At 39.1% G+C, this 288358-nt stretch overlaps 4 protein-coding genes, 1 long non-coding RNA gene and 2 pseudogenes across 10 annotated transcripts in view; 4 read left to right on the forward strand and 3 right to left on the reverse strand.

Annotated features, from left to right (window-relative positions):
* The first annotated feature begins 19371 nt into the window (after positions 1-19371).
* On the forward strand, positions 19372-20361 carry LOC149063659 (cathepsin S pseudogene; annotated as a pseudogene).
* A 3076-nt stretch (positions 20362-23437) lies between these two features.
* LOC149063660 (cathepsin K pseudogene) lies at positions 23438-24433 on the forward strand (annotated as a pseudogene).
* Positions 24434-26392: 1959 nt separating this feature from the next.
* Positions 26393-134992, reverse strand: LOC149063661 (SEC14-like protein 2). Of its 4 annotated transcripts, none has more exons than XM_089255932.1 (13): positions 134862-134992; positions 56351-56431; positions 51375-51444; positions 48975-49018; positions 48792-48854; positions 47524-47617; positions 44070-44164; positions 40225-40306; positions 36940-37023; positions 35535-35621; positions 30832-30938; positions 30375-30729; positions 26393-26794 (listed from the first exon to the last, which is right to left on the reverse strand). In XM_089255932.1, exons 2-13 carry the CDS (start codon positions 56402-56404, stop codon positions 26706-26708), a joined length of 1224 nt encoding a protein of 407 aa, XP_089112058.1. In that variant the 5' UTR covers positions 56405-56431; positions 134862-134992; the 3' UTR covers positions 26393-26705. The 4 variants fall into 4 exon arrangements, with proteins under 4 accessions (XP_089112058.1, XP_089112057.1, XP_089112059.1 ...); XM_089255931.1 differs by lacking the exon at positions 134862-134992 and adding an exon at positions 129113-129248; XM_089255933.1 differs by lacking the exon at positions 134862-134992 and adding an exon at positions 101101-101405.
* On the forward strand, positions 91512-174279 carry LOC149063662 (retinal-binding protein-like). Of its 2 annotated transcripts, none has more exons than XM_089255929.1 (13): positions 91512-91660; positions 98531-98613; positions 106475-106547; positions 108717-108760; positions 108866-108946; positions 114661-114754; positions 119554-119648; positions 137646-137724; positions 155732-155812; positions 158792-158878; positions 161456-161562; positions 167152-167527; positions 172259-174279. In XM_089255929.1, exons 1-13 carry the CDS (start codon positions 91606-91608, stop codon positions 172390-172392), a joined length of 1389 nt encoding a protein of 462 aa, XP_089112055.1. In that variant the 5' UTR covers positions 91512-91605; the 3' UTR covers positions 172393-174279. The 2 variants fall into 2 exon arrangements, with proteins under 2 accessions (XP_089112055.1, XP_089112056.1); XM_089255930.1 differs by having other exon boundaries at positions 91523-91660; positions 108866-108928.
* Positions 174280-180822: 6543 nt separating this feature from the next.
* Positions 180823-254332, reverse strand: LOC149063663 (lethal(2) giant larvae protein homolog 1-like). 2 transcript variants are annotated; one of them, XM_089255768.1, is made up of 26 exons: positions 254150-254250; positions 249523-249626; positions 249318-249415; positions 246968-247049; positions 243713-243822; positions 240357-240500; positions 239971-240127; positions 238469-238595; positions 238225-238279; positions 234531-234685; positions 228558-228778; positions 223216-223428; positions 222936-223088; positions 219103-219278; positions 217828-217916; positions 214820-214973; positions 213238-213416; positions 208829-208945; positions 204650-204816; positions 204399-204504; positions 202435-202555; positions 198857-199066; positions 195646-195719; positions 189244-189320; positions 183913-183925; positions 182489-182576 (listed from the first exon to the last, which is right to left on the reverse strand). In XM_089255768.1, exons 2-25 carry the CDS (start codon positions 249604-249606, stop codon positions 183917-183919), a joined length of 3078 nt encoding a protein of 1025 aa, XP_089111894.1. In that variant the 5' UTR covers positions 249607-249626; positions 254150-254250; the 3' UTR covers positions 182489-182576; positions 183913-183916. The 2 variants fall into 2 exon arrangements, with proteins under 2 accessions (XP_089111893.1, XP_089111894.1); XM_089255767.1 differs by lacking the exon at positions 183913-183925 and having other exon boundaries at positions 180823-182576; positions 254150-254332.
* An 8499-nt stretch (positions 254333-262831) lies between these two features.
* On the forward strand, positions 262832-269242 carry LOC149063664 (uncharacterized). Its single transcript, XR_016196107.1, has 2 exons — positions 262832-263045; positions 265065-269242. It is a non-coding gene; the product is annotated as an uncharacterized LOC149063664 (long non-coding RNA).
* Positions 269243-276661: 7419 nt separating this feature from the next.
* Positions 276662-288358, reverse strand: part of LOC149063665 (phenoloxidase-activating factor 2-like) — a 16684-nt gene continuing 4987 nt past the window's right edge. Inside the window, exons 2-7 of the mRNA XM_089255936.1 lie at positions 286162-286261; positions 285805-286043; positions 282819-282916; positions 278814-279094; positions 276977-277128; positions 276662-276874 (exon numbers count right to left, since the gene is read on the reverse strand). Of these exons, the coding sequence (XP_089112062.1) occupies positions 276713-276874; positions 276977-277128; positions 278814-279094; positions 282819-282916; positions 285805-286043; positions 286162-286261 (1032 nt within the window). The 3' untranslated portion in view covers positions 276662-276712. The remainder of the gene's footprint in view (positions 276875-276976; positions 277129-278813; positions 279095-282818; positions 282917-285804; positions 286044-286161; positions 286262-288358) is intronic.

Consider the following 288358-nt stretch of genomic DNA (forward strand, 5'->3'; position numbering starts at 1 on the left):
CATATTTTTATGCAACGAGAACCGTTATAAACATTAGTTATACGCTGTTTGTGTCGCATTTTATTAGCAGAACACGCAATATGTAAAACTATCGAAACAAGTTACACTAGACATAGTTATACTGAGATTGTCGCGATACAGCGCCATCTGTGGTTTATTATATTAAAAAAAAATTATATATATATATATATATATATATATACTAGGAGGGCTCTGCCCCCCTGCCGCCTTTGGCGGCCAACCCCCCCCCCCCCACTTCTCTCCCGGACATATCTTGTTTATTTCGTCCCACTTCATCAGCGTGCTATGGAAAAGGGGAAAGGAACGTGTGAAAGCCCCAGCCTACTGAAGAAGCGAATTTTAATGAAAGTAATAATAAAGCAACAAAAAACAAATGAGATTCATCAAGTATCCCCAGAAAACTTCCCCATGGGGGTCCCCAGATTCAATTCCCTGAATTTCAGTGGGGCCCCACACTGGATATATCTTGGGCTACCGATGTGTTGCAAATTTTACACTGTTAAACCACAAAAATCAATGAGATACATTCAGGGGCACCGAATTACAACCTGCCAACATTTCCATGAAGCCCTGACCTGCAAGCTTGTCGGACACCCCCCTGTGAGAATTTTTCATTTTTATCAATTTTACAACGAATAATATCCAGGGCCCCACATCCAGTAGCGGGGACACAATACGCAGATTTTTAGTGGGGCCCCAGACTGGCTATATCTCGGGTTTCGGCTGTGGCAAATTCTACAACAGAAAAGAATGAGATTCATCCAGGGCCCCCAAAATCAAACCTGTAAACATGGGGCCCCCCGACTTGGAAGCTTGTCGGTCATCCCCCGGTGCGAGTGCCATGAAAAATTTTCATTTGTATTCGTTTTACCAACGAATAAAATCCAGGGCCCCAAAATGAAACCTGTAAACATGGGGCCCCCGACTTGGAAGCTTGTCGGTCATCCCCCGGTGCGAGTGCCATGAAAAATTTTCATTTGTATTCGTTTTACCAACGAATAAAATCCAGGGCCCCCAACCAATTACCCGGGACACCAATTCGCATACTTTTGGTGGGGCCTCAGACTGGCTTTATCTCGGGCTTCGGCTGTTGCAAATTCTACAACAGAAAAGAATGAGATTCATCCAGGGCTCCCAAAATGAAACCTGTAAACATGGGCCCCGACTTGGAAGCTTGTCGGTCATCCCCCGGAGCGAGTGCCATGAAAAATTTTCATTTGTATTCGTTTTACCAACGAATAAAATCCAGGGCCCCCAACCAATTACCCGGGACACCAATTCGCATACTTTTGGTGGGGCCCCAGACTGGCTTTATCTCGGGCTTCGGCTGTTGCAAATTCTACAACAGAAAAGAATGAGATTCATCCAGGGCCCCCAAAATGAAACCTGTAAACATAGGGCCCCCGACTTGGAAGCTTGTCGGTCATCCCCCGGAGCGAGTGCCATGAAAAATTTTCATTTGTATTCGTTTTACCAACGAATAAAATCCAGGGCCCCCAACCAATTACCCGGGACACCAATTCGCATACTTTTGGTGGGGCCCCAGACTGGCTTTATCTCGGGCTTCGGCTGTTGCAAATTCTACAACAGAAAAGAATGAGATTCATCCAGGGCCCCCAAAATGAAACCTGTAAACATAGGGCCCCCGACTTGGAAGCTTGTCGGTCATCCCCCGGAGCGAGTGCCATGAAAAATTTTCATTTGTATTCGTTTTACCAACGAATAAAATCCAGGGCCCCCAACCAATTACCCGGGACACCAATTCGCATACTTTTGGTGGGGCCTCAGACTGGCTTTATCTCGGGCTTCGGCTGTTGCAAATTCTACAACAGAAAAGAATGAGATTCATCCAGGGCTCCCAAAATGAAACCTGTAAACATGGGCCCCGACTTGGAAGCTTGTCGGTCATCCCCCGGAGCGAGTGCCATGAAAAATTTTCATTTGTATTCGTTTTACCAACGAATAAAATCCAGGGCCCCCAACCAATTACCCGGGACACCAATTCGCATACTTTTGGTGGGGCCCCAGACTGGCTTTATCTCGGGCTTCGGCTGTTGCAAATTCTACAACAGAAAAGAATGAGATTCATCCAGGGCCCCCAAAATGAAACCTGTAAACATAGGGCCCCCGACTTGGAAGCTTGTCGGTCATCCCCCGGAGCGAGTGCCATGAAAAATTTTCATTTGTATTCGTTTTACCAACGAATAAAATCCAGGGCCCCCAAAATGAAACCTGTAACATAGGGCCCCCGACTTGGAAGCTTGTCGGTCATCCCCCGGAGCGAGTGCCATGAAAAATTTTCATTTGTATTCGTTTTACGAACGAATAAAATCCAGGGCCCCCAACCAATTACCCGGGACACCAATTCGCATACTTTTGGTGGGGCCCCAGACTGGCTTTATCTCGGGCTTCGGCTGTTGCGAATTCTACAACAGAAAAGAATGAGATTCGTCCAGGGCCCCAAAATGAAACCTGTAAACATGGGGCCCCAGACTGGATATATCTTTTGCTTCCGCTATCGAAATTTTTCAACGTTAAAGCAGCAAGAAAACAATGAGATCCATCAAGGGCCCCTGGAAATGAAAACTTTTTACTCATACGTGAAATCTTCCCCGGGTACCCCGACCCTGTGTTGGGAGCACTGCTGTTGTGTGTGTATATTATACATATATATACCTCTCGTCATGGACCTCCCCCCACAAAGGAAGGGCTGTCAGGGGCCACAACGATTCTTATCACTTTTTGATTTTTCACACTATAAATTAATCACAGAGGGGCCCCTGAAAAGCTGGTTTGGGGGCTCGTAATCTAAATTCCAGCCTAAGGGCTCTGCTGTAGGATGTAGGAGCCTCTTGGTACATGCACATAACATGGTCCCGATGGGTCAAATGGGTCCCGATATGTGAATATCGACCGAATATCGATATATGATATATGATATCATATCGATATATGAATAATATCGATATATGAATAATATCGATATATGAATCGAAACCGACTTCCGTAACAGATTTCCGTCACTCAAAAATTTCACCCATTTCCGTCACTCGGTTGCTTAGCAACAGGCCCTTTTCGAGTTTGTTTGTGATTTTATATTATAGAAAATAGATATATAATATAAATATATATAAATAAACTATAACGTCGAGACACTCTTTGTGGGGAAACACATGGAGGAAAAAATACGTTCTTCTTTCCTCCATGGACGATACACGATAAGCAAAAAGGACGGCCTAGAAGGTGAAGGTTATACGTGATAAGAAATACGCATGCTATATTCCATTACTCGTTCGCCGGAAATACGGGACAAGGAGGTTATAATACAAGGAAGGTGACATCAGGCACGAAAATTGAAGCCGTTGGGGCAATTCTATGGGCTGACACAAGTAAGCCCAAACAAATGATTTCTCTAATTTTCATAAATTTGCAAACTTGCCATTTATTCAATCACAACGATCTCGATGATCATAATTAATCAGCTAATTAGTGATTCAAATTTGTGAAAATTAGTAAAATTGCGAATTTTGTAATTTTTATGAATTTGATAGCTTGTCGTTTATTAATCACAACGCCAATAATCCGGGGGGGGGGGGGTCTACTTATTACAAACACTGATCTCAGCAAAGTACGTATATAACGAATTTTCAACCGATTTTAATCACGAATTTTCCCGAATTTCTTTGTAATCTTATCTAAATATTCTAATTTCTTCCTCTCTCCCCCCCGTTGCTGACAAAACCCTACAAAACATGCCCGAACCCCAACTCTGACCCTCCCTTGTCAGCAAACTTTCGCCAGCACTGCCCCCTACCTCCTAACGTATATTGGTGGGATCAGAAACGTACGCGGGAGGGAACATAGGGGGCTCATGTGCCTCCCCCCCTCCCCAGAAGAAAAAACATTTTTTTAATTAAAATTTCGAAAGAACAGAAAATGAAAATGAAAGAAACCGGGATTTTGCGAGAAATTCTAATGCAAATTTCTTTCCCGACGTTTTTTTAGGTTTTGACCTTTACAATAATTTAAACAATTTTTTTTTCTGGAGCATGAAAACTATTTTCACAGCTTGAATTTTGATTGTTGTTCAAACAGTTGTTCTTGGGTAACTGAACACGAGACTTGAAAAGAGGTTTTGATTGTTGGCAAACTGTTCAAATAGTATTCTTGAGTTATGGAACGCCAGACTTCAAAAGTCATTTTGATTGTTGGAAAACAACTGTTGATGAGGAAACGGAACTTATAAAAAGGAAGCCATTCTGTGATAGTTTGAAATGTTTTTCCTTCAGTTAAATTCCAAATTGGGTTGGGATTTCATAAAACTGACACTATGTACGACCGAGCTTCCTCTTGAGGAGTAACTGGCGCTCTGCAAAGATTGAACCGAGGTGGGAGCGGGCTGGCTGTCCTGCAGACGCAGTTTGCTGTTCGCGAACCTGATCTTAGAGCTGGGGATAGAGGGACAGGTGCGGAGCGGCCTGGCTCTGCGAAATAAGCGCCCCTGCAAGCTTGGAAGCAGGTGCTGCCAAGGCGACTGGGATACGACCGTATCCAGTGGCTGTTGGTCCTACACGGTCAGTTTTATTAGTGCTGATTGTAGATTAAGACGATGCGCCTCGACTCACACAGAGAAATTGGATACGGTAAGGTTGGTTAGTGGAGGGTGCGGGATGGCTATCTTCCCATCCCTATCACAAGTCGTTTCGCGAGTGTCTGGCAAACAGTAGGAGTGTAGAGTTGGAACTAACTGTCAGCCTGAAACGACATCTCTTCGTGTTAAGAGCAGTCGTCTTGTGCAATCAGCTTTAATTTTTAATGTGGGAGGGAATTGGTTTTTAACTGAAATTTATCGTTTTTCATCTATAGCGACGCAAAATTATTTTCAAAAGTTTATGACCACAGTATTATAAAATTTTATGTATAGAATGTAATGGGCAGGGCCGTATTGTTGTTTTTGCCACCTATTGGCTATACAATTTTGCCACCCCCCCCCCTCCCATTTCAGTCACACTTTTTAACCCCCTTCCTTCCACCCCTCCCCATGCCATTACTAATAAATCATAAACAAACAAAAGACAAAAACTGTTACTGTATATGGTTGCGCTTGAATTTTACTTTTCTGTCCTGTATTCGTGTCCTACTCCAATCCATAATGATTGTAATCTAACGCTCAACCTATGGCACATCAACCGGTGGCACATCAAATGCGGCCCGCCAAGGGGTTCCATAATAAAAAATAAAATTCGCATTTACACTGATATAATACACTTCAAATAGGACTTTATCAGTACTGCACAATGTATTTAATAATTAGAATACATCCCATATTGTTCAGTATTTTCGTGACTTTCTCAGAGGAAAGATTGTTTTATTTTCGTTTAAAATAAGTTGATAAAAGTAATTTTCGGCAAATTATTTGAATGTAATATTCCATACCAAAGTTCCAAAAATTTCATGGGGGCGGGGTGCCCCTCTGTACTGCACTTTTAGGGGGGGGGCGCGATGCAAATTATGATTGAAAATTGGGTCGCAAATACTGAAAGATTGAGAAACGCTGCCTTACGTATTTACGTTGTCGAGTTCCGCTTGTTTCGTGTTCATGCTGCCATCTGTGTTGCATTTTCTGAAGTAAAGATGGAAATGCTTGAATTTTCGTGTTGCGTCAGTATCGTGTTGTAGGTCTGCTTGCTCTCTTCGAAGAGACTTTTTTTTTAATGGGACACCAGCTCGCATTCGTACCAATCAATATACCAATCGATACTAGTACCCCCTTGTCGAAGGCTCCCATTGACGGAGCATACATGTGGCCCATCCTATCCTGTAGTCTTTATAAATGAATTTGAAGAATATAATTTTAGTAAGTGCTCTCGTATTTCTTATCCCAATTTTATTCTTCAAATTCATGGAGACTACACAGTCTGTCTAGTGGGAAAAGGTGACTGATAAGAAATCAAATAAAAGGCAATGTTTATTTTTTACTTACTCAAGCTTTTATTCAAAATAGACTCCTTGTGAGTCAATACAGAACTGGAAGCGGTTGTTAACTTTTTCGAAGCACTCCTGAAACTCATTCTTTGGAGTTTCAGGAGTGCTTTCCTTTCATTGCCAACGATCCAGCACTACAATACTTTTTTTAGCCAAGAAAGCGCGCTCAATCTTGCATTTGTGGACCGGTGCATTGTCGTTGCAACAACGACCATGTCCCTTGTTCCCGATATTCGGGTCGAACTCGAACAATTCTGGCCCGTAAACGATTTAAAACACCCACGTAATAGAAAATAAATTACCTTTAGGTTTAGTTAAGACAATTGAACAAGCAACGTTATTTGAACACAATTATTTGATCGTGGATTTTTGAATTCGACTCTTTTGTCTACAACAGCGAGTTACTCCGGCTATAAGGAGTACCTTTTCGGATTTCTTTAATTTTTCTTATGTTTTGTTTCTGCTGCTGATGAAGGGACTTCCTATAGTTCCGAAACGCCGTGGTTGTTTTGCAATTTTGGGTTCAATTAACGTTGCTTGTTCAATTGCCTTAGGGGCCATTCAAGTATTACGTAAGCAGATTTTCAGCCATTTTTGACCCCCCCTCTCCTCCCTTGTCAGCAAAAGTCAGCAAAACAGTGACACCCCCCCCCCCAACTCCCTGTCAGCAAAATTTCGTCAGCAGCGTAGAATATTATTTCATATCTTCAAAAGGGGGTGGTTGATGACGTAAGCAACCTTCAAACCCCCCTCCCCCCCCTGTCATCAAAAGTCAGCAAATCCGAGACCCCTCCCCCCTCGATGCTGACGTAATACTTGAATGACCTCTTACCTGAGACGACTTCATATACATTAATATATATTGATATATATTAATGTATACATAATACATATATATTACATATAATGTATATAATATATAATATATATATATATTACATAATATATATTACGTTTATTAAGGGGTTCTGTCCCTAGCCACGTAATAGTCACCATTCACAGTTTGCCCTTACAGTAAGAATTCCTGATGGATGATTCCTTAGGAATCAAAGGAAACACAAAGCAGCGGCTTTCTTGATTCGGCTCTTCTGCGAGCGCACTTTTTTCGCTTTTGGAGATCTTGGACCCCTTCCATTCCGAGTTTTGGTGCTTTGTAAGTGGCTCATATTGAAAGCACTATGTCTCATCACCTGTTGCAATGGTTGACATGAAGTCTGGATCCGTATTAGCAGCTGTTTGCAAATCTCTGCTGTGCTCCGCTCTGCAATCTTTTCGATCGTCTGTCAGTGTGTACGGTACAAAGCAAGAACAGACCTTCCATTTGCCCAAATTTTCCGTTAAAATCAGAGATTTAGGAATTCCTGAGAGCTACTCAATTAGCCTGGTAGACGCACAACGGTCATTATCTGCCATTTTTTTTGAACATTTTCTTCAATTCGAACTGTCAATGATGGTCCTGGCCTTGGATCATCTTGAGTACTCTCTCCCATCACGAAATCTTGCATACTACTTGAAAAAGTTCTTTCGACTCATTACTTCATTACCATGAACAGTCAACAGTCCGAACCATTTTAAAAGTTGCTGTGGCACTTTTACATAATTTTAAACAAAACTTAATGTTGGAGCGTTTCTCTATTGTTCCTGTTGCGATTGAGACTCAGAAGGTACTGTCAATTGTCACGTGATTATAAATGAACTAGCGATGCTAGCGCTGTGAAACTTTCACGAAAGATAGTCTAGATATATGAGTTGTTAACCCAATTATTCGCCCACAGATGCCGCTGGTGGTTACACAAATATAAAATCAGTCACTTTTTCCACTGGACAGACTGTGTATATGTTATCCACAGTGTGTGCGCGAACAACTAAATAGTTTGAATATAAAAGACCTGATACATATATAAAAAGGCACACGTCATCAGAATGGAGTAAGTTGTGATGTTGGTGCAATGTTTATCAATTCTTTTTTTTTCGTGGAGAATCTTATCAACAGCTGTCCTCTATATTTTCATATTCAAAGGTGGAAAGTCATTTTATGGACACCCTGTATGCATAGGAAAACGTAAATTTATTCGAAATGAATAGATTTAATGCGATGATTGTAGTAAAAAGATAAAACACATTAAAAACTTAACAATTTATTTGGGCATATTGAGAAAGAAGTATAAGGATAAAGAAGACATGTTTATATATGAATCGTTGGTACAATCACGCACAAGAAGCGTGGGGGCGGCGCCATCTATACGGATAACAACGCACTACAGATTTACCATGTGGGAGGATACTTGCTTTTTTTTTATTTTGAAAATTTAGTGTGATGTCGCGCTGAAAAGAAGCAGCAGTTAAAATGACTGCCGGTGGCTCTTACAGGTATAACGTATAGTCCGGCCCTTCTAGTTAGTGTTAAAAAGAAGTATATTGGAATGAATTGAGAAGCTTTCCATACTGAGATAGAACGAAACGATGAACCTCTCTGCTAATTATACCGAGTACAGATGACTGGATGATGATTGGAGACAAAGACGCATTCCTCTGTGGAGAATCGAATCATCAACGGCGCACTTTCCGGGCGCGTGCTCTACCATTAAGCTGCAGAGGACAGTGATTTTCTTTCCTAAGGACAATGTGTTCCTTTGGGCTGAACGGGACTGCGCAAGTACAGAACTGGTAGAGCACGCGCCCGTAAATGAGGTTGATGGTTTGATATCCCACAGAGGAATGTGACTTTTCTTTCCGATTATCTCCGCTTGGTATCTAGTTATCTGTACTTCGCATACTTAGATAAGGCGAACAATCATTTTAATGGGCAGAGGGAATTAAAAAGAGTAGTATTAATTATTATGTAATATATTAATTATTAGCATTTTTTTTCTTTCGCGATACATGCATTTACGTTGGGTTTCTACATTTCGATTTCCAGTCTCATGTTGAAAACTATTAAATTCCATGACCACAAGTATTCCTATTACAACCCCAAGACTCATCACTATATCACTAGATCTCGTACTCATCTGATACCAGTCCACGGAAGAACTAACATTTTCTACCGAAATACAAATTCTCTTGGACATAGAACTCAATCCCAGCCACGATCCTTGACACTCATAGATAATCTGTTTGTTAGAGAAGAAATTTAAATGTCATTTATTACTGACAAACTAGCCTCTTGTATATTTATATGTACATGCGTGTGAATGCGTATAAATGAGCGTATTACATATGTGATCACTAGAGCTTGGATTATATGCACTAAAAAAGTGGCAAAATATGCTCTAAAAATATGCAAATATGCACTTAAAAATGCAAAAATATGTAGTTAAAAATGCAAAAATATGTAGTTGAAAATGCAAAAATATGTAGTTGAAAATTCAAAAATATGTAGTTGAAAATTCAAAAATATGTAGTTAAAAATGCACAAATATCCACTTAAAAATGCAAAAATAAGCACTTAAAAATGCAAAAATAAGCACTTAAAAATGCAAAAATAAGCACTTAAAATACAAAAGTGCACTTAAAATGCCAAAATATGCACTGAAAATCCCAAACTATGCATAAAACCACCCCAAAATTGCACTAGAAATCTTGAAAAAGACCGAAATATGCACAAAAAAAAGAGAAAATATGCATTAAAAAATCACCATGCAAAAAAAGGCAGATGTGTTTTTAAAAGGCATCTTTTCTATTTCTTAGTGCATATGTATTTCATTTACAAAAAATATTCCAATATAATATTTTGCATATTATATTGCATATGCAAATAACTTCTACATATTTTTCATTCAGGCATTTTTCAATTTTTAGTTTGCCGTAGCTGCTCAATAACGAAAATAGCAGTAACAAAAGAATTTCGACACTATTTCTAAACAAAAATTTAACACTTTGCCATATCTCTAGAAATAACCTTACAATAAAACAGTTAATGCTCGTAAAATACTTTATAAATACGTATTAAGTCGCTAAATTTTACCTTAATAAAATATTATGAACAATATTTATTTGAAAAATTATATAAAAAAAAATTGAATGAGCTTAAATAAACCTTCAAAAATATGCACTTCGAAGAAGTGTCATTATGCAAAATATGCAATATGAAACTTCTTTGATTTTATGCATTATGTGCATAAAAAGGCCAAAATATGCAAATGCATATGCACATACTCCGGGCTCTAGTGATCACAATACACATTTTTTTAGTTAGTGTATTACGCTTTTGCCATTTTTATTTTCACTCGGGTGGAATGAGCTTATCAGATATTTTCTCCCTTATCCCATCTACATCAATGTGTGTATATATGCAATCATACATGTAAATTTTAACAATTTTCGTGCATATGTAAAAACGTGTAGGTAAAATACATTTGAATTTCATTATATATGTCATCCATTATTTTTTTCATGAACATATTTTCCTCAGCCACCTCGCTGGGTAATTTGCCTGTTGTGGCCTTTGTGTATGTATTTGTATTTGGATAAAATCAATTCTAAGAAATAAAACGTTTGCACGATAGATCTTTTCCACAGCGATTATGAGTTTGGAAGATAATTTTGACCTAGATTTCGAGAATAATAATGAAAACGAAATTTCGAATAAGGAATAGAAATTGAAGTTGTCTTCGGATTTTCATTTCATTTCTGCAAAGTCGGGATGGCCAAAGTTACGTGAAAGTACGGTAATGTCACGGCAAATACGCGGCCCGTGGTCACCCTACACTCAAGCACCTCCTTATTAATGCCAAGAGCAAAACTATGTGGCAAGGTTGGAGAAAATAAACTCAACTCGTATCAATGCCGGCTGAAAGCCCCAAGAAACTCTTTCCCAATCGACAATGGCAATCAATAACTTAAAACTTTGGAATTTCATTTCAGAAAAGCATTCTTGTGATTTTTTCGTCCAACAGAAATTTTGATTGTTGTACAAACAGTTGTTGTTTAATTGAACACGAGACTTGAAAAGACGTTTTGATTGTTGGAAAACAACTGTTGATGATCAAATGGAACTTATAAAAAGGAAGCCATTCTGTGATAGTTTGAAATGTTTTTCCTTCAGTTAAATTCCAAATTGGGTTGGGATTTCATAAAACTGACACTATGTACGACCGAGCTTCCTCTTGAGGAGTAACTGGCGCTCTGCAAAGATTGAACCGAGGTGGGAGCGGGCTGGCTGTCCTGCAGACGCAGTTTGCTGTTCGCGAACCTGATCTTAGAGCTGGGGATAGAGGGACAGGTGCGGAGCGGCCTGGCTCTGCGAAATAAGCGCCCCTACAAGCTTGGAAGTAGGTGCTGCCAAGGCGACTGGGATACGACCGTATCCAGTGGCTGTTGGTCCTACACGGTCAGTTTTATTAGCGCTGATTGTAGATTAAGACGATGCGCCTCGACTCACAGAGAGAAATTGGATACGGTAAGGTTGGTTAGTGGAGGGTGCGGGATGGCTATCTTCCCATCCCTATCACAAGTCGTTTTGCGAGTGTCTGGCAAACAGTAGGAGTGTAGAGTTGGAACTAACTGTCAGCCTGAAACGACATCTCTTCGTGTTAAGAGCAGTCGTCTTGTGCAATCAGCTTTGATTTTTAATGTGGGAGGGAATTGGTTTTTAACTGAAATTTGTATCGATTTTTATCCATAGTATGACCACAGTATTGTAGAATTTTATGTATAGAAGAGGTAATGGGCAGGGCCGTATTTATGTTTTTGCCACCTGTGGGCTATACAATTTTGCCACCCCCTCTCCCATTTCAGCCCCAACTTTTCTAACCCCCTTCCTTCCACCCCTCCCATGCCATTACTTGATTATTTTTAAAGTTATACAAATACAAATACAACGCCACAACAGGCAAATTGCCCAACGAGGTGGCTGAGTTAAGAACATCATGGATCCCCTACCTACTACTGCTACCCCACACATGCACCCCCCCCCCCAACGAATCGGTAAATGCGGGAATGTGCGTGTACGTGTAGTGCAACCTGACGTATAGTTTGTTTCTGTGTAATGCTTGTTATGTGTAGTGCTGTCATCTGTCCCCAGTTTTACTAACTATGAGTGAAGTGTTATGGTTGAATGATTTACCGTTGTAGGACTGTTGCTCTCTGTGGCGAGACTTTTTAACGGGGAGATCGGCTCGCATTTGCGCCTTGAAGTTGGGAACCACAGAAAACCAACTTCAGCCGACCACCACTGTGGGGTTCGAACCCGGATCCTCGCATCACGAGTCCGGCACTATAACCACTCGACCACCACAGCGGCCAAGAAACGTTATAAATAAATAAATAAATTATAAATAAAAATAATTAACAATTATGTTTAATTATTTTTTAAAGTTTATAACGAAAGTATTATTGTAATACGGGTGCATCAGTAACAGAGCGTATGACATTTTGATGGTGAACCATTGGTGCTACAGGTATACTTCTAATTAGAAAATTATTATCCAAATAACGTCTAGTACTCGGACGTGTCATTCACGTTGTAGTTATTGAAATAGAAAAATCAACTTTTCATAGATTAGATTCACCCGATTAGAAAGAGGTTACTCTGTCTCTCCTGATACCAAAAAAAGAAAGAAAATCCACGTTTCTAAGTGCAATATTTGCCGAAATGTTTAAATTAAAAACCGGAGAAATTTTGGAAGAGAACAGCTTTGATTCAATGAATTTCCAGCCATTTATTTTTTTCTTTGATAACTTAATGCCCGTTTTTCAGCTGGAGGGCATCGAGACTGTGTACGACTTAATACCGATTATGCTTTGCAATCTATTTAACCATATAACTATATAACTATTAAAAATTTGAATCTTTTTGTCGTCATTAAGAGTGTGGAAAGTATCAGAAAGTTTAGATTTTTAATATTACGTTAATGGAAGTGTATTTCCATTATAGAGTATTACGAAAATTATGTAAAGATAGTCATTATTTATTATGTATCGTGTCAGCGTTTCTCAACCTATGGTCCGCGATGATGGTGTATAATGGTCTGCTGGTAGACTTGATACCGAGTGGATAGAACGTCGCAACGAACGTGTGCACCATGGTGGAACAGAGATCTGGAAATCCATAGGAAACTGCTACGAGCTAAAGAGAGACGTTGGAGGAAGTCGCCGGAAGCACAGAAACAGCAAGCGATGGAATCTTTCCGGCAAGAGAAAGTGAGATATACTAAAGCCATTAGAAAAACAAAGCTCAATTCGTAGAAACAGTTTCGTGCGGAGATGGCAGATAGTAACGGGAGCATCGGAAGGTTGCCATTTTAAAGACATTGCCCAACAACAACTACACGAGCTTTATCTGGATATAAAAGAAGAGATAATAGGCGAGGAAATACAGCTTACAACAAGAGCTCAAGAAGAAACAGAAATAACAAGAGGAGAGATACAATGAACATTAAATCAAACAAATAACCGAAAGGCATCCGGACTGGACAACATCAGTTATAAACTATTGAAAGCTATCAACAAACAGTTCCCAAATCTTCTATTCCATCTATTCAATCAGTGCGTCAAATATCATTGCTTTCCCGAGCATTTCAAAACAGGGAAAATCCTTCTATTTCTAAAAAAGGACCAAAATCCAGCAAACCTATCATCATATCGACCAATATCTCTATTATCAACAATAGACAAAGTATTTGAAAGAATTTTGGTTCAAAGAATGACATATCATATTGAAAGATTATCCTGGCTGCATGAAAATCAATATGGATTCCGAGAAGGTAAATTGGCTGAGCATGTTCTGTACATTCTGAAAGAAGAAATAGGAAATAGAAGGAAAGAAAGCAAAAACGTGGCCGTTATTTCAATAGACATAAAAAGTGCCTTTGAAAATCTACGATATGCCTCTATTATAGATAAGCTTCGCCAACTTCCGATATCTGAGCAACTTCTGAAAACAGTCGAAGATATACTCCATAATAGAGAAGTAGTAATGATTACAGCTGGAGAAGAGGTAAGGAAGCATCAATACAAAGGCTGTCCCCAAGGCTCATGTTCTGGACCACTCTTATGGAACCTTCTGGTTGACGAAATTCTGAAAGAGCTATGGCCATCAAATGTGAAAGTACAGGCATATGCAGACGAAATTTTCCTGATAGTCTCATACCACACAGTCAAAGGCACTGCAAAAATAGCGATGGAAGCCTTAGAAAAATTTACGATATGGTTGAGAAAACATTACTTGACAGTCGCAGCAGATAAAACAAAGTTTCTATGGATATCTTCAAAAAAACCTCCCACCATCAGAATGCTTGGAAAATCTATAAAAAGAACAGATGTATTAAAATACCTCGGCGTGTACGTAGATTCTAGACTAACTTGGAGTCCACACATAGAAAAACAAACCAAAAAAATTAATAAGCTTCTTCTCCAGCTCCAAAACTTCGGCGGAGCGAAATGGGGAATCAAATATCGACACCGACGAGTTCTCTATTGGACAATAGCAACACGAATAATGGCTCACGCAACACCTATTTGGTACGCAGGCGCAACCAACTCCATGAAACAGAAATTAGACTCAGCCCAACGTAATTTACTATTATATATCACAGGAGCGTACCACACAACACCAAATAGCGCATTATATGTCATTAGAGGTTGTCCGCCTTGGAGCCTATGGATGAATTATGAAGCACAAATGTTTCTATTGTTACGTCTACACCGACAGCAAAGATTGGTGCATTAAACTTTGCTCCAGAAGAGTATCAGAGACGGGAAAAACAAATAACTATCCACCCATCGGAAGACCTGCATCAACACCAGGTATCTATCGGGAATAACCAGAACAAAGAAGGGGTAGTAAGCTAGAAAACGACAATAATATCTTTCAAGCTGAATTACTAGCGTTATACATGGCAACCATAAAAGCTCAAGAATTCCAACAAGCAACTATAATCTATAGCGATAGCCTTTCAAGTATATATGCAATACAGAACCCGATGACCATCCATGCTATGGCTAGGGAAATTCGGCAGGTCCTCCACAAGAACCCACAAATTCGCATATCTTGGATCAAAGCGCACGTGGGTGAGTGGGGGAACGAAGAAGCAGACGCAATAGCCAAGGCAGCGACAATCAATGGCGCACATTTAATTAAAATATTATTACCATCATCAACAGCGAAACAAAAGGCAAGAAAAGAAATACTCAATCTATGGCAAACCCGATAGAATGATGCCAAAACTGGAAGAAGTGTCCACAAAATAGTACCAAAAGTTTCATACAACACAAAAAATTGGAGCAGAGAACTTGTATTTTTTACAACCAATCACGGACCTTTTCCAAATTGCCTTCACCGTTTCAAAAAACGAGGAACAGATCATTGCCTTTGTGGTGAAATCGGCACTCCCATCCATTACTTGACAACATGTACATTAACTGCACATCTAAAGCGCATGGCTGTGCCCGCTGCTGGAAATGCCACACTCTGGATCAGAGAGATTTTTAAAGACAAAAGTAGAATAAATAAAGTCAAGAAAATAATTAGATGGATGGAAGAAAATGAAGACAAAGTGATCCCACGGACGCCATATCAGCCAATAGCACAAGTTCAAACTGCACCACCTCGCCGCTCACAAAGAAAAAAGAAACTGATCAACTACAAAGAAGACTGACTGATAGCACAAGACCAGTATAATGTCATGGAAGTCGAACGATTTAAATTGAGGATGAAATCGATTATGAATTTTATCTGATTTATTATTGATTTCAATATGTGATTTAGGACTTTATATTCGAATTAAGATTTAATATGGAATATATAGGATTATATGCTTGATTTCCGATTGTATACGTAGATTTGTGGTCTCGCAATTGATTTTACACTTAGATTATGATTTTACACTTAGATTATGATTTTACACTTAGATTATGATTTTACACTTAGATTATGATTTTACACTTAGATTATGATTTTACACTTAGATTATGATTTTATAGTTGTTATGATTGTAATTGCCATATGGCGATTTGGCCTGGGTATCTTTCGGTTTGACGGTAGACTTGATAATTCAATTCCAACAGGATGGAAAATTAATCAATTGTTGTAATTGATATTGTAGTAATATCCATAAGGATTCACAAATAAAATTTGTACCTCCATACTTAGGGTCATTTTACCTCTACAAAGTTATAATGACCTTTGAATAGAAAAAGAATGATAACACCAGTCTTCTCTGCATTTTTAAACTTTCTGTCAGACGATTTCTTAAAAGTCAGTGCATCTTGAATAAATTTTTGATGCTGATTCCGGAAATGACTTCCATTTTTGTCTATCACGTCAGGTTTTTACAAAAATAAGAAGTCATGTTTTCAATATTTTAACTATTGTAATCAAAAATCAATCACCATTTCATACAACGTATTTGGTTGCACAATTTAAAAATACTGTAAAGAACTGTCCTAATAATTTCATGAATATTCTTTAATGAAACGAAAAGCAAACAGTGTTCCATTTAACAAACTTTCTCCTTTTTGACTTTCTTGCAGATCCTCCTTCATCGATTCTGTACCTCTTCCACATCCCACAATAGTCCATACTTTCATTCCATCTTCCCTGGTGTGAAAAGTGCACTTTTACACTCATGTTACAACCCAACTTCTTGAAATTCTCTAATATTGTTTCAACAATGTTCCTGTAATTTGGATCTTTGTTATTTCCTAGAAAGTTTTCGGAAACAGATGAGAAGGCGGTCCATGCGTCTTTTTCTCTCTCATCCATAATTTCTTCAAAATCTTTGGCCTTCATCAATTTTTTGGATTTGAGGACCAACAAAAATTTCAGCTTTCAATTTTCCGTGTGTGATGGAGGGAAATTTCCCAGAAAGGTACTTGAAGCAGGGCCCATCTTGTGGTAGAACCCTTACAAACTGCTTCATCAAGCCCAATTTGATGTATAATGGAGGGAGCAAGATCTTTTGGGGATCTACGAGCGGTTTGTGCAGGATATTTTTAGTCCCAGGAACAAAATTTCTCCGCTCTGGCCAAACTCTCACAATCCAATGCTTTTGCTTTGCCCAACTGTCCCATTCACATAGAAAGCAAGGCATTTTTGTGTACCCATCTTCTTGTCCCAATTGTATTTCTATAACTTTGAAGTCACCACAGATGAGCCATTTGTGTACCGCATACTGAATATTTTGCTTAACACTTCCTTCATGTTCTCGAATATCTCTTTCATTTGAACCGAATGGGCCACAGGAATGGACCCATGCACATTCCCATTATGCAGTAACGCGCCTTTGAGGCTCCTCTTGGAAGTTCAGATCACGTACTAGATCGTTAAGTTCACTCTGTGGAGAACCGTTTTGAATTAAAGTCACCTTCAGGCTCATAGACATCATCACTATCATCTTCGGAGATTGTAGCACGTTCACATTCAACATCGTCTGCCACGTTCTGTAAAGCAGCTGGACGAACAGGGGTAGGCGGTTCTTGTTCATGTGGAACTGGCCTAATGGCTGAAGAAATGCCTGATACACAATGTTGTTCTTATTTTTTGTATTGCATCCCTGTACATTAATTAAGCAGAAGTACAGTACTCATCACACTTACGATATGCCGTGCATAACATATATGAAATTATATTAGTTTTGCAGGCTATGTCATGATAATGATCAGTGAAATCCAGAATGCGGTTCATTGCAATACCTAAATCCACGCATGTATCCAATTGCTGTAACGTTTCATTACCTAGTTGATAATATTCAGGATCGGTGCGTCTACCTAAATGCATTGATCCACTTTTTGCATGATGAAATAGGTAGCTTATCCTGACAACTCCACTGGAAACGTTGTTGGCATGCAATTCTCAGGCCCCCCAGTGTTTTCCGCTCGAGAGAATAACTTCACATCATCAGAGAATTGCAATACAGAGGTGGGTGACACAACCTAAATAATATCGTAAGTGTACAAAGTAAAGAAGATCGGGCCTTACACCGATCCCTGGACGACTCCGCTTGGCACCTGACATTCTCTAGACATCACGCTGGCTACGCGAACCTGATGAACTCTGTATGAGAGCAGTTATTGAATTATCCTCACAACTTTATCCGGAACCCCCCACACAAGCTAGCTTCCTCAGCAGTAGCAATCTGTCTACTTTATCAAATGCCTTTTGGAAATCGACGTAAATTACACCAATCTCGTGTCCAGAGTCTATAGCAATCTCCCATATATCATGACAAATCAACTGCTGCACAGGTAAGGAGCGGCCAGGAATGAAGCCAAACTGAACTGAGGGGATTAAGCCCATCTCGTCGGCAAATGTAAGTAACTGATTGACGATGCATCTCTCGAAAATTTTGCAGGATATATCGGTTAACGATACCGGGTGATAATTATTCGGATCTGCCCTGGAGCGTTTATTCTTATAAATTGGACGAATAACTGCAGTTTTCCAAAAGCATGGGATAGATCCGTAGTCATAGAAGGATGTGAAGAGATGGAGCTAACAAAGAAGATATCGGGTCTGAAAGACATACATGTACTCAATGTATATATATAGCTTATATATATATATATACTATATAGCGTTACAGCTTATATAGCGTTATATATATATATATATATATGTATGTATCAGGGGGCAACGGCCCCCCCCCCCGACCCCCCAAATGACCGGTCTGGTTTGCGGAGCGGCTGTTTCGAAACGCGCTATCGTTTCATGTTAGACCAGTGTTTCCCAAAGTGGGCGATGAATTATCCAGGATGGGCGACGGAAGTTACGGGTATATCATAGGATTCTATTTGTTCGCTGGAGTTGGGAGCGATGAGAGAAAATATTCTCAAAAGGGGGGGTCGATGTAACAAAAGGTTTGGGCAACTATGTGTTAGACCATAGTTTCCCAACGTTTTTTGTCCCATCGCCCCCTTGTTCAGAAATGTTTATCTCCCATCGCCCCCAACGCAATCCAACTCATAGGATCCTATGTTATGCCGTAGCTTCTACCGCCCCCCCCCCAGAACATTCCATCGCCGCCAAGGGGGCGTTAGCGCCCACGTTGGGAATCACTGTGTTAGACCATGCATTCCTTGATGACAATTGTTTACATTGGTGTGTATACTATCACCTCTTAAAGTTTCTCCCACCTTTTCTGAATCGCCCTGTATACGAATTTGGACATTACAAATGAAATGTTCCGGACTAAAATATCTGTCAAATTTCCAGAAATGAAGAAACCGTTCCCATTTACTCCAATTGACCTTATATCTGTTACCCAATCGCGCGCGCGCGATCTGTTCAGAGTTTAGGCCGTATTTTTCTAGAGCCGTTTAAAAACCTGTACTTAATCGTTATCTATGAGAATAGAATGTAACGCTCAGTGTCAGAACACCGTTCGTTTCCGTTACAGCAGGTACCCTCAAGAAATTCTTAGGACGATGATTTTTTGGCTGAAATTGCTCATCATATGCGTCGCAGCTAGGTGCTCGAACACTTTCGACGCCGATCTGGGTCACGTCTGGACAGCTTACAGAGATGTCTTCCCGAAGCCGTACGACGCAGCAAAAGACCCCGAAAGATTGGCCAAGCTGAGGCAGAATGCGGATACGATCGTCAGCCACAACATCGAAGCGGATCTCGGACAGCACTCCTACTACCTCGGTCTGAATAATTTCGGCGACATGACCGACGAGGAGCTGAAAAGCGTCCTCGAATGCGTCCCGCGGAGAGTCCGGTTGAACGAGACGAAGCCCGAGTACGTCGCGGTGCCTCAGACAGACACGATACCAAAGAGTTTCGACAACAGGAAACTCAACATCGTCAGCCCGGTCAAGCATCAAGGCGAATGCAGAAGCTGTTATGCCTTCGGAGCTGTAGGCGCGCTGGAAGGCCAGTGGGCCAAGAAACACGGCAAGTTGGTGGAACTCAGCGTTCAGAATGCGGTCGACTGTGCTTCGCCACGTGGATGTGAAGGTGGATTTCCACACACCGTATACGAATATATCATTGAGAACCACGGGATCGACAACGAGCGTTCGTATCCGTACGTCGGAATAGCGAAGCCGTGCAAATTCGACACTCGCTACGTCGCGGCCACCGAAGCAGCGTTCGCCGTTCTCGAACCTAGAAACGAAGAGAATCTGAGGAGTGCCGTCTATAACATCGGGCCGATCGCGATCCTCATCAACGCCAACGATACGGGGTTCCTTAACTATAAAGGAGGGGAAGTTTACAACCCTAGTTCCTGCTCGAAAGCTTACACCCACGTAATGCTCGTCGTCGGCTACGGATCCGAGAAAGGTCTTCCGTACTGGCTTCTGAAGAACACCTGGGGTCCATATTGGGGTGATGGAGGTTACATGAAGCTGATCCGAGATGAGAAAGGATCCTGTGGTGTCTACGTGAAGCCGACTTACCCCATCGTTTGAAGCATAGCCCATGTTAACAGTATTTCAGTACAGTGCCGTACTATTCTAACTGTTCGACGTGTTAATTAACAATAGAAGAAGTGCACAATATGCGATAGTTTTAAGATTGTGAGAAAGTTCAATAAGAACTCGTGATTTTGTAAATATTTCCGTGCAATACATTTATAATGCATTTTTGTGGCTCGTTTTTATTGCTTGCGTTTCTAACTCTAAAGCGGAAAAACGGAGGGGGTGGGTGGCTACGCAAAATCGGGCGTGTGCTAGCCCTGCACCTTCTAAAGATGAAAGGCCTCGGCAGTCTGCTTGTGACGTCAGTAAGTAGTCCATTTTCCCTCGGAATATTCGGGGATGAGCCATTATCATCGTTGTGAGGAAAAGAAATGATCGGGCTCAGAATTAGCGATTTCTATGCCCCACATCCAATCACCATGCGGTATTTGTGCGCGGTGGTAGAGTGGTCATAGTGACGGACTCGCATCGCGAGGATCTGGGTTCGAACCCAACCGTCGCCACAGTGGTGGTCGGTTGAAGTTGGTTTCCTATGGTTCCCAAATGCGAGCCGATCTCCCCATTAAAAAGTCCCGTCACAGAGAGCAACAGGCCTACAACGATGAATCATTCAATCGTTACAATTCACTCATAGTTAGAAAAACTGGTGGCAGATGGCAGCACACATAACAAACATTACACAGAAACAAACTTGGTGTCATTCAAGTATTACGTCAGCATCGTGGGGGGGGGGGGGGTTCGGATTTGCTGGCTTTTGATGACAGGAGGGGTTTGAAGGTTGCTTACGTCACCAACCACCCCTTTTTGAAGATATGAAATATTCTAAGCTGCTGACGAAATTTTGCTGACAGCGGGGGAAGGGGGATGTCAGTGTTTTGCTGATTTTTGCTGACAAGGGGGAAGGGGGTCGAAAATGGCTGAAAATCTGCTTACGTAATACTTGCATGACCCCCTTCACGTCAGCTTTCACTACACGCGCATTTCCGCAATTCGTTAGGTTCCGTAGAGGAATATGGACGAGGTGCATGTGTCTGTTTTAGTAGTAGTAGTGGTATTTGTTAGCCAACCAGGAAGGTTTTACGCCAAAATAAGAGGAAACGAAATACGATGCTGTGTTTCAAAATGTGGCAAACTTGCTAGGTACTCTGAATGACATTTATGACAAACAGTGCGGAGGCCTTCTATCTCTAGGAGGTACTGGCTAGCCACACCTCAAAACCGGGTACTCCGCGGATTGAAGCTACTAGTGTGGACCCGGCTACACACAAGCGCTGCATTTTAACAGCTGAAGAGTGAAATAGCATATTTAAGAATTCTTCTTTCTTCTAGTTCTATTTTGTGAGAGGGGGCCTCTCACAGTTTTTTAAGAAAAAAGTGTAAACTCAGTACTCCTCCTGGTCCAAAGCCCTGGCATCAGACACCCCCCCCCCCGCCCTCCCGCCCTTCCTTAGTTTCAGTCCTGATCAAACTTTCGACAAAGATTTCCAACTGTACAATCAAGTACCCTTAAAATTTTACAATTTTTTACCCGATGGGGTTGATGCTGGAAAAAAAAAATTGTACATTGAAAAACAATGTGCTATTTCATTCATTTTATCTGCAGTGCCCATATCCTGTTAATGCCCTAAGGACGTGCTTATTTTGCTTAATGGTTAAACCCTGCATGGCCCCCATTTTCAACTATTTCTCATTCCTGCGGCCCCCTTGCGACCATTTATTAATTTTCAACCCCCCCACCTCCTCTCCCTCCCCCTTTTCCATTAGAAGATAGTCATTCAAATATTATTTGAAGTATGAATATGGTTGAATTTAGTTAACACTTTCGGGTCTAAGGCCCCACCCCAGGCTAAAAAACAGCGTTAAATGCGGGAAAACGGTTTTACCCGTATTTTAAATGCATTCCCCCCCCCCCACAACTTTCCTCCGTTTTTCGAGCATCTCAGTGAATGTTGCACTTCGAAAAGTGGCTTTTTTTTTAGTTCGCATCAGAAGAGACAGGGCAACAATTTTTAAATTGGGTTTTTTGGGCACACGACGATAGAGTAAGTTAATTTTATATTTCGATAACTATAGAATCCCTTGCAACGTGAATGACATATCTGAGTTCGACAAGTGATTTGGATACTTTTTCTAACTGGAAGTATGTCTCTAGGACTAACGTTTCGCCATTAAAATGCCATACATCCCCAAATATGACGCCAAAATATGACGTCAGATTCAGTAAAATGACACTGCGTACACAGTGGGAATAGGTAACAGGGCATATGGTATTTTATTGGCGAACCGTTGGGCCTATAGCTATTCTTCCTAATAGAAGAAGTATCCTAGATAACATGCAGTATTCAGATATGCTGCCAGCCCCCCGTATTCGCGGGGGTTACGTTCCGGGGCTGATCGCGAATACGGAAAATCCGCGAATAACCGAAACCATAGTTTTTTCTTGTATATCTCGTGTATTGAACATCATGAGTAAATACAGTGCGTCGAACAAAGGCCTATCAAAGCGCGTACTTCTACGTGGAACCTTGGAACGAAAGGGCGCTGAAGGAGGCTGTATTCCGCGTTGGTCCGATAGCAATCGCAATCAATCAGACTGCCTTTCCCGAGGGCTACCGGAATGGAGTTGTCGATCCAGATTCTTGCTCCGATGATATCAACCACGCAGTCGTCGTCGTTGGCTACGGCGTCGAAAAGGGAACCCGGAAACCGTAGTGGTTGATGAAGAATAGTTTGGGAATCATATGGGGTGAGAAAGGCTACCAGAAGTTGATCCGAAACAAGCAAAACGGAATGCTTTCCATACAACATCCGACCAAATATTCTAAAATACATTTGGTACAGGTGAAATGTTCACAATTTACGAACCGTCACAACCAGACCGTTTGGGAAACCGGAAAATGTAGGTAAAAACGGGAGATTGGTTATCAGCCGATCAAAAGAGGTGAAAACTTCGAGCAATCATAACAGGTGTATGAATTCCTTTTTATCGGCTTCAGCACGCATTTCGCAATACAAAAGCTTTTTAGGTTCGATCGCCGTAGGTGATGCTGCTGGAAATCTCAGGACGATGATTTGGTTCGAACTGCTTATCTTGTGTATCGCAGCTAGGTGCTCGACCTCGTTCACCGTTGATCTGGAACACGTCTGGAACGCTTACAGAGATGTCTATCCGAAATCATACGGCGCTTCAAAAGACTCCGAAAGATTGCACAAGCTGAGGCAGAATTCGAAGATGGTGATGAGCCACAACATCGAGGCGGATCTCGCCCGACATTCCCACTGGCTCGGACTCAACAACTTCAGCGACATGACCGACGAAGAGTTGAGCCGTTTCAAGAATTGTGCCTTAGCGGTTGGCGAGTCGAACGAAACGAAAAACGCCATCTCGGCAATGTATAGTGCAAAGTTCGACGAAATTCCCGAAGAATTCGACAACAGGAAACTCAATCTAGTGACGTCTGTAAAGTATCAAGGTGCTTGTTTGAGCTGCTACGCTTTCGCAACAGTAGGAGCGTTGGAAGGTCAATGGGCCAAGTACAAGAACGAGCTCAAAAGTCTAAGCGTCCAAAACGTCGTCGACTGCTGCAAGAAAAACGGCTGCTCAAGAGGGTATTTTGAGGAGTCCTATGGGTACATCATCAAGAACGGCGGCATCGACACCGAAGAGTCCTATCCGTACCGCGCGTATAACGGAGCATGTAAATACAGTGCGTCGAACAAAGGGGCCTATCAAAGCGCGTACTTCTACGTGGAACCTTGGAACGAAAGAGCGCTGAAGGAGGCCGTATTCCGCGTTGGTCCGATAGCAATCGCAATCAATCAGACTGCCTTTCCCGAAGGCTACCGGAATGGAGTTGTCGATCCAGATTCTTGCTCGGATGATATCAACCACGCAGTCGTCGTTGTTGGCTACGGCGTCGATAAGGGAACCCGGAAACCGTACTGGTTGATGAAGAATAGTTTCGGAGTCACGTGGGGCGATAAAGGCTACCAGAAGTTGATTCGAAACAAGCAAAACGGAATGTGCGGAATCACCTCACATCCGTCGTATCCCGTGGTCTGATGATGGTGATTGAGAACTACATTCAGACACGTCACACTCTCCCAACAGCTGAACGAGAGATTAGTAGCAACGAATAGAAATGGAGTCGGATCTTTATGTGTTTTGGACAGAAATGTTTAATAAAAAATAGTCAGTGTTAATATTTGGCTATTATTATATGCGCATTGACTGAAGATCCACTTACTCGTTGAGAAGGCCCCCCTAGTTTTAAGCTGATTGTCCAATAGTCATTCACAAATATTTGCTTCCATTGAGTGCCTCCCACAACTGCAGTGAAGCAACAGCGGCATAGGCTGACTACACACTTTCCCAGCTTGGTCTAAAGTTTCTTGATTCATATTTGCTTCTAGAACACTCTCCATGTTGTGAGTTGTGACTGTTGGGGTTTTTAGACCATGTGTGGCCAGATGGATTGGAAGATCGGGAATGAAGGCGGCTCTCTCTCTCTCTCTCTCTCCATTGATTTTGGAGGGAGTGGAAGATCCTGGTCTTTATTCTCGACCAGCCTTCCAATACCTTCCAGCCCCAACATTGACAATGGTGGAGCGACCACACTACTCGCCATGACCAGGTCCGTCATTTGGGTGGGTCAGGGGAAGGGGGGAATGGCTTTTGAGAATACTCTACAAATGGTATTGGGCCAGGCTGGACATGAGAATGGGCACGGCTAAATTCAACGTTTAATTTTATTTTCATTCATCTCCCATTAGTCGTTTGGATGACTGGGCCTTCCACTCAAAAAAAATATTCAATCGACCCGCGGACTTTGGGATGCTGAAATCCACTGATTTAGGAATTTAGGATTCAACGCTTGCGTGTCTGAAAAATTCACCGCCCGAAAACTAACCGCCAGAAAATTCACAACTAGAAAAATTAACTGCCGGAAAATTCACCACTCGGAAAATTCCCTGCCATGCAATTCACCGCTAGGAAAATTCACCGCCGAAAAATTCACCACTAGCGAAATTCACCGACAACAGTTCGATGCGAGTCAGAAAGCGAGGGAGTGAGCGATTGAGTTACTGAGTCAGTGAGAGAGGGGTGAGTGAGTGACCTGGCGAGTGAGTGAGTGATTAAGTGATTGAAAATCTAAGTGACAAGCAAGAAAATCTAAACTTAATCTATATAGACCCACTATCTTAAAAAAACCAATAAGAAAGTGGGCGCTTTGTCTTTTCTAAGAGCAAAATAAATAAATAAATTCACGTTTCTAAGTGCAGTATTGGCAGGGATACGTGAATTCAAAAATCGGAGAAAATTTGAGGATCATACTTCATAGAATCATTTCTATAAAAAAAAAAAAAAAAGTTGGGGGGGGGGAAACTACATAAATGAGGGAAAGAAGCGTTTGCCGTTAGTTCATGCCGTTCTTTCCCGATTTTTGGACTCGAAAATCTCATCGAATATTTCACTCAGAAACGTGAAATTACCTTCGTTGGCCCCACGAGAGATTGGGCAAAAACTTTCTTTCAATTCTCTGACCTCCTGAGAACCATTACACAAAGAGACGGTATAATTTTTTAACTAAATCTGAAATTATGCAGAGGCTATATTAATAGGTCGAAATATCTCGAGGACCGGAAAGAATTTCTCACGGACCGGCACCAGTCCGCGAACCAGGGGTTAAAGAACCCTGTGTTAGAAAGAGCCCGTTCCATTTACCAATTAATTATTATCTACAGGCATAATAAGGGGCCGTTCAAGTATTACGTCAGCAGATTTTTAGACATTTTTGACCCTCCCCCCATTGTCAGTAAAAAACACTGACTCTCCTCTCCCCATTGTCAGCAGCTTAGAATATTTCATATCCTCAAAAAAGGGTGGTTGATGACGTAAGCAACTGTCAACCCCCCCTTCCCCCGCCATCAAAAATCAGAAAATCCGAAATCCCCCCCCCCCGATGCTGACGTGTAATACTTGAATGACCCCTAATATCACATAAAATCACTTGATACATCATTAGGAAATACAAAATTCTTTAATATAATCCATGTATAATAATAATTATGTACACGAGAATATTTCGTATAAATTTATGTACATAATACATGGTAATAAGTACAATCACGATGAAATAGTTTTTGACTGTCAATAACATTCTGTATATTATTTAGTTAAAAAAAAGAAAAGACATTCTGCATAAGGAACAGGATTGTACAGTACGTAATGCATGCTTTGATGGGGGGTACGTAACAAAGTGCAAAGCTCTCCTGCGTTTTATATACGCAAGCGTTGTTTCCACACTCAACACTGAAATTCGGTATAAAAGGCGTTATGATGTCGCTGGTGTGAAGGGTTGAATACGATGCACCAGGCGCGTGGAATAGAGCCACCTACAGCTGTTGTCGAATCGGAAGATGTCTGGAAAAAAAGGCGAGAGATTGTAATCAGGTTTTTACGCAACTAAAAAAAAAAATGATGTAATTTTTAGTGGCGCCATCTATCTTTTCAATTTTCTATGAGGGAATGTAACGTTGGAATTCAGTGGGTCTAACAATTACAGCGTAGATGAAATTTCCAATAGATTTTCCATGCGTCAGCTCACGCTTGAGTCCTTTTTGTCATAATTGGTAGGATGGGGGAAGGATTGTATTTACCCGTGACGCCATCTATCTTTTAAATTTGACGTGAGGGGCTGTAAAGTTTAAATTCAGTGGGTCTGATAATTACACGATATATATGAAATCTCCTATGTAAAACTCTGGTATCAGCTTATGCTGTCTGCCGTAATTGGGCGGATGGGGAAAAAAAATTTTATTTTTACATGGCGCCATCTGTCTTGAATTTGCTGTGAGGGAATTATATGACGGTGAAATTCAGTGGGTCTGACTATAGCCACTTATACAGTCGCCTTAGGTCTGACAACTGCAGTTCTATCCTATATGAGATTGCTAACCACTGCCATAATTGGGAAGACATCTTATTTCGATGAATAGGGAGTGTGAAAAAATAGTGTGCCAACTTTTGAAAGATGGTAGAAACCCATCGAGGCTATTTTTTGTCGTGGGATGCTCGGTCGGAAATGAAATGTCGCAAGAAGCTCAGCATTACTTATCTTAAGTCAACGAAACGATTGCCAACTGTTCTTTAGCATTACGAGATATACATTCTCGTATTTTCGCTGGCCTATCTATTTTTGGGCCTTCCCAGTTATTTTTCATATAAATGCCTCGTTTGTTCGGTAAAGAGCCTATTTCCTCAATTTGTAAGGAAGGAAATGGATAAAATAACCCTTAAAAATTGTTAAGATAATCGATAAATCGATAAGATAACGCTTTACTTCTCACTCAATAAGAATTTTGAAGCAATTTCAGCTAAAGATGAGGCAATTTTTATCTACTATTGTCTACTTTTTTTTTTTTTTGGTGACCATAAGCGATGTCCAGGCTTTGCCCCTTCGAATATGGCCACACAAATAAATAAGAGCAGCTATCAATTGCCCACAAGAAATAATTTCCTGAATAATAATTTTAGAAAAGTGTCAAAACAAAAATTATGCTAGGGAAGTGTCAGTACAAGAATAATACTGAAAACTATCAAAACAGAAATTATATGCTAAAAAGAGCAGTAAAACAGAAATAATGGTGAAGAAGCGTCAAAACCGAAACAACGTTAAAAACTGAAAACAGATATTATTTTAGAAAAGTGTCAAAACGGAAACAACTCTAGAAAACTGTTGAAACCGAAATGTTGATAGAAAATGATAGATAGTTAAAACGGATGATGCTAGGAAGTGTCAAAACAGAAATGATGTTAGAAAAATGCCAAAACAGAAAATACCGGTAATGCCAAAAAAGTGTCAAAATAGAAATACCGCTAATACCAGGAAAGTGTCAAAACAGAAATACCACCACCAAACCAGAACATGGCTCCCACTCTGTCCCAAGATAGGGATATAAAAAACAGAAATACCGGTAATGCTAGAAAAGTGTCAAAACAGAAATACCGGTAATGACAGAAAAGTTTCAAAACGGAAATACTGCTAGGAAAATGTCACAACAGAAACGATAATAGGAAAGTGTCAAAACAGAAACAATGCAACAGAAAAGTGTCACAACAGAAATTATGCTAGAAAAGTGTCACAACAGAAATTATGCTAGAAAAGTGTCACAACAGAAATTATGCTAGAAAAGTGTCACAACAGAAATTATGCTAGAAAAGTGTCAGTACAAGAATAATACTGAAAACTATCAAAACAGAAATTATATGCTAAAAAGAGCAGTAAAACAGAAATAATGGTGAAGAAGCGTCAAAACCGAAACAACGTTAAAAACTGAAAACAGATATTATTTTAGAAAAGTGTCAAAACGGAAACAACTCTAGAAAACTGTTGAAACCGAAATGTTGATAGAAAATGATAGATAGTTAAAACGGATGATGCTAGGAAGTGTCAAAACAGAAATGATGTTAGAAAAATGCCAAAACAGAAAATACCGGTAATGCCAAAAAAGTGTCAAAATAGAAATACCGCTAATACCAGGAAAGTGTCAAAACAGAAATACCACCACCAAACCAGAACATGGCTCCCACTCTGTCCCAAGATAGGGATATAAAAAACAGAAATACCGGTAATGCTAGAAAAGTGTCAAAACAGAAATACCGGTAATGACAGAAAAGTTTCAAAACGGAAATACTGCTAGGAAAATGTCACAACAGAAACGATAATAGGAAAGTGTCAAAACAGAAACAATGCAACAGAAAAGTGTCACAACAGAAATTATGCTAGAAAAGTGTCACAACAGAAATTATGCTAGAAAAGTGTCACAACAGAAATTATGCTAGAAAAGTGTCACAACAGAAATTATGCTAGAAAAGTGTCAGTACAAGAATAATACTGAAAACTATCAAAACAGAAATTATATGCTAAAAAGAGCAGTAAAACAGAAATAATGGTGAAAAAGTGTCAAAACAGAAATAATAATAAGCAAAACACAAACATATAATAATGGCAAAATAGTGTCAAAAATAGAAATACCGGTAATACCAGGAAAGTGTCAAAACAGAAATACCGGTAATGCTAGAAAAGTGTCGAAACAGAAATACCGGTAATGACAGAAAAGTTTCAAAACAGAAATACTGCTAGGAAAACGTCACAACAGAAATGGTGCTAGGAAAGTGTCAAAACAGAAACAACGCAACAGAAAAGTGTCACAATAGAAATTATGCTTGAAAAGCCTCAAAACAGAAACAGCGCTACAAAAGCGTCAAAACATAAACAAAGCTAGAAAGGTTGTCAAAACACAAATGATGCCAGAAAAGTGCCTAAACAGAAATACCGGTAATGCCAGAAAAGTGCCTAAACAGAAATACCGGTAATGCCAGAAAAGTGCCTAAACAGAAATACCGGTAATGCCAGAAAAGTGCCAAAACAGAAACAACGGTAATGCCAGAAAAGTGCCAAAACAGAAACAACGCTAGAAAAGCATGAAAACAGAAACAACGCTAGGAAAGTGTCAAAACATTAATAATGGTGTGTAGTGTGAAAACAGAAACAATGGTGTATAGTGTGAAAACAGAAACAATGATGTATAGTGTGAAAACAGAAGTAATGGTGAGTAGTATAACAGAAATAATACTAAAAAAATGTCAAACAGAAATAATGCTAGAAAAATGCCAAGAGAGAAATAATGATAGAAAAGCGTCAAAAATGATGCTAGAAAAACATTAAAACAATGCTAGAAAAATGCTTAAAAAGTAATCTATATTAATCAAAAATTGATAAGCGTCGCAGAAATCGTTTCAATATCACCGATACATAAATACTCTAGATGAAAATTTAATAGTTATAGCTATAATTTATCGTAACGCAATGTACAGTAAAGATTTCAAGGAGGTTCGTTAGGAAAAACGAAAAAATATACGGGACGGTAAAAAATACGTGTAAATACGGAAACATCTAGTGAAAAGCGGGTCATATGGTCATATCAAATATAGTACTTACATATTCCCGCCCTTTCGCAGTAGACTTGGTTGTCCACAGGAACGATGTGACTCTGTATCTTAGCCAAAGGACTGACCATCTCCTCGTGGTTCCGCCGTTCGACTTCACCATTGATCCTCAATCCGTTCGGCAGGTCATCGCCTGAGTCCAGCTTCTTATAAACGATATGTAGATAGACAGCATCTTCGGTCCAGAACTCGATGTTGATCTTCATTCCGGCTTTTGGCACTTCCACGGGGTAGTCGTAAATCGCTCTCGCAGCCAGGGACACGTCCACGACACCAGGGTCGGATGGAGATAGCCTCGGTCGATGGATACCGTAGTAGGAATTCGGGATTTTGCCACCATATCTTATCTGGAATCATAAAAAAATGATTCAATTTCACATGCAGATCGAGTATCTGGATTTTGATATTATTATTATAATACGTCGGGATGCCAAGTGAGCCAAACTTACGATTGCTGAACAGTTCGGGTCTCCATTTTCATCGACTCTTTCTCCGCCAAGGAACTTGGGAATTATTTCTGGCGATATGTACTTTTGCAGGGCTGCCGCTGAAGTTTCTGTAAAAGTTTTAAAAAAGATCATTAAACTGATGTTGTAAGAATGGTTGAAGATTATTATTATTATTATGTTTTTTTTTGGTGGTGGTACCGAACCGAACATATATAGGGTGTCCCAAAATTGATGAGTCCATTTGAAAAAATGGATAAATGTGAACAGAAAGAGCGATAGAAGTACACCGTTTGCTGCATTGGGCTGGGGAAAAACAATTAATTTTGAGTAGCACATTATTTTAAAATTAGCTATAAATTTCGGAAAGAGTTGACGCTACAGTCTGCAAAAACGAAAATACAGTTCACTCACACACTTTAATGCTCAATGTGATGACATTAGGACTCAACGTTTCTTTTTACAACAACTAGGGTGAGAATACGTCCCGTATTTCCCGGGACAGTCCCGGGTTTCTACTGTTTTTCTGGCGGTCCCGACTTTTTTTGCAGAAATGTCCCGGTTTTTCACGTATTTTCAACGAAGCCAACTTGAGTTTTAGTCTTCAAAATTACAGATTAAAATTATCTTCCTAACTCAGAAATTACATTACGATAATTACGACTACAAATAAGAATATTTATTTCACATATTTGTCATGTTTTTTTTTCTTTTCAAATTCACCGCAATTCGTAGTCCCGCTTCATTTCCGACCATTGGCGACTTTTTTTGTGATTTTAGCATGAGTTGGCAACTTTGTTCACTTTTGGCATAACTTGTGGCGATAATCGGCCATATCCCGTATTTTCACGTATTCCGAAGCACAATATCCCGTATTTTCCTCGAGCAAATATGGTCAGCCCAACAACAACCAAATTATAACTTTGTCCGAAAAAAAAATGCCGTTCGTAAGTATGATGACCATACGACCTCAACAAACAGCTACTTCTAGTATTAAACCAACAAACTTTTAGCATGTCGATAACAGACATTTGTCGTGCAGATTTCAAATGTCACCAGTATAATCCAAAATATGCGCAACTTCGGCAACATGATTATGTTAAGACCATTATACAAACACGCATATGTTCCTGCATGTACCAATATTCGTTAGAAATTTCCCAGAGGAATGTCTACGAGTTGCATCTGCTGTTACGTAGTAGACTTCAAATGCAAAAAATGTTGGTTTCAATTTTCCAAGGGCAGCTATTAATTTGAATTAAAAGCATTCCATAATTAGAAAAAACAGCCGTAGTTATAGTTTAAAAAAATTTACATTGTTTTTAGCGAACAAATGCGAAATTTTTGATATGAAGTTTTTTTGCTAATAAATGCGAAATTCCCGATTCAAAAACTTTTTAATGCAAAATTTGTGTATCTCTACCACTTGCATTTGATGCTTCCGTGTATATTTTATGCTGTAGCTCTCTCTCTCTCTCTGCAATGTATTATCTACAAAAAATGTTTATCTACAATATCTATATGCTGGCGGTTTAGAATTATCCTCTCCTTGAGCTCATTGAAATCTCTTCGCACTTGCTAATACAGTGAATACTCGCTACAACGGTACTCAAAATAACGATATATAATATCCCCTCTGAAACGATATATATATTTTTTCAGATCTTGTTTGGAATTGCCTATAGTCTGATGTTAAACACCTGTCGGTACAGAGGCTACGTCTATAACAGTGGTTTCCAACCGGGGGTGCGAGATAGGAAATAAAATAATTACAACATGTTGACTGATGATAAAAATGGTATTTTTCAATTCCTAAAAACAAATATGAATCATACCTATGCTGACCATATTTTCTCGGAAGAAATATGGAAAATTGGGAATTCAAATGAGGGAAAATACGGGACATCGCCAATTATCGCCAAAAATGACGCCAAAAGCGAACAAAGTTGCCAAATATTGGTGAAATGGGTAAAAAAAAATCAAAATGGCGGGAAATAAAGCATTACTGCAAATTGCAGTGGATTTAAATGAATTCCACGAAATAAACGTTCACGAAGACAAATGTGAGCGAGATTAATATTCTTAATTATCATGTTATATAATAATTATCATGTTATATAGTAATTATCGTTATATAATAATTATCATGTTATATAGTAATTATCGTTATATAATAATTATCATGTTATATAGTAATTATCATGTTATATAGTAATTATCGTTATATAGTAATTATCATGTTATATAGTAATTATCGTTATATAGTAATTATCATAATATAATTTATGAGTGGGAAAATAATTTCATTCTTTGACTTCAATAAAGAATAAAAGTTCAAGTAAGCTTCGTGTAAAAAACGGAAAAAACCGGGACACTTTTGCTAAAAAGTCGGGACGCCCAAAAAAACAGAAAAACCGGACAGACTGTCTTGGTAAATACGGGACGTATGGTCACCCTAATCATACCAATATTTTGACGCCTTATCTTCTGACTTCTACTCGCAGAAATAATGTGCCATACGAATTTTGCGTTGTAGAAGTTTTTTTTTCCGATTACTTGTTTTCGGTTGAGAAACAAATGCCATTATTCACCTAAACTACTGTATTTTTCAGTCAATGGTCGATAGAGCCTGGGCGGTGCACGGAATGAAATGAAATGAAATGTATTTTTCAGTTTGTTTACATTGGTACGTCGTGTTATTAGCATGGTGTGTTCATACTTGATGCTGACTCAGGGAAAAATGCCACAAAAAATCAGTCAAGTGTCAAGGAAACATTAATTTATAGTTTTTGCTGCTGGAATCAATAAGTGACGATCTTATTCAATGAATTCTCTTTTAATAAATCTCAAAAAAATGCTAAAAAAATATATATTTTTTAAATTTAGTTTTTGAATTAATTAAAAAAAAATTAAATATTAGCCATAGCCAAAAAGACATTAAACAATAAGTAAAAGAATTCATAGAAATTAGTTATTGGATAATTAATTCTGTACTCAGATGGCGAAATGTAAAAAAATCACTTTTTCAAAATTTCACGAGGACAAATTTGTAAACAATATTTTCCAAAAATGTGATAAAATGTGATACTGAGTAGGCTGACCATATTTCCTCCAGAGAAATACGGGACATCGCCAATTATTGCCAAAAACTACGCCAAAACCAAACAAAGTTGCCAAATATTGTTGAAATTACGGAAAATCACAATGGCGGGAAATGATGCATTACTGCAAACTGCAGTGGATGAAAATGTATTCCACGAAAAAAAAACGTTTACCAAGGCAAATGCGGGAGATTAATATCCTATATATAGTTGTAACTATCATAAAATAATTTGAGTTGAAAAATAATTTCAATCTTCGACTTCAATAAAGAATAAAAATTCAAGTAGGCTTCGTGTGAAATACGGGAAAAACCAGGACACTTTTGCCAAAAAGTCGGGACGGCCAAAAAAAGAGAAAATACCGGGACTCTCCCGGGAAATACGGGACGTATGGTCACCCTAATACTGAGGGTTTTTTTTTTGACTTATTGCAATTTTCCTCCGTTGGGGTGACCATTAAGTCCCGTATTTCCCGGTGCTGTCCCGATTTTTTTCCAAAAATGTCCCGGTTTTTCAAGCATTTTCAGTGAAGCCAACTTGTTTTTTTTTTTCCTTCATTGTATTCTCAAAACCAGCAACTACAATTCTCTTCCCAACTCAGAAACTACATTACGATATAATCACGACTAAAAATAAGAATGTCATCTTAAATACGTGTCTTTTTTTTTAAATCACAGCAACTTGCAGAAGCGCTTTATTTCCCGCTATTGGCGACTTTTCTGCGATTTTAGCATGATTTAGCAACTTTGCGTACGTTTGGCATCACTTTCGGCGATAATTGGTGATGTCCCGTATTTCGATGCCCGACCTCGCTTATTTTCCTTTAGCAAATATGGTCGGATTACTCATAAACCGAAAGAGATGGTGGAAATTTTGTCACCTTCCAAAAACTTGACGAACGAGACACCAGAATGCGAACAACTCAATTTTTTTTTGGGAAAAGTGACTTGTGTGACATTTTGCCATCTCACCACAGAATTAATGTAATCAATTACAGGGAAAAGAAACTGAATTTTCTAACAGATATAAAACTTATTATCCAAGGTGTTGCGGGAAGGTAAGTCACCTTGCTGTGGTGGTGCGGGAAGGGACAAAAGATGGGATCCACTGCTATATAACGATAATTTTTAAGATATTTTCAAACAGCTACAACGATATTTCTTTTTATCGTTGCCATTCTTCCAGCAGCGTCCAATGACATTGGTGTTTTGCATCGCATGATCACCGGAAATTTCAAAAAAGCTGTCGGTATTGCCGCTTTCTCTGTAAGACACAAGAGTACCGTACGGTAAACTTCTTAATAGGGGCGATGCATCTCTGAATGAATTTCATTAATCAACTAATTGGTTAGTTTCTTTTGCGACGAATGAATACTTCAAAGTGCGTTTTCGGAGGGTACCAGCAAAGCAGATTAAGAAAAGATTCCAACAATATTATAAATTCCGTGCCGCGTGATGACAATGTTGCCTTTCGATACAACGATATTTTTTCGTGGCCCCGCAGAATACCATTATATCGAGATTTCACAGTCAATCGCACTCGCAGGAAATCGCATATCACACTATTAGCCAAGTAACAGCATCAATTCGCCTTATGGATACTTACCTCTCGAATGGACCTCAAGTCTTTGAATAAAGTCCATCTTCAATATTGGCTTGAACATGTTGAACACGACAGAAAAGTACACAGGAGCTGAGTAACAATGAATAAACAAATTAATTACAAATAAAAAATCTATCTATATATATATATAATGTAAAATTGATTTTCTGTTCGTGTGTTTATACAAATCTACAATTTTAGATTGATCGTCGCCAAATTTTGCATGTATACCAAATGGGACCCGACTTGAATGATGGCCTACTTTAAAAGTTCGTCAGAGTAGGGAAAATGACCAAAATGGGCGAAAAACTGTCGGGCAACAATGGTTTTGGGGCCTCAACAATAACTTTCGGAACGTTTACTTTATTTGCCGTGGTTCCCTAGCAATGCGTTTCAGACGTGCATATACCTTTACAATGGTTTGTCACTTCTTTAACGCTGCCAGTGTGTATGTACTATAGTTTATGCCTTTGTAATGATTTGCCACATTTTCAATCCTCCTAGTAATGAGATTTTTTTTGAATAGACGTTAGAATAATCATCAGCATGACTTTGAGGGTAAGGCAAAGGATGATCCCCATAGAAATCAGTGTTAAAATTGCCAATTCTACTGCAGAAATGCGGAAATTTAGTGGGATTTTATTCCACGTCAGTAATTTTAAAAATTATATTGAATTGTCGATTTTTGAAATATTGAATTCGCTTAGAGATACGAAGCCCAGGAAATTAAATACAAAGTAATTAGCCGGACATATTTTTGAGTTCGATATCCATGCAGTAACATTGGTTTCAACTTTTTAGTTATATCTTCTCAAGCATGAAAATTAATGTCTCCTTACTGTCTCTTAATATTCAACTGCATGAATACTCTCATGTAGTTTAGGATGTTTTAAAATTAATTATGGGCCGTAAAAAGTACATCGAAGAAATCCCACGGCTTTAATAAAGATATTTTTTGAAACACAGGCACAGGTGGATAACTTGAAGTTCAGGGGGGAGGAATCGAAATACCAAGCGCGCGCGCCCCTTAAAAAAAGGGAGGAAATATTCATTTCTACGTTTCTAAAGTAGATTTGTGCAATTCATGAGTCGCGCAGGAAGTCGCCATATTGGTTAACTTGAACACAGTTTGTATGTCCCTCCCAGAAAGACGGAGATATCACGTGATCCAAAAGCCTCATTAAAGAAAACCCGGGCAGCGCCGGGTATTATAGCTATTAATGAACAAAAAGTAAACGATAATGAATGAAATGTAATTAATAAATGGAAATAAATGAATAAAAATATGTTTCATTGTGAGGATTTCGTGAAATCATGAGAGTTAACACATTTGCGTGTGAAGCCATCCTGAAAAAATTGAATGCACACTTCGCCTTATAATCAATAAATCATTGAAACGAGTGCTTACCATTAATTATCAGCAGTCTCTTAAGAACTTCCGGAGGATTGTAGTCCTGGAACATTCTCATCATATCAATGCCGGTCTCGATAACTATATCAGGCAGAAAGAACGATAAGAGTATAGTATTGTAATTTTAAGTACAGTGATCAACACCAATTTTGTTCTCAAAAATATTTCACCGATTATTTGTATGCTTTTGGGGCCACTGATTTCGAATATGGCATTGATTGGCTCTAGCTTTCGAGATGAAGTGAAAATTAAATTACAATGGCAATACACCATAAGCAGTATACAAATCACATTGAATCTGTGCGTTATACCGAGTGATTAAAATTCAAACTTAAGGAAATTTTAATGGTTTTAGGGTGTATTGAGGCTACTGGTTTCAAAACTGGGTGTTGGTTTTGCACTGGGATCTAGTTTTTGAGATTACTCGCTACAATGTGTGATTACCATTGAAATATATAATTTTCACTTTATCTCGAAATCTAGGGCCAATCTGGCATAACCAATGTCAGATTCGGAATCAGTGCCCCAAAATCACCCTAAAACCACTGAAATATTCTTTGCCAATGATTTACTGTATTTAGTTATAGCGTGATTATAATTGAAGTTTCCGTACTCTGAGTAGCTTTCCGTCCCAATACAGCCAAATTTTTTGGATATCTGAATGTTACCATAGGAGAGAGATTTATGAAATAAAAAGAATAGTTCAATTTTCGATTACCAGGTGAAAAAGTGGCGCTATATATTTTATGTAATTTTCTTCCCCCTCCCCCATGGACCATATAGCGTATATACCAAGTTTCGATGCAATACGCTTTCCAGAATGGGCGCTACATTGGTCTGAGCAGTGTCAGTATACTGAAACTACTCAGACCTATGTAGCGCCAGTTCTTGTAGACGTATTCCATTGAGAAACTTGGTATATACCCTGTATCAACCATGGAAAAATGTAAAATGCATTATAAAAAAAGCTCCTTTTTCACCTGGTGGTCGAAAATTGAACTTTTTTTTCATAAATCCCTCTCTCCTATGGTCTCATTCAGATATCCCAAAAATTTGGCAGTATTCGGATAAGCAGTTTTTTGAGGGGAAGCTACTCAGAGTACGGAAACTTCAATTGTAAATAAAGTCAGTAAATCATTGGCAAATATATTTCAATGGTTTTAGGGTGATTTCGGGGCACTGATTCCGAATCTGGCATCGGTTATGTCAGATTGGCCCTAGATTTCGAGATGAAGTGAAAATTATATATTTCAATAACTACGCATACTCTCAACAATGTGTGATTATTATTGAAATACATATTTTTCACTTTATCTCGAAATCTAGGGCCAATCTGACATAACTGATGCAAGATTCGGAATCAGTGCCCCAAAATCACCCTAAAACCATTGAAATTTCCTTAAGAAAGTTGCATTTTTTCTTCTTTTTTTGTTGAGGCAGTGATTCAGTTATGATCATGTGATAAAAGTATAAGCATGTTACATGAAAGTCAACTGAAATTCAACGAAAACGCTGTGCGTGTTCGGTCGATTATACCAGAGTTCTTCGACCTTCTTACAGCTACGGACCGGTGAAAGTAGTTTGAACAATTTCGTGGACCAGCGGGAATGTGAGAAATAATTTGCGGACCGGCAAGAAATAAATACACGGGAGGTATAATTTTTGGTCTGACACTAAAATATATAATGAGAGAGAAAACTTGCGCTGAAATGGGGGAAAAAATTGAGGATCAACAAATAATAAATTAATTGGAGAAATAATTTGCGGACTGACACAAAATAGGTGAGTAACAGAAATAATTTGCGGACCGTTAAAATGAATAAATTAAAGGAATCATTTGTGGATAGACAAAAAAATAAATAATTTGCAGACGGGCAGAAAAAGGGTGACAATTTGCGGACTGACACAAAATATGTGAATAACAGAAATAATTTGCGGACCGTTTAAATGAATAAATTAAAGGAATCATATGTGGATAGACAAAAAAATAAATAATTTGCGGACAGGCAATAAAGGGGGAATAATTTGCGGACTGACACAAAATAGGTGAGTAACAGAAATAATTTGCGGACCGTTAAAATGAATAAATTAAAGGAATCATTTGTGGATAGACAAAAAAAAGAAGTAATTTGCAGACGGCCAGAAAAATGGTGATAATTTGCGGACTGACACAAAATATGTGAATAACAGAAATAATTTGCGGACCGTTAAAATGAATAAATTAAAGGAATCATTTGTGGATAGACAAAAAAGGAAGAAATAATTTGCGGACTGACACAAAATAGGTGAGTAACAGAAATAATTTGCGGACTGACACAAAATAGGTGAGTAACAGAAATAATTTGCGGACTGACACAAAATAGTTGAGTAACAGAAATAATTTGCGGACCGTTTAAATGAATAAATTAAAGGAATCATATGTGGATAGACAAAAAGGAAGAAATAATTTGCGGACAGGCAATAAAGGGGGAATAATTTGCGGACTGACACAAAATAGGTGAGTAACAGAAATAATTTGCGGACCGTTAAAATGAATAAATTAAAGGAATCATTTGTGGATAGACAAAAAAAAGAAGTAATTTGCAGACGGGCAGAAAAATGGTGATAATTTGCGGACTGACACAAAATATGTGAATAACAGAAATAATTTGCGGACCGTTAAAATGAATAAATTAAAGGAATCATTTGTGGATAGACAAAAAAGGAAGAAATAATTTGCGGACTGACACAAAATAGGTGAGTAACAGAAATAATTTGCGGACTGACACAAAATAGTTGAGTAACAGAAATAATTTGCGGACTGTTAAAATGAATAAATTAAAGGAATCATTTGCGGATAGACAAAAAAAAGGAAGAAATAATTTGCAGACGGGCAGAAAAAGGGTGATAATTTGCGGACTGACACAATATAGGTGAATAAGAGAAATATTAAATGAATGAGAGGAATAATTTTTGCGGACCGGGATGAAAATGAATAAATTAAAGGGATAATTTGTGTGCGGCCAGGCGAATAATTAATAAATTTTAGAATAATTTGCGGAGACAGGGAAAGAAGACGGAGAAATAATTTGCGGATCGGCTAAAAAAAAGTGAAAATAATTCGCAGACCTGCTGAGGGCTGACAGAAGGAAAAACCAATACAGAGAGAGGTAACAATACGTCTATATAATAAATCTGAAACTGTACAGTCGCTACGTGAATTGATCGGAATGTTTCGCTGACCAACGGTTGAAGAGCACTGGATTATGCAATTATTATTATACTCGGTTATTGATTACTCACCATGTTTATGCGCTATCTGCTGGAGACTGAATCCTTCCATATCGAATATGGCTAAAATTTCGTCTTCTCTGAATTTCCCTTCCTGCAAGTTAAGAAAATTCTACTGTTACTCACTGAAAATATGACCGTAAATTTCGAATATTCGTCGTATGACCGACAGAATCGGTCAAGTACCAACTACAAAGCAATAAAATCACATAATTTAAGAACATGCCGTATTCCATGTTTCTGGTTGTTCCCGATTGGGTGGTGTAAATCCTGCAATTATAATCGAATCCGTATTTCGATGGCGCGACATCCTGTGACATTGCAGTATGTTTAGCTCATTGAAAAACTGGACAGACTCGTCCACTATTTCTGAGCCAAATTATGACGTTAGTGTTATCGCTATTGCCAATCGCGGATATCTATAATGCTTTTTTTTCCCCGACTATTTCCGAGACATTATTTGAGGGGAGAACCGATTCTTTGCTCTGCTATATTGGTGCATTTGCAGCTCCTATATTTCAATGCAACTACGCGTTCAGTGTAAGGGGGCCGTTAAAGTATTACGTCAGCAGATGTTTAGCTGTTTTTGACCCCCCCCCCCCGTCAGCAAAATTCAGCACAAATTTGACCTTCCCCTTATCAGCGAAATTTCGTCAGCTCTGCCCCCTACCCTTTACCGTCAAACCGAAAGATATCCAGGCCACATCGCCATATGGCAATATCGGCTCATTGCCCACACGGACTGGATACCTCTGGCAATTTATTCATAAAAAAGCATACATTACAAAATATACATTACAATCATAACAACTATAAAATCATAATCTAAGTGTAAAATCAATTGCGAGATCACAAATCTACGTATAAAATCGGAAATCAAGCATATAATCCCATATGTTCCATATTAAATCTTAATTCGAATGTAAAGTCTTAAATCCCATATTGAAATCAATAATAAATCAGATAAAATTCATAATCGATTTCATCCTCAATTTAAATCGTTCGATTTCCATGACATTATACTGGTCTTGTGCTATCAGTCAGCCTTCTTTGTATCCTTTACCGCATATTGGGATCCGAGACGTACGTATGTGGGGGGGGGGGGCATAGGGAGGCTAGCGTCCCCCTCTCCCAGATGGTCAAAAATTTATATTTTTAATGCGAAAAGTATTTTTAGTAAAAATTAAAATTTCGGAAAAAAATACCTTCTGTTAATTTTTTCAATGCTGTTTGAAGGCTAAGAATTCGAAATTTCTCCTTGAGAAATTCATGGCGACCCACCTTCTAAGCTGTATATGTTAAACCCGTATCCCTAGGGGTTATGTGGTGTGTCCCCCACCATCTCAAACCTAATTTTGTAAAGATGAAGTAAGCGGTACATCTATAGATCGCTCAAATGACCCGCTGCACAATTCGAGAGCATTTAAGCGGCACGGCACGTTTTCAGATTACTCAAGTGGACCCGTGACATATTCAGAAATCACTCAACTGACCCGTGGCACATTTCTAGAATAATTAACGGTATATCTATAGATCGTTCAAGTGCCCCTTGCACAATTCCAGTGCATTTAAGAGGCCCGCGGCACATTTTCAGATTACTCTAGTGGGCCCGTTAACACATTCACAAATCACTCAACGGACCCGTGGGACATTTACAGAATAATTAAGCGGTCCGTGGCCTATTTAGAGATCCCTCAAGTGACGTGTGGCACAGTTTTAGAGCACTTAAGCGGCTCGCAGTGCAGTTCTAGCATCACTCAAGTTACCTGTTGCACATTCCCAGATTACTTAAGCGCGATCGGTGGCATAATTACGGATCACTTGAGTGACGCGCGCACAGTTCCAGAGCACTTTAGCTGATCGCGACAAATATCTAGAACACTTACATGGTCCGCAACACATTTCCACATCACTGAAGTGACTCTGTAGAGCGGTGTTTCTCAACCACCGGGCCGCGTGTGATTTGCCGTTACATTTTTCCTCGTTCATTTTCCGTTGGTCGGGTGTTTGATCGGGCCTCCAACTCACAAAAATGAATGAAACCGGGCCGCGGGCTTGAAAGGGTTGATAATCACTGCCATGCCAACGTAACACTTGATTGACGCCTAACCTGGTGCTCCCAAATATGCGAACGCGAGAGTTTCTGCGTAACGGTTCGCAGATTCGAACCCTATTCGTCGCACACTGGTGATCTCGCCTGATGTTGGCAATCTGCTCTTTCCGAACTTCCAAGGTGTGAATGCGAGACGGTGTACCATTTGCTGAAGATCCTCCACAGAGAGCAGGCAGACCCCCCTTCGACACGATGCTTACACAACAGAAAATTCAGGCACTTACCATTTTCCCCTTACAACACGAAACGAGCAAAACACCGACACCATAAACACGATATAGAGCCACCATGTACACTCAAACACACGCAACACTTTCCTGCATGTACCTATTCGTTAGAAATTCAGCTGAGGAATGTGTACGAGCTGCGTGTACGGTCAAATACTAGTAGGAGTTTTCAACGATTGGCCGCTTTACAGTCACCTGGACAAGGTCATCAATTCTCGTCACGAGGATGCAGGTTCGAACCCCCCTTTGACGGGACAGTGGTGGTCACCTGAAGTTGGTTTGGGAGTTGGAAAAAGTTTCTCCGCAGAGAACCGGCGGACTTTCAACACGGTACTCAAGTAACGTGAAAATGCTGACACTTTCTGTTTTTTATTCAAAATATGGAAAACAGATGGCAGCACCAATACAACACGAAACATGCACAACTCTGACAACATTAATTCCTTAGGGCCACACACACACACACACACACACATTCTGACGTATACCGATTCGTTGGAAATTCACCAAAGGAATGTGGAAACATGCACTGTAAAATAATATTAGTTCTCACAGCGATCAAACTACATGTTGTAATAAAAATGACGTCATAGAAACTTCTTAAGCCCCGCCCCGTTTACATGTGTAAGATTGGGGGGGGGGGGTAGCTTTGGTGACTATACCTGTACGGCAACTTTTTTCTTCCTCATGGGGGAAAAAAAGGTGGGACGGAGATCCGTCAAAAGGGTCCCATCTTTGTTGCGGAATAATGGTGGGTTACTTCGACCTCCTCTCCCATAATCCTTTGTGCCGCGAATATTGCTGTTAGTTCCTTCGTCGGCCATCTTGAGCCAACCACCCGTTCAAACCACGTGACCAGGGACGACTTCCGAAAAGAAGGGGGATACCGGCATAAACTAAAGCCCTGTTCACATGTGCAATAAAATATCCTGGGAAGTTCCTGGTAACGGGGATTTTCGCTACAAACCATTCACATGACGTTTAGTTTATGCCGGTATTCCCCACTCTTCTTTCCGGAAGTCGTCATTGGTCACGTGGGCTGAACGGAAGTTGTTGATTCAAGATGGCTGACGAAGGAGCTTACAGTAGTTTTCGCGGCGCAAAGGATTATGGGAGAGAAGGTCGACCAGCAATCCACCCCAAGAAAGATGGGCTTTCTTTGTGTGTGATGAGCTTCTCTCCCACCTTTTTTTCCCTACGAGGGGAAAAATGTTGCCATGCCTGTAATTATCATCAAAGCCACCCCAATCTTGCACATGTGAACGGGGCTTAAATAGCATATAAGTGGGTTGTAGTGAAAATCCCCAGTTACCGAGAACTTCCCGGGATACTTTGTTACACATGTAAACGGGGCTATAGTGTCTAGTCTTGGGAAGGCATGTCCAATTGGACAACACATAATATTTTCATGAAATTTTCAAATTTTAGTGCAATCGTGTCGCAAAATCTTGGCACAGGCCGATTGATTGGCCGGTAATGATCTTAAAAATGAGTTTTATGCTGACGTATTTATTTACCTTGGCATCATTTTTACGCATGGCATCAATGTCTTTGACGAACACGTAAGCGCAAAAAATACAGATGTCGAATGTCGACAGGCTGCGGACGAATCCTGCAAAAAGTAAATCACATCATGTGCATGAAAAGCATTTTATTTCTTATGAAGTAAATCGAAATAACACGTAATTCAGTTAAGGTTTAAAATACAATTCAGAATAATGTTTTGTTTATTGGGGGGAGTTTATATACAGGGTGGGCAAAAAGTCCGTAGAAACTTTTAAAATTCATAAAAACCGGAAAAATATCGCTAGGCCGTGGGAATTTTTTTTAAGACAAGGAAAAAAACTAAAAAACAGCCGATAGGTGGCGCTGATACGAGTAACTTCGGTGGAAATATGCAAATGAGACGGTTATAAGACCTTGCGCTTCTAATCCGCGACGAGTTCACCGTTATAAACAGCGTATGTGGAGCTGCTGCACTCTGCCGTTGCTGGATTTGTGACTCGCCTGCAATGTGTTAGGGGTTATTCAAGTATTATGTCAGCATCGAGGGGGGTGGAGGGGGTTTGGGATTTGCTGACTTTTGATGACAGGGGGGGAGGGGGTTTGAAGGTTGCTTACGTCATCAACCACCCCTTTTTGAAGATATGAAATATTCTGAGCTGCTGTCGAAATTTTGCTGACGGGGGGGGGGGGGGAGGAGGTCACTGTTTTGCTGACTTTTGCTGAGAAGTAGGGGAGGGGTCAAAAATGACTGAAAATCTGCTTACGTAATGCTTGAATGGCCCCTTATCCCCTGTGGTGGTGGTGATGTTGAACACATACTGTTGTAAGAAACGATTTGGAGGCATTCTGTTCGTTATTTGAGTATCTTTTCTTTGACTTGTGCACGTCAGCGTCACCTATCGGCTGTTTTTTTTCATGTCTTCAAAAAATTCCCATGACCTAGCGATGCTGACCCTGCAAACCGTTTCTTATTTCGGTTATTTTTCCAGTTTTTATTCATTTATAAAGTTTCTACGTACTTTTTGCCCACCCTGTATATTTTTGGCTCTATCTTTTTCATAAAGCTTACGTAAATGTATTCGTAATGTTACAGATGCGTTTTTAGTGTATACAATCATCAGTTTTAGACACAGAGGCCATTTTGAACAACTCCCTAAGTGCGTGTGCGTTTCGTGTAATGTATAAATATGTAACAATATATCAGATGAAGCGACCCGTCAGCGCATGCGCTTCATCTGGGTGAGGTATGCGAGACCGGCAGAGATTCGTCACCATTACATGCGCATGTGTAATGGCAAGGTTCGGAGAAGGATGATATTGGTTTAAGGAAAAAAACCGGGAGACTCTTCACGTGATAAACCGCACTTCGTCCAGCCACCTGTAATATTCAAGGATCTTGTTGAATATCAATTGTCTTGTTACCGCCTTTTCACACTTTCTCTTCCACGTCTTATTTTTTCAACAGTGTTTCCCAAAGAGGGCGATATCGATCCCCGGAGAAGGCGAAATAATAATCCGTGGGTATAATATAGGATCGGCTTAAAAAGGAGGAGGTGCATGAGAAAGAAAAACCCTGAAAAATGGGGGGGGGGGGGGGCTCTTAGACTAAAAACGTTTCGAAAACCCTGCTCTAACCAGAGCCGGAGCCAGAAATTTCTTCCAGAAGACGAGCCAAAGTGATTGAGCAATATACAGTATGCAGCATAGTTTCCCAACCTTTTTCCCCCATCGCGATCTAACCCATAGAATCCTGTGTTGTACCCGTAGCATCTACCGCCCCCCCCCCCCCTCCTGGAACATTCTATCGCCCCCAAGGGGGCGTTAACGCCCACGCTGGGAATCACTGATATACATGGTATCTTGTAAGTGCTAGCAGGGCCTTTATGTCATCAACCGTCCGTCGTAGAGGTATGATTCCAATTTAAAAAAATGCTCAAAAGGCATCACGAGAGACAGGACAACTTTGTAACTGGGTTCTTTGAGCACACAGGGACGGTATAAAAATTTAGATTTTTTTTTTTGTGACACACTGTATTTCCACTCCCAAAACTACTGCAGGATCATTTTTGAACGCCTGTTGAGCAATTTATAAATTGGAAATCATACCTCTACGACGGACGGTTGATGAGATATAGGCCCTGCTAGCACTTACACGACACCCTGTATACAGTAGAACCTCTCGATAACGGACACCCATGGGACCAAACATTTTGTCCGCTAGTGTGGGGGAGGTACGATGTGCAGTGGAGCCTCGTTTATACGACTTTCACATTCATACAGTGTTTTGCTTTGGTCACAATTGGTTCCTATAAATTTTTATGTTGAAATGTATGTTACGGTGAGTGAAAAAATGAACACCGGTGCGGTTGTTATGCATAGTCACCAATTGTAACGATAAAGAGATTTCTATTGAATCTCACTACATTCATCAGTTTCACCGGCGATTATGCATAATTCCAAAATAAAAATAGAAAGGCCTGATATAAATATCGAAAAAGTTGTAACCTTTCTCCTTCATTAAACCAATTAATGATTCTCATTCGCGCATGCTACGTGTGCATGTTTTACACACGTCAGCAAAACACTGACCCCCTTCCCCCCCCCCCATCAGCAAAATTTCGTCAGCAGCTTAGAATATTTCATATCTTCAAAAAGGGGTGGTTGATGACGTAAGCAACCTTCAAACGCCCCCCCCCCCCCCCGTCATCAAAAGTCAACAATTCCGAAACCCACTCCACTGATGCTGACGTAATACTTGAATGACCCCAAAGGGAGATGTCCGTTAGGGAAGATTCCACTTCAATTAGAACTCCAATCACTGTACTACAATTAGTAATACGGTTATACGAATATTCTTATATATGTATCAATACAGTCGAATCTCGTTATAACGAACTCCAAGAGACCGGAGGAATCACTTCTTCAAAACGAAATTTCGTTATAAAGTATTTACAGGTTGCCTAGCATTGTTCCTATGTATACTTATTTAGGGAATTAGAAAAGTGTTCGTTAAAACTAGATTTTCGCTATAACGGTATTCGTTGAAACGCGATTCGACTGTATACATTTTTTTCCCTGTAAATTACATTTTAACCCACTGCGATTTACAGTAGCGCTTCTTTTTACGGTCATTGGCTAATTTTCTATGGTAATTGGCAGCTTTGCTTATTTTTGGCGACATCTTTGGTTATAAATGGCGATGCCTCGCACTTTCCCGATTTCACATATTTTACTCCAGAAAAAAAGGGCAGTTTACGTATATATCGTGTCATGTATGTGTCGATACTTTGCTTGCGGTTCGCCAAATTGGATCGCGGCTAGATGGAGCCGCATTCTAGTGGGAGTTTGGCCGCAGGTCGGAGGCCGTACACACACCAATATAGAACGCTGTTACTTGGAAGAATACAGATATTTTCAAAATTTCCACAATGCGTACAGAATAACCGAGAAGGCATATTCTCTTACCATCGTAATCGCCTCTACCGATACCGATGTACCTCACGGGTGTCCCATCTCTGTCGAATCCGAGGAAACCCAAGAAAGCATACTTCTTCATTATCTATCATAAATAAAACAATTATCAATCAAAATATTTGTTGTATGCAAATTAATTTATTTCATGCATCCGTAGTCTTTTAATTCAGTGATTCTTAACTTTTCTTTTTTCACCCATGGCCCACCTTTGGACAATATTTCTTTCTCGTGGCCCCATTTGTCGCTATCCAGGGCCCCCCTCCTTATAAAAAAGCGAGACGCTTCTTGTTATCGAATTGATTTTTTTTTGGACCAAATTGATATTGACGAAGAATTTCATGAGTATTCGGGGGGGGGGGGGGAGGTTGGTTCTATGTTATGCCGTCTCACGTCCATGGGCCCCCGGGTAGAAAGGACAGCTTAAGTATGTACTTTTTCTCGTGAATCATGGTACCAGAGCTCATTGTGTAAGTGCCCCTACTGATATCATGACCATACCTAGATTGGCCCTGGTTCTATGCAGGACCGTTTTAGCAGCATCAGTGGCCCCTATATTCCTGGGAATACTTGAGTACACACACACACACAAATCCACATACTTATTCTTATTAGTATCAAGTAGTGGACCCTGCTAGGCACTTAAGACCCTGGGCTATGTCTGAGTGAGCGCATGCATTAAGACGGCTCTGGCTCTATATGGGCAATTCCTCTCTCCCTCTCTCTCTCTTCATTTCCCCTTCATTTTTTCCCACCATACTTCACTTGAAGTTTAATTTCTTCATGCAGTCGACGTTCGTTGCAGGACCATCCCATTACAACGACAGGTAGGATAAATCCCAAATGTTATCATATAAATCATATATGATTTTCTTTCGATATAACGACCCTCCAAATATAACGTCGTTTTCGACGGGACGGAGGGGGTCGTTACAGGACCGTCATTTCAACTTTTTCCGGGGAGGGGGGGGGCAAAACACATGTACTCAATGTATATATATATATATATACCATTTTTAGTGCATTTTCAAAAGCCCCGCTAAATGACGGGCCTGGGTCGTTATATCGAGCGTCAACTGTATCTGATTTTTTTCACCGCGCTTTGTGCCCCCCCCCTCCGTAGCAGCCCGTCATGTCTCACTCCCCTCAACTTGATTTTCACCCGTGACCCCCCCCCCCATCCTGGAGTATCTCGCAAGGGGGGGGGGCATATATCCCCAGGTTAAGAAACACTGGATTAATCATCGGATATTGATACTCACTTCAGGTTCAACGAGCTTTTGGGGGCTATCATCGATTTCGTAACTCGCTCTTGATCGCAAACACTGTACATGTAAATATTGAAGAAGGAAAAAAAAAAACATGAATGACGGCATATATAGAAAATGTAAAGCAACAAACTAGGATATATAGCATTTAGATGAAAAGAAAATGGCTGTCCATACCGTCCTCAAGAGACGTTCCGTCCTCTTCACATCGAATCCTCGAACTGCCAAGGAATCAAAGTATTAAATAAACACCAATAATCATGTGTGAATATGTTTATTTCAAAATACACAGGGTGTCCTGTAAGTAAGTGCCAATGCGGCTTTTATCTCATCAACTGTCCGTCGTAGAGGTATGATTCCAATGTTAAAAAATGCTCAAAAGGCGTTAAAAAATTACCCTGTACAAGTTTTGGAAGTGAAAATACACAGTGTGCCACAAAATAAAGAAAATCTAAATTTTTAAACGATCCCCCGTCCTCTATCTTCCAATTAGAATAATGTTGTGTGTCTGAAACAAACAAAAAAAGTTCCGTGTTTCTAAGTGTCATATTCGCTAAGATATTTGAATTCAAAAATCGGCAAAACAACTTTCTAATTGGAAGTTATGGGACAAGGAAACCGTACAAAAAAATTCAGATTTTTTTTATTTTGTAACACACTGTATTTTCACTCTCAAAACTAGAACAGGGTAATTTTTGAACGCCTGTTGAGCATTTTTTAAATTGAAATCATATCTCTACGACGGACGGTTGATGAAATAAAGGCCCTGCTAGCACTTATGGGGCACCCTGTATGCAGCATGAACAACAAATTTCTGCCGGCAGCGCACGCGTGGGGTCCCACAGACCCCCGTTCCTTATGAAGTGGACTCGTCCTCTGGTATGGGAGCTTCTCCATTTCTTCAGAAGCTGTGTTCAAAACAGTACCTCTCGTACCTGAGACAAAACTGATTATTAAAAAAAATCATTTTTGCTTATTGTATATTAAAATGCCTTAAAAATTAGAAATTAATTAATTAATTTGGGTTGATATCTTTACAATGACCATTTGAGTTACGTACATGTATGTGAATCGCAGGTTTTAACTTGAATTTGAACCGTTTTGAACCATTTGAAACCGTTAAAAGATGAGGTACAGTGGGCACTGAAATTGGTGAGCACACACCAATTTTGCTGCCCACTATTTTTTTTCCAGTCGCGAGCACTGCCTGCCTGTTCCCATCATCAAAGTACGGCAAGTTCAACATACGTATGCATGAAAAATCGGGATGATTTTCATCCTCAAATGCAATTTGATCATTTTTGTCACACCACGGTCATTTTCCGCACCCGAGGGCAATTTTTTTTTTTTAGAATGGGACCTACAATTTATTGCCGATTCCGAACGGCAGGCTTGTTTTTTATACTCATCGAGGGGTTGGTGCGCTAACCCCTCGATGGGGGTTACCCCTGCGATAGCAATTTTTTCTGCGATCATGTCGCCGTTTCTGTTGTACCCCTGTGTCAGGAACGTTTTCTGATAAGGACGAACCGGGTATCGAACTCGCAATACCTCAAAACATCCTTTGGTACTTTAGGCAAGTGCCTTATCGACCTTGTGTGGGCCACCGCTCCCACACAATAGAAATCCCTATCATTTTTCTATTATATCATAGTTTCCCAACCATTTTTTGTCTCATCGCCCCCTTCTTCAGATAATGTTTTCTCACATCGCTCCTCCCTCCCAACGCAATCTAACCCATAGGATCCTATGTTATGTCCGTAGCTTCTATCGCCCTCCCCCCCTAAGACTTTCCGTCTTCCCAACGTAGGCGATAACGCTACGTTGGGAATCACTGGTTTATATGATCTTCATAATTTGTCTCAGATCGGCTCGTAAGTAATTACTAGCCCCCCTTGAAGACCATATGCGGTGGTTTCAGACCAATTTCGCTGCCAAAAATGACCCGGACGAAGAAATTGCGGAAGGCAACGACAGAGTAAGGGGCCATTCAAGTATTACGTAAGAAGATTTTTAGCTATTTTTAACCCCCCCCCCCCCCGTCAGCAAATTTCAGCAAAACACTGCCCCTTGTCAGCGAAATTTCGTCAGCAGCTTAGAATATTTCATATCTTCAAAAAGGGTGGTTGATGACGTAAGCAACCTTCAAACCCCCCCCACTTCCCCCTTTTCATCAAAAGTCAGCAATTCCGAAACCCACTCCCCCCCCCAATGCTGACGTAATACTTGAATGACCCCTAAGTGTTAAAGCATTTCTCACAGCGACTGGCTCACCATAGAGAACGAAGAAAGTGATTTAGAGACGGAAATATTTTTTTTTTTTTGGTAGATTATTTTTAAATTTAAAGGAAAAAACCAAATTAAAAGGTAAAGTCGACTGATCTAATGTATATATGGCATCATCGTGCCCCCCCCCCCCAGCAATAATGACTGGGCCCCCCCCCCCAGACTTCCAAGTCTATCAATTCCGCCTATGCCCCACGCGTGTCCTGAGCTGCCGGCTTAAATGGCGATTTCATAAGTATCAAAAACGCTGCATACAGCTACAATAATATATTCAGTACTTGGCTGACTTACCTCTCAACCACCTGAGCAGGTATTCGTCTGTATGATGTGGCTTCAAAATGTCTGAAAGGCGTTTCCTCAACTATAAAAACAGAGACATACCATTGAAATCAGAGACCATTTCCTGTATATATGTTACGGTAAATTTGATAAATATACGGATAATTATGCATAATAATCCGATATTTATCATATTTACTGTAACATATAAATTCCCATGCACTGTGTTTAGTGAAGAAAGTTTACTTTTGAAAGCACTGAAATTCGTAAAAGATTCAATAGCTTTGTGATTATTTCTCGGCGTGTGGCATGTGCAGTGTTTATAGTGACACCTCAGCATTCGTCAACCCGAGAGCCAAGCATGTGGTCACGCAGACTTCTCCTCCTCCGGAGCCGATACCGGGCCCGTCGGGGTATGTACCTCCGCAGAACTCGCCGATACTACGCAGGGCGCTACTCCGCAGGACACCGTCGCCGATTGACCTTTCGTCGCAGAACACATACGTACAGGAGACGAAGGACTTATCGCCGTGGGAACTATCGGACTAAAGCACAACCTGCTGTACCCAGGAACTGGCTACAGATACCTATACGCAGGTATGTGACTCTAAAATCTATACAATCATACAACTATACATTCGGAATGTCTACTGCTCAAGCTCAGTCTCCTGCTAAACTCCTTGCAGAATACGAAAAGGTGTCACCGTGGCTACCGACTGACAAGGGACTTCTACAATCTCTATCATACACCTGGGACCAGTACAGAGCCAAAAGACTTGTGCAATGGTCAGCGTACTTCAAGAATGCCAACTACGACATATACCGCTACGTAACAGATCCTGACAACAAGCTCGTCGGCAGCACATCACTACAAGCTGACTACATGCACTCCAATCCTGTAATCCACGTCCTCTGGGATAAAGACGGTACCGTACCTAAAGCAACAATTCAATACAACGACGAAGAAGGTATGTTCTCTAAATGGCAGCTAAACTCTAAAAAACCTTTCAAGTACACACACAAGATTCTCAAGTCGCACTGGATTAACGACCTCAAGACTGGCAGCAAAAGGATAGACGACATCATCGGCACAACTGAACATATACCTATACCTAACGGACAAGCTGAACTTATCGAATCAGACCCTGCTAAAAACGTTAAAGCCACGTATATGGCATACCCCCGGTGGTTCCTGCTCCCTGATATGGTATCCCCAATATTCTCTATAACTGACAATGACTCTAAAAAAACTAAATACGAAATTCAAACTTATATGCATGTATCTTTCAATGTTGAATACATACAATACAGCCATTTGGTATACATTGTATACCAAATGGCTTGTATCTGAATATGCTTATAAACTACTGCTTTCGTGAAGAATAAAAATGAATATTTTAAAAGTGCAATGAACTGTCTCTGTCTTCACTCACTTAATTACCATGTAATTAACATTGTTTTCTCTTCCAGCAGAAGAGGACATAGAAACGGCTGCCCAGCACTACACTGACGTATTGTGGGAAGACGCCTGGCTACCGCAGGGTGAGTGTTGACTTCCCTGCATTACTCTGGGGTGTGCCCCTTAAAGTTGGCTCAAGTGTAAAGCTTCGCCCCTGAAAGTTGGCTTTCCGGCAATACATCTAAGGGATCCAACCCACCCCCCAGCTAAACTCTAGGACCACCTGGGGACCTACGGCGCCTACGAGAACATTGCTCGGGTAATACTACACCTCGCAATCCACCTACGCCTGGAAATGGGCACACTAGCAAAGCGTTGGTGCTTCACACTCAACAACCCCTACGCTCACGACCACCCGGGGGTCTGGCTCGACGATTGCGAGAGTTTCATGTGCCAGGTAGAGCAAGGTGAGTCAGGTACTTTTCACTATCAAGGATATCTTCAATAGAAAAAAAAGACTAAGCCAGCTTAAGACTATGCATACTGGGTGTCACTGGGAAGTGATGCGTGAAACGTTGCAAGACAACGTCTCGTACTGCTCCAAAGTCGAGACTAGCGTATCACCAGTGTATCAACAGGGTGCTCCAATAGGATATAGCACTATGCTAGAGATACAAAAGAGATTTAAAGACGGGTACAGTCTACGTGAAGTATACGACAAATTCTTTAGCGTAAGCGCTAGATTTCATACTTTCTTTACGAAGTATGCTATGCTATACGAAATCCCCAGAGACTTTCAAACTGCCTGCGTCGTTTTCTGGGGACCCCCTGGTACCGGCAAATCTGCACAAGCTGCACTCAACTATCCTGATGCTGTAATAATAATTGGTGTGTTCCTGACATGGAATCTGAATGAGCCCTAATCAATCATGTATGTGCATTCATACTGAGAATATACATTGAAATAAGAGATTTAAATTAACAGGTATATGCACAAATAACGTAATAATTACAAATAATACAAATAACAAGAACGTAAAAATGTGTGCACGTATAACGTATAAATATAATGTCACAAGGTACAGTCGAACAACGATTTATGTCCAACATGCATTTCGCCAATTCTAGTGTTATAACAAGAGTTTGGCGTCCCACATACACGTTTTCTCGCCTCCTATAGAATTTAGTTGAGAAATCTCTCGGGTGGCCTGTAGTAGCGAAACATCCCTGCCATCAGTGGACATCAAGCATCCCATGACCATAATCGTTCTGTCATCTCTTATACAACACCTTGCAGAAAATCCTGTAAAATAGCTTCTACACAACAGTGAAACAGCGTTGGCATGAAGTTTATCCTATGACCGTACACGTCTCCTATGCAGCTCAGCTGCATATTATGAGAAATATCTGACATCTGTGGACATTAAGTATCTCATGAATAGGACTCGGATTTTTATGACCTAAAGGTGAAACATCGTTACTGATCGGTTTAAAAATTCGGAAAATTTCAGGTTTTATAACCTATCAGCAACGTACGTTTAAGCGTCACGTCATAAAAATCCGAGCCCTACTCATGGCCATGCACGACACTAACCATACACGTTTTATCTCCTACTATCTAGTCTCTCAGTGAAACCTATCAAGTAGCCTATTAAGTGAAACGTCTCTGACAACTACGGGTGTATCCCATGACCGTGCACGCTATTCCACCTACAAAACAGCTTTGCTGAGAATCCTATCAAGCAACGCATTTCTGACATCTGTGGACAGAAAGTATCCTCACATAACCACACATATTTTGTCACCTCTTATACAATCTTGTTGAGAAACCTACCAAATAGCCTCTACATAGTAAAGAAACATCCATGAATGACATGGCCACACACATCATCAAGGCTGTTACTTGCTATACAGCCTTGCAGAGAGACCTGTAATGTAGCATATTCTGAGAAACATCCTTGACAGTTGTGGACAAAAAAATCCCATGACGATACTGGTTTTGTCAGCTCCTACATATCCTTACTGAGAAACATATTAAGTAACCTATGAGATAGGAAAGCAGTAGAAAATAGTAGATGCCAATTATCCTGTGGACTGCACACGTTTTGCCACCTCCTGTACAGTACTTGCTGAAAAACACATGTCAGATGTAACTTATTAAGAGAAGCATCTCTGCCGTCTACGGACATTACGTATCTCATCACCATACGAGTTTTTTAACCTCCTACGCAGTCTGGCTAAGAAGCCTGTCAAATAGCTCATAAAGTGAAGCATCTTTGATTATCTGTAGACATCAAGTATTCCCATAAGTTTTGGATATTTTTTTGTTTTATAGAAGGTTGCGTAGAGCCTTTTGGAGGTACCTATCAAATAACCTATCGAGCGAAACATCGTAGGCATCAAAGTAACCAGACTCGTTTTGTGGCTTCCTATACCGCCTTGCTGAGAAGCCTATGAAATAGCCTATACTAATGAAGCATCGTAGAAAAATAAATTTTCCCATGACCATATACGTTTTGCCACCTCTTGTAAAGCCTTGCGAATAAACCTACCCAGTAGCTTGTAAATTGAAACGTCTTTGACATCTGTGGAAATCAAAATTCAGTTACGTATCCCATATTCATTCTGCCACCTCTCATATATCCTTGCTGAGAAACCTATCAAGTAGCCCATTAAAATAACCACCTCTTGTATCTGCAGACATCAAGTATTACCACGACCATACCCGTTTTGTCGCTCCCTATATAGCCTTGCTGAAAAATCTGTGACATAGTCTATTAGGTGAGCGAGCACTTTAACATCTATGGGCATCAAGTATCCCATGACCAGACCAGTTTCGTCGCCTCCTATAGTGCTTTGTAGAGAAACCTATCAAGTAGCTATAGCCTGTAGTAGTGAAGCATCGATTCTCCCATGACCATACACGGTTTTCTCTTCCTACTTAGACTCTCGGAGAAACCTGTCAAGATGCCTATAAGAAGTGAACATTGTAGTCAAATCGTCGACGTCAATTCTTTTATTGCCATACACGTTTTGTCTATTTCGATACGGCCTTTCAAAGAAACCTATCACGTAGCCCATAGCAGTATAAAAACATCGTAGACATCAATTCTCTCCCAACACCATACATGTTTCATCACCTCCTGTGCAGCCCAGCTGAGAAACGGATGGCGTAGCCTATTAAGTTAAACGTCTTTGATATCTGCAGACATCAAGTATCCTATGGCCATGCCCATTCTGTCACCTCTGATACAGCCATGTTGAGATACATACCAGTTAGCTTATTATAAGAAACGTCATCAAGTACTCCATGACCATGTACGACACTGATGTTTTGTGCCCCAACGGTCATATGAATTCATAAAGCGACATGTTTTACAAACACTACCACGTTCCAGACATGTTTTAAATTCACACAACTTCACTTCATAGCAATATAACACTCCACGCGCAGATAATAGCTACATGAAAATTTTCTCTATAGAGTGCTAATATCGCGTATTTTTGGAATAGTCAGTGATTCGTTCATTTGAAGGCATACTTTCCCAGCCACGCGAAATACATGAAACACATGAAATAATACTCTCACCTCTTTGATTTGTCCGGCTCTCTTCTCGAGCTCGATCTGTACAGTGTTATCCATGTCAATACCGGCAGCTTTTGGCAGCTCCTACCACAATACAGAGAAGAGGAAACTCATTAAACACACGAATTATACTTCTTATAATCCTTACAAAAATATTTCAGTTGAGTTCAAAATTACCGAATACTCCAGAGAACTCATCATTGTAAATGCACTGACCACTACAGGTAGGAAGGATCTTCGCCAAACACACAATGAGTCTCTCTCTCTTAAATTTGATTCGTGTTCATATATGTGTACAATTCATTCAAGTTTAATAATAGATGAGCCAAAGGAAAAAGCAAATGAATTTCATCACGAGTAAAACAAAAAACGCAAAATCATAAAAAATGAATATTTCCTCATGTAATGGTCATTTTGTAATGAAAATGCTATTAAACGCGCATCTGTTTTTGTTTTGGGGGATTACCCTTGACCGTGGAATATAATCCATTCGAACTCTTCCTTCACCTTAAACATCAGTTGCGCGGACAAGTCCTCCACTGAAAACGTTTCCTTAAAAACCATATTTGTTGGAAAAAAAAAACATACACTGTTTACCCGCATGTAAAAAAAAAACTTCCGCGTGTGTTAGGTAACCCATAGCGCCATTTGATGTCCATGGGAAAAGGCGTAGCTCGATTCCGAGAAGTAATTTGGAAAATTTTGTCACAAGCGTTACGACAACGAAATTGTAGGAGCACTTTAGAAAGGTTACGAAAACACGAAATCGGATAAGACACACGCTTCGGATGATAATTTTATTTCCTCGTGATAACGTAAGACGAACGTGTACTGACGTCATCCCATTCGGACACTGGATGTGGGGTGACTGTGACGTTTATTGTCAATCGTTTGTGGAATTTCACCATCGGAAATGGAGGAACTGGATGATTCCTCGATTCTCCATCCCGGCCTCGGTCTTGGTACCTTTGATTCGAGGGGGAGGGGGTGGCTCGAGAAAAAAATCTCTACCTATGCAAGATCAATTTTTAGCTTCCCCCGACCATGTTTCTTTTTTTGGTCAGCAAAGCTTTTTATTGCGCCCTCTCAATTCGGATTTGGTGCTCCTCCTAAAGTGGAACCTTATGCTGCCGCACGGGTCGCAAAGCCCGAGAGCCACTTGTCTGTAACAACAAAGACGTAAAATTGGCCGGTTGCCCATCTCTTACTAGTTTGCGAAAATTTCATCGCCAGCCATTCACCGGTGCAGAATTCACCGACAACAATTCAACGCAACGTACAGTTCACTGAGATCACAACTCACCGCCGGAGAATTCATCGACAACGATTCACAGCCACGCGGATCACTGACACGACAATTCGACACCACGAAGTTCACGTACATGACAATTCACCGCCACGCAGTTCACCAATATGACAATTCACCGCCAGAGAATTCACCACCACGCAGTTCACTGGCATGAAAATTTACCGCCACACAATTCACCACCAGGTAATTCATCGACAACGATTCACAGCCACGCAGTTCACCGGCATGACAATTCGTCACCACGAAGTTCACCGACATGACAATTTGTCACCACGAAGTTCACCGACGTGACACTTCACCACCAGAGAATTCGCCGACATGGCAATTCACCACCACGCAATTCAACGAAATGAAAAATTTACCACCGCACAGTTCACCGACATGATAATTCACCACCGGAAAATTCACCGACAACGATTGACAGCCCCCCCCCCCCGTCAGCAAAATTTCGTCAGCACTGCCCCCTACCTCCTATCGCATATTGGTGGGATCAGAAACGTACGTGGAAGGGGAGGGGCATAGGGGGCTCGTACTCTTCACCACGGCCCCCCCCCCAGAGGAAAAAAATATTTTTTTAATGTAAAATGTTCTTATAAAAATCAAAATTTCGAAAGCAAATACCTTTATATGTGTTATTATAATGGATTTCTGTTAATTTAAATGCTAATTGAAGGGTAAGGGCCCAAAATTTCTCTTTTATGAAATTCATTGCGACCCGTCCTTTATGCCATATATGGTAAACCCTTGACCCGCAGACCAAATGTGGTCCCGAAGGTTATCTGATGTGGCTTGCCCCCCCTCTCAAACCCAATTTTGAAAAAATGAACTAAGCGGCACACTTTTACAAATCGCTCAAATGAGCCGTGGCAAAATTCCAGAGCATTTAAGTGCCCATGGCACATTCAAAGTAACCCGCGACACAGTTCCAGAACACTTAAACGATCCGTGGCACATTTAGAAATCCCTTGAGTGACGTGGAGGGGCAGTTTTAGAGTACTTAAGCGACCCCCACACACACAGTGCGGTTCTACATCACTCAAGTTACCCACGGAACATTCCCAGATAACTCAAGTGATCCGTGGCATAATTACGGATCACTTGAGTGATACGTGGCACAATTCCAGAGCACACACGGCCGTATTCACCAACACAAGCTTAAACTGCAATCGCAAATAAAAAGATTGAAGATCGAAACGGATTGGTTAAATCGAGGATTTTAACCAATCCGTGTCGATCGCTAATCGTTTAACCTGCGATTGTAGTTTAAACTGTGTTGGTGAATGCGGACAAATTTCCAGATCACTTGGATCCGCGAAACATTTAGAGATCACTAAAGCGGCTCTGTAGGGAACTCATCAATAGGTGGGAATGTTGCTTCGAGTGCCCACGAACTAACGAAAGGTTTTTCTCGTTTTTGGCTCACCACGTAAGATGCCGTTAAGAATATTTCCTGTTTTTATATAAGGGTCGTTGATGACGTGAGCATCATCCGATGCTGACGTAATACTTGAATGACCCCCTTAGAGTTTCTAAAGTGAGAAACCAGCCAAGCAAAGAAAGTGAAACACAATCCTTAACGATTCATCAAAAAGAAAACAATTCTGCGAGGATTTCTATTGTTATTTCGTTGACTTCTGTGAATTTAATGTTCACAAATCACTACGATAATGATCTTTTAACATTATTTTGTGACCTGTTTCTTACCTGCAATACGTGTAATTAGTTTTGAATAATTTTGTTTCCCGTAAAAAATAATAACAAAAAAACAATCACGAATCTCATTCCTCAAAGTACTAAGAGAGTCTTGACCATCTCTCTTTTGCTGTTTAGGAAGGGGTCATTCAAGTATTACGTCAGCATCGATGGTGGGGGGGGGGGGGAGTGAATCAATCATTTGTGACTGTACTAGGTAAAACTAACTAATTCACTCACTCACTCACTAGGTCACTTACTCACATACTCAGTAGGCAACTCACATACCTATCGGTGAATTTCCTAGCGGTGAATTTTCCGGCGATGAATTGTTGTCGGTGAATTTTCCGGACACACCCTCGAATGGTTGATAGCACATATCGTTGCAAATCAGTCTGAAAAATATGTTTTTGGTTAAGTGCTGTTGTGCACACTCTCCGTAGAAACCACTGTCTACCGCCTTTGCTATTGCGATTCAACCACGAATTCTATAACCAAATATGCTTGTTTAGGTGTCTTATATCACCTCTTAAAGTTTGTCCCATGAATTTAGAATCACCCTGTATTAAAAAGGACGCAGCGAGAGGGGGAACTTGGTGGTCTCCTACGAGCACTACTAAAACCACACACGAACCTCTCTTCGATATTCCTCTGTGGAACTTCTAACGAATTGGAACATGTTGGAATATATGTGTACGCATAGGGAACCTTCCGTGACGTTTGTTTCTGTGTAAGGCTTATTATGTGTAGTGCTGCCATCTGCAATCACTTTTTTAAACTATGAGTTTTTTCTCAACTCATAGAGAGTGAAGTGTAATGAATGAATGGATATACCGTTGTAGGCCTGTTGCTCTCTGCGGCGGGCGAGACTTTTTAACGGAGAGATCGGCTCGCATCCGCGCCTCGAAGTTGGGAACCGCAGGAAACCAACTTCAGCCGACCACCACTGCGGCGACGGTGGTTTTTAACAACTGGTTGATGCGAAGAGATATGAATTTAGTGCAATGTACTGTCCCGTTCAGTGCACACGAGCTCTAAGGAAAGATTGAAATACCCGTTGCTTTTGTAGTCTAGGGTGTCTAGGGCACTCACCCGGCAAGTGAGAGGACGTGGGTTCGATACCCCGGGATTGCAGTTGAATTTTCTTTCTTTCCTGAATTCACCTTCGCATCAACCAGTCGTTAAAGACCTTCGGATATGGTATGCATAAGATCTCTTTTCAAAAATATTTTACGGAAAATTCACCGACAACAATTCACCGCCATGCACTTCACCGCTAGGAAAATTCACCACCACCACCAAACCAGAACATGGCTCCCACTCTGTCCCAAGATAGGGATAGGAAAATTCACCGCCATGCAATTCACCGCTAGGAAAATTCACCGACAACAGTTCGATGCGAGTCAGAAAGCGAGGGAGTGAACGATTGAGTTACTGAGTCAGTGAGTGAGCGAGTGAGCTACTGAGTCCATGAGCGAGTGAGCTACTGAGTCCATGAGCGAGTGAGCTACTGAGTCCATGAGCGAGTGAGCTACTGAGTCCATGAGCGAGTGAGCTACTGAGTTCATGAGCGAGTGAGTGAGGGAGTGAATCAATCATTTGTGACACTACTAGGTTAAAACTAATTCACTCACTTACTCACTAGGTCACACGCTCAATCACTTAATCACTCACTCACTCACTAGGTCACTCTCACATACTCTCTAGGTAACTCACTCCCTCTTCTTTCACTGACTCAGTAACTCAATCGCTCACTCCCATGCCAACTGACTCGCAACGAACTGTTGTCGGTGAATTGTTAGTCGGCGAACTTTCCGGCAGTGAATTTTTCTAGCGGTGAATTTGCCTAGCGGTGAATTGTTAGTCGGTCAATTTTCCGGCGGTGAATTTTCCAGACACGTTCAATAATATGGTCTTCTACCTATTAAAAAGCGTTACTCGCCAATCATTCTAACAATGCACCAGTTGTTATCACCCACAGACTATACGAACACCGTTTGTTTCAGCTCCTCCTAAGTAATCCTCAGAACGATGATTTGGCTCAAACTACTCGTCTTATGCATCCCGGGAAGGTGCTCGAACTCGTTCAACGCCGATCTGGACCACGTCTGGAACGCTTACAGGGATGTCTACCCGAAACCGTTCCCGAACGCAAAGCGCGCCGAGAGATCGGCCAAGCTCCAAGCCAACACGGAAATGGTGGTCGGCCACAACATCGAAGCGGATCTCGGCAAGCATACCTACTGGCTCGGTCTCAACGATTTCAGCGACGCGACTCACGAAGAGTCCGACAGTCTCGACAAGAGCATCGTCCCGGACGAGGACTCGCTTCCGACGAAGAACGCCCTGCAGCCACTGTACGACGAGACTCGCGCGGAACCTCCCGGGGAACTGGATTACAGGAAAGTGTACCGAGTCAATCCGGTGAGGGACCAAAAGAGGTGTCGGTGCAGTTACGCCTTCGCAGCGCTGGGTGCCCTGGAAGGTCGATGGGCCGTGGTCGAGAACAAGCTTCCAGAACTGAGCGTCCAGAACGCCGTCGACTGCGCCAAGAAGAACGGGTGCAGCGGTGGGACTCCGCAGACGGTCTACGGGTACATCATCGGCAACAGCGGCATCCACACCAAACAGTACTACCCATACCAGGCGAAAGTCGGGAAGTGCGCGTTCAAGGCGTCGAAAGTAGGTGCCACGGCGAGGACGTTCTTCATGGTACCGCCTCAAGACGAGCGCGTTCTCAAGGAGGCCGTCTACGGGGTCGGTCCGATCTCGGCCCTCGTCAACGCGTCGTTGAACACCTTCAAGCACTACAAGCGCGGCGTTTTCGATCCGGTGTCGTGCGACGAACCCGTCTCCGGTGCGGTCCTCATCGCTGGTTACGGCGTCGAGACACAAATCAAGACGCCGTATTGGTTGCTGAGGAACAGCTGGGGCGTCGATTGGGGGGAGAATGGTTACATGAGGATAATCCGGGACAAGGATAAGGGAGTTTGCGGGATCTCGAAGGAACCGACCTTTCCCGTGATTTGAATGATGTCGGGCATCGTTGGCGACGATTGTTTTTATGGTCCGTCTATAGATATGATTGATTCACATTAAAAACAAAATCATTATTAATATTTTTGTCTTTCGATTTGCTACAGGGTAGTGAATAGATATAGTAATCTAGCCAATTAGCAGTAGATGTCGCCAATTCCTGCAATGCTTTTTCAATATTTTCAATTTACGACAAGAAGTATGGAAATCTGGCCAATTTTCTGCCAAACATCTATAATTTGTGTCATGTAGTAGTATGTGATTATTGTGTAATGGGAGGGGGGGTGGGGTGTTTCGCCCCTCACATTTCGCTCCGGACGAGGCCAAGTCAGTGGGTGAGTGACCGGGTTAGTGACCAAGTGAGTGGGTGAATGAGCTGGTGAGAGACTGAGATCGCTCACTCACTCAGTCGTAACTGACCCACTCACTTGTTCTTTGATATGGTCACTTATCACCTTCTTGTTCACTCATTTGGTCACTCACCACCTTCTTGTTCACTCATTTGGTCACTCACCACCTTCTTGTTCACTCATTTGGTCACTCATCCACTTATTTGATTCCGTCCGGAGTGAAATATCAGAGACCAAATGTTTGGGGGAGAAATGTCGAGGGCTAACTTTCGGCCACGTCGAGAAATTAGAGATCTTCAACTTTTCTCGAGTCGCGAGCACTGCTTATGCTTATTATCAAACAAAGGGCACCCCTTTTGATGAGGGTGCTCAATATTCAAGAGAGTGCAGGCCACCGCACTGGTTTGAAAATGTGTCGCGGGCCATTTAAATGATCTGTGAATGTGTCGCGGATCTTTTAAGTGATTTGTAAATATTCCGCGAGTCCGTTTCTTGATCTGAAGATATGCCACTAGTTACTTGATTGATCTATAAACGTACCGCGGGCCACTTGAGTGATATAGAACTGCACCGCGGGTCAAGTGATCTCTAAATGTGTCAGTTCATTTTCACAAAATTAGAGTACGATGCCGCAGGTAAAATCGTGTTACTCCGAGGGCCCCGTTTTGCCCACGGGCCACAAATTGAGCATGTATGCCTTACGGAAACGTTTACATACGCATGATTGAAATCTGCATAATCGTAATAAATTAATGGAATTTTTACAGGGTATTTAGTTGAAGGGTTGATCAAGTGCTCGCGAGCACGAAATATGGCATGAGCACTGAGCACTGTTAGTGCTTTGGGGGAGCACCGTGGTGCTCGTTAGAAGCGTGTTGAAGATGGCTGCATTAAACCACATCATAGATAACCTTTTTCTCATTTATTTTGCCCGCAATACTTGGGTGAGGGGTGGATCAAACCGGGGCGTCCGTCACTCAACTTATAATTCGACTTGAATAATGAACTGGTTCTTTTATGAGGACTCATCCGAATTTCAAAATGATGAAACAGAGATATCTCGCCAGTTCTAATCAAATTTCTCCAATTTCCGCCAAATATGGCTGATCGTGAAATGGTACGACAGAATTTCATTTTTCTGTATTAGGCGGTTTCCACACTGGTGCGATACTGCAAGTGATGCAGCCTGCAACTCGATACGGGTTGGGTGAAACCAGTTGAATTGCATATGCTTGAGTGGCGCAGTGTTAAAATGTTCGTCTTCCACTATGAAGGTTGCCGTCAAGGTCCATGGGTTTGAATCCAGCCAAAGAACAACAGAAAAGTTCTTTACCGATCGAGCATTGGGGAGACCACCGATGGCACCTTCATTTCCCAACCAACTTCACTGGCGTGATACTGCAAGTAACTCGACTACTACTTTACCGCACACCAATTTCCAACTAGTAGCATGCACCCTGCATTTGGTTCTCCCGGGACATTTTGAAGTAGGTACTCTTCCGTTATAACCATACCACGCATTTTTTCGACTCCAAATTGGCGCATTTTGGCTTCTTTCTTTCTGCACGCTTCATTTCAAAAGAACAAAATTTATGGACATTACACTCTCTAAAAAAAATGTTTCTCACTAAACAGGGCGCACATAAATTCGAAGAAAATTCGTCAGTTCGTCAAGACAAAAAAAGCCGCCAAGTGATAGGATTGTAACGGAAGAGTACATTTAAAGTCTAATAAGGGACCAGGCTAAGTCCTTCTAACAGGGCCGTCAGGAACGAGAACTCAGTGCTCAACCACATTTCTGTGGGGGGGGGGGGAGTAATAATAAAATAGGCACCGTCGGCCTTCCGGATAAACCGCCATTGCTTCGAAACCGACTTGACGGGTGGTTATTCACCAGTCCTTTATGTCAGTGTTACCACCGGATGGATTGGGGGGGGGATAGGCAGGGGGATCCAGTCCAGGGGCCTAAGATGATTCCCATCTATTTTTGTTTTCCACATTATAAACCTATAATAGGGGGGGGGGGGGCGTAAAGAGTCTGACCCGAGAGCTCACAAAAGCTTTCAGCCTATGCGTTTTTCTGCAGGAAATGGGGGGGGGGGGGTGTTTGGTCTCTGTGCCTTGCCCGATTGAACCATATACAATATAGGGAATTTTTTTCTGCGCACACCACAAAAAACTTTAATATACACGACAACATGCTCAGTCATTCTCAGACTCTAAACACCCATATTCTGTAAAGTTCATTCACCATGAAAAAAATGGCCTTTCTCAGTTATTCTTGTCCGTAACCAACAAAACGGGTAAGAATAAAATTCCATCAGCCAAATTATGCCTTTTTAGAAAATAACTATATATAGTACAGGATGTATTATATCGAGAAACATCATTATAAACTGAAATGACTTCTGCCACCTATCGAATAAAGAACACAACTGTTATGATTCTTTGATTGAAACTAGGTGACAGGTTTTCCATTAACGTGCCGCATGAATAAAAACACCACACTGTGCTATTAGTAAATATCTTTTTAGTAATAATGGGCTTCCTGTAATTATAATCAAACTTTCACTTCGTTGCTTTTCGCCTGCAATCACAAGAAGCCAATGGGGGCCTCACTCTGCGAATGTTACCAATCAGAGTCTAGTCAACTGTGACGTCACAGAAACGTCACAGTAGACCGTGAGGCTACCGCAACTTTTGATCCATTTGGTGCCACCATATTTCCTGGCGACATTTAATAATGGATATACGGTACTAAATTCAACTTTAGTTCGTCAACCAGGATTGATACAATGGGAAGTTCACGGGACGCTTAAAACGAAGTTTATGAGTTCGAGTCCCTCCGAACCCAACCCATCCAATTTTTTTCCCTAACAGGGGGAGGGGGGTTGCTCACAAACAGCGAACTTGGCGTTACAGGAGAATGGGGGGGACCCACCCCCTCATAGAGTGCCGACCCCTTTGTTATTGGTTCATAATGATAATACATTCATTAGGAAACCAAACATAAAACTTGTGTTTCGGCAAGCCATTGTATTTATTGCATGCCAATATAATTATTATTATATAATATATATCATTATTATTATGATCGTTATATTCTAGTATTGTTAAATTATATCATTGTAATATTATCGTGTGAGCAAATGAGTCGTAATGACAAAATAACAGCGAAATCGTTAATAGACGCTGGTGTTTGGCGATAAGTTGCCAAACATAGCAGCAGGAGGTACACTTCACAACGTCACAGTTGCTTGACTCGTAATTGGCTGTAACGTGGATAATCAGAATTTCTAAGCGTTAGTCGCGCAAACATCAACTGTTAAAGTTTAGCAGCAAACTTTATAATTCTATATCTATATTATTGCTCATAAAATATTTATAAATATCATACTGTATTGGGTTTTTTTTTTCATGCAGTACATCAATCAGGTCAGCAGTTGCAATCGAAGAATCATAACAGTTGTGTTTTTTATATGATAGGTGGCAGAAGACGTTTCAGTTTTTAATGATGTTTCTCAATAAAATACATCCTGTATATTGCAAGGATCTTCAACGCATGGCCAGCGGGCCACATTTGGCCCTCGGAGGTTTTTGTCGTGGACCACCTATCATTTTCAGAAAATGGTTGAAAACATTGAAAAAATTATTAATTCCTGCACTAATGAAAGAAATCATTAGTGCGAAGGAATTTGCGAAAGAGAGAAATAACCGTAGAATAAATTAAAGGAATAAAACAAATGAAATGTGCCACGGGCCACTTAAATGTTCTGGAATTGTGCCAGGGGTCGTTTAGGCGATTTGTAAATGTGCTGCATAGTTCATTTTTACAAAATTGGATTTGAGGGGGGGGGGGGCAAGTCACATCAGATAACCTTCAGGGCCACATTTGGTCTGTGGGTCAAGGGTTTACCATATATGGCTTGAAGGATGGGTCGCAATGAATTTTTTAGAGAAATTTTGAGTTCTTACCCTTAAAATAGCATTGAAATTAACAGAAATAGATTATAATAACATATAAAGGTATTTTCTTTCGAAAGTTTTTTAAATGGACGTGGATGTACGCCACGTGGTTTAAGGCCGCAGAGAGCTAGTACAAATGTCCGTACGGGAAATGAAATAGATTCGTTACGAGGCCATTTAAGGTCCCATTGTGGAAAAGACCGGGATTAGATGACTGTATTGACCGAAATAAATGCGCTCATTTTTTTAAGATGATTCGGATGTCGATTTAGCTGACGCTCAATGAGAGTTTAATGCGCTTTCTTTTCCCGTACACAAATGATCGAGCAGATGAATACCTTTAGCTGCTAATGGGGATTTCGTAAAATGTCATTATAAACTGGTGGATTCGTCGGCATTAACGAAACAAGGCCACGTGTTCCGAAATAGCTATTATAGACAAAAGAGGAAAAGAAAGATTAATATAATTAAAGTCATTTTGCACGTGTTGCATATGAGAGGGGGGATACGACACTATAGGCCATGTACCATACCGAAATTAATTGGCAATACACGAGAGTCATTAGCAGCCCTATTCTAGATGACGGTGTGGAAGTATTGAGGTTAATATCCATGAAGGGACTATGTCTGTCTTTCTCTCTCTTTGATTTGCATAATTGAGGAAGGAAGGGATTTTATAGGAAGCCAAGTGAGGTCAATTTACCCGAGGGGGAAAATGACTACCTTTAGGGCCATCTTCCAACGGGAATATGGGAAAAGCTGCAGTATAAGGAAAGCTGCTTAAAGCCTTTGGTGGTATTTTACTCTCCAAAACAGAGCAGTGACGAATTCATAACATGAATTTTAATGCTCATGACAGAATCTGGAAGATGGAGAAAGCGTGAGAAGATCTGCTGGAGCCGTGCTATCCGGAAGCATGAAAGCAGTTTTCTGGCTCATAAGGGGGGGGGGGGGGACTCAGAACTCGTGGGCAAAATTTTATCGGGTGATAAGACTACGCCTAAACGAACAATTTCGTCACACAATGCATAGTCGTAACGCAAGTAATGAACCGCTAGACGGCGCTGTCTGGTGCTGATTTAGGAAATTTCCGTCATTTTTATCGGGGATTGCAGGAAAGGTTGCCTGGTTTCACGTATCGGGAAAAAGTGCACATGCATTTCATGTATGGTGCTGTGGACAGGAAAGATCTGCGCGTGCCCGATCGGCTTTGACTGATTTCACCGATGTCTGGTACAAAAAGGGCTTCTTGTGGTGTCCTCACACTCCTGGAGCGCCATGTATCTTGCATGCTACTGTATAACAAAGGAATCCCTCAAAGGTTTTTTCGATCTGACACGAGTCTTTTTGGAGAACGTTCCGGTACATTCCCTGCGCTTCCAGGGCATTCCCGTCCACAGCACCATGCATGAAATACATGCCCGCCTTTTCCAGCTTTTTTCACCTCTGTACATTTAGAACTCATGAGCAAAAGTTTTAACAGTGACAAACACCTCAAAACAAGAAGCTTTCGCTATACAATGAAATCATGGTCGTTACGCAATCGGTGAACTGCTAGATGGCACTGTCATCCACCGCACGAAGTGCTCGTATTATTATTTATCGCCATTTTTATCGTGGCTTGCACAGGGCCGTCTCAAGAGCATCACGGGCCCCCGGGCCAAGAGATTTTTCTGAGGCCCTACCTGGCCAATTCTCCGAAACTTCAACTACTTCTAGTTTTTCTGAGCCGCTGTGGTGGTCGAGTGGTCATAGTGACGGACTCGCATCGCGGGGACCCGGGTTCGAGCCCCACCGTCACCACAGTGGTGGTCGGCTGAAGTTGGTTTTCTGTGGTTCCCAACTTCGAGGCGCAAATGCGAGCCGATCTCCCCGTTAAAAAGTCTCGCCACAGAGAGCAACAGACCTACAAACAGTACAAATATTCAGTCACGACATATCACTCACTTCACTTCTGAGATATAGATGGCAGCACTGAAAAATCATACACAACACTAGATACGCACTCAGACTGTTAGGTACACACAATTACACTTCCGGCACAACTCACTAGGTAGAAAATTGCCTATGGCGATAGACCTGAGTTGTGCTCGGTTAAAAAAAAAAAAAAAAAAAAAAAAAAAAAAAAAGTTTTTCTGAGGCCCTACCTGGCCAATTCTCCGAAACTTCAACTACTTCTAGTTTTTCTGAGGCCCCTGGGCCGTGCCCGGGTGGGCTCATGCGTTGAGACGGCACTGGGCTTGCAGAGGAGATGTTAAAGCGGACATGAATTTCATGTACGGTGTTGCGGACGGGGAGGCTTTAGAAGCCCAAAGACTGGCAGGGAGCGTAAAGAGGCTTCATTGTCAGAGGCATAGATGGATACTGGAAGTGCCAGGAGTTTGAGGACGCCGCAGAAAGCCCATTTCGCCAAGACACCAGTGAACCGCTTGACAGCGTTGTCATTAAACGCATAGATTGTTTTGTGGATTACCGAAGGAAAAACGTCCGGTTTCACGAATCAGGTATAGATGGACATGAATTTCTTGTATGGCGCTGTTTGGACGGGAATGCTCTGAAAGCCCCAAAAACGTACCAAGATTGTTTTCCGACAAGACGCGTGCCCGATCGGAAAACCTTTAACTGATTGCACCAGTGTCTGTACGAAAAGAGATTTTTTTTTCAATGACACTGGTGAAATCCCACAAAAGTTTTTAGATCTGGCAACGAATCTTTTCGGAAAACGTTCCGGTGCAGTCTCTGTGCTTCAAGAGCATTCCCGTCCGCAGCAACATCATGAAATACATGCCCGCCTTCTCCAGCTTTTTTTCATCTGTATACAGGGTGATTCAGAACTCATGAGCAAAAGTTTTAACAGTGACAGAACACATCAAAACAAGAAATTTTCGCCATACAATGATATCATGGTCGTTACGCAATTGGTGAACCCTAGATGGCACTGTCATTCACCGCATGAAGTGCTGGTATTAAGATTTATCGCCATTTCTATCGCAGATTGCAGAAGGGATGGTAAGGCGGACATGAATTTCATGTATGTTGCTACGGATAGGAATGCTCATCAACCCCAAAGACTGCACTGGGAGCATTTTCCGACGTAACGCATGATGAGTCAAAAAACGTTTGAGGGGTTACACCTATGTCTACGCAAAAAAGGGCTTCATTGTCAGAGGCATGCGAGATATAAGAAGTGTGAAAGTCGCCAAACAGAAGTCTGAGTCTGTTTCACAAACTCGAGCGATGAACCGCCAGACAGTGCTGTCATTGCAGGCATGGATTGCTTTGTGGAGTACAGAAATGAGAGAGGAATGGTTTCACGAATCGGGAAAAAGTGGGAATGCATTTCATATATGTTGGTGCTGTGGACAAGAATGCTCTGGAAGCCCAAAGACTGTGTGAAACGGACTTCTTGTGGCGTCCTCACATTCCTAGAACGTTCTGTATCCGGAATATATTGCTGACGAAGTAATCCGTGTCTCACATACACCGGTGAAATCGCTCAAAAGATGTTCTATCTGGCACGCGTCTCTGTAGGAAAATACTCTCACCTCAAGTACAGTCTTTGGGCTTCCAGACGATTCCCGTCCGCTGCACCATACATGAAATGCATGCTCGCCTTTACTTGATTCGTGAAAACAGCCTCTACTGCATACACCTTGAAACATAAGTTTTAAAACCATGCGAAAACCCTCTTCTTTTAAATACATTATATGCACCAGTCAATTAAGTTGCAAGAGGACCCGGGGTTCAATTCCCGGAGGAGACAAATGACTCCGGCGCTCGAGTGGCACAGTGCTAAGATGCTAGTCTTCCACAATAAAGGTTACCGTGAAAGTCTACTGGTTCAAATCCGGTCAAAGAACGTCGGTATCAAGTTCTTTACCTACCCAGCCTGGGCGACCACCGATAGATGTCGCCTTTATTTCCCACCAAACTCCACTGGTTGGAAATTCCCGTATGGTGATATATGACCGGAGTTGATGCGAGGTAAAGTAGTCACAATTCAGTTAGAGCCCGAGTGCCGCCGTGGTAAGATATTCCTCTACCAACATGAGGCTTCTGTCAGGTCGGCGGGTTCGAATCTGGGGAAAAAAATACATTACAGGTTCTTTCCCGATGAACCAGAGGTGGCCACCGATAGATGGCACCCAAATTTCCGACTAAAATCTGTCGGCGTTGACCTTAGTTCAGGCATCTTCAACTCGTTTCCCGCGAGCAACGCGGTGCTCACTGAAGTACCCAGAGTGCTCGGTGCTCGTGTCCGATTTCGTGCTCGCTAGCACTTGATCAATATTCCGATTAAAAACCTTAGAAGAATTGTATTCAAGGAATAAAAAATCATCGTCATTTGCAACCTAATTTCCGACTAAAATCTGTCGGCGTGACCTTAGTTCAGGCATCTTCAACCCGTTTCCCGCGAGTAACACGGTCCTCCCTGAAGTACTCAGAGTGCGTGCTCGGTGCTCATGTCCGATTTCGTGCTCGCTAGCACTTGATCAATATTCCGATTAAACACCTTAGAAGAATGGTGTAATCAAGGATTAAAAAACCCATCGTCATTTCATACATTCGTTCGGGTGCTCTTCTTTTGATGATGGGTACAGGCAGTGCTTCCGACTGGGAAAAAGGTTGAAGACCTCCGCGCCGTAGTTGGTGTGCGGTAAAGAAGAAGTCAGATCAGTTCCCACCGGAGATATCCGGTTGAATCCCCACGATTAAAGAACCGCAGTGCCTTATATACGTTCGGTCGTTGAAATTTCAAGGACGAAAAAATGGGTTTTCCAGGTAAACACTAACCTCTATTCAATCTTAATCAGCGCTAACAAAATTATCCAGGGAGTAAGTTTCACCGAATGTGTATCGCCTTTCTATTCAAATCGACGAGGAAGAACCAACTACGATTGAAAATATAATCTACGGCGATGAGCAGAGAATTTCATAAAACATGTGCAAGGGGTTTTTCTGGACACGTTATGGACATTTCAAAACAGTTTTCTTCAGTAAGTGACGAAAGCGTGTGATATTATTTGAAGAATAAGAGAGAAATACGACACATGGCACACGGTCGGTCATTTTCCCCTAAAACATCATTATATTCAAGGTCAGTTTAGAAGAAAATAAAATGTCCTTTTGTCTTTTTGTGCAATAAATTGCTTGCAGGAAATGGGAAAAAACTTCTCGTATATTTCGTGATGATGAGAAGGTAACTTTTAGGATTCCACGAGCGTCACGAGTAAATTAATTAATGTCCCTCGCGAGTCCATCTACCCGTATGTAACATGGTTGCTCATTGAATATATGCATTTTGAAGTACGATGAATGTAACCACTATAATGGTTTCTTATGGTTCAGAATATTACGCGATCTAAGTAAGGGGTCATTCAAGTATTACGTCAGCATCGAGGGGGGAAGGGGGTTTCGGATTTGCTGACTTTTGATGACAAGGGGAGGGGAGGGGGGTTTGAAGGTCGCTTACGTCATCAACCACCCCTTTTTGAAGATATGAAACATTCTAAGCTGCTGGCGAAATTTTGCTGACGGGGGGAGGGGGGTCAGTGTTTTGCTGACAGCGGGGGGGGGGTCAAAAATGGCTGAAAATCTGCTTACGTAATACTTGAATGGCCCCTAACACATGGAAATAGGAGATTAGGTGGCTTGCGTCACACCCCGTAGTGTTGGTCAGCACCTCCTAGAGATAGAAGGCCTCTGCAGTGTTTGCCGTAAACGTCATTCAGAGTACAAGATTAATCGAAAGACTGGTTATTTATGGAGATGAAGATTACAAGGAAGAAAATTCATCCATGCCCCCCCACGGGGACTCGAACCCCGGTCTCTCGCTTGCCGGACGAGTGCTCTACCATCTAAGCCATGGAAGCAGATAGAATATTTAAACCTTGGAGCGTATATATATGTTGAAAGGCACCGTACATGGACGGCGTCAACAATCAACTAATAGCTCGTGAATGACAAAGGCCAACCAGATGGCCATATGCATATAGCAACGTCATGCATATAGCATAGTGGAGGCCATATGCATATAGCATAGTGGACATTCATTCATTTATTCATTCAAACCGAGCACAACTCCGGTCTATCGCCATAGGCAATTTACTAGCATAGTGGACAGCACGTTGCTATAAGTCATTCAGAGTACCTTTTCGTCACATTTTGGAACACAGCATCCTATTTTCTTCTTATATTAGCGTAGAATCTTCCTGAAAGTGATTGTATGTGGGGCATAGAAATCGCCAATTCCGAGCCCGATCATTTCTTTTCCGCCCAACAATGATAGTACTGCTCTGGAAATGTGTTCGGGCAGCTTAATTGCTCTGGAACTGTGAAACGCATCGCTCAAGTGGTCCGTAATTATGCCACGGATCACAAATAATCTGGGAACGTTCCGCGGGTAACTTGAGTGATGTAGAACCGCAGTAGGGGGCCGCTCAAGTGCTCTAAGCCACTCAATGGATCTCTAAATGTGCCATGGATCGTTTAAGTGTTTTGGAACTGTGTCGCGGGTTACTTAAGTGATTTTTGAATGTGCCGCTTAGTTCATTTTTAGAAAATCGGGTTTGATGGGGCAAGCCACTGAAGATACGACAGGGCCACATTTGGTCCGCGGGCCAATTGTTTACCACATACGGCTTAAAGGGTGGATCGCAATAAATTTCTTAAAGAGAAATTTTGCTTAAAAGGCCAAAAAAAATTACTTTTTTTCCCCCGTTTGTGGGGAGGCACACGAGATTCCTATGCCCCCCCCCTAACGCGTACGTTTCTGATCCCACCAATATGCGTTAGGAGGTAGGGGGCAGTGCTGACGAAATTTTGCTGACATGGGGAGGGGGGGGGGGTCAAAAATGGCTGAAATTTCGCTGACGTAATACTTGAACAGCCCCCTATGAATTACGGGAAAGGCTTGCGTACCTCCGTAAATTCGTATTCGAGTGCGTACTACTGGAATTGCGTAGAAAGTTTGCTGATCATATGTACATTGTGTCGTGACTTTTATTTTGGTTCTGGTCTTTTTCAAATGTACTCAAAATACGTTTACGGAATACGGGATATACCATCACCTAATATACGCGTCACGTTTGCGCTGTTGATGGTTCTGTTTACTTCGATTGATAGCATCGTTTTAGGGGAAAAAGAGGCGGCTTTTCTTTTTGACTTCATTTTCAGTGGAATGCGTTCCTGTACGAATTTCGGCCGCATTCACCGTCACAGTTAAAACTACAATAGCAAGTGAAACGGTAGGACAGGTACAACACGGACTTGCGCAGGTGTGAAGGGCGCGATCGCACCGGGCCGCAAAACATGTATTTTATTGCACTGATTACGTATAATATTTTACGCCAACTACTTTAAAAAGCCTTAACTTGAAATTCTATTGAATCTAGTGATGAAAAACGTCGGTAATACGTCGTAAATAGGTCGATTTATTAACAGACACACACATACGGTAGTGAATCTGCGTTCCTTCCCTCCCAAATTCTTGGGTGGGGCGTTGATTTTTGACAGTACCGCCAGACTGAGATCTTTAGCCCGCTCCTATTCAAGAAAATTTATAGTTTTAAATATTAGAAAAATATATAAGACCGATAACAACCCCCCCCCCCCCGCACGGGAAAGGCTGATAGGGCCAACCATTCCCATAAAGAGGACATTGCCTTAACATCAACATGAGTCCTTGGTACAAGAGACTCACCCTATCAGACTTCAAGCGCTAGTCACCCCGATTCAATCACCCCCTCACTTCACTTCTGAAATATAGATGGCGGCACTGAAAAATCAAACAACACTACATACGCATTCAGACTGTTAGATACACACACAATTACACTTCCGACGCAACTCACTAGGTAGTAAATCACCCATAGGTAGTGATAGACCTGAGTTGTGTTCTGTTTGACAGAAAGAAAGAAAGCCACCCCGATTTTCAAAATCTTATTTCAAAGCATCAGACGTTTTATTTTGTTTTGCATATTTCTTGTTGAAGTTTCCTGAACACCAGCACTATCCAGTATGCCCATGCGTTAGAACGATCATGCTTTCCGCAACCCCCCTCGGGAAAGTTTTTTTGACGGATCCAAATTCCAGCAATACTTTTTGCACCTTCCTCCCTAAAAGGAATTTTGGCGGATTTGTGTACAGCAAAAATAAGTTGGTTTGTGGGCCTATTATCACATCTCTCTCGTATTATTGAAGAGGGCCGCAAAACTGCGTTCTCGCACCCGGCCGCTAAATGACTAAGTCTGATTTTTGATGCATGCGGAATGGCGAACGGTAACGGAGGAGGAGCTGCCCAAATGTTGGGAAGTGGATGATTTTCAACTGTATAGCCCAAATCACGCTTAAAAATCTGTTGTCGTAAAAGCCATTGGTGCACAGTTTCGTGATTCGGCAGTTGTCTCGAATAACCCTAGGGTGCATCAATAGCTTTTTAGGACTCTTATAAATGTGTCACATGTGTATTTACAATGGGGGTATTTTGATCATGAAAGAATGGGAAATACAATTGTCATATTCCTAAAATCCCGTAGAAGGCTTCAGAAAAGTTCACGACAACTTCCTCGACGACAACGTTGTCTAACAAAAAAGTATTATTCGGGTATCAAGACATGGAAGATATACACATTTTATCAACATAGTAGACACTCCCTCCTAACCAGATCAGCACACAGCTCTACGTAGTAGAAGATACCGCGACAACGTTTATAAAGAAAAACAACTTTCGAAATGCTAATTATCTATGCTTATAAATGAGGTTCCAGACTACAAAAGAATTGCCGAACCCCCCTCTCCAGTTCATGGCAATGTTGAAATGTTATTGTAGAGCTCTCGAAAATATATATCAACATGAACCTCACGTTGTGGCAGATAACATTGAGAAGGTAATTGAAAAACTTTTTTTTTATTTTTGGAACATTGAAATATTATCAACTAGAAAATCTGTAAACATTTAAACACAAAAGAATATTCTTAGCTTTATTTTCTTTATTTTCCCCCTTATATCCATGATTCCCGGCTTTATCTGTCCACGTTCCCACTTTTTGCGGACTTGAAATGCACTGTCTTTCAAATATCTGCGCACAGAAACACTTATAATATTATGTTTTGTTCGATACCAAATTCTTGTACCTCAGACCAGCCGGTCAAATGGACCCTTTACTAACCTGAGAAATTGTAACCTGAGCGAAATGAGTCCAGGATACCACACTGAACCCTTGGTAACCTAGCCTCAGGCTAACAGCGTGGATTTTTAAGCCCGCTTCACACTCATGTCCCCAGGTGAGCAGGCTTCTAACGCACTTCCAATGATGCGCAAGTCTCCGCATTTTCTGGGAGGGAGGGGAGGGGGCGATATAAGTAAGCTTCATGACCATTTCTAAATGTCGGTAAGCTTCCTGCTCATTTCTAAGAATGTCCACGTTTCTGCAACCCTTTAAACTCTGGATACTCAAGCTAAACAATCATGTCATAAGGTAACTTCTAACGCATTTCTAGTGATACGAAAGTCTCCTACGTATTTTCAGAGACACGCAAGTCTCCTTCGAATTTTCTAGGGAGATGATAATAAGCCTCCAGTCAATTCCAAAAGCTGTGCACGGGTCTTACAATACCCCCTTTTCAAACCTCTGCAATCCCAAGTTTCACACCCACCTGACGAGATAAGCAAGCTTTTTACGCTTTTTTAGCAATACGCAAGTTTTCTACTCATTTTTAACGATAAGCAAGTCTTCTATGTATTACAAATGATGCGTAAATCTAATTACGCATTTCCAGTGATGTGCAAGTTTCTGCATTTTCTGGGGAGGGAGGGTGTTGTTTTTAGTAAGCTTCCTGCCAGCATCTAAGAATACGAACCCATGTCAAAAAGTTAGCAAGATTCTTACATATTTCTTGTGATGCACAAGCCTCCTACACATTTTCAGAGATTCGTAAGTTTTTTATGCAATTCTAGGAGCAGCTTAGTTAGTTTTTTGGAACACACGTGACTCTTGTATTTCTCCCCCCCCCCCCAAACTTTTAGATACTCAAGCTCTTTACACGTTTCTAGTACTGCGCAAGTCTCCGCATGTTCTAGATGCTAGTACGTATAAGCTTCCTGCTCATTCAAGCCTAAACCTCTGGATATTCAAACTTCACACCTACGTCGCGGCTAAAGAAAGCTCCTTACGCAATTCTAGTGATGCACAAGTCCCCCTTCGCATTTTTTAGAGGAAGGTTAGTAAGCTTTCGGCCCATTTCTAGGAATACGCACGTGCCTCGTACTCCACGTTGAACTTCTTTTGGAGGAGGGATACTCAGACTTCACACCACGTCACAGGATAAACAAACTTCTTGCGCATTTAGTCTCACGCATTTCTAGTGATAAGCAAGTATCCTACGCATTTCTAGGGGAAGGTTAGTAAGATTCCGGCCCATTTCTAAGAATACATGCGTGTTTCGTATATCTCTTTAGACCTGTGGGTGGGGGGAAGGATACGCATACTTCACACACCACGTCAACAGGATGAACAAACTTCTTGCGCGTTTAGTCTCACGATTTTTAGTGATACGCAAGTCTCTGCAGTTCCATACATTAGACAGTTCCATTCTAACGCCTCGCAATAGCGAGAATTGCAAAAATGCAGGATTTTAGCTCAGAGGGGGAAAAAAATAAGTCCCGTTTTAGAAAATAGAATGATAATTTAAAAAAATTGAATGGTTAAACAATTTGCAACCAGTTATGTGAGAGAAGGTCCCATTTCACCAATACCACACATCCGCTCTACTAAACGGAATGTATGGTAATCGTACTTGCAAACGGGACTTTTTTGGATGTAGTTATCATTCGGTTATTGTCATCAGAAACCCATAGTCCCGATGTAATCACATTAAGCGGCGTGGATTGTACTTCCAAAAAAAAAAAGACTGAACCCAATGAGATTTAATTATTAGTTTTCACCTGAAATCCACGAGAGGCTGAAACCAAAAACAAAAATTATAGCCTCAAAATGTTATAATTGCCTGAACGCAACTCGAAACTTCGTATACGCACCAGATCTATCTTATCTTGTAAACAATTCCGATTTCAATAATTTTCCCATTAGCTTCGCCGTTGCGACATCGATTTCCATACAAAACGCATCGAGATGATATTTCATCATCATGATATTATGGCCTTCATTATATTGAAGAAAAATGACCAAATAACCAATAGGGATTACGATTGAACTCTTTAACCGAGAAGAAAAAAATTCAAATACTTTTTTTTCGGTATCATCCTAAACATCATTACTCTCGAACACAATGATCGCACACATATACAACATACATACACATATAACATGACGACTTCCCTGTACCAGGTTGAACTCGTCACGAGGAATACGAGACAATATATTTTTTTACAGAACACACACAAATTATCATCATCATAATATTATCCATAACGATAATAATGTTCGGGATAATGTCTCTCGCAAGCGCTCGAGACGGCAAAGCATGAAGCTATTTCAAGGGCAACACAGATTTATTCTGCATAACAAGTACTTACACGTACTCACACGTACGCACTTAACAGGGAGCGACTTATCTCACCATACAAGAAATCTCGTCTTCAAAAAAACTCAACAAATTGCTCGTAGATCTGCTCTGGCGGAGCCATTATACAGGTGGACGAAAAGTCGGGAAGCTTCTACAAAGAGCATGTGGCATCATGACATTTTGCCAAATTATCGGAGCTATCACCAGACTTGTCAAGTTTGATGTTAATTTGGTGAGATTTAAAGAGAAATGAGTTAATGACTATTTACAGGTGAAAGATCACAAAATAAGTGATAAATAAATACTATTGACATAATTTTCCTAACAATAGTATCGGCTAAAATTGATCAGCAGAGGGGAAAGGAATGACCACTAACAAGACATGCTTCATGCTAGGTCATGAATGTTTGCATGTTTTTAAGGTTTTTAGGTCACAAATTCTTGCATGTTTTTAAGATTTTAAGTCATGAATGCTTGCACATTTTTAATATTTTTAGGTCATAAATTCTTGCACATTTTTAAGATTTTTTAGGTCATAAATGCTTGCATGTTTTTAACATTTTAGGTCATAAATGCTTGCATGTTTTTAACATTTTAGGTCATAAATGCTTGCGTGTTTGTTTTTGAGATTTTTAAGTCATAAATGCTTCCATGTTTTCAAGATTTTATGTCCTGAATGTTTGCATGTTTTAAAGATTTTAGGTCATAAATTCTTGCACATTTTTAAGAGTTTTTCAGGTCATAAATGCTTACATGTTTTTGAGATTTTCAGATCATAAATGCTTGCATGTTTTTAACATTTTAGGTTATAAATGCTTGTATGTCTTTAAGATTTTTAGGTCATAAAATGCTTGCAAATTTTTAGGTGACACATATTTTTAAGATTTTTAGGTCATAAATGCTTGCACATTTTTAATATTTTTAGGTCATATATGCTTACATCTTTTTGAGATTTTTAGGTCATTAGGAATGCTTGCATATTTTTTACATTTTTAGCCCATAAAAATCTGGGGAATACTTATTATTATTTATACAAGGCTTCACATACAACAAAGCCATCCCCTGAACAAATATCTCAGCCTAGGAACTTAGTTGCAGGATGTTGATCCATGGATCAGGCGCGATCCATGTATCGTGAGGGCCGGCCCAATTATGGGAGATATGGTCACCCGAATTCTAAAGAGCAAATATGAAATTTCCTCCATGGGTTTACTTACAGAAGCCCTATATCATTTTTCACCTTGACATTGGCTAGAAAAAACGAGGCGTGAAATCCCGCCCGATTGATGACCATGTTGTACCATGACAATGATGGACCCGAGCTTCTTTCGAAAGCGCAAACTTGGCGCTTCCTTTGTGTTCTGTAGCAAATCCAGAACCGTTAAAGGAAATGTTTGCAGCAGGATATATTTTCTATAATCTTTCCCACGAGACATTTTTTCCTCGTCAAAACTAGCAATTTTTGTCTCTCTCTCTCTGTGATGCCAAATTACTATTATATACATATGGGGACTGGAAAGAAACAAAACCCAAACTTTCCTTTCAAATTGAAACTTTACGCTCATATGTATACGAAACCTCTTCATGTTAAGGTAACACATCAATGCTCAACTCATAACCCTAGGAGTCATCTGGTGTGTCCCGTGACCACAAACCTAATTTTGTAAAAAATGAACCGAAAAATTGTTCGTAGAGGTATTGTTTGGTTAAACAGTTGTTCGAGCCTTAGTCACGAGGACGAGTACTACTTGACATGTGAACATGGATCACTCCATCAAATCATTCGGTAGTATGATTGCCCTTGGCCATAGGACCGGAGTTGTGCTCTGTTTGAAAAAAAAGGAAAAAAATCACTTAATTGACTCGCGGTGCATTTACAGATCACTTAAGTAACCAGGGATGCAGTCCAAAACAATGAAGTGGCCCGCGTATTCCCATAAAAATTGAACACCCTTGGAGAGTTAACACATAAACATTAACCCTCTTCGAGTAGAAGCTGTTGGCGATGAATTTGAATAATCTGTATTAGACGGTACAGGCGATAACTGTGGTAGCCATGTTTGACGTTAAAAAAAAGGAAGAAAAGGAAAGATAGAAATTGAGTGAAGAGAGGAACACTACTACACTAAACCACACATGAACCTCGTTCATGTTCCTTTGCTGAACGTGTAACGAATTAGTAGATATTAGAATGTGCGTGTCCGTGTCGTAAACCTGCCGTGAAGTTTCCGTGTGATGATTGTTATGGTGCTGCCATCTATTTTTCGAACTATGAGAGAAATGCAATGATTGAAGATTTGTATTGTTGTAGGCCTGTTGCTCTCTGGAAGGAACAGTGCAGAGGTAATTGGATAAGAAAGTATTAGTACAGTGCCTTACTTTTTCGCCCTCCCCAACAAACTAGTTTTATAGGGGGTTTTTTTCACTCTTGCTCTCTTTCTCACTTCTATGTACAGTGCAGTATATAAGAGGTATAATAGGAGGATATAGCTCTAGGAAAGATACATTATATATGCATGCGGGGGACGTCGCGGAGAACGGGGAGGAGGGGAAAAGTTGACGAGAATCCCGACACTATCGTTATCTAAGTTGCTTGTTATCCCGTAGAGATGGTGGTAGGGGGACGGGGGGGAGAAGAACACTCACACAACTTTGTTTCATATGGTTATGATAAACCTTCACGATGAGGAGAAAAAAACGGTTAAGAAACAGCCAACTGGATTGAATTTATTCCACTGGCGTTTGGACGTAATATTACGTCCCTGATCGTAAAAGGGTTAAACTTACCCTCGATGTCTTCTTCTTGCGTAATACTCTATTAAACATCATCGTGGCACCGTGCAATACCAAAATACAATCGTTATTCACTGGAAGTACATCAATTGGTCACAGAGCAACATGAGTTCACGCGGCAACATGAAAAAAAAAAAAGACTACTATCTCGAATAAATTACATTTACAAATTTCCTCAATGCTTACAGAGTCTCGGATTACGCCATCTTAAAGACATCAGAGGTCATTAGCATGTAACACAATCAATTAACTCGTTGCCGGAAGTATCCGCTCGTCGCCGACAAGCGAAAAATTTCGAATTTACGTTCATTTATCCGCTCCAGGGGGTCTATTACGCTCACGTCGTTATACAGCGAGGTCGTTAGTGACGTCACGCCCTTAACGCTAATTCTCAACGAGCCTCATAACGCAAATCTCAGCGACCATCGTCAAAAACTTGATTTTTCTCAGCAACCAGCGGTATGTCGTTATCTATTTTACGAAAAACTCCCTGGTCCGAGAGTTGCGTTAGCTCCGAAAGGGATGGACCAATCGGATAATTTTCTCCGCTGCTGATAATCATCATCACTATCAACGAGTGCTGCAGCACGTGCGTTATTATTATTTTATTTATTTGTACGCGTTAGTGTGTGTTGGTTGTCCCTAATTTTCTAAGCTGCATTTTTTTTAATTCATCCGGATTATTTTTATTTTCATCAAATATTTGAGAAAAAGGTAGGCTATGCACACACATGATACTGGCGCGGGGAAATTTTCTAAATTATTACGTTTAAAAAATGATTTTCTATTGAAGTTCAATGATGTTATGAATTTCCAAAACGACTATCAAAAATATCATATCTTACCATGTTTTTAACACATTTATCTACCGTCTTGATATTAAGTCAAAATCAAGAACAAGTAACCTTTTATTTACATCATTAATTAGAAAATTGGTTTTCTTGTTTCACACATGAAAATGAAGTACCACCAAATTTACACTGTTGTTGATATTTCTTTTTTTATACTCCGATCAGAAAATGCACTCAAGGATTAGAAAAAATTTATTAGTTGATTAATAAAATTTACTTTGATTTTTTTATAGTGTACTTAGTGCGCAGAGTATAGTGTGTGTAATGGTGTTTACTGCATTACACGTCTGTGTACTGCACAGAAAGTAGCAATACTTAATTGATATTACAAAATATCAATGTTATTAAACGAATTAAGAAGGGGAAAATCTGGAGACGTTTAAATATATATTGACGTCGATTTTGAACGAGGTGTAAAAAAAAATATTGAGCGAATTTTAAAATGTCTTGAAAACATAGCGATAGAGAGATTTACCAGTTAAATAATATTCTTATATTGAGATGAGTTTAAGATTAGAATAAAGACATTTCCATACAAGATTTAAAAAAAAAAACGTTTTGTAGAGTGATTTATCTTTTTACCGAGTATAATTTATAACGATTTACCACTATGAATAATTTTTTCCAATCAGTATGTGTACAGATAACATTTTAAACGATAATGCTGTCTCTAAATCATGTTACTAAATTAAGTAACGTAATTCAGAGAATTAGTATTCATTATAATGAACAATTTGATAAATTAATAATGAATGAATAATTTCCAATTCTAACTAATTTGTCTCCGTTGCTCTCACCTTCATCGAAAAATGTACGCGCGAGCGGCCATGTTTATTTCCGTAACGCGAACATAACGAGTGGTCTCCGGTTCTCGTTAGTTAACGTTTTACGTAGCGATGTCGATAACGAATATCGCTAGTAACGATGTGAGAAAAATCAACCTTTAGCGATGGTGACGTAAATCTATCCCACAATGCACCGCAAACCCCAAACACGTTTGAAACGCGGGCATAACGACATGAGCGTAATAGAACCCCCTAGATGTCTTTGCTGGAGAAAAATGTCCGAAACGGCAACACGGATGTTGAAGGGATGCTAAGCTTTACGCATGTTGATTTCGAGACGGCACAGCTTAGAATGACGATTGAATTGACTGGAATACCGATCTGAATATCCGCGAAATGATTTAGTCTTGATTTTCGAGACAAAACGCAACGGGCGTCTTTCCGTCAAGGACAACTTTCTTGTTTTGATGCAAATTGGAGATCAGCGTCCGAGATTCGCAATGATAGGCGTTGTGCGGCCGCCTGTGTGTAATGGTGGGTTTTTCATTTACCTGTTATAGAGCAATTTTGATCGATAAAAAATTAGCCTTCTGATTGCGCGAGGAAATTTCCGATCCGATTGGGGATACACGCGACAGTAAAGGAAGTCGTCTCTGAGTGAATGGCAGTCCCACGGCATTTCAAAACAAAAATTAACATTTAATGACTGCTGGTAAAGGTAAATGGCGGAACCTTCTAGTTTAAATTGGGAACGGATCCGTAAAATTCACCGTCGGCAAATTCGTAGACAATAATTCACCACCACGCATTTCATCGAAAGTAAAATTCATCGACAACACAGTTAGTGAACTGACGAGTGAGCAAATGAGCAAGTGAGTGAGTGAGCTATGAATGAGCGTGCAAATCAAGTGAGTGAAGGAATGGAATAGGTCTTCTTCGACCAACTTCTTATATCTCTTCATTGAGACAAAGCGGCGAGCTATGATCTGGTTAAGAGGAGTGAGTGAAGGAGAAAGTCAGGAAGAAAACCAGTGATCACGTTTTTTCCCCTCGCTCATTCAATCGCTCTTCCGGTCACTAGCTCGTCCAGTTGCTCTCTAAGTCACTCACTTGGTTATTTAGTTGCTCACTTGACCAATCACTCGCTCATTCATCCGATCGCTCACTCAGTCACTGTTGCCGAAGCCGAACTGTTGTCGATGAATTTTCAGTCAATAAACTGTTTGTTGATGGTTTTCCAATCGATGAATTTTCCGCAGATGAAGTTCTTTGCCGATGAATTTTCTGTCAATAAATTGGTTGTCGATAAATTCCACGTCGATGAACTCTTTCGCTGAAGAATTTTCCGTCAATAAATTCTTTGTTGATGATTTTCCAATCGATGAATTTTTCGGCAATGAACATTTTTGTCGACCAATTCAACGTCGATGAACTTTTTTGCCAAAGTATTTTACGTCGATGAATTTTTTTTTGCCGATGAATTTTGCGTGAATAAATTCTTTGTCGGATACTTTCCAATCGATGAATTTTTTATCAATAAATTTTTTTGGATGAATTTTCCTTCAATAACCTTTTCTTGGATGAATTTTCCGCCAATAAACTTTTTTGTCTATGAATTTTCCACCAACAAATTTTTATCGATGAATTTTCCGCCAATAAACTTTTTATCGATGAATTTTACGTCGATCAACTTTGTCGATGAATTTTACGTCGATCAACTTTGTCGACGAATTTTGTCAATGAATTTTTTGTCGACGAATTTTCCGCGAATAAACTTTTTTGTCAATGAATTTTACGTCGATCAACTTTGTCGACGAATTTTTTGTCGACGAATTTTCCGCAAATAAACTTTTTTGTCGATGAATTTTACGTCGATCAACTTTGTCGATGAATTTTACGTCAATAAAATTTTCTTGTATGAATTTTCCGCGAATAAACTTTTGTGTCTATGAATTTTACGTCGATCAACTTTGTCGATGAATTTTACGTCAATAAAATTTTATTAGATGAATTTTCCGCGAATAAACTTTTTTGCCGATGAATTTTACGTCAATAAAATTTTCTTGGATGAATTTTCCGCGAATAAACTTTTTTGTCGATGAATTTTACGTCGATCAACTTTGTCGACGAATTTTGTCAATGAATTTTTTGTCGACGAATTTTCCGCGAATAAACTTTCTTGTCGATGAATTTTACGTCGATCAACTTTGTCGACGAATTTTATGTCAATAAATTTTTTGTCGACCAATTTTCCGCAAGTAAACTTTTTTGTCGATGAATTTTACGTCGATCAACTTTGTCGATGAATTTTACGTCGATCAACTTTGTCGATGAATTTTACGTCGATCAACTTTGTCGATGAATTTTACGTCGATCAACTTTGTCGATGAATTTTACGTCAATAAAATTTTATTACATGAATTTTCCGCGAATAAACTTTTTTGCCGATGAATTTTACGTCAATAAAATTTTCTTGGATGAATTTTCCGCGAATAAACTTTTTTGTCGATGAATTTTACGTCGATCAACTTTGTCGACGAATTTTGTCAATGAATTTTTTGTCGACGAATTTTCCGCGAATAAACTTTCTTGTCGATGAATTTTACGTCGATCAACTTTGTCGACGAATTTTATGTCAATAAATTTTTTGTCGACCAATTTTCCGCAAGTAAACTTTTTTGTCGATGAATTTTACGTCGATCAACTTTGTCGATGAATTTTACGTCGATCAACTTTGTCGATGAATTTTACGTCGATCAACTTTGTCGATGAATTTTACGTCAATAAAATTTTCTTGTATGAATTTTCCGCGAATAAACTTTTTTGTCTATGAATTTTACGTCGATCAACTTTGTCGATGAATTTTACGTCAATAAAATTTTCTTAGATGAATTTTCCGCGAATAAACTTTTTTGCCGATGAATTTTACGTCAATAAAATTTTCTTGGATGAATTTTCCGCGAATAAACTTTTTTGTCGATGAATTTTACGTCGATCAACTTTGTCGACGAATTTTGTCAATGAATTTTTTGTCGACGAATTTTCCGCGAATAAACTTTTTTGTCGATGAATTTTACGTCGATCAACTTTGTCGACGAATTTTATGTCAATAAAATTTTCTTGGATGAATTTTCCGCGAATAAACTTTTTGTCGATGAATTTTACGTCGATCAACTTTGTCGATGAATTTTACGTCGATCAACTTTGTCGATGAATTTTACGTCAATAAAATTTTCTTGTATGAATTTTCCGCGAATAAACTTTTTTGTCGATGAATTTTACGTCAATAAAATTTTCTTGGATGAATTTTCCGCGAATAAACTTTTTTGTCTATGAATTTTACGTCGATCAACTTTGTCGATGAATTTTACGTCAATAAAATTTTCTTAGATGAATTTTCCGCGAATAAACTTTTTTGCCGATGAATTTTACGTCAATAAAATTTTCTTGGATGAATTTTCCACGAATAAACTTTTTTGTCGATGAATTTTACGTCGATCAACTTTGTCGATGAATTTTATGTTTATTATTTTGCCGATCCTTTTTTTTTATTATGGAAGATCGCAAAATTCCGCATGCCCACGCCGTCCGGGGAATGAGCTTATATCGCGCAAGCGACAAAGCCTTGTCTCGTACTCGTTTCAATCTGTCAATAAACTGTTGATAGATAAATTTTCCTTCGATTAATTTTTTGTCGAGATGAATTATCCCAGCGGTGAATTATTGGCAGTAAATTTTCCGTAAACAATCCGGTGTGCATCGGTAGTGTATGGAAATAATCGAAGTTTTTTGTATGGCAATAAGTGCTATGTATAAGGCAGATGCTTGAGATTGTGCATTGATATTTTGGGTATGCAAATTTTTCGTTTCGGTGAAAAAAAAACAGAAAGGGGCGATAATGACTACTTCTAAACCGGAAAATACCAGTGCCGTCTTAGGGCATGGGACCACCCGGGCAAATCCCGGAGGCCTCAAGAGAAAAGGAGAAATGGGGTCCTCACAAAAATGAGATCTGGTTGAGATTTTCGAAAATTTGCCTGGTGGAGCCTCAGAAAAATCATGTGGTCCGGGGTCCCACGATGCTCTTAAGACGGCCCTGGAAAAGACCCTGACGTGCTGGAGGAGGGGTTGGGCTAATTTATGACTGTGTACGTACAGTGCTGTTTGTAAACGCTCCAACTGAGCACCAAGGTACTCGTCGGTTTACGGAAATTTTGCCTCCGACATTTCGTCCGACATTTTCGTTATTTCATTATATACATAGAATTTTTACATGGAGTTACGCTCATTGGTCAATATCACTATTACGTCACTAAGAGGGAAGGTGAGGCTAAAGAGGCTCAAAACGTTTTAGTATGTTGCAGTAAATGTAATAAATGGGTTTTTATACACAATTAACCGATTTGTTAGCTGATTGCCTCGGTAAATGATTGGCAATTTTTTGCCACCTTTACCGATGATTATACATAATACCCAAGCATCTTTGGTAAATCTGATAAATACTAAAAAAATTACATCATTTTTACCGATGATACATAATACCCAAGCGTACCTGGTTGATTTTATAAACACTTGAAATTTGTCAAATGTGATGAATCTAATGTGATTTAACATTTTAACCAACGACGCTTGGGTATTATGCATGCACAATCACCGATAAAAGTGATAAATTTATGAAACTTACCAAAATGGTCGGCGATTATGCATAATAACCGGATTCATAACATTTTTTATCGTAAGAACATAGTATATACATATACTATATTATTACGATACATTTATATTTATACGGTATATTCACATAGCCCGATTGGCGAAGATGCTCGTCATCCACGAGTTCTAATGGACGCCCAAAGGACATCAGAGTCAAGTTCTTTACCTGCCGAGCCTGGTGTGCGACCAGAGGTAGATGGCGCCTTCATTTCCCAGCCAACTCCACTGGTTGGAAATTGCCGCGTGGCGATATATGACCGGAGCTGGTGTGCGGTATAAAGTTTGTATATTCATATGTATTATTCATATTGCTGTAAACGTGAAAATCCGGTGATTATGCATAATCGCAGGTTTCATATTGGCGATTGTTAACAGCAAAGAAGAGTTGCCACCGGGCAATTTTTACATCTCTATTTGAATGCGACAGTCGTAACCCATTTTTTAAAAACTTGCACGCTATAATAGTATAAGCAGGTTTGAGTTGAACGCCAACCCAGATGGCTCTACATAGCCATAAACAAAAACCACAGCTTGCCTCGCTTTTTAGTGACGCCCTTATGATCTTAGCCAATGAGCATAACCCCCATGTCAAAATCCCATGTATAGTATGGATTAACGCTCCCCGGTATATTTCGCCCCGACATTTCACCTGGAACATTCCTCCTACCCTAACCGTATGAACGGCCAAAGGAGTGACCAATGAGTGACCAAGTGAGTGACTAAGTGAGTTTGACCTGGTGTTTCACTTGCACTGAAAATATGTGAGTGACGAAGGAAGTGACTGCATATGTGACCAAGCACATGACCTTATGAGTGGCCAAGTGAGTGACTAAGTCAGTTGGACATTTCCCCGAATATTTCACACTCGACATTTCGCCCTTGTATATGCGAGTTATGTCACTCACTTGGTCACTCACATTTACTGAACCACTCACACAGTCACTAACTCTCACACACTCATATGGTCACTCACTTGGTCATTCTTACTGTTCTCACTAACTTGGTCATTCATCCTGTCACTCACTTGGCCATTCATCCGGTCACTCACACTGTCATTCACTCACCCATGTAGTCAATCACACACTCAATTAGTCATTCACACACTCAATTAGTCATTCACACACTCAATTAGTCATTCACACACTCAATTAGTCATTCACACACTCAATTAGTCATTCACACACTCAATTAGTCATTCACACTGTCACTCATGCAGGCAATCGCACACTCACTTGGTCATTCACCCACTTATATATGGCCACTCACCTAATCATCTGGTCACTCACACAGTCAGTCGCTCAGACAGTCAAGGCAGGTAAAATATCAGGTGCGAAATTGCTGGCGACAAAACTTCCCGGGGGGAAATTTCCGGATCCCGTACTCGCCAACACCAGTGTAGAAAGAAGATCGACCGAACACACAAAATTTTTCCGGGACGACGGATTTCTGCACATGACTATGAGAAATAATTTCCTGGAACCTGGAAAAGGAGGACAAAAGGGGAAATATTCTAAAACGTAGGACGCTTGAAATTACATCAAAGGAGAAAGTTTTGTAACCCAGTACTGGCAACAGAAATGCGTTAGGGCCATGCGTGTATACAGGGTGTCCCGTAAGTACTAATGCGCCCTTTACCTCATCAACCGTCCGTCGTAGACTCAGCATAAAAAATGCTCAACAGGCGTTCAGAAATGACCCTGTACAATGCAATTAAACTGACACTACTCAGACGTGTGTAGCGCCCCTTGTGGTGGACTTATTTCATCGAAACTTGGTATATACATTATCTAAACGATAAATATAATTGAAAATATAACTGCGATAGAAAAGCACCATCTTTCCACCTGGTGGTCAGAAGTTGAACTAATTTTAATTGAATCTTCCTTTTCCCTCATGGTCCATATATCCTATATACCAAGTTTATATATACAAAATACCTCCATCAGAATGGGTGCTACATACGTCTGAGCAGTGTCAGCTATAGTCCAAGGCGGCAAATCTGAGTGATTATGGGCCAAGAGAGTTTGTAGAATGGGAGAAGGGCGGTGAAATTAGTATAAATTTCAATATAAATTTGCCTCTGCCCAGACAGCAAGGAATTCGGTTAGTGAGTTACCAAAAGAGTGGGCTAGAGAGTTTGCAAGTAGGTGAGGGAGCCAAAGAGTGACTTAGAGCGTGAGGAAGCTTGTGAATGGCCAAAAGAGTGATATACACAGCATGAATGAATGAACGCCAGAACTTTGTCACTGGACTTATCTCATTGCCGAGATCTCTTCCAGCCCAGCTTCGTGACAGAATCTGGAACAATGATGTACAGAGCAAGGGATCAGGTCCTAGAATGTGACCTAGAGAGGATGAAAGCATGTGAATGACTAAAAGAATGTCATGCCCTGGAGCGTGTGTAAACATGCAAATAATCAAAGGAGTGACGCATTAAGCAAGGAACCATTTCTTCGCGCGGCAAAAACAGTGACCTATAAAGCAAGGAATCATGTCAGTTAGCGACCAAAAGAGGGACCTAGAGCGTGTGCAAGTGACCAAAACAGTGTGCAAGCATCTGAGTGAACAAAACAGTGTACAAACATGTGAGCGAAAAACAGTGTGCAAGCATGTGAGTGAACAAAACAGGGTACAAGCATGTTAATGACCGAAACAGTGTGCAAGCATCTGAGTGATCAAAACGGTGTGCAAGCACGTGAGTGATCAAAACGGTGTGCAAGCACGTGAGTGATCAAAAGAGTGACTTCGAGAGTGTGTGAGAGGGGGAATGATCAAAAAAGTGACTCAAACAGTTGTAATACTCGCAGGAGTTGGTGTGCAAGCATGTGAGTGAACAAAACAGTGTGTGAGAGGGGGAATGATCAAAAAAGTGACTCAAACAGTTGTAATACTCGCAGGAGTTGGTGTGCAAGCATGTGAGTGAACAAAACAGTGTGCAAGCATGTGAGTGAACAAAACAGTGTGCAAGCATGTGAGTGAACAAAACAGTGTGCAAGCATGTGAGTGAACAAAACAGTGTGCAAGCATGGGAATGATCAAAACAAGATGCAAGCATGGGAATGATCAAAACAAGATGCAAGCATGTTAATGACCGAAATAGTGTGCAAGCATCTGAGTGATCAGAACGGTGTGAAAGCATGTGAGTGATCAAAACGGTGTGAAAGCATGTGAGTGATCAAAAGAGTGACTTAGAGAGTGTGTGAGAGGGGGAATGATCAAAAACGTGAAACAGGTGTAATACTCGCAGGAGTTGGTGTGCAAGCATGTGAGTGACCAAAGCAGTGTGCAAGCATGTGAGTGACCAAAGCAGTGTGCAAGCATGTGAGTGACCAAAAGAGTGACTTAGAGGGTGTGTGAGAGTGGGAATCATCAAAAAAGTGAAACAGGTGTAATACTCGCGGTAGTTCGGAGAGGAGAGTGGCCAAGAATACAGTCAAGAAAATTAGACTAGAACGGGAGAAGGGAGGCAAAAAATCCACGTATTCCTACAGGCGGCAAAACCACGAAAGCGCCTCTGAGTAGAAATCGGAGCGATTATCTCAATTCCCTTAAAGCTCATCTTAGTTCAATAACGCTGACGTATTCTAGCAAAATAATAATAATAACATTTCATGTAAAACTGGTAACTACTGCATATAATCCATGGATTTCATAAGTCTCTTTCCAACCAATAATAAGAACATGGTAAATACATGCTCATCCAATAACCATTTGGAAGACAAAAAAAAAAAATGGCGTATGGGCAATAGTTAATGAGAGTCAGTGACGAGGAAAGAAATATATGTTGGGAACATCCTCGAGCATGTGGACCCCATATCTTTCCGTGGGATCTGATACCAATTGTTCCTCTGACAAAACCTGACATGACGCTCTTTTTTTATTTTATTGTTTTCCCCCAACACAAAGAAAATTATCATTTTTTTCCAAGGAAAACATTATACGGTGCTTTCTTTCATTTGCAGTGAATATTGTCGATTCCGCTCACACCGTTCACATAATCTTGCAAGGTTAAAATAGATGGATAATCTCTCAATGAAAATTTACCCAATTACAACAACTCGTGACCGACAGGGTTAGGAAAAAAAAAAAGATTTACCCGTACATTTTAAACAAGGATCTATAATACCAAATTTTTTAACTGGAAACCTCTATTTGCTACTTTCGTGTTGTTCTTTGCGGACGACACTTTTTTTCGCTTGTTGGGAAACACTCAATATTTTTCAAGATTCCTAAAGAAATGAAACCAGAGGGTAGAGGGTCGCTCCTCCAGAGGAGTTTCAGGAAGAGTTTCCGTAAGTTATCTTATATGTTTATCGTGTATTTGTAAGGGGCTGATTCAAGGGTTCTTAACCTTGGGATCACGACCCGAACTTCGGTTGCAGACACTTCCGAGATGGGTAGTGCGAATCCACTTGTAGCCAAGATTTCTTGAGCTATCGGTTACGGCTCAAACTTAATTCGCAGAAGCTTTCGAAATGGGTAGTACAAATCCATTTGTAGCCAAGATTTCTTGAGCTATCGGTTGCGACCTAAACTTGATTCGCAGAAGCTTTCGAAATGGGTAGTACAAATCTATTTGTAGCCAAGATTTCTTGAGCTATCGGTCACGACTCGAACTTAATTCGGTTGCGACCTAAACTTGATTCGCAGAAGCTTTCGAAATAGGTAGTACAAATCCACTTGTAGCCAAGATTTCTTGAGCTATCGGTTGCGACCTAAACTTGATTCGCAGAAGCTTTCGAAATGGGTAGTACAAATCCATTTGTAGCCAAGATTTCTTGAGCTATCGGTTGCGACCTAAACTTGATTCGCAGAAGCTTTCGAAATGGGTAGTACAAATCTATTTGTAGCCAAGATTTCTTGAGCTATCGGTTGCGACCTAAACTTGATTCGCAGAAGCTTTCGAAATGGGTCGTACAAATGCACTTATAGGCAAGATTTCTTGAGCTATCGGTCACGACTCGAACTTAATTCGCAGACGCTTCCGACATTGGTCATACGAATCCCTTACAGCCAAGATTTCTTGAACTATCGGTCACGACCCAAACTTAATTCGCAGAAGCTTTCGAAATGTGTCGTGTGTGTCCACTTATATCCAAGATTTCTTGAGCTATGGGTCACGATCCAAGCGCTTAATTCACAAGGCTTTTCGATATGGGCCATACAAATCCACAAACAACCACGGATTCCTGAGCGAAGGTTCACGACCCGAAATTGATTCACGGGGGGCTTCCGAGATGGGTCATAGAAATCAACTTACAGCAGAGAATTCTCGAGGTATGGGTCTCGACCGAGACTTAATTCGCAGGGGCTTATAGTGTTGTGTGTGAATTTCTGGGTGCTATCGTATATATTTCAAGTTGTGAAGTATAATGAATGAATATTTTTGTACCATCGTCAGACTGTTGCTATCTGTGGTGAGACGTTTCTAACGGTAAGCTCGACTCGCACTCGCACCTTGGAGTAGGGAACCGCAGAAAACCAACTTCAACCGACTACCAGTATTGTTCAAACCCGTGCGAGTCAGTTACTATGACCACAAAGGATTCCACGACCCAACTTCGATTCACACGGGATTCCCAGTATAGATCGTATAAACCCACTAACAGATCAGGGATCATCAAGCTAAGGGTCATGACCCAAACTTGATTCGTACAGGATTTTGAGATGAGTCGTACAAATCCACTCACGGTCCTGTTATAAATGCAAATTTCGCAAACTTCGAAAAACAAACAGTCCCATGGGTCGCGAAGCTAATCTTGTTGATGATTTTTCGGGTCACGGCTTAAAAAGGTTAAGAGCCCCACAGTGAAATGATAAAATATCTGGAATATTCCATTAACCGACCCTCCCCCACCCCCTCTGTCTGGTTGCTAACACCAATTTTAGGATCGATATCAAATTTGTGAACTTTTGAGAAGCTCCGACAACAATGCGAAATTGGGGACTCTTCGAGCCACGAAAACTGTTCGTGTCTAGAATGATTAAAAAATACGCAGTGCCCATGCGACAACCCTGTGCGGTCGTGCGGGAATCTTGATAGCTTTTGTGCCATGCGACCCGTGGGGCTACACAGGGTACCAGTCTAGGAAGGTCGCGAAATTAAAAATGAAAGAGTGAAAAAAGCAAAAAAGCTTTGCCAACCGAAAAAAAAAACGTTGACATGGGTCGCCAAAAATATTTCCCACACGGGTAGGGATTTTTTCCTCTAAGGCAGCGTTCTTCAGAAGCTGGTCTTAGGACCTGTGATGGTCCGTCAATATTTCCTACCGGCCCGTGAAACAATTCATGTAGGTGCTACGTAATTTTAGATTTAATTTTGAATATTATACCGTCTCTATATAGGTTTTTATTTTTGACTTGGCCGTCCAGCAGGTCAGCGAATTCTTTCTCGCATTTTTTTTGTCGCCGATCTGCAAATTATTTCTCCCATTTATCTTTTTTTTTCGGTCCGCAAATTATTTCTCCCATTTGTCAATTTTTCGGTCCGCAAATTATTTCCCCCATTTGTCAATTTTTCGGTCCGCAAATTATTTCTCCCATTTGTCACTTTTTCGGTCCGCAGATTATTTCTCCCATTTGTCAATTTTTCGGTCCGCAAATTATTTCTCCCATTTGTCAATTTTTCGGTCCGCAAATTATTTCTCCCATTTGTCAATTTTTCGGTCCGCAAATTATTTCTCAAATTTATCAATTTTTCGGTCCGCAAATTATTTCTCCCATTTATGATTTTTTCGGTCCGCAAATTATTTCTCCCATTTATGATTTTTTCGGTCCGCAAATTATTTCTCCTGTTCATTGGTTTTTTTTCCTTTATGCGCAAATTGTTTCTTCTTTTTCGATTTTATTTCGAAATTTATCGATCCTTTTTCGGTCTGGAAATTATTTCTCATATTTATCCATTTTTTCCAGTCCAGAAACTATTTCTCCTGTTCATTTTTTCAGTCATCAATTTGTTAAAAAAATTTCGGTCCGCAAATTATTTCTTATACTTATTAATTTTTTTTTTCAATCCGCTTCGGTCCACAAATTATTTCCCCTATTTATTCATTTTTCGGGTAACTTCGGTCCACAAATTATTTTTCATATTTATCCATTTTTTCGGTCCGCGTCGGTCCACAAACTATTTCGTCATATTTGACAATTTTCTTTCAGTCCCCAACTTGTTCCTGTTATTTATGTTTTGCAAGTCGATTGGTTTTATGACCAGAAAAATAAATTTGAATATTTTTTGCAAGTTCGTATATCGAAAATTTCCCTCCTATTTACGGTATTTATTTTTTCTTCCAGTCCGCAAATTATTTCTCTCGTTCATTTATATGCAGGTCCGAAAATTGTTTATAACATTTATTTATGACTCTTTTACCAGCCCACAAATTATTTCTCCTGTCCGTTTATTCATTGGTGCTCCGAAAATTATTTTTCTCATTTATTTTTGCCGACCCGCAAATTAATTCTTATATTTATTCCAATTTTTTTCCTGGATCTCTAATTATTTATCTTATTTAGTTATTTTTCTCCTTTATCCGGTATTTTTGCCTGGCCCGCACATCACTTCTCCTATTTAGTTGTTTTCTTGTCAGGTCACCAAGTTATTGCTCTTATCAATTTTTTTGCATTTTCCACGTGACTTATCTGATGCATTCTCAAATTTTTTATGCACGGAATTGGAATTTACACAATCTGCTGTTGCATAGATTAGTGTTCTTCACCTTTTTCTACAGGGGCGAAACAGTGAAGTTATTTGAACCAGGGCCGTAACTAGGTTGGGGCAACGGGGACGCTGCCACGGGGTCCTGAATTTAATGGGGGGCCTCACAAAAAGTTTACGCTAATTTTGCTTAATTTTTCCCTTTTTAAGTGGTAAAAGTGATAAATTCATCGAACTTACCAAAATCATTGGTAAATATGCGTTATAACCGATTTATCACATTTTCCGCTACATATGCGACAGTTTCCTGTGCGGGTTCGTTAGAAATTCTTCAGATTTACTGAGCGCATGCGCGATTTAGTAGCAGTGACGCTTTGATTGAGATTCCCAGATTTATTTCTATTTTCGAGAAAAAAATATCAAAGAACAAGGGAACACACAATACGACGAGGAATATTCTCGAGGTAAGCTAATCAAGTGACCAAGGAATATTTTAGTGACGCGTCACCGATTCCTTGCCTTCAGCCACGCGCGTGTCTACGACAAAACAAAAGAGAAGGACGCGAGAGCCATCGTCTCAAAAACATCTTCATTGTCGAACCTGAATAACGAACAGCCACTGTATTCAAATAACTCACAAGATTGTCATTCGGCGGTGTTACGGTGTCACCTGTTTACGGTGTGCCCTTTGTGGTGTTCACTCAATCATTGAAATGCCATGGAAATTCTCGGGGAAAAACATTTTCGACATTTAATATGTCTACAGATTTGATTGTATTTAAAATATATGCAGTGAAAACCCTCGCGTCTGCCTGAAATCGGGTTCCACGCAGTGATGGTAACCTCGTCAAGCAAAATTTTCCTCGAAAATTTCCCTTTTGACTAAATTTTTCCCACACATTCCTAAATTTGTGCTGCCATCTATTGGTGGAAATGTAGTCAATAATTTTACACTAGAAAAGCATTGTTTTGCATTTATATATTTTTTAAACAAAAGTTATTCTGTTTGATGATCTCTCAAAATTTCTCACAAACGCCAAGAAATTTATAATTTTCCGGCCAAGAAAAATAATTTTCATTATTTTTATTTATTATAAAATTATTTTTTTCAAAACTCGTAAGTAGTTTATAAATAAAACATTTATAACCATGGCGAAAATCGCATTACTAGTCCAGGACAAAGCGCTTTGGTCCAGGATGGCTAAGAAATGATTCAGGGGTATGCACTGTTTGCCAATTTCAGGCGGAACCCACAGGCCACTATGTCATATTTAGGATCAATTCTGAATTTTTATCAATTTGTTCTGGAATTATTTCATTTATTAGAAATAATTATTTCTTTCATTTTTTTCACTCATTCTAGATAATTATTTCTATCATTTTCTTCATCATTTATTCTAGATATTTATTTCATTCATTTTTTCATTTATTCTAGATAATTTTTCATTTATTCTAGATAATTTTTTATTATTATCTAGAGAAAGGCTTCGTACATCTACTGTCATCGACTTGTAGATGTACGAAGCCTTTCTCGCATGCCGCGGAGACTTACGTCCAAGTAACCTCAGATGATGCCTGCCGCGGAGACTTACGTCCAAGTAACCTCAGATGATGCCTGCCACAGATGTGGGCGAAACGTCAGGAAGAAAATCTCCTAGACCATGGCCTAATAACCCGGAAACCGTTTGCAAGTCATTTAACGCCGGCCATGAAAGCCTCAGACAATATTTAGAGATCACTTAAGTGGCTCAATAGGGGACTTATCAATAGGGAGAATTTTAGTTCAGGTGCTCTATAACTATCGAAAGGTTTCTTCCATTTTTGCCGCACCGAATTAGATGGCATTAAGAATATTTCATATTATTATTAAGGGTGTTTGATGACGAAAGCGTCATCCAAACCCCCCCCCCCCTTTTCATCAAAAGTCAGCAAATCGGAAACCCTCGCCCCCATCGATGCTGACGTAATACTTGAATGACCCCTAGTAAAACTGGAACATTTTAGAAATCTCTTTTTGACGGACATTACAGTACAAAATCGCAAACGTATGCAGTATTACGAAAATATCATCACTCTGCTTCTACACAAAGGTGCCAAAATGAGTAAAACATCAGGGTAGGGATATATGAATGTCGTACGTCCCGTATATACGGGATTGAAGGACGTACGCATGTGTGAAGGGAGGATTTGTTTCTTTGCATCAAACTTCAAACCAAAGCTTTTAAATTGTTGCACACACAGAGAATGAATATTTTCTAATTTCAAGATCTCTTTCACGAAGATATAGCATTTGTGCAGATTTTTTTACTTTCCATTACAAATGTTAGCGCCCTCTATTGCTTCTTCAGAGAACAAAAATAAAATAAAGTACGGTACATAATTAAATATACGTACTGAAGACAGCTTAGACACTTTAAGTCTGGTTTTTTAATAAGTCTTAATCGGCAATATATTTGTCATAATTTTCACATTTTTAGCTAAAAGAAATATATTATGTACATATTGGTTAATGTACATTCACGGTTGTCGTGAGAATCGTAATACAGTCGAATCCCGTTATAACGAATTCCAAAGAAACCGGCGAAATCACTTCGTTGAAACGAAATTTCGTTATAAAGTAATTCTAGCTTTCTTGCATTGTTCCTATGTAAATTTATCTGGGGGAATTGGAAAAATGTTCGTTAAAACGAGATTTTCGCTATAACGGTATCCGTTAAAACGGGATTCGACCGTATTCGATTAAGCGGGGAACCTTAACATTGTCTTTATGGGAGAAATTTTTATTACAGACGTTAACATATTAAGCGGGCCGGTCTATATTTGAAAATTATTCTATTGCATTCGATCTTTTACTGCGCTAAGAAAAACCGGGACAAATAGGCGTCGCGAAAGCCTTTGTTTTCAGGACAGTGAATTTGATAGGCGAAAAATCAGGATATCTGCCACCCTAGGCTAGACCCATGGTCCCCACAAAGGGGGGGGAGTGCTGACAGGGCTCTAGCCCTGGGGCCAGGAACAGCTCTCGTCACTTTTTGCTTTTTCCCCGCTATAAATTAACTACAAAAGGGCCCGTGAAAGAGGGGGCCCCCACAAAAGATTCCAGCCTAGGAGCCCCCGCTCCAGGATAGGATAGGACCCCCATAGATACCCATCAATGGCACATTCTTAATGTGTAAAAAAATTGGTAGATGAAACGTTGCCACTATACACTAACAAATTAACTAGTATGAAGAAGAAACACGGCTATAACAGACATTAATGTTTTGCTATGTTCTTTCAGGAAACATCGCCGACAATCACTGGACTTGCATTTGTACTTAATTAAGCGGCCCAAATCAGATACAAACGAGATGCTTAAAAAAAAACAAAAGCTTATGGTTTGCGTTATTCGGGTATTTCCCGTATTCGCGGTAACCCCCGCGAATACGGAGGGAAGTACGACAGTACATAAATATTATGTGATTTTTTTATGTATTTATTTGAGCTAAAAATTCTTCTGTCACATAAATAGGGAGAAGCAAGAAAGATGAGATTTTGGCGGAAAGAAAAACGGCTGAGCAGGTCGAAGAAGAGGAACGCAAACTGCTATCCGAGGTAATCGAATGTTAAAAATGTACATTGTTGCGAAACATGATGTAGGTCTCGCAAGAAATGACTAACAACAATAACAGAGTGTACGGGCGTGTAAACAACATTAATAATAGAGTGCACGGGCGTGTAAACAACAACAATAACAGAGTGTACGGGCGTGTAAACAACAATAACAGAGTGTACGGGCGTGTAAACAACAACAACAACAGAGTGTACGGGCGTGTAAACAACAACAATAACAGAGCGTACGGGCGTGTAAACAACAACAATAAAAGAGAAGAGTGTACGGGCATGTAAACAACAACAATAACAGAGTGTACGGACGTGTAAACAACAACAATAACAGAGTGTACTCTGTTATTGTTGTCCTCTCTCGTTACAGGAAACCAAGCTTAATCCACAAATATCCTGGGCATGAGCTGTTGCATGCAATATAGTGGATAATATTTACTACAGTAAAACCCCTATTAACGGACACCCTTCAGTTGCGGTCACCCCTTCTTTTAACGGAAATAATCATTTCCCATTGTATAATAAAAGTATGTATTTCAAGACCCTCTTTTACGGACGAATTTTTTCATCCAACCGATGTCCGCAAAACTGAGGTTTTACTGTATTATCGTTGGAGATACGTAAATTTCGAAGGGAAAAAAAATTGAAATTTCGCAAAAACAAGTTTTAAATTTAGAAATTTCGCATTTATTTGCAAAAAAAAAAAAATTCAGATCAGAAATTTCGCATTTGTTCGCAGTAACGAATTCCAAATGAAAAATTTCACATTCGTTCACAAAGAAAAAGCAGTTCAAATCAAAAATTTCGCATTTCACGTAAAAAACCGGCAGTATTACTAGAAAGTGTACTTAGTTGAAATCTAACATTGTACAGTCGAATCCCGTTTTAACGAATTCCGTTATAGCGAAAATCTCGTTTTAACGAACACTTTTCTAATCCCCCCAGATATGTTTGCATAGGAATAATGCAAAAACCTGGCATTCCTTTATAACGAAATTTCGTTGTAATGAAGCGATTTCTCCGGTCTCTTGGAGTTCGTTATAACGAGATTCGACTGTGGTAATCTCTACTTTCTCCTAATTTAATCTCATTTTTTCAAATGCTTTTCATAAAACATTTTTTTCCAAAATTCTAAAAAAGTTGCATATACAGTCCAGTACACTTATAACATAACCCGGATATAACATAAACCATGGATATACCACACGGTTGTGTAATCCTCAAAATCTGGCTCATTCACGTCTATATATTTTTACCTCTGTTCCTTATTAAAAACGGTTAGTCATTTAATAAGTTACATATTTCCGCTATAACAACTCGAAAATGTTATTAAACCCCCTTATATCCGAAATTGTCAAAAGTAGAATAAGAAGAAAATTATAATAAATTGAAATAAAAATATAAATCTAATCATAATACAGTCGAATCCCGTTTTAACGAATTCCGTTATAGCGAAAATCTCGTTTTAACGAACACTTTTCTCATCTCCCAGATATGTTTACATAGGAATAATGTAAAAACCTGGCATTCCTTTATAACGAAATTTCGTTGTAACGAAGCGATTTCTCCGGTCTCTTGAAGTTCGTTACAACGGGATTCGACTGCAATAAATAGTCATCATGTAAATTATTTGGTAGGTCATTTTAGTTCTAAATTAAAGACAAAAAAATATTTTTGGAACAATTAGTTGGTTCAAAACAAATTATCTAAGCTGGTACTTTAAATTACCGTCACGGTATAAAAGGTTAATTTATTGGTTTCAGCCTCCTCAGTCGTCAAGGCCATAGGCGGAGATAGACATGGAAGTCTGGGGGGGGGCACGGTCATTATTACTGGGGGGCACGATGATGATGATGGCAATTCATATATACGCATATACATTAGATCTGTCGACTCCAGCTTTGACGCTGGGGGTGGGGGGGGGGGAGGGGCAATGCCCCCAACGCCCCCTCGTATCTCCGCCCATGCTCAAGGCAATTTTGAATTTTAAGGTTTTTATGCTTAATTGTAACTGCGAAACTGTTCAAAATTAGTTTCTGTTGGAAGATGAGTATGAAAGCGTTACAACTACTAAAATTTTAATAACGTCACTTTGAGGTCTCCGTAAGCATTTCATTTAACTGTATAGACTTTTTCCAAAGTGCTGCTTTGTGCATGGCCCCCACATCCTGATGCGGGGCCCCTAGGATGCGACCTTTGGCGGGCCCCCAGACCAGACTTTTCACGGGCTTCTTTATAGTGAATTTATAGCGTGAAAAACAAAGAAATGATGAGAATCGTCCCGGGCCAAAGAGCTGCAGCCCTGTCAGCCTCCCCCTTGGGGGGGCCATGGCTTTGTGTTCCCTGCGGTATATACTGAAGAGGTTGTATTCATTAATTTTATTTCCAGTTTAAAAATTGCATCTATAAATTTGCATACATTTTAATCGTATTATGCTACATATAATTCCAATTGAAAAACAAAAAATTCAAACTTACTTATACCTCGACCGGAGCAAACAAACGACTTGACAGCTCAATTCACAAACCATAGAAAAGAATAGAACCGATTACCAAGACGATCATAACCTCCCATAACGATGTCCAATGCCGAACGGATCACGTGACCACATGTCATAAACGCTAAATATCCCCGGGTAATTCAATTAATAACGTCGTATGAGATGAAAGGAAGAGCCTTGGATCGAGGAATGGAGATGTGTCGAACCCGTAACGTTGTCTGGACTCGGAGAATGATACCGAAGGATAGACACCAAACTGAAGGCGATCCAATGGCCATGCACACATCGATTATTTTTTTTTTCTGATGCGCGATACGTGCGCGGAATGGAAGCACGCGCGCACGCGTCAACACAGATATAAGTTATTATCAGCTGATAGGTGTTTCCCTTGAAGTATTCAATGGAAACAAGGGCAATGGTTACGAGGGAAGACGTAGCGAAATGTAATCAAGGAAACAAAACACGTTCCTACAACCTCATCTTTCTTTTTGCTTCCTATTCTTTCGATGATTATTCTTTTTTTTTGACTGCATGCGGTGGCAAAAAAGGTTGGAATCGATTATGCACGTGAAATTCAGAAATATCGGTATATGGCACACACGCCATATGTGTGTGCCATATACCGAATTTCGTGAGGTCAAGGGCTGTATTCACCGATATGGTTTAAGCCAGTGTTTCTTAACCTTTTTCAGCTCATGCCCCCCCCCCCCTATGGGTCACATTTTTCTCTCGTGGCTCCCCTGTCCTATCCATCCCCTCTACTCTCATCCAAGAGTGAGATACTTTCTATTTTTTTTATCATGAATGAAATTTTAATAAATAAGATCAATCTCTGGAATCCTGGCTAGGCACGGATTCAAATGGTGGATTATCATCTCTCCCAGGAGTCAAATTATATTGCAAAAAACGGTCTGCGTAAAATACGGGACGATCCAACGAACATGCACGATAAATCGACCCTCTCAACACATCAACCGTTGCTCTGGCGGCCCTCCATACTTAGCTGGAAGTAACAGCTTACATATGAAAATCATACCACTATATCCCATATATATAGTGCAGTCCCCCTCCCTCCATTATAAACATGAACACCCGGGTCATGCCCCACATAGACCCAAGGGTTAAGATGCTCTTGGTTGTATGGACGGATCTGATGAATTTTGAAAGTAGTACTATTTTTCAAATATGTTTCACTTTTAAAGCTTTTCTCTTCACAGCTCTCTATGACTCCCTTCACCACCTGTCGTGGAACACCTTTCTTTGTGATTTTCTCCCGTGGCCCCCCTAGAATATCCTAGGACCGCAAGGGGAGCCATATGGCCCCAGGTTGAGAACCACTGGTTTTAATCTATAGTCACAATTTTTTGATAAGAGATCGACACGGATTGGTTATATTCAGGGTTTTAACCAATCTATGTTGATCTCTTATCCAAAAATTGTAACTACAGGTTTAAACCATGTCGGTGAATACGGCCCTAAGAGGAATAAAAGTCATGGCTACATTATGTGGCTGTCATTAATGCATCTTTGTTATAGGAATTTTAAAATCTATGTGTGCAGAGAGCTCTCTCTGAATCTCGGTGTTTTCAGACTGCCTGGTTAAAAAAATCTCAACTCATTTTATTGCACCTCACTACTAGTTAAGTGTGAAGATACATGGAGTACAAATAGCCCTGGGCACTATTTTCTTGATCGCCTTGAAGACGTCTAATAACCTCTGTAATAATCAACCACCTCTTTTTTTCATTCGCCCCGTTGTAAATCTCTCTTTCGGCACCAGGCCACATTCGCGGCAAAAACAAATCTGAACTACAGTGAAAGCCCTCCTCCTTAACGGTCACCCCTCAGGTGCGGTTACCCCCTATTTTACGGCGAAATAAAAATATCCCGGCAAACTTAAATAATGTATTTCGAACCCCCTGTTTAACGGTCACCCTCAGATACGGTAACGGACACCATTTTCATCAGTCGTTCCATATACAGGGTGGGGGAAAAAAAAGTCCGTAGAAACTTTAGAAAGGAATAAAAAACCGGAAAAATAACCGAAATAAAAAACGGTTTGCAGGGTTAGCATCGCTAGGTCACGGGAATGTTTTTTAAAGCGGTATGTACATACATTGTGACCGTGAGGATCACCTGAACTCCTCGGTACAAATCGTGAATCGGAAGCATCCTAAGAATCATCTCTTCACCATACATAAGTATTCATTTTTATAATTCAGGTAACCGATCCGCTTTAGCTTCAATGTAGTGTATCTCCATATTTTCGATCATTTCAATCCTGCATTTGTTTACTAATGAATAAAAAATGTTTACTTTTACAAAAAACGTGCGTCCCTCCGGTGGAAATATTTTACTCCAACACAATATTCCATACTAGAAGCTTTGCGAAAATTTTCAGTCTATCTTTGCGTGCTTTGTAGTCCAGTGGTTAAGATATATGACTCTCATCCTGACGATCCCGGAATGGCCAACCATGCAACTCCTTTACAGATACGGGGAACAAACTACTTTGCAATGTTCCAAATCTTTTTGGTTTCCAACTTCAAGGCGCGAATGCGAGCCGATCTCCCCGTTAAAAAGTCTCGCCACAGAGAGCAACAGGCCTACAACGGAACAAATATTCAATCAATGTACTTCACTCACTATTCGAAGTATAGATGGCAGCACTGAAATATCATGCCCAACACTAGCTACACACTCAGACTGTTAGGTGCACTCACTTTGTTCCAGACTCTGCCACGAAGCCGGGCGGGCTGGAAGAGATCTCGGCAACGGGATAAGTCCGGTGGCAGAGCCCCTGGCGTTCATTCATTCAGTCTAGCTTCGAAAATTCTCTTCATCCTTCCATCGGGACATTTCTGAAACTCCGTAGCTTTCTGGTGAATAATTATGGCTTGAGTCAGTTTAGAACAACGGAAGTGTAATTAACACTTCCTGCGGCACAGTAGGAAGCAAAGTAAGAGAATGTGGGGGGGGGAGTGTTCCATTGAGAAATCAACTTCACAAAACATCTGGGCGCTCTGGTTCTAAAATAAGAGGCCTTCAACCGTTTAATACGCAAGCATTGAAGTTTAAAGAGGAGAAAAATTTTGAGAGAATATATATTGAGCAAATGAGTTACCCTGGTTGCTATCACATTGACAATAAAAAATTGATTGTCAATGTATATATATACTAGGGGGGCTCTGCCCCCCTGCCGCCTTTGGCGGCCAACCCCCCCCCCCCCCCACTTCTCTCCCGGACATATCTTGTTTATTTCGTCCCACTTCATCAGCGTGCTATGGAAAAGGGGAAAGGGACGTGTGAAAGCACCAGCCTACTGAAGAAGCGAATTTTAATGAAAATAATAATAAAGCAACAAAAAACAAATGAGATTCATCAAGTATCCCCAGAAAACTTCCCCATGGAGGTCCCCAGATTCAATTCGCTGAATTTCAGTGGGGCCCCACACTGGATATATCTTGGGCTACCGAAGTGTTGCAAATTTTACAATGTTAAACCACAAAAATCAATGAGATACATTCAGGGGCACCGAATTACAACCTGCCAACATTTCCATGAAGCCCTGACCTGCAAGCTTGTCGGACACCCCCCTGTGAGAATTTTTCATTTTTATCAATTTTACAACGAATAAAATCCAGGGCCCCACATCCAGTAGCGGGGACACAATACGCAGATTTTTAGTGGGGCCCAGACTGGCTATATCTCGGGTTTCGGCTGTGGCAAATTCTACAACAGAAAAGAATGAGATTCATCCAGGGCCCCCAAAATGAAACCTGTAAACATGGGGCCCCCGACTTGGAAGCTTGTCGGTCATCCCCCGGAGCGAGTGCCATGAAAAATTTTCATTTGTATTCGTTTTACCAACGAATAAAATCCAGGGCCCCCAAAATGAAACCTGTAAACATAGGGCCCCCGACTTGGAAGCTTGTCGGTCATCCCACGGAGCGAGTACCATGAAAAATTTTCATTTGTATTCGTTTTACCAACGAATAAAATCCAGGACCCCCCAACCAATTACCCGGGACACCAATTCGCATACTTTTGGTGGGGCCCCAGACTGGATATATCTTTTGCTTCCGCTATCGAAATTTTTCAACGTTAAAGCAGCAAGAAAACAATGAGATCCATCAAGGGCCCCTGGAAATGAAAACTTTTTACTTATACGTGAAATCTTCCCCGGGTACCCCGACCCTGTGTTGGGAGCACTGCTGTTGTGTGTGTATATTATACATATATATACCTCTCGGCATGGACCTCCCCCCCCCACAAAGGAAGGGCTGACAGGGGCCACAACGATTCTTATCACTTTTTGATTTTTCACAATATAAATTAATCACAGAGGGGCCCCTGAAAAGCTGGTTTGGGGGCTCGAAATCTAAATTCCAGCCCAAGGGCTCTGCTGTAGGATGTAGGAGCCTCTTGGTACATGCACATAACATGGTCCCGATGGGTCAAATGGGTCCCGATATGTGAATATCGACCCAATATCGATATATGATATATGATGTCATATCGATATATGAATATGAATGTACGATATATGAATGTGAATATCGATATATGAATCGAACCGACTTCCGTAACAGATTTCCGTCACTCAAAAATTTCACCCACTTCCGTCACTCGGTTGCTTAGCAACAGGCCCTTTTCGAGCTTGTTTGTGATTTTATATTATAGAATAGATAGATATGACACTTCAAGGAACACACTGTATTTATATGATTTACTTAGATTTGAATAGTATAAAAATGTCATTTATTGTTTGTCAACTTCCTTTTCTGTCATTGGTGAAGAATGCAAAACAATATGTTTCCTCCACACATTGTATTTCCCTCCAAAATCTTAGGGTCCAAAATCGTTCTTTCTTCGCTTGTCCTGAAATAGGACATCACAGTACCTTCTGCTTGTAACCGTTAAAGTTTCACGAACAATTCACAAGTAAAAATCGAATGCTTAGGAGTTGCTCAACGTATACACAATGCTCAAAGTATAAAATACTTTTATTTGAAAAATACAATATAGTAAGCTCATGTTGCTTGAGAGCATCACCGCTAAATAAAGGGTTGAGGCGGCAAGATATTTCGCAATGTCACTCACTTAGATCGTTAAAGAAAGCCTAAAGTTGATAGAATTAAGTTTTTTCCAATGAGAATACAATTTCCAACTCTTATTTAGATATGAACTATCCAATGAAACTAGAAGTTTACTTAAACTTTAGTCTTCTGAATCAAACAAGAGTCTTTCGGTCGTTTTTGGGAAAAAAATGGCAGAACCTTGTAAAACCTCCTTTATTACAAATATTGCCCGTCAGCATGATCATGAATATTTTCCTATTTTCGTTGCAGTTGCGTAATGCAGTGGCCGGTGTAATCGAAAAGGACAGGCACGGTGAAAACTTCTTACGTCGCTGTCTGAAAGGTAAGAAAGCTGTGTTTCCAATCTCTTATGCAGATAACTACATCATTATTCAACCGGTTATTATAACTGGTTTCCTAGCATCCAGACGAAATTTCGCTGAAATGATATTCAAATGCTGACCATGCCCAAAAACTATTAATCATCATGTTGTGGTTGGATTTTTCTGAATAATCAATTCATTTTCGTTTTGAGAACATGATCGATACATAATCATCTTGACGGCAACAGGTAATCAAAAAATTATTTCATTTTTATGCATATTGAGCAGCCATCGTTGATGAATTCCCTCCACATCTGTTTTATGATGCTCGTCTTTTAATTCGCATTGCTCATCATGTTAGCCGAATAGTACCCAAAATTTTTTCTATTCAATTTCGTGTTGAATCAATGTGGATATGGGTAATAGTAATCTCTGGACAGACCAAAAAGTTGTGGTCAAATAGAATTATCACTTCTATACGGTTAAGAAAATTTCGTAAATAGTCATCATCATTGATTATGTTTTATCATTTATGTCCTTTTTAACCTGTAAGTAATCAGTAGCGCATTCTTTTGTAAGCCCCATCCCCCCTCTCGAAATACCGCCAAGTTGACAACAATTTTGGCAACAGCTCTGATTCGGCGATGTGATGATGCCAAACCGGAAATGTAAAGGTGTCACTCAATTCATGGAGATTATTCTAGAAAGGTGATTTCCCATCAGTATACTTGGCACCGCTTTTCCGGAACTATACAGTGTTGAAATTGTATCAGGAAGGCAACATATTATTTGTCGATTGTATTTTATCTTTAGGTCACGTTCCGTCAAGATCTCTGCTTGTGAATAAATGTTCTGTGAATAAATCTGCGACGTCTTGCGTTTCGTTTTATCCTTCGCTTATTTCCAGGACTCTCGGGAGAAATTATCCGGAACAATATGTTCCGGATAATTTCTCCCGATCTTACATCCAATAGCACGGCCCCCATGTGAGATCTCCCGCGGCCCATGCCAGATTCTTCAGAGGTCCCTGTATAGTGAATTTTCAGTGTGACAAACAAAAAAAAGGACTGGAGACCTGTCAGCCTCACCCTTGCGGGGACCATGGGGATATTATCGGTGGGAATAATAGCTGAAATTCGATTTGACCTTCTCTAATGTCCAGAAATGACCAAAGCAAAGCATGAGTTCACCTGGTACTTAAGTGGGGATGACGAGGAATATCAAGGTATTGTTTATCGAGGAATATTTCATTCAGGAATTCCAAAGAATGTTTTTTTTTTGGAATTTTGAGGAATTCGTCGCTAAGGAATGCGAAGGAATTTTTCTCTGATGCATATTTTTAAATGCTTTACTGAGAAATTCCACGTAATACGTTTTGATGAAAAAATTTAACCACTTTTCTTTACTGAGAAATATTAAAAAATGTCTTTGATGTGTTAATTCTGTAAGGAATGTTTTGTTGGTGAATTTTTCAAGGATTCATCTTGAAGAATTTTAAGGAATTTTTCACTGAGGAATTCAAAGAAATTGCCACTGAGGAAGTTTAAAGAATTTTTCAATGAGGAATGCAACTGAATGTTTTTCTGAAAGCAATTGAAGGAATTTTTTTTATGAGTAATTTCAATCAATGTTTTCTGTGCTAAGAAATGTCTTCCTTTTCTCCCTTTGACGCCGCTGGAATCGTAGATCGTCCCCTTTAGAGATGGTACATGGGCGATGCACGCAGTTTGGAAGAAAAGAAAACTGGATTAGGGTGGAGTGAGAAGGAGTGTGTGTTCTCAAGCTTCAAGTCTCTGGCAACCAGTAAAAGATAGATGTGAGTGAAGCGAGGTGAATCTAGTCACATGTCAAATCAGTCTTGATCAACCTAGAAGTTTCGAAATTCTCACGCAGATTTTTTTTCCCTTCTTTTCGGAGTAGTATAGGAATATGCGTGCGGAAGATGGAGTGTTTCTCTTCCTCAGTTTATTGTTCCCAGAGTTCGCGGGGAAATACTGTCACTTGCACAAAATCTGAAAATAATATTCTTCTTGGGGAGAAAATGTGTGGCATTTTAGAGCGGGTTTAGTGATTTCCACTGCGGCCATTATAGTGCGGATCAGTGAAATATTAAAAACCGCTTAAAGGGTTAAAGCTATGACCACCTGTGAATGAACATTAACATGTAAACTTTCCTTCTTCATTTTCAGGAAAAAATATGGATGTTAAGGAAGCAGAGCAATTGGTTCGAGCGGTGAGTATCGGTCGCAACACATTTCTTTTAAATACGTTTGAGTATGAAGTATTTTTCTTATCGAATTATGGACTCTATTTCGTCTCACGCATGCGTATATTACAGACGGTGAACTACCAAAAGATATTGCGCAGTGATGAGGCAGAGAAGGAGCTGAAATTAATACAGGTAAAGATAATGAGACAGGTAAATATCATTTTCAGTGGGGGAATATTTCTCTAACGCGATAACATTCTCCGTGCTGGTGATGGTGATGGATGGTGGTGATGGTGATGGATGGTGGTGATGGTGATGGATGGTGGTGGTGGTGATGGTGGTGGTGGAACGAGGCCGTAGCCAGGATGAGATCTGAGTGGACTGCTGCTCCTCCTCCGAACCCGAGATGTGACAAAGTAACTGCTATGGATGGAATTGAGATGATTAAACTCACCATTCTAACAGTTAGTCCTTCAAAACGCTACCTCGGTTCACTTTAGATTTTTATTTTGGGGGGTATGCAAGGTAAGATGCTCCTCTACCCCCAAAGACACCCGTCTGGTCCGCAGGTTCGATACCGATGATTGGCAAAGAAAAGCTCGGACCTGATGCGATTACCGATAGATGAAGCCCTGACTGAAAGTTCCCTTCGAACATGCTCAAAAACTAAACGGAGCAGCATAGCTTTCTCTAGAGCAGTGGTTCTCAACCTTTTTTGACTCGCGGAGCCCTTTCAAGTATATAATTTCTATGGCTGAGCCCTGTTTGACTCGAGGAGCCCTTTATTGTAGATAATTTTTATGACAGAATCTTGTAGGCCTCTCTTATTTACTTATCTATCAAATTTACTGATTCATTTTATTTTCCTCGAGTCGCCGCGGAGCCTCTGGGAGTTACACACGGAGCCATTGGGGCTCCGGGGAGCACCAGTTGAGAACCACTGCTCTAGAGAGAAAAGCTTCCGACCTAACTCGATCAGTAGTAAACTGTCGTGTGGTGATATGACCGGAGTTGGTGCGGGGTGAAAAGAAAGAAAGGGAACTCTCCCCACCCCCCCCTTGGGAAAAATTTCTGGCTACAGCCTTGCAATGAAACAATAATTATAGCAATGACCAGTGACTAATACATTTCGATCGGTACGGGCATGTACATTCAACACTTCAAAATTACATTAAAATCGTGATCGGAGTAAGTAAAGTGGTTTAGATCATTCATGCTCAACCCATGGCCTGTGAGCCAAATACGGTCCTCTGAGTCTTCTGATGTGGCCCGTGGTAGCTTCAAACCTAATTTTTCAAAAAATGTACTAAGCTTCACTTTACCATATCACTCAAATAACCCGCGGTGCTGCTCCACATCATTCAAATGGCCCGCGGTGCAGTTACAAATCACTTTAATGACCCGCGGTGCAGTTACAAATCACTTAAATGAACCACGGTGCAGCTCCACGTCACTCAAATGGCCCGCGGTGCAGTTACAAATCACTCAAATGACCCGCGGTGCAGCTACACATCACTTAAGTCAATAAATCACCTACTTAATAAATCGCCCCGAGTGGCACATGAGGTTGGGAAGGGTGACGGGTCCTCATCCCGGATCCATGCCTACCTTGGGCTAGGGTTCAGCGAGCTCCCTTCATGTGGAGTTCTATGCATAGACGTCTCAACACCATGGGTACGCGAACTGTTCTGGGGCCCCCCATACTTAGCTGTTAGTATCCCCTTGCATATCTGCGCACTTATACTTCAAAATCGTATCACCAGACTTCATCATGTCGTGACTCCCCTTCAATTTGATTTCAACCCATGGCCCCACTAGAATATCCCAGGACCGCAAAGCATATGGCCTTAGGTTGAGAAACACTGGTCTATAGTATTCTCCTCTGCATGTTGTCACTTTTTTCGTCTCCTGAGCACACACAGCTTTTTCCAAGTAGTTATAAGTGCGTAAAACTGTTGTATGTTTATGTAATAGTTTAACACTTAAGTTAACATGATTTTTATTTCGAGCTGATAATTTTTTTTTCCATTGTTACTGACACGTATAGAAAGCGTGAAAAATCACTGGAAAAAAATCTATCTCGAATTGTACTGCTTATGGAGGTCCTTAACCCTTTAAGCGGCACAGCAGAAATCGCTGAACCCTTTGAAAATGACATTTTTTTGTTTTTTGTTTTGTCTGCTTTTCAGCAGGTGCAAACTAAGGAGTATGGGAAGAAATTTTTCCATTGAGAAATCAACCTTACGAAATATCTGGGCTTGTCAATGCTAAAATAAGAGGAATTTAAGAAGGCGAGATATCTCGTCGATGTCGCTTAAAGGGTTACTGAGTCACACGTAAAATGAAATAATACAGTCGAACTTGGTCAATTCGAAGTCCGGAATTAGGAAAAAATATGAATTATCCAGAATTTTTCGAATTATCCAATTAATCTATCCTGGATTCATAAAATGACAACAAATTGCTAATCATCAACATTGACATAGAGAATAACAACTATCAATCATTAAAATTTTATCATCGGTTAGCGAAACTGTTTTTTCCCCATTATTTAATAATTTATAATTACATTAATTTATCTCGGCTGCTATCTTATCCCCATTGTTCTGGAACCAGCATCACTGAAGACGTTTTTGGCCGTGTTCAAAGCCTGATTTACGAAAATAAACAGTTTTTTTCAAATTTTGTTCATCATACTCATGTTATCAAGGAAATATAATATCTTCACTAACATAATACACTATCTGAAATTTCCAATACTTCCCATACTCTTAAGGTATCCGACTACCTTTCTCGTCACATAACATTTTTTGATAGAAAGTGACTCGAAATGGTGAAAACTGTGATAAATTTTGGTCTACCTATGACATTTTCTATGAAAAAGTCGTTTTTATGTCAAATTTTAGGCAAAATTCATGTAATATTCGAAACATGATTGCAAAAGATTTCGTTAATGAAATGTTTTGTAATTTGCACAGTGCATTTAGCTAGTAATGTTGCAGGTTATGAACCAAAATTTAAAGGATTGCATGATATGATCATAAGTTACACTAAAATATGTTTAAGTACGTGTGAATTTTTTGAAATTTCATCGTACATTTTGTCTATAAAACACTGTAATTCAAAATATATATGTGATAGACCTTAGATTTTGGTTCATAACCTCAACAATATATAGCAAAATATCACATTAAAATTTCGTAAGGATACAATGAATCAATTTTTGCATATCCTGTCACAAACTAAAGTAAAATGTCAAAAATAGCATTCTTCTTAAAACACGTTTAAAGTCTTTATTCGCGTATTACTTGAATGTAAAAACGCAACACTAAAGTGAACGTAACTTTTATTCTAAGCATCATATAAACAAAACAAGGCCTGTTCTGGAATCATAACAAACAGTGCTTTTATAAAAACTAAAAAAATGAAAATCCATATTTTCTTCCAAAATTACGTTTTCAACGAAGTCGGATACCTTAAAATGACGGCCAAAAATATTCAGATTTTGAATGTTACACCTTGATCCTATAGGTTGAAAGGTATAATCGGGGTATTAATTAAGCAGCGCACAGTCTCGATGCACTCACAGCTTACAAACATACTTTGCAAATGTACAGGGCGCATTCCACGGAATTTTACTGGTGATCCAAGGAAACTGATATTTTCTGGTTATTATGCTGCGGTGAGCTCGGAAAGAAAAGTCATCCTGTCTCCGCCGGGAACTCTCGAGCCCAATATCCCTGTTTGCGTACCTGGCGAGCATGCTACCATCTACACCACGGGAGACATGGCCCTGCCTTCCTTATTTCACGTACAGTGGCGTGAGGCGCTGAAGTAGTGACAGTAGTAGCCTCTCTTAAGTTCAGGAAATGGGGCCCCACGGACGGTTTAGAGAGAGATAGACGGCTTTTTTCTCAGCCCAAGATATCAAGGGAACAGAAACAAGATGACTTTTCTTCCCGAGCTCACCTCAGCTATAATATCCAGAAAATACCTGTTTCTTTGCTTCACCAGTAAAATCCCTTACAGAGAGAGACACTTCAGCGGTCTCTCAATGTTTCACGGAACCTTCAAGTGCTCAAGAAATGTGTCCGGGATGCTTAAGTGCTGTGAAACTGCGCTACGCATCACTCAAGTAATCCGTAATTATGCCACGAATCACTTAAGTAATCTGGGAATGTTCCGCGGGTAACTTGAGTGATATGTAGAACCGCACCGGGCGCCGCTTACGTCCTCTAAAACTGTGCCACGGATCGTTTAAGTGTTTTGGAACTGTGCCGCGGGTTACTTAAGCGATCTGAAAACGTGCCACGGGCCACTTAAATGCTCTGAAATTGTTCCACGGGTCATTTAAGCAATCTGTAAATGTGCCGGTTAGTTAAGTTTTATGAAATTGGGATTGGGGGGCCAAGTCACATCAGATAACTTTCAGGGCCACATTTGGTCCGCGGGTCAAGGGTTTTGCCATATAAATGGCTTAAAGGGTGGGTCGCAATGAATTTCTTGAAGAGAAATTTTGTGTTCTTACCCTTTAAATAGCACTGAAATTACCAGAAACCGATTATAGTTACATATAAACGAAGGAGAGAAGCGCTGTCCGTTAGTTTATGCTGTTCCGTTTCAACTTTCTTTCAAGTTTTGTATTCGAATATCTCAGCGAGATATTTTTCCCTTATAAACGTGGGGGGGGGGGCAAATTTCGCGGTTCGCGAAATTTTAATCCTACAAGGGCACCCTGTATAGTGATGGGCTCGCATCGCGAGGATCCGGGTTCAAACCCAACAGTCGGCGCAGTGGTGGTCGGCTAAAGTTGGTTTTCTGCGGTTCCCAACTTCGAATGCGAGCCGATCTTCCCGTTAAAAAAGGTCTCGCCGCAGAGAGCAACGGACCTACACAACGTTACAATTATTCATTCATTACACTTCACTCACTATGAGTTGAGAGAGAAAAACTCATAGTTTAAGAAGAATTGATTGCCGCAGATGGCAGCACTACACATAACAAGCATTACACAGAAAGAAACTTTACGGAAGGTTCACACTATGCATACACACACATTCCAACATGTACCAATTCGTTTGGGGTCATTCAAGTATTACGTCAGCATCGAGAGGGGGGGGGGAGGGGTTTCGGATTTGCTGACTTTTGATGACAGGGGGGGGGGTGAAGGTTTGCAACGTCACCAACCCCCCTTTTTGAAGATATGAAATATTCTAAGCTGCTGACGAAATTTTGCTGACAGGGGGGGGGGGGTGTCAAAAATGGCTGAAAATCTGCTTACGTAATACTTGAATGGCCCCTTAGAAGCTCCGCAGAGGAATATGGACGAGACGAGGTACATGTCTGGTTTAGTGGTAGTAGTAGTAGTAGTAAGCACCCTGTATACAGTCGAATCTCGTTTTAACGAATACCGTTATAGCGAAAATCTCGTTTTAACGAACACTTTTTTAATCCACATTAAATAAGTTTACATGGGAACAATGCTAGGTAACTGGAACTCCTTTAAAACGAAGTAATTCCTCCGGTCTCTTGGCGTTCGTTATAACGAGATTCGACTGTATTACATGTTACGTACACATCCAGTCAAAAGTCGAAGCATTTTATTGCTTTATATATTTGTTATCAAGACGTTTCGGAAATTTACTCCGGGAAAAAGTCACTAAACAGGAGTATAGAAAGAACGAATCGGGGGGGGGGGGGACTTCCGTTCATGGGGATTAAACGATAAATCTTCGCGATGATGATGAGAAATGAGGTGAAAAACAAGCAGAGCTGGAATAAATTTCTTCCACTTGCGTTGGGACCCCAGATATCTTGTCCCTGATCGTTAAGTGGGTTGAAGTAATAGTTGAAGAATAGTTTGATTTTATGCCCGTGCACGACTTCAATATATTGCTTCATGAGTGCTTTACGTTTACTTACAGATCAGCAAAGATCTATTGGGCACAGGTTTCATCGGGTTCGACAAGGAAGGAGCACCGGTTCGAATAGTGAACATGGGTTCCATCGACTTGAAAGGTAAGCAAATCATACGCCACAGTCTACTTGAAATAGAAAATAAAAGTGAATCAAATTCTGTTAAACTATCTGTTGTTATAGAACAGTGGTTCTTAACGAGAGGTCCCCGAAGGGATTTCGAGGGTTTCGTGAGCTTCGATGAGAAAACAATACAGTCAAACCTCGTTAGTGCGTCACTCGGTTAACACGTCACTCCGCTTACCGGGTCACTTTTAGGAAGTCCCAATTGTCCTCAGGCAGGAAATGGCACAGCTATGGCTTACTCCGCTTAACGAGTCACTCCGCTTACTAAGTCATATTTTTGCTCTCACAAGAATGACTTATTAACGAGGTTTGACTGTATATACATATTGTTTCTGTATTATTATTATTATGTGCTGAATATTATTCTGTGTTTAGGGGTCTGTGGCCTCCTTATTTTCAAGGGGGTCCTTGGTCCTCGTCTTTACTGGCACAAAGAGTCCGTGAAGCGCAAAAGGTCCTGCTACCCCCCCCCCTCCCCGTCCCGAAATGTTGTAAAATTACTGATGTAAAGTGAAAACTCGATATAACGGTACTCTGCTGACGAAGAAAAATATCGCTGTAGAGAGGTTATCGTTATATCTGGAGGTAGTATTACCATCAGTCACCACCAAATTCATGCTATTGCTGGCGTCTCCTCTAAATTCACGTTGTTATTACCATCATAATATGGATTTATAAGTGTTTATTCGGCAACCAAACATTATAATTGATTTGTTGATTAACAAAACTCGGTTAGTTGCTCCCCCCCCCCCCACTGTAAAGTGTTTACCGCTCAACACTTTTGTTGTCGGCACGCCGCTCACACACCGATCTCCACCGGGCAGACATTTGTGACAAAAACAATACTGTCCATGTATGTATTGATTTCTTTCCCCCAGGGTTATAAATGTGATAAATCCGGTTATTATCTATAATCGCCGAGAATTTTGGTAAGTTTGATAAATTTTCCTAAATTTATCACATTTTAACCAGTGATTATGCATAGTACTCAAACGTCGTTGACAAATTTAATAAGCACTATAGAAGCTATCACTTTTACCGACGATTATGCATAATACCCTGCGTTGCGTCGTTTTTTCACGATCAACGACGTAATACAGTCAAACCTCGTGTTAGTGCGTCACCCGGTTAACACGTCACTCCGCTTACCGGGTCACTTTTAGGAAGTCCCAATTGTCCTCAGGCAGGAATTGGCGCAACTATGGCTTACTCCGTTTAACGAGTCACTCCGCTTACTAAGTCATATTTTTGCTCTCCCAAGAGTGACTCATTAACGAGGTTTGACTGTACTGCGTTCAAACGCCTGTGGAATAAATTCAAACTTTCTCTGTTTTCTTTCCTCTCTCCTCATCACCGCGAGGCTTTGCTGTAACCCTACGAGAAGTTGTCTTTTTTTTTAATCTTCCTCTCATATCTATACAGTTACTAGTGATTCCCTCCCCCAAAGATGATGTATTCTTCTATTATATACATATAAGAGGGAAAAAGAACGGGTAGCGTGAGGGTGGGAGAAATCTATATTTCGTATATACCTATATATACTCACTCTTATCTCTATCCTTTCTCTTATCTAAACTGTTTTCCTTTCATATGTTTTTTTTTCTTTCTTTTTCTTTTGATTTTTTTTTTTACCTTCTTTCCTTTTTCACAACGTGCGGTAGTGTTAGCACAAGGTTACCATATTTATCGCCCATTCGTCAAATAGAGATCACCGTTTCTTTCTTTCAAACCGAACACGGCCCAGGCTCTCGGTTTTAGCCAATTTCAGCCGTTGCCCCTATGGACGGGGGCGGAATAGAGATCACCTGAATTTCTCTCCAATACCTTGTAAGCTAAGGGTTGAAACATGATAAATCGACTGTATGACATACTATGCAGCGAAACTTCGGTTAACGAGCTTAATTCGTTCCGTGAATGCGCTCGTTATTCGAATCAAACTTCCTCTTAGGAAATAAGGGAAACTCGGATAATTCGTTCCACAATTCAAGTAAAAATGAGTAATAAAAACAATCATATTTCAATGAATGGTTTCAATCAAATAATAGCATGATTCAATAAAAAAACAATTAATATAATAACGTCATAAATGCACACTATACGCGATAATGTTTACAAATTAATTTACTCTAAACGACGAAAGAAAAGGGACTATCGTTTAGGACTATTAACGAACTCCAGTTGTCTGCTAGCTTATTATTTTTGTGTGAAAAAGAACCTATCCAATGCCTCCTTTTTAGGATTTCCCGGAAATGGGAAATTGCATTCTCGCGTTGGACAGATAGATTCATTGCTCGCACATTGCTGCAGCTTTATTAGGGTGGCTCTTTTCTACAGAATTTTCGACACATTCCCACACCCTACGTATCTCTCTAATCTCATTTGAAAGGTGAGGAATTCTCCTCACTTCTCTCTTCCTTAAACGAGATACCGTCCATAGACTCTTGTTGTTGCGTGCAAAGGAGACCCATCAGTTCAATCTACGGTGAACATACTCCTGGCCATGTTCTACCATTAGTTCTTGAATCTCATCCTCATGCAACTCCAGTCCCAAGGTCTTCCCCAACGACACAATCTTCTCGACAAATGTTGGCTCTTATTCATGAGCTGACCCCTCAAAGTCACCGTCAATAATGCAATCAGCGCACAGTTTTCTAATATCAGAATTTAAAAAAAAAACAACTTCGAGCGCACTTACGCGTGGTTGCAATGCTACATCTAGCTTCGTATCGTAAACAGTCACTCTCGCGCTTGTGTTCATTTTTCTAGTGAAGCACGCTGCCCGAAGTCTATAGGGGAGAATATTTCCCACAATTCCATATTACGTGTGTGGACGAAAGCGAAAACCGTCAGCTCAGTTGCGATAACGTGAAAATAAATTAGCAAAGCGCAAAAGTTTTGATCGTTAACCGAAGTTCCAGTGCATATGATAATTCGTTGATCATTTTTGTCGCACCACGGTCATTTTCTGCACACGAGGGCTAATTAGACCGGGACCTACAATTTATTGCCGATTCCGAACGGCAGGCTTGTTTTTTATACTCATCGAAAGGTTGGTGCGCTAACCCCTCGATGGGGTAACTCCCTGCAGTAGCAAAGTTTTGCTGCGGTCAAATCGCCATTTTTTGTTGTACCCCTGTGTCAGGAAATTTTTCTGACAAGGACGAACCGGGTATCGAACTCGCGACACCTCTAAACATCCTTTGGTACTTTAGGCCAGTGTTTCTTAACCTTTTTCAGCTCATGGCCCCCCTATGGATCACATTTTTTTCTCGTGGCCCCCCCCTGTCCTATCCAGGGCCCCCCCCCCTCTACCCTCATTCAAGAGTGAGATACTTTCTATTTTTTTTCTTATGAATGGAGTTTTAATAAATCAGATCAATCTCTGGAATCCTGGCTAAGCACGGATTCAAAAATGGTGGATTATCATCCCTCCCAGGAGTCAAATTATATGGTAAAAAATGGTCTGTGTAAAATACGGCACGATCCAACGAACATGCACGATAAATCGACCCTCCCAGCACATCAAATGTTGCTTTGGCGGCCCTCCATACTTAGCTGGAAATAACAGCTTACATATGAAAATCATAGTACCAAATCCCATATAGTGCAGTCCCCTCCCATTATAGACATGAAGACACGGATCATGCCCACATAGACCCAAGGGTTAAGATACCCCTGGTTCTATGGACGGATCTGATGAATTCTGAAAGCAGTAATATTTTTCAACCATGTTTCACTTTTAAACCTTTTCTAATCACAGCTCTCTATAACTCCCTTCACCACCTGTCGTGGATCACCTTTCTTCTGATTTTCTCCCGTGGCCCCCCTAGAATATCCCAGGACCGCAAGGGGGCCATATGGCCCCAGGTTGAGAACCACTGCTTTAGGCTAGTATCTTATCGACCTGGGCTACCGCGCCCCATGATAATGCGTAGATATACCGTCATTATATTGGGGTATGATCGTAAAATTTATTATACTTATATCGGGGGTCCGACTATATCTATCACATCACTAGACTCAGAATTTTTTTCATATTCATCAAATTCAGCAATAATACTTATGCATAATCACAGATAAAAGCTATAAATTACAAATATTTATCAAATTCACCAACGACACTTGGTTGCCATGCATAATACCCGTAAAAGTGATAAATTTATCAAACTTACGAAGACGACTCGTGAGTATGCATAATAACCGATTTGTCACATTTACCGCAGCATAGTTATAAATTCATCCACGATGGATAATCTCGAAGTATACCACAACTAGGGCAAGGGTTCTTAACCAGGGTACTTGAAAAGATTTCAGGGAGTCCGTGAGCTCTTTGATGAGATATTCAACTCGTTTCTACATTGCTATTTCACGAATATTACTTGTAAAGGGGTCCATGGACTTTTATTGGCATAATGGGTGAATAGATTTTATCTTAGTGTCGCAGGGGTATGTGGAACCCTAAAAGTCAAGAACCCCACACCTAACGTGGGTCCTGGGGTCTCCCAGTCCATCTCAGCGTACAGTATAGTACTGCCAGGGCCGTCTCAAGAGTATCATGGACCCCCGGGCCAAATGGTTTTTCGGAGGCCCTTCCTGGTAAATCCTTGAAAATTTCAACCGGATCTTATTTTTGTGAGGCCCCTCTTCTCCTGAGGCCCCCGGGCCGTGCCCGGGTGGGCCCATGCGTTAAGTATGGGCATAATATGGGCATAAGTATATAAGTATGCGGTACTGAGTACTGCAGGAGACTAAATGAGTCTTTCTCTCGATCGCAGGTGTTATCAACACGACATCTACTATCGACATAGTGAAGATGTTCGTCCATTATCTAGACCTAGACGAAGAGACCCTGAAAGCTGAAAACGAAAAAGTAAGTACACATTTACTATGGACAACAATCATACGAATGCGTGCCCGTTCTTTTTAATGGGCCCTAAAACGAGTCTTTGCACAAAGCCCTTTTTTTTATATATATTTTATTCTTCACCCAGATTCAAATCCAAAAAAACGGGTCAAAGAAATCGTGTCCTTTTGTATCAACGGGAAAAGCCTTTCATAAAACGAAACTATGAAGGCATGCAATTATTACCTGACCGACATTATGACTATTATGAATAATAAAAATAATAAACATTGACGAAATGTTTCCATTCACGACTCAAATATCAATGGGATGATTGAGATTGATGAGAAGCTCTATTTCAGCACTGTTTGCGGCATTATTATTATTGAGCATCTAGAAAAATTTGAGCCGGTTCCGAATTTTGCCGATAGGCGTCGCTGAAGTCTGAAGGAACTTGTATTGACATGCAATCGGACAGGTGTAATAAACGATTATTAAGTGGATTTATGGGAAAATGAAGAGCTGTAAATTATTTTTTCCATCTTCCATCAATCTAATTTTTTGCTGGTCCGCAAATTATTTCTCCCGTTTAATGTATATATTTTTGTTAGTGTCCGCAAATTATTTCTCCATTTTTGCCGGTTCACAAATTATTTCTCCCATTTACTATTTTTTTTTCCGGCACACAAATTATTTTTCCCACACATATTCACTACATTTATTTATTTTTTTCGCCCGTCCTAAATTTATTTCTCTAATTCACTGTATTTATTTTTCATCGGTCCGCAGATCGTTTCGCCCATTTATTTATTTTTTGCTGGTCCAAAATCCTTTTTTCCATTTTTATATATATATATAAATTGAGAAATGATTTAGAGGCCGGCAATATACAGTCAAACCTCGTTAGTGCGTCTCCCGGTTAACACGTCACTCTGCTTACCGGGTCACTTTTTGTAAGTCCCAATTGTCCTCATGCAGGAATTGGCACAGCTATGGCTCACTCCGCTTACTAAGTCATATTTTCGCTCTCCCAAGAGTGACTCATTAACGAGGTTTGACTGTATATATATATATAATTATACATACATACAGGATGATCAGCGAATAAGCCCTTATTTCAAAAGTAAATATCTTTACAACAAAGATCAATAGAATCATGCGGTAAACGGTACGTTTATTAGCAAAACTGTAAGAATGTTGTACAGAAATTACGAAAATTTAGTTTTTTTTTTAAATTTTTTAAAATTTAAAAAAAAAAACAAAACTGGAGATTTTGGGGTTCCGAAAATCCTTATTTGTGTGAAGAGAAACCACTGCATTCGCCTAAAGTTACTGCATGGGCTGCGGTATGCGCCATGTGTGCTGACAAATTGTTCCAAAATTGTAACGTAACGTTCAGTAGTAATCGTTTCTCGCACGAAGAAGGGGCCGATAATGCCTCTGGCGCATTCCGCAGCCCATGCAGTAAATTTAGGTGAATGCAGTGGTTTCTCTTCACACAAATGAGGATTTTCGGAACCCCAAAATCTCCAGTTTTTTTTTTGCTGGGCTGCAAATTATTTCTCACTTTACTAAATTATATACAGTCAAACCTCGTTAATGAGTCACTCTTGGGAGAGCAAAACTATGACTTAGTAAGCGGAGTGACTCGTTAAACGGAGTAAGCCATAGCTATGCCAATTCCTGCCTGAGAACAACTGCAAAAAAGTGACCCGAAAAGCGGAGTGACGTGTTAACCGGGTGACGCACTAACGAGGTTTGACTGTATATATATATATACAGCATCACCCGGTTAACACGTCACTCTGCTTACCGGGTCACTTTTAGGAAGTCCCAATTGTCCTCAGGCAGGAAATGGCACAGCTATGGCTTACTCCGTTTAACGAGTCACTCCGCTTACTAAGTCATATTTTTGCTCTCCCAAGAGTGAACGCATTAACGAGGTTTGACTGTATATATATATTTTTGCCAGGGTCCGCAAACAAAATTGTTCTACAATTTTTTTTTTCGTTTTTCACCGGCTGACAATTATTTCTCCTATTTATTAATTTGCTATCGGGCAAAATCCTTCTCCCCTCAAAAATCACTTCTCCCATTTATTTATATTTTGCTGTCTATGAATATAATCCAGCCATTTAGTATTTATTTTTCTCCATTCTTTTATTCGCTGTATTTATTTTTGCCCATCTGCAAATCATTTCTCCTTTATTTTTCGTTCTTTTTGCTGTTCCCAAAATCTTTGCTATTATTTATATCTTACCGATCTGCAAGTTATACTTCTCTCTCATTTATTTATTTTTCCTTATTGTTATAATTGTTATATTGTTTTTCCTTATAAGGAAATATTATTATTATTATTATTATTATAAGGACTTATTTCTCCCGTTTATTTACATTTCGCTGGTCTGCAAATAATTTCTCCCATTAATTTACCTTTTGCCGGCCCCAAAATTATTTTTGTCATTTATTGATTTTTACCTGTCCTCAAATTATTTCTTCCATTTGTTTATTTTCTGCCGGTCCATAAGATATTTCTCCCATTCATTCACTCTTTGCCGAGAAGAAAAAAGACCCAAAAATTATATCTTCTATTCATTTATTTTTTGACTTGTCCACGAATTATTTCTCCTATTTATTTTTTTTCCCCAACCTACAAATTATTTTTTCCGTATTTCCTTTTGCGGGCTCTGAAATTATTTCTTCTATCTATTCGTTTATCTCCTTTCTCTACTTTTATTTTAGTCCGCAAATGATTTCTACCATTTTTTGCATTTATTTTTTTATTCCGGTCAGCAAAAGTCATTTGTTCTATCTATTCATTTCTCCCGTTTATCTGTATTTTTTCGGTCCGCAAATAATTTCTCCCATTTTCTTTCTTGCCGGTCCGCAAATTATTTCTTCTACCATTCGTTTCTCTCGTTCATCTGTATTTTCTCGGCCCGCAAATAATTTCTCCTATTTCCTGCATTTATTTTTTTTTCGTCGGACCGTAAATTATTTCTTTTATCACACATTCATTTCTCCCGTTTATCTGTAGTTTCTCGGCCCGCAAATTATTTCTCCCATTTTCTTTCTTGCCGGTCCGCAAATTATTTCCTCTACCATTCGTTTCTCTCGTTCATCTTTATTTTCTCGGCCCGCAAATAATTTCTCCTATCCATTCATTTCTCCCGTTTATCAGTATTTTCTCGGCCCGCAAATAATATCTCCTATTTCCTGCATTTATTTTTTTTTCGCCGGTCCGCAATTTATTTCTTCTATCCACACATTCATTTCTTCCGTTTATCTGTATTTTCTCGGCCCGCAAATAATTTCTCCTATTTCCTGCATTTATTTTTTTTTCGCCGGTCCGCAAATTATTTCTTCTATCCACACATTCATTTCTCCCGTTTATCTGTATTTTCTCGGCCTGCAAATAATTTCTCCTATTTCCTGCATTTATTTTTTTTTTTCGCCGGTCCGCAAATTATTTCTTCTATCCACACATTCATTTCTCCCGTTTATCTGTATTTTCTCGGCCCGCAAATAATTTCTCCTATTTCCTGCATTTATTTTTTTTTTCGCCGGTCCGCAAATTATTTCTTGTATCCACACATTCATTTCTCCCGTTTATCTGTATTTTCTCGGCCCGCAAATAATTTCTCCTATCCATTCATTTCTCCCGTTTATCAGTATTTTCTCGGCACGCAAATAATTTCTCCTATTTCCTGTATTTATTTTTTTTTCGCCGGTCCGCAAATAATTTCTTGTATCCACACATTCATTTCTCCCGTTTATCTGTATTTTCTCGGCCCGCAAATAATTTCTCCTATCCATTCATTTCTCCCGTTTATCAGTATTTTCTCGGCCCGCAAATAATTTCTCCTATTTCCTGCATTTATTTTTTTTCGCCGGTCCGCAATTTATTTCTTCTATCCACACATTCATTTCTTCCGTTTATCTGTATTTTCTCGGCCCGCAAATAATTTCTCCTATTTCCTGCATTTATTTTTTTTTCGCCGGTCCGCAAATTATTTCTTCTATCCACACATTCATTTCTCCCGTTTATCTGTATTTTCTCGGCCCGCAAATAATTTCTCCTATCCATTCATTTCTCCCGTTTATCAGTATTTTCTCGGCCCGCAAATAATTTCTCCTATTTCCTGCATTTATTTTTTTTTTCGCCGGTCCGCAAATTATTTCTTGTATCCACACATTCATTTCTCCCGTTTATCTGTATTTTCTCGGCCCGCAAATAATTTCTCCTATCCATTCATTTCTCCCGTTTATCAGTATTTTCTCGGCCCGCAAATACTTTCTCCTATCCATTCATTTCTCCCGTTTATCAGTATTTTCTCGGCCCGCAAATAATTTCTCCTATTTCCTGCATTTATTTTTTTTCGCCGGTCCGCAAATTATTTCTTCTATCCACACATTCATTTCTCCCGTTTATCTGTATTTTCTCGGCCCGCAAATAATTTCTCCTATTTCCTGCATTTATTTTTTTTCGCCGGTCCGCAAATTATTTCTTCTATCCACACATTCCTTTCTCCCGTTTATCTGTATTTTCTCGGCCCGCAAATAATTTCTTCTATCCATTTAGTTTTCCCGTTTATCTATATTTTGTAGGTCCACAAATAATTTCACCTATTTTCTGCCGGTCCGCAAACCCTTTCTCTTATTTATTTATTTTTCGTCGGTACGCAAATGAATAAATTTTTCAGTTTACTATGGTATATTCTTGTAAATTTCAGTGAATTTTTGGACATGAAACGGGAGTCAAGGGACTGAAATTAAAGGGGCAGAACCTCCGTGTGACACGGTGTACACTTATTGTCACGGATTACTCAGTTGGCGTATGAGATGCCAAATAATGCCACCTATACATACAAAGATATATCATGTACACTCACACCCAAAAAAGCTATTAACTCGTTTATCACATCATACGATTTCGTGGCACTGGGTTCGTTATTCTCTTATACAGGCCTACCTACCTACTAGTGCATAAGTAGGTGTGGGTAGACACGTGATGATGACCAGGCCTCCTCGCTTCATACGACAGGTAGCCTTGAACTTGGGCATCGAATGGAATTCTCTTTTCTTTTGCTTTTTTTACGCGGCTCCTGATTGGTCGAGAGTTACGTAACTCAATACATAGTGATTTGCATCCACCTTGGGTTTTTTTTATTTCTGCCCGAGGGGTCAAGGGGGTCAAGAGAAGCTCAAGTTTTCTCGTGTTTCTGCGAATTATTTTACTGTATTTGTCAGATGTGTTCTCCCAAGATAGGGCTTCTTGATCTTTTTGTGTTCAGTGCACCCCCCCCCCCTCAAAGCTGGAAGGCCTTCATTCTTCGTCTGGTTCATTGATCCCTCTGAAGGACCCCTGATTAAGGTGGTCCCCCGTCTTGAACGGAGTTCCGTTTTTAAAGAGTGGTGATTTCATGTAACGAGGAATGCATTTTTAGAGGCTGCTTTTTTTAATTGCAGGCACGAACCCCTCTCTTCTTCCCCTGTCTCAAAGAACACTATACGTAAGGGTGCCCCAAAAATTTACATTTACCCAGGGTCTCAACTTATGAGAAACAGGCCCTGGCCTGGGAACTTATAGCAGTGCCATAACTACGATTTTTTAGGAGTGGGAAACGTGATTTTACTGCCCTATCTACACTGAAATGTTCTTTGTATCCCCTTTCCCGTATTTTCCCACCAGTGGCAGTCGCCCCGGTGCATTCCCATAGGATCTAGTCCAAGGGTGCTCACCCTTTAGGGGAGTGCGAACCACTTCAGGGGTTTGAAAACGTGTCGCGGGCCCAGGGTCGTCATTTCAATTTTTTCCGGGGGGGGGGGGGCAAAACACATGTACTCAATGTATGTATATATATATATATATTTGTAGATGTATACACCATTTGTAATATATTTTCAAAAGCCGGGGGGGGGGGGAGCAACGCCCCCCCCCTAAATGACGGGCCTGCGCTGGCCATTAAATATACCGCCGATCACTTAAATGACCTGGAGATGTGACGTTGTCATGACGAAGTGTCCCGCGGGTAACTTAAGTGATGTGGAACTGCACCACGGGCACTAAATTGCTCTGGAACTGTGCCATACGTCCGTGACCTATAAATATTTCTTGGGTCACTTAAGTGATCTGTAAATGTACCACGGGACAGTTAAGTGATCTCGATCTGTGTCGTATTTCACTTAAATGATCTACAAATGTGCCAATTGGTTCATTTTTACGAAATTAGGTGTGAGGTCACGGGCCACATCAAATGATTCTGAGGGTCAAATTTTGGCCGCGGGCCATGGGTTGGGCATATATACTTTAGCCTATAGGGCTCTTAAGACCAGGGTCGTCACAAGTGCATCATGAGGCCCCGGGGGGGGGATTTGAGGACCCCCCCCCCCACCTGGCTAGAAATGCCTACATAACAATTTGCATGCTTAATCTCGAAAATCTTAACCAAATCTCATTATCATGCCCCCCCCCCCCACCTTTGAGTCATACACGGGTGGACCCATACATTACGACGGCCCTAGAAACGCACGGAATAATTGGTGATTACGGGACTGTCCTTCAGAACCCATATAAACTTGAATATGGGAAATTATGCAGCTTTTTGATACCACGGAACCCCAGAAGAGCTTCCGCAGATTAACAGCAGAACCGCCCTTGGGCATGTGAGACAGGTGCGGTCGCATAGAGCCCCGCGTTTTTTGGTTTTTTTTTGGGGGGTGGGATTGGCCCACATTTTCGGTATTAATAATTTCTTTCATAAATTCTGAATTTGCAATATGTCTGGAATTGTTCTTTTAATAAATTCTGAATTTTCACCAATTCTGAAATTATTTCTTCCATTTATTCTGAATTTTCCTCAATTTTGAAATTATTTCTTGCATTTATTCTGAAATTTTAACCTTCTCCGAAATTTATTTCTGAATTTTCCCCAAATTTGGAAATTATTCACTTGCATTCACTCCGAATAGAAAATAATCTTTCGCATTTACTCTGAAATTTCACCTTTTCGGAAATTTATCCTGAATTTTCCAAAAGTTTGGAAATGATCTCTTGCGTTTATTCCGAATTTTCACCAATTCTGAATTTTCATCGGTTCGGAAATTATCGCTCGCATTCATTCGAATCTTCAACAGTTAGGAAATTATCTCTCGCATTTACTCTGAAATTTTACCTTTTCGGAAATTTATTATCAATTTTCCCCAGTTCGGATATTATCTTTTGCATTTATTACGAATTTTCACCCATTCGGGAATTATCTCGCACATTCATTCGCATTTTCTCCAATTCGGAAATTATCTCACTTTGAATCTTCACTGGTTTGTAAATTATCCCCGCATTTATTCCGAATTTTCACTGGTTTGTAAATTATCCCCGCATTTATTCCGAATTTTCACTGGTTTGTAAATTATCCCCGCATTTATTCCGAATTTTCACTGGTTTGTAAATTATCCCCGCATTTATTCCGAATTTTCACTGGTTTGTAAATTATCCCCGCATTTATTCCGAATTTTCACTGGTTTGTAAATTATCCCCGCATTTATTCCGAATTTTCACTGGTTTGTAAATTATCCCCGCATTTATTCCGAATTTTCAGACGTTCGAAAATTATGTATATCATTAATTTCGAATTTGCACCAGTTTGGAAATTATCTCTTGAATTTATTCTGAAATTTCACCTTTTCGGAAATTTATTCCGAATTTTCCCCAGTTCAGAAATTGTCTCTTGAATTCACTGAATTTTCACTGGTTTGAAAATTATCCCCGCATTTATTCCGAATTTTCAGACGATCGAAAATTATGTTTATTTTTCATTACGAATTTTTACCAGTTTTTGGAAATTATCTCTTGAATTTATTTTGAAATTTCACCTTTTCGGAAAATTATTCTGAATTTTCCCCAGTTCGGAAATTACCTCTCGCATTCATTCCAAATTTTTTTTTACCGGTTCGGAAATTATCTCTTGCATTTATTCCGAATTTTCACCCATCACGCGTCTGGAAAGATCGGATTTGATCACTAGTTGGGAAAGCACGAGTCTACATCTGCAACGTCCGCATGGGAAGAATGGAGGGAAAAATAGTAAAAGTCTACAATCACAATGTCATCGACGTCGTTAAATTTAGCCCGACGTCCGACTGAAAAATATCTCGTGTCCTCTGTGTGTGTAATCCCGATGAATATATTATACCGAACGAACCCAAGTCCCACAATACTACGACGACACCGATTTAGACAACGATAGCATCTGTACGCACGTGCTGACACTTGAGCGCTAATAATAATCATCTCCCTACCTACATTTCCTGGTATATATCGGCAACAACGACAGAAATAAATCACTCACCAAAGCTGCTACTGACCGAAATATTGAGATCGATCTCGACATTCTGTCGGTTTGTTATTGAGAGATCGTATCTCGGAATCGACATGCGCCCTTCGCATGTTACACATTCCGAATACAATGGTAGAAACCAAGAAAAACATGGATACGCACTGTTACTCAAGCGTACCAGTTGTATGGTCATTACCGGTCCTTCTCTGATGACTCAGTAACTTGCCGTCTTGAAAAGAAGTGGCAAAATGTGGAGAAAGGGCACCGCCGCCCAGATTAACATGATAATCCGCCGAAAATCGCGTGCTGTATGGATGTAAGGTATACTCTATAAGGGAGTCCAAAATCCTTAAAGGTCGCTGTTAAGAGAAAAAAATCCCACGGGTTATGATTTATGGGTGACCTTTTCAACTTTTTCCGTTCATTGTACGCTTTGCGTATAGACACGCTATAGCGTGCAAAGCTCCATTAAGAGACGCATAAAAAGCGAAAATCCCGTCATTTAAATCGGATTTAATATGTTTCTAGGGATCCCTAAAAATATCCAGCCCGTACTCAATTGCCCTGCCCTTTGTGTGGTGTCCTTTCGAGATCCTTAAATAACCACAATATCTTAAATTATATGAACTTCTTGGAGGAAGGTTCCAAGGCATCCCTAGTTGATGGCCATTGTGCAATTTACTATCATTTTGAGGCGAATACTATACCCTGACTTCAGAACGGTGCTTCCTTCAAACTTTTTAAGGAAGAAGACCTCTCAGACATTCAAAACAACAAATCACCTGGTATTTAGGAAACTTAGAAAGACCCCCCTCCATCCTAGACGGTTGTCTGAAACTTCTGGAACCGGAATCACTCTGGAACAAGCACAGCCATAGCTGGGAATCAGCGTCGGCAGTCTCAACAGCGTCACGGGTCCCCGGGCTGGCACCTTAGCCGGAAGTACTTGCTAATCGATTTACGTACTTACTATCGAAAATCATAGTACTGAATTTCATTCTCACGTGGGCGTGTGTGCATATGCATTATGACGCATATGTCCTTCCTGGAAAGGCTTGAATATTGGACACATAATTACCTATTAATAATCAATTACATACTGGTAGTATTTAGGCATTTCCTCTAATCTGGAACACACAAAATATTCCGACTTACCACAGAAATCGCCGCCAAGAAAATCACAACGAAAAGTTTCACCATGACCTTTTTGTCGTAACGCCTTTATAATAGCGTCCTTCATAAGACTGTGTCAACAAAGCGGGAGTGAGCCGTAATGTGTCAAAAGTGTCGAGACACACTATCAATGACTTGCTTGGCGATGTCAACGACATGACAGGAAATAATCTCTCGCAACAGCAGGAAAAAAAAGAGCAGATACTCCAACGTTTAATCAGAGCTAATTTAGCCATCCTGCTGATTAAATGCTTATCGAGAAAGACATCATGGTCTTGGGAGTGATAAACCGGTAAGTGTTAGAGCGGTGGTTCCCAAACTGTGACCACCCCCCCCCCCTTAAGGTTATGTGACGGAATATCTAGTCTGGCGCACTGTACCGTAAAAAAGTACACAAGTTTAGTACACATTTCAAGGAGAACACGGGATTTCTACGTATATCTAGGGGGATCGCTTTAACGTTTCTAAGTATGCACACGACTTTTACTGATTTCTAGGTGTACGAACATTTTCTATGAATGTTTAGGATTAAACAAGTCTTAGACATACCTGGAGATACACAAGCTTTATGAACTTCAGACGTCTCACGTATTTCTAGGGATGTTCAGGCCTCTTACGCACGGCCCCCTCGCACTTTCAGCGGAACTCGTAAAACGTTTCCGTATATACGTTTAAGTTATGTTAGGCATACCTGAGGACACACGAGTACTACGCATTTCCAAGTATACGTAAGCTTCCTACCGATTTCAAGGGAATACAAGCCTCCTATGCGTACAAGATACGTATGTCGCCTAAGCAGTTCTCGTTATGCGCATGTCTCCTACGCATTTCTACAGTTACGTCTCCTACCGATTCCTACTGACTCTTATCACGTGATTTTTAGGATTCTCAAAGATTAAGCATATCTAGTGAGATGCAAGCCTAACGCATATCTGGGAATACACCCTCCTCTCACGCATTTATTGGGACACGCAAGCCTCCCACGTGTTTATAAGAGCAAGCATTATGATGAGCAAGCCTCACTCGCATTTCTAGGGATATTCTTGCGCACCTACGTTAATTTCAAGCTTTCTACATATTTCTAGGGCATCATTTCTAAACGGGAGTCTCCTACGCATATCTAGGGGTACGCAAGCTTCTAACACATCTTCGAGGATTACTTGAAGCAGGTTGAAAATCGCTGTAGTTAATTAACATGCGACCGTTTTTTCTAGCTAGGCAATGTAAATGGAAACAATTTGTGTCAAGAAAATAATTATCAGAATATTTACCAAACACACAGAAACATGTTTGTATATACACACTGGTCGCGTCTTTGTTATCTCCCTAAAAGATGAATCGGCTCTTCAATGGGTCATCGCCCCAAAGATAACTGATAACTACATAATCAAAAAAATCCACAAACAGCACACCACACCCTTCCTCCAAACATAATAATATCATAAGAAAATTTATTCTCGAGTAATTCTCATTAAAAATAACTAATAATCATTTCAATCAGGCGCTTCAAGGTGAAGGAATGAAAGTGATCCACACAAATATTTTTTGTCGCTGCGCCTCTTACGTGAATTCCATTCATTAGGCCGTGCTTCAATCATATTAGGGTTGGTCTGGAGCCTTTTCATTTCGTTTTGACTCCCGACTACTCCCGCGGGAGGAGATACAAGTTGGGCGTGGAGGGGCATTGCCCTCCCCTAGCATCAAAGGGGAAGTCGATTGATCTAATGCATATATAAGTATGTATAGATGAATTGACATCATCGTCGTGCCCTCCCCCCAGACTTCCAAGTTTATCTCCGCCTATGCTACCCCATAAGCTTCACGTCATCTGCGAATTTGCTCACAATCCCGATAGCCTGATAAAGCTTATCGATAAAAATTGAAAAAAGAATGGGACCAAGGACACTTCCTTGAGGGACTCCACTTTTAACAACTTTGTCCAATCAGAAGGTTTCCCGTTCATAATAACCCACTGTTACCTATCTCGCAAACCGCGATTCTATCCAATTCACAACAAGTTGCTTCTAATCCCAGTCTCATGTAAACGCTCCACGAGTTTACCATGAGGAAACAAATCCTGACGTTTCGCCCTTATCCGTGGCAGCAATCTTCTGAGGTTGCACACACGTTAAGTTTCTGCGGAAAGCTTCGTCAAAAGGAATTGAAATGTTTAGAAATATATGTGGGTCTTACGTAAGTGCTGCCGCGAGAAATATTTGCAAACTTTTGTGTAAGCGTCGCAATAAAGAGAACGTTTAGAAACATTTCTGAAAATTTTAACTGCGCGGAGTGGAAAAATTAGAAAAATTAATTTTTGAGGCTTAATCGGATGTCAAGGTTTCCAGCACACAATATCCGATTACGCGGTCGGGAAACAATTCAATTGCTATTTTACTCATGCCCCCCCCCCCCACATCCTGGAGCAGGGTCCTAGGCTGGGATATTTTGCGGGCACCACGACCAGACTTCCACGGGCCCCCTTTATGGTGGATTTATAACGTGAAAAAGCAAAAAATTTGGGAAAATTGTCCCGGGCCCCAGGGCTGGAGCCTTGTCAGCCCACCCCTTGTGGGGGCCATGAATTTACTACGTTAGTATAGTTTGTGTATTGAAAACTGATGGAAGATTAATATTAGCGAGGCCTCTGGAATAAATCAGACATCAGGAATGAAATGAAAATTATATTTAATTACAATGATCTCTCGATACCGAAAATTTTTACTTTTCTTTGGAGAAGTTGGCGCCCTCTACTGGCTCAACAGAGAACAAAATTAAAATAACTAAATATACGTATTCAAGACAACTTGAATACTTAGAGGCCAGTACCTACTCTCAAATGTATTTTCCTTAATTTAGTAACATATTTTCGATTAATTCCAAATGTCTCCATCAATACAAACATGTGTATAGTGGTTGATGCGTATTAACAGTTGAACGTGTGTGTGAAGCGTAATACAGTCGAATCCCGTTTTAACGAATACCGTTATAGCGAAAAATCTCGTTTTAACGAACACTTTTCTAATCCCTCAGATAAGTTTACATAAGAATAATGCAAAAAAACCTGGGATTCCTTTATAGCGAAATTCCGTTACGACGAAGTGATTTCTCCGGAATCTTGGAGTTCGTTATAACGGGATTCGACTGTATTCGATTGAGCTGGTAAAAGAGTAGTTGAAATTTTCATATCAATCGGGGAACTTTAGCATTGTCTCTATGGGAGAAATTTCGGTACCGTAAGATAATATCCGTTCAATTGGATTATCTCAGTTTATCCGTTCTCCGATTAAGCGGTGCCGACCGTAATTTTAAAGGCAGACTTCACTGCATCCCTTACGTAACTCCCGCAAAGCTTTTAAAGAAATTTTCCTCACACTTCGCCGCTTACGTAAAACTCACTAATATTTTTGAAGATATTTCTCACTGCGGCGCTTATATTTTCGCTTATATATATCGTCACATATATTTTCGGAGATTTTCGCCACCGCGGCGCTTTACACGAACCTCACATGCATCACAAAAGATTTCCCTCACTGCGATGCTTACATAAAAAACTCCGAAATATTTCTAAATATTATCTTCACTACGGCGCTCACACTACTACCTAACGGGGGATTTCTAAATGACACTTGTGTGCATAATTCTCACAAATATTTCTAAAGATTTCCTCACTGCGGTGACTCAGGCCATTTTATAAGAAAATTAAACTGGTGGAGCAACTACAAAACAGGGGCACTCGAAGCGGAATAAGCTCCAGTGTGTTCGTGCAAATGACATATAGCAGGCGAAAATTTCATATTTTAATAAAATTATTAATTAATAAATTAAATCAAATTCCCAATGTCCGAATTTGAATGGTTTTGTGCTACTACACTGATGTTTATCTATCTATCTATATTGCTCTAAAATATATAGATAGATAGAACCGCTCACAACCCCGGACTGATGCAAAGCACCTCACTTCCGTTACCTCAAAAGAGGCAGAGTTGTGTCGGAGAAGTTAGCAAAGATTTATAGTGGTGGCTCCCCTTGCCCCCTGCTCGCAAGTTTCGAATTACTCGCGTCGTTCTCCCCATGAAGACAGCCATCAACTCGATGCAACATAAAAGCCATTTGACAAAAATGTGTGACTGAATCCAATGACTAGGGAGAAGAATTGCTCTAAAATAGAATGTTTTAACCCCGGCATCTGATCCTCGTCCATCCTCCATCTTTATCTGACTTTTCATGAGAGCAAAAGACCGATTCCAGAGAAGTCGGTCCCCCCTGGAAAACTTATCTTTTCAGTTGAACTTTTTCCTTTTCCTTCTTGAAAAAAATAATTAGTCGTAAAAAATCGGTCTGGAAAATGGCGAAATCTTTTTACTCCCGTTATATTGGTAGGGTTTGAAGTTGAAGCTGTTTCAGGAAAACAAGAAAACGGCTTTGCCCCACCAGTGATAGTTTTTTATCTTCACTGGTGGGGCAAATAGAAAGACTTGTGGGGGCGAAATCCCCACCAGTTAACATGTAAAAAAAAGACTTGACATGACTCCCACAAGTATTTTTCACGATTATGACTCCACACATCGCGGCGCTAGCATAGATTTCCTGCCATTATGGAACTATCGCAGTTTCACTGCAACGCTTATGTAACTCACGAATATGTTCGAAGGCCTCCTTCTCAGTGGCTCTTGAATGCCAATTTTTAAAAGCTCTTTCTCGCTGCATTGTAGACAAAACTTGTCCTTACGTGTCCACTTACGTATTCCGTTATAACCGGTATGGCTTATAACGATGATTTTGATGTAACGAGTGATTTGCAGGTGATTGTCAAAGATCTAATGTTACAAAAAAACATCCGCTTAAAACGAGAAGTCCGTTATAACGACCAACTTTTCCCGTGATTTCCCGTATAGTCATTATATACATATATATCTACTGCATTTTTCTAAATAGTTACACCCCAAGGTGCTTATACTGTTACTACTTAACTGTTATAGCGACTCGTAAACATTCCTCTGGGGAATTTCTATATATATGAACGGCGCTTACATAAATTTTTCACAAATATTTCTAAAGGTTTCGCACGGCGATACTTACATAATCCTCGCAAGAATTATTTTAAATCTCTCCCACATTGCGGCGCTGACGTGGGACTCACAAATATTTTTGAAGATTTCCCCTCATTTCAGCGCTCTTATGCAACTTCACTGTGGCGCTTAGGGCCCGTTCAAGTATTACGTAAGCAAATTTTTAGTCATTTTTGACCCCCCCCCCCTGTCAGCAAAATTTCGTCATCAACTCTGCCCCTCTGAATCCAACTCATATTTTCATAAAGGGTGGTTGATGACGTAAGCATTATCCAAACCCCCCCCCCCCATCGATGATGACGTAATACCTGAATGGCCCCTTATATATGTAACTCGTAAATATTTTTCGCACTGCACCGTTTTCATTACCCCTCCTCTACGACTCCTAAATACAGTATTCATTTTTAAAAAGCAAAAATGCGGCGCTTAACATATATATACACAAACCTCCCAAAAATTTTCTCTCACTGCGCCACTAATATTTTCCCAACGTGGCGCTTGTCCGGCATAATTTTTTACGATCATTATAATTATGCATCAGACATAAAATGATCATTTTTTGGTCAAAAATGCATAAAGCAGTTATCTTTCATAGTTTACATAATAATTATGCTGAAAATAAAAATTTAATCATAACTTCAAATAATCAATAGTAAACTCACCCTAATAATAATCAACCAATAATTATCTTGGAAATGAATGGAATTATCCCTTTTTGAACGGACGAACTTGTTATTGGTTTTAATCCGACCGCCGAATGACCAGCCACCGACCGGTTCCCAGACGAACAAGATATCTCATATAAGTCTTCACTTTCTTTACGGGTATTATTCCCACCAGATGGCGCACCACTAACCCTTCATAAAAATAATAATAATAATAATAAATGGAATATTATACATAATAATTTCCTCGGTTATTATTGAAACGAGTTCTGTTCCCCTCGGGAAGAAGAACAAAATGAAACCGTTTCTCTTTTAAATACATGAAAACGTGTATTTTAGACATTTATATTATTTCCTCTTTCTTAAAATACATCCGACATTGTTTTCATTGAAATGCATGTAACGTGTCATTGAGCACGATCAGTATTTAGATAAATAATTATAATATCTGTGGTATGGAGATGGATATTTAAATGTAATTATGATATTACCTTGGGATATTCAGTAATAATACCCTCCCCCCATGTTTTATTGACGTTGAATAAGTGTAGGGCTTTTAACTTGTGGGCCGTAGGGGTTTACGAAAAATTCACGGCGGGCAACAATTCACCGGTAAGAAAGTTCATCGCCAGGAAAATTCACCGACGGAAAATTCACTGGCCAGCAATTCGTCGACGAACAATCGGTGTCGTCTTAACGCATGGGCCCACCTGGGCACGGCCCGGGGGCCTCAGAAATACGAAAAGTAGTTGAAATTTTCAAGAATTTTCCAGGTAGGGTCTCAGAAAAATCACTTGGCCCGGGGGGCCCATGATCCTCTTAAGACGGCCCTGCCAACAATTCGTCGATGGAAAATTCACCGACCAACAATTCATCGGTGGGAAATTCACCGTTGGAACAATTCACCGACAACAGTTCGACAAGAGTCACTGAGACAGTAAGTGAGAGAGGAATGACCGAGTGACAGAGTCAGTAATTGGTACAGTATAATTAGTGAGTGAGTGACAGAGTGGTTAGTGTGTTGGTGAGTGAACAAACTAGTGAATGAGCGAATGACAGAGTGAGCAACCAAGTGATTTAGTGTGTAACAGAGTAAGCTACCAGGTGATTGAGTGTGCAATAGAGTGAGCAACATAGTGAGTTGACGATATAACGACCTGGTGAGTGAATGACGAATTGATCGACCTAGTGAGTAAGTGAGTTGACGATAGGACGACCTAGTGAGTGAGTTTATGATAGGACGACCTAGTGCGTAAGTGAGTTGACGATAGGACGACCTAGTGAGTAAGTGAGTTGACGACAGGACGACCTAGTGAGTGAGTTGACGATAGGACGACCTGGTGAGTGAATGACGAATTTAGCGACCTAGTGAGTAAGTGAGTGACCTCTAGAGTAAATGAGTGACCGGGAAATGAAGTGAATGTCCGGCCTACTGAGAGAGTGATCGAGTGACTTGGTGAGTAAGGGAATGACCAAGTGAGTGAGTGATATAATGAGTGACCTATAGTGAGTGAGTGATATAATGAGTGACATATAGTAAGTGAGTGACAGAGAGAAAGACCCCCCCCCAATGAGTGAGTGATATAATGAGCTACCTAACAATTGACTGAGTGACCTAGTGAGTGTGCGAGAGCGAGCTAGCTTTAGTGACAGGCCGGTTTCGCTCATTCATTCACTCACTCACACTGTCATTCATATTGACCCACTCGCTCACTTAATCATTCACTCACTCCCTCATTCGTTCGCTCACTCGTTCATTTGCTCACTCGATCTCTTATTCATTCATGTCAAACTGAGGTCGTTGAATTGTTTGTCGGTGAATTTTCCATTCGGTGAATTGTTGTCGGTGAATTTTCCGGGGTCGTAGGGGCTCCTATTGGTAGATGTACGGAACCCACTGACGGATTGTGGGTTCCGTACGGTTGTGGGTTCCATTCGGGTTGTAAATATATTTGTTGCACCACTGGTATCAGCGGCGTCTTGATAATTTTGACAGGTCCAGGCATTTTTAAAGGCCCTCATTAATTTTCATTTATTTTTCCTTAATTATGAAAATCGTACTCTCATTAATTCGCTGCTTTAATGAAATTGATGAAAATCGACGAAATGCTTAGTATTTAATGAAATTGATGAAAATCGACGAAACACTTAGTATTTAATGAAATTAATGAAAATCGACGAAATACTCAATATTTAGTGAAATTGATGAAAATCGACGAAATACTTCATATTTAATGAAATTGATGAAAATCGACGAAATACTTAGTATTTAATGAAATTAATGAAATATAATTTGAAATCAGTTAAACATGATTGGAAATTAATTGGAAATAATTGGAAATTAATGAAAAACAATTCCCGAATTAACGAAAAATAACGCGAAATATATTTTCAATTGATATAAAAAATTGATAGTACAGTCGAATCCCGTTATAATGTAACCGGAGAAATCACTTCGTTGTAACGAAATTTTGTTATAAAGGAATTCTACGTTTTTGCATTGTAAAATCCCTATGTAAACTTATCTGGGAGATTAAAAGAGTATTCGTTAAACCGAGATTTTCGCTATAACGGTATTCGTTAAAACGGAATTCGACTATACTTTTGTTGAGTCGGAAACGAAATTCAAATGGATTTTGATCCTATTTTCGAGCTTTTCTAATGTGTTACGGCTGCGCATGCATAATTTCAATTGCCAAATATCGCGATATTCTTTATTGTATATTACGTTTATCAATATTGAGTTTGAATGTATTCATTCATGTTCAATTAATTTTACAGACCGGAAGGAAAGCGTATCAATCTGTGCATGTGATTGACATGGACAACCTTTCAACTTCTCAAGCCATGTACAAGCCAGGTATGTGAACATTTCTCCATTTCATGGGCGTGCACCGCCCAGGGGTCTATCGACAATTACCAGTTTCAGCCATTGCTCCGGGTGAGGGGCTGGGTGGTGCCGAATACTTTATTATGCATATATAACTGTATTGCATGCGCGACAATATAACACATTTACGAAAAAAAAGTTACAACATTTAAAAAGTTGCAAAAGTACCACGTGTATGCTTCTCGCTTGGTGGCTCGGTTTAGCCCTTTGTATCGCTGCGGCCAGCCTAGATGTTGGGCTACATCAAGGCCTTCTTAAGGCCTAGTGATTTTTCTGAGGCCCTACCTGGCAAATTCTCGAAAATTTTGACCAGATTTCATTTTTTGTGAGGCTCTTCTTCTCTTGAGGCCGCCGGGCGGGCCCGTGTGTGTGTTTAGACGGCACTGGGCTACATGTCTCCTCTCGGCTTGGTGGCTCTAGTGAGCCCTCTGCCGTGGCCAGGCCAGGTTCTGGATCATTTCTACTCTTCTCGACTTTGTGGCTCGGGTGAGCACTTTGTGTCGCTGGCCCAGGTGCTGAGCCACATCTCCCCTCTCGGCTTGGTGAGCCCCTCTGCCGTGGATAGGGGAAGTCCTACTCCAGCCATATCGCTATATTGCAATTTACTGTTATTAATGAGATGGGTTGGGAGTGAAGACGCTGTCTATGGGTGGTCGCCTCAAACTCGTTAGGGGAAAATATCTTACCTATCTCCTCCCTCGGGTTTGAACCTTCACGGTGGTAGACGAGCATTTTACCACCACGCCACTAGGGCACGAGGTCAGGTCCTGGGCCAAGACTACTCTTCTCGGCTTCAGGTATGTTATGTCTATTTCCCAGTTTTAGAGATAAATCTCAACTTTACTTGCCTTAGATCATTTTTTTAGCTGTAATTGGCAACTTTGCCTGCCTTGGACAATAGGACTCCGCAACGAAGCTGAGCTGGAAGAAGTGTCGGCAACGGTATAAATCCAGTAGCATAGTTCTGGCGTTTATTCATGCTTTTAACAATTTTTTTCGATTGTAATTGGCAACTTTACTTGCTCTAGACAACTTTTGGCTGTCATTGACAACCATATTCGTGTTTGATAATTTTTGGCTGTAACTGACAATTTTACTTGACTCTACCAGTCTGTACCAAAGCAGGCAATATCACCCCCCCCCCTGGAGGGGGCGGAAGGGTCCAGGGAGCCGTAGAAGCTTAGGGTTTAGTATAGAATCCCATAAGTTGACTTGAGTTTCAGAGGCGATGAGAGGAATAAAAAATTTTGAAGAAGGGGCGATGGAACGAAAAGTTTGGGAAACTATGTCTTAGGCTGGGATTACACTATAAAAGTTTTCTAAAAGTTCGTTTATAAAATTTGAAACATTCAACCAATAAGATTATCGGTTGCATCTGCTCGAATGTAACCTACGAGTTTGATTGGTTGGATTTTTCAAGTTTTATAAAAGAGATTTTATAAAACTTTTATAGCGTAATACCGGCCTTAGGCAATCTTTTCACTGTAATTGACAACAATTTTTTGGCTGTAATTTTCAGCTTCACTTGCATTTGACAATTTTTTTTTTCGTTGTAATTAACAACTTTACGGGCCTTTGACAATTTTTTTTTTGGCTGCAACTGATAACTTTACTAACTTTGCCATTGACAATTTTCTCGCCCATTACCGATATCCCGTATTTAACCCGATCCCCTCTATTTATGATAAAGGAAATGTGATCATTCCGTTCTAACTTGCAACATCGTCCGCAGGATTCAAAGCTAAAAAGCACGTGGGCAGTTTGAAACTTCATAATGAAACAGTTCTTCCAACTAAATATCGAAAAATAATTTTATTCATCATTGATTACGGAAATTTGAGAGCATTTATTAACAAAAAAAGCATGAAAGTCCGATGTGGTCACCCCATACTGAATAGATCAGTGCTTCTCAACCGCCGGGCCACGGACCAGTACCGGACCCTAACACTAGTCACACCGGGCCCCGTGAGCGATTCGCAGTTCCATTTTTCCTATTAGTTTCTCGTTAGTTGTGTGTATGGCCGGGCTTTTCACTTAAGCAAAAGAGATTTACCGGGCTTCTAAAGGTTGAGAACCGCTGGTATAGAGAGTTGTCTATGCAATTTTTGTCAATACGGCCGCGCTTCAAAAAATTTGGAAACCGCTGATTTTTAGCTGGGGAAATCGTTGATATTATTACATTAAGCTGGAGAACTTTAAAGTTGGGTTTATGAGAGAAATTTAGGTTCCAGAGGATTTTATCCGAATAAGCGGTGTATCAGTTTATCCGTTACCCGATTCATCGGAACCGACTGCAATCCACGAAAGCTTAGATATAAATCAAAAAGACACAGCAATTACGATATTAATACGAAAAACTATGGCCCATACTCAAAAAATGATCTCCCGAAGAGGTCAAGGTAAGCGAAGAATTATATATATTCGCATATTCATACAATTCATAATCCCTTCCATTACAAGGAGCAAGAAAACCCCAATGTATATTACAGTTAATTACAATTTACCCAAGGCTCTAAGTATGACTCAAGTGACCAGGTTTCGAAATTGCCAAATGACCATTCCTAAAACTTTGTATATATCCTACAGCAAAAAATAAATATGGACTTCACTATTATTATCGATATTATAATGACCGCCATGACCAGTGAATGCCCGATTATTTATTTATTTTTTTCATTTCGGAACTGAATAGCCTCGTCCGTTACAAGTCTCTCCATAATCTTCCGAATATACTTAACTTCCTTTTACTACAAAGACGATTCCTGGCAGCTATCGAAAGTTTGCCTACTTGACGGCTATTCGAGGCTATTAACGGCTATAAGGAAAGTGAAATTCTACGCTGGACATGAGAGAAAAGCTGAAATGAAACTCGTTATGACCAGTTCTTTCTCTACAAACTCGTTTCGGCCTATCTGTGTAATTACAGGTCTGAGCAAGGCCATTTTTGTTTTTCTTCTTCTTCGCATATGTACGGCCCTTCTTTTAGTATTATTGATTCATTTCATTTTTCTAGATGTAATATTTGGATTTTGTTATTCCGAAGGTAATTTCCTGATTTTTTTAAGGATCCGTCTCATTAATTAAGATCATGATTCTGAACTGAATGTCTTCCATGGTGTTATTCGAGTGGCTCTTCTCATTATTTCGACATACGTACGAGTACAAACGAGGAAAATTAAAAGGGTTAATGTGGCCTGTGATGTCTTTCCTGGTATTTTTTTTTAATTGGTTTGATTATATTGCTGAGGTCATGTCGGCCTTGGCATCGATTATGTATCGGCATATGACGATCGGTGTTGTTGGTGATGGGCATTTTGTTTTTGATGTCCGATACATGTATACATAGGCGTAAGCAGAATATTCTCAAGGGGAGGGTTTTCAATTTCTTTTTCTTCTCAAAGAGGGGGGGTGGGTTTACGATTTTTCCTGCAAAATAACACTATAATCTCTGCTTTTGGGGGGGGGGAGGGATTAGAACCCCAAATGCCCCCTCCCCCCGTTACGCCAATGTATGTATACAACATTTTATTTGTGATGAGTAAGGGGTGGGATTACCATACGTCCCGTATTTTAGACATCTCACGATGTTTGTCGTTTGTCGTTTCTATTTAAAAAAAAATTTGTTTCTATGTCCCGTATTTTAAACGATACCAACTCAAATTCGTCACCTTTTATGGAAAGCATGGACAGATAGTTTTCGTGATCATTTTATATATTTAACAATATTTTTTTTATTGTATCGTTGCAACACATGACGGATGTATTGAACTGTATGAAATGAGATAATGGTTTTATGATTATTGTTATAAGAAAAAAATATAAATAAATGATATCACAGAAATTTGTAATTGAAATAAATTATAATATAAGAAAAAAATTGAATTTTCGTTAACAAATAAGCAGGCAAGAGGTGAACGCCTACGTAAACAGAGAGATTTGAGACTGACTTTTATCAAAGAAAACGAAGAAAATTTCTACTAACAGCGTTTCTGATGATAAATAAAAAAACATGTGGCCGGTGTTACAATGTAAAAGTTTTAGAAAAGTTGTTTTATAAAACTTAAAAAAAAATTTGAAGCAACCAATAAGCGGGTTATATTTGAGCAAATGTAACCGAAATTAAGTTACGTTAAAAATTTTAAAAGCTTTTATACGTAAAAAAGCTTATTAATTGTTTCCAAGTTTTATAAAAGAAGTTTTCTGAAACTTTTATGGTGTAATCCCGTCTTATGACATACTCCAGTTATCCAATGAATGCCGTTATCGTAGGACGGGATTATTCCATAAAAGTTTTGTAAAAGCTTTTTGATAGAACTTGAAAATGTAGCCAATTGGTTGTTTCCTCAAGTTTTCGAGTTTCGTGGAAGATCTTACATAAAACCTTTAAAGTGTAATCCAAGCCATAAGAAAACAACCGGTACGGTTCGACGCTGAGGGCCAAATGAAGCGACGAATATTTCCGGCGGGTATGGACACATCTCCTCGTTTGGTCCAGAAAATCTAAACCAGGCATTTTCAACCCGTTGCTCGTGAGTACCACGGTGCTCCCTAAAGCACCCAGAGTGCTCGATGATCGTGTCAAATTTCATACTCGCGAGCACTTGATCAACGAAGTACAGACGACTGGATACCAAACGAAGGTATGTAATTGGAAAGAAAAGTCTTACCTCGAATTTTCCGGGGGCGTACCCAGAAATTTCGTTCGGGGGGGGGGGGGGGGACCAGACCCCCCAAGTCCCCCTCCCCCTCGCTACGCCCTTGCATGTTCTGCAATTAAACTGCAGAGGACAGAACACTTTCGTAAGAACACTGTGTTCCTTTGGGCTGAACGGGACTGCGCAATAGACAGCCTCTTAACTCAGCAGCAGCTCGTAATCGAAGTTAGCCTCCAGATGGCGACATAGAACAAAACGATGAACCTCTCCGCTAATTATGCGAAGTACACAGACGTCTGTACCAGGGCCGTCTTAACGCATGGGCCCACCCGGGCACGGCCCGGGGGCCTCACGTTCAGGGGGGCCTCGAGATGACTTCATAATAATGACGGGACTATATTGTAAAAATAAATGTCTCAAAAAAGAAAAAAAAACTTGAATCCCTTCTACAATTGTTTGTGGCGTCGCGTTCATATTGCCAAAAGGCATCCTCAATATAATAAAGGCCACACTTGTATTGCCAGTAGTGTACTCATTGAAAACGACTCTGGCGAAACCAGCTTTGGTATACTTCATTCCATACGGAATGTAATCATTAACAAAGCAATTGGCGACCATCTGGAGCTGTTTCTTGTGTACGTGCGGCATTCGTAGACTAGCTACGACGAAAAGTGGCTTTGTCCTAAGGGAATTCGATTCACAATGGGCGAGACCAAACAGATCCAACTTTGACTAGTGTCCCCATTCCAAAGAATAGCTCTTTCCTACTAAGAGATAAGAATGGTTGCAACAACTGAATAAAAAAAAAAAATTCAGACATTTTGAAAATGGGAGGAGGTTCACGGTAATAGGAGGCGAATAGTATGTTCTCCCCACCACTTGCAATGGTCCCTTCTCTATCAGCATTAAGATTAAACCAAGAATGCTTGTCCCGATGAGACCTCTATCCCTTGCCGCGTCATATTTTTTAAAATCTATTTTTGTCTCCCCTTGCTTTCCCTGAAGAAGAACATTGATTGTATTCATGGATTTTTGTTTTCGGGAGATGTAAAAGGATTAGGCGGCTCCTTTTTAAGGTGTGAGAATTTTTAGTATCTGGTATCTCTGTGGTTCTTTGCTCGATGTACCGCGAAATTTCAGGAAAGCAAAACAGCCACCCCCCCCCTCCCCCTCCCATACTCTTAGTTCATAATAGGGCTTTTTTTTCCTCAGAAATACTGAAAATATTCCTTGGTGTGTGTGTGTGTATGTGGCATGTCTTTATCAGTTCTTAATATTCATTTGAGGAGATTCGATCTCCTGCTCTATCTACAAGTCCATTTTTTTAAAAAAAAAACAGATTCTCTAACTTTTCGTTTTCAATCAAATCAGTTTTTTTTAATTTTTTAAATGTTATTATAATATATCTCTCAACGAAAATGAAACGTAACTTTTTGAGTGGTGCGACGAAGAGGAAAAAAGCAGCAGCGAAAAAAGAAAAAATTAATAAACTTCCAAAATTAAAATATTGGCTGAATTCGAGTTCCCCTCCATCTACCAGTACCACATCTATTGTTACACCCATTTCCCCAATTGAAGAAGATAATCTTATAGTTTCAGTACCAATTCACTCTGCTCAAGAAATCCCACGAGAGGAGTCATCATTTATATCAGTGAAGGATGTTACTACTCAACAGACTGATCCAGGATTGTGGAACGTCAAGGATACTACCACAGTGAATTATTGGATTCATGTTGGACCAACATCGTGCCAGAATTATGATAGTGACTTTTCGAATTCACGTAGAACATACACAAAAGCAGGTGGTGAGAAAAATGTAAAGGAAAGATACTTGACAAAAAATGCTTTTGAGCGCAAACTTCGAAATGGTGAATTCATAAAACGTGAATGGCCGCTCTATTCGCCATCCAAAGGTCGTTTGTTTTGTTTTGTGTGCCGCCTGTTATCTGACAGAGAATCTCCTTTTGCTACTTATGGATTCAATGACTGGAAACATTCTAGTGAAGTTATCTCGGAACACGAAAACAGCAATGACACCAGCGATGCATGAAGGCATTTGTAACCCGTCATAAAGAAAGTGGATGCGTAAATTCTGCATTAATTGAGCAATATCACTCCGAACAGGAGTATTGGCAGAAACTATTAATGCGTGTAGTTTCAGTTATTTGCTTTCTTTCCTCTAGGGGCTTGCCATTCCGTGGTGAAAATCAAATTATTGGGTCACCAAAAAATGGCAACTACCTCGGAGTATTAGAGCTATTGAGTGAATTCGACCCTTTTCTGAAAGAGCATTTGAGGCTGTATGGAAATCGAGGAAAAGGAAATCCATCATACTTATCAGCAAATATCTGTGAAGAATTTTTGGAATTGATGGGACAACACGTTCTCAGTGTTATTCTTAAAGAAATAAAAGATTCTAAGTATTATTCAATAAGTGTGGATTCCACTCCAGATATTTCACATGTCGATCAACTAACATTTGTTATTAGATATATTCAAGGATGGGAACCCGTGGAACGTTTTTTAAAATTCATTCCAATATTTGATCACGGTGCCAAGGCTTTAACTGAAACTGTTATAGGTTTTCTCGACAAGAACGAAATTCCGCTATCAAACTGCCGAGGCCAATCGTATAATAACGCATCAAATATGTCTGGACGCTACACTGGGTTGCAAGCACGTGTCAAAGAGCTTAATGAATTTGCTATTTATGTCCCTTGTGCTGGGCACAGCCTGAATTTGATTGGAGTTAAAGCGGTAGAGAGTTCTCTACAATCTGTAAAATTTTTTGATTTCATTCAGCGCCTGTATTCATTTTTTTCCGTCTCGACGCATCGGTGGAATACTCTAGTTTCATCAATAGGAAAAGCTCTGGTTGTAAAGCATCTGTCGGACACAAGATGGTCATCACATTTTGACGCTGTTCATGCTCTCTGTGAAAGTTTTGAGAAAATTGGCCATGCACTTGATTCTATATCAACAGATGCCCAACAGGAAGTGAACGCAAGAGTAGAAGCAGCAGGACTACGCAAGAAAATGGAGAGCCTGGATATGATTTTCTTGGTAATTCTTTGGAATGACATTCTTGAAAGAATGAACAAAGTAAGTAATATTTTACAGTCAAAGGATGTAAATATACTTACTGCTGTGAATCTTTTGGAGTCTCTGAAAATATATCTCCAAGAAATCAGGGATAAGTTTAGTGAATATGAATTAAAATCTAGAAGTAGATGTCCAGATTTAGATTATAGTTACATAAAAAAGAGGGAGAGTAAGCGAAGTGTACGGCTCACTAGATACGATGGAGCAGAAGATGAGATATGTTTAAGTGCAAGTGAAAAATTTAAGGTAGATACATTTCTTCCAGTTTTGGATTATTTAACTTCTGAATTGATAAAACGTGCAGAAGCTTATTCATTGATTGGAAATCGATTTTGCTTCTTTGGAGAGTTGAAAAAAATCGACGCTAAGGAGCTACAAACAAAGTGTGAACATCTTGCTAATGCATATCCCCAAGATCTCGATCAAAATGACCTTTTCAATGAATGTGTTCATCTAAAATACTACATAAGCAACGACGAAAATTGTGATTCACACTCTCTCTCTGAACTATATAAAAAAATTATTTCAGATAAGTTGAAATCCGTGTTTCCCAATGTAGAAATCGCATTAAGAATATTTCTTTGCATGATGGTCACCAACTGTACAGGAGAACGTTCATTCTCAAAACTTAAATTGATAAAAAACCAGCTCCGCTGCACAATGGGACAGCAGCGCTTAAACTGGTTATCACTGATGTGTATCGAAAGTGATATATTGAAAACCATAAATTTCGAGGAAACTGTAAAACAATTTTCTGAAAAAAAAGTTCGCAAATTTCACATAAAGTGATTGCTAACGAAAAATATAATTTGTAATAATTTTATTTTATGATTATATTTGATTCACACGGGGTGAAGGTAACAGGACGTATGGTATTTTACTGGTGAATCGTTGATCCTACAGGTATACTCCCAATTTGAAAAAGCATCCGAATAACGTGTAGTACTCAGATATGGCATCCATGTTGCAAGGGGCTGTATAGTGATTAAAATAAAAATGTTAACTTTTTATACGGACACCCTGTTCTCAAGAACCCAATTGCAATGTTGTTGCCCTGTCTATCCTGATGCCAACACAAAAAATTCCGTGCTTCTAAGGGCCGTATTCGCCGACATGGTTTAAACCTGTAGTTACAATTTTTGGATAAGAGATCAACATAGATTGGTTAAAACCCTGAATTTAACCAATTCATGTCGATCTCTTATCAAACAATTGTGACTATAGCTTAAACCATGTCGGTGAATACGACCCTAAGTGAAATATTCAGCGTTAATATTGGTAAAGACAGTGTTAATGTGAAAAAAGCAGCGTTAAATACGGGTAAACAGTTTCACCCTCATTTAATACTGTTTTCGCCCTAACTTTCCTCCGTTTTTCGAATTTGAATATTTCAGTGAATATTGCATTTAGAAGAGTGGATTTCTTTTCTTTCTTTTGGTGGCATCAGGAGAGACATGGAAACAGCTTTGTAATTGGGTTCTTGAGCACAGGATATCTCTATAAAAAGTTAACATTTTTATTTTAATAAATATACAATCCCTTGCGACATGGATGACATATCTGAGTACTAGATGTTGCTTGGAAATTTTTTCTAACTGGAAGTATGCCTCTAGGATCAATGATTCGCCAGTAAAATGTCGTACCCTCTGTTACCTATGCACACTGTATATATATACACGCATACTATAGTATTAATTTTTATTTACGTACATGTTGAAATGTGTTTATCGATGAAATTTATTAACCAAACATTTTCAAATTGATTAACTTTGATTTACGCGGTAGAACCTCTCTAATCTGGCATTTTCGGGACCTAGGCAATTCGGATTAAGAATCCAGTTTTTGTTATTTCCCAAGTTGACGTATTTAAAGCAGTAATGTTCTTCTTTGAGTAATTGGATTCATATTTTCCTTTAAAATAAAATTAATAAACCAATATATATATACAGTGGATCGCGCTTGTAAAATTTTCAAAACCTGTCTTAAAAATACTGTAAGCGGGAAAACGCTTTAAACGGGAAATCTCAATGAGAATTACTTAGAGTTGAGACCGCGAAAATAAATCGTACTAAGAGGGAAAACGTTATAAGCGGGAACGTTATGAACGCGATCGACTGTATATATGCATATAATAATAGATAATTTAATTTGAAACCATTTTTCCAAATTACATAACGTTACGTGTAAAAAGATCCCTTTACTTATTTTTTGTATGCATTCGGCTGATCTGAAAAAAATATTTCTTCTGAAGATTGTAATAGTAGATTTTTCTGATTCCAAAAGCTGAAACGGAATTTGAGTAAAGAAAAAACGTCAAAGTCCGCGGTTGAGGGAAAAAAAATTCTCGTCAGACCAGACCAGACCAGACTTAGAATTTTACGATGGTGACTGGCCCTTAAAGCGGGCCATTAGCCAACATAAGGGCTGGGGCCCCTTGGGGACCCCCGATGAAGGGACAGACAAGTGAGTAATGTATGTGTAGTTGTGAAAGTGCATGTATGAGAAGGGAAAGTTTGGGAAAAAATTCCTCTTTTCGAAAATTTATGGTCACTAATGGTCTGTCGACTATTAAAAAATTTTTACGTTGAAAAAATGCCGCCACTGCCTTACGTTATTAGTATTATTATTATTAGCTTCGCTTGTGAAGAAGCCCGGTCGGGCGACGCTTTGATGTCGTCCTTGGCGTTTCTCATTGGTTGAGACGCTAACTCAGTTCCCTATTGGCTGGAACCTGTAAAAATACATATTTCATGCACAAAAATAAATGTTTGAAGGCAATGATGAAAAAAAGAGAAAGTATTAGTACGGTTATGCATGAAAGCTGGGAAAAAATAAAGAAACAACGATTAAGAGAAGAAAAATTTACGAACACGATTTCTTTTTTTTTTTTTTTGAAGTCACGAAAAAATTTTTTAAGTTTTTTTTGAAGAACGATTTTTTGGTTTTTTGGACAGAACAAAAAAGATGGGGAAAGGAAGAAGAAAAAAGATCAAGAAAAATCCGATTAAATAGTGAATTTACGAGAAATTCAGAGTGAGGCCTAATCTTTTTTTTCTAGAATATTTCCTGCTTCCGCGAGAAATCTCTCAAAGACGGCTTGCCTCTCTTTTTTTTTTTTCAGTTTTAAAATGTCCTCGAAGCATATTTTCGCGAATTCGAAGACGTAATATGTCGAATTTGAGCATTCTGCCGAGTCATCCGTCGAAGGTCCAGAGAGTTCAGCGCGGCTGATCGCTGATGGTGCCGGCGAGGGTGCGGCATCTCTTGACTGCTGCTCGGTGACTGGGCTGCTTTCGGCTATAGGCTTCGGGAAATTTTCTAAGTTTTTTCGTAAGTCCGTAGATCGAGTAGGTGAGCGGAAGTCCGTAGAGATTGGACTTGTGCTTCTGCTGGGCCCACTTTTCACGTTGGACTTGTCGATTTTCGCCGGTGTTGTTTGGCTCGATTTTTCAAAGTTCGGTTGATTTATCGATGGAGCTGATATTCTTTTCCGCGGGGTTGATTTTACACCAGTACTGCTGTCTTTATTCAGGACACTCCTGGGGATGAAGTCGGTGCTTTTTGCCGTCGGCTTTGCGTTCTGTGGTGACGAACGGTTTATTGAACGGGTGGTGTTCAATTTTTCCGGGCTTGTGTTTCCCGATTTTAATTTCCGGAGTTCGGTTAAGAATGCACTGCATTTTTTAAAATTCGCTGGGTGTCCTTCTGAATTGCAATTTACGCAGAATGGCTGATCTTTTCCGCGAACTTTCGGGCACGGCTGACCATTATGTTGTCCCGTACATTTGATGCACCTTTCTTCGAACGTGCAGGTGTCCGCTCGGTGAGTCCAGCGCTGGCATCGGGTACACCTTTTGGGGTTCGGCCGATTTGGGTTTCGTCTAAAGGGTGCGAAACTTACTGAGATGTATTTCAGCACTTTGAGATCGGTGATTTGGCGGGACGAATGGTCACGGGGGAGAGTAATTTTCCAGAGCGGAATTTTCTTTCCTCGCGCCGATTTTCGCCTTGATTTGAGTTGGGAGATGCCAACGACGTTGTATCCGAGTTTTTCGAGTTCGGTTTGTATGTCTTTTGTCGGCGTATGAGTGCTAAGGCCTTTTAGCACGACACTAAAGTTCTCGTTATTGCGGTTGGAGAAATGCACAATTTCGACTTGTTGTTTGCGAAGAAAATTTACGGCTAGGTCGTAATCCGTTTTGCTGTGAAACTTAATCTTGTAGGATTCGCCTTCAAGTTTCACTGAAAAATTTTCCGCACAAATTTCGCGAAGGGGATCCGCGATCTGAAACCATCGGTCGTTGCCCGAAGCGCATACGGCTAGGCAGAGCGTTTCCTCCGTCGGCACCGGCTGGCTGTCACTCACCATGGGAGGCGTGGTGGCTTGCTCTGGGACGCTTTTTGATTGGTCCTTTTTCGCCGTTTCGTTTGAAGGAACGCTGCCTGTCGCGGTGGATTCTGGGTCTTTTCCTGAAGTTGAATTTGTGAATACGACCGTTGGGATAAATTCTTGAGCAATTCCGGAATCCACTTTTCCTGGAGAAATCCTGGGGGTTGAGATTCCCGATTCAGTTCTGGATGAATAAGTTTCGTCAAGTGTTACGAATCCAGCTGGGTTATTTGGGCCAGTGGTGTTTTGGCTTTCGCTGTACGAGGTGAATGACAGCTTTTTTGTCCCAAGGTTTTCCAGGTTTTTCCTGATTTCGTTTCTTTTCATCTTAGCCAGTCCAGGGTACTCATCGTAGAAACATGGGCTTGGGAAGTTGATGAGATATTTTATACCTCCTTCCGTGAGATACTGCAGTCGTTTGATCTCTTTTGGCTCCGCTGTTTCCTTGATTTTCCCGAAGTCAATGAAGGCGTTCTGAAAGGTTAGACCCTTGTTACACGCTTTGGATGACGTGTTGTTAGCTTTTAGTAGAGAGCTATAGTCGTCTCCGATGCTTTCGAAGAAATTTTTCATTGACTGGACATGTTCTGCTATGGTCTTCTGCGATTTGAATTCTTCCACCAGTTTGTGCCAACCAAAGTTGTCTGGTTTTGCCACTATATCGTGAAAGAAACAAACTGGGATAATATCCATATCGTTTGAGTGGGCCATAACGCGAAAAAGTTAAGAACTGCTAAAGTTGAGGGTAGAAAAATTTACATGGGTCCGACTGGGTACGGCCCGTAGAGCTAGGGTTGTGCTAGCATGGGGAGCAAAAGATTTGCGTGACCGTCACCATGGGTGTCTGGCGGCGTGTTTTTTGATTTTGAAAAAAATTCTCGTCAGAAGTGTTCGGACCATGGATATGTTAGAGAGGTTCTACTGTATTTCAAATTCTTTACGCAATTGTATATTTCTGTATAATAAAACATCTCGCACGTGCATGAAATTTAATTTTATGTTTTAATTTCTTTTAAAACTTTGGTTGATTAATTTCAACATATTACATAAATTACATTTCCTTAATGCTTATAAAAATTTTATTTTATTTTATACAAGTATGTTCGAATGTGTCAATTATTTGTTTCAAAAGTTAATTGAAACGGTCATTGCCAATATGGGGGGGGGGGGGGGTTATATCTGCTAGATATTTTTGGACTCTAATAATTTTTACGATTTCCTCATTTTGTTCGCAGTTTTAGCTTCCTGGAAACAATTTTCGTTTTCTTTCTTGAGAGAAAAAGAAAATTGCAGTATTGAGACACAGACATATCGCCTCTATCTCTGAGGGTGTGTATACATGTTCTTTGTATACAAATTTTCATTATTTGACCAACCGCAGCAAACATCCTGGAGTTTCAACGAGCTGTGTCTTCTGGGAAAAAGACCGGTCACTTCAGGCTAGAATAAAAATACACAGACTAAAAAAAAGAAAAACACATATGAATGGACAAAACCACAACAGCCCTCTGGAGGATAGCATCGTTATCTCTACAACAGCTAAAAGCCGTACAAGAGAAAAGGGAAGAGGGGTCTCTCATCTCTATTCAAAAATGGATAAACAAGTGTGATGGGAAGTATCTCCAATGAACAGATGATACCTCCCACCCTCATTCCTGTCCGAATTTCGAGGGTAGTGCTTTTAATCTTTACCAGGTTTCAAAAGCTGAAATGTTAAAAAGACGCGGTTCTTGGCTCAAACTATGACTGATCAAACATTCCGACTGATTCAAAGCGAAAAGAGACCGCCATTTGTTCGCAAGCTATTTGATTCCTCGTTTTTTTGTCCTCTTCATACCTTCTGCGTTATGCAGAAGCTGCGTTATACAGAAGTTATACATACCTTCTGCGTTATGCAGAAGCTGCCAGATGCTGACAAAACATCGTTATACAAATTCACAAACGAAACTATTTAAATGTTCGAGTAGCTTTTGGTTTCTTCTCTTCTGCTATATACCTTTTGCATTTTCATCAGTGAAAAGCTTCTTCCAGCATGCTTAGGAAGACGGATATACAATATATAAATTCTAAATTTTGACAATTTTTTACCACTGAACTTCTGAAAAACAGGTAAGGCATTTATCTCTGATTTTTTCTTTTTCCTAATTTAATTATTTGAAAAGTACAGTACCTATATTAGAGATATTTTGTTTCATGAAATATGAGTTCATGCATACATTTAGAACACAAAAGCCCGAAAATTTAGGATATAAGCTACGTTGCAGCCCTGGTAGCTCATCATCTGCTAAGACAATGAGTTTGCTACTATTAAATAAATTATACCTGAGGTTTAATATGATCACAGGTGGTGTTGTTAATATTCGACAACCTATACTAGGGCATATTTTTGACTTATTCAAATATTGAAATTGCAATCTCGGATTTTATTTCTGTAAGAAACTCTTGGTTCTAAACAAGTAATAGCATTAAAGAGTTCTAGTAATTTTAAATTAATCTACATTTTCAAATACAGTCCTAACGTGTTTCATTCAAGGCCGCAGCGAGAGGGTGGACCAATTCAATTCGCCGACAATAGCCCCGGCAAATCGTCTAGGGACAATTTACTGCCGAATCCCTTTCGGGGGGGGGGGGGGCTAATGCGGGTTTTTTATTGTTTATGAAGAAATATTTACAAAGCAAGACAAAAAATATGTACATGATATATACATAAAGATCTCATGCCACTATGTAAACCGACATTTTTTTTTTTTTATGCACAACCATTCATAGCCCTGATCAAGGGCGTAGCCAGGGGGGGGGGGACTTGGGGGTCTGGTCCCCCCCCCCCCCCCGAAATGTGAGAAAATGACCGAAAAAAGGGAAAAAGATGGCCAAATCCATTGTTCTGTCACTTTGCCCCCCCCCCCCCCCCGAAATGAAAGTGGTCCCCCCCCGAACGAAATTTCTGGCTACGCCCCTGGCCCTGATCACAGTTTGTCCCGGGGTCTCTTGGGCCGTGACTTGGTCGCTCACTTATTGTTCAATGTGCCGTGTTGCTGCCTGTGTTGCCAGTCTGCTGGATCTTCTCGTAGGCTGCTCTGGTCTAGATGTGTGGGTGCCTATGTCTATTCTCCTCCTGTGTAGTTTTTCAATGCCCTCTTTTTCGAGGTAGCGCACGAGATTCTCAAGGGTTCGTGATTCTTTTTCGAGCCGGCTCATCCTCCTAAACCACTCCTTCACCAGCTCTTGCCTTGGTTTGATCAGGTGGAAGACTTTTGTGTAAGGGCAGCTGGTGGCATAGTGGAGTGGTGTGCCGACTTCTCCGCACATACATTTGTTGTTGTTAGACGAGAGGGTGGACCAGGGAATCCCATTCCCCCCACCCCCAAAATGTTAGAAAATTACTGATTTTTATGGGATAATATGGAAAAATCTATTGTTCTCTATCACTTTGGTACCCGAAATACTAGTCCTTCCCCTCCGAAATAAATTTAATTTATAGTTACGGTCTTGCATTAATTCAACAGAAACAGATAAAAAAATTCGAAAAATAATCAAAGTTATCAATGAATGAATGAAAAAATGATGTTATCGAAAAATTATCAAAGAATTGCAACATTTGATGAAGATGAAATGCTTTAAACATATGTTAGTAACGTATGCCTGTTCAATATGATTCGACCCACAACGAAGTATAAGTAGGTGGACCACTCTAACCATTACTAATTGTTTATTAATTTTGTCAAGTTAATAAAAATTCCCTCTCAATGGATCGTGTTTGATTACGATCCAAACGATGAACGTGATCCTGAAATAACGAAAAAATGAGTGTAATGAGATGCGGTCTCTCTTTCTGAACAATATTTTCCCTTTCAAGATTTATGTTCGTAACTGGAAAAGTTTGGCAGTCGGGGAGCTACTACAAAAATTTCTTTTAGAGGGGGTCGCAAAATTTCCTTTGCACCACACCGCGAAATTCCTAAGCCCGACCCTGAGGAAAAGTGAGGCGAATTTGAAGATTTTTCTTTCCTATCTGCTTGTCTTTTGTATTAAGAGATGGTATTTTTTTTCTGCTCGTAATATGTAGGGAAATTGAATTTTTTGGATGTTATGCCGAAACTAATACGTATTTGGAAAGAACAGTGATTTGTCTCCTCCTGGAATCAAAACCGGGTCCCCTTGCATACCAGGCAAGTACGCTAACCAATACACCAGAGACGCAGTTTTCGATTCCTTATAACACGCATTAGTAGCGAGAAGCGCTGAGGTGTATTGGTTAGCGCGCTTTCCCGGTATGCAAGGGGATCCAGGTTTGATTCCCGCAAGTGAGAAGCAAGTCACTTTTCTTTCCAAATATTAATTTCGGCATAACATCCAGAAAATTCAATTTTTCAGTATATTTGTCTTTTTTTTATATGCGACTCTCTAAGGCAGCTGTTCTCAATTGCTTGGGGCTTCGTGTGCACCTCCCAAGAGCTCCGCGGCAGCTCGAAGAAAATAAAATAAATCAGTAAACTTGTTAAGTAAATAAAAAAGAGGAAAAGAAGCTCCGCAAGTAAGACGAGATGACCTAAATAGCGGTATTGTATCTTTTGCCAGTATAGTGGCGCCATCTGTGCCAAACATAGAGAGTTAATTCTTCACAAGGACCTACCCTCGGGGGGGCCTCGGGTCACCAAGTGGCCCGGGGGCCTCCGATGGTCTTAAGACGGCCCTGGTCTGTACTTCGTATAATTAGCGGAGAGGTTCATGGTTTCGTTCCACTTGATCAACGTTGAAATTAAACACCTTGGAGAAATTGCATTCAAGGATTGAAATCACCATCGTCATTTCTTGCATTCGTAAGTTAAACTTGTCGTAAGGGTGCTCTTTTTTTTTTTTTTTTTTTTGACGATGGGTACAGGCAGTGCTCGCGACTGGAAAAGGATATCGTTGGGAAAGGGTTGAAGACCTCTGGCTTAGAGGCTCTAGCCTACGGGCCCAAAAAACAACTTTATATGTTTTCTTATTCAAAAAAGTTGCGCAGTAAATTAACTTTTAAAGCAGTGGTTCTTAACCAGGAAGAGGCCCGTGATAATAAAACAATTAACTTATTGTTTTTACATTATTATGTGCTGAACAGGGACGCCGGAAGTCAGAAAATGTGTGGTATTGCTCGAGTAATGAACATAATGCTCACTTTGATATGCAAGACCATACGTAACACATTCAACAAAAATGTCCCGTTTTTGGTAGATCTCCCATCGCTCAAACTAAGGGGGTATGGACTATATTTGAATGATGATTGGTCTTGCTTTAGCAACATGAGCATATATGTTCCGGCGTCCATGCTGCCGAATATTATTCTGTAAAAGGGATCTGAGTGGATTTTATCTTATTGGTCATTATTGGCACAGAGTCCGTGGAACACGAAATGTCAAGAACCCTTGCTTTAAAGTCAGTGTGACTTGCCAAAGTCCTATTTGAGGACCTATGACAAACAAAATATCTATGTGTGTTTGTTAAATCTAAGACCTAAGATTCATATTTTTTCCTCGTAGTTTATCTAAAATTGATAAAATTTTAATCTAGGGTTTTTTATCAGGCAATTAAAGTAGTAGCCATTGTATTCTAATCCATTTTTACTAGCAGTAATATTTTACGGCCGGGTTCGCCTGCCCCAAGTCCAGCCCTGAGTATAGTATAGATTAAACTTGCGATTTTGTTTTGGTGACTATTGGCGATGTCGGGCGTTGTCCCGTTTTTGTCCGAAAAATACGGTCACCGAAGTTTAATAATATATTGAATCGATGTGATTATTAATAATCGTAATAATCGTTTGTTGTTGTTTTTTTTCCTTTTGATATTTAGTTATCGATACTGCACTCTCTGGCTTGAAACTTCTGCAAGATTATTATCATGATTATATAAAATGTATTTTCGTTATCAATGGTGAGTATAACGATGACACTTTTTTTCAAATATTATTCGTGATTATTTTATATCACACTGTAATTTCCATTAAGCTAAGAATAATAGAAAAAAATAGCAAAATAAATATTCTATAAACCTTTATATATTAGATTATCTCAATTTTTAGGAGGGGTTTTACACATTTTAGCATGGTCAAAATCCTCAAAACTGCGCTCTATTGCGTACATACAGCGTACATTTGTACGTACATTCTCTCTATACGGCATTTCTCAACCTGTAGTCCACGGACCGTAGGAGGTCTGCGACGGTAACACAGGTGGACTTGATGATTTAATTCTGAGTAAAAAATTTTACATTTTTATTGGTATAAGTTGATATGGGTTCAAATGAGAGACTCGGACTTTCATACTTATGGCAACCAAATCCCATTGGGAAATTGTAGCCAAAGAAAAATGCAATTCACGGTAAATCTGCTAGTTATCGCTAAAACCACCGGAGAGAGAAAATGAATAACTGCCGTAAATCCAAGTAAACTGGATAATGTATTTCACGGCAAACATAAAACTTCATCAGGACCTAGCGGTCATATTTCATGGAAAAAGGTACGGGAAACTGGGTTCTGTAAAATATTTTGGCCTCAGAAGAGACCGGACAATAATTTTCTAATTGGAAGTTAGAGGACAGGGTGTCCATATAAAAAATTTATATTTTTCATTTTGAGACACGCTGTATTTTCACTCTCGAGAGAAACTGGTAACACTTTAAAAATATTTTGGGAGTTTTTTTTTTTTAAATTGAAGTCTCACCTCTACAACAAACGGTTGATAAGGCCCGGATTTTTCGCGATTTTCACCCTCTCCACGTGGTTTGCGACATCATGTTCCAGCACATTTTTTGTTCCTCTTGATGCCTACTGACAACCCTCTGAGTTCGTCAGTCCATTAACAGAATACCCTGTAGATAATTGACATATTTGTCACATTCAATGTTCTTTTCCCGAATTTCATTTTGATTGACCGCAATTTAGGGTGACCTTTTATTTTCCCTGTATTGGTAGGTTATTAGCAATTTCAGCAATCAGGGATGTCTTAACATCATCATAGACACCCGGGCAAAGTAGTTTTTCTGGGCCCCCACCTGGTTAAAGAATACCTGCTAATCAATTTACATACTCAATGACGAAAATTTCAGCCAAATTTCATTTTCATGACGCCCTTTTTTGCATTTGAGGCCCTCAAAGGCTTTGCGTTAATAATTAGCGATCTTGTTGGCTTTTCACAACGTTTTTGGTTGAAAAGGAGCGTCGTCGGTTTTTTAATATATTATAGAACGCAATTCCTCGTAGCTTTCTCGATGAAATATGACCGCCAAGTCCTGATGAAGTTTTATTTTCCGTGAAATATACTACATTTATTTGCCGTAATGGTGGGTTGGTAAGAAACGGCCTTATTAAAAGTCCCGTTTATACGAGGCAGATGGGAACAATTCAGCGTACATGGGTTCAAACCCGCCCGCCTACAGATAGTTACACTTTTAGCCGCTGTGGTGGTCGAGTGGTTATAGTGACGGACTCGCGATGCGAGGATCCGGGTTCGAACCCCACAGTGGTGGTCGGCTGAAGTTGGTTTTCTGTGGTTCCCAACTTCAAGGCGCAAATGCGAGCCGATCTCCCCGTTAAAAAGTCTCGCCACAGAGAGCAACAGTCCTACAACGATAAATAATTCAATCATAACACTTCACTCATAGTTAGAAAAACTTGTGGCAGATGGCAGCACTACACACAACAAGCATTACAGAGAAACAAAAAACTTCCCGTCAGGTTTCACTACACGTACACGCACATTCCCGCATGTACCGATGCGTTGGGGGGTTCCGCGGGGGCGGGGTGTGTGGGCATGTGTGGTGTTGTAGTAGTAGTAGTAGGTGCGGCCTCCAAAAAATGGCTCGGGGATCCATGATGTTCTTAAGTCAGCCACCTCGTTGGGCAATTTGCCTGTTGTGGCGTTGTATTTGTATTAGTTTGTATTATGTATGTAGTAGTTTACTGCGATTTGCAGCAGTCCTTTATTTTCCTACTCTTCTGCGATTTTAGCGTTAATTGGCAGATTTTTCGTAAACTGCATTTTCCTATGGCTAGAATTTCCCGAATTTTTTCCGATTAGATTTGGTTGCCTTAACCGCTTCGCTTACAAGCGAATCGGCAAGAAATTCGGATGCTTTCTATTTGACGAATTGGCGATAAATATGGTAACCTTGTCCTTACATAAACGCACGTGAGAAAAAGCAGAAGGATACAAAAAGTAAAAGAGGAAAGGTAGAAAAAAAATGAAAGAGTGTAAAACAGTATAATAGGTAAGTTTATAAGAATGTAAATACAAAGTACATTTCTCTTTTCACGCTCCTACCTGTTATTTTCTTTCACTCTTAAAGGAAAGATATATCATGTGTGGGAAAAACATCACACTATCAGGGTATAATGATAGTGGGTATAATGATAGTGACACTTACTTATGGCTGTCTTATTTATATATACAAAAGTCTAAGAGAAAAATAAGTTAAAGGGTTGCAGCAAAGCTTCGCGATGTTGAGGAGAGAAGAAAGGAAACAGAGAGAAAACTTGTTTGAATTTATTCCACTGGCGTTTGGACGCAATATTACGTCTTTGATCGCGAAGTGGTTAAGCATGAAAAAGTCCGAGTTTTATTTGAACCCATATTAACTTATAACAATAAAAATTTAACTATTTTTCATTCGGTTAGAATTTAGTTATCAAGTGCGCCTGCGGACCATAGGTTGAGAAACGCTACTATATTCCCACATCGTCTCTTGAGTAAACTATGGACCTACCCCGCGATAACTATCGTCATTATATGAATATGGAAATTTTTATGTCTTTCCTGGAATCGAAAAATCCATTGCATTCGTGATAAAGTCAATACTGTATTTGCATTGCAAAATTACTTGTCGGCCATCATATTATTGTTATTCTTGTTCCAGCTCCCGCAATATTCTCGACATTGTACAAGATGCTGAAACCCGCAATCGGAGAGGAATTGCAGAAGAGGATAAAGATCTTTGGTCGCGGTAAGGACAAGGCATCATTCTATATTCCATGTTGGTTTTTCTTACCGTTATTACTTACAAGAAGCTACTGTTCGAGGCCTTAACTATCAAGAGGCGGGTCCGATGGCCATCCGTAAAAAGATGGCCCGTCCGTAGACAATGAGTGATTATTCGTCAAAACTAGACAGGCACGCGAGTGTGCTTTTTGGGTGAGAATTGATACGTGATCGGAAAGATTATCGTGAGACGTGATTGCCGACGGGGTTTTTTTTCTTTTTTGCCGTTGTCGACGCACGTTCTGGTGACATATAATGTGACATGCTCCGACGCGTAAACCTAATTTACGTTTAGCGGTATTTTTTTTCTGACGTGAAACGTAAAAAATTGGCCTTACTCTCTAGGAATAATGTAAAACCAGATTGGTAGTCTGGGTCGATAAGAATTTATCTAATATAGGCCGAAGAAGATTACCAGGGTCTCACGAGTTTGTCAGAATCTTGATAGACCCCCGAGGTATGCCGCAACTTCTATTTTGGGAAAGAAATATGGGCAAAACAGAATATTACTCAAATACATGTTGAACAATAAGTTCTCGTAGATTTCGTTAATTAGTTTAACATAATGCTACGGAGTCAATTGGTTTGAATGGGCATAAAAAGGGAAAACCATTGCATTTACGATTATGGAGTACTTTTTCGTGTTGTGTATCAGCCTCCGTCAACAAAGAATACGACCAACAAAAATTAATATAATTCACACAGAGGGATTATATATATACATACAACAAATTAATTTATTAAATTACCAAATAAAAATAAGGATTATCCAAAGAGGAGATCCACATCCAACATGTTATATATTGCTATTGAGAATACAACATCTTGACATGCTGAATACTAAATGATTAAGTATCTCGATAAGTAATAAATGATTAGAAATTCTTGAATTGAGAGAGAGATAATTTCGACTCAATTGATATGGCACTCACCACCTATTATCCATCTTTCGGATCCATCACAGCCCTGATCTTTTCACTTCACCACAAGATCTCTTTCCAACCTCAACTTCGAAACTCCTTCTCATACCTCCACTACAGGGAAAAAGACCCCGTTTTTCGCACTACCCCACCTTATATGGGCCCGATGGTACAGGGTGGGCAAAAAGTCCGTAGAGACTTTAAAAATGAATAAAAACCAGAAAAATAACCGAAAGAAAAAACGGTTTGCAGGGTTAGCATCGCTAGGTCACGGGAATTTTTTTAAGACAGGGAAAAACTCAAAAAACAGTCGAAAGGGGGCGCTGGTACGAGCGACTTCGGTGGAAATATGCAAATGAGACGGTTATAAGAACCTGCGCCCGTAATCCACAACCCAGTTCACCGTTGTAATCCGTGTACGTGGAGCTGCTGCACTCTGCCGTTGCTGGATTTGTGACTCGCCTGCAATGTGTTATCCCGAGTGTTGGTGTCACACATACACGGGAAACACATGGTCACTTATTAAAGTGGCCCACGACTCGTTTTCAAAACAATAAAGCGGTCCTCACTTTCTCAAAAGTTGAGCACCTTTGCCTTAGAGAGAGCAGGGGTTCTTAACCTTTTTCAGCCGCGACTCACACACACAAAGCAAACAAGATAAGCTTTGCGACCCATGGAACCGTTTCTTCGTCGAAATTAGAGAAACCGAGAAACCAGTGCATTTATAACAGGGCTGTCAGTAGATTCGTACGACTCATCTAGGAAGCGCCTGTGATTGACTAAGAATCACGCTCAAGAATTCCTGGCTGTGAGTGAATTTTAACGACTCATCTCGAAAGCTCCTGCGAATCAAGTATGGATCGTCACCCATGGTCGAAAATTCGTTTGACCCTTCTCGGAAGCTCCTGAGAATCTACAGGGGTGGTACCCATAGCTGAAGAACCCCCGGCTGTTAGTGAATTTGAACGACCCATCTTGGAAGCTCCTGCTACCCAAGTTTGGGTCGCGACCCATAGGTTAAGAACCCCTATCTTAGAGCTTAGCCTTGCAGGAATCTAATCAGTCAACATGATGGATGACATGTTCAACGCATGGGTATCGGACCGATTCGACTTCACACTAGACATAGATAGACCAGCGGTTCTCAACCGCAGCTCCAGAAAAATACAAAATACAATAAATTCGGGAAAAGTAATTATCAGTATTTCTGAATAATAATAATAAATCAGTAACTTTGATGACTGAATGAAAAATAGGCCTATAGGGGCTCCTCCACAGAAATTATACATCAGAAAGGGCTCCGCGAGTCAAAAAAGGTTGAGAACCGCTGAGCTAGACAATTCAGAATCTTCATATGTGTATGATGGAAACACAAAACCGCAGAGAATTCCTCACAAACAATAGCAAATTTTTCGGGGGGGCCCCCACGGAAAATAATTTTGCTGTCATTATCGTCAATTGTATCCCCATAATAATAATAATGGAAACCGCAGAGAAAGTTCAATTTAAGCTCAGGCATTGGGTTTTTATCGGCAAATCTTATTTAGAAGAAAGCTTAATTGAATATATCTCGACATAGTTTTTCTTTTTCTTACTGTGTTTTTTCCTTTTACTTGATATAGAAGAGTTTAAAGAGCCATTGCTGGAGATGGTGGACGCGGACATCTTGCCAAAGAATATGGGCGGCAACCGCGTCGACAAGAAAGGAGACCCCAAATGCTCCGATTTCGTAAGTTAAAATAAAATCCATTGTTCGCTATGGAAAAATAGCTTTCCCTTTGTATGTGTGTTATAAATGTACGACAACCTTTTTTGACATCATCTACATTATTGCGGGTGACTCATATGGACCACAATAATAATAACAATAACTGAATTCGATTGTTTTTTTCAAGAAACTAGATGTTCTACCGGTAAATTTGTTGTCACCGTGACCAATATTTCTATCGTTTATCGCATATTATGATCGTCCGACATCTTTGGTGCATGAACAATATACCATATATATAATATATATATTCTAACAACAATCATAATATTGGCATCAATGTTTTTTGATTGTTGTTCCGTGGTCAGTTTCGATTGTCTCTTTATCCTGATTCCAAACGCCTCCATATAATTTCTGAATACGGAAAACGACGTTACAGGGAAAGCTCAGGACAGGGGTCTTCAATGTATGGCCCGCGGGCCGCATTTCACCCTCGGAGATTTTTGTCGTGGCCCGTCAATCGTTTTCAGAAAATGTTTGAAAACATTGAAAAACGATTAATTCTACAATTGATGAAAGAAATAATACCAGAATTTATGAAAATTCACAATTAATGGAAGAAATAATTCCACGATTGATGAAAATTCAGAATTAATGAAAGAAATAATTCCACGATTGATGAAAATTCAGAATTAATGGAAAAAATAACTCCACGATTGATGAAAATTCAGAATTAATGGAAGAAATAATTCCACGATTGATGAAAATTCAGAATTAACGCAAGAAATAACTCCACGATCGATGAAAATTCGGAATTAATGGAAGAAATGATTCCACGATTGATGAAAATTCAGAATTAATGAAAGAAATAATTCCACAATTGATGAAAATTCAGAATTAACGGCAGAAATAATTCCAGAATCGAAGAAAATTTCAGAATTACTGAAAAGAAAAAATTTGTGAATAAATCATTTCAGAATTAATGGAAAAAATATAAATCAATAAGAGAAATAATACTTCGTATTTTCTGAGAAGAAATTATTTCACAATCAATGAAAGAATAAATTGTTCGAATATTGAAAAAAATTTCAATTCCACAATTAGTTAAAGTGATTTCAGATTAAAATCAATCTGAGAATCAATTAATATAATCAGTAATTAATTAAAAACTTATTCGGAACTAAAGAAACATTATTTCAGAACTAATAAAAATTCATAATTGATAGAAGAAATAATTTCAGAATGAAAGAAACGCGTCAATCATTTCAGTCCCCGATTAACACGGGGCAACATTGACACTTCTATTCACATGTCATTAAATTACATGAGTTCGTGGCCCGTGGGTTGGGTGGGAAATTTCAAATTGGCCTGCCATGTCTGTAAGTTTGAAGACCCCTGTCTTTGACATTCGGCCTACGATACCTGTTGTATGACAGTAGATGGAGCTTTACGATCCATCTCGGAACACCCTTTGAATTAAATTTGGATCGCGACCCATAGCTCAAGAATCTCTTTCTGTAAGTGGATTCGTACGACCCATCTCGAAAGTCCCTGTAAATTAAATTTGAATCGCGACCCATAGCTCAAGAATCTCTTTCTGTAAGTGGATTTGTACGACCGATCTCGGAAGCCCCTGTGAATCAAGTTTGGGTCTTCACCCATAGCTCAAGAATCTCTGGCGGTAAGTGGATTCGTACGGCCCATCTCGGAAGTCCTTGTGAATTAAATTTGAATCGCGACCCACAGCTCAAGAATCTCTTTCTGTGAGTGGATTTGTACGACCGATCTCGGAAGCCCCTGTGGATCAAGTTTGGGTCTTCACCCATAGCTCAAGAATCCCTGGCTGTAAATCGATTCGTACGACCCGTCTCGAAAGTCCCTATGAATCAAGTTTGGATCGTCACACATAGCTCAAGAATCTCTGGCTACGAGTGGATTTAAACGACCCCCCCGCCCTTGGAAGCTCCCCTTCCAATCAAGTTTGAGTTGCTGTATGGTAAGAGGCTGTGTGGAAGTGTATAGGAAATTACTTTAACACTAAATTTACAGATTGGTTGACTATACTGCCCGTATTTCACGTTTTTAATGGAAACATACCGTATTTTATACGAGTCTGAGTTTAATTTCTAGTTTCTATTGAAATTTTTTCAAAAAATATATAAATTATATTATGATAATCCGAATAAATATTTTTCATCTCATATGAGTTGAAAAGGGATATGTTGGATCCATCCTCTCTCGTCATGTTGGATGTTTATTTTCGTGGTCATTTTAAATTCACTGCGATATTGTGCAGAAGCCCTTTATTTTCCGCCATTCACAAATGTTTCAGTTGAAAACTGAGTGTCTGAAATCAACAGGAATTGTGTTGAACGTCTGAAATACCAATAAATTTTGAGTTTGGGGTCATTCAAGTATTACGTCAGCATTGATGGGGGGGGGGGGGGGGTTCCGATTTGCTGACTTTTGATGACAAAGTGGGGGGGGGGGGTTAGGATGATGCCTACGTCATCAACCCCTCTTTACGAAGATATGAAATATCCTTATGGCATCTTATTCGGAGCGCCAAAAACGGGAAAAACCTTTCGATAGTTATTGGGCACTTGAACTAATGTTCCCCCTATTGATAAGTCAACTACAGAGCCAGTTTTGTGATCTCTAAATATCTCAGGGATCCTTCAAGTGCTCTGGAAATGTGTCCGGACCGCTCAAGTTCTCTAAAACTGTGCCCACATGTAACTCAAGGGATCTCTAAATGTGCCACGGATCGTTTATGTTCTGGAACTTTGTCGCGGGTTACTTAAGTGATCTTTGAGGCCTACTTCAGTGATTTGAAAATGTGCCACGGGCCAATTAAATGTTCTAAAATTGTGCCAAGGATAATTTGAGCGATTTGTAAAAATGTGCCGCTTAGTTCGTTTTTACAAAATTAGGTTGGAGGGGGTAAGCCACATGAGATAACCTTCAGGGTGACATTTGGTCCGCGAGTCAAGGGTTTAGGGCCATATATGGCTTTAAGGGTGGGCCGCAATGAATTTCTTAAAGAGAAATGTTGAGTTCTTACCCGTCAAATAGTATTTAAATTAACAGAAATCGATTATAATAACATATAAAGCTATTTTCTTTCGAAATTTTAATTTTTTTTAAATATCTTTTGCATTAAAGAAATATTTTTTCGTCTGGGGGGGGGGGGGGGAGTTGCACGAGCCCCCTCCCGTGGTGTACGTTTTTCGTCCAACCAATATGCGTTAGGAGGTAGAGGGCAGCGCTGACATAATTTTGCTGACAAGGGGGGGGGGGGGGGGGGGGGGGGAGTCGAAAATAGCTAAAAACTTGCTGACGTAATACTTGAGCGGCCCGTCTCAAATTAATAGATAAATTCGTATCTGTAGCCAATACAGAATTTAATGCCCGAAGCAGATAGAAAAACGAGTGTCTGAAATCAATAAAAAATTTAGTATCAGAAATCAATGGAAAATGATTGTCTATAGCCAATAGGAAATCGGGTCCTTGAAGTCAATAAAAAATTGAGTGTCGCAAGTCAATGGAAAATTATTGTTGCTAACGAATAGGAAATTAAATATCAGAAATTAATCAGCAAAAAAATTTAGTTTCTGAAATAAACAGAAAATTGAGTGTCTGAAACTAGAATAGAATTGTGTGTCTGAAGTCAATGAAATATTTTGTCTGAAGTCAATGAAATATTTTGTGTCAAGTCGATAAAAAATTAAGTGTCAGAGGTTAGTAACAAATTGGTGATTTTTCCCTTATGTTGATACGTTTTTGTCGCCATACGAAACTAACGAAAGACTCCAAGGAAACAGTTATTTTCCGGATATTATGCTGAGGTGAACTCGGAAAGAAAAGTCATCACGTCCCCGCCGGGACTCGAACCCAGGCCCTCTTGCATACCGGGCAAGCATGCTACCATCTACACCACTGGAGACACATGACCCTGCCTTCCTTATTTCACGCACTGTGGCGTGAGGCGCTGAAGAAAAAAGCCATCCATATCTCTCTAACGAAAGACTGTTTGAAGTGAAATCTGCATGAAGTAGGCCTTGCATGTTCGAACGGAATCACCATACTGCATATTTTGAATGCTTTTAGAAATAACTCGGTCAATAGATATAAACCATCTGCATAGGATGGGTAGCATTCAATATTGAAAGAACGGCGAAGGTGTGCATACGCACGCTATGAAAGAAAAATATGAATATCAATAGATTATAAGATGAATGAAATTAAGCATTGAATGCTGGTAAATGGCCCCTGTTATGGAATGGGTCATAGAATAATTCTCCGAGTAGGCTATTATGCAAGGAATTTATCAAGATGGGGGTGGAGTTGCTATGAGCTCACAAACTGCAGCATCGTCCGCAAAGAGCACCAAGATATCTTTATATCAGGAGGGCAATCATTTGCATACAAATAGAGGAGAGGAACCAAAACCAGGGTGCCGATTTAGGTGAACTTTAGTTTCGGTTTCTAATTTCAACTGTTGGAACTTTGACGCTGAATGGTCGATCGTTTGAAATGAAATACGTCTTCAGATCGGTTGATGATTCTATGACCTCACTTCGGAAGATAATATGGCACCGATTCTGAGCAAGTTCGTTAAAACTTTGAAAATCTAATAATAAAACGGAACAAATTATGATGAGGGAATAGCGGTTTGTGAGAATTTCACTTCAGGTCAATCCGGATATTTTTTAAAATAACAAAATAGTTCTGAAAGTCACCGATAGACGGCACTGACTTACAATATATGGAGCAAGGTGTGTAAATCGGAATGCTAACATCGAACGCGGAATCCGCATGCATCCATTTGTGTATGAATATGCTTCAAAAATATTGCAAGTCTGTTGATTTATTGCCAACACTCCATTGTTTATTGACTTCAGATTTCCGACGCTCAATTTCCTGTTTATTTTTGACACTCAATTTTACATTTATTTCAAATTCTTTCAAACACTCAATTTTCAATTGACTTCAGACATTCAATTTTCTATTCATTTCCGATGCGCTCAAAAAAATGTATTGATATATTTTCCACACACTATTTTTTTTTTCTATTCATTACAAAAACTTAATTTTCTATTCACTTCAGACCCTCCCGGACCCATCTGTGATATGCTAATATTCTATGAATGGGATTGTGGTGTCATATATAACGAAAATTAATATCGAAGAATCGTAGGCATATTCAGGGCCGCAACCACAGGAGAAAAGTAGGGTCTTAACGCATGGACCTCAAGAGAAAAGGGGCCTCACAAAAATGAAATGTGGTCGAAATTTCCGAGAATTCACCACGTAGGGGCTTAGAAAAATCATTTGGCCCTGGGGCCCACGATGCTCTCAAGACGGTTCTGCTTGTGCCCCGAGCGCTAGATCAGAAACAGCGCTGAGTTCACTGTTTCTCCTTTCAAAATCCTTGAGAGGAGGCCGTTAAAATCAACACTGGCCCCGGGCGACAGAGTAAATTTTCGTTTCTAGTTGTGACCTTGGGCCCACGCACATGAAACTAATTATTTGATGCATATAGTTGGTTCTTTCAATGGCAAAAATTTCGCTTCATAAAATTGTCTACTCTCTTCTCAATTTCCACAGGTAGGTCAGGGAGGAGTGATCTCGGACATGTACTATACCAAAGAAGACAGCTTACTAAATACAGAGATGCCCGACGTTCAAGCAATCACGATCCCGGCAGCGTCCTGCATAAGCATACCGTTCGACATCCCGGAAGTCGGCACCATCCTCAAATGGCACATACACTCCAAAGACAACGATATTGGAATCGGACTCTACTATGCTCCGTTTGACGACCAAGAAGCCGCCGAGAACGACCTAGAGGACCTAGTCGTCACCAAGAAAGCTGACCAGAAGGCTTTGCTCGACAAACTCGAGCAGCTTACTCCGATCATCCGTTCGCAATGCCAGATTACGCCCGAGATCAGTCATTTGAGGGCTTGGAAGGCTGGGAAATGTAAGTACGATCGTATAAGATAGTACAGGGTGTTTCAAAATTCATGATTCAAACGTTAGGCGTTGGTAAAACAAAACTAGACAAGCACAAACAGGACCGGCGCCGCTCGTTGACAACATCTTTACAATTGACTTTCCATTCTTTTGTCGAATCCCCCGACACAAGTTTTGGATTCCAAGTTTGATCTTCCGCCAAATGCCTCTTTCAGCCAACACCACACTAGAATATGTCTAGTGTGGTGCTGTTTTATCTCCAGAATGTTCCTGACTGCCCATTTCTGTATATGTACTTGTATCTGTTCTTTATATCAGGGGTTTCTGATGTAACGTTTCCCTCAATGATATTGAGGCTTTTCTTACAGAACTCGAAAAAAATTTTGAATTTTATCCAAAAAAATGTGCGGCTATACTGCCGTCTAAACATCATAGCCCCAGGGAAAAATGAAAGAGGTTGTGGTGTCTGCCGTCAAGTAAAAAACCGACAGATGATAGTGATAGGAACCGAGAGACACCCAGTGATATAAGCACATTGTCCCTGGGGACTCGGGTGCCTCCGGGGAAACCTAACCATTTATTGATCTTGAGAAAGATATATTACATACATGGGCAGGTGCCATTACGCACCTCGCCAATAAACAAGTATAAAATTTGTAATCGAAAAATGGTGATTCTGTAAATAAATCACAATTGTAAATCACAGGTTATAAATCACATAATAATCGTCATAATCGGGAATAGTTCTTGATAAAATGTGATCTGCTTCTCTTCAGGGATTTTCATTGGATCAGTAACTATCACATCAATGAAAGCTGTCAATCTGCTGCGGGGTTGATCTAATCACTGCAACGTGTGGTTTGATTTGGTCCAAAGACATTCGTCAATAATTGCTGCCTGTATCCAGCTTTTCGATAAGCCAGCGTGGATCAAACTATTCTCGACTACTCAGTCTCTTCTTCTTCCTCTTCTCTAAACAGATGTACGAGATCGCTGTCTGGATGTAGTTGACATCGTAGTCTAGTGGCTCTCTATCTGGTTCTGGCTCCGGGATTGTAGTTCTGATATCCTCAGGGTGCTGCTCTAGAAAGCGGACCAGTTTAAGTATTTTACTTTTCGAATCTTCCCGCTTCAGGATGCACTCAAGCCAAGGTATTCGCAGATGTTCAGCTGGCTCTCTGAAGTGGAAAGCCGTTGTCTTGGGGCATAGAGTTGCGTAGTGAAGAGGCGTGCCTATGGCCAAACATGAGCATTTATCACTGGGGATTGATTTGAACCTATGAAGGTTCGCCGGAAATGGACCCTGGCCCGTTACGAACATTATCATCTCACGTGACCATTTATGGTTCCGAGGCATTACATGTCGCAGGATGCTATGAGTTGATCGACCGGGCTCTGTGTTGTCATCCCACCTCTGTTGCCATTTATTCATTAGATCCTTCCATATGATTGCTTTGGCGTGTGATGCGGGAAGCAGCAGATCACCTGTAATGATTCCGCCTTCGGTAGCTTCCTTCACCGTGGTATCCGCCAATTCATTACCTTATTGGCCTATATGTGCTATTACCCAAGAGAGGCTTATTCTGGTGTGATTGCAGAGAAGCATTCTTATTGTTCTAGCCATTTCATGACTAGACTGAGGATTAGAGACCGCCAGTATGCTGGAGCGACTGTCAGATCTAATTAGGGCAGCTTTTTGATGTAAAAAAGCATCTAAGACTGCGTTGTAGATGGCGAAATGTTCAGCCAGAAACACTGAGTTATCGTCCTTTAGCTTGACCGACCATCGGGCTATTACTTGTTTACCTTTAGTCTTAGCGTATGCAGACTTTGATCCATCCGTGTAGTATATAAGTGTGGATGACTGAAGCAGCTCACCTTCGTTTTCTGGTACGCCAAAACGTATTTGGCTATTCCGCAGCCCGACTGACGGGTGGGATGACCAACCCTTTATTTTGCGTTCATATGCATGAGGATCCAATGTATTTTTCGTCGTTGAGACTGTCTTGCGGAGCTGGAGTAGGCGAGCCGACTTAGCTAGAAACTCCATTTTCAGGCTCAACGGAGGGAGGCCCAAGATAGTCTGGAGAGCATTTGTCGGGGTTGTACTATAAGCTCCTGAGGTGTACAACAGGTATCCTCTCTGAATTGAGTTCAGTCTGTTTGAAAGCTGTACCTGAGGCGATGCACACCAGATTGATGCACCGTAAGCCATAGTTCTCTCTGCCATCGTCAAATAGAGTATTCTGCGCATTTCTTGATTAATGCCCCACTTTTCTCCGGCCATAAGTCGCATCTTCTGCAGGGTAACAGCAACTTTATCCTTCATTTTCTGGATATGGGACTCCCATTTGAGATCTTGGCTAATGGAAACTCCTAGATACTGCAATACTGTAGTTCTTTTTATTGTCTTTCCCATCATCCAAATCGATGGGGGACGCTTCTTTGAGATCCAGAGAAATCTCGTTTTGCTCGCAGACAGGCAAAGGCTATGGGATGATGACCAACTTGTGGTGGATTGGAGCGCCTTTTCCGCTAGCTCTGCAGTTCCTTTGATCGTCGGGTGAGACGCAATAACAAGTATATCATCGGCAAAGGCCTGGACACGGATATTGGCTGTCCACTCCATTTTCAACAGCTCATCGAGAACTAGATTCCATAAAAGAGGACCCGAGCACAACCCTTGTGGTGCTCCCTTTTGCAGATATTTAGTAGTCGATCCCGCGTCTGTCACAATCGCAGCTTGTCGATCGTGCAGAATGTCACACAAAATTACCTTGAGCACGGATGCTGGCAAATAAGAATACAGTGGAACTTCGGTTAACGAGCTTAATTCATTCCGCGAACGTGCTCGTGATACGAACCAAACTTTTCCATAGGGAATAATGTAAACGTGCATAATTCGTTATACTATCATTCTTTCCCATGAAAATGACTAATAAAAACGTCATTCATTCAATAATTCAGCACAATAATAATATAATTAATAATACAATAAAATAATACCATAAATGAATATACATACGATAATGTTTACAAATTAACCTACTCTAAACTAAAATAAAGGGCTACTGTGAAATCGCACTTCGTTGGACAGGTTGTTCGCACTGCTACAGCTTTATTTCGGGTGGTTCTCTTCTACAAAGTTTTGCACGGAATTCCACGTTCAGCACATCTCTTAATCTCATTTGAAGAGAGAGTGAGGAACTTCTCATTTCTCTGTTCGTCTTTCTCAAACGAGATCATAATAACAGGGGTGCAAACGCCCCTCATCCATTTTGGAGCAGAAATTTTGATAATGGAGCAGAACTAAAAACTAACTATATCTGCAATATAAGGAGCAATTTTTCTGCCAAAAGTTTTGCTATAAATGATTGGAACGAATAATTCTAAATAAATATCCTTCAAAAATTAGAGTCCATTTAGATTTTTTCTGAAGTATCTTATCTGTCACAACTTGCATTACTAAAAAAATGCATTACTGAAATGATGCAGATATGACGAATAAAAATTATTAGACTCTCTTCAAATTAAACACCATGCATACTGAAAACCTAGGCAACAAGAATTTCAGCTGCTTGAAAACCAAAATCTTATTCATCCTGATATAGCAAAAAAAAAAAGTGCGTGCAGAATATAATAAGGGTTTCCGTGAAAAAGGTTAGCTTCTCACAGACTTTAAAGAAATGACTAAATTCAAAAGTGAAATGCAAAAAAACGAGAAAAATATTTAAAAAAAAAATTATTTACTTAAACAATTTCTCAACCTAAATATAGCATGTTAATAGATTAAATTTAAATTAAATAGTAAAGTTAATAGATTAAAATTAAATTTTTTTTCTGTTTTCTCAGCCTGAAGCCTCTTACAATATTTTCTATACGAATCACGAGTAGCTTTCAGAAGTTCAACATCTCAATGACAATTTTTTTCAAATTTTTCATGCCCTTAAACATAAGATTTTGTGTCTTATTCCATTAAAGCAATGGATGAACAGATTTTTCATTGTTCAGACTTTTGTTAACACTGAACTCTTTGCAGACTGGCGAAAAAATTTAATGATTTAGAAATAATTTCCGTACCGGCCAAAAATACCGGAAATAGAATAATTTTCGGAGCGGTGAAAAATAAATACGTGGGAGAAATGATTTGCGAATCGGCAAAAAAGTACCGTAAATAAAAATTTTCGGGCCCGCAAAAAATACCGTGAATAAAATGAATTTTCGGACCCGCAAAAAATACCGTAAATAGAAAGAATAATTTTCGGACCCGCAAAAAATACCGTAAATAGAAAGAATAATTTTAGGACCCGCAAAAAATACCGTAAATAGAAAGAATAGTTTTCGGACCGGCAAAAAATACCGAAAATAGAATAATTTTCGGAGCGGTGAAAAATAAATGAATGGGAGAAATGATATGCGAACCAGAAAAAAATGCCGTAGATAAAATAATCTTTTAGTCGGCAATAAAAAAAACCGTAAGTAAAAAAAAAACAATTTTCTGGCCGGCGAAAAATAAATGAGTAGGTGAAATAACCCTGACCTGCTGAAAGACAAATATAAAATCCAAAATAGAGACGGTGTACAAAATATATAAAAATTATGTAGCGGTTATATGAATTGGACGAAATATTTCGCGGACCGGTAGGAATTTTCTACGGACCAGCGGTTGTGTGTGTGTGAGGATGATTGGTTTTTGCGCGATTACTGATCTGGATTGATTTTCCTTTTTTTCCTACAGATATCGTGCACCTGGATAACACTTACAGCTGGATGAGCCCGAAGCAAGTTCTTTACAAAATCGAATTGATTCCGCCGAGCGAACAATTCGAAAGCATCGATGAAAAGCTCATCGAATCGATAAAAAATCTCTGAGAGAGAGAGATTCCTACTTTGGCAAGTCAAATGTACCGTGACTGATGCTGGAAATCGTCACCGCAACCGTTTCCGCTGTTATTCAAAACTAATATTTAAGTCATCCATATACCAGCAGCTTGAACTATAGAATGAACTCGTTCGATTTCTGGACAAGTTTTTGAAGCTTGAAGCATAAAATCCTATGATGAAAATGTTTGAAGCTTTCGGCAATAATCAGATGATTTTTAGATGCAACACCTACAGCAGAAGAGTTATCTTAGCCTTAATCCTATTAAGTTATAGCATATATTATAAATTCAAACAATTTTTTTTTCAAATTCAGTTATTATCGCCTATATTTTGAATTTTGCAACATTAAATGCCGAGTTATTTAACACTTACAACACATAGGATGTTGAGCTCTAAAAGTTACAGCTGAAAACGATATGATGAAAACTTTTTTTGAAGTCTACAGCGAAGAATCCTAAGATTTTTAAATTCAAAGTGTACAGCAGTGAAATATTTCAGCAGTTGCAGCAGGAAATCCTTCTAAGAAAATTTTCAAATTTTACAGCAGTAAAACTCCTATCCTGAAGTCATATAGTGAAAATTTTCAAATCTTACAGCAAAAAGTCATATCGTCGAAAATTTCAGAGCTTTCAACAGGAAATCCTATCGAAAAAATTTTCAGCGCTTACAGCACTAAAACTCACATCATGAAAGTTTTCGAAGCGTACAGCAGAAAATAAAGTAATGAGAAATTTCGGAACTTGCAACAGAAAATACTACAATTGATAAAAAATTGAAAACAGTTGTAAACCCAGAGATGAAAAATTGCAGAGCTTACAGAAGAAAATCCTATTGTAAAAATTTCCAAAACTTACAGCAGAAAATCATACCATAAAATTTTTCAAAGCTTACAGCAGAAAATTTCATCGTGAAAATTTTCATAAATTACAACTAAAAATCCTATCGTGAAAATTTTCGGAGCTTACAGCAGAAAATTCATTGAGGAAAATTCATTGATTTCAAGAGCTTGCAGATTTGATCCTATGAAATTGAGTTATTCAAGGCTTTCAGCGCAGAATCCCATAATATTCAGTTTCAAAACATAACGGAAAAAGTCCCATGATAAAAAATTCCAGAGCTTACAAACTTATTCCTATGAATTTATTCAAATGTTATATAGCATAGAATCTAGTGGTAAAAACTTATTTGAAAGTAACTTTTTTACCAGAGAATCCTATGATAAAAATTTTCAGAGAGCTCATAGCTTTAATCCTATGAAGTTGAGTTTTAAAGCTTGCAGCAGAGAACCTTTTACAATGTTGAGCTACAGAACTTATAGCATGAAGGCTTACGATGAAAATTTTCAATGCTTACAGCAGAATCCTTTGATGTTGAATTTTGAAGCTTACAGCAGAGAATCTCAAAATGAAATTTTAAGGCTTACAGTACAAAATCTTCAGATGAATTTTCAAATTTACAGCTTCAGTACAATAAAGCTCAGTTATCAATAGCATATAGTGGAAAAATCGAAAAATAATGAGCTTTGAATCTTGCAGCAGAGTCTCATTTAACGAAATACATTGAAGCTCACAGCATCCTGCAATTTAAAAATTTTTAACCTTGAAGAAAAACAAATGCAAAAATTCTATAATATCTTATTTAGGAACATTTCTTGTATAGTGCATGAAGTTAGAAAAAAAGAAGCAATTGCTGCTTCAGTCTCATTTCTAAATAGTGTGTACTCACATGTCGTAAAATATACGTATGCATTCCTAAAAGCCGAATGATTATACATTTTCTGTAGGAGCAGAGATCTCGATGTAACATGTATGCCTATATCATGATTATAACCAAATACCTAAACCATGATACTAATAAAACACATTTATGATAACATCAATGTCTAATTAATTCGGGTGCACAACCTCTGCCTCGCAGGCCAAATGCGGCCTGTCAAGTGGTTCCATCTGGCCCGTGAAAGGTCTTCTGGTAGAAAAGCATCAATACATACAATACGATATAAGTAAATACATAGGCAGACCATATTTACTTCATAAAAATACAGAATTCATGCAATATATCACCAAAAATTGTCAGAGGCAAGTAAAGTTTCCAATTACTGCCAAAAAAGTTGTTTGAGAAAAAGGGAAAGTTGCCAATTATAGCAAAAAATTGGCAAATTTAAGTAAAGTTGTCAATTACAGCCACAAGATTGTCGAAAGCAAATAAAGTTGATAATTACAGAAAAAAAAGTTGAATACAAAAACAATATATGTGTGTTTATCAATATATATATATAATGTGTTTATCGCACATATTTCTTTTTTTAAAGAAATACAAGTAAATTTGTATTTAAATAAAAAATAAAACATAAAAAAATTCAATTTTTTGAAGAAAAAAATTGTCAAAGGAAAGTAACTCACCAAAAAAGTATGTTTGACAAATATGTGGAATGAAAAAAAACCCAATTTATACAACTTTTATGAATTTATATAATTAATGAGATTCACAATTACCATAACTTATAAGTCATGAAAGTAAACTCAATTCTTGATTTCAAAAACTAAACCAAGTCAGGTTGAAAACAAAGCATTTTATATAAAAATTCAGATAGCTAAAATTACGGGAATGCCTTGTAAAATACAGGTCATATGATCGCTCTACATGTACAAGTTTCTGGCCCGCGGACTGAAAAGGTTGTGCACCCCCTAGTCTAATTAGTTCTACTGAAGTTCGAGCAATAACTTGAAACTAAGAAACTCAATGTGAAATTCTGTAAAACATTTTATTGGAAACAAAGCAAAATTTTCCACTAACAAGCAGCGAAAAAAAAGAAGCCTTTGAACATACATTAACACTATGCGCTTTCACAAGCCATCAAACGCATGTTAAGCTACAATATACCTTTGCAATTGGTTTAATTTGGTACGACTATCACGATTTTCTTATTTTTAGTTCATTAACGATTGCCAGACGCTAAAATGGTGCCATAAAAAAAAACAATTACAAAAATTGAAGCTTTTTTTTTAGAAAAAAAATATTTACATGAGTATATGTTGTCACGCAATGTTGTTTGATTTTCTATAGAAATGCATAGTTTCTTGAGGACGCGATTGAAAAACATTCCGAATTGGGTCGCACTGAAGGAAAATCCTTCCACATTTTTTCTCGATAATTCTATCGAATTTCATTGATCTTAATGGCAGTCAAATGCATACATATAATGAAATTATACTGCCGACAAGATCCATGAAGAACTTTTCTACCATAGTCGAACCAATATCACCAAAACCATATCAATTGCTACTTCCACCTATTCATCGACTGATGGAGATGAACTTGCCAAATGGTTCGTAATGAAATTATATAGCTTAAAATGCTATCTCTGTAAAGATATCAGTGAGGAGGAGCTTGGAGCAAAAGACGTTTCTCCTCTACCCTTTAGGCATTTGATAAAACATTTCATTCCTGTAATGAATGACAAATTTGACAGTGAAAAAAAGATTGTTTAGTAAAGAAAATAATAAATGCAAGTTGAAACGCATGCTATTTGGTTCAGGGACCTATCATCACAGGATCGATCTTTCGAGGGGCACAAAAGGCTTGGGGTGCGAGGCACAAAAATCTCCTTCTCAAGAAATCGAGTTTCCTCCCTTTAAAAAACATTAAAATTAACTGGGAAATTGGTTAATGTAGCATATAAAGGGCATTTTCTATTGATATTTTAATTTTTTCATCGAAATATAATTTTTTTTCTCCAAATCTTTTGGTCGGTTTGGGGGGGGGGGGGGGGAGACATGGGCGCCGTGCCTCCTTCCCTGCATACACCTCTGCCTGTATATAAGTTTTGTCTAAGAAATTACTATAAAAAATTTCTTCCATACATATAAGCTTATTCCCTTTTCTTTCTTCCCTTACATATATATCCATCTTCAGGAAATGACTGGCATATATTACAACCAAGATATATAATTTAACGCAATCTCAATCACTTGTAATAATTTGTAAGGAGTATTTTTCGTGTTATTCCGAATGTTCCGAATTTTTTCGTGCATACACCTCTGCCTGTATATAAGTTTTGTCTAAGAAATTACTATAAAAAATTTCTTCCATACATATAAGCTTATTCCCTTTTCTTTCTTCCCTTACATATATATCCATCTTCAGGAAATGACTGGCATATATTACAACCAAGATATATAATTTAACGCAATCTCAATCACTTGTAATAATTTGTAAGGAGTATTTTTCGTGTTATTCCGCTAATTTTCTGTCTCTTCAGTCATCCTAGTGCTATTATGACTATCCTGTTCAATTGAAATTTGTATATACATAAAAGTGTTATGGTTAATTTATATTGGTCAATGGGAAAAGAAGGAATGTAGCAATAATGTCAACACAATAGAGAAAATACAAATAAAAATTCGGACAAAAAACAAAACTCTAGTGCTCCTGTGGCTAATGTTAATGAAAAGTTCAAAATACACATTGTAATGCTATAATATCATCTTCAGCATAATCTCTTGTCCAGACCAAACCACAAGGATTTCTTTAGTATGACACTTATAACTTACTAATAAAATGATTTTTTTTTTCAGTCTCGTATCCCGAGACTAGCGGCCATGAATTAAATCATTAGCAGTGGAATCTTGTAAACAAAAAAAAACACCAAATTCAATAATTGATGAGCAACGTTCTATATAACTTCGATTACAATGAGCAATCAAAGAAAAAAACTAGATACACATTCTGAGATCAATAAGCATATACATGAACTGTTGACCATTAGATGCAGATCCAAACAACACATAAGTAACACATTACAACGTTATTTTGGACAATTAATAATTAAAATAATAAATGGCACGAGGCCACACAGACTAACACTCGCATACAATGACTATTTCACAGCTGTTGCAGATATAAATACATACACAAAAATGCAAGAATATTCTCACCATTGAATGCAACTGATCTTATCATCTTGCTAGAGAAGCAGAACTACAGAACGTAAAAAAGAAAGACAAACAGACTGTCAGTTTCTTAGCAACACCAAAGAATATTTGGCACAATTCTGTTCTTCCTGAAACATTAAAATCCTAAAATAACGATAGGAACTACCAACGTTAACTTAAGGAATGCATCGCTATCTATACAACTGATGGTCCAAAACAATGAATGATCATCAAGTGTATCTCATTCCAAAGGAAGATAATAATTTTACATACAAATTTCTGAAGGAGTAATATGGCTGATTCTAACAGTATCATAGATATATTGACTGGTAATAAACAAATTAGTCAATGAATCAAATCATGGAAGTCATACAAAGTAATAAAACGCAATGGTAAGTATAATTTTTTGATGAGTTTGATGGACACAAAACATAGTTTTGGTATATGCCAAGCACACCACAGTAGTCAACATATACCGGGTAAACGCCTAAGTTCCTTGGCTGCAAATTACTGGCAAACCATTGAATCTACAGACATACTCCCGATTAGAAAAAGTATTCAAATACTTGTAGACTTCAGATACATCACTACAAGGGAATTGTATAGTTATCAAAATAAACGCAAAGAATTATTTGGTCACCTTGTCATATAGAAAATCAAATCAGAAAGTTGTTGCCCCCATCTCTTGCCTGACGCCAACAAAAAAATCCACGTTTGTAAGTGCAATACTCGCTGAGATATTTGGATTCAAAAATCGCTGGAAATTAAAGTAAGAACCACAAAAAACTAACAAACAATCTCATTCTATATATGCTTCTTTCCCTACCTCATTTTCAACAATTTTGTAGTTGGTTCAACTGCATCACAATTCATTGCAGTTGGCTTAAACCACTCTGTGTTCATATTAGTCCTACAACCGAAAAGCTTAATGATCTCTCAGGGGTTGTTTACAAAACCCTCTGAGTTCACATTCTCAGCACTGCTCTGAATCAACAGATTCTATAGCACAAAGCCTCCACGCGAAGCTTTCACATCACTGAAGTCATCCATTTCACTTGTAACATTGGATATAGCAGTCCAATGTATGGGAAAACTTTACCTTTATGGTTTGCCAGCAATTTGCGCTGAAAGGTTTTAGGCATTCACCCTGTATAGCTGTCAAAATGAAAGAAAAACTATGCCTTATATATGTATGCCGTATTTATATTATACGGCAGATAGCTTCCTCAAAATATATAATATATATAATGTCCTTTTCTGTCTTTTATTTTCATTCAACATTGTAGGAGGTAAAATAAAATTTTACGCTGATAGCTGAAATTTTTTGGACTGTTTTGTTATAGTCTTCTTGTATTCTTCCTTAATGTTTCATCTACTGCTATATTCAATGACTGTGGATAGACCTCTCCACAGTCTATGCCAGTATTTCCCAAAGTAGACAATATCGCCCCTTGTTGGGCAATGGTTGTCCAAAGGGCGATAGAAGTTACAGGTATAACATAGGATCCTATGGGTTCGCTTGAGTTCGAGGTGGCGTGGGAAAAAAAATTTCTGAAGAAGGGGGTGATGAAACAAAAAGTTTGGGAAACTGTTCTACGCCCTCAAGTTCATGTGATGTATCTGAAGAAGCAGTAGGTGAAAGCTTGACAATAATTTAAAAAAAAAAAAAACCAAGAGACCATAGCCAGTGTCAAAATTCAGACAGCTTCCTGTTAAGTTCAGAAAACTGGTCTGGTTATTAAAGTGACACATGTGATCAGGGTTCTCCCCTAAAGTGGGCTCCATGTGATCACAGATACGATCAATTTCTAAAATTTTTGTTAAATAACTTAAATCTCACCACTGCACAAAAGGTAAACAGTGCCAAACATTACAGCTATCCATCAGATGCTAGCTGTGAAAGCATATTCCATTGGTCTTCAACTTGGGGCCCCCTCAAAGAAGTTTTTGGTTCGATGATCTGTGTATTGGTCTATTTTTCTTCCTTTTTTTCTTTCCCTCTTCTGCTCAGGAATCATCACACCCTTACATTTCAGAACCCCCTACTGCCATATTATTTATCCTCCTCCTCTTTTACTATGTGCGGACATTTCTTCCTCCAACCCTATGCATTTTTTCTTCCTAGTCACAATTCTCATACTGTTTACCTCTTCGCTCCACTATTGCATAGTTGCAAAATATATAGAAATGCTGAAGAAAAAAAACTCAATGGAAAATGTAGTAACTTTAAATTTACTTTCAGGAAACATTTCGGAACTAATTATAGAAATAACTTCATTAGGGCTCCCACTCGAAAAATTAGAAAAAGTAGGATGGGAGACCCCCCCCCCCCTAAGACAACATAATCAAAAAATATTAGTTTCCCATTTTTTTACATTATAATTTTTTCCATAGCACTGTCTCAGTATCTTATAAAATTGACTCGAACCAAAGCAAAATGACAGAAATGACTCAATAATGAAAATAATTTTGGGCCAAAACAGCATACTAACAACCCCAGAGAATTCTTTTCTGTGTCTCCTCGCTATTACATTTTTTTTTTCGAGAAGTCTTCCAAAGTTCAGGAGTCTCTCAATTTAGTTCCTCGATGCACAGCAAATTATGAAGACGTGCAAGTTTTTTTAAGAATGACACTTCTTTGAGACCACTTTCAAAAGCACAGTGCAAAATGTTAAATTACAAGGTCCAATGTAAATAAGGCATGATGAACCGGATGGTTTACTGTATTATCCATCCTTTTTTTTAAAGGGATCTGTTTACATTTTACTGTTCAATGCCAGTGTAATCATTTTTTAAAAATAAAACACTTTCATTCCTACCTCTTTGCTGAGCATTGTAAATATTGTTTGTGTCTCAGCATACCCTAAAACAGGGGTTCTCAACCATTGCACCTCCTAAGGAATCCGTGGCAACTCGGGGAAAATAATACAACTCAGTAAATTTGATAGATAAATAAATAAAAGAGGCCTACAATGTTCTGCCATAAAAATTACGTACAGAAAACAGCTCCTCAAGACAAACAGGGCTCCATCATAGAAATTATATACTGGATAGTGCTTTGCGAGTCAAAAAAAGGTTGAGAACCGCTGCCCTACAAGCACAGAAGACAACTGAATGCTATTAGGTAGCATATATTGTTTGGAAATATTCAATGATTCCCTTTATATTTAAAAAAAGTTGCACAAATTTTGTTGACAATATTTGGTAAAAAAAGTAGGACAAAACCTAGAAAGTAGAACAAAAGTAGGAAATTTTACTGAAAAGTGGGAGCCCTCCTTCGTAATTAATAAAAGAAATAATTTTAGAGTGACTGAAAGAAATATTTTCAGAATTAATAAAGATTCATATTTAATAGCAGAAGTTTCAGAAATGAAGAAAATTACTATTTAATTGTAAAAAAAAATATTCTAAGATAAATGAAAATTCTTATTTCATAAAAATGTATCCTAAAAATACATAAAATTTCCAAATAATATATATAGCCAATAATATATTATTCCAAATAATAATATATAATAGCCCTTGTTTGACTCAGAGCCCTGGGCTTCGTTGGGTCCACCTGTTAAGATGCTGCAGAATATATATACTGCCGTATGACTTGCTGGCTCTTGGGCTTCATGGAATTTTTTTGGCCAGCAATGTCTGAATGGTTAAAGACCCCTGGCCTATGCCTATGTAAAGTTCTATAACATTTCATTTCCTAACATTAACAGCTCAAAAATCAACTAAACAAACTGTAAAACAACTGTAGGTACATTAGAAACAAATCAATCTACCGGAAGCCTGTCTTTCATGATAGTTTTGAGCAAAACCCATGTATAATGTTTGAATTATTTAACACTAAGCATCTTTATATCACTCTCTGTAAACATAACATACATAGATTAACAGACAAGTAAAGGTAAAAAATACCTAAAAACAGACTTCAAACGAGACTAGTTTGTTAAGGAAAACACACAGACACTTCAGAACCATTCACCAGTAAAAACCATTTGAATTCCACTGTACTTAGTGCTATTACTTAACTTTTCAAAATAAACAAAGCACATAAAATTCTCAAACAAGTACACACCAATCTCAAGTTAAGGTTAGTTATGACAATCATTGGTGTGTTCTGCAAACGTATAAAATTTTTGAGTGAAATGTAAAAGTATAAATGATGCTCGTAATGATTTAGAAATCATTTAATATCAATTCAAGGAATTGTCACCGGGATCTGCAAAGTTGATCCAACCCACACGGGTAAAGGGCTTGCATCCCAGAAGGGACAGAGCCCAGGTCATGTCTGGTTTGACAGGATCTGCAAAAAGTTGAAAATATACTCGATTACAATTTTTTATTTCTTTATTTTAGTGTAACAGTCTTTCCTAGGAGATGTCTGTTGATTCTGTTAGTTCTCACAACACAAGAAGTTTTGTACTAGTTTTTAACCTTATCTTTACATACATACACACTTGTGCACATACATACACTCTCTAGCTGTATCGCCTAACATTATGTGGAAAAATTAAAGAAGCGACTCACAAATATATACACACATAAATACAAACTCGGATGAAATCAAAATAAATGCCCCATGGTGGTTACGCAGTTGATAAGACGAATACAATATATCAAAATGACTAATCATTGGAAAGAAAAAAAAACCAGAATCATCTGTTGATTAAATAGTTCCCAATGTTCATTTCTGGGTACTGAACATAAATAATTAATTTCAATCCAACGTTAGCATTTATACAAAGAAAATCAAATGCACCAGTATACAGTGTTTCTGATGATATTCTCACCAAAATCTGCAGTTGATCTGCCAATTTGAAAACTTCATGGAGATCAATTCGATTCAAAACTTTCATTAAAAAAAACAAGTATGCGTCATAAAAAGTTTCATTGAAAATATATAGTTGACTAGATATATACACAATATTCATTTAAATCAATGATCGATTAAATTGGGGCATGTCTTGAAATGAACACTGGGAACTGTCATTCTCATGCAAGAATCCAATATTACAAAAACTTGGATAGATTATTCTACAATTTGAAAAAGATCAGTCTTTCGATTTCAAGTAAAGGGAATGAGATTGGAAAAATTCATATAAAATAAGAATTCTCTATATTCTGCTATAAACTTCGATTCGTTCGTATAAAAAGAAAACTGGAAATTTATTCGCTATGACTTGAGTGATGCTCATCTGAAGAAGATAATTCATCGATTCTTGCCAGCGGCGCTCTTTTGATCTGAGAAAAGAAAAACAAAAAGATAACACTTGTTCTGGAAAGTTTTCTTAATAAGATGATAGAAATACAAAGAAAAATAAAACAAATATATAGTGGATCCTGATTATAACACTTTCCAAAAAACTGTCATGAAAACATGTTGTAAATGGGAAATCTCAATGATAAGCTTTAATAAGTGAGAAAGCTTTACAGGGCAGTAAATTTAAGAAAAGGGTGGCTGGGAAAATTAGTAGAATGGAGTGAAAGGCTGCAAATCCAATAATCCACCTTTGCCTAGTGAGTGACCAAGAGAGTTTGAAAACATGTGAGAGAGCGGAAGAGTGCAAGCACGTCAAAGCGCAAAAGAGTGACCTAGAGCAGTGGTTCTCAACAGGGTGCCATATGTGGCCTAGGATATTGCAGGGGGAGCCACAGATAAAAATCAGGCAAAGGGGGAGCCACAGATAAAAATCAGGCAAAGGGGGAGCCACAGATAAAAATCAGGCAAAGGGGGAGCCACAGCTGCTGAGGCTGGGGGCCAGGAAGGAATTTTGTGAAAAGAGTGACAAAAAAATTTAATTTCAAACAAAATGCATAGAATATTTTTTATAATTGTTGCCTTACATGCCAATAAATACAAAAAAATTGCTTCAAATAATTAACAGATGCATATGTTACTGTCAAAACTCAAAGTGCGGCCACTTTGTGAATTGGCCAAGAGTTTTGGCCAAAGCCTGATTTTCAAAAATGATTCGGACACTGGTTGGCCAATTCGTGAAGTGGCTGGATATCCCTAGCCAAAGTTTGATGTGCTGATGTAAGATAATTCGTTAGGCGCCAAATCCATTTGTTACATCGCCAATGAATATGTGATACATGGCTATATATAACAGCTGTATTGGATTAGCTACATGTGATGAGAGAGAGAGAAAAGAGAAACAACTATAAAAATAATAAATTATATAAACACAGTTATCTGTCAAATTTTAAAGAAAAAACAAATGATTACTGTATCGTGAGTGTGGTTTAATGGGTTGCCGTAGCTAACGTGGATATAATTACCATAAAAGAATATGTCAATTTGGTGATGGCCAGGATGTTATCAGAATTTGGCAAGGGCTTTCTGGCCACTTCTAGAACTGTCTGGCCAAAGCCAGAAATTCGAACAATGACCGGTTTAATTTACAACGAAATTGGTCAATTCATGAACTGGCCAATTTTGGGTTTTGGTAATAATGCATATAATTAAAATGAAGATTTTATTAATAATTTGAATTCCCATTCAACAAAGTAAATAGGAGTGCAATGAGTGCAGATTTGCTATTAAAATAATCACATTACATATAAGAAAACTTACGAAGTCATGAATCCTTAAGTGAGAGTTGAAATAGAAGAAAATTGATAAAATTATTAAATTCATTGAATTGAATACATTCACTGCAAAAGAATGTGTTGACAAAGTTGATATGACATTTCAATACTAAATACAATCATTTCTAAAGTCTTCTAATCAAAATAATTAGATAGGTCACAATTTTTTTTTCTTTTTGTACTTGTAAAAACTTTTTCTTTTTGTCTTTGTTTTGAGCAAAAACCTGGTAATTTTTGTTATGCAACTGCAATTGAAGAGCTTCTTCTCAAAAGAGAACATTCCCATGATTCTTCCTATAGGGGGAATGCCCCCTTTTTGAAAATAAGCTCAACTGAACTTGAATGTTTTGAAATGCATCCTGAAATTTATGTTTTTTTTAGTTATCAGAAATTCTAGTAAATAGAATGATTCTAATAAGATGCTAAAATTATTTTGAAGTGTTTAAAATTCAAGTTAAAGAAGTTTGACTGAATATTAGTTGAGCTAAATTCAGAAAAATTGAGGACCATGTCACGATCGCGATTTCCCTCGTCTTAACATATTCTCTCTCATTCTAAAAATTTCACTTCATACCAGGGTTTAAGCTACGGTCGCATTTTTCGCAAAATGCGATAGAAAATCGTAGAATGCGAAAGATGTAGTAGCCACTTTTGCAAAAATGTGTACAGGAGGTACGAAAGGAGTAGACATCCAACCATCAATCATTACATTAGCATTGTAGCATTTTGCTAAAGCTTTTCCCTCTTTTTTGCTTTTTTGCGAAAGGAATTTTTAATCCAGCTTAAACCTTGCTTCATACATATACACTGCTGGCCACCGTAAATGCAACACCCTGAAGGAAGCATGCAAATAATATGAAATTTACAACATGCATTAGCGGAGGTGAGATATGCAAATGATTAGAATTTCAGCGCAGACGCACATCACGCGCGCCTGTGGCGCCACTTCAAAGCGCTATTTAAGGCTTGGAGATTTCGACGATTTGAAGTACGGCAATTGTGTTTTTCTTGTGGTTTTTTCAAAAAAATTATCAATTATGCCTCGTAGAAAACAGCGATCATCTTTTGATCAAGTATCCGAGTTCGACAGAGGAAGGATAGTGGCCTACCGAGATTGTGGATTATCTTTCAGGGAAATCGGTAGTCGTGTTAGACGAAACCAAACAACTGTAATGCGGATATGTGATCGTTGGATGCAGGAGGGTACGACGGACCGACGTGTTCGATCGCATCCACCTCAGTGCACCACTTCACGTGATGACAGGCGTATTGTGCGTATGGCAATAACGGATCGCTCAGCCACATCACGAACCATAGCACAGCACATTCAGTCTGTACCGCATCATCCAGTGTCTGAGCATACCATTCGACGCCGTTTACAGCAGAGTGGTCTGTCCGCAAGACGTCCATTGCTTCGTCTACCCTTGATGCAGAACCACAGACGTCTCCGCCGCCAATGGTGCGATGAAAGAAGGATGTGGACGGCACAATGGAATGAAATTGTCTTTACTGACGAGTCACGCTTCTGTCTGCAACACCACGATGGTCGGATTCGAGTCTGGAGACACAGTGGAGAGAGGATGCTGAACAGCTGCGTTATGCACCGCCACACTGGTCCTGAACCGGGTATTATGGTATGGGGCGGTATTGGATATCACTCTCGTACTCCTCTAGTACGCATTGCCGGTACTTTAAAAAGCCAGCGCTACATGTCCGAGGTGTTGGAGCCAGTTGTCCTTCCTTACATTCAGGGCTTGCCCACAGCCATATTTCAACAGGATAATGCGCGACCACACGTGGCAAGCATTGTCCATAGGTTCTTCGTCAATCGCCAGATTGAATTGCTTCCCTGGCCAGCTCGCTCTCCGGATCTTTCGCCGATAGAAAACATGTGGTCCGTGGTTGCTCAACGATTGACCCAGATTACATCCCCAGCTGCCACACCAGATCAACTTTGGCAACGCGTGGAAGCTGCTTGGTCTGCTGTACCCCAAGAACACATCCAAAGTCTCTTTGAATCAATGCCGAGGCGTGTGGCAGCGGTGATCTCCAACAATGGTGGCTACTCTGGCTACTGATTTTGGCAGGAACCACACTTCACAGAAGTCTATAAATTTAATCATTTGATGCTTGGTCAACATGTTATCTACGAAATAAATATTGTTGCGATATCTCTTGTCTTTCTTGGTGTTGCAATTTGGGTGGCCAGCAGTGTATTAATCAGAAGATAACATGCTCTGGATTCTTTCTCTGGCTTAGGAATCCTACAATGCACTCATTTCAGTATAACAAGTACGTAAAACTTTTCTATGGCTCAGTTCATCTCAATCATTGCTCACATGACAAAAGATGTCACGCCATGCACACACGTGCCTTTTGATTTTTTTAAATCTTGTTTGAACCAATGAAAAACGCAGTTGGTTGTCTATATCTTGCCATTGTACTCAACCAATGAGAAAGGTTTTCATTGAACAAGATATAGCTCTCTTGTGCACTTGGCCTGAAATGCACAGCTTAGAAGGAATGAATGGAAAAAACGAAGAAATTCTTCTGAGTTTTGCAGGACTAGAAAGGGTGCTTGCCTTTCGACATATTTACACAGTTCATCAGGCATGTCGCTGCCACGATTAGGAAGTTTCTTCCGAGTTAGAAAAAACCCTGGATAAAACAGCAGGCAAAAAATAGGTTTCTTGCACCGAATGTGGAAGAAATGGAAGAAATTGATTTCTAAAAAATTACATTTCACACTCAATGTGATAAGCTTAATTTACTGCTGTCGCAAGGGGATTTTATTAACTATAATGTTAATATAGTATCAATTTTGAAAGGTTTTACTACTTGTATATTTAAAATCCTTTATTTATTTATGAACTTCGAAAAAATTACTTTTATTGACAAGAAATATAACCATTTTAAAATTAATTATTCACTTTCATCAGTTTAATGCAACATGATGTAACAAAACCTTTTTTTTGTTATGAAAGCTAATACGCTGTTCCAAAGTTGAGTGGGTGAATCCAAAAAAACCTGTGTAAAATTCTTTTTAAACGTACTGAATTTACAGGACAACTTAGGAGAATTTCAACACAATCACAACTTTCTGGGAAATTCAGATATTTAAACACATACTTTCTTACCATAATACCATATTAAAACTTGAATGGTATGACTGAAATTTTACACTTGCAGTTTAAACAAAATTACAATTTTATATACTTTCCCACAGTTCCTGTTCAGAATTAAATCTTTCACCCTAATATTCAGGATCCATAAGGCATGCGAAAAAATTATAGGGAATAGAAGGAAATAATGATGGGAATAGGATAATAGGGAATTGAAAAAAAATGATAAGAATAGTCTTTTCATATCTTAATTTTATGACTTAAATTTTTTTTACTTTTTACCCGTAGATATATCTCTCAATTATTTTTCCTTTTCAAAATCCTTCATGGCCATTTTCATTCGACACTTCGAATTTTCTAACACCAGCTTCATACTTTACAAAAACAATTAACCATTCACAAAAATTGAAACCCATCTTTGCATACACAGATTGTTTTAAATTCAGTTTTTTTTCCTCGAACAATAACCGACTGGAACAACCTCCTGTCAAACATTATTGATTCTACAACAGTTTCTGATTTCCTTCGTAACATCAATCGTCTTTCAAATTTCACCACCAGATTCCCTTGTATATGTCTTGACCACAAGCAATATTAAATAAATAAAATAAATAAAAATAAGGCATCAAGTCAGCATTTTGTAAGAAGCCCCATTCATTCGTGATAATAAGCAGCACTATTTGTACAATCTCTCTGTAGCTGATGTATCGAGTGGAATTTATGCAATTTAAAATTTCTAATTATGTCAAGTATGCTTCTATCTACTTTATGCAGATAGTGGCTTACAATGATGAAAAACTATTACAATTAAAAATGTTTCTAAGCATTTCAATTCGCTGTCATATCTGATGTCTCCCAGAAGCTTTGATCTTATTCCATAAGGAATGTCTGTCGATCATACTATGTTGATTCCTAAAATACTTTGTGCGTGCGTGTGTTTCATTCTTCTTTTTTCTGCGCCTATATTTTTAAAAATCAATTTATGAGAAGTACCTTGAAAACAGCCAAAACTTTGTTAATCAAGGCTCATGAGTCATGACAATCAAGGTCTTACTGTATTTAGACTTCATATCAAATAATACAATCAAATAATTTGACCCTAGCTCCATAAAAAATATGCAGTGCTAGCCAAAATTGTCTCCCTGATGCATGTTTTTAATATACTTAAAGGCTACATAGACCAGGACTTATAATTTAAAGCCAATTCTGAATAACTTTTCTTCAATAAAGATCCTGAGATTCAAAGCCATATCTGTATAAATGTAAATTAGTATATAATAATAATAATAATATTTATTATTATTATCATATATAATATAATATATAATAATAATAATAATAATAATAATAAATAACTACAAGTATCGCTCGCTATAGCGTGATTTTGAAAAGTCAATTTTAGAAATTGCAGCCATCCAAATTTGGTAGGTCTGTAGTTTGAAAATGGGCTCGCGAATTAGAGGTATGGCATATTTAAAATGACGAAATTCATTAGATTCATTAAAGTGGATTAGACAAATATAGAAATAATGCTCAAATGCATCTCACCAGATCTCACTCATGAGCATCTTTTGGTAACATATCACCAATGCCATCAGAATTTTAATCAAAAAAAAAAGATCCTAACAAATGTAGAATTGTCATATTTTCGACAGATATTTAAAATTCTCTAGCTTTGCTCCTAAAGTTTTTATAAAGAGACGAAGAATGCTTCTTGTCAGCTGAATCTCGACTTCCATTAAAAAGTTATCAACCTATTATATAAGTTTATTCACAAAAGAAAAGCATTCACATTCACTAGAATTAATCACAAATAGCAAAGACAGAAGTAAAGAGTATTAATTAGATTTCTTTATATAGCCTTAAATTGATGCGATTTATTTATAATTCTGAATTAATTCATTCAAAAAAAAATTACTTTGCTGCTGGAAAGTGGGTTTATTTTTTTTCTTACACTTTGAAGAAATCCCCATATCCCTATCTTGCCCATGTTAAAACTTGCCGAAAAATGTTAAATTCAACTCACTTTACGCAATTTCATCTTAGGGAATCAGTTTGTAAAATCAACTAATTGCGTAAAACGAGGGATGCCTGTACTCAGATGTGTGAGGCAGCAATAATTTCTCTGGTCAGTTCTATCTCACATGCAAAAACACAAATAAATGTATGCACATATTACACACAAATTTGTATACCTGAAGTCGAATAGTTCCATTCGTAGAGTGTGAGATGCTACTGTCACTTTCCCTATTATTTACAGCACTATCTGCTCCTAAAACATTAAATAACATCGAAAATGTGCTCAATTGATATCAAATGAATGGAGGAAAAAACATAAATAATTGAAAGATAACAATATATTTTTATAGCTGCCACAGACTTAATTTTTTTTATTTTTAAGGGGGAAAATATGCAGTAGAACTTTGAAAATAAGCAAAACAATAGAATGCAAGCACATTAACCATTAATAGTAAAATTTAAAAAAAAATAAAAATCTTGGGGCCTACCATCCCCCTTATGATTATAAAGAATAATCTGAGAGACAAGTGCCAGTTCTCTCGGATCGTTTCACGGATATTGGGAAAAAAGAACAGTGCGTCAATTCGTGAGAAGTATGCTTGAGACAACATGACATAAAGGAGGAAAATTTATGGAATTTTTTCCCTTCACAGGCACACATTCACTATATATATTTTTTTATTTTCAGTGGTGCTGTCACGGCACTCTTCCCATTTATTATTACTGTTATTTGAGCAGGATATCTTGTGTGGTTTATGCGTGTAATGAGTAAGTGTTCAATTTAAATGAATTTTGTTGTTTAATTCACGTATTTCAGCATAAATTTCATTATAAGTGATGTTTCCCTCATAATAGCTCAGGGAAATGACAATTTGTGCCTTGATTCCCGAAGAACCAAGGAATAATTTAAATTATGTTCGCCTCCCCCTGCCTTTGATTATTACAATGTATAAATAATTTTGGCAGTTGTCGGTTAAAATTATTCGGTTTTCTGGAAGGTGATAATACTCAATCACCGATTATGATTGATCAACGTCAGCAGTTTCGAGAATTTAACAAATCATACATCACTTGTTCATATTTTTCTTCCGAAGTAACATCTATATTCTGTATGACCATCTGCAGCAGATTTACAGTTTTTTTCATGTGAGTACATTTTAATATGTGAATTTAAAACTGAGTTCAATCAATTATGAAATGCTGAGTGAGTTCCTCATTTGCCGAGCAAAAACGGCATTCGGCCCTTCACTTTGCAAGAAAAATTACTTTTCGGATAATAATATGAAAGTATTTCATGTTTTTGCGATCATATCACAATTGTTTCTCAAAAATGAATATAAAAAATTTAATTTTTCTCATAAGTGCATCATCATTGCGAATGTAAAATACTGTAAGCCGAATCTCAGTGAGTGGTTCTCCCCACTCCTTGTTACATGGAGCGAAAACGATACTTGTTCAAGCATCAAGCTTCGGGCTGGTACGAAAATTTCCCTTTTCTCCTTGAAAAATGCAGATTATCCGTATCTCTCAGACTATTCTTTACAAGCATGGGATATATTTGAATAGGTAACTCAGAAACCAGGCAGAAAATATAAATATTCATCTATACATTATTCATTTAACACATTCATGATAAATAATGAACAAAAGAAAAACAAATTCATCAAAAATTGCAAGATGGAGAACCACCAAAAAATCAAGATATAGTGAAGCCTCCTGTACCAGACACTCCCTGTTAGGGGACCCCTACTATTACTCTGGTCAACAATTTCTAACTTTTTTCTTATAGCATGAGTGAAATAAGTTTTTCTAGACTAATTTTGGGGTGCTGAATTCAAATATAAATATATAAAATCCCCATCATATAGTTTTTCTGCATGCACGATGGTCACTTTTTGAAATACATGTGCACTATGAAAAACTTATCCATCTTGAAAATAGAGATGATTGGCATATTCTTAATAACAAATTTAAATATATTTATCACGATAGAGTTATTTTATCATATCTACACATTGTTATACAGGGCGTCCTGTAAGTGTTAGTGCAGCCTTATCTCATCAACCATCCGTTGTAGAGGTATGATTCCAGTTTGAAAAATGCTCAACAGGAGAGCGCAAATACAGTGTGACAATAAAAAATCAAAATTTTTATACGTCCCCTTGTACTCTAACTTCCACTTAGAAAGTTGTTGCCCTATATCTCCTGATGCTACTACTGCTACTACTACTTAGCTGTACATGCACCTTGTACACATTCCTCTACAGAATTTATAATGAATCGGCACATGCAGGAATGTGTGTTCTGGGGGGCGTGTGTGGCCCTAACGTATTCATGTTGTTGAGTTGTGCTTGTTTCATGTTCACGCTGCCATCTGTCTTACATTTTCTGAAGTAAAGCTGGAAATGCTTGAACTTTCATGTTATGTCAGTGTCGTGTTGTAGGTCTGCCTGTTCTCTGCGGAGAGACTCTCCTGATGCTAGCAGAAAAAAGTCCATGTTTATAAGTGCAATATTCACAGACATATTCAAATTTGAAAAAAGGAGGAAATTCAGGAAAGAACATAGTTAAAATGCGGGTAAAACTGTTTTTCTGCATTTAACACTGTTCGTTCCGAAATTTTCTGTTTTTTTAATTCAAATATTTCTGTGAATATTGCACTGAGAAACATTGAATTTTTTTTGATGGCATCAAGAGAGATGGGGCAATAACTTTCCACTGGGAAGTTAAAGTACAAGGAGACCATATAAAAATTTAGCTTTTTTATTTTGTGACACACTGCATTTCAACTCTCAAAACTGGTACAGGGTAATTTTTGAATGCCTGTTGAGCATTTTTTAAACTGGAATCATACCCCTTCGATGGACAGTTGATGAGATAAAGGCTGTACTAGCACTTACAGGACACCCTATATATGAAATAGAAAAGAAAGTTTTTTTCTAATGCACATACACAGGGCTGTAACTAGAGGTGGCTGGGGGGCAACTGCCCCGAGTGGCAAAATAATGTTTGCCCCAGGCAGCAAAAACCCTAGTTATGTGGCCCCGCACACATAATATCCATAGAGTGTGCATGCATATGCACAAAACAAAATTCATACTCATTGTCACAGTATTTTATAAAAATATTTTTTCCCCTCATGTATCGTGCTGTCTTTTTTCTGCAAAAATCAACAGTAATCACTCGTCATTGAGGGGTCCCACCTGTCTTGGTGTTGCCTAAAAACCCGTTCATTGTGGATGTGAACTATTAGTTATATATGAAAACAAAATTATTCAATAGTTTCCTTATTTGAGGACTTACAAATACTCATTCTTTTTAGTTTCTTCCCATTTAATTTCGGAAAAATTTTATTTCAAGTACAAGAAATCCGGGTCAGATTTCTTCATAAGCTTCATAATGTTTTCCATCAGCCCCAGAGGGGCATAGGAAGGATCGACTTAGGAGGGGTCACAAAAGGTTTGGAAGGGGGGCGAGAAGTTCACACAAGGATTTTTATGATAAAAGAAATTGATTAAAATAGCTTATAAAGGTATTTCATTAGTCTTTCGATGTTTTATTTTTTATAAAGGCATTAAAAAATATTTGTAACTTTTGGTTGTCTTGGAAGATATAAGCCCCTATGCGCCCCTCCCCTCCTGATCAGCCCTAATTTAATGTGAAGTGGTGGCCATAGAGCAAAACTTATTTGGAACATTAAATGCATCTGCGACATTGACTTAGCCCCATTTCTTCACTTAAGGGTTGTGCATAAACATAAAGCACGAGTTTCTCGAATCTTTAAAAAAAAAATGGAAAATCCGGTTGCAATTAGAGATAAAATCAGTGTTGTCATTCCACGAAATTTTAGATGGCAGAAAATATAATTATGTAGGCTATGATTTCTAATATCACTTCACACGTATAGTCTAAGCATATAAATTTTGATAGATATTCGAAATAATATACATACAACAGAAAAACTAGATGTGAGACCCATTATTTTAAAGTCGATCTGGAATCAGCACCCAAAAATAACAGCTGAATTTTTTCATGCTAGAAAAACTTTGTAGACTAGTGTTATCGGACACCTTTTTGAATTATGACAATGAGACTAGACATATTTTACAATTCATTAATAGACACTCGTCGGTAGCAGACAAATTTTTCAGTCCCGTGCATGTTTGCTATCAAGAGGTTCTACTGTATCATACTTAAATGGTAGTTCACATCATAAGGTTCATTCAGCAGATAATAACTCTTTGATCAGCACCTTCAACTCGACTTTGAACAGAGAGAGTTGAAAAGTGGTCAAGCTAAGTGACAATTTCCCATTTTCTAAGAAAAGAACTAAAAAATTCACTCATGCAAAGTTAAGAAAAAAGCTTGTATTGATCAAAGATCTTATTTCAGCACTTGCAAAAACGAGTGAAATTTCGAATGCAATTGAATAGTAAAATAGGAACAGTTTCAGAAACTTATTATTTTATTGTCTTGCATCAACTGAATTCAATTGGATTCAGGAAAAAAGACATTAAAATAGTCTAAGCTGAGGGTATTAAACCTTCAGAAGAGTGTGGGCCACTTCAATTTTAAAGCATACTACAGGCTGTAGAATTAAGTGATCTGGAACAGTGCCACAGGTTATTCATTAAATCTTAAATGACTGTAAATGAGCCGCAAGCTGCTTGAGTGATCGGTAAATGTGTCATGAGTCACTTAAGTGATTTAGAACTGTGTCACAGGTCACTCAAGTTCTCTGAAATTGTGCTGCAGGTCAATTAAGTAATTTGAAACTGTGCCACTGTGATCTACAAATATGCCGCTGAACATGTAAGTGATCTGGGAATGTGCTGCAGTACATGTAAGTGATTTTGCAGCTTGATTGATCTGGAAATGTGTCATGGTGATGTAAAAATGTGTTGCAAGACACGTAAAGTGATGTGTAGATATATTGCTGGCTGCTCAAGTGATGTGGAACTGCACCACAGATAATTTAAGTGATTTTGAAACACAGTTCATTTTTACAAAATTAGGTGTGAGGTTGCAGGCTACATCAGATGACCCCAAGGACCACATTTGGCCTGTGGGCAGGGGTGGGAAGTGACTAAGTCCATTTCGGAGCAGCTTTGGAGCAGCAAAATTCAGGATTTGGAGCAGTTTTGGAGCAGCAAATTCGGGATTTGGAGCAGCAAAATATGAGATTCGGAGCAGATATTTATAAATTGGAACAGTGAAATTAACAATATTTTCATTAACCCTCAACCCTTTTCAAAATAAACTGCACTGTATTTTGTTATCAAACATCTTTTCGTCAGCTTGATTTTTGTGTTTTAGGCTTTTGACACCTTGTTTGAAAGAGCGGCTATCATAAAATTTTTTGCACCCGTCTATTTAAGATTATTTTTGCTTACTGCGGGCACTATTTGCTGCCTTGAACAGCAGCACTTCAAATGAGCTAAAAAAATTTTATAAGTTTTTAATTTTTTTATACTTGGAAAGAAATTGTTGCAAAATGGGAGAGAATTTCGAAGCAATCAACTCGATGTTTGGTGATTCAGCACTCATTATCTGACGAGATTGGCGATCTGACACTCGCTATTTGGCGAGATTGACGATTTAACGCTCGCTATTTGGCGAGATTGACGATTTAACGCTCGTTATTTGGCGATATTGACGATTTAACGCTCGTTATTTGGCAAAATTAGCGATTTAACGCTCGTTATTCGGCAAAGTTTCTAAACTAACATCCGTAATTCGGCGGACATGCGCTTTTTACTCCCGGAATGAAAATTTTTTTCACGAAACATCGGGATTTAACACAATGACAATCGACTACAGTGATTTCTGCTGCTTCCAGTGACGACTTTTTTTTTTAAACGGAAACACTCGAATTTGCACTTTAAAGCTGAAAGGCATTGCAAGCCATCTTCAGTTCCACGATCACGGACAATATCGGGGTTTCGCGATGGAAAGCCCGATCAGGGGCCAATAGTTTAAGTATAGTGGAATAAAACACGCTCTTCTCTCTCGTAAAGAAACGTTTCGTGGCTAGCACGAACAAAATTTTTTTGGCGTCCTTTCTGAAATTCCGGGCATACTGAAGCAAAATTCGCTATTTGGCGCAGAAAAATGGGAAAATACCCTATTGGAGCAGGATGGCGCACGATATTAGTTTTGGCGCAGTGCGGCGCAATTGGCGCAGATTTCCCACCCCTGCTGTGGGCCATAAGTTGAGTATGTATGGTCAGTATAGGTCAGCGTTTCCAAACTTTTCTGATGTTGCAGACTCTCCCCCCCCCCTCTGGGGTACAAGTCAATATTTCTTGAGTCCCCTGTAGCATCAGAAAGTCAATTTCAACATGCCTTCCCATAAACTCTAAAATGTATTGTTTTTATAATTTTTGCATAAAACAAAAATGGAATAAATTACAATTTCACAGCACAAAATGTGTCATTCATTCATGCAATGGTAGTATATTAAAATTATTCTGTGGGCCCCTTACACACAGTATTCGTGGACCCCCAGGGTCTGAGAGTCAACAGACCACAGGTTGGGGGGGAAACACTCATCTAAGCTAAACATATTCTAAACATACCATGAACAGCAACACTTTGTGAAGAACTGACAGGATTAACACTGGCCTCATCTGCATGCCCATTGGTTTGTTCTCTGAAATTTTTTTTGAGAAAAGGATAAACACAATTAAATATGCTTGAGAATCAACACACATGCATACAATTTTTTTTTTTTTCTTTTGTCTCTTTCAAACATAACATTGAAGTTAAATTTTTAGAATAAATTACAGAAAAGCAGCAATTTGTTTAAAAAGAATGAATTGATTAACTGTTCAGTTACAAACTTTAATGCATCTCAATGCATGAATGTGTATTGAGATGCATTGTATTCTTTGTTACAGTGTACCTTCTGAAAATTATAGTTTTTAAATTGACTCTAAGAATGTATCTGCACAAGCGCATTATGTGTTGTCCTTGAGTTGAGTGGGATGCTAAGATTTCCTACTCATGTTGTGTACAGTGTAACATAGAGACCTGGGATCCTCCATTGGTACAACAGCTGTAACAAAACATTTCATCAAGAGCCAAGCAACACACACTAGACCAGCGGTTCTCAGCCTTTTATGACTCCCGAAGCCCTTTCTTGTATACAATTTCTATGGCGGAGCCCATGGGCTTATTTTTTATTTATTCATCAAAACTACTGATTCATTTTCATTGTACACAAATATTTTTAATTTTTTTCCTCAATTTTACTGGTTTTTTTCCCCCTTGAGCTATTGCGGAGTCTCTGGACTCTGCTGAGCACTGATTGAGAACTACTGCACTAGGCGAACAATAAACTTGAGTGGCTCTGCTGATTGGGGGAGGAGCTTGAGGTGAATTTCTTTGATTTTGTGTAGCCAAGGCTGAGGTCTATAGGCACAAACAAACTTTGAGGAGGGCATGATGATGATTGCTGGGGGGGGGGGGGGGGCAATAAGAAGTCATGCCTGCAATATATCTTGAAAGACAGAATGCTTCACCTTTGGCAAGCTGAATGGAACAAGAATTCTGCAAAGGACCCCTACGAGATAAAACGTTGAGTGGCTTTGCCCAAGTGTGTATGGCCGCAAGCAAAAACAATCCTCGTAACTGAGCATGGCCAGTTTCAGATGTACTTGAAACGCTTGGAACAACCATCTCACAATGCTTGTAAGTGTGGTTCTACAGGTTCGTTATGGTACTAAGCCTCCCAATGTCCACACACATATCTGCATCTCATTTTGGTCAGATGTCACAAAGCCAGATGACAGCATGGAAAAGAAGAGTACTAAAAAGTCTGATGAACTTCTCGAACATTCAAAATTTGATTCACGTTTTAGACCGTAACGTATATTTGCTGCATGACAAAAACGGTAGACTATGGAAGAAGAATGAATTTCAGCCTTCCAGACCAGTAAAGCTGATACCAGGGAGAGTCAATAACTTCTGGCCATGTAGAGGTACTGGAAATTCACGAAAATTATATGGCATTAAATGGCGAACTACTGTGAGAGAAATAATAAACACGTAAACATCTGAACGTGGTGAATCAATGTCACCTATAATCAAAATAGAAAGCTGATTTAGCTTCAGGAATAATGAAATTCTACTATTTGCCAAGGAGAATTAAGATGTAGGGTATGTAGGACACAAAAATTTGCACCTAGAACAAGCTAAAACACACCTGGATGTCCGAACATTGGCTGACTTGGACCAGTGTGATGCAAACACATCAATTTTTCCTTGTATGGCCTACACGACTACATCTTGTGATATACAACAGAAATTGGTTTATTGAGTCCAGACATGCTAAGAGCACCACAATATCAAATTAGACTTATATTATAATCCATCACAATTATTTTGTAGATTTATACGCTTGTAGTCAGACTTGTTATTCTTGTTAATCTTTTATACAAATTTATATAGATATACACATATACTCATTTAGTAAAATTCCAGATACACCCATCCTTCGGGAATGCTACAATATCTCCTTGAGAGGGGAAGCAGGGTATATCCCCACTTCACCAAACACCAACTCTGGCCATATCACTATATTGCAATTTACTGTTATTAATGAAGTGGGTTGGAAATGAAGGCACTATCTATCGGTGGTCGCTTCAAGTTTGTTAGGGAGAGTAAATTATCCATATCCTCCCTCGGGTTTGAACCTGGGGCTGTGATAGCAACCTTCTCAGTGGTAGACGAGCATGTTACCACACCACATCACTTGGGTGTGGGGTATATCCGGTCCTTCAATGGTTCCATTGAGGAGGCATAATGATACAAATACAATGCCACAACAGGCAAATTGCCCAACGAGGTGGCTGACTTCAGAGCATCATGGATCCCGAGCCATTTTTTGCGGGCCCTACCTACTACTGCCACATGCACTCCCCCCCTCCCCCCGCGGAACCCCCAACGAATCGGTACATGCGGGAATGTGCGTGTACGTGTAGTGAAACCTGACGTGAAGTTTTTTGTTTCTCTGTAATGCTTGTTATGTGTAGTGCTGCCATCTGCCACCAGTTTTTCTAACTATGAGTGAAGTGTTATGATTGAATGATTTATCGTTGTAGGACTGTTGCTCTCTGAGGCGAGACTTTTTAACAGGGAGATCGGCTCGCATTTGCGCCTTGAAGTTGGGAACCACAGAAAACCAACTTCAGCCGACCACCACTGTGGGATTCGAACCCGGATCCTCGCATCGCGAGTCCGTCACTATAACCACTCGACCACCAAAGCAGCAAATAATGATGTGAATCAATACAAACGCATATATACTGTATTCAAGTTAGATCAGTCTGCTTACCCTGTGATGCTGGGGGGCAATGCCTCCCCCTGCACCCCCCCCCCATATCTCCACCCATGCTGCGGTCGGAACTAGGTTGTGAATGAGGTGGGGGAAGAGAAAAAAAAGAGAGATAGAGCACGCTATCAGAGGTCAGTGCGAGTGAGCTTATGTAGATGAACCCTAAGAGAGAGTCAAGTTATTATTAAACTCCAATACACTCATCATATTGAAAATGGTGGCCATTTTTCACAAGCTGACAAGAGCATATGAGCAAGGTCTCCCATGCACATATTCACCACCCTATATCCGTTTCTTGTAAAAGCCATTCCCGTGTATGTTTCATATGGATTACTGGATTTTTTTTCCTTCCATAAACTGGGTTATCTATGATGCTTGAAGGTCAAGATATGACTGTATTCAAATAGATGTAATAACCATGAAATCAGAAATCAGCTTTCCAATAGAAATACCTGTTACTGATATCTTCTGTTACAATGTCTCGTACTTGCAATACAATATCTTCACTCAACTTAACGGGCAACCTGGCACATTCTGGAATTTCGATGGTGCAGAAGGGTTGAGCAGTGATAGCAGCTGATAATGAACACATTTGGAATTCAGATTGGGATGTCATGAAAATGAAACGACCGTCACGAACAAACAAGAAGCTCGAAAAAATTCTACAAAAGTAAATATGTAACAATGGTTATGCATTCAAACAATGATAATCAATACTTGTATTACAAAACAAAATATAAATTATTTTATGGCACAGTATTAAATATCACGTGATGTTCAGAATTTCTTTTAAAATTTTATTCATTGTTTTTCACACAGTGGCATATTTATGGGGGCTTAGCGGGTTATAGCCCAGGGTGGCAAGTTCAGAGGGGCGGCAAATTTGAGGCATGAGGGGCCAAGAAAGTTAGAATTGGGGAGGGGGCAAAATTTGCATAAACCTCAATAAATCCACATCTGCCTCTGTTGTCACACCACAGATTTTTTTTATGTCTATAACGTTCAATTAGACCAGTTCTAATCAATTCAAATATGAAATTTAATCAAGTTTCACAAATATCTTTAACTAAATCCTTTAGACACTGAAATGTCTGAACCCAATCCCCATTGATTGTAATGCAAATGTATTTTCTGTCACTGTCAACAGCATGGATTACAAGAGTATAGATATGTGATATTTTCATTCAATTCAATTTGCAGCAAATAATAAGTGCAGAATTATTTCAGTTGATTGAGATTTCTTGACCCAAAAAGACAAATTTCACCCAATCTCGGTTAACCACTTGACTCCCAAGACATATGCAGTGTACATTCTCTCATTTAGACACGTTGGCGCAAGGGAACAAGGAAAAAAGATACATAAGTGTATAAGTCAGAGGTCTCCAACCTTTTTCTAGTTGCGAGCACTGCCTGTACCCATAATCAAAAGAAGAGCACCCTTACGGTAAGTTTTACATGCGAATGCATGAAATCAGAATGATTTCAATTCTGGAATGCAATTTGTTCAAGTATTTAATTGTAATATTGATTAAGTGAACACGAAATTGGACACGAGCATCAAGCACTCTGAGTGCTTCAGGGAGCATCGTGGTGCTTGCAAGCAACAGGTTGAAGATGCCTGGTATAAATGATTAGCATTATTTACCTACATCTTTAACTGGGAATGCAGAAAATTGTCTTATAACTGAGAGATCACTGCATTTACAGAGCAGGACATACGATTTGTACATTGTTCCTGTAATAACGATGCCTGAGTGTATACAGGGTGATTACTTAATTTCCCTTGCCAAATTTTACAGGTGAACCGTTGATCCTACAAGCATACTTCCAATTAGGAAAAGTATCCAAATAGCATGTAAAACTCAGATAAATCATTTACGTATTCAGATATGTCATTCAGCATTTTATCTTTTAAGTTACTCTTTATGACCCATGGAAAGATCATCCTTTTGGGCCAAATAATTTTTGTTTTTGTAAGTCTTTTTGTCTTGTTTGCTTTTGTGTTGTTTTGTCTTGACTTGTTTAAATAAATTTGTCTATCGTCTTACCATAAGAAAAAATGCTACAAGGGTTTGAAAAAAGTTGCTGAAATACAGTAAAAGCTTGCTACAATTATACTTGATATAACGATATAAATCCTTCTACAATATTTTTTCAAATCCTGTTTAGAAAAGTCTACACTCTAACGTCAAACTGCTGCCTCTCAATATAAAGACAATTCCTTTACAAGGATATTTTTTCTTGGTCTGTAGAATACATTATATAAAGGTATTACTGTATAAAAATTAACTTTTCATACAGACACCTGTTCCCAAAGACCCAATCAGGAAGTTGTTGCCTTGTCTCTTCTGAGGCCAAGAAAAAAAATTTCCACGTTTCTAAAGTGCAATATCCGCAGAGATATTTGAATTCAGAAAAAGGAGGGCAATTGGGAAAGAACAGCATAAAGCAGGGAAAGAAGTGTTGTTCATTAGTTTATGCTAATCTTTTCCCAACTTTTCTCCGTTTTTTGAATTCAAATATATTAGCGAATATTGTACTTAGAAACGTGGAATTTTTTTGATCGCCTCAGAAGAGACAAGGTAACAACTTTCTAATTAAGTTTTTTAGGGCAGGGTGTCCGTATAAAAAGTGTTTTTGTATTTTAATAACTATACAGCCCCTTGCAGTATAAATAACGTATATCTAAGGTCTACACATTATTTGGATACTTTTTATAATTGGAAGTACGCCTCTAGGATAAACGGTTCCCAAGCAAAATGCAGCAAAATAAGTAAGGGAAATTTAAGTAATCACTCTGTATATAGCGGCACAACCAGGGAGTCAAGGGGTTAATGGCTTTTGAAAACCATGTTCTTGTGGACTTCATGGAGCATGAAACAGCCTTTACACATCTCCAAACGCCTCCTGAGAAATACTCTAAAAATCACAGTGTCATATTCAGGAAACTTGTTAAACCAGTAGAAAATTAAAAACATTTTTAGAACATTTACAAGGCCATCGTGGTTAAAAGCTATGATATCTATTACCTTCGTAGTAACATATAAACAAATACAAACACAAAGGCCACAAGGCCACAACAGGCAAATTGCCAAATGAGGTGGCAGAAAAAATGCTATGAAAAAATATGGATGCCAATATCTGAAATTAGCAACCCAGTATGAAAGCATGCATCTAAAAAGTAATCAGTAATTTGTAATACGCTTGCCTATAAAAAGATTGTGGTTGTCTTATCTAAGTTTATCTCAATATGTTTATCATATTTATTTTTAAACGTATCAATTGTGTTGGAATTCACGACCCCTGAAGGTAAGCAATTCCATTTATTAACAACCCTATTAGAGGAAAAATTCCTTGCGACACCAAAATCTAGAATTGTCCCTTACTAAACTATACTAATGTCCCCTTGTTGAAGCAATTGATTGATGGGTGTATTAATAGCTCATGGTCCATCCAATCCATCCCGTGGACAATTTTAAACACTTTGATCATATCCCTGACACCTGTGTTCCTTCAATGTAAACATATTCAAAAAACCAAATACTTCATAGATTAATTAAGCCTTGTGCGTCAACAAGAGCATGCACAGCTCTTCTCTGCAACCCTTCAACCAGGTCTATAACCTAATGGTGTATTCCAGTCCAGGACAACCTAAGCCTTGGAAAAGTAGTAGAATGACTTTAAGAGAATGCAAAGAGACCTTTTTTAAGAATGAAACAGACCATTCTATTCACTTTTTTGATCACCACTGGACGATGTTCAATAATGAGAATTCCAAATTTGTGACCCAAGTTACGTCCATGATAGTAATACCATTCAATTCATAAGTGAAACATGGGTTGTTTGAACCAAAATGAGCGACCTTGCACTTAGCAACAGTAAAGATCATGCTCCATTCATTAGCCCTCATACTACATACTCATATAAGGTCATGCTCCATTCATTAGCTCTCACATTTATATACTCCTATATGGGACAGAGGGAAGAAAAATATTCATCTAGTAGTTGATGGGAAATGAATGACACATACCCAATCTCCTCACACGCAATAAACTGAAAAGCTATCCTTTTCCTCAGATCTGGAATGCTGTACAAAGATATCTCCCTAGAACTCGTGAGGCAAACAATACAATGATCTGTATTCTTTGGATCTGAAAACAGGAAAAAAATTATCCTTAATGTACACAATAAAACTGAGACAACTGTTAACAAAAAGTAATAAAAATAATTATATTATTTATGAATTGAAGATGTTCATAATTTTGCAACAAATTATAAAAATAAGAATTTATAACTTTACCCAATTTCTGTGCCAAGAAATATGCACTATTAAAAGAACCCAGCTAAGGTTTGCACTACAAAATATTGAAACTGCATTAAAAACTCAATATACAGGGTGTCCCAGAACTCCATATACAAACTTGGATGGGAAGTAGAAGACATCGTTAGGAATCATAATTACAGAGGAAAGAATGGTCAGAAATGGATAGGTGGTGCTGTACACAACTTCTCAAGGTTTTGAAACGTGCGGGTTCCTCACTGTAGACATCAACTGAGTGCAGTCAACATAAATTGTTTCATGAACCCAGAGTTGGCCAATATTCACTTCGTGTATGACCTAGCTAAAGGAAATAGACGTGCTGCTGTACATTTACAACGGGAAATTTTGTACATTTCTAACGAGGCACCTACAAAATTACCAAATGTTCGCTCATGTGCATCAGAACCTGTCTGAAAGTGAATCCTTCACAGTATGGATGCAAGATATTTTCTGTGATGCTTGTGACTATTATTGTACTCTTTTCTGGGTAATAAAGTGCTTTACACTGCTTTCTGTATTGTGTCCTCACTGTATCAATATGATTTGATTTGATCACTGATATGATACCATTTGATCACTGATATGATACGATTTGATCACTGATATGATACGATTTGATCACTGATATGATACGATTTGATCACTGGCAATATGATTTGATTAATACATTTTTGGGAACACCTTTTACCAGTCACAGTCTGCAAAAAAAAAATCACAGATCAAGAATGTTCAAGTTTAGTGCTGGATCAACCTAAAGGCTGCTCTTTTGCAGGAAAAAAAGTTAAACTGTTTGTGTTCTATAGACATTTGTATAAAAATGGTTAGTACCATTTCTAAAAAATAGTGAAACTCGCTGCAACGATATCTGATATAACAATAAAATCCCCTTACAAAAACAATAATTTTTCAAGTCGTGTTTAGAAATGGCTATAGTCCAGAACCACGCTTAGCAGTGTGCAACAGGTGCAGTTGCACTGAGCCACACTGTTTGAGAGGCCTCGCACTTGTGGTAGTAGAAGTGAAAAACAATGTATCAATTATATTTTTGATTCTGGGATGATTTTTTCTCATTAATTTTGCATTTTCATTAATTCTGGGATTTTTTTCTCTCTTCAATTCTAAAGTTTTGTCAATTCTGAATTTTCATTTTAATTCTGGGGGTTTTTTCCCTGATTAATTCTGAATTTTTATTGGTGAGTAGATATTTTTCAGCATTCATGTATATTTTGCAATAATGCATGAATCTTTACATGCACGCGGTTCCTCTACATTAAAAAATATATAAAATTGAGGCTAAATATAAGCCTGAAACTATTTTTGCATCAGGTCCCCTCCTCCCCCGCATCTGATAAGGGCAGCCCTGATATTGTTGAATGTCAAACTACTGTCTCTCGATACAACATTTTTTTCCTGAGTCTGCAAAGTATATCAAGGTTTCACTGTATTTGAAATGTAATTTAGTCAGTCATAAATGAATGATACACAACAATATTCACAGTCAATTTTTTGAAGATTGTGTTTTTGAAACAAAAGTTAATGTAGCAATGCCTATGAGTACGTGTTGCAAACCTCTAAATTTATTTCTTTTTTAAAGTAAGTGCTGCTGCCGATGAGCCAAGAAATATAGCAAATGGAATTCTGAATGTTCATCACAGATGCAAAGACTTACTTACCACTTTTACTTTGGAATGTAGCGAAGCCAAGCTGAGCAATATGACATCTCTCCAAAAGTGTTAGCTTATATTTGCAATAAGGCTTTATACTGGGTAACGTATAAACCTGAGAAACAAACACGCAAACAACATTGTAATGTCACAGTTTGATTTCTTATATATAAAATACTTTATATTTCATTTACGGCATCAACTATTATTTTAATTTAAAAAGTTAAATTCTGAAACTCGAGAAAAGAAATACGACATACTTTTACTTGTTCCTCAGAGCATATAATCACTCTGTGACTTCTGCACAAGTCAGCTGGTTTGGTTCGTTGTTGTTGCACTTCAAGAGGATCAGGAAGCGGATATCCTCTGTGATCCACAATCTGGATTGACAAAATAGGTGCTCGATGCCTTAACTGAACTTCCCGACCTATAAGATGTACAATTTCTTTGTATAAATCTTTTCCCCAATTCTTACAAAACTAAATTCAAAATACAAATTTAAAAAAAGAAATCACCACAGGCAAATTGCCAAACAAGATAGCTTCAAAAAGAAAAAAGAAAAAAGGAAAAATATAAAAATAAATAGTATTAGAAAAATGCTCATAAAAGTGTGGTTGTCATAGGCCTAAATATAGCTACCAAAAAATAGAGCGCCAGAAAAAGTAACTGAACAACTAAAATATCTCTGCACACAGAAATATAGCTGTTATTCTTTAAATATGGAGAGCTTCAGGGTTCATACAAAATTTTCTAAATAAAAATTAAGGAGTTCTTGAGGACTTTTTAAGGAGCTTCAAGCAGTTTTTAAGGAGTCATGGCAAACTTCATAACTTTTACAGCAATAAAAAGGGGGCGGGGCACATATGCAAATTTATTTTTTATTTGCCAAATAAATTTTCCCTCTTCTCAAAAATATAGACGGAGAAGTGGTTCAGAAATTAAAACTTTTGATTTGTTACCCTGCATTATAACAATTAATAAAATAATCAATCTACATACATACTTTTCTGTTGTCACGAAATTATTCTAAACCTTTGAAGTTTCGGTCATATAACTCATAACAGCATCACATAAATTATAAAAATTCTAAAAGTGATATTCCCCTTCCCCCAATTATTCAAAATAAAAATCCACAGCTGACAAAGATTTTTCTTACAAAATTATATTTGCAGCAACTCTTTATTCATCTCTCGCTCAAAGTGGATCAACACATACACAAATTCTTTAAAATTAAGTTTTTCAATTTTCCTTCTTGTTTTTCAGTTGCACTCAGAAAGAAATTGTTACAAAATGAGAGCAAATTTCAGGACATTCAACACGATGTTTGGCGATTTAGCATTCGTTATTTGGCAACATTGGCAATTTAACACTCGTTATTTGGCGAAATTTACAAATTAACTCTCATAATTCGGCGGACTAGCTCTTATTCATGAAATGAATTTTTTTCCCCACGAAACATCAGGATTTGACACAATGATGGTCGACCATAGTAATTTCTGCTGCTTGCAGGGGCCACTTTTCCTTTTCTTTTTTTGAAAACGGAAACCGCAGTTGGTTGAGAAACATTGGACTAGAGTAAACTATCTTCAGCTGTACAATCAAGGATATGATCGGTGTTTCACAATGAGGGGCCGATAATTTGAATAAGGAGCTGCAGTTACCACAATCCGATTTTCGGGGACAAAATCGAGAGTGGGGGAAAGTCGACTTTTTTTTAGAAACAGCTGGAAGGATTTTAAGGTGTTTTTAAGGGTCCTTAAAAAGAAAATGAATATTAATGACTTTTTAAGGAATTTTTAAGCACTGTACAAACCCTGAGTTTTTTATTACTCTCACAAATCTTATATTTTCTCTTGAAGGTGTCTACCATGGGGAAATTTACAGCATCAGAAGATAAGCTATTCCATGCTGCAGTTGGAGACAAACTCAAACTAATCGAAACTGGTGCCCTCAAGTTAAAGTATTTGAAAGACGGTGTTACAATATTTTATGATCCATCATATCGATCCTCTTGAAAATCTTAGATACTTCAATCACACCTCTGCAACACATACGTTGCTCCAAAGAAAACATACTCAATGAATAAAGTCTTTCTTCGTAGCTCAAGTCTTGTATACCTACCAAAGCTCTATTGGCTGTTTTGAAGATAGGGGTTTTCAAAACCATATGGCATACTCTGGACTATTTTAAGAATCAAACCGACCATTATATTTGCTGTTTTGACTACTATGGAACAATATTCAACAAATCCATGCCGCTCGTCAATGAGAATTCTCGAATCGGTAAGTCTGGTTGCATCCAAATAGTTCTACCATTTAGCTCATAAGCAAACCGTGGGTTGTTCGAATCAAAATGAGAACCATGCATTTGTCAACACTGAAGGTCATGCTTCATTAATTTGCTCATGCTGCAGGCTTATTTAAGGAGGCCTGGAGCAGTAGCTCCCAATTGCTTTGATTCCCGACTACATCCATTAATTTAACATTATACACAAATTTCCTAACAATCCCATCAATTCCCTGATCGAGTCTAGCTTGAGATGGTTTCAATACTACCCTTTTTAACCCTTTGAGGGGCGGTGGGAACCCCTTTATCCCACCTTTTTCAAAAATTCATAACCCCACGAAAAATAGGAATTTTTTGCCGCAAATCGAATTAAAATGTAGTTTATAATTCCAAAAGTTATCAGAAGATGGCTCTAGTTGTCCACAATCTTTTTTTCATATTACTAATGGTAGTTCTTTTTCATCAAATATTTTTGCTGACACTATAAAAAAAGTGATTGCAGATTTTTACCAAATTTTGCATCACCAACTGGGTGAAATGATACAAATTCAATGTATAGTATTATGAATTTTGTCTTGCAAGTAATTTTTGAATCCACAAGATTTTTTTCAGAACGTATTTGCTGAAGAAAAAGGGTGGGATACATGTAGTCCCACTGCGTATCTACAGCATCCCCCCTACAGAGGGCAGCACCGATTTCCTCACCCTTGGGAAATCTCTTTGGAATGCGTGTTTTATAACATGATACTGTTGCGTCTGGAAATTTTTTTTTTTATTTGTGTGTCTTCTTTAGTACAGAGAATGGTCCCCTCTATAAAGTAAAAGAAAATTCAAAATGCCTCGAAAAGGACTAACAGCTGCTGAAGCTCTTGCTTTGATTGAAGAAATACCATTGGATCCAGAATCCTCAATTGAACTTGATGAAGTGCAAGAATGGGAAGAATTTCGCGTATCGGGAATGAAGAATTGACTATCGTAGAAGAATCTATTGTTGATGAAACATCGACTCCAGGACCATCAACAATAGATATAATAACTTGAGTAAAACCCCCACCACACAACACTGTTCCAGAATTCAGAGAAAGGACTGGGCCAAGTGATGAGATTTTGGACCTAGAAGAACAATCTCCTATTGCAATTTTTTTTTTTTTTTTTTTTTTTTTCATCAGCCCTGATTGAGCATATCGTTTTCCAAACAAATCTTTATGTAACCCAGGAAGGAAAGAGGTTTGATCCAGTTCTAAAGACGAGTTTCTATGCTTTTTAGCCATAAATTTAGCTATGGGCATAAAAAAACTCCCTATCTACAGAGACTACTGGTCAACAAATCCAATTCTGGCCGATAGTTTCATAAGCAAACTAATGCCAGTGAAAAGATTCACCTGGATGTTGGTCCACCTACACCTGAACGATAATTCGGTTCAGCTAAAGAAAGGTGACCCCAACTTTGACAAACTATAAAGTGTGACCCTTATTGAGTCATTTGTCAGAGAGATTGCTATAGAATTTTGTACTTAACACGTCATTATTTGAGACTTTGTCTTCCATCAACATTTAAAATACAATTTAGAAGTATTTCTCCATATTATGACATCCTTTAACTATTCTAATCTTTTCCTGGCTAATAAAATGAAATAAGCACTATTGTAAATGTGCCTTAGTAATGCTTTCCCTGCCAAGCATTTTCAACCGCGCTGATAAGCGCCGCTAAGTGCGCAGTGGGACAAACGGTATCCCACCTCATATATAAATAAAAATTCAAATTTTTTTTTAATTTTTTTGAAAAACGTAATATGTACATCCATATGCATCGGCACATCAAGTTATTTTTTATATTTTTCATATTTCGATGTTGCGCCCTTCAAAGGGTTAAAGCTAAAAACTGTTAGCAAGTTTCCAATCCCATAAAACAATACCCTCAGCCACACTACTCCTGTAGATTTGTGCAATTAGTAAAAACAGCTCATTAGCACATTCCCTAAGGACCCTTGGATAAATGTCACCTGGTCCTGGTGTCTTGCAAGCAAATATATTCCTAAGAAACTAAAGGACTGTCCCATCATCAATGTGAATTCCACTGAGTTCTTTATTAAAACTGAGTGCATGATTTAACTACTAAAATTCACAAGACAATCAAATAAAGGGAAACATACCTGGCTGGCAGGATATCAGCTCTGTATTCCTACTATCACTTGAGGGTATGGTTATTGTATAAATGTGAACACAGCCATTACTTGTTCCAGCCCAAAATGTTGGAGTAGTGATTACATCTAAAGGAGACAAAACAAATTTTCAATGCAGCATCTTATAATCATGCAACTTATCAAAAATTGCAGAAACTTCAACTCAATTGAAATGCAACCTTAAAAACTTTTAAGCATCAAAAACTTCTTCATAATTGTGATGGCCCCATGGACAGGGGTGTATACAGAATCAACCTTTGGAGGGGAACAAATGGCTTGGAGGGAGAGCACAAAAATTTCTTCAAGAAAAATTTTGAGTTATCACTCTTCAAAAAGCATTTAAATTAACAGAAATTGATTAAGAGAACATATAAAAGGTGTTTTCTTTCAATATACAGGGTGCATAGCAAATAGGGGGTATGGCATTTTACTGGTGAACCATTGATTCTAGAGATGTACTTCCAATTAGAAAGTTTCCAAATAACGTGTAGTACTCAGATATGTCATTCATGTTTCAAGGGTCTTAAGTGCAATATTCACTGAGATATTCAAATTTGAAAAATGGAGGAAAGTTGGGAAAAAATAGCTCTAAATGCAGAAAAACAGTTTTACCCGCATTCTGCTCCATGGGAAATTTGTGCCGGTAAGGTAAAGTCCACAGACGCTGTGCCAATAAAATGAAGTAAAATGAAGGCAGTGAACTTTTTTTTAAAAATTATATTCTATGTATAGCAATGTAAAATCAATGAGTTAATTATTTTGTTATACAAGTTCACGGGCCCCTGAAGTCTCCCCAAGGAGGACCCTGATTAAGAACCACTGCTTTTGACCAAGTAAAAGTGAACAGAAATAGGGGACAAAGACTCCTCATTTTAAAATTTTAGGTGGCAAGGCAAAACAATGATTCTTATATTTAAAAAAAAAACTTTGTCATAGAACTATGTAGTTTCATGGGTACATATTGTTAAGATCATCATCAGAATTTCAGATATGCTTTGGTGGGGCATGGCCTAAAAAAAGTTAGGAACCACTGGTATAAGCCCTACCTTAAAAATAAGCTTCCGTTAAAACTGTCAGCCAGACTAATACATACTATACATCTGTTGCTACATATGACGGTTTACTTGAATAATAAAGTAATATTAACATGAAATAATGTTATTGGCATACTTACTTAATGGTAATTCAAGTTATTCAATAATTCTAAATTCCCAAAAAAGATTACTTCAGACAAGAGGTAAACTTTGAAGTAATGAATTCTCAGGAATGACTGCTATCTTCAGACTCTTTTGATATTGTTATAAACAAATTATTTGAGGATCATTTGCGAATGGAAAAAAATGATAACAATGAAAATAAGGTGTTGGCAATGAGCTTGAAAAAATTATGAAGAGTCCATGCGAGACTGCAAGGTGGTCACTTAAGGGAAGCATTCAAGGGATGAACTTAGACAGGTGTATGATTGAGCCTTTAGCAATGCAGTAAAAGCAGGCTACATGAACAAGAAAGTGTCTATTCTGGGAGAGCACTATTGTTAAGATCTGGGACGAGTGGTTCCACAGGAAATATAGTCGAAAAATTGAAGCATAAATTAACATAGATTTGTTTTGTACACTAACAATAAGATACATCTCCTGAAAAAAGTCCTAATGTAGTTTTTGGAGCAACAATTAATATTAAAGACTGTGTTTTATTTTCGGGGAACAAAGAGAATGAAAAACTTAAATGAAAACAATTTTCATCACTATACTCACACAAGAGATTACACATGGAAAGGTTTTATTCCAAATTTGAAAGAAATACTTTTGACCGATGCAGAGCTGGTAGACAAAGAATTTAATAGTGCCATATACTCACCAAAATCTTGGCTCAAAAAAACCTGTTGTTTTTTTACCCTTTTTAGCCATTATTGTCCCCCATTTCGATTGAGTCAACAAATTAGTGACATTTGGGAGTAACGTTGACTATGATGTCCTTCTGTAGGCCTACCTGTTGCTGCTTTCATTATTATTCTGGCTTTTTTCAAGTATTTAAGAAATTTTGAATATAATGAAGCAGGAATATTCTTCACAGTGTTTACAGTGAGGGATTAAAAAAAAGAGAAGAAAAACTTTCTTTCTTGCTTTCAAACCAAGCACAACTCAGGTCTATCACCATCTATGGGCACTTTACTACTTCGTGAGTTGTGCCAGAAGTGTAGCTGTGTGTGTATACCTAACGTCTGAGTGAGTATGTAGTGTCTTGATTTTTCAGTGTTACTACACTACTAAACCAGACATGCACCTTGTCCATATTCCTCTGCGGAACTTCTAACGAAGTGGCACATGTTGGAATGCGTGTGTACACATAGTGAACCTTCCATGAAGTTTGTTTCTGTGTATTGCTTGTTATGTGTAGTGCAGCCATCTGCAATGAATTTTTATAAACTATGAGTTTTTTCTCAACTCATAGTGAGTGAAGTGTAATGAATGAATAATTGTATCGTTGTAGGGCTGTTGCTCTCTGCGGAGAGACTTTTTAACGAGGGATTGGCTCGCATTTGCACCTCAAAGTTGGGAACCGCAGAAAACTAACTTCAGCCGACCACCACTGTGGCAACGGTGGGGCTCGAACCCGGGACCTCGCAACGCGAGTCTGTCACTATGACCACTCAACCACCATAGCGACGAAGAAAGACACTTCAGTGCCTGAAAGTTTGGGTAAGATTAAAAAAACCAAATGATTCTAGTTACATGGCCTGCCGCTCTGTGTCAATGAAGAGATTTCTGCAAATGGTCGAAGAAGGTCTGGGCCATGCTGGAAAATGTGCGTGTATGTGTAGTGAACCGGGAACCTAATGTGAAGTTTGTTTCTGTGTAATACTTGTTATGTGTGGTGGTGCCATCTACCATCAACTTTTTCTAACTATGAGTGAAGTATAATGATTGAATAATTGTACCATTGTAAGCCTGTTGCTCTGTGGCAACCTTTTTTAACAGGGAGATTGGCTTGCATTCATGCCTCGAAAAGTTGGGAACAACATAAAACCAACTTCAGCCGACCACTCGCAATGTGAGTCCATCACAATGACCACTACAGTGGCTGGTTACATAGCTGAAGCTTTTGTTTTTGATGAATAAGGATACTTTTGGACACATTTGTTGTGACGGCTAGAAAATTTGAAAAAAATAATTTAGGCACCAGCTAGATGGTTTTTTTCTCATAAAAAACAGTCTTGAATAATGTTTATCCACCTTTTACAGGACTTTATAACCCCTTTTTATACTGAAAGACACATTGTCATGAAACCAGAAAATTTTGTGTCATCCTTACTCTAATCTACCTATTACATATGGAAAATTTCAAGTGCCAATGTTTATTTTCTAGTCGTCATGGTGACTTAATGCATGGGATTTATCAAGCATTGTCTTTCCCTTTATACATATTGTGTTATTTTCCAAATTAAAAAAGTGAAAATAATTTCCGATCTATATGTTCAAGATTATGAGAGAAATCCTGCTTTATATTTTTCTTCATTAATCATCAAACTGTGTAAATAGTTAAAAATATACCTCTCTGTATTTGTGCCCAAGCAAAAAATCTCTCCCCCCCCCCCAAAATTGCTAATCATGAGTGATTCAGCAGCTTACTAGGCTTATCATGTTAGAAGAAATTCAAGGGTTAAACTAACATTTTCAAGTGTTGTCAAAATGGAATATTGAATAATATGTGCATACATCATCAGTATATTGTATATTTCAATGTGCACTACATCACTGTATTGTATATTTCAATGTGCACTACATCACTGTATTGTATATTTCAATGTGTACTACACATCACTGCATTGTATACAGGGTGTTCTGTTAATGGACCAACAAACTCAGAGGGTTGTTAGTAGACATCAAGAGGAACAAAAATTGCAATGAAACATGGTGACGCAAACCATGACACCACCTTATTGTTGTCAAAATAGTTATCAATTTTGTGAAAAATATGTAATTTTCTGGGAAGCAAAATAATCTAGTTAATTTATCGCAAAGCAAAACAAATTTATGGTTTTATTAATTTGTATTTTGTGAAGGCTCCGGGGGAACAAACCCAAATTTTGGCTGGCTGGACAGACCCCTGCTTCATAACAGGATTCTACTGTAATGAATAGAATCATCATGAGAAGTAAACCAAAAAAATTTTCATTGACACAGTGATAATTTACTGACAGTTAAAAAAGATCAAACGTAAACATTTTCATGCAAACATATATGATATATGAAAGAAAAAAAAGATAATTTCCAAAGAACACGCAACATCATTGGATTTAAATCATTGCTATAAGTGTTTCTTGAATGGCTTTCAATGATGCATAAATAAAATTCAGAAGAAAATAAACTCATACACACTATTGATGATGAAGCTCTGTGCTAGGTACACACACTGCACAACTGATGCTAAAGAGCCATTGCTTTGGTGAGATTCTGACTCGCTTGCGAAAGATCGCAACTCTGGAGAAGGAGAACTGGCAATGGTGGGATCTGGACTTGAGGCGAAACTCTCTCGCTTGGAGCTGTCATCCTGCGAACTGTAAAGTAGATCAATATGTTATATCTTTCATAACAAACATTAACAAATAGCTGAATTTGTTCCCCCCCCCCCCCCACATTAGCCGGCATCTGGGAACAGGAAAGGAGACTAGAATGCTGAGAATACCGGTATTTTCTAGCATGCCAAGAATTTTGAATAACTGATTCTGGGGATTTTAAAGTATCTGCACTCTAAAAATTGATTGAATTGACTGATTTGAACCATGTCTTTGCTCTGCATTTGAGAATCTTTTCTGTTCTGCAACCTATTAAGATAGTTCAAGCTTTATGCTTAGCTTTTGCAAATCTTGTTTTTTTATTGAAAATGATGGATGCTAAGCATAGATTAGATGAGTTAGATGGAGACAATTTTGTATTCTATTACCATATTTATAAGATTTGAATAAGCAGAGCCAAAAAGTAAAAACTGTAAAACATGTTGATAAGGTAAAAAAGTGACTTCGATCCCTGAGCAAGCAGAAAAATGGCCAAAATACAGTATCTATATTTCTGTATTAGATTTACGATAGATGAGTTGAAGCAAGAAATAAATGTTCAATTTACATTATTATTATCAAATTTTTGTGGGATAAACATGTTTACTACAACAAAATACAATTATTTTAGTCTGATTCGCTCATTTTTTCAGCACTTCATATAAATTGCTCTTAGTGTTTTGAATGCATTCGGTGACCCTAATTACACTGTGCATTTCCAAGGTGGACTAATGAACCAGGATTCCCCCATTCAAAAAGCTAATGTACCCAGACATTTATAGCATGCCAAATAATGTGGGGCAGTGCTTTAATTATGGTTTTTGTGGTGTGGGAGAAAATATGACTTTGTCAACCCCACCGCCATCCTCTGCTGCCACATAAATGGGATGAAAACGCAGAGCCTGGTCAATCAACCCATACCATCCTGCGACATGTAATAGCCCAGAACCATAAATGGTCACGTGAGATGATAATGTTCTTAAGAGGCCATGGTCTGTTTCCGGCTAACCTTCAAAGGTTCAAATCAATCCCAGTGATGAATGTGCATGTTCGGCCATAGGCACACCTCTTCACTACGCAACTCTATGCTCCAAGACAACAGTCTTTCACTTGAGAGAGCCAGCTGAACATCTCAAATTACCTTTGAGTGCATCCTGAAGCGCAAGGGTTCAAAAAGTAAAATACGTAGACTGGTCCGCTTTCTAAAGCAGCACCCTGAGGATACCAGAGCCACAGCCCCGAAACCAGAAAGTCACTCATGCCTGTTAGGAGATCTACTGAATAAGAATAAAATGCCAAGTACACCCAGACATGCATCCATCTGCTTTGAAATGCAAACTGTTGTTTCACTTATACACAAATGTACACCAGAATTTTATAAAAACAAAACTTCTAAAAGTTCCTACCTGTCTTTAGTTAGCTCACTTGATAATGAACCACTGCGATCTCTTCCATTCCTCAAGATTTTGCCTTTCCGTAACTTTCTGAATGATTCCCGAAGTGACCTTTTTATCGTTTGTGACCTTGCAGTCATTTCACTTGAGGTAGAGATGGAAGTATCTAATAAATGAAAGAAATTTGTTATGAATGGGTTGGCAAGTTTTTGACGCAGGGCAGTTTTTCACGATTTAAACTGTCACATCAAAAACCTCAAATATTGCTTTTCATTTAAAATTCCCACCGGAGAAATACACACGTTAATTGAATGTAATGATTAAAATGACTATGTTATACAAAAAATAAATACTTAAAATATCATTGTAAAATAATTTTCTACTCTGTACAGAACTATTTTGGGCAATATATATCTTTTCACCCCTTCTAAAATATACAATTTGAATAAAACATAGCATGAACACTGAAGGAGAAACGATGGAACTATTTGATATTCCTCAATTTAAGATGATTATGGACCTTCCAAATGTCTTTGACTGCTTACATTTGTGTATAAACACCTGCGGTACATTTTTTATAACATACAGGTGTTTGAATAGTCCTTTTACATCATATATGTAATTCTGTTATTAAACTATTTAGATAATCACTGATACTTAAAACAATACCCTTATTGTGCATAAGATAAAAATATATCTAGCAATCAAAATACTAAATTGTAGGACTAAATTGTCCTTTAATTTGGCAGCGCTTTTTTGCATATGGTGCTTAAGAAACTCCAGTAACTTAATACAATTGAATAATCCTTGTTAAATCGATCCAAAATTCAAAATGAACACAGCATTCTAGCAGTGTTCGTTTTGAATTTTGGGTAGATTTAACGTTGATTATTCAATTGTATTATCAAACCAAAAAGGTAATTCATTTCCTGTAACTTATTCTTAATGCAAAAGTAAAAATAACTAAATTTGACTATGATATGGTAGATTTATTAGCATTTATAATGCAATGGTTTTCCAATTGAAGCTGTATCTAAACATGCAAAACAATGATTTAAGGCAGCGGTTCCAACCGGTGCTCATTCATTATTTTCAATTGAATACTCTGTTGTGAATGTAAAAACGTTGATGATCGAGATTTTCATGTAATAATATTGATTTATATCTTTCAATTAAAATATTGATCTTTTTGCATGAATCCAAAAAATAGAAAGAAATTGGTGAAAATTATAATTTCTCATTTTTCTCCAGGAAATCAGGGAAAACTGCTTTCCTAGGTTTCATATACATTTAAACACTCAGTGAGGCCATTGTGGGTAACCTATAATAAGCTTATTCATGTCATTGACTTATTGTTGCGATGGGAGGATTTCCAATCACCAAAAATCCATTGAATGGGTGAGAATGGGGGAAAGCATCGTCTTTCCTGAACAGGCTCTGCCCATTTTTTAAGGATTTATCTGAATATGTGTAACTGTTGCCGCTGTGGTGGTCGAGTGGTTATAGTGCCGGACTCGTGATGCGAGGATCCGGGTTCGAACCCCACAGTGGTGGTCGGCTGAAGTTGGTTTTCTGTGGTTCCCAACTTCAAGGCGCAAATGCGAGCCGATCTCCCCGTTAAAAAGTCTCGCCACAGAGAGCAACAGTCCTACAACGATAAATCGTTCAATCATAACACTTCACGCATAGTTAGAAAAACTGGGGGCAGATGACAGCATTACACATAACAAGCATTACACAGAAACAAACTTTACGTCAGGTTGCACTACACGTACACGCACATTCCCGCATGTACCGATTCGTTGGGGGTTCGTTGGGGGGTTTCGCGGGGGGGGTGCATGTGTGGTGTAGCAGTAGTAGGTAGGGCCTCCAAAAAATGGCTCGGGGATCCATGATGTTCTTAAGTCAGCCACCTCGTTGGGCAATTTGCCTGTTGTGGCGTTGTATTTGTATTTGTATTTGAAGGGTTAAGCCACCCCTGAAGTTCAATAATGCAATCAGTCCACAGTTCTCCAAGCAGAATTGGGAGTTCTCTTGGTGACCCAATCCAATGCTTTATCAATGATCTTGGGACAGTGCATGATGTGGAATTGTTTTTCCAAAACTCTTGGAGAGTAAGGTTTGTTCTGTTTGCTGAAGATTATGCATAATGCCACAGTACATGCGGGGACAAAAATGAAGAACTGCCTGTTCAGTTGTGATCTCATAAACAAAACTCAAAATTTTCCCTGGCAATGCATATCATCGTTTGTTTATCAAATCAAAATTTGGTCAGTTTTTGCTCGTATATTGAAACACTTGTAAACCAAAGTTCCACTATATTTGATACCTGGTATTTTGTATGGTTGACTTTTACTATCGAAAACAAGATTAAATTATTAGTCTTGAATAATCTCAAACATGATGTGTGATTGAGCACATGATTTATATATGAAATAAAAAAATTCACACAAACAATACCCATATTATTTTATCACATGAGTACTACTACTACTGGGGCAGTGTTTCTCAAAGTGTGTGTCGTGGCTCCTAGGGCCATTGCGGCGAGCTAGAGATATTCATTGGTGTGTCTTTTTTATAAATTAGAATATCCACTATTATGGGGAGCCACAGATGAACCATGAACTAGGCAAGGGAGCCACGAGTGACAAATGTTTGAGAACCACTGTACTAGGGAATGCAATTTTATTCATTTTGATAAAAATGTATTTCAGTGTAAAATGAAGTGTATATTTAGCATTATCTATTATTGAAAGAAAATCATCTATGTTTAGACATCAGTTACTGATTACCTAGTCTTAAAATTTCAAAGTGCTTGCCAAGATGCTTCATTTCTTGTAACCGTCTAAAAATCACCAATTTTTGAGTTACTTAGTCATAGTATTTCATTTACCCAGCAATTTATAATAAATTTTTAAATACATTTTAAATACAGATTTTTAATTTAATTTCAATAAATGTTTCAGTTCAAAATCAAGAACATACACTTCCTAAATATAAGAGAATTGATTAGAACTCACCTCCAATACCCAAAGTGCTCTTTGACATTATACACCGTCTCTGGATGATATCAAACAATAGAAAACCATGGGATGTTCCAGCTGCAAGACTACAAATACAACACCTTTTATAATCTCAACTAACATCTTTTTCTTTTCATGATATACATATTCAATATGTATGTATATATATATATATTATAAATATCCATCAACCAATTAGACTGGGAAAAGTCAACTTCTTTCTATATCAGGGCGAATATATATATACTAATATAATGAAGGGTAGTATCACAGGTAACACAATATTTTAAACAGAACTGAAATAAAAATAAATTAAGTATTTTGTCTGGGGAACAGTTATACAATGAAACCTTCCATATCCAGAAAACTCAATTAACCTTACTTGTGTGCATTCAAAAATACATACAAGCTGAGTCAGTGAGAAAAAAAAATTGTTCAAATGATTTGTGAGCTAATTTTGTTACAACAAGGAAATAGACATTTTCTGGATATTATGCAGAGATAAACTCTGAACGATAAGTTATTTGGTCTCCACCAGGAATTAAACCCAGGTCCACTTGCAAAAACCGAGCAAGTGCAATACCATATACACCACTGGAGAGAGACAACCCTTTCTTATTTCACACACTGAGGAGTGAGGCACTGATAAGGATCTATTATTAGCCTTCCTTAACTTCAGCAAATGGCCTCCAGGTGGGATGGTGGAGAAAGTGAGATGACTTTTTCCTCAGACCTATACATCAAGGAAATAGACATTTTTGAAAATGACATCAAGAAAGTGGATATCCTCAGTAAATGTCTATTTCCTTGCAATGTTTAAGCTGGATAAAAAATTCCTTTCGCAAAAAAAGGGAAAATGGGGTGAAAAGCTTTAGCAAAATGCTACAATGCTAATGTAATGATTGATGGTTGGATGTCTACTTGTTTCGTACCTCCTGTACACGTTTTTGCAAAAGTTGCTACTACTTTCGCATTCTACAATTTTCTTTTGCATTTTGCGAAAATGCAAAAGAAAATTCATTCCCCCCCCCCCCCGTTTCCTTGATGTATTGAGCTGGGAAAAAGCCATGGCAATTTTGTTAAATTTATTTGCATTTTCACAAAAGAAGAAAATTTCTATATTGCTTTGCTGATGGTATTGTTTTAATAATCATATTTAGGGTTGTAACTGAGAATTTTTTAAAGGAATAAAGCTGTAATTTTAAAACTCCCTTCACAGTAAAAGTCCATGATTTTATAGCAGTGTTTCAACTAAATATAAGTAACACTTACATACTCCATTCTGAATGATAAGCTAACGCTGTGATTGGTACCGGTGGTGTGAGCTGCACCAATGTTTGGATATGAAGGCCCTTGCGGTATTTTTTCAAACCAGGTCTAACCATCAATGGTGTCTGACCACTGAAGATTGTAGAGGTGTACTCACTTCCTAAATGAACAATTATCGGCTGAAAGGTAAAAAATATATATGTATGATATGAATTCAATAATCAACGCGATGAGCACAATAACATTAAAAAAAACTTTGTTCTGACAATGTACAGGGGTTATCAAGAATTAAAACTTTCCCAACTCAAAGGATTGTGAAGGGCATTCTGTTGATCCTGGTATTCTTTTGAAGCCCGTCAATTTGTTGCACTAAACTTGTCGTGTTCAACTCGTCGCGTGTCAATTTGTGGCAATACAAATTTGTCACCGCTTTATTTCATCACGGTTTAAATTCGTTGTGACATCAATTCAGCACAGAGAAAATTTTTCGCACCGTCAATTCTTTGCTGTACATGTTCCACATGATCTTATACGTAGATTTGTGTGTTTAATAAGAAAGATGAAGAAGAGTGCTCACACTCTTTAACAAAAATAATTCTTTTATGTCATTTTGAAAACATCATTTAAGATTAATATTAAAATTTCTATTAGCAATAATATTTTATTACTTAATAACTGATCAACATATCAATTGTATTTAAAAATTTTAAACATTAAAAAATTGATTTTTGCAAATGATGAAATTTTAATATTTAGTGACAAATTTTGGTGTTTATGATACAGTAATTTTTCATTATTTTGTATTTAAAAAATATTACATGAACCCTCAACATTAAAATAAAGGTAACATCATCCTCAATATGATTTTTTAGGTAATTCAATTCATTTTTAGGATTTTTTCTTTACATATAATTATTCTTTATATTCAGATAATTTTTAATCAGAATCCAAAAGTGAAATAAAAAATTTTTTGAACTGTTTATTCTAATTTAAAAATAGATTTCAGTTGTGCGTTTCTCACATTTGTACGATGTTTCGACATGGCCTTGTGAACTTCACATAAATGGATTTGATTGATTCAAACAAATTGTTCATAGACAAATCTGACAGATTGAAAGCTTCTTTTTTTATGATTCTATCTAATAGATTGCATCCGAAAGAAAATAACCAATATTTTATGAATTTTCAACTCAACTTAATGAACGAAATTGTTACACTCAATTGAATGTTAACATTGAATGTATAGGAATGAATTGCGATGAAATTATAAATACGAGATGCATAAGCAGGGTTCCACCATAGGTCCAAGTTATCTGAAATATTGAGAACATAGGCAGAGATAGACTTGAAAGGCTATGGGAGGGGGTTAGGCACAATGATGGTTATGTCAATTAATATAATGCATAACATTAGATCTGTCAGCCTCGTCATTGAAGCTGGAGGAGGAGAGTATGCCTCTCGTATCCCTGCCCATGATTGGAAGAACTAAAAAATAATGAGGGAAAGGGGGAGGGGCTCTAATGATATTTTTATGGGTAGAAATAGACTAATATTCCTATAAAGTAGTGAAATGTTTGAGGGAGAGGAGATCCAGCTCATGGGTCAGATACAAGCTTATGGGGTCTCCACTGTGATTTACAGGAGTACAATATAAACTTTTTTTTTGGAAGATTTTTCACAATTTACTGCAAGTGAAAATTTATCAATTTTGAATTTGTGAAATTTCAATCAGTTATCCTGGAAAAATAATAAAAAATCACTTTGTAACTATTTTTACGTCAATGAATATTTTTCTTCATTAAAAAAAAAACTGATGAGAAGGGGGAAGCTTCCATTTTTCCAACAAATGAGGAAAAAAAAATTAGTTCCATTTTTGCCAAAATTAAAGCATGTAAAGCAATTTAAATTGGTCGCGACGAATTGACATCGTGAAAAATGCTACGAAATGAGACAAAAAAAAAAGACAATTTCTACAAAATGATGCCGCAACAAATTTGTACAATGACGAATTGACCTAGACCCATATTTTTTGATGTCAAGATATTTTGTAACATTTTTCAATTTAGCACATTTTCCTATCCCTCTTACTTTGCACCTGTAGAAAATTGGTAGAAAGTCTGTTCCATAAAAAAGATATGGAATTTTATTAAGGGGTTTAGTGAGTTCTGCTATGCTGTCAAAGGGTTAAACATATAAATATCAGAAGTATATGCAACATTTTTACAGCTAACTATAAATGATAAAACTAAAAAAATTCTGTTAAAAACCAATTCCCTCCCACAATTAATATTTGAGCTGATTGCACAAGACAACTGCTTAGACACGAAGAGGCGTCGTTCCGGCCTGACAACTTGTGACAGGGAAAGATCAATAGCCATCCCGCACCCGCCTCTAACCAACCTTACCGTATCCAATTTCTCTCGGAGTCGAGACATCGTCTTAACCTACAATCAGCTCTAATGCAACTGACCATGTAGGGCCTACTTCCAAGCTTGCAGGGGAGCTGGTTTCGCAGAGCCAGGCCCTCCTCACCATCCCTCTATCCCTTAGCTCTAAATCAGGTTCGCGAACAGCAAACTGCGAATTGAAGCAGCCATCCCTCATCCGCTTCCTCGGTCATCTCTTCAGTTCGCAAGTTACCCCTCAAGTGGAAGCTCAGTCGTACATAGTGTCAGTCTCGTGAAATCCCAACCCAATTTGGAATTTAACTGAAGGAAACAAAAAATTAAAACTGAATCATAATAAACACTATCGCCCTCTTTTATAACATTCATTCCGTCATTAACTATTGTTTTCAAACAATCAAAATCTATTTTGTTCCATAGTCCAAAAACAGACTGTTGGGATAATAATAGGGACTTCTGTTGGAACAAATGAAATCACAACAATGCTTTCCTGAAATAGAGTTTTTGCTCCTTCACAGGTTACTGGTTGATTTTCTGAGTCATTATTAATCAATACGTCTGGAAATCGATTACAAGTTTTAACTGGTTAATCATAACTTTTTGATAGGTTAATGGGCCGATCAAATTTTAAATCAGGTTTTTTAAATGTCAATTATTTATGTGCAAGGCATGTAGATAGCTGCATATTGATAGCTATATATTATATTGATGCATTAATAGGTGACAAATTAGTTTAATTGAGTTAATTTATTTGATTGGAAAATTGGTGCTGAAAGAAAACTTCGTAAATTTTAGCCATCTGTCAAACCTAAAAGAATAAAGTACAAGGTATTCCCATAATCAAAGAACCCTATTTCAAAGCTGCCTACAGCCGAAACCAGTCCAGAAAATTGTGAAATTTTGTTGATGATTTTATTAAAGGCATGGGAATTTCCTTTTCAAAAGAATAATTATAATTCAAGATTATCGATGATCATACGATTATAAGATTCTTATATGATGGACCACTGGCTAAACGTCATCACCTTATAATCATATTTTTTCATTTTGATTGTCTTTTTGCATAGTTTGATCAGATTGATGACAGCTGATGTTCCACAATGATTATATAAATTTATTATTTGTTGCCTTTGTCTGAGGAGGCTATGTTCCTTTGATTTCATTAAAATTTCTAGGAACACCTATCCTTTGAGAATGCTTCGATCTCTCTCTCCGAGATGTGAAGCAGGGGTGCATTATGCTGTATTGTTATTCAAGCTTCACTTTTAAAAAATTTCGCTAGAACCTAAAGTTTTTTTTCTGACTTTGGTAAACCCTAGTAGAAAAATTTATTCTATAATATCACATTGCATTTGATTTACCAGAGTGTCATTTAAGATCTACAATTCTCTACATAAAAGCAAAAAAAAAAATAAAAGAAAATAAGCTTACCTTAATATCTTTTTCTGCCTCTGATTCAACTAAAGTAAGAACTAAAATGTGACCTGCCATACCTCCAGCGATTAACGTTTTTGTGATGTCATTGAAGACCATTTTTCTTATTGCTAGTCTGGAATCATCACACGAGGAATCATAGTTGCCCAACTGCAAAAAATATATATATCTCATTAAAAAAATAAATTAATTAATTAAAAATGGCCTTGTGGATTTCATTCCTATCTAATTTTTAACTATATTCAATTCTTCTGAGTTGATTTAAACACTCAATTACTTTGCGAAATGGAGGCCAATCATCAATTTCTTCTGAATCTTCACTCCGCTCATAAGTGATGAAGGTGTTTGCCGTCTGGAAAGTATGCAGCAACTTCATCGATGATGGTGATAAGTCCCATAATTTAATGGCTCCGTTTTCGTGACTTGTGACTAGTAAGCTATTGACTAGAGAAGAATCTTGTAATGTTCTCCCACCTTTGATTGGCCATTCCTAGAATTTGTAGAAAATGGCAAATCTCAATGAAAGTTATAAAAGATATGACTGATACAAAACATCAGGGTTGGGTTTTTATATGACAAGTGTCCAAAACTGATTTAAAACATCAAAAACCCTTTTGGATAATGTTTTAAACACAATAGGTATAAGACCTCAAACTAACTTTTTGGCATTTTAATTTTTAAACAATAATTTATTACAATAATTAAAAGAAAATATTATAGTTCTGAATTTTGAATTTTTTGACATAAAAAGGATTTAGAACATATAATATAATTTTATGGTTTATTTATCTAAACTACTCATTACCTGCATTCAATTGGCTAAGCGAAATAGAACTGTTTATTCAAAAATATGTGTCATAGGGCATCAGGGTTAGGTTCTTGACTTCAGAAACAAACTCAGTATAAAAATAGTCAAACTTATTGCCAATGTTGTCAAATTGTTTTTTTAACCTGATAGATATGTTAAATAACAAAACACTCACATTTACGTAGATTAACGTATATTATATTTTACATTTTAATTACTGGAAAAAAATATATACAGTAAAACCTCGTTAAGTCGTCACCCTAATAAGTTGTCACTCTGGTTAAGTCATTATTTTTCTTCAGACCCTTCCAGCTTTCATAGACCACAATGTTATTAAACCCTCATTTACTTGTCGCTAATTTCGGTTAACTCGTCACTATGAAAAAGTTTGAGAAAGAGGAACAGACTGTTTTTATGGCTCCCATTAAAAAAAAGAGCTTGTTCACAGCATTGCCATATGCTTAAAAGTCACCATAAAATCCTATATACCCAAACGGAACAGTTTAGGTAACAAAAGTTATGCTGGGGAAGTTCATTTGCCAACTAAGGTTTTTGGAATGTTGGGGACTGTTCAAGCTAGATCTCATTTCTGCATGGGCTCTATTGGAGAAACTGCATGACACCCAAGCTCTGTCGCAAGAAGCAACGTAAGCACTTCACCCCGCCCTCCTGGGGGGTGGGGGCCAGCACATCTCCGGCAAAACCAAAATTTATTGATATGTCAAAGTTTACATATAGTGCAAGGAAATCAAAAACTATGTAAATCGAAAAATCAAATCAATCAAATTAAAGTCAAAGTGCAATGGGCACAGATAATAATCATAGAAAGCATGGACTCTACTAATTTAGGGCTTGAAATTAAAACAAAATATCTTTGTTGAAAAAAATTAGACATTCTTTCCCAAGTCGAGGTCTTCTGTTTACTTTTCCCTGCCCAGAGCCCCTCCTCCAAGTCAAAAGTGTTAGAGATTACTTTGTAGTTGCATCATGAACTACTGATGAAGAATTCAAACACTAAAATTAAATTTGATGTATATGTAAAATTAATGTACAATAGAGAGAGTTCTGTTATGAAGAAAAGCTACTTATTCAAACGGTTGCTCTGTTAGTCTAAATTAAACATTACTAGTACAAATCAAAATGTACAGTACATTTCACCACAATAATTTAAGTAATAAAATATAAAAAACTGCTATTATTTTTTCTTTCGCAATCTATAAATTTTATTAATATTGTTATTTTGAGATTCATACTTTAATAAATGTCATATTACTTTAAATTATTTGATTTTCATAACATTGCACATTAAAACTGATGGAACTCCGCTTAAGTCGTCATAATTTTTCGAAAACTTGAGGTGACGACTTATCGAGGTTTTACTGTATTTTGATGTTTTAAATTTTCTGATTCGCACAAAATTTTATTGCACATAAAAATTCTTATGCAGCATCTGTCAACACACTATTTAAACTCATTTATTTCTACCTAAAAATTGGTCACTCAACTAGTCACTCACTTGATCACTTATATGGTCACTTGGTCATTATAACAGTCACTTATACGTGCACTTGCTTGGTCACTCATTCTGTTACTCACTTGTTCATTATTATGATCACTCATACAGTCACTTGCTTGATCCCTCATACAGTCACTTGCTTGGTCACTCACTTGTTCATTATTATGATCACTCATACGGTCACTTGCTTGATCACTCATACGGTCACTTGCTTGGTCACTCACTGGGTCATTATTACGGTTACTGATATGGTCACTCACTATATCACTAATACAGTGAACCACACAGTCACTCACTTGGAAACTCAAATAAACTCTCACTCAGTCACTTATTCGGTCACCCATATGGTCCACTCAGTAACTTCATTGGACACTCATACCATCACTCAGCTGGTCACTCATACAATCATTCATGTGGTCAATCACTTGGTCACTCCTACAATCACTCACTTGGTCAATCATACAATATTCATATGTTCAATCACTCGCTCACCCACTTTGACACTCACACGGTCAATCACTCGGTTATTCACTTAATCACTCAATCACTCATGTGGCTAATCACTTTGTGACTGATATGGTCAATCACTCAATCACTCACTTTGGAACTCATAAAAGCAATCACTTGGTCACTCATGCGGTCAATCACTTGGTCACTCATGCGGTCAATCACTTAGTCACTCTCTTGGTTACTCATATGCTCAATTAATCAGTCACTCACTTGGAAACTCATACAAGTATTCAGTTGATCACTCACTTGATCACTCATATGATCAATCACTCAGTAACTTCCTTGGGCAATCATACGGTCAACCACTCAATCACTCGCTTGGATACTCATACCGCCACTCACCTGGTCCCTCATACAATCAGTCATATGGTCAGTCACTTGTACTGTCAACTACTTGGTTACTCATATGGTCAATCACTCGGTCACTCGTACGGTCAACTACTTGGTCACTCATATGGTCAATCACTCTGCCACTCACTTGGACACACATACTGTCACTCATATGGTCAATCTCTCAATCACTCACTTGGACACACATACTGTCACTCACTCATACAGTCAATCCCACGCTAATAGATACTGTCGCTCACGTGGTCAATCATTGTCACTCACTTAGTCATTTGTACGGTCACTAACTCACTCCTTAGGCCGATTTCACACTCACTTGGTCACTCACATGGTTACAAATCCACTTATATGGTCACTCATACAGTCGCTCATGCGTTCAGGGCAGGTGAAATATCAGACGAACCTTTCATTTCACATTTGGGAAAAAAAAGATTCAGTGACAGGCTTGAGCGACAGTAATTCTGATGATGATTAGCATTAAAATTCAGCTCACAACGCAGCTGTTTCATGTTACAGAGTGCATCCATATTAACAAAAATTCCCATTACTCAAATCTGCATTTCGTTAGCTGAGGCCGAAAAATCATGGAAAAAAATTGTTAGCCAAAAAATTTGTAAGCCAAGGTGTTTGTTAGCCAGAGTATCACTATATAACAATATCCTTATAATGATAATCACCTATATTACTCTCTGGTCCTGATGCATTATTTTCACAGTGCAATGCTACTTATTAGAACCACAGATAATGTCATCATTTGGATATTGTTATCAGTTTTGCAAAGAACGAAATGTACCAATAGCACAACATCGGAAATTTTTTTTTTATAGTAATCAGGTCTTCTGATAATGTCTTTTTTTCCCATCGAAAGTTTTTTTTTTCTTTTTGCTCATTCTGAAGCTGAGGTTAAATTAAACTTTTCTTTTTGTAAGTTACCATTATCATCCTGCAAGACTATGTAGGAGGCTAGAGAAGGAGTCTTCTTTCCCCCATGGTGACAAACATTTCTGTACATGATGTCATAATCACTCCATAGTATTTGCTGTGGTTCCATATACGTGTGGAGCTGCTTTTGGAATGTGGCCTTCCTATATTTCAACTTTTTAATTGTTAACTTTATAACTTTTATAATATTATTTTAATGACTGGGGACAAATATATTGTGCTGTGCTTGTGTTGTGATACTGTGTTATACTCTGAAGTGTTATAAAAAAATCCCTCCCCTTCAGTCCTTGATCAATTTCTTTCAGCTGATTAGATTTATATTTCTTTTTCCCAGAAACTTTCTGAAGGGGATCCATGAAATGTATTGTTTTTACAAAAAACATAATTTGTGACACAAATTTTTCACGCACACACACACAGTTCCATTCAAATGCCTCATAATGCTGAACAACAAAAAAGGCAGGAACATTTTGCAAATGATTATGTGAGAAAGGAAAACAGAACAATCCCTTTTCATTAATACTAGTTTACCATACATCCCATTCAACCAAATGGTATGCATGGTCACCATACTTTCGAACAGGACCTTTTTTGGATACAGTCATCATTTGGGTATGGTTATCAGAGACCCTGTGAGTCCAGATGTGATCACATTAAGTGGAATGAACTACATATCCCATCTTTCACATAGCACCATTGTAATGATACATTTCTCTGGTCTCTCGAGTATTGTTATATGAATGTTTCACTGGATATGACATTCGTACCGTTGATTTCAAAAGGTTTCCCACAGACCCTCTGGAGTTTGCAAATAAGGAGTAAGAGGAATGAACTTCAAAACTTCTGTGACATGCAGAAAGGATGAATATTGATGTTCTTTTATGTAACACAAACATGCATTGAACCTCAGACAACTCAAACCTTTAAGCGGTAATGACAAGATATCTTGCTTCTATAAAAGCCTCTTATTTTAGCATTGACAAGCCCAGATATTTTTTTAAGTGATTTGTCAATGAAAAACTTTTCCCTGTACTCCTCAGTTTGCAACTGCTGGAAATTGGAATAAAGCCTACTTCATTAAAAAATATATGCCATTACGAAGGGGATTTAGTGATTTCTGATTGCCTCTTAAAGGGTTAAATTAGGTGCAATGCTCAGTTGTCATACAGCATAGTTTCCATCCCCTCTAGCTCAGAAATTTTTTTCTCTCATCACCCCTCAACTTAAAAGTGGACCCACAGGATCCTATGTTAAATCTGTAGGTTCTATCATCCTCCCTGGACCATTCCATCGTCCGTTGGGGGAAATACTGTCTGTTTTGGGAAACACTTGTTCATAGTGAGGGAGAGTGAAAATCTTTTATTCCAAAAGGATATTTGAGCAAAACATAAAGAAACATCAAGAAAGGTTTTTCAAACCTTTTTCAAGTGGTGATGGGGGAAATAAATACTATAGCACAAAACAAACTACAAATAACACAGATCTGCATACTCACACTTTCAGAATATAAATCAGCCCCTCCATTCACACTGACATCCTTGAGCAATCTAGCTGTATCGAGATGTACCTCTGGAACGCATGCAGCACAAGTTACAGGTGAAGAATGAGGTATATCAAGGTATGGTAGACGGTAAGGTAACCAGGTATCTGACTCTAAGTCGAGAACTATGAGTTCTTCTTCTAATAGGATCACAAGAGAGTGTGGATTGTCGAAATCTTCAAATAAAAGAAAATATAGCAGGACATGTCACCATATTATTTGTGATGTTTGTCAATAACATATGATATTTTTGAGTAATGCAAAAGTTGGGTAACCTTATGGAAGAGCACCCACTTATCATCACGAGAGATCTATGATCGAACCCTGATATAGCATCAACCCCACTTAGTAAACTGAAATTTTCAGTGATCATATCTTACATATAAGGACTGCAACAAACTCAATCGAGATTTGATACAATGCCAAACTTATGAATCTCCCACAATTCTTCAAAACAAATGATGGCGTTGAATCTGGGTGACTGTATTGGCATGTAGTATATTGTTATGAAGGTTTTTAACAGCAATTACTACTACTAAACCATACATGCACTTCTTCCATATTCCTCTGCGGAACTTCTAATGAATTGGTACGTGTTGGAATGTGTGTGTCCTTGTTGTTAATCTAACGTGAAGCTTGTTTCTGTGTAATGCTTGTTATAGTGCTGCCATCTGCTACCTATTTTTTGAAATATGAGTGAAGTGTCATGATTGAAGATTCACCATTGTAGGCCTGTTGCTTTCTGTGGTGAAACTTTTAAATAGGGAGATCTGCTCACATTCGTGTCTTAAAGTTGGGAGGAACCACAGAAAACCAACTTCATCCGACCACCACTGTGGGGTTCGAGCCTGGGACCTCGCGACGCAAGTCTTTCACTGATGACCACTACAGCAGCGGGTTTTTAACAGCTGGTTGATGAGAAGATGAATTTGGGGAAGAGAGAATTAGACGGCCCTTGTGGCGTATCAAACCCATGTCCTCTCACTTGCTGCGTGCGTGACGTAGACCACAAAGGCAACGAATATCTCAATCTTTTCTTAGAACCTGTGCACACTGAACGGAACCGCACATGGATAGTCGGACCTAATTCAGGCCAAAGCTCACAATTGCTGACTGAGAAACCAGGTGGTGACTTATCCGAGAATGATGTCACTCTCCACTGTCTTTCCTAAATTCCTATTTTCTCTCTTTCCCAAATTCATTTTTGCATCAACCATCTGTTAGAAACCTTCATATTGATAGCGGAGAGTGACATCATTCTAAGATATGTATATTGTTGTCTTTTTTTCTAATAAAACCCACTTTTTGAAATTTTATTTCAGTACATTGTTCAGCTCTCACACTGAAACTTGTATTGAACAGATTGTTGTAACTCATTGATAATTTGTCTCCATATTAACTTGGTTAAATAAGAAGACAACTGACAATGAGCTATACCACCTCACCACTTGTTACTCTATTTCACTTATCCTCACATGCACTCATGCTTTGTTTCTCCATATGGACATCAGTCTCATTAACTACTTTGCAATAAATGATATTTATATCTGTCAAGTTGGAACAGTTATCAAAGATGCCCAAACACATTCTAAGACTACTGAAACTAAGCTGATGAGAGATTTGAGAAATTAGTGGTATTGTTGGCTGTGCATCTCAGGGGTTTTAGCTAATAGGTGGGGAACAAAGTTTTTTCCAGAAATGATAAGCAGTGTCAGACGAGCTGCAGTAGTTGTGTTTACAGTCTAATTTGCATAATCGCTATTGTTTTGGAAATGTTAAAATGTGTTCTAGTAGTATGCCAAATTTTGTTAATCGTTTGAAACTTTTAGGTGTAATTACGGGATGTGTAAAATGTCTGTTGAAAAATATAAAATTTGTCACATCATTTGGTTCCACTGAAAATTCAAACTTGGTGCATTTCAGGACTCCAACCGCAATGAATTCCGTCTTAAGAGAGTCCACTGTAAGTGCCAGAACAGTAGGATACTCTTTCTAGTATGGATATTCCCCTAGACAATCCGGTTGGAAATTGCCCGGTGCAAGGGCAAAAAAGGTCACCAGATGCACACTGACATGCAAGAAGGTCATATTGTCTGTCTTGGGGATATCACCTTGAAATAATTTTCTATGACTTTCTTCGAAAAAGCTATTTCTTGCTCTTTTTTTTCTTTTTTGCAAACAATTTCCAGCAAGAACTTCCCCCCCCCCCCTAATATTTACACACAGACAAAAAAAATTACTCTCTCTAGAAAGAGGGCTATACAAAAGGTGTCAAGCTGGCAGGGTTGGTAAAAAAACCGGTTTTTTTGAAAAAAACCAAAAAACCGGGTTTTTTTGGTTTAAACCAGGTTTTTTTGGTTTAAACCGGTTTTTTTGTTTTAAATAGTATTAACATTAAAAACAATGAAATTTCTGAAAAATCATTCAAACTTCTGATAATTAACTAAAATAAAATGTTTATTAATGTAATTAACACTATTCCCATGCTAATTAATCAATAAATACATTTGAACAAAAACCAACTTTTGCAATTTAATTATTTTTTGCTTAACTCAATGGATTACTGTGTGTTTGAAAATTCTTTTAATGTTATTATTAATCATATAATATATAAAGGTTTTTCTCCAGTTACTTTCAGTATACTTAATTAGGAAGCTATTTTGCAAAAAGTAATAAAAATTAGGTGAATATAATGCATTTAATGAAGCATAAATAATGCAGATTAATTAGCAATGATTTACGATATACTGGGTGATTATAACTAAGGTTCTGATTTCAAAACACTAAAAAAAGAACGATTGTCAGAATGACTTGAAAATTGACATGAATATTCCTGAAAAAATTCAATTTTATTTGATAAAGGGGAAAAAATACTTAAAAATGTAAAATTAATGACATCATCCAACATGTGGGAAATTTGCTCGCAGAATGGAAACGATAGCCAGTCATGGCAGAATGATACCTTAATTATAGCATTTCACGAGCTCATAATTCATGGAAACATCACAAAAAACGAAGTAATTGAACAAATAACTACAACTTACTTAAGAAATGTAAAATATGTTGTCCACTGCGTGTTCTGGCTATGAGAAGTTGAAAGCACAAAAATTCTTGTTCAACAACAGAATCGGAGTATGCCATGGTCATAATGTGGATGTGCTTGCAATTCAGCTTTATTAAACCAAACATGCCCCCCCCCACCCCGTTAATATTCCTGAGGAACTTCTAACATATAGGGAATGTGCTGGAGATTGCAATTCACCAAAGTTTGCAATCTGACCACTGTTTATAACATTTTGCTGTACCCCCACAGCCAGAAGTTGCAAGGGTTAAGGTGCATCCTGTCAAAATAGGTCTTCAGCAGCTGCTTTGCTGGTATTGCAATGTGCATCTTGATAGAAGTTCTATCCACACACTGATGCTGTGGAAGTGCCGAAATGATGTGGTTGCACAAAATAGATTATATTGCTGGCCAAGTACAGCATCATCTACTTGCACATTTTGCACTTTTTTCTTTTGCAAAAGAAACTTCCATTGCTTCAGGAGTATCCATGCAAATTTTCAAGTTATTCTGATCAGTACGTATTGTATAGTTTTGGAATCAAAACTTAAATTATAATCACCCTGTACATAGCTGATTATTTTTCATAAATCTGTTACTACTATACAGTAGAACCTTGATTAACTGGGCTTAACAGTGTGTGTGTGTGAAAGTATAAAAAAAAAACCAACTATTGAATATTAAGACTGGGAGATATACAGTAGGAGATGTGCTACTTCTTATGGGAAAGAAAATGAAAATGTATGTGAGGTAGTATAACTACTAGTACACTAGTCTTTGTCCTTTAAGGACAGCTGGTCTTTATTGGATTATAGGACCACCTGCCCCTAGCATGATGGTGTCAATACTGTAGCTGCTTCTTTGTGAAGGGAAAAAGAAACCCTGTGAGATAATACACCACTACATTTAGATGTGTGATGCAATCCTTATTCATGAATTTGCTAAAGATTGAGCATCGGAATGTAGCCAAAGGTTAGAAAATGTTGTAAGAATGAGGAATTTTGGCTTTTGTATATACACTGCTGGCCACCCTAATTGCAACACCAAGAAAGACGAGATATCGCAACAATATTTATTTTGTAGATAACATGTTGACCAAGCATCAAATGATTAAATTTATAGACCTCTGTGAAGTGTGGTTCCTGCCAAAATCAGTAGCCAGAGTAGCTGTCATTGTTGGAGATCACCGCTGCCACACGCCTCGGCATTGATTCAAAGAGACTTTGGATGTGTTCTTGGGGTACAGCAGACCAAGCAGCTTCCACGTGTTGCCAAAGTTGATCTGTTGTGGCAGCTGGGGATGTAATCTGGGTCAATCGTTGAGCAACCATGGACTACATGTTTTCTATTGGCAAAAGATCCGGAGAGCGAGCTGGCCAGGGAAGCAATTCAATCTGGCGATTGACGAAGAACCTTTGGACAATGCGTGCCACGTGTGGTAGCACATTATCCTGTTGAAATATGGCTGTGGGCAAGCCCTGAAGGTAAGGAAGGACAACTGGCTCCAACACCTCAGAGATGTAGCGCTGGCTTTTTAAAGTACCGGCAATGCGTACTAGAGGAGTGCGAGAGTGATATCCAATACCGCCCCATACCATAATACCCGGTGCAGGACCAGTGTGGCGGTGCATAACGAAGATGTTCAGCATCCTCTCTCCATGGTGTCTCCAGACTCGAATCCGACCATCGTGGTGTTGCAGACAGAAGCGTGACTCGTCAGTAAAGACAATTTCATTCCATTGTGCCGTCCACATCCTTCTTTCATAGCACCATTGGCGGCGGAGACGTCTTTGGTTCTGCGTCAAGGGTAGACGAAGCAATGGACGTCTTACGGACAGACCACTCTGCTGTAAACGGTGTCGAATGGTACGCGCAGACACTGGATGATGCGGTACAGACTGAATGTGCTGTGCTATGGTTCGTGATGTGGCTGAGCGATCCGTCACTACCATACGCACAATACGCCTGTCATCACGTGAAGTTGTGCACTGAGGTGGATGCGATCAAACACGTCGGTCCGTCGTACCCTCCTGCATCCAACAATCACATATCCGCATTACATTTGTTTGGTTTCGTCCAACACGACTACCGATTTCCCTGAAAGATAATCCACAATCTCGGTAGGCCACTATCCTTCCTCTGTCGAACTCGGATACTTGATCAAAAGATGATCGTTGTTTTCTACGAGGCATAATTGATCGTTTTTTTTAAAAAACCACAAGAAAAACACCGCTGTACTTCAAATCGTCGAAATCTCCAAGCCTTCAATAGCGCTTTGAAGTGGCGCCACAGGCGCACGTGATGTGCGTCTGCGCTGAAATTCTAATCATTTGCATGTCTCACCTCCGCTAATGCATGTTGTAAATTTCATATTATTTGCATGCTTCCTTCAGGGTGTTGCATTTATGGTGGCCAGCAGTGTAACTAAGATACTTCATATGAAAAATATATATATATTATGGCCACTTTTATGAGACTTTTTGAAAAAAACCACTTATAAAATCTTATGTCATTTAAAGATATACCATCAGAATGTACCCCAAGGATATAAAATATGGTAAAAATGAAACATTTTGGCTAATGAACCAATATGATATTTTTCAAGGGGAAAAAAATGATATTTAGGCAACTTTTATTTGATTTTTTGAAAAAAACCGAAGTGGTTTTTTTAAAAAAACCACTTGGTTAAAACCAAGGTTTAAACCATGGTTTAAACCAACGTGGTTTAAACCAAACAACCCTGCAAGCTGGTTACGAGAAAGCTGGACAAAATCCCCAAAATCCCTCTCATCTTCAGCTGATTGATTTACCAACTGAGCTGTTTCACTTCAACTTAAATAATCTGATATTAAAAAAAAATTTCTCACCAGATTCATCACAAGTGTCTGATATCGTGAAAAAGTCTATCACTTTTGAAGACAGATCCAAAACTTGATGCTTGTCTCCACACAATATTGATACTGTGAATTTCTCCCCATGGATAGACCTGGGCATTCCACCACTGAATATTATATAATCATCCCTGTATAAAATCAAACAATCATTTACAATACACAAAAATATCTCTTAAACCTAAAATGAATGATTTTATAAAGTTTAAGGCAAGTATACTTCTCACTGACCAATTATTGCCTGGACACTTACATATAGTGTGTCCGAATCAAATGTCCCTAATTTCAAACAGTGGCTAAAAATCAGTAATGTCACGTATGGTGGCGATATTAGAAAAATTAGGCTGCCCAGTTGAGTGAAATTGAAGACAAATTTTCTGAAAGTGTCATTACGTATTCTGCCATTGCAACTGGGAAAAAGGGAGTAACCATAAGACAAGTGCAAGTTGGGATCAAATGTCCCTATTTTTAATCAGTTCCTACACTCTACAAGAATTCAAAAAGGATAAGAAAAGCATATATATTGGAAGCAACATGCAAAAATTTTATGTCAAAAAATCTATGTACATCCACATGAGCTTTTTTTTGCCCGGATGAAAAATAGCTCGATGACCATATTATGTGGAAGTGCACTCCACACATCAATTTCGAAATTGTATGGCAATTTTCTGAATCCTAAATTTAGCTATTGTCCTGCTGGAATAATACAAATGGAAATGCTACAAGCAGCAAAATGTTCAACAAAGTAGTTAAAAAATGATGCCCATAAAAAAATATTGACGCTAAATATATCTAAACTACAGTATTTTAATGGGTATAAAGAACCCCTGTTTAGCAAACATTGAGTCCCAAAAATATGAGGGATTATAATAATCCCTCATATTGTTGGAAACAAAAAAATCAGGGAGCTCCTTATACATGTTAGAGTATGGCATATAAAAAATACGGCAGCCCAATAATAGCAATAGAAAAATAATAATTATGATTAAATATAAATATACTGACCATAAAAATTTATGGTTGTCTCATCTAAATATGGAGAAATTCTCGATTTACCTCAATACTTTTATAGTGTGTCTTTTTAATTTGATCACTTTTGTCGCACCACTGTCATTTTTTGTACACGAGGGCTAATTAGACCGGGACCTACAATTTATTGCCAATTCCAAACGGCAGACTTGTTTTTTATACTCGTCGAGAGGTTGGTGTGCTAACCCCTCGATGGGGGGCCCCCTGTGGTAGCAATTGTTTCTGCGGTCATGTCGCCGTTTCTGTTGTACCCGTGTCAGGAAAGTTTTCTGACAAGGAGGAACCGGGTATGGAACAATGTGTCGGGTGGTCCAGTGGTCAACGCTGTGGGTATGGAACTTGTGACACCTCTTAACATCCTTTCGTACTTTAGGCGAGTACCTTATCGGCCTGAGCTACCGCGCCCCGTGTCTTTTAAACGTGTCAATTGTGTTAGAATTCATGACTACCAGAGGTCAGCTATTCCATTTAGTAACAATCTTATCAGAGAAAAACTCCTTGCCATACCACAACCTGGACTTGTCACTTACTAAATGATACTGGTGTACCCTTGTCAAAACAGTTGATTGACGGTATATTATTAACTAATGATCCATTCATTCTATTAATCCCATTGAAATTTTCAAACACTTTCATCATATCCCCAGACACCTGCATGACTCCATTGTAAACACATTTTAGAAATTGAGTCTTTCTTCAAGTACTACACATACTGACATTGCTCTCTACCCCAGACCCACTTATCAAGAGGGGGGGCTAACTGTCCCTTTACATCCAGTATTGATGTAAAAAAGGAATACGATAATATGTTGGGGTACATAAGGAATACATGTTGGGGTAAATCGAGAAGCTATCCATACTTAGTATAAGACAACCATAAGTATTCTTTATGGGCATTGTATAGTATTTTATCATGTGTATATATTGATTATAATTTTTGTTAATTGCATTTTTAATTGGGTTGCTATATTTTTTTTCGAAATATATGACATCCATATTTTATGGGCATCTTTTTCTCAGCCACCTCGTTGGGCACTTTGCCTGTTATGGTGTTGTGTTTGTATTTGTATCATGAAGAATGATTTTGGAGTCAGAGCCAATGTTATCTGCCATCTTAGATTTAACTTTCTTTTTACTACCCATTTTAACTTTCTTTAATGCCCTTTTTTTTCAGTAAATGATGGCAGGTCACCTATTCCAGATACAAAAGTGAAACACGTGACCTGTCATCATTTAATGAAAAGAGGAAGGGTGTTGAAAAAGTTATAAAGGATAGTAAAAAGGAAGTTGAATCTAGATTGGCAGATAACATTTGCTCTGACACAAAATCATTTTTCAGGTATGTCAGCAATAGCTGTAAGGGGACAGTTGCCCCCCCCCCCCCTTGATAGGAAGGTCTGGAGTAGAGAGCAATGTGAGTATGTGTAGTGCTTCGAATGACTTTTTCACTTTGGTTCTTAATACAGAAAAAAATATTCAATGTACTGGTGTTGCAAGGGGTAATAAAATTCTCAACAAAATTCAAGTGGAAGATGTGGAGGTCCTAAATCTTCTAAAAAATGTATCCGCAAGCAAAGCAGCAGGACCAGATGATGTCTATCCCAGGGTCCTCAGGGAATGTGATGAATTGTTGAGGCCAGTTGCATACAGGAGTAGTGTTGCTGAGGGTATCGTCCCATGGGATTGGAAACTTGGATTATCCCATCAATACTCGATCAGAGTATTGATGGGATTGTTAACAAATTTGCAGATGACGTGAAGCTAATTGGGGTAGTCAGGAATCAAAGCGATAGGGAATTGCTCCACACCAAACCAATAAGTGGCTTAGGTTTTCCGAACATAGTTCAGTGGTGGTCAAAAATGCAAATAGAATGCTAGGTTTCAATCTTAAAAAGATCTTTCACATTCTTCTAAAGTCATTCTTCTGCTTTTCCGAGACTCAGTTTGTCTTGCAGTGGTGTATACTGTTAGATTTTGGAGACCATACCTACAGGGAAGAACAGACATTGTTGAGGGGGTGCAGAGAAGAGTTATGCATGCTCTTATTGGCACACAAAGCTTGAGCTATGAAGAAAGACTTGATTTCTTGAATATGTTTATATTGGAGGATATGATGGATAGGATGGACCATGAATTACTAATATACCATCAATCGATAGGTTCGACAAGGGGACACCAGCATTGTTTATAGTAAGGAACAATTCCAGATTGTGGTGTCACACGAAATTTTTCCTCTGATAGGATTGTTAGTAAATGGAATATATTACCACTGGGAGTCATGAATTCTAACACAATTGACACGATTAAAAAGAAGTATGATAGCAGGATAATGCTATCGAGAAGCTATCGATACTTAGATTAAGAAAACCACATAATTTTTTTTATGGGCAGTGCATTACATAGTATTGATTATTAGTTTTTCTTCTATGATATATGCTTTTATATTGTGTTTTTGTATTTTGGTTATATCTGAAATCCCTATTTTTTATGGGCATCTTTTTCCCACCCTCTTGATCGGGCAATTCGCCTGTTGTGGTTTTTGTATTAGTGTTTTATATACATTTTCATTGCTCCCCATAGGAGGTAAATAAGAATTTAACTGCTCTATTTAAGAATAATTTTATTCAAAAAGAAAACTCACCCGCCCTTCACAGATTTCCATAATATACGGTGAATTGCTTTACAAGCAAATGGACCTGCAAAATAGGATGGACTCATAAATTTTTCTTATTTTTGACCAAAAACATTCTCAAAAATTCTTATCGTATTTCTTGAGGCACGTGTTTTTGTCTCTGTGCATCTTTCCGATGATATTACACTAAAAACTGAATTCAAAAGTGTACATAAAAAAAAATTGACGTTAGAAATATTCATGACAAAACTACCATATAATGTGATTGGCACTTCAGCAGGTTTTGAGGGATCTTCAGTGGACCAAACTACATAACTTCCATCGCTGTGAGAACTCATGAACCTGTCTCCTCTCCTGTGCCAGTCTATTGATTCTAGACCCTATCGAGGGAGGAGTAAAAGAATTTTAAAAACATTTGTTATTGATTGTTACAGATTAACAATATGCATGTTATAAATGTCATTAATATGTCAGAAGACCGTGTGTGACTCGGATTGGCTGATTAAGAAATAAAAGATTTATAAGCCATAGTAACAGCAAATAGATATGAATTTTGGCAAAAATTTACAACTTTTAAATGAAGATTTTGCAAGGACAGACTAAGGTATTGTGCAACCCAGTAAGAAAACTGCTTTGCAGCCCTCTAAAATAATTTTCCCCGATCCTACAGTGTTCTCTGCACCCTGGCACATGCTTAATTTACATTAACCAAGAGAACGCTCATCACACTATGTAGTGCGTACTATATTTATGGTAAAAAAAAATTAATTGACACTTTGCAATAAATTTGAGCCTATCTTCCCCCAGCGAGAAAAATTATAAGTGTACCCCGGGCACTTTGAAGTATGATAACCACCGCCCCTCCCCCCCCCCCCCCAAGAGGATGGGGCTGGCGAGGTTTTGGCACGGGGGAATGGAATTATTATTATTAATTTTGTTCCTTCACCTTATAAATTCACTATGGGAAGGAGGGGGCGTGAAAAATATCTGTCCAGCAGGCCCATCACAAAAATCACAGTCTACCCTCTGTCAAACCCTCTCTGCCGCAGGGGGGCCATGTCTATAATATATGCACACAGCACACCACAATGGAAGGGCTGTCAGGGCTAGACAACAGATTATCTCTACCTAGAGCTACATCTAAACAATCTTTCATCTGGGCAAGCATGCATTCTCCTCCCCCCCCCCCCACCATGTAGTTTTAAATATGTCGTTAAAGAAAGAATTCACTGCTCTTGCTTGTCTAGCAACTGGGGCATTGAACCCACATGTACTCTTGGCTTGGAGCAGGGCCCGTTTCTTGCATGGGAAAAAAGGGGTACATGCACAGGGGCCACAAATGTTCGGGACTAGGAAATAATTGGCTGCCTTTTGCATTACAGCAGAGGTCCTTACCCTAACCTCTGCCTGAAAGAACACTATATAAGGGGGCCCTAAAAACTCATATTTGTCCAGGGCCTGAACTTAAGGTCTTGGCTTAAAGGAGCCAGTGGAAACCTTTGACTTGTGGGTTCCCTGTCTTGGACAGAATTTTAAGCTATTGGTTTGTTAAGAAGTCAAAATGTAAATCAATATAATCAATGTATTTTTATTACGTTTTACGGCTCCTAAAATTTAGCGGCCCAGTGTGGTTGCACCCTTTGCACCTGCCTAAGTCTGACCATGGGATTACATGCTGAAAATTACAGTGTAATTCAATATCTTCTATAAATCGCCAACCCCAAACATTCAAGAAACTGAAACAAGAATCCTTACCTGGCTACTAACGAAAGTGCTGATAACAAGAAGCGATTTGATATCCCAGAGTACAATAAGTCCATTTTGATAACCTATCAATAATGAGTCTGGGTTTCCTGGTCTTTCTGATATAACTTTCACACCACCCTGGTTGAGGTTAACATTTTCAGGAACACTAAATAAAAAAATATAACATTGACAAAATAACGATACATTATTTTTAGGAGTCACTGTAAGGAAAAACCATAAAATAAATCAACTTGCAAGATTAAACACAAGCATCAACATCATCATACGTCCTACAGTTTGACATAAAATTCAACTTGCAAAGTAGTATGAAGAGGCATTCAATTTTGAGAATGCTCCGATACAAGAACTTTAAAAATCGTAAGCACATGGTATACCTCTGTATAACAACATCATGATATATAACACTTTCAGCCAATTCGAATGTTTCCACGCTCAATGTATAAATATTGCCGCACATAGTTCCAAGGAATATTATATCGTTGCTTAACTTCAAGTAAATGGCTGTAATCCTTTTCATCCTGCAATAGTAGTTTGAAAAAAAAATTTGGTAATGCTGTTTATGCACAGTAAAACACTCATACATTAATATCCAGATGCATGCCACCCCGCATTCAAGTTGTCTCACCCTTAAATTTTTTTTTCAATCCAGCATTTGTAGTACATTTTTTTTTCCAACTGTATTTTAAAACAGGAATCCCCCCCCCCCTGAGCTAAGATACTGAATTTTTATTGCGCAACCTACGTTTTTTGTTATTGAGCCATTGCGAGGAGCTGGAATTGAATTATCTAATGTATATCATAAATTTTGATATTTTTTTTTATGTATAATACGTTCCATGGATTCCTTGAGAAGGCCTCTGAGGAAAAAGAAATTTGAATCTGATCAACTAAAAGAAACTGATAAAGAACTGAAGGGAAGGGATTTTTTTTTTTACACATTTGCCTTTACTATAAAAAGGCCATTGCAAAAGCAGCTCCACACATACACATGAAATCACAGCATATACTACAGACTGATTACAACCTGAAGTATGGATACGTTTGTCAACAGTGGAGAGAACACCTTCTACCCTCCTACATACCGTATATATACTCAAAAAAAAGCTGACCCCCCCCCCCCCGCCCCCACTTCAGGACCACCAAAACCGCAATACACTGAAAACCAGTGTATAAGCCAACTCGTACATAAGCCGACCCCCCCCCCCCTACTTCAGGACCACCAAATCCGCAATAAATTGAAAACCCGTGTATAAGCTGACTCTAAAAAATCTGTGCATTTTAGAGAAAACAAATTCTTATATTTTCATAGAAAATGAACAGCTTGCGGAAATTTACAACAGAAAATGATTCTAACTTTTTAAGCCGTTTCTTCTGAGTCTCTAAACTCATCGTAATTCATCAGATCCTCGCAGGGTGCGGCATCTTCGTTTTTATCCTCATCTGGGCTGTTATTGCTATTGTCATTTTCAAAGATGATATCATCTTCAGTTCCGTCCATCGCATTGCCGATGCAACACTTTTTTAAGGATCAGTGGAAAAAGAATTCCACGCTTCATGTACCCATTGGCACACTAGACCAATGTCAGGTTTCTTCAAGGCACTACTGTTTGTAGTTTCTTTATCATCAGAACTCATCCATTCGAACCACAAATTCCTCAAATAGCCTTTGAATGGCTTGTTGATGCTCACATCTAAAGGCTGTGCAAACGTTAGCCCACCTTTAATCAAAGCCAATGATGTTTTCGATTTCTTTGCCTTAGCTTTGACATTATCAGTTCTGTGGGGTTTGAACATATCCTATACCAATAATGCGGGGGTCGATATTTTCTCATCAAAAACTGACCAGAGTATAAGCTGACCCTCCACCCCCTCCCCTCCACCTTGAGGAACGAATTTTTCCACAAAAAAAACTTGGCTTATACACGAGTATATACAGTAGTCTTGTCTTGTAGCCTGATAACGACAACTTACAGGGAAAAAAATAAGTTTAGCTTCCTTAGAACCTTAGCTTCAGAAAGCACAAAAAAATTTCAATGGGGAAAAAATGGCAACATTAGTTAAAGTCCTGATAACTATAAACAATTTTTTCCCATGTTATGATATTGGTCCGGTCCATTCCATTCTTTGCAAAAGTGATTACAATACCTGAATGATAACATTATTCATGCTTCTAATAAGTGGTGTAGAGTGTATTAGCATATGTAGGGTGATTATAATTAAAGTTCCCATAGTCTATAAGTAGTTCTTCTCAAAAACTGCTTATCTGAATACAGCCAAATTTGTAGGATATCTTAATGAGACCTCATGGAGTGATTTATGAAATAAATGAAATACAGTTCAATTTTCAACCACTAGGTGAAAAGTGGTGCTTTTTTATTGAATTTCATTTTTTTCCCATGGACCATATAGCGTATATACCAAGTTTCAATGGAATACGTTTTTCAGAGCGGTTGCTACATTGGTATGATCAGTGTCAGTATGCTGAAACTACTCAGACCTAAGTAGGACCTGTTCTGCCCCAAAGCAGAATGTCCGAAATCTACGACATGCATCACAGAACAATCAGTTCTACTGCAGAACAATCTGGAAGAATTTTAAGAAATCACTATTATGGGAACTTTTACTGCAGAACATTTCCAGTCAGCCGAGAGCTCGTTGCAGAACAATGCAAAACATTCTGCTTTGGGGCTGTTCTGGTAGAAGCATTCCATTAAATCTTAGTATACACTATATGATCTATGGGAAAATGTAAAATTCAATAAAAAAGCACCACTGGTTGTAAAAAATTGAACTTTTTTTCATAAATCTGTCTCTAGTGGTTGCATTAAGCTATCCTAAAAATTTGTCTGTATTCGAATTTGTGAGAAGAGCTACTCAGAGTACAGGAACCTTAGTTATAATCACCCTGTAGACGCTCATCATTTGGTACAGATACAACCCTTTATTTACTCATGAATTGAATATTACATTATGGGTTAGTGCAATGGTGATAGGCAATGGGAACACTGGTCTCTCATCTGGTGTTTTTAAATCATACAAAGTTTGATACATAGTTAGCAGATGTTCCATACCCCATAATGTTTCCCCCAATTCACAAATGCCGAATTAAAATTGATATTTTGTTATCAATGTACAGCATAGAGTTCCCAGCAAAATCTGCTTGATCACTTTGCTGGGAAACCCTGACCAAAACTCGAGAATTTCCCTGACTTTCACTGACCAAAACTCCGGAAGAAAAAACACTATTCAAACTCTCACCCTTTTAAATAAGCTCTTCGGGTTTCAGTTTTTCCCCTTTACAGAATTTTTTCCAAACTTTTATCAAATCTTTGCATGTTTCCCAAATTTTTGCAAAAAAAATAACCTCTCTTTTGCAGCAAAAGCTCTAAATACAGTAAAACCTCTCTTTTGTGAACACAGAAGGAATAAAAAATAATTCTGTAAAAGAAGGGTGACCCTTAATCAGGGGGTTTGAAATATATTCTTCTATCATATAAGGGGAAATTATTATTTTATCGTAAAAAAGAGGGGGTGGCTGCATCTGAGGGGGATGGCTGTTAAGAGGGGTTTTACTTTACATTCTCCCTGACTTTCCAAATTGCTTGGAGCCCTGCAATAGTTATTATATCACAAGTCATTTTTTTTTTTGGATGTAAATGGGGTATTTGTGTGGTCAGTTTAGCTGTCATTAAAATATAAAATAAGCAAAGCTGTGCATATCTATACTCACATGCCAATTAATGTAAAACTTTTCGTTTCATTCAAACTACACTTGTTATCAACATCTTGCAACTCCCACAGATGCAAACTGTTGTCTTCGCACAATGATACTAATCGACCCTACAAAAAAAGAAATAAAAAATTGATCAAAATCCATGGATCCGACATTAGAGGCCATTCTAAGTATTATGTCAGCAGATTTTTAGCCTTGTCAGCAAAATTTCTACACTCCGCCCCCATCAGAAAAATTTTGTCAGCTCTTTTCCCCTCCACCTCCTAATGCATGTTGGGATCTGAAACAAGCGGGGTCACAAGGCCCCCCCCCCCCTTTGCCCACCCCTGATGATAAAAAAAAAATTTTTAATTAAAATTTTGGAAAAACGTACCTTTATATGGTACTAGCTACTAGCTTTTACCCGCGTGGCTTCACTCGTGTGCATTTGATAACCTGAAAACTATTCAGCGATGATTCCCCCCCCCCCCCATATAACATTTGAATCCTTTCATGATCTTTTTAGTGGATGAATTTTCAGAAACCCCATCTTAGTGGGTATCATCATAAAATATAATAGTCGAATCCTGTTTTAACAAATATCATTATAGCAAAAAGAAATCTCGCTTTAACTAACACTTTTCTATAATCTCCAACCAGAAAAGTCTCCTTAAGAACAATGCAAAGTAACCTGGAATTCCTATAACAAAATTTTGATGTAATAAAGTAATTTCTCCGGTCTCTTGGAGTTCGTTATATTGGGATTCGACTGTACTGACTAAATTTCATATTTATGGCTTTAGCAATTTCAGCTCAGTGATAATTGCTCCATATAAACTTTGAACCCCCTCCCCCATTAGGAGGTTGAATTTTGTAAAATCCCTTCTCAGTGAGTTTCTACATTACAATACAAAAATACTGACAAAATTTCATATTTACAGCTTCAGTGGTTTCAGCTTCGCATGATTTCTCTATGTTACCTTTGAACCCCCCCCCCCCCCTCCCAACCCCCTAAGGGATCAGATTTCAAAAAAAAAAAACTTTTTAGTTTGCTTTATGTCATGAAATCAAAATTGACTGAATTTCATATTTATAGCTTTAGCTATTTCGGCTCAGGATGATGAAAGAGTCAGTCAGTCAGGCAATGTAATTTTATATGTGTAGACTCCCCATTAACTGTGGTTTCGCTCGCATGGATTTGGTAATCGGCAAATTACTCGACGATGATGGGGCTCAGTGATGATAGGGCGAGTTCGGCTCAGTGATAATTGCCTTATATAACTTTTGAACCCCCAGGGGATTGAATTTTTAAAAATCCCTTCTCTGTGAGGCTATACATTGCAATATAAAAATGCTGACAAAATTTCATATTTATATCTCCAGCGGTTTGGGCTTGGCGTGACTTCTCCATGACCCCCCAACCAATTAAACCCCTTTATCATCCCCTTAGGGGTGAAATTTAAAAAAAAAACACTTAAAGTTTGTCATTATGTCATAAAATAAATTTACGGACCAAATTTCATGCATGCTACCTTTGAACCCTCTTATGGGTCAAATATCGAAAGAGCCCTCCTTAGTTAGACCTTACGTCATGAAATGAAACTTCTGACTAAATTTCATGAATTTCAGCGCTTTTGGCTAGGCACGATTTCTCTATATTACCTTTGAACCACCACTTCAAAAAAAAAAACCTTCTTAGTTGATTTTTAAGTCATGATCTAAAACTTCTGATCGAATTTCATGAATATAGCTTCAGTGGTTTCGGCTTGGCATTATTTCTACATATGACCCCTTTTTTTATTGAGAACCACCTTAAGTTTCGAAAAAATGCTTCTTAGTGTGTCCTCACATCATGAAACAAAACTTCAGACCGAATTTCATAGTTATAGCTTCAGCAGTTTTGGCTTGGCGATGATGAATCAGTCAGTCAGGACGATGTTATTTTAGATACATAGATTATAATCAATTTCTGTTAATTTTGATGCTATTTGAAGGCTAAGAACTCAAAATTTCTCTTTCAGAAATTAATTGCAACCTACTTTCTAAGTCATATATGTAAACCAATGGACCAACCAATTTCATTGCAAACAGTCATACTATACTGAAAATACGTTCTCATCCAATCACCGAAGTTAAGCACCATCGGGTGCGGTTAGTACTAATCCCGTCCGGGTCATTAAATTACCTTTTTTATAGAAGAGTAGACGTGGTCCAGGACCTTGCTCTGTCACTGTAGAGGGCTCACTAGAGCCACCAGACGGAGAGGAGATATATGGTTCTCAACATTGGAGCTGGCCACAGTGACACAAAAGGCTCACCTAAGCCACTAAGCCGAGAAAAACTGACATGGTCTAGGATCCGGCCTGTTCACGGTAAACAAAGACGGGCTCACTAGAGCTACAAATCCATAGACATAAATTTTGTATACTGGGAATTTTTGTAATTGTAACTTTTTAAATCTGTACCTACTTATTTTTTAATGTGTTTTATATTCATGTGCTGTATTATATATTCATAATAAAGCACCTGACATTGCCCAGCTCCTCATCCGGGTAAACAGCTAAAATTGACAAGAGGATATAGAGCCTGGGTAGTGCAAGATATGAAATAAAATGCATTTTTTGTAAAAATGAACAAAGTGGCACGTTTACAGATTGCTTAAGTGACCCGCAACATACTCGCAGAACACTTAAGTAGACTGTGGTACATTTAAAGAACCCTTAAGTAACATGTGGACCAGTTAGAGCTCTTAAGCAGCCCATAGTGCAGTTCTACATCACTCAAGTTACCCGCAGCACATTCCGAAATTACTTAAGTGATTTGGGCATAATTATGGATAACTTGAGTGACGTGCAGCATAGTTCCATTTAAGTGGCCTGCTACACATTTCTAGAGCACTTGAGCGACCCGGACACATTTCCAGATCCCTTGAAGGATCCACAGGGCATTTAGAAATCCCTTAAAGTGGCTCTGTAGAGGACTTATCAATAGGGAAAAATGTTAGTGCAGGTGCCCACAAACTAGAGAAAAGTTTTTCTTGTTTTTCACATTCCTAGTAAAAATGTCATTAAGAATATTTCATATTTTTATAAAGGGTGGTTGATGATGTTTGCATCATTCAAATCCACCTTTTCCCTTGTCATCAAAAGTCAGCAAACCCGAACCCCCCCCCCCCCCCCATCAAAGCTGACATGATACTTGAATGACTCCTCATTGCTGGATTTGTATAATTAGTCAAAAATCCCATTTAATTGAATTCATGGATATTCTTACCTGTTTAGGAATAAACATCAAATTAGCAACACTATTTTGAGATTTATGCTCGCCTTTGAACATAACACCGGGTGCTCCATATCTTGAAAAATAAATGTCAAGGATAACTCTCAGTTTTCAATGGTTTCAAATGATCCTACAAGTCACAGAATGAACTTCAGTTCTTCATATAGAACTGTGTTTCCCGAAATGGGCAATAGAATACACGGAAATAGACTTGGAAGTCTGGGGGGCATGATGATGATGTCAATTCAGATATACATATATACATTAGATAAGTCGACTCTACCTTTGATGCTGGGGGTGGGGGCAATGTCCCCCTACCCATATCTCCGCCCCATGGACAAAAGAATGGTCTAAGTGGGGGACAGAAGCTACGAGTATAACGTAGGCATGTTCGATCACTGGGAAGCGATATGCATTGCTATTACAGGATGAAATTTTTCCAGCTCTGGAAGCACGTCACTGCCTTGCAGACAAAATCTTTATGCAAGACCGAGCTCCTCCACACATTGCAGTGTGTTAAGAATGTTCTTAAAACACATTTTACAGAAGAACATATCAGTTGGCACTTCCCTAATCTATGGCCTCCTGATCCAGACCTTGATCCATGTGATTTTTGGCTTTGGCGGGCATTTGAAACATCTGGTAAGTCGTGACAATTCAAGAACTTTACTTGACCTTAAAGGCAGTATTTCACGTCACGTGCTGAACATTTCCCCACACACACTTCGGTCGGTTGTGGAACAGTCGTTTGAGCCTCAAGTAGAACTGCTGGTTTTAGATGCTGCTTTACAGATTGCTTTCAGTGCACAGACAAAACAAATCGGCTCAGAGTTTTTCTTCTCTCTAACTCTTTCACATGCGTATAGGAATTCATCGTTATGGTAAAGATCGGTGCAATTAAAAATAATAATAAAAATAAGCAAAACACCGTAAGAAACTCAAAGACCTGATCTATTTTAAACTAATTTCCGTAGCATTGAGTGTGTCTCTCGTAGCTTCGTAGTTTATTGCGGCCATCTGTAGAGACTACGAACAATCCATAGCAGCTAGCAACTCTGCCAATGATATATACCAGGGGTTGCCAACAGCTGGCCAATGTTTGAGAAAGTTAGAATATGAAGGTTTTTAAGATAGCTGATGCAAAGATATATTTACGAAAAAGAAAATTCAACTGCCCTTGCGAGAATTGAACCCACATCCTTTCACTTAGCCAGTTAACACCCTAGATCACTACACTACAAAGGTAATGATTATCTCAATCTTTACTTGGAGCTCGTGTGCACTGTGAACGGGACCGTACATGGACGGTTGGACCTAACTCAGGCCAAAGCTCACAATTTCTGACACTGCAACCAGTTGGTGTCATATCTGAGGATGATGTCACTCTCCACTATCCATACGAAGGTTTTTAATAGCTGGCTAATACAAAAGATATATTTAGGAAAGAGAGAAAATTCAACTGCCCTTGCGGGGAATCGAACCCATGTCCTTTCACTTTCCTGGCGAACGCCCCAGACCAGAGAGGTAACGAATTTCTCAATCTTTCCTTGGAGCTCATGTGCACTGAACAGGGCTGTAGCATGCCTTCTTGGGAGCCCCTTAAAGGGTTATTATGCAAAATAAGTGTTAATTTCTCTGGGGGCCCCTTATTCAGCTCGGAGGCTGGCAGCTTAGTTACGGCCCTGTCTATGGCTAATTATAAAAAAAAATAAATGGCCATAATTATAACAAAAAATATGCCAACATTTCAACATTTTAGGGAAATGGATATATAAGAATCTGGCCAAAGCATGGCGAAAGTAGGTCTACGACTTTCTTGCATTGGCTGATGTTCAACTAGGCTGGCCAATTCACGAAGTGGCCAACTTCGGGCTTTGACAGTAACATATAGGTTCATGTATAAAAGCATTACCTTTATGTATAAAGTACTGGCCAAAAGCTTGCAAAATATGAATAGGAGCAGTTTTTGGTATTAAAATGGTTGTTTTCGATGGTATGGTAGGGGGGGGGGGTAGGAAATGAGCATTTATAGAACTTCAGCCTACCCGTCTTTTCTGTTATCCGGCCCAACCTTCCACCATATTAGGCCGGATAGTCTGGCAACTGTATATGAACGTCTTTCACTAACTACCTTTGTTTGGTTACTTATTACAATATATTATCAGTGTTTTTTTGACTTCGTCTTAATGTGTTTCAACTTTATATCAGAAATTTAAAAAAAAAGTAATTTTTATTACGAGGTGAGGAAAATTTAACGCACACTCTCTACAACTTTGTACGAAAATAAATAAAAAACTGTCACAGTCAATAACCGTCAAAAGCACCATTCAAAATTAAAGGATACATTTTAACACAGCCCGAATAGGTTCCTATAGCCATTATGGAGAGATGTGGATCCCATGCAAGTGCTGTTGGCTTATGCGGGAAACCAAATGTACAAATCTGAAAAGGAATAGAACATTAAATATTGATTGTTTTAAGGTTGGGAAAAAAAAAGTGAACAATATTATTTAAAAAAATAGGGGAATCATATTTAAAAGAGAGCATACTTTTGATAGATTGAAATACTCTTCCTGGTTTTTCGAAGTTTCCCCGTTGAACTGCAGGCTCTTATTCACTTTGAACTTGAACATTTTCGTACTTATATGATCCTCTGAAATGAAACATTATTAATGGACACTTGATGTATCAAAAATCATGATATCGAGCGACAACAAATTTTTCAATTAGACCATAATTTGATCTGTAATAAAAATGTGTTTCTATGCACATACACATCACTTAAAATTTGACGAGACATACAAAGAGCAGATGACTCAATCTAATTACATTATGTCCCATCACTGTGTCTCAATGAAGAGATTTTAGTAGAAGAAGAAAAGGTTGAGAAACACTGATCTATGGTTCACAAGCTTTCTACGTACAGGGTGATTATAAAAAAACTATCCCGACATATGGGCCCCTAACTATCATACCATTCACAGAAACTGAATGAAATTTTGGCATAAGGTATTTTGAGGTATGCGCTCAAGAATGATATGGAAAACAACAGTGTCACTCTAACAGTTACGGTTACAGTGAGAAAATTTCGAAAATATCAAATGGCAACACCAAGTTTTTTGTATTGGAATGTGATCTCCATTGTGAAAAACCCTAAATAGCGTTCGAACGGCAACTGTAGCATGAAAATCACCGGCAGTACATAGGCTAAAAGTGAGGACAACCAATAAGGACAGAGAAGCAGCATAAGATAAAGCATTTTATTGTGTTTCACAAATTTTCCACATGACCTTGTGGAGGACTAATCAGGCTGGGATCTCAGCCGAAGAAACGGTGTGACGAATGAAACGAACATTAATGCTCTGGTGCATGACAAAGTCCTTTTTACTTTTTCCTTGCCTAGCTCCGGGGATTTTTGTGCTACAGGTGCCATTCCAACGCTATTTAGTGTTTTTTAGTATGGAGGTCGCATTCCAATACAAAAAACTTGGTGTTGCCATTTGATATTTTCGAAATTTTCTCACTGTAACCGTAACTGTTAGTGACACTGTTGTTTTCCATATCATTCTTCAGCGCATATCTCAAAATACCTTATGCCAAAATTTCATTCAGTTTCTGTGAATGGTATGATAGTTATATGTCGGGATAGTTTTTTTATAATCACCCCGTACTTCCAGTAGGTACTCAAAGCATAAAATGTGTAGAACAACTGCTTCATAGATAATATTTCTCCCATCATAACTGATACTACCCGCTGAAGATGATCATAGGTTGACATCCTGAACCCTAAAGACCAGACACATCTGATCTAACGTCACCTTATGGAGACATCGAAGTGCACAAAAAGATGGATGAGACAGGAAATGAAGGGACACTCTCAGTAAACAATGTAGTATGATTAGTTCCAGTTGATAATCTATCAATCGTTTGGAATAAGAATTGGCGAATAAATCAAGAATCTTGTATAATAATTCAGCAACACTTGGCAAAGAAAGCAAAAATGTTATCGTCTAGCAATAGCTGGTGAAGAAATCTATAATCTTGTATAATCTTTCATATGTGAAAGTATGTATGTATGTTTGTTCTTTATACAAATCTATAATTTCAGATCGATAGTCACCAAATTTTGCACATATACCAAACAGGACTGGGATTGAACCATAGGCTACTTTAAAAGTTCGTCAGAGCTGGGCAAATGCACGATATGGGCGAAAAACTGTCAGGCAACAATAGTTCCTGGGCCCCAACAGTCACTTTTGTGGAATCTTTACTCTGGTTACCGTGGTTTCCTAACAATGCGTTACAGACATGTATATGCCTTTACAATGGTTTGTCACTTCTTTAACGCTTATAAAAGTTTATTCCTTTATAATGGTATGTCACTTTTTCAATCCTCCTAGCAATCGAAGAAAACCTGGGAAGCGCTGGGTATTTTTGCTAGTGTAGAAATAAAAAATCTTGCATAATTATCTAGCAATAGTTGATAAAAAAAAATAGAAAATCCTACATGAACATCTAACAATAAAAATAGTTGAAGAAATTCAAATCTTGTGCATTCGTCCCACAATAGTTGGCAACGAAATTGAGAACCTTGCACAATTATCCAGCGATAGTTGGCGATAAAACTGACAATCTTGTATAATACTTGGCAATAGTTGGGAAAGAAATATAGAATCTTGAATAATCATCTAGATATAATTAGCAAAGAATAGAGAATCTTTTATAATCATAAAATAATGGTCCAACAACAATTGGTGAAGAAATCGAGAATCTTGTATAATCATATAACAATAACTGGCAAAAAGATTGAGAATCTTATACAATATTTGCCAATAGTTTGGGAAGAAATCAAGAATCTTAATACAATCACCTAGCAATATCTGGAGAACAAATTGGAAATCTCGTACAATTGTCCAGCAATAGTTGGCGAAGAAATAGAAAAACCTTGTATAGTCATTCAACCTCATTTTGCAAAGTAATCTGGAATCGGATAGAATCAGATATCAAGAATCAATCCAGTGACAGCCACTGGCATAGGCCACGGAACCTAGGGGCCGAGGCTCTTTGAGCCCCAATTTCTGAAAAAAAACGCATTGCACCTTCCTTCTCCTGCATATGCACTTGAGTCCCATATATACTCATTGCCATAAAAATTTGCGCACCAAGAAATAATTGTGGGATCGAAACGAAAGTTGGCCTGAAGGTACATGTTGGGCAGATATGCAAATGATTAGAAATGCAGCGTGATTGCGCATTGCATAATGCCACTAGAGGGCGTTGAACTTCGTTCTCCTTGGAGTATAAAACAGGTAAGCAGAGTTTGCTGGAGTGTATTTAATCATTTGCAAAGGAAATACTGAGGTAGACATGCCGTTACGCCGCCGTCGAAGACCATATGAGCAGTTGTCAGAGTTCGATAGGGGAAGAATCATCGGGATGATGGAAGCTGGGTGGTCAGCTCGGCGAGTAGCTCGTCAACTAAGCCATTCTGATTTTACTGTGAGGAGGTGTTGGGACCAGTGGAGAGAAGAGACGTCATTTACACGGCAACCAGGTTCAGGACGCCCTCGACAGACCAGTCGTCGAGAAGACCGTCACATCATCCGAAACGCATGCGCAGAGCCAACTGCCTCATTGGCCGCTATCCAGACACAGGCAGCAGCTTCACTACGGGCCCCTGTGTCTTCCCAAACCATCGCAAGGTGCCTGGCTGAAGGACATCTGGTATTGCGGCACCCATGACGTGTGCTGCCAATGACACTCACCCACCAACGCCTCCGTTTGGAGTGGTGTCGAGCCCGACGGGATTGGACTGCATCGGAATGGAACCAGGTCGTCTTCAGCAACGAATCGAGATTCAACTTCAGCAGTGATGACAATCGTGTTCGTGTGTGGAGGCCCCGCGGTGAACGCTTCAATCCTGCCTTCGCTTTACAGCGGCACACCGCTCCCACAGCTGGTGTCATGGCATGGGGTGCTATTGCTTAAGATACACTGTCACCCCTAATATTGATCCATGGCACAATGACAGCCCAGCGGTACGTCCATAACATCCTTCAGCCACATGTGTTGCCACTCATGGCAGGGCTCCCAGGAGCCATTTTTCAACAAAACAATGCTAGGCCACACACAGCAAGGATGTCACAAGACTGCCTCCACCACATTACCACCCTTCCCTGGCCTGCTCTATCCCCAGATTTGTCACCAATCGAGCATATCTGGGATCATTTGGGACGGCAAGTAGGACACCCTACAAGGTTGGTGGAACTAGAGGCGCATTTACAGCAACTGTGGAACGAGATGTCGCAGGACATCATACGGAACTTGTATGCCTCAATGCCCGCTCGTATCGCATCGTGCATTCGCACTAGAGGGGGGTCCAACAGAGTACTAAAACTTCTGTTCATCTGTACTTTTTTCTGCAATAAATTATCCTTTTTCTTGGATTTTCTAATCACTTACTTATATCAACGTAGTACTTACATGTGTAAAATTTCGTTTCATTTTGACGACTTCTGGGTGTGCAAATTTTTATGGCAATGGGTGTATATATGGGATGACCATCAGCTTTCAGCGCCTCAAATGTTTTCCTCATGTCAGCACCTGTGACCACTGGATATGCTTACTTTTGAACACTTAGTCTTCTAAGCGCAATCACTAATACACATTACAGCCCCCCCCCCTCCTCTCCCCTTTTTACATTGACTTTTTGTAAATTTATTTAAAATAGAAAATGGGGCACATATATTATACAGTCGAATCCCGTTTTAACGAATACCGTTATAGCGAAAATCTCATTTTAACGAACACTCTTCCAATCACTCTAGATAAGTTTACATAGTAACAATGCAAAAAATCTGAAATTCCTTTATAACGGAACCTCGTTGTAACGAAGTGATTTCTCCGGCGTCTTGGAGTTCGTTATAACGGGATTCGACTGTACATAGGGAGCTTCCAAGCTAGAGCCTCCCCTCCCCCGTCAAAAGGGCAATGACTCATTTTACACTGGAGCCATGGAGTTGGCGATTTAACTAGAACCTGAAAACACACAGTAACTAAATTTAACACACAAACAATGCTTTGATTCAATGCCTAGGATAAAACTTTAAAACTAATCAAAATAACTAATTAAATTTTAAAAATGACGCAAACAAAGAAACTATGTCAGCAACCAACCAAATCAAACACATGTACTGTTTCCAGTCGAAACCAGGTTCTCGGCTAAATAAATCAATCGAAATTATTAGTCATCGGTCGTATCAAAGGCGGAATAAATCAAAACTAAATAAATTTCATTCAATTTCGACCTTCCGCTAAACAAAACAAACACTCAATTTCCCCCAGTCAGTCTATCACTTTTTGGTACCAGACGAGATTTTTTTTGTTGTTTACAATCGGCTACTTCAAAAGAGATTCGTAAAATGTTGACCATATGTTTACGTCCAGAATGTGGGGATCCCGAAATCAATGAAAAAAAAAACGGTACACATCACAGTCTTGTATAAGCTGACCATACTTCCTCAAGAAAAATACGGGACATTCGGATTCAAAACAGTCACACAACCCTCGGTTTACGAACTTAATTCGTTCCTTAGTTCGCAAACCGAAATAATTTTCCCTGTAGGAATGAATGCAAAAAACAATTAATTAATTCGTTCTCGGGCTCCGAAGACTTCTAGCGTGAATTCAGTGCTGTCATGGTCCCAGGGTCGTAACTGGGGGAGGGGCGGACCGACGGCTCTGGTGCCAAGGGCGCTGAACCAGAAGGGGGAGCCGAATTCACCCTTTAAGTGCTTCTTCTACATTACAAGGGGCACCAAAATGCCGGCTTGCCCGGGTGACCATGCACCTGCATGGCCCCCCGAGCACGGCCTGGGGGCATCAAGAGAAGAGGGGGCCTCAGAAATTGACAAGTACTTGAATTTTTCGATAATTAATAGGTAGGGTCTCAGCATAGGCGAAGATAGACTTGAAAGTCTGGGGGAGGCACGACGACGTTTGCTGGGGGGGGGCATGATGATGTCAATTCATATATACGCAAATACATTAAATTCGTTGCTTTACCTCTTGTCGCTGGGGGGGGGGGTCATTGCCCCCCCCCATGCCCCCGTATCTCCGTCCATCGGCCTCAGTAAAGTCACTTGGCCCGGGAGGGTCCTTAAGACGACCCTGCGTGAACTTTTATAACAGCTTCTGTGCATAACCAATGGTTATCATTAGAGAACGGATTATATGCACTCTGGCCGAATTTGTTTTTAAAATATGCAATAAAAAATGCCAAAATGTGCACTTAAAAATGCTAAAATACACACTTAAAAATGCTAAAATACACACTTAAAAATGCTAAAATACACACTTAAAAATGCTAAAATACACACTTAAAAACCCAAAATATGCACTAAAAACCCTCAGGGCCGGCTTAACCCATATGATGGCCTTAAGTACTCAAGTGAGTTTGTTGCCTCCCCCCCCCCCCCCCCGAGGGCCGGTGCCAGCATAAGGCAACGAGGCAGCGGCCTAGGGCGGCATGATTACAGGGGGTGGCATTTTTTATGACAAATTAGTTATGACGGTGTTTCCACTCTCGCAGATTTTTGCACATCAGAATCATTTTGCGGGGAGAGCACATATAGGCGGAGATAGACTTGGAAGTCTCTCTCTCTTAAACCGAGAACAACTCAGGTCTATCACCATGGGCAATTTACTACCTAGTGAGTTTTGCTGGAAGTGTGTGTACCTAACAGTCTGAGTGCGCATCTAGTGTTGAGTATGGTTTTTCAGTGCTGCCATCTATCTCAGGACTTGGAAGTCTGGGGGAGGGGGCACGATGATGATGATGTGACTTCATCTATACATACATGCATTAGATCAGTCGACTTCACCTTTGATGCTGCCCGTATCTCCGCCCACGGGAAAGCACGAGTGGGTAAATAATAAGCGCAAGCAAAGGCTCTAGCGGGGTGCTTGTTCGGCTCAGGAATGTTTAGATTGCTCGTTTTTGTATACCGGGGGTTCTCAAAGTGCGCATCGCGGCTCCTAGGGGCGTCACCAAACTTCGTCAAGGACGTCGCGGTGAGCTTGCGATATTCATATGTGCCTATTTGTTGCTTCGAAGTGATTCTTTGTTAAGGCTGCTCTGGGGAGCCGTGGACGATCGTTAAGGCAAGGTAGCCGCGGGGGAGGAAAGTTTGAGAGCTACTGCTGTATACCTATATGTGCTCTCCTTCAGTCTGTTATGGGAATCATCTCATGGACTCCTCTTCTTGCGAACAAGGTGATATAAACAAAACCACCAGCTTTATGCCATTTTTCTTCACGATGCTCCAAAAAAAAAGAGAAAAAAATATTATTACATTTGGCTTGTTTTGTCCCGACTTATTTCCCCTTTTGACAGCCCAAGATATCGCCAAAAACGTCGACACTATATTAATGCCAAGTTTGTCTCCGACAACGAACAACTTATATTTTGGGGTTATTCATTGTCTGTGTATTTTCTATGGGATTAGACTACTGTTTCTCAAAGTGTGCGCCGCGGCTTCTAGGAACGTCGCCAACCTTTGTCAAAGGACATCGCAGTGAGCTGTTGACATTTATGATTGCCTATTTAGTGCTTTTTTTTTGGACTCCTGGGTAGCCACGGATAAACGTTGTCACGGCAAAGGAGCCTCAGGTAACAAAATTTAAAAAACCAATGCTCTAAATCCTAAGTGTGATTCGCCTCTTCTCAGAGGTTAACGACCCACACTTTGAGAACCACTGTATTAGGGTAATAGACGTGACGAAAAAACTCTTTTCAGATAGTCGTATCTAAGGAGTGGCAAAAAATTATTTGCCTCAGGTGTCAAAATTTCTAGAACTGGTCCTGTCCCCCCCCCCCTCCACCCGTCCCCTTTGTTATTAACCTTAACGTATGGCCCCAAGGGCCTCGTGACAATTAGATCTGATTAGAATTTCCGAAAGTAAGTATGCAAATTGGTAAGAGAAAATATTTTTAGGTGAGTAGGGGTGGGGAGATTCAGAAAAATCATTTTGCCTTGACCCTGTGATGCCCAGTGCTGTCTTAAGGCATGGGCGCACCCGGGCGCGGCCCGGTGGCCTCAGGAGAAAAGACCTCACAAAAATTAGATATGGTTGAAATTTTCGAAAATTTGTCTGGTAGGGTCTCAGGAAAATCATATGGCCCGTGGCCCACGATGCTCTTAAGACGGCTCTGGTGATGCCACGGCTCGGGTGCCTGAAGTGCCATGGACAAGTTGATTTGGTTAAAATTTTGATGAGATTACGTATGAAAATTGGTAGGTCGGTATTTGTAGCTATTTAACTCTAGAACGGCCGGAGCAGTCATTTTGACGGTTTTTGATTTTGGAAAAGTTATGATTCCGGCAGTGTTTGACGGCACACACTCAATTCTCGGTGGCTTTTCATTATTTCTGTACTTATCTGTGTGCACAAAAATTGAAGACATTGAAGGTTGTGTGCGGGATTCATCGACGTTTATACACCTAGAACGGCCAAGAGCAGTCATTTTGACTTTTTTTTTTTTACTTTTATTACCAGACGCGCCCCGCTCCCCATCCGATACAGACATCAGAGCGTTCCCGATTGCTATGACGTCGATAGCCATTGCTAAGAAGCGGGTGAGTTCCAGTTTCCTGTCCAATAATAATGATAATAATAATAGAAAAGGGAAACGGGCGCTTTATCCATTTAAATGTACAAAACATGCTCTTTTGCCTCCATCATCAACACTCCCTAATTTTATGGCCACTTACTTAAAGGGCCCCCCCCTTCAAAGATTACGTAATAGCCGCTCCGTATTCTTCTTTTCTCTCTCTCTCTCCCCCTATAATACTGAAACCTATCTCTTGACCATTGTATTGCCATCCGCAGGATATTGACTTTATGGTTTTATTTCATCTATATTACGCATTTAGGGAAGAAGTTCTTACCAAATCCCTAAAAGTCATCAAATTGAGCTTTGTTTGTGTGAATGGAAAATCCCTAAAGAAAATACTCTTTCAGTCCTTGCAATTTCAGGCTGGCCCCATTTCCTGAAGAAAAATATGGGGAATCAGGATTTCAAGTACGAAAAATTGATAATTGTTGCCAAATATGATGTCAAAAGCTAGCAAAGTGGCTAATTATAGCTAAAAAAATCGGGACAGCCGAAAATGCGTCCCGGAAAATCGGGCCTTTATATATGGTCACACCTACCGAAATTCCCCGGTTTTTCTCTTTTATTTGTTTAATATGTTTTCTTTGATGCGGACTGTGTGTGTTATCACGGGGATAAACTACAGATTTTTCAAGTCTGAATTGGCACCTATGGAAATGTGTCCGGGCTGCTAAAGTGCTCTGGAAATGTGCAACGCATCACTCAAGTGATCCATAATTACGCCACGGATCACTTAAATTATCTGGGACTGTTTCGCGGGTAACTTGAGTGGTGTAGAACTGCACTGGCGGCCGCTTAAGTGCTTTAAAATTGTGCCACACGTCACTCAAGGGGATCTCTAAATGTGCCATGGATTGTTTAAGTGTTCTGGAACTGTGTCGCGGGTCATTTAAGCGATCTGTAAATGTGCCGCTTAGTTCATTTTTACAAAATTGGGTTTGAGGGATTAAAAAGAGGGAAATTTTGCTGACAAGAGGTGGGGTCAAAAATGGCTAAAAATTTGCTGACGTAATACTTGAACAGCCCCTAAACGGTCATAGTTTGAAATCTTATTCACCATGAGAATATGGTGCCTTTCTGAGTTACTTTGTTCATAACCATTAAGGCGCCGTTCAAGTATTACGTAAGCAAATTTTTAGCCATTTTTGACCCCCTCCCCCCCTTGTCAGCAAAAGTCAGCAAAACGCTGCCCCCCTTCCCCCCCCCCCTCTCAGCAAAATTTCATCATCAGGTCTGCCCCTCTGAATCCTAACTCATATTTTCATAAAGGGTGGTTGATGACGTAAGCATTATCCAAAACGCCCCTTCCCCCCTTGTCATCAAAAGTCAGCAAATCGGAAACCCCCTTCCCCCCCCCATCGATGATGACGTAATACTTGAACGGTCCCTAAACGGGAAAAAATAAAATTTTATCAGAAAGAATGTGCCTTCTAGAAAATACTGAAAATAAGTTAACAGTACAGTATACAGGGTGTTCTGTTAATGGATCGACAGACTCTGGGGGTTGTTAGTAGACATCAAGCGGAATAAAAATTGCAATGGAACATGGTGTCACAAACCACGTTGAGAGGGTGAAAACGCATGCAAGTTTCGACGCCACGCTGGAACGACAAAAACTACAATAATAACTACAAAAAGATTTATTTAGTTAATTTTTACAAGAGTTGTTGGAAGTGGCGCCCTATGCAATGACGTCATTGCATAGTCTACAATGACGTAAAAACGATTCCCGGACGCGCTCGAAGATACCAGATATGCTTTTGATGTCGTCCGCAGCGCGTGATCCTACCTCCAGCGAATGCGTTTCGCGACGCTGCTTACGTCAGATATGGTGAGCGAACCCACGGAACCCATTCAGCGGTCAACTGACATCCACCTCTCGTCTCGTATGGACTAAGAGCCTGCATGCGTTTTTCACGATTTCCACCCTCTTAACGTGGTTTGCAACACCATGTTCCATTGCAATAATTGTTGCTCTTGATGCCTACTAACAATTCTCTGAGTTTGTCGGTCTGTATACAGGGTGATTCAAAACTCTACGTACAAACTTTTAGGGGAGGTAGAAAACACAAAAACTAAACAGAATCATATAGGAATGTGTTTCACTTTTTTTGCATAACTGCGGATGGTGCGAAACTTAACGTGTACACGTACTGTCCTCGTGTAAAGTATTGCTAAATAAAGAGTTTTTCCACAGATTATTGTCTTTTCATTTGTGCATCTTTGTTTATGCTCCAACTGATCAGGTTGGGGGTTTCCGGTCATTCATTCCCATGTGATTCTGTTTTGTTTTTGTGTTTTCCACCTCCCCTAAAAGTTTGTACGTTGAGTTTTGAATCACCCTGTATATACTGTATGTATATAAAGCCCCGTTCACATGTGCAAGATTGGGGGTCGCTTTGGTGGTAATTACCGGCATGACAACTTTTTTACCCTCGTAGGGAAGAAAAAGGTGGGAGAGAAGCTCATCAAAAAAAGCCCATCTTTCTTGGGGTGGATTGGAGGTCAACACCTACCTTCTCTCCCATAATCCTTTGCGCCGCGAAAACTGCTATAAGTTCCTTCGTCAACCATCTTGAATCAATCACTTCCGTTCAACCTACGTAACCAGTGGCGACTTCCGGAAGAAGAGGGGAATTACCGGCATAAACTTAACGTCATGTGAACGGTCTATAGCGAAAATCCCCGTTACCGGGAACTTCCCGGGATGTTTTATTGTGCATGTGAACGGGGCTTATATTATAGCACACATGTAAACATCAGTGAACTGGAACTACTGCTGTCACCTGTCGAACTGCGAATACAACTGTTGTGACTCTTCGATTGAAACTGATAACCGGTTTTTGTTTGGTGTCCCGCATAGAAAATTTCAATATAATATGATATTGACAAATATATTTTTTGAGTAATAAATACGTATAATAGTGAATTGTCAAGTTTGCTTCAATATTTTAACAGCTATTGTTTGTGTACGGAAAATTAACATTAGTAAGGTATAAACAGCATTACTATCGAAATGCGACCAGTCATGGGTAAACTTCCGGGCCGCAAAAGGTGTTCCGGTAGAAAATATTAATACACACTACACGACAAATGCGTAGGCTGACCATATTCATAAAAATACGGGACATCAGTATCCATACAGGATATCACCAATTGTCGCAAAAAAAGGAAAAAAATTGTAAGTAAAGTTGGTAATTAGAGCCAAAATACAAATATACAAACACAAGGGGGGGGGGGCCACAACAGGCAAAATGCCCAACCAAAGAGAAAAGGAGGCGCCCACATAACAAATATGGATGTCACACATTTCTAAAATGCAGCAACCCAATTAAAAATTCGTTCAATATTGTCAAAGGCAAGTAAAGTTGTCATTTTTGGCAAAAGTTTGCCAAAGACAAATAAAGTTGTCAGCTGGGATGGCCAACATAACGGGAATATCCCGTAATAGTCGGGTCGTATGACACCTCCCTATATATTCACGTTTCTGGTCCGCGAGGGGCAGAAATACCGCGTATCTGGTCCGCGGACTGAAAAAACTGTGCACCCCTGCTTCAAATTACCCTCAGGTAAAGGGCCTCTGGTTTTCAATCGGGGGGCAGGGTGAGATATCAAGTAAGTGGTTTCAAAAAAACCTGTGAAAGTGTTGCAGAAGTCACTGACAGGTAGGCATACCCCCACCAGCATAGGCGTACGCAGAATTTTCTAAGGAGGGTTTAAATTTTTTTTTTCTCTTCTCAAGGGGGGGGGGGTTTACGTTTTTTTCCTGCAAAATAACACTTGAGGGGGGGGTTAGGACCCCAAACATCCCTTTGCGTACGCCAATGCCCACTAGTGACCATTTTTGTTCTTCACTGTTGGACTCCACATTGATATTTGTCAGTAAATTTAACTTGCAAAAAATTTAAAAAAGTCGAACTTCTGGAGCTACAACCATGTCAGCCTGTCTCTCACCGAGGTCCCTATGCATGCAAATATTGGACCTCAGAGAGGGCCTTTCTTTCTTTCAAACCGATCACAACTCCGGTCTATTGCAATGGGCAATTTACTACCCTCTGAGTTGTTCCGGAAGTGTGAGTGTGCGTGTGACCTAATAGTTGATTGCGTATATAGTGCCATGCGTGAATTAGTGCCGCTATGGAAGTGTAATGATTGAACACTTGTAGCGTTGTAGTGCTGTTGCTCTCTGCGGCGCGACTTTTTAACGGGGAGATCGGCCCGCATTCGCACTTCGGAGTTGGGAACCACAGAAAATCAACTCCAGCCTACCACCATTGTGGCGACGGTGGGATTCGAACCCGGTGGTCTGAGAGTGTGCCGCCGGTCACTTTAGTGGTCTAGGAATGTGTCACGAGTCTCTTAAGTGATCTGGAAAGGTGCCTCGGGTCAGTTTTAAGTGAAGTAAGAATGTGCCGCGGGTCACTTTTAAGTGAAGTAAGAATGTGCCGCGAGCCACTACGTGAACCGTGATACATTACAGGCCACTTAGTGATTCACGGCATAATTACAGATCATTTAAGTGACCCGGGCCGCTGTTTCAAATCACGTAAAAAGCCCGCGGCACATTTTCCGATCACTTGTGACCTGCGGCACATTTACAGACCAATTATGTAACCCGGGCCGCTGTTTCACATCACGCAAAAAAAGTCCACGCCACATTTGCAGACCACTTATGTGGCCCGTGACACGCTTTCAAATTAATGAAGTAGCCGCACTCTTTGACCCCTTGCCATGTCCCCCACATCCTGGAGTAGGGCCCCTAGGCTGGAATCTTTTGCGGGGCCCTTTATGATGGAGTTATAGCATAAAAAAAGACAAAAAAATAATGAAAATCGTCCCGGGCCCCAGGGCTGGAGCCTTGCCAGCCCACCCCTTGTGGGAGCCATACCCCTTGCCCTTGGGTGACCAGAAAAATTCGCCATACGGAGAAGACTACGTGATAGAAATTCGAATTATTTTATGACACGTAGCTCAAGCAATAACGTGACGATATTTCCCGGAATCATTACAATGGCTCATCCATTATTCTTTTTTGCCCACGAACAGCGACAGGTGAGGCCATTGTTCCGCATTGCTTACGTGTCCTTAAGAAACATCTCACCTGTTGTTATTTGCGAGCTTCAAATGAAATCGTACATCATTCCGCATTGTCTATTATTAGGGAACTGAATCGAACAATCGTTAAGAAGTAAACGCAATTTAGTTAATGGCGCTCCTTGTGGGAAACTGTCGCACCTGCTGGTCCATAAACTTGAATAAAAACGGCAACGTCTGCCTCATCGAGACATGGTTTGTTTTCCGCATCCTCTCAGTAACTACATGAATCCAGAGCTTCCAGAAGAAACTTCCGTAGACACGCCTGAAGTGGATCATCTCTTCAGAACTTCAGTGATGTATGTAAGTATAACTCGTTACTCTGCTTACTTAATTAAAAGTAATTGTCTGTAGTGCTTTTCCAGTGTTATTTGTTCGATTTTTTGAAAGTATTTCTCATGCTTGTCCGGAAAATTCACAGATAACAATTCACGATGAGGAAATTCACGGAAATCAAGAGGAAAATTTAACGACAGAAAATTCACCGCCAGGAAAATTCACGCCGGTGCAAATTCATCGACCAACAATTCACCGAATGGAAAATTCACCGACATCAGTTCAAACATGAGTGAATGAATGAATGATGGCGTGAGGAAATGAGTGAATGAATGAATGTTCACGTGAGCAAATGAGTGAATGAATGATCACGTGAGGAAATGAGTGAATGATGGCGTGAGGAAATGAGTGAATGAATGAATGTTCACGTGAGCAAATGAGTGAATGAATGATCACGTGAGGAAATGAGTGAATGATGGCGTGAGGAAAAGAGTGAATGAATGAATGTTCACGTGAGCAAATGAGTGAATGAATGAATGTTCACATGAGCAAATGAGTGAATGAATGAATGTTCACGTGAGCAAATGAGTGAATGAATGAATGTTCACGTGAGCAAATGAGTGAATGAATGAATGTTCACGTGAGCAAATGAGTGAATGAATGATCACGTGAGGAAATGAGTGAATGAATGAGCAAAACTGGCCTGTCACAAGAGCTAGCTCACTCACTGGGTAGCCCATTCTATCACTCACTCACTGGGTCACTCCCTCTGTCACTCACTCACTAGGTCACTCAATTATTCATTAAGTCACTTGATCACCAGGTCACTCACCATGGCACTCGATCACTCTCTCTGTCACTCACTCACTAGGTCACTCAATTATTCATTAAGTCACTTGATCACCAGGTCACTCACCATGGCACTCGATCACTCTCTCTGTCACTCACTCACTAGGTCACTCAATTATTCATTAAGTCACTTGATCACCAGGTCACTCACCATGGCACTCGATCACTCTCTCTGTCACTCACTCACTAGGTCACTCAATTATTCATTAAGTCACTTGATCACCAGGTCACTCACCATGGCACTCGATCACTCTCTCTGTCACTCACTCACTAGGTCACTCAATTATTCATTAAGTCACTTGATCACCAGGTCACTCACCATGGCACTCGATCACTCTCTCTGTCACTCACTCACTAGGTCACTCAATTATTCATTAAGTCACTTGATCACCAGGTCACTCACCATGGCACTCGATCACTCTCTCATTAGTCTGGTAATTCACTTGCTCCCTAGGTCAATCACTTTGATGTCACACACAGCAAAAATTAACCAACAACGTTTTTTCTTTTCCACAATTTCTTCCATCGATTTTGAATTCACATATCCCTGCGAATATTGAACTTTGAAACGTGGAAATTTTTTTTGCATCAGGAGATACAGGTCAACAACTTTCTCATTGGGTTTATGGGTACACGGTGTATCCGTATAAAAACTTAATTTTTTTTATAACTATACGTAACCTTGCAACATAAAGGACTTATATGAAAAATTCCAGACTCTTTCACGTTTATATTCCGCGAGAATAGCTTTAATATCCGTCGCCATTTTCTTGCTATTCCCGTTTGGAAACCGTCAGTCGATAGTGGGACACTACGTACGTATCGTCAGTGCCGTCTTAACGCATGGGCCCATCCGGGCACGTCCCGGGAGCATCAAGAGGAAAAGGGCCTCACAAAAATGAAATCTTTTAAAAAATTTCTAGAATTTACCAGGTAGGGCCTCAGAAAAAACCACTTGGCCCCTTGATGTTCTTATGACGGCCCTGCGTATCGCGCACCTATTTCCTGCGGAGAACTTCTGCAAATGGGATACACCGCGTCTCGCATTAGCTTCTTGAAATAATGAAAACTACAGGAAACAGATTTCAAAACCGACCACCAGGATTCGAACCTGATGTCCACACACGACCGCACAACAGAGATTTAAAAAAGATCGTACAATACTATCATGATTTTTAATGAATTCGTTGTTTTCAGGTCCATCCAACAGGTGCATCAACACTCTCTTCTGTAGGAAATATGTCGGATATGTAAGATACGTCGGAGAGAACATATGGCGACGCATCCTTCAAACACAACATACACACCGTTGTCTGACGAAGCATTTCCAGTTCCGAAGCTGTTTTAATCCCAGTCAATGAGAACTAAAAACCTGAAGATTCCTGAACTATATCTGCTTCGAAATGATATTTTTCTGCCAGTGTTGATCAGCCAATACACGTATTCGTATATTCGACTTGAATGGCTTGAAGTGTCCGTTCAAGTCAGCCATCTTTCTGGCTATGAATATTGTTTTCAAACACCGTATGTTCCTGCGTATAATCCGCGGTGGCTCATGATCCGCAGGATTTCTAAATAATAATAATAATGGTAATAATTTACCTCGTATTTCAGTAATCAATGCCTAATTAATGAAATTTTGCCCCAACACAATAGCATAAAATAATGATGATACAGTTCAATCAAAAACCTTCAAATTCAGACTCATCAGGCTGATTTTATCGTTTTCTGAAGATTGTCCGCAGCGGTAGAGATAATACGCGTTTTTTTTATACGTTTGAAACAGAAATTCGGCACAAACTCGCAATGAACATGCGAATCGACATGCTTCTGTTTCGTTTGGTGGTTGAAGAGCCACAAACGAACATCAAATGAGGTTGGAACATTTCTGAAATGATCCGGTTTGTTCAGAACCGTTCGAGCATTTGTTGTTGTTCTATGAAGCTGTGAGGAGAAGTATGAGGAGCTTCTCTGGAAGGGATCCAATTCGGGGGTGCAATATTGGTTCTCAATTCTCGAATAATTTTGGATACATTCCTTTTTCATAATTATTCTTTTGCGAAATACCCTCACCGTTGTCCGACAGGAAACCTGTTGTTAAATTAATTCATAATTCCGGCTATACGTACCGAGGGAGGTTATTAATTTGGTTAACACAAAATGCCATGCAAATTTTAATGGACTGTATGGGTATTGCTGATAGAGCATTACATTGGTCGAGATATGTCAGGCAGATTCACGATTAAAAGATGGGCCTGCGACATCGAAATCGAACTCATTTTGACAAAGCATTGTATATGTTAAATATCCGATTTTGATATTCCTCTAGTAGCATCTCTAAATTTGCCCATTTTTGTGAAACATTTGCCCATTCTCTGCCATGATAATCGTACTATTATTCGGCTATGATTATCCGAGTGTGATCACTACTTCCTACATACATATATTCTTCCTTATACTATCCTTCTATATACATATATACATGTATATAGGAGGTAGTGGTGTGATTCGACCAATGATTATCCGAGTGTTATTCGGACATGAATATCTGAGTGTGATTCAGCCATGATTATTCAAAGGAGGTGTTTCATCCCTGGTTATTCGAAGTTGTTCCGACTATGATTATTTGAAGATGTTTTAGCCATGCTTACTAAGGGTGATTCTGCCATGATTATTCAAAAGGGAAGTTTCGGCCTTGATTAATCGAAGGAGTTGTATCGGCCATGATTATCTGAGTGTGATTCGGCCAATGATTATTTGAGTGTGAATCGGCCATGATTATCAAGGTGAACTGTTTATATCCCGCAAACGACAGAGGGGGCCATGCTTGGTGTTGTTGGCCATGATTATCCAAGTGTGATTCGGCCATGATTATCTGAGTGTGAATCGGCCAATGATTATTTGAGTGTGAATCAGCCAATGATTATTTGAGTGTGAATCAGCCAATGATTATTTGAGTGTGAATCAGCCAATGATTATTTGAGTGTGAATCGGCCATGATTACCCGAGTGTGATTCGGCCAATGATTATTTGAGTGTGAATCGGCCATGATTACCCGAGTGTGATTCGGCCAATGATTATTTGAGTGTGAATCGGCCATGATTATCCGAGTGTGATTCGGCCAATGATTATTTGAGTGTGAATCGGCCAATTATTATTTGAATGTGAATCGGCGTATTATTATTTGAATGTGAATCGGCCAATTATTATCCGAGTGTGATTCGGCCAATGATTATTTGAATGTGAATCGGCTATGATTATCCGAGTGTGATTCGACCATGATTATTTAAAGGAGGTGTTTCATCCGTGATTATTCGAAGTAGTTCCGGCTATGATTATTCGAAAGGGAAGTTTCGGCCATGGTTATTCGAAGGTGACTCGGTCATAATTATTCAAAGGTAATTTGGCCGTGATTTGATGGTGAATCGTCCCATGATCATTATAACGAGGAGTTTCAACTGTGTTTGTCCGAAGATGATGTTTCTGCAATGAATTTTCGAAGTAGATGCTTCGTCTATGGTTATTCGAAGGTGATGTTTCGGCCATGATTATTGAAATAGCTTTCCTCTAAACTCAAGAGAAAATGTTCTCATGATATTCCCAAAAGAGCTGATACTCTTAATTTTAAATGGTCTATTAGCTCAACTGCACTCAATGCTATATACGAGCGAGTGAATCTTGAGAAAATTCATCGAGTGTTGATCTGGTGCCTCCATCCACTTTAATTAATGGACTCCGTAGTGAGGTTTTCGATTCGAACACAACGATGACAAACTCTAATTTACATATTTCGACTCGATGGCCACTCAAATTCCTGACCACAGAAAGTAAAACAATGGTCAGCACCCATGTTTCTAAAGCAATTTCAACATGGTCTTTTCCATTACATTACGGAATTATTCCAGAAATATGGGCATTAGTAAAATCACTCCCAAGACAATCGAGTGTCATGATGGGTTCGTATAGCAACATTGTAATTCATGCTAGCTGGATCTCAGCTCCTTATATTACATTGACTGCGTTCATTATAAGTCAGTGTTTGTTCATTTTTGCATAACTTCATTTCTGTATGCAAATTAGAGGTTCTTTCCTATCGTTATTTATGTTAGAACGTTTCAGAATTCGATTCAGATGCAGATTAGATGCGATTTAGAGAAATGCGGTTGCAAATGATCAGGCAGATGTTTAATAGTCAACCACGTGATATATAGTTTTAATATATAGCTGATTATTTAATTAGATTGGCTGAATCTAGATTCAATCGGGGAGTAGGAATGCTTCTGGTAGAATTTTCCAGAAGAAGCGACATTCGGCCTGGCAGCTTTTATGTTTGTGTTGTGCGTTGCCGAATACCCCCATATGAGTCAATTATATGGCATCTAATGGAAATTGAAAGATATTTTCCGGATATATATCCATGAATTGCTCCTATTTATATAATGGGTGGTAATTAATATTCAGAAAGCTTTGATAGATGATTAATGCTTGCTGAGATGAGCAATATGCTTGCGTAGCTAATAAAATCACTCACAGAGACCGTAACGTTATTGACATGCTATTTACTATAACTGACAAATCGATACACAGAGTTTATTCATGCCTAATGTCAGGTTTCAAAACATGAATGCATCATGTAAATGGCGTAATTGATCGTTAATATAACTTGGATTGTTATTGGTTTCATGCGGAGATGAAGAATGCCCATAATTGATGTATCTTATTCTATAGAAATGCATGCATGATATCATATGAGTATTTACTCGCAATGTAATGAAATATGTATACATATATCTTTTATTAGAAGAATGTTATTAAAATGCTTGAGTATATATATATGTTCATATACGTTGACGTTTTCCGGAGTTCAATTGATGAATGTTGCCATTCATTTTTTTTTTTGTGTTGACGTTGAATATATTGGGATGTATTGATATCGAAGAGAGAGACACGATTACATGGTATTGAGTTTAGTTGATGATACCCGAAATGACTACTTGTAATGAAAATGATTCATGCTCTCTTTGTAATGCGTATGTGGAATGCAATTGGGTAGTTGAAATGGTGTATTTTCAAGTAAAATGACATACAAATGTTTCAGGTGTTTTTCTATCACGTAGAAATATCAGCTCTGTTCTCGTGATTTTCGAATGTTCGAGAGCTATTTCTGTTGGGGGTTGTTGCTCCGAGCACGAATATTGTATGCAAAAATGTGAATCGCTGATCTGATTGTACATAGATATTATATAAAGGTGCGAGACGAAGATTATATTTCAGATATGTCATTCATTTCTTTTTTTGCAGCCACCTCGCTGCATGTAGTTGAAAATTAAATTTGTATTTGTATAATAAAGATGTCAATGATATTTAACAAAAGGTGTCGATGGGTAATACCGGCTCTCTTTCATTAATTTTCCATTAATAATATTATTTCTATGAAAGGAGAAAATGGGAAAAAAAATGCATCTTCCTTTCAAGACCGGTGGGTTCGATACTTTATAACGGAGGTCTTCAACCTTTTCCTAGTCGCGAGCACTGCCTGTACCAATGATCAAAAGAAGAGCACCATTACTTCAAGTTTGGCACACGAATGCATGCCTTGAGTGCAGTTTGCACAAGGTGTTTGATTGGAACGTTGAACAATTGCTCGCGAGCACAAAATCGGACACTAGCATCGAGCACTCTAGGTGCTTCGGGGAGCACGGTGATGCTCGTGAGCAACGGGTTGAAGATGTCTGCTTTATAAACTATTGAAGGGAATTTCAAAACTTGGTATTTTGTGCATCAGCTTCCAAAACACGCACCCTTTCCTCCCTCACAGAGAGACTTCGAGCTTCAACAATCTACATCTACCCCCTTCTCTAAACTTCCGAAATTTCCCCTGAGAGAGATTAAAAAAAATTTCCATTCGTCTTCCTTAACCACTCTACGATCAATGACGTAATACTGCGTCCAAATGCCAGTGGAATAAATTCAAACACACACACACTCTCCCTGTTTTCTTTTTCCCTCTCTTCATCATCGCATGTTGCAACCCTATACTTTTCCCTCTTGGTTTTCTGTACATCACGATAGGGATATTTTTTTCCATATTCGATGTATCTTTCTTATAATAGTAAAACAGAACAGAGATAGGGTGAGGGTGAAAAGTTAAAACTAACTTTGTACCTACCCACATTCTTATGAACTTTATTATACTGTTTAACTCTTTCATTTTTTCCCTTAGTTTTCTCTTTTACTTTTTTTCCCCCTTTCCTTTTTTAACACGCGCTAAGGTTAGCACGAGGCTACCATATTTATCGCCTATTCGTGAGATAGATACCAAAATACAGTGATACCTTGTCAAACAAAGATAATTTGTAGCAGAATCACGTTCGTTAGCCAGAACGCGATCGATTTTCGATAGGTTTCTGTGGCAAACCGTTTAATTCATTCCAGATACTCAGAACCGGATTAACCCTAATGAAAGCCCTACGCGCTCAAGTAATTTTGGTGCAACCCCACACCCCGGTCCCTTTTACCTTTTTTACTCGGGGTTATCTGATGTGACCCGCCACTTTAAACTTAATTTCGTAAAAATTAACCAAGCGGTAAATTTGTGGATAGCTTAAGTTACCCGTGGTACAAGAGCAGTAAAGCGGTCCGTGGCAGAGCCGTCTTAAGGACATCATGGGCTCCCGGGCCAAGTGATTTTTCTGAGGCCCCACCTGGCCGATTTTCGAAAATTTCAACCGGTTCTCGTTTTTGTGTGGCAGGGGGTGACGAAGGCTTTGGGTAAGGGCAAAAATGTAGATGTTGTTTACCTTGATTTCCAGAAGGCATTCGATCGTGTCCAACATGGTAAACTCTTGAAGCGTTTACACGAGATTGGAATTGGGAGCAACTTGCTGAATTGGATAGAATCGTGGTTAAGAGATAGGTCACAACGAGTTATGGTGAACGGGGAATTCTCTGGTTGGACAGACGTCACAAGTGGAGTTCCTCAAGGAAATGTCCTTGGCCCCATACTTTTTTCACTTTTTATCGATAATCTCGATCAGGGTATCGATGGGATTACCAGCAAATTCGCAGATGATGTGAAGCTAATGGGGGTAATCGGGAATCAAAACGACAGGGAGTTGCTCCAGACCAACTTAAACAGGATTGCAGCATGGGAAAATGAATGGAGCATGACGTTTAGCGTTGATAAGTGCATGGTCGCTCATTTTGGTTCGATCGACCCACGGTTCTCTTACGAGTTGAATGGTGTCACTATCCCGGATGCAACTAGGGTCATCGATTTGGGAATTCTCATTGACGAGCGGCTTAAGTTTTCTGAACATTGTTCAGCGGTGGTCAAAAAATCGAGTAGAATGCTTGGTCTCATTTTCAAAAAGGTCTCTTCGTGTTCTCATAAAGTCATTCTTCCGCTTTTTCGAGGTTTAGTTCATCCTGGACTGGAGAATGCTGTAAGGTTTTGGAGACCATACCTACAGAGGGACATAGACTTGGTTGAAGGGGTGCAGAGAAGAGCTACGCGTGTCCTTATTGGTACACGGGACTTGAGTTATGAAGAGAGACTTCATTTTTTGAATATGTTTACATTGGATGAACGCAGGTGTCGAGGAGATATGATCGAAGTGTTCGAAATTTTCAATGGGATGGATAGGATGGACCATGAACTTTTAGTACACCGCCAATCGACTGCTTTTACAAGGGGACACCAGTAATGCAAGGCTATGGTGTCGCAGGGAATTTTTCTCTAATAGGGCTGTTAATAAATGGAATAGCTTACCCCCGGAGGTAGTAAATTGTAACACAATTGACACGTTTAAAAAGAAATACGATAAACATGTTGGGGTATATCGAGAAGCTATCCATTCTTAGAATAAGACAACCATAAGTATTCTTTATGGGCATTGTATAATATTTTATCATGTGTACATATTGTTTGTAATTTGTGTTAATTGCATTTTTAATTGGGTTGCTGTATTTTTGAAACATATGACAACCATATTTTTATGGGCATCTTTTTATCAGCCACCTCGTTGGGCATTTTGCCTGTTGTGGTGTTGTATTTGTATCTGAAGCGCCCGGACCGTGCCCGGTTGCGTTAAGACGGTGCTGTCCGTGGCGCATTTTCAGATCACTCAAGCAGGCCCATCACACATTCACAGGTCACTTAATTGACCCGTGACGAAGTTCCAGAAACTAAAGTGGTCCGTGGCACATTTAGAGATCCCTTGAGTGACATGTAGCACAGTTTTAGAGCACTTAAGCGGCCGCCAGTGCAGTTCTACACCACTCAAGTTACTCGCGGCACATTTCCAGATTACTTAAATGATCCGCGGCTCATTCGTAGGTTACTTAATTTAAGTGATCCGCGGCATAATTATAGATCACTTGAGTGCTGCGCGATACATTTTCAGCTCACATGAAGAATCCGTGGAACATTTAGAGATCACTGAAGTGGCTCTATTGAGGACTTATCAATAGGGAAAATGTTCAGATGCCCACAAACTAGCGAAAGGGTACCAAAAACTAGGTCAATGTCCAACCAGTAAGATGCCAATTAAGAATATTTCATATTTTTATAAAGTTTTATAAAGGGTGGTTGATGACGTAAACATCATTCAACACCCCCCCCCCTTGTCATCAAATGTCAGCAAACCCGAACCTCCCCCCCCCCTCCCCCTCCCATCGATGCCGACGTAATACTTGAATAACACCAGCAAGGAAACTTTCTGACCACCCTGTACATCACAGATATTTCAGTTCCCCAACAGTTTGTGGATGATGGCGAGCTTTTTTTCAACTGACTCTACAGCAAAGGCACACACACCCTCCGGCCCGCCGAAAGCTGTTCTGGTAGAGAAAAAGTATCAGTTAAGTAAAAACTTAACATTTTCCATTCATAAAAACTACGGGAAATCGGGATCCATATGGGACATTGACAGTTTTTTTTTTTGGCGATAATTGCCTAAGGTAAGTTACGAATTACAGCCAAAAATAATTGTCGAAGGCAATTATAGCTGCCAATTATAGCCACAAAACTTATCAAAGATGTAACTAAAGTAAGTAAAGTTGCCAACTATCGTTAAAATTGCCGAAAAATCACCAGTGGCTACATTAAATCACTATAGAGTGAAATGTAATTCACCAAAAAAAAAAATATTTCCCCACACACAACACTTACATTCATACACTTTTTCACCTCACATCAAACTCAAATTTCGAAATGGAGATTCCATCGCGTCTGGAGCCGTGCCCTTTATGAAGGGCACATTCATAAGACGCCCGTTACCCCCCTACAAAGCTCCATTTCAGTCAGTCAACCATTCAGACATAACATTTTAGATGAGTGACCATATTTAAAAATATTTAAATCAGTGTATTTTAATCAAATTTTCTGACATTGGTGTTAATGACAATTGGTGATACAGAAATTTTCCGTTTCAAGTTGAGTTTGATGGGCGTTTCAGAAGACTACAACTTAATTTATTGTCTCCTCACAGTGAAAACAGGGGCCATTCAAGTATTACGTCAGCAAATTTTTATCCATTTTTGACCCCCCCCCCCCTCCCACTTATCAGGTAAATTTCGTCAGCACTGCCACCCCCCCCCCTCTTCTTTAGGGGGTGTTGGCACTGCCCACCTTCTAACGCATATTGGTGGGATCAGAAACGTACGCGAGAGGGGGCATAAGGGGCTCGTGCGCCCCCCCCCCTCCTCCTTGACGGAATTTTTTTTTAATGTAAAAAACATTAAAAAAATTATAAAAGTATTTTCTTTCGAAATTATATGTTATTATAATCGATTTCTATTAATTTCAATGCTATTTAAAGGGTAAGACCTCGAAATTTCTCTTCAAGAAATTGGTTGCGACCCACCCTTTAAGCCATTATATGGTAAACCCTTCACCCGCGGACCAAATGTGGCCCTGAAGGTTATCTGATGTGGCTTGGCCCCTCATATCCAATTTTGTAAAAATGAACTAAGCGGCATATTTTTGCAGATCGCTTAAATATGAACCGTGGCATAATTCCAGGGCATTTAAAGTTGCCCGTGACACATTTTGAGATCACTTAAGTAGCCCGCGACACAGTTCCAGAACACTTGAACGATCCGTGGCACATTTAGAGATCCCTTGAGTGACATGTGGCACAATTTTAGAGCACTAAAGCGGCCCCCCAGTGCGGTTCTACATCACTCAAGTTACCCCCGGCACATTCCTAGATTATTTAAGTGATCCGTGGCATGATTACGGATCACTTGAGTGATGCGTTGCTATAGTTTCAGAGCGCTTAAGCAGCCCGAAAACATTTTCTGAACACTTGAAAGATCCGTGAAACATTCAGACATCACTGAAGTAGCTCTGTAAGGGATTTATCATTACGGGAATGTTAGTTCAGGTGCCCACAAACTATCGAAAGGTTTTTCTCGTTTTTGGCGCACCGAGTAAGATCCATTAAGAATATTTCATACGAGCTATAATACCCGGCGCTGCCCGGGTTTTCTTCAATGAGGCTTTTTAGATCACGTGACATCTCCCTTTCTTTGAGGGACATACAAACCGGGTCTAAGTTAGTCAATATGGCAACTTCCTGCGCGACTCATGGAATAAACAAATCTAGATTTAAAGAAACGTAGAAATACAATCAAACCTCGTTAATGAGTCACTCTTGGGAGAGCAAAAATATGACTTTGTAAGTGGTATGACTCGTTAAACGGAGCAAGCCATAGCTCTGCCTATTCCTACCAGAGGACAATTGGAACTTCCAAAAAGTGACTCGGTAAGCGGAGTGACGTGTTAACCTGGTGACGCACTAACGAGGTTTGACTGTATATATATTTTTTTTCCCCTTTTTTAAGGAGCGCTAGGTATTCAGATTTCTCCACCCCCCCCCCCCCCCCGAACTTTAAGTTATCTATTTCTGCCTGTTCCTGCTTCCAAAAATGCATAATTAAAGCTGTGGAATTTTTTCGATGTACTTTTTACGGGCCCATAATTAATTTTTAAATATCCTAACCAATATGAATTTATGCAGTTCAATATTAAAAGACAATACGGAGACATTAGTTTTCATGCTTGAGAAGATGTAAATAAAAAGTTGAAATCAATGTTATTGCATGAATGTCCAACTCAAATGTAGGTCCGGCTAATTGCTTCATATTTAATCTCCTGGGCTTCGTATATCTATCTCTAAGCGAACTCAATATATTTCAAAAATCGAGAATTCAATACAATTTTTAAAATTATTCATGTGACAGAAGATACCACCAAATTTCCGCATTTCTACATTATTTATTTATCGACAATTTTAATACTGATTTCTATGAGGATCACCCTTTTCCTGACCATCAAAGCGATGCTGATGAATCTATTCAAATCTATGGTCTATTCAAAAAGCTCTCATTACTGGGAGGATTGAATAAAGTGGCGAACCATTATAAAGGCATAAACTATTATACATATATACTGGCAGCATTAAAGAAGTGAAAAACCATTGTAAAGGCATACACGTCTGAAACGCATTGCTAGGGAACCACGGTAACCAAAGTAAACGTTCGGAAAGTGATTGTTGAAGCCCAAAAACCATTGTCGCCCAACAGTTTTTTGCCCGTTTGGGGCATTTGCCATGCTCTGACGAAATTTTAAAGTAGCCAGTCGTTCAAGTCGGGTCCCATTTGGTATATACGCAAAATTTGGCGACGATCGATCTAAATTGTAGATTTGTATAGAGAACACACACACACACACACACACAGACAGACAGACAGACAGAAAATCAATTTTATATATATAGATTTTCATAAAGGGTGGTTGATGACGTAAGCATCATCGAAATCCCCCCCCCTCCCCCCTTGTCATCAAGAGTCAGCAAGTCGGAACCCCCGTCGATACTGACGTAATACTTGAATAACCCCACTGCAGTTTTCGTGTATTCCGTATATATTTTTCGACATCAACATTTTTGCGGACATTTTTCTTTTTCAGCCACTTCGTTGGGCAGTTCACCTGTTGTGGCCTTTGCATTTGCATTTGAGAAGAATCGGCTCCTCTTGCCCAACTAGTAATATCCGACAAGAGTTTCTAGGGAAACAAGCAACAGTATGAAGATTGGAAGTAGTTTCGAAATCAGTGATTAACCTAAAGTAACTGATTTAAATGACAAGATCCAAGTGAAGAGAGAGAAACTCCAAGATTTGACAAGTAACGTTCAGCATCTTAAACTACTTCATGTGGGGGAGCCACCTTCATTTCTTTTAAATTATCCTTATATTTGTTTACAACTAACGAATAGGTGTATGAAATGAATAAATAGTATTTTTATGGCATCAGTTAATATTATATTTAATTACGAAAAATATTCGGTTAAAATTCGATTAATAGGTCTGTTGATCGATCGAAAATTTTAGATTAACCAGTTAAAATTTTTAATCGATTCCCAGTCCTAGTTAATTGTTCTCAGCTACCTCGTTGGGCATTTTTACCTGTTTTGGCGTTGTATTTGTATTAATACCCTTATTCTGTAGAGTTCGAGAGTTCTTCCAACCCGGCACTGGCTTCCTAATCGCACACATAGCCGGGCTGGAAGAGATCTCGGCTATGGGATAAGTCTGGTGGCGTAGTTCTGGCGATCATGTCATGGCTGCTGTGGCGATTGTTTTTTAAAATATGTGAAATGGTAGGCTATTTCCAGCTGTGGTAAACAGGGACGTAGAAAACCCTTTGCCCGAGGGTCAATGATGCTTTTGAAACGTTCAGCTTTCTCAGCAACAGCAACTCCACACAAGAACTGAACTCCATTCGCTAATTAATTATTTTGCATTTTATTGCTAAAAAAAACTCTGCTGTTAATTAAATATCAAGACTGAGCGATGACTCCATGGATCCAGCTTCTATAGCTCTCGACCCTGCTGTAGATGCCAGGTGTGTTCGGTCGCCCGCAGCCGATCCCGAACGATACTATGCCAACTTGGTACCACCGATCGTTCTTCTCGCACACCAGAGGTCCGCCACCATCACCCTGGAAGTTGAAATTTCCATAAATTTCGTGGTATGAGGAATGTTTCTTTTTTTCCATACAAAAAGTTACATCTTTTCGGAACCGAAATTGTCAGATACTCACGTCACACGCGTCCCTTCCCTCTGCGCCTGCGCAGATGGAAGTCCCTGGTAGCTTGTAGTTTTGGCCAAAGTGGAATTTCAGTGCCCTTTCGCAGTCGTCGTTGCGCCATAGCGGTATGTTGACCTCTTTCAGTTTCACCGAGAGATCTCCACCTGATGCGTTGAAAACAACTCATTTTATAGAGAGAGATGTAATAAGGGAAGTTAAATAACAAACATGAGGGGAGGAGAAAGAACAAAGTTGTGTCTCTATAGTGCAGTGGTTTTGAAAGTGCGCATCGCGCTATTCCTAGGGGCGTACCAACCATTGTCAGGGGCGTTTTTTTTATATTTTGGATCCCTCCTTTCTGACTATTCCTAAAATGTCTGCGTGTCTTCTTCTCCTTTTCTGAGAATTTCTGCCTCTCTTCCTGGGATTATTCCTGAATTTCTACCCATTTTCTTGCTATTTCTGAATTTCTGTTCCGTTTGCTTCTTTTTCTTCCAGAATTTCTACCCATCTTCTTACCCTTTCTCAATTGCCCCCCCCCCCAGCATATTCCAGAATTTCTACCCATTTCCTTGCCATTTCCGAATTTCTGTCCCTATTTCTATTTTTCTTGAATTTTTCCTCCCCTTTGCTTATTCCTAAATTTCTAGCCCTTTCTGAATTTCTGCTTCCCGTTTGCTTTTTTAAAAAAATCCCTACCCGTCTTGGAATTTCTCAATTGCTCCCCACACCACCAGCTTATTCCCGAATTTCTACCCATCTCCTTACTATATATTTCTGAGTTTATATCCATCTCCTTACCCTTTCTGAATTTCTGCCTCCCTCGGGATTTCTACCGATCTAATTTCTACCGATCTCTTTGCCATTTCTGAGTTTCTGTCCTCTTTCCTTTTGCTCGAAATTTTTCTCCCCTTAGCTTTTCACTCAATTTCCGTCCATCTCCTTGCCCTTGCTGAATTTCTGCCCATTTCTTCATCTTTTTTTCTTCTATTTTTGCGAATTTCTTTGTCATTCTTTTAAATTTCTGCTCCCTTTTGCCCTTTCCTGAATTTCTACTTAATATCTCCTTGTCCTATTTCGAACATCGAACTTCGTTGAATTTTCGTGGATTTCTGCTCGTCTCTTTCCCCTCTCTTTTGAATTCCTTGATGGTAGACAATAATTATTGGTGTATGTATGTAGGGGGTATACAGTAATTTTGAGGATGATGTCACTCTCCGCTATCCATACAAAGGTTTTTAACAGCTGGCTGCTGCGAAGATATATTTTTGGAAAGAGAAAAAATTCAACTGCCCCTGCTGGGAATTGAACCCACGTCCTTTCACTTTCTGGGTAAACGCCCTAGAACACTCTACTACAGAGGCAACGAATATCTCAATGTTCCCTTGGAGCTCGTAGTAGGTCCGACCGTCCATGTACGGTCTCGTTCAGTGCACACGAGCTCCAAGAAAAGATTGAGATATTCGTTTCCTCTGTAGTCTAGTGCAGTGTTTCTCAACCGCGTGCCGCGGCCCGGTACCGGGCCCTGACCTCATTCATACTGGGCCGCGAGTGATTATCGTTTCATTTTCCCTTATTCATTTTCCATTGGTCATGTATTTAACTGGGGCTTCGATTCACAAAAATGAATGAAACCGGACCGCGGGCTCGAAAAGGTTGAGAACCACTGGTCTAGGGCGTTCACCCGGAAAGTGAAAGGACGTGGGTTCAATACCCCGCAGGAGCGGTTGAGTTTTCTCTCTTTCCAAAATATATCTTCGCATCTCAGCCAGCTGTTAAAAACCTTCGTATACAGCAATTACTGGTATCATCATGATGTAATATCGATGTAAATGTTATATGGGCTCACTTTCGGATCGTTTGCCCCAGCCGGTGATGAAGCACCTTCGTGAGATGATGTGGTGATTGTTCGTGTCGCCCTGGTCGGGCAGACACACGACGTTGATGTTGGGCTTCCGCCGAGCTGGAAGTGACATGCGCAACAGCGCGACGTCGTGCAGCAACGTCCGGTTGTTGAAGTTTGGGTGGACTATGATCTGTGAGACGTCGTGCTCCTGGTGTCCGTAGGGCTCGTTCGTACTTGAGACGTCGTATTCGCCGAGACGTACCTTCAGCGATAATGGGGACCTGCTGAAAAAAATGAAAAGGTTCGTTTTATAATATCATTCAAGAAATAACCAAAATAGATGGTCTGACATTCTACCAGACAGGGCTCGGTCACGAGTTTGACCCTCACATTTCGACTATGAGAAACAGATGTATTTACGGGGGGTGAGGGGCTTTAGCCGGGGAGGGGGTCTATATCCCAGGGTGGTAAATTTAAGAAATAGGTGGTCAATTAGTATAATGGGAGAATTCATTAGATTGATTGCGAAAACCATGTTTATGCTATTCACTCTGCTTTCTATATGTGTGTTTGCCACCAATATAGATATTCTAGTTTGCCTATCCGGAGGGATCGCACTAATCCCTTAGGCACAACAGAAGTGGTCCATGTATGTTGCACGTGTATGCTCGTATATGTGTCGCGTTGTAATTACAGTCGAATCCCGTTATAACGAATTCCAAGCGACCGGAGAAATCACTTCGTTATTACGAAATTTCGTTATAAAGAAATTTCAGGTTTTTGCATTGTTCATATGTAAACTTATCTAGGGGATTAGAAAAGTGTTCGTTAAAACGAGATTTTCGCTATAACGGTATAGTTATAGTTATATATTATCATTCGTTAAAATGGGATTCGGCTGTACTTTTTGTGTTTGTGTATTATTACATGTACGTACATGTAGTATATGACTACATGACGTACTGACGGCTCTCGGATCGGGGAGGCAACGGCATGGGCATACGTAGTCCTCGATTCATCGGATGTAGTTAAAGAGACTTGGAGTAGTCGTCTGACGCAGGGCGCAAGCGGAGGCGTATGCAATCTTGAATGTGGTCATCTGGGCCTCGCAACAAAGCTCCCCGGTGGTCATACATTCAGATAGCTCTTCTTGCCTTCAAGCTATCTGCGATCCCCGCTCAACACATCAGGATATTCATAGGATCCGACAGCTACTTTGCTCCCATCATTCGATTCGTGTACATACATTGACATGTATATATTTTTTATCATAAAAGCAACTCAGACTTAACTTATTTTGTTCTTGTGTAAATTCAAAATTTTACTTCCAAAAACAAGACTTTAATAAATGAATCGAGTATATAATAAAATCACACTACAAATCACAATTACAATAGTAAATATTATAATGTCCATACCATGTTTCCCATTAATAAGCATTACGTAAAAATAATGCCAAGTTCTATAATACACCACTCCCTGTAAATCAATATCAAATAGACATCATTCTATAAGCTCTCCCGTCTTAATGTACTCAAACTTGTGATGAGAGTCTACTTGCTTCACTCGAAAACAAAGTCGTCGACATTGGAGTCGGATGAAGAATTTATAGAATATCAAAACGCGAAATATATTTCCCTAATGTCGATGGTGGTCCAGAGTCGAACCAGCCTATCCTACTTTCGTATAATATGGGTTAAAGCTCACACAGGAATTACAGGTAATGAGATGGCTGATCGTCTGGCCAAGGATGCCACTAGTTCGACCACAGAGGAACAACACTTACTGCTACGCAGCCACGTCAAATACCAATTAAAGAGTGAGCTGTTGAGAAAGTGGTAAGCATAGTGGGATCATAACGTCCCGAAAGACGCATATAGAATCCAACGGCATGTTCGCTGGCATCCTTTCATTTGGTCGCGCGAAAAGATTATTATGGTTACAGAGCATGGGTCCGTTACCAGTATATTTAGAACGTTTCAAAAAGTCCAACAATGACAAGTGTCGTTGTGGTCAAGTCGGGACATTACAGCATTATCTGTGTTCCTGCCCGCACACTAAACAGTTCCATTTCGGCCACATTCCGGATAATGGAAAGCTTTGCTGGAAGCGACGCGTACTTCAGAGCCCCATCAACTTCGGCCGACTTCGCCAGCTGATCCAATTCCTGGACAAAAATCTTCATCATATCCATACCAAATGGGTTGGTACGAAGCGTAAACCAGGTGCTGATGACGACTATGTACCAGCTAGGTCCTTTCGCCCGGACCCTACTAGAATGTACGATCTGCGCCCTCGTCACTGAAACTCATCTACTGGGAGCCAGGCGACGTTGCGCCTATCGCCATTTTGTACTGACGAATGTCTAATCAAATTGTAAATTGAGATTATATTCCAGAGACAATCCATCTTAATTAGTCTTGGCGATACTACGATTTCAAATCAACTCTTTACTATAAGATGAGCGTGATCTGGTGGTTATACCTTTCGGAGTTCTTGGGCGGTTCTTCGGCCGTTGCTCCCCCCCCCCCCGCGACTTTTGAAAATACACTAAAAATTGTATATATATTTGCAAATATATATATATATACATACATTGAGTACGTGTGCTTTGCCCCCCCCCCCCCGGAAAAAGTTGAAATGACGGCCCTGTGTAAAAGAATGACCTAGAGAGTTTACAAGCATGTCAATCACCTAGACCAGTGTTTCTCAATCTATGGTCCACGACAATGGCACAGGTGGTCCGCAGAGACTTTATAATTAAATTCTAACTCACCGAAATATTATGGAATTCTTGTAATGGGTATATAGTGCAGTAATATCTTCACATGTTTTAAAATAGAAAATTATATCTTCGTTCTTAGGGTAACCATATCTCAACTAAAAAAACACGGGAAATTGCGATACGGGATATATAATAGTAGTAGGCAAGAAATGCAATTTACGATGAATTTGCTAGTTATTACAGAAATTGCTGAAGGAGGAAGAAGTAACAAAAGCTGCTGCAAATTGCAGTGAAAAAATAATAATTTCCCAATGGAATTGATTTCCATCACGACTTGGGTGACCATATTTCATTTAGAAAAAACGCGGGAAATGGAAACTCAAATTTTGTAAAAAAAAAATTAACATCAGCAATTTTCACCAAAAAACATTGCCATAAGTTGGCGAAATCACCAGTTATTGCTAAAAAATTAGCAACTACTGGGTAATGAAAAATTGCTGGAAATTGCAATGAACTGAAAAAAAAATGTAGTTCACGGACAATAGCTTAGAACATGACAGATAAATATTTACAGCGTAATTATCATAATATAATTTATAATGATGAAATTATTTTCATTTGCAGTTTTCTCAGTAAAAATTGCAAATCCAAATATGCTTTGTTAAAAAAAAACGGGACAAATCTATGGAACAGTGAAAATGACCAAAAATACAAGAAAATCACTCAAAATACGTCACATTCTTGCTTAATACGTATTTTATTTTTTTGAATTTGAATGTCCCGCATCACGGGACATATGGTCTCGCGCCTCGAACTTGGGTTCAGAAACGGATACCTAAACGGCAAGGAACTACTTTACCGCACACCAACCCCGGTCATATATCGCCATACGTCAATTTCCAACCAGTGGAGTTGGGTGGGAAATGAAGACGCCATGTAACGGTGGTCCTCCCTCGGCTCGGTATGTAAAGAACTTGTTTCTAATGTTGTTTCCCGGAATTCGAACCCACGAACCTTGACGGTAACCTTTATAGTGGAAGACGAGCATCTTACCCCTACGCCACTGAGGTGCGAGGCAGGAGGCAACTCGTGCGCCACACGGCAAGGGAGTAGATCCGTGAATCCGTAGAAAATTTGCAAGCATCAGTGACCAAAAAGAGAGAGGTAGAGAACAAGGCTGTGAGCGACTAAAAGAGTGACATAGAAAATTTTTAAACATGTGAGGGTCCTAGAGGGTAACATCCTAATTACACTCGCAGTTAAAAAAAAATGTTCATACTTACTATTCATCGACGCAGTGGGCCGCAGTCAACACAAAATATTCATCGACCAAAGACGCTCCGCAGACATACAGCTCCTGCGGCTTCTCCAGCACCGCCACCTGTGCAATGGCATCCGTCCATAAAAACACAAGAAAAATATATCCAGTACGTAATCCTCGTATGCATAACATATTTTAAAAAAACAGCATATCATAAGCCTTCGGCTAAAATGATTTTTCTGAGGCCCCTCCCCCCTACCTTGCTAGAAATGCTTAATGAAGCAAAGGCTTGATGCTAAAGAAATGCTTACTCTCAATAATTTGAACAAGATCTCATTTTCATGAGGCCTCTCTGCACTTGAGGTTTCTGGGCCGTGCTCGGTCGGACCCGTGCATTAAGACGACACTGGTTGGATGCCATGTGCGAAGTCAATTTATTTTACCTCTCTTCTGCTGCTGTGTCTTCAGAAGAATACCATGCTGTTCATCAATTCCAATATACAGAAGAGTCTCGTTTAACCGACCTTCCGTGCCGACGTCCCACCTCAAAAACAAAAAAATGATCAAACGCCAACTGTTGAGCTTCCAGAATTTCTCATAACGACGGAGTTAAGGCTCTAGAAACTGCAATTAAATACATTGAGCAACAATAAGAAGCTACAGGAATCGACATAATGACGCTGCAGAAATGGCGAGATTTGGCAGCGAAGAAACGGCACTCGTCAGGAAAGTAGACTACGATCAATAATTCTTTTTAAATTATCACAGGACTGAACTTTTTTAAGTACTGTATTTAACTTCAAAATATTCTGCAACTGTAAGTTCATTTTCTCACTTAATTTTTTCTGTTGTTTTAATGTAAACATGATTATTAGGTTCGTAATGTGCAAAATTATAACATAACTAGCTATAATACCCGGCGTTGCCCGGGTTTTCTTCAATGAAGCTTTTTGGATCACGTGATATGTCCCTCTTTCTTTTGAGGGACATACAAACCGTGATCAAGTTGAACCAATATGGCGACTTACTGCGCGACTCATGAAATAAACAAATCTAGATTTAAAGAAACGTAGTAATGAATATATATATTTTTTCTTTTTCAATGGGTGCCAAGTATTTCGATCCCCCCCCCCCTGAAGTTCTAGTTATTCATCTGCCGGTTTCTGCTTCAAAAAATAGTAAAACTGTGGAATTTCTTCGATGTACTTTATGAGCCCATAATTAATTTTAAAACAATCTAAATTATATGAATTTATGCAGTTAGACAACAAGGAGACATTAATTTTCATGCTTGAGGAGATATAAATAAAAAGTTGAAATCAATGTTATTGCATGGATATCCAACTCAAAAGTAGGTCTGGCTAATTACTTCATATTTAATCTCCTGGGCTTCGTATATCTCTAAGCGAACTCAATATTTCAAAAATCTAGAATTCAATAAATTAATGTGTGGCGGAAAACCCCGCCAAATTTCCGCATTTCTACAGTAAAATCGGCAATTTTAACACTGATTTCTATGAGGATTACCCTTTTCCTGACCCTCAAAGCGATGCTGATTATGACGTATATTCAAAAAGCCTCATTTATTGAGAGTATTGAAAATGTGGCCAACCATTATAAAGGCATAAACTATTATACATATGCTAACAGGATTAGAGAAGTGACAAACCATTGTAAGGGCATAAAACACGTCTGAAACGCATTGCTAGAGAACCACGGTAACCAAAGTAAACGTTCGGAAAGTGATTGTTGAGGCCCAAAAACCATTGTTTTTAGCCCATTTTGGGCATTTGCCTTGCTCTGACGAACTTTTAAAGTAGCCTATCGTTTAAGTCAGGTCCCATTTGGGTCCATATATACAAAATTTGGTGACGATCGATCTAAAATTGTAGATTTGTATAGAGAACACACACACACACACAGACACACAGAAAATCAATTTTATATATATAGATTTGAAGTTTAATAGGCCTTCCCTTAACACCTCCGTATTATCCGACGTTCTGCCGGCCCGTTTACGTCGGATAAGCGAGACTCTACTGCACTCGTTTGTCAATTTTTTCCCCCTTGAAGGCCCCTTGAGCCCAAAAAGATTTCAAATCTACTAATTTACTCTACAAAACATGTGCAAATGAAAAGTTTGATCCTTTCAAATTGCCGATTAGCATAATTTTCCTACAGAACTCGGAAACAAAAGTCAACTAAACCCGTATTTTAGGAGCTAGAATTTCATTGTCAAAACTTAAGAAACTTATGCTGGAGCAATCGTCTTCATATTTATTGAGAAAAGCAGCAATATATGATATTCGCTCAGATGAACAACACCTTTGAACCACGAATTCTAACTGGTTGCTACAGGCGTCGGGAAGAATTTTGCTGCCAGTAATAGCCTACAGTTATACAGTGATACTCTTTTTTGTTTTTGGCAGCTTAAGTGCGCACTGCTCATTTTTCTTGAGTGCAAGAAAAGTTATCTTCGTCTTGGCCACAACAGAATTAAATTCTTTGAATTTTAATGAATGCGTCACCCACAAAATCCACTTTGTGCGCCCAGCATTGGTAGTGCAAAATGTTGTCACCAAGAAGAGTTTTAATAATTTGAAGCACGCAGCCGTATAACGCGATGAGGTCTTATACTAGATCCTTTATTTTCGTATTTAGTTTCTTATTCTTTTAAGGTGCCAATTATAGCTTGGAAACACACGGAAGAATTAACGATAAAATTTAAATTATCGAGATTTTGCAAAAAAGTAGTAAAAATTCGCATTTTTGCATTTTTTCGTTAAAATTGGCAAATTTCGCATTTATCGCGGTTATTTCGTAAATACGAAATTTACGTATCCCTACTTATCATCCATTTTAGTACACTTAGGCTGGTCGTCCACTGGAAACTACTGAGAGTGATAACGAGTCCGTAACATGTATGCGCAGCTGCTTAGTCATACACGCAACTTGTTATGGCTTGTAGCTAGCTTCCAGTGAACGACTCGCCTTATAATTTCACTTACGTGCCAAGCCCACTCTCCGGCATCAGACTCGCCATCTCCGTTCCGATTGGTCCCCTTGATGCCACAGTTGGTGCTCTTGATAGGCTTCGGGATGACAGCCGGCAGTATTCCTACGGTCACAGAATTGGCCTCGACGAAGCAGCAAACTTTGCCACTGTAAGTACAGTACGAGTACATGGTTCCACCAGACGCTATGCACCTCCAATATTCCATGCACTGGCATTGCCTCGTTGTATCACCTTTAAAAAAATCGCCTCCATTTTAGAGAGTTGTCAATTAACATTCTCATTGAAATACTAATTTCTGAAAAAACCAGTGTGTGTGAGAGAGAGAGAGAGAGAGAGAATGCAACCTTACCATTATTGGAGCCGACGAACTGAGCCTTGGACCAAGATAGCTCCAACGCCGAGAGATGCAGCAACAAGAGCAGCAGGTGCAACGCCTGTGTATTTCTCACCTGAGAAAACATCAAGGATATAATTCATGGTATTATATGGCATCAATGCTAGGTACCTATGTTATTACTGAATGTGACGTAAAAATCTGTTATAAATTTTCTTGTTCAATGTTTCTCAAATTGCGTAATATCGCTCTTTGGCCCGTTGTCGCAATGCTAGCAATACGTTTTCCCAACGACGATGCGTGAACAGTTCAGTAGAAGCATTAGATCAACATTCTAAGGTGAAGGACATGGTGCCGTCTAAACGAATAGGCACAGCCCGGGGGGGTCTCTCAAGTGCTATTGGGGGGGCCCCCAGGGTTGAAATTTGAGATACTAGGACTATGAGTATGACCTAAAAACTGACGAAATAAAACTGCTCCATAAAAAATTCATTTATACCCTAAAAATGTACTTTTATGAATAGGCTGACCATATTTCTTTCAGAAAAATACGGGAAATTGTAGGAAATCGCCAATCGTTGCCAAAAATGGTGCCAAAAGTGCGCAAAAAATAAAATTGCCGGTAGTTGCTAATATCGCCATTCATTGCCGGAAACGATGTTAAAGGTAAGCAAAATTGTCAATTGCTAAAATCGCCAATTGCAAAAAATGAAGACAGGGAAAAGAGAGCTTGGGGGACATATCTCTCTTCATTTTTTTGCTGAAATATGCAAAATATGACAAATTCTGAAAATCGCGAAAAAAAAATACCTTAAAATCACTGAAAATCATGAAAAAATATCATTTGATCATTTTTGTCGCACACGACCAGCACCTACAATTTTGAAAATCACGAAAAAAAATTATCTATCGCGTGAAAATAGCGCGAAATTAGCAAAATCATAGAAATCCTAGCCTTAGTAATCAATCTCGAATTGGTACCATTGTAAATTGGTAGGCAGACATTTATATAGTCAGGTAAAGGGCCTCAGAAAAATCGCTTAGCCCCCGGGGGGGGGGGGGGGGGGAAGCCCTCAATGCTCTTGAAACGGCCCTCCTGGTCAGATCATCATTGGATTTCCCCATTACACCATTAAAAGGCTTAGAAGACTTGTTAACCCATACCAAGCAAGAACCAGTCTTATTAACTGCTTACAAAACTACTGCCTAGTTTCTTAAAACTACTTATTGGCAATATCAAACTTTCTGAACCCCCTCCCCCCCCCCCCTCCATACAGACGTTCGGAAGGCTTGATGAGCCTTACAAATTCTTAGAAGACTTATTGGGTAAAGGGCCTCAGAAAAATCGCTTAGCCCGGGAGTGGGGGGGGGGGGGCCTCAATGCTCTTGAATTTTCAGAAATCCCGTCTTAGTGAATGTCTACATTATGAAATATAATGATGGCCAAATTTAATATTCATGGCTTCAGCGATTTCGGCTCAGTGATGATTGCTCCATATAACCTTTGAATCCGCCCCCTCACCCTCACACAAAAATACTGACCAAATTTCATATTTATAGCTTCAGCGGTATCGACTAGGCGTGATTTCTCCACAAGACCCCCCCCCCCTTATGATCCCCTTAGGGGACGAAATTCGAGAAACCCCTATGTCATGAAATATAAAACTTGTGACCAAATTTCATGAATATAGCTTCAGCGGTTTCGGCTTGGGGCGTGAGTTCTCTGTTACCTTTGAACTCACCCTTTCCCCCCTCCGTTCCCAACTTATGACGAAATTCGGAAAATCCCTTCTTAGTGAGTTTTCACGTCATGAAACATGAAACACAATGTTTGACTGAATTTTATGAATATACACTGCTCAAAACAATTAGGGGAGCACATGGTTTTAACAAAATTACGCAAAGATGTAAAGCGATAAGTAACATAAAATGAATCATCCATAATTTAAAGCCTAGCAGGAAACGGAAGAAGAAAACTTCATATGCAAATCAAAGTTCATGACGTCAAAAACCAGAAAAAGGAGATAAGGGCAGAAATCGGGATGTTGCAGAAACGTCTGTTTTACTGCCGTAACTATGAAATTCGATTGCGCAGTATTTTTCTTTGAGACAAGGTGACTTGAGGATGTCTCAACAACGTGATTTACCGGAATCCATGGCATGGCGTGTTATAGGCAGACTGGAATCCGGGCAAACACAACGTAGTGTCGCG

This window comes from Pholcus phalangioides, unplaced genomic scaffold (assembly GCF_987345545.1).
Source record: "Pholcus phalangioides strain wild (caught in Gottingen) unplaced genomic scaffold, Ppha-v1.0 ptg000172l_1, whole genome shotgun sequence".
NCBI lineage: Eukaryota > Metazoa > Arthropoda > Arachnida > Araneae > Pholcidae > Pholcus > Pholcus phalangioides.

What these genes read in the sequence shown, in the direction of transcription:
- LOC149063662 (XM_089255929.1), top strand. Translation starts at nt 91,606, where the DNA reads ATGAAACCAGAGGGTAGAGGGTCGCTCCTCCAGAGGAGTTTCAGGAAG. An exon ending in GAGTTTCAGGAAGAGTTTCC is followed by an intron (nt 91,661 to 98,530) that starts GTAAGTTATCTT and finishes TCACATAAATAG; the next exon opens with GGAGAAGCAAGAAAGATGAG. An exon ending in GATAAAGATCTTTGGTCGCG is followed by an intron (nt 158,879 to 161,455) that starts GTAAGGACAAGG and finishes TACTTGATATAG; the next exon opens with AAGAGTTTAAAGAGCCATTG.
- LOC149063661 (XM_089255931.1), bottom strand. Translation starts at nt 129,157, where the DNA reads ATGGTGAAACTTTTCGTTGTGATTTTCTTGGCGGCGATTTCTGTG. An exon ending in GAGCCGGACAAATCAAAGAG is followed by an intron (nt 51,445 to 56,350) that starts GTGAGAGTATTA and finishes CTGTTTTTATAG; the next exon opens with TTGAGGAAACGCCTTTCAGA. An exon ending in TGCGTAAAAATGATGCCAAG is followed by an intron (nt 40,307 to 44,069) that starts GTAAATAAATAC and finishes CTTAACTTGCAG; the next exon opens with GAAGGGAAATTCAGAGAAGA.
- LOC149063663 (XM_089255767.1), bottom strand. Translation starts at nt 249,606, where the DNA reads ATGTTCAAGTTCAAAGTGAATAAGAGCCTGCAGTTCAACGGGGAAACT. An exon ending in AGGCAGAAAAAGATATTAAG is followed by an intron (nt 219,279 to 222,935) that starts GTAAGCTTATTT and finishes TTTACCTTTCAG; the next exon opens with CCGATAATTGTTCATTTAGG. An exon ending in GCTCTGAGGAACAAGTAAAA is followed by an intron (nt 204,505 to 204,649) that starts GTATGTCGTATT and finishes TTTGTTTCTCAG; the next exon opens with GTTTATACGTTACCCAGTAT.